We start from the raw sequence: 227152 nt of genomic DNA on the forward strand, positions 1-227152 counted from the left end.
AAAGACATTCTGTAATCATAATGCAGATATTTTTTCTTTCTCAATGGTATGCTTTGATATAATGATATACAGTCTTAGAAAACTCTACTTTGTTCCGCCTTAATAGTCTGTTTAGTTATGGGTGCTACGCCAACTGGAGTGCAGAGAACAGGATCCAGTATCTGTCCACAGCAAGTACTGACATGGGAAAATCCAAGCCAGAGAATATATTAAGAAACTATTTTAAACATCTTCCCACAGAACACTCTAAATTTTTTTTACAAACCAATAACTTTGTAGAGACAGGAAGTAAACTAGTGGTTTGTTAGGATGAGGAAATGGAGGGGTTGAGGGAGGTGATAGCTAAAGGGCATGGGGGTTCATTTTGAGGTGATAAAAATGTCTCAAATTGTTTATGGTGATGGTCACACCACGCTGTGAGTATACTAAATCCATTGAATTTTAATGGTTTTAAATGGAAGAATTGTTTAACATCCTGTCTTTATGTGAATTATTTTTCGGTAAAGTTGTTACCAAAACAACAGCAATAACAGCAACAGAAAGTTGCAATCTAAGGATTGTACTCTCATGGACCATAAACAAAGTGTTTTCCTTTTCACATGGCAATCGTATTGTAAAACTGTCAATAGGAAAAAAACCCAGAAAGCTAATTCAGGCTTGACTCTAGAAGAGTTGTTCAAAATTTTGTTTGATTATCAGTAGTATAGACAAAAAAAAAATTTCCTGGCTTCATTTTCAATGCCACATCTGCATATTTCTTGCTAAGGTGGTGCTCCTGGCTTTGGGCAGGGTGGGCTCAGTGGCTGTATAGGCCGAGTCTTGGTGGTCTGGATCAGAGAGCAAAGCTGTGACTCTTGTGGATTCTTGTAGCAGAAGATGGCATTTGATCCTGGGTGAGGTCTCCCAGGATCGTTTCGGAGGTGGACAGGTAGGGCTGGCCTGGGACCATCAAGGCTTCTGGGGAAGTACCCTATATCGCTAACGCATGCTCTGGCTACTGTTTAATCCTGCACCTGCTGAGGAGAATGTCTGGAGGTTTGGATGGGTCAGTGCATGTCAATGTCCATGAACTTCATTAGCACCATAGCAGGTTCCTCTGACAGATCCCTAACCCAGGCCTAGTCATTTACCAAATGAATTACAAAAGTCTCTAAGAGTGAGGACGAAGGGAAGGGACGTGGAAGAGGATCCAGCTACCAGGGCTTGTGCTATCAGGACGGTCAGGGCTGAACTTGGACATGATCAGTCAGTGTGTTCAGTGGCCTATAAACTGGTCATTTTGAGGTCTTCATCAAACAATCCCTTCATCACATGTTACAGGTGAGGCCAAGGAAGCCTAACAGTAGTCTATTAGCCCAATGTCACAAGCAACCTAGCAGTCATAAGCAATCTTGAGAAATGGTTGAAAATTATGCGAGCTTCCTACAACCAATTAGGTCATCAATTATCCATGTCTTAGAGGCTTTCTCACCAAGGGAGCATGGAAAGTGATCGGCCATGTTTATCCACCTGGGACTTACCTAGTGAAAAGGATGATTGTAAGCACTGTTTGGGGCAGATTTCGATAAGGATTGCAAATCCCGGTTGTAGAGGATCATCAGATCAAAGATGTGATTGCTTCTGTACTGGAGCTCTGAATGGTCTGTATGCAGACCCAGAAAGCCAGACACTCAGCAAATTGTAAGCTAAAAAAAGCAAGAACCTTAAATCAAAGGAAGACCAGCTCACTTCCCCAGCCCTCAAATAATAAAACAAAGTGCAACGAGAAAGCTTAGAGTTAGAACTATGGAGAATGAAAACAAGAGTGTTTATATGGGTTGGAGAAGAATATTACATGACAGTTTCTACCACGTCCGAGCAAGGACAGCAAACCCACTCAAGCCCTTTCCATCACTGCTCTAAGGCACTGCCCGGCACATCTTCTTTCCTTTGTGACATGAAGTTTCCAGCCTCTCCTCCACCACTAACACACTCCAATTTCTTTCTTTCTTTTTTTTTTTTTAAGTGGCAACAACCCAGTTTCCTACTTGGGAGGAAAAATACATCTTAATAATCATAAAAATAAATACTGTTAATACAAAAGGAATATTAAAATAAATCCATTCTGTGTTCTATTGACCTTAACAACATTTCCTAAAAGAAACTGTCTTGTCCTCTGAAGAACAGACCAAAGGCATCTACAGAATAGGAAGAGATCCAAGCTGAAATCTGTCATCAGAGTTTGCCTCTAAACGGAGTACAAAAATATTAACCTTCAGAAAGGATGCAAAGTCACTAATTATGAAAGATCTCAGCACCGGTTATGTGAGTAAACGTCTTTCTGATGGAAGCCTCTTGGAGGGGCTAACCATATTGGATAAGGGTTCCAGGACATTCATCTCATTCACGACTGCTTACTAGTACCTCTGCATAACATTACGAAGCCTGAAGGGGTCAAGCTTGAAGGGTCTTAAGCATGCTTCCCATGTAGCATTAACAGTCAGGACAATGGGTCTAGACATATGAGCTGATGGACTGTATTAAGCAGATTCTGAAGAACTTAGCAATCGTGTTGCACGATCTCCATCCTGTACAGTAATTTTCCCAGAAAAAGTGGCAAATCATTTTTACTTTATAAGATGGAGGCCCTGACTATATTATGTTATACTTCTTGTATCTTCCAGTAGTTTTTGTGCCATTTACTTGAAAGGCAGAAGAGGGGCTCATTATAGGATTATTACTGAGAATGAAAATTTCATTAAAATAATTTCACATGTTATGAAGAGTTGGCATCTCAATCCTTTGGAAACCAACACAAAGATCCAAGTGAAGAAATGCTATAGACTGAATAGTTGTGTTCTTTCCAGATTTATATGTTGAAATGTTACCCCCAATGTATTGGTATCAGGAGGTAGGGCCACTGGGAGGATTAGGTCATGAGGATGGAGCCCTCGTGAATGAAGTTAGTGCCCTTATAAAAGAGAACCCTGATTGCTCCCTTGCCCCTTCTGCCACATGAAGACACAGGGAGAAGACAGCCATCTATGAACCAGCAAGAGCCTCTCACCTGACCCTGATTCTGCTCTTGCCTTGATCTTGGACTTCCAACCCTCCAAAACAGTGAGAAATAAACTTCTGTTGTTTCTGAACTATTTGGTCCATGGTATTTTGGTTATAGAAGCCTGAAAAGACTAAGACAAGAAGAAGCATTTAGGATTAGCTTGTTTACTGGTTACGGTACTTTAGCTAACACAGCATGGCTACCTTCCTCCATCTCCACACCCAGACCTTGATGTGATTACAGACTCATTAGCAGGTAAGAAAACTAAGCAGCAACGAAGACCCTGCACCAACATACCAAGTGTGTGTAGTTTCCTGCCCACAAAGTATCGCCATATAGTGGAGGGAAATGCCTTAGGCATTCGTACAAATAAGGCATTGTGCAAATGTACAAAACATGCAACATGCAGTAGCATTAGTTATGCTTGGGGAGTAGGGGGGAAGTCCCCCAAAGCTTCTGGGGTATATAAACAACATAATTTACCCAGATGTGTTTGAAATTGCACATAAGAGAAAGTAGATTTAAGGCGTGACTGAGCCATTGATTGGCAATCTAGGCACGAGGTGCTCACCATCCAGCCCAGGTTAAGGCCCTGAACAGGAAGATCAGAAAAGCGAGAAGAGGGTTGGTGCCTGGTATATACTAGACATCGAAGATAACAAACCTGTCACAGTTATACCCACTCTAGGAATCCCAGCCAAAGCCACCTCCACAAAGGCTTTCTTGATATACAACTGCCCATCTTTCACTCAGGTGGCTTTTTACCTCTTCAGAAGTCCCATCGACTTTATTTGTGTCTTCTACCCACTACCATAGTCTCTCTTGCATCATAAGTATTGTTGTTATTAAGTGGCACATTCCTCAAGAGCAGAAACTCATCTAATATTTCCCTCTATGCTTTATACATAGCAAATGCTCAATAAATCTCTATATTTTTTCATTTCATTAAATGAAACATAACTTACTAATAACTTAACAAGTCTAAACCTGAGGCAGTCTGGGAACCAGGGGTGGTGGCATCAAGTAAAGGGATCAGTCATAAAACCTACTTTCTCTGTTTTTACTACATCCGTCTGGAGGAGGCCACATTTCAGCCTTGTTAGACCACTGCACACATAGTCATTAGTTTCCATTCTCAGTGAAACTTTGTATGGCACAAAATCCTTTACCGTTTTTTCAGTTTGTTATTCCAAACCTTCCTCCCACAATTCCCTTCCCCAATTCTGTTCTGTCTTTTCTCATGCTAACTAGACTAAACCATAATGCTTCTTACTCAAAAGATAAGTGAGGCCACCAGTTAGAAACTCCCTTATCTTCCTGTTTTCCTCGTTTCTTGACATCCAAATACAACCACAGTTGTATCAAAGTTTTACCGTGATAACACACGGCCCAGATTTCCTGACACAGCCCACTGCCGCCCTTAGGGGGCCACACCTGCATCCGATTGGAGGCCAGGCTTCCGACAGGAGTGATGGAGCATTGAAGGGAGACACTGAGAGGCCTGTTCCTATGAGAACTGAGATTTCTTTAACTACAGGCTTTGAACACAGGCCTGGCCAAAACTTCCTTGGAGCTGTGCCACAGCTGAGATGTTATCTGCCTAATCCCCTTTCATCCCCTTTCCTTCACAGGTGTCAGACCTCCACTGAGTTGGGAAGAATTGCCTCACTTTCTCTTGCTCCCTCCTCCTTATCCTTCAGAACTGTTTCCCCCCACAAATCTCTTACACATCTAATCACATCTTGGTGTGTGCTTCTTAGACAACCCAGAGATGAGGGTTTTCCCTTTTTTCCTGTACAATGACCTCAGGACCTCTTTCAATGACCGACTTGATCTGCTTTATCTGCCCTCATTGTGGTTCTTTCCTTTAAGCCAGCACGTAAGTTCCAAAGCTCCCATTAAAAAATAAAAAGGACCACCTGCTAGCAATTGACATCTCTTTCCATGTCTTCTCATTCGGGCTTTTTCTCCCCTCTTTTATTTTTTTACCAAAATGTGCTCTGTACTCACTCTATTCGTGAAACTGTTATTCATAAAATCACCAGGGATCTTCTAACTCCCAGAAGCAATGGGCAGTGTAAGGCGTAAGTTACTGCATTTCCACGCTGCGTTTAGCACTATCGGTCATGCCTCCCCCACCCCCACCACAGACATTCTTCCTTGGTCACCAGGACACCAAGCTCTTCCAGTCCTTTCTTCTCTCCGGTGGCTGCTTCTCAGGCCCCTTCACCAGACCCTCTGCATCTATCACCTCTGGTCCAAGAACACACTCCTCGGCCTTTGCACTTGCTTTTCTACTTACCATTTGCCTGAAAATCTCGTCCACTCCCATGGTTTTAACAACCGCGATGCTGATGTTTGCCGAGAAGACATGTCTGAATGGTAGGTTGTAAGTACTTAGATTGAATTGACTGTGAAATGGATATCAGACAATTTCTCAAAGTTGATGGGCCCACACCTGAACTATTCCTTCTCCTTGTTTCTTATCTCAGTTGTCAGGAACATAAGACATAAAACCTGTAGGTCATCCTGATCTTTTCTCTGCAGTTAGGAAGTGCATGGATAGTAGATTCTAGCATTCAATGCTGAGCTCAATTCTCTACATCTCAATTCCAGGTAATGGGATATCTAGAAAGCCCTGTATATAAAAGATAGGAAAGCCAGGAAGAAGACAAGAAGAGAAAAGCAGAAAAACAAAGGTGGCATAATAAAACTTAAACCTGGAAGGATTACCTCTTTACTTCTCTGCATCTAGACAGACACAGAAATCGTATCCTTATCTTTAACTTACAGATGAATAGCTTAGTCCCAGAGCGATGAACTCAAGGTGAGCTAGCAAGTCTTGTCAAAGGGAAACTAAAAGGCAGGATTCTGGCTTCTCAGCGCAGTGCTCCTCCGCTGTGAGATGGTGGCTGAAGGGAGACAGTAAATGTAAGGAGGGCTAGGTCTTTCAGCAGAGGCTGCCCACAATAAAGGGACACAGAGACACCTTTCAGAGAAAGCTCCTTCCCCTTCCTCCACGCATCTCAGAGGACAGGGCTCAGAGAATCTCAAACACCATCCTATCTGTACAGAGAAGCTTGATCTCCTCTGCTGGTTACCTAAAAGAAATCAGTCTTGTCTCCCTGGATGACAACTCACTCCACTACCACTGAGTCTGAGAGGCCATTTGGGCAAGTCATTCTCCTAAAAGCCATAAACATCTGTGAATATCATTTCACCACAGCAACCTCATTGGCTGCAGGAAACCATGGTAGAGGGAGTTCAGGCTGCCCTAACCCTGAAAACAAGTACAGATCCAATACATTATTCTTAATCCATTTTATATAAGCACCATATTTTATGTATCCATTTCCCTATTAATGGGCTTTATTCAGATTGTTTCCGTTTTTTTAATGTTTTGGTATAATCACTGCCACAGTAAAATCTTTCTATTCTACATTTAAGTATTGTTTTTTTTGTTTGTTTCTGTAGGATAGATTTCTAGAAATGGTTTTGCTGTGTGAAAAGGCACAGACATTTTAAAATTACAAAGGGGCAGCCTCTAACTTGTTCAAGAGAAAACCACAGGCCCCAATGGCATCACCTGTGCTAACGCCCATGACACCAATCCTAGATTAATACCAAAGGGAGCCCACATGCCACCAACAGGCACTCCATGGGCACAGGTGACGTTTTCTGCTCCTCAGTAGGCAGCCAGAGCCTCTGTCCCTCCCGGTCCTCTGAGGACCGGCAGAGAACTAAGACAAGGCCCCCAGGGGCCCACCTGGTGCTGCCCTGCCTGCCCCTTTCCCCTCGTTCTCTACAACGCAGCTCTGGCCTCTTGGCTGAAATTTCCAGCTTCCAATTGTCCTTCTTTCTTACCTCCAACACACCAGACTTTCAATTTATGTTCCCTTTACTGGAAAATATCTTCCCCAGAATATTTACAAGGCTGGCCATTTCTGGTCATTCATGTGGTAGATAAAAATACCACCTTCTCGGGGACACCTTGCTGGTCCACTAGCTACCCAACCTTCTTCCTCCAACTCTCCTCTCTGTTGTCATGCCATGTTTACCTCAAAGCACTTTCCACTATCTGAATCCCGCTGTCTCTGTAGTCAAAATGTGCACTCCCCTCAACTTGATCCCCTTTCCACCCATTGCTCCCTATTGTCCACTACTTACACAATAGCCGGGGGGGGTCCCCTATAAATTCAAGTTACTGTGTTTCCCCAAAAATAAGACCTAGCCGGACCATCAGCTCTAATGCGTCTTTTGGAGCAAAAATTAACATAAGACCTGGTATTTATATTATATTATAAGACTTGGTCTTATAGTAAAATAAGACCCAGTCTTATATTATAGTGAAATAAGATGGGGTCTTATATTAATTTTTGCTCCAAAAGATGTATTAGAGCTGATGGTCCGGCTAGGTCTTATTTTGGGGAAACACAGTACTCTCCTGCTCAAACCTTCCGACTGCTTTCCAGAGCACTTCAGACTACTAGCTCTTATGAGGTTTACTTGGCTCTGTTCCAGCCCCAAGCTACTGCTCAGTCCCTTTTTTTCCATTCTTTCCTGGTTTACTACCAGGGGCCACACTGGCCTCCTGCTATTCTTAAATATACTCCAGAGTCCCCCAGGGTCTTTGTGCCTGCATTTCTTCCTCCTAGACACCAAACCTAGACATTCACAAGACTTGTGCCCTAGTTTCCCTCAGGGTTCAGCTCAAAAGATGCATAGACATAACACCTAGCCCCCCTTAACCTTACCGCATTGTCCTGCCTTTTATTTCTTCATAGCATACATCAGTAGCTAAAATTATGTTATTTGTTTGCTTATTTATTTATTCATGTTTTGCCCCTTTACCAATTGAATGTAAGTTCTGTGAAGGCATGGACTTTGCTCCTTCTTTCCTTTATCCATCCTCAGTGACCCTCATGGTCAATACTCAATAAATACTATTTGAGAGCACAAATGAATTATACTTGTATGGTTTTTCCCCAAATGGGACGTAAGCTCCCTGACAACAGGGAGCTCATCTCTCTGATTCATAGTCATTCACAGCCCTGGGAGACTCTCAGAAAGTATTTATTAAATGAATGTACACGTGGCCCCAATTAAGCCTGAGGTACAGTGGTGATTATTTAGTATAGGTACTTGTTTCAATCACATTTCATTTTATTTAAAGGGATTTAGAATATTTAGGAGAATATCTTTCAGACTACCTATGCCGAGTTGAATGATGTTCCTCCAAAATCCATGTCCATTTGAACTCACGAATGTGACCTTATTTGGAAACAGGGCCTTTGCAGATATACTCACACTGTTGAGGATAAAGGTGGGCCTAAGTCCGGTGATTGGTGTCCTAATAAGAAGAGGGAAAGTCCAACACTCAGAGACACAGAAGCAGAGATTTGGATGATACATTTAGAAGCCAAGGAATGCCCAGGGCTGGGGGCAACCACCAGAACCTAGAAAGAAGCAAGGAGGGTCTTTCCGTAGAGACTTCAGAGAGAGCGTGGCCATGCCAACACCTGGACTTTGGATTTCTAGAACTTCCAGAACTAGGAGAGAATGACTTTCTGTTGTTTTAATCCACCCAGGTTGTGGTACTTTGTTACAGCAGCCCTAGGAAATTTATAATACACGAGTTCTCCTTTCTAAAAAAAAGAATGCTGTTAGTCAAAAGATATAATGAAATCAATATCGAAAAGAGTTACACCTAGCAATCTGGAAGTTCCTCCATTTTGAATGTTGGACATTCTACAAAAGACAAGATTGTTCCAGGTGAGACAATAACTGTGAACTAGCCTAGTCTGTTGGGCATTTGCCTGAGGAAGTTAGAAGTTATTATCCCATGACACGGAGTACGCACTCAGTTTCATAGCAGGTGCAGTGAGCAAGCACACATTGCTATTACCTCCACTGACAGAAAGCCAAGAGCATAGATATAGTGAGTCATAGAAATGCAGAGGGTGCCAAGAAAATGTATACACATTTTAAGAGATGAAAAAACTGTATTAAAATTGTAATGCTCAATATATACAGATAACAAAAAATGAATACAAGTCAAGTGTGTACATATCTTTCGCACCCCTGGTATATGAGACGGCCTCTAGGAAAGCCAAGTGTATGTGAGTGTAACACATCACACATACACAGGCCTAACCCTCCCTGAACTGAAGCATTATGGAAGACTTGCTGACTTGGCCTACCCTCCTGGGGCAACACAAATCATCAGAACTGAAATAATCAGTTGAGGTTATAGATATGTATCATTAACAAGACCTGAAGGAATTTTTTAATACAAGACATTAGAAAACCAGAATTGAGAATAACTTAATCTACCCTATGGGAAAATAATTTCATACATGTAGAGAAAACCATTTCCTCATCTGCCCCACCTTCCCTCTGTCCCAGTAAACACAGGAGAGGAGATGAAGGCCAACCGGGATGTGATCCCCGGAGAGAGAAGATGCACTGTCGAGGTCTTACGGGCTACTCCAAGGTAATCTGTGATACTGCAGAAGGACAGGGAAAAGACAACATGTCCTTGTCTGTGTTAGGGACACAGCAAGTTTGACTCCCTCCTGGGAATTCCTGTTCAAGCATGGGAGAAAATAAAAAAGTGGCAAAGGCCACAATCCCCCTTGTAGAAGGAGTTGTTGATTCTACTGTGTTGAACAGTATGAAATTATTCCTCATTGGGCAAAAATGGTCAATACCAGCAATTTCGTATGTTTGAACCCAGTGTATTGTGCTGGACTTTTGGGTGAGGAGCCTCCTTCTCTGCTCCTTTCGGTGGGAGGAGGCGTAACTTCCACAACAGGTCCAAAGTGAGCGTTTTCCCAGTGACAGACACAATAAAACAAGTTCCGGAGTGCGGAGCCAGGGGTCTCACTCCTACTTTTCCAGGTCACACTAGCAGAACTCAGCAATCCTTAACTTCAGGAAGGAGGATGTTTAAGTCAAACCTAGAAGATGGCATTTCTTTATATTGTTCTCTAACCTGTGTATCACTTCATTTTAAATATACATTGTCAGTTTACTCTATTATTTTAATGAAGATGACCCTTCCATAGTTTTAAAAACACAAGAAAAGAGATTCTTTGTTCTCTCCAAGCTCTTCCCCGGCTCAGCAAGCCTGATGAGGTGTTACCGCCTGCCTGGGGCTGCACTCTGAAGACAGCCTGCCTAGGTAGGGATTGCTGATTGTCTCACACACTCTGTCAGCCGCATAGCCTAATTCAGTGATTGTGGTCACACTGGCCATAACTGTCCTTTAGGGGAAATACAATTGATCATTGTAACACGATGTTGGGCCGGTCCGGTGGCTCAGATGGTTGGAGTGCCAAGCTCCCAATGCCAAGGTCAACGATTCGATTCCCACAGGGGCCAGTGAGCTGCATGTGTGCTGCAGCTAAGACTATGAACAACAGCTCTCCCTGGAGCTGGGCTGCTGGGAGCAGCCGGAGGTTGGCGTGAACTGCTGTGTGCTGCCATGGGCTACTAGGAGGGGCTGGCAGCCAGCGTGAGTAGCTGGCAGCCAGCATGAGCTGCCATGAGCTACCATGAGCTGCTGTGTGCTGCTGTGGGCTACCGTGGGCTACCGTGGGCTACCGTGTGCTGCCATGAACTACTGGCAGCTGGCGAGAGCTGCTGTGAGCTGCTGTGAGTGGCCAATTGATGACTGGCGACCGACTGCCTCAGGGCGGGCAGGAGCACAAGGCTCATAACACCAGCATGGGCCAGGGAGCTGTGTCCTACACAACTAGACTGAGAAACAATGGCTTGACCTGGAGTGGTGGGGGGGGGGGAAGAGGAAGAAGGGGAAAAAACGAAATACATAGCTGTTTTTCCTGTTTTTGTCTTAATAGCAAAAAGCTCAAAAGCAATAACCCATTTGTCCTGAAGGAGAAAGGAGGCACCAGGAGGTTGTCCTCAATGGCACCCGATGGAAATCACAAGGATAAATACCATCCAAGAAGTACCTGCAGGGGAGTTGCGTATTTCACATTTATTAATAATTCTGCGGGCCCCTCAGCCTGGTATCAGTCCACGAGGCACCACGACTTACACGGCTGCTCCAGAGAAAACCCACTCATTATAAGAAACTGTATGCAGGCCAGACTACACCCCCCACCCCCTGCTGCTTTCCAGAGGCAAAGGCCTTGCAGGACCCAGGGCAGTCATGCTTCAGGGTGATCCAGCACAGTCCTCCAGGGCTTCTCGGTTTGCCATGGGGTCTTACAGCCTCGACAGCAAGAGCTGTGAAAAGAAAGTTCGGAGGGAGCTGATAAGATAATTTAATGAAGTTCTCCCAACAAATAGGATGGTGTGCAAATAAAATAAAAAGAACCAAGCCCTTTGAAAACAAAATGAACAACAATATGAAAGGTAAGGTCAGAAGCAGAGCCAAGAAAGTTTTCTAAAACATCATGAGAAGATTAAACATAATGCCAGCTGGTTGTGTTGACTTGTCTTTCTTCGCAGGGGTTTTCTTATTTCAGTTTAAGCATTGTTCCAGCCCCTTGCTGGAACTTGCAGCTCCAAAGAGCCAAGTAAAATGTAATCACCACGCTTTATATGCCTTTCCTGGGATCTGTTACTTATTTGGATGGGAAATTTATTCAAGGTTTATATAGAGCATGTTATTGAAATACTGGCTTTTTTTAAAACCTTAAAGGATAGAATATTGTAACAAAAGACTTGGTATTGATAAACATAAAAGGTCCCCCAAAACAAATGTAGAGAATATAAATGAAAGTCCTGAATGCAGTTTTGAATGAAATAATCATTTCCTTTTAAAACAGAATTCTGCTTTCTCAAAGGATGAAAATTAAAAGTATTTCTTACAAATTACATTGATCTTCCCTAGAAAGATTGTACAAAAGTTAGAAATGACCTTGTTGCTGATGGAATTGAATAGTGATCATCCCTGTTCCCAACAGATTTGTCTTAAAAAATTGTAAGACTCTTATGACATATTCACATATCATGTCCCTAAACCCTTTCAATGTTATTGAACTGAAAGACTTTGGTGAAATAGATTTTGTTTCCTGGCTTTGGTTAGCTTTGATGCTGGTGGCTAATTCACGCAGAGTTAATGAAATCAGGGTGAGTATTGCATTGCTCCAAAGCAGAACAGCACCCAAATCTCCCTCCATTTTCTCTAACTCAGCACCACGGCAGACCCCTGGCTATGAAAATGATTGATTGCACTAAGAGTTATGTGGACTGGACTTGGAATAACTGACTAAACAAGCAACCCAAGTTCATGTCACCCATTTCATCTTTGTGATTGAAAAATGACATTTGGACGTTTTCTTAGACTTGCTGTTCATTTGCTTTGATGCTGCTGTTGACTGGGTCTGAGTCAACACCAGAAATACTAAAAACTCTTTTGGAGGTAGTTAAAAATTTACCCCTGCACAGAGACATGGACCATAAAATGCCCATATGAACAGATCCTCATTTGGGCATATGATTCCGTGGTGGGGTCCATTGACCTCCAAAGCCTCAGGTCAAAACTCTCTGATGCTAGAGAAGCTGACTATCAAATAAGTGAATTGTTGGGAACCATTTCTAGTCAGGGAGACCCATAGTGAGAAGCCAAAAACTGACTCAGTCAAACACTGTGTAGTGTGAGGGGAACAAAGAGAAGACATTACCTCTCTGCCCTTTGACAGTCAGGTAAGAAGTTTGATATTGCTCATGTCAGCTCCGAAGCCCTGGGACAAGGAAGAATTGTGCAGCTGAGTTGGAAATTTCCCATCCTATCTCAAATTCTCACCTATTCTGACAGTAAAATCCCATCACTGAAGGTAACGTATGTAGAACTCTTTCTATGACCTTGAAAAGCCCAACTAATACAACTGCCATAATGTGAGATGGGATGTCCCACTGGGGTTATTCAACTGCCTGCTGGAAATCTGACCTCTCTCTTTCCTATCTCTTCCCTGTAGCAAAAATGGTACCACCACACATGCCAGCCCTCATCCTAGATACTGATTTTCTTTATTGAAAACACCTCCTGTTTGCCTCTGAGTGTGGGTATGAAAGTAGATAGTCTCTGGGCAGTTGAATGCTGAAATGAGTAATCTGGAAACTTGGGAAACAAGTGCTAACAAAGTTTGTGAGGGTGGGGAATTGCATCTCAATTAGAACTTGGACAGACTCCTAGAATTTTCTAGCTGTCCTTCAGGGAAGTGTTTTTAAGAAGAATATTAGTCAAGATGAGTTGCAACCAAAGTAACATAGGTCACAGGAAATAGAAATACCATGGAGATTCATACTGATCAGGTCTAAAGAGCATTAAGGACCCCACCACTCCCACCCACCCCACACACACTGATAGTCATGTAACTGGCATACCCCCCGCCCCCCATATCCAGAGCAAAGACTTATGCCCTGATATGCAAGATTAAGACGGAGTGCCTGCTTAGGATTTGGATCAATGTTCAAATGAGAAAGGAGATTCAATAAGCAGAGAGTCTTAAAGAAAACGGATAATCATTTTTCTAGGATGAATTCTCTTAAGGCAAGGGATTAGAAAAGATTTTCTAATTTCTCATTTCTGGAACTGATAATTTTGAGGAAAGTTTCTAGAAAGGGTTTAGGGAAGGCCAAGGGTTTTTCTCAGCTAGATTTTGGGGGAAATATTTTCCGTCTTTAAAAAAAAAATGTTCTCTGAAAAGTGATGTTAGACAACCTGCAGTTGCTTAGGCATAAAACTCTGAACTATTGAGTGGTTTGCTCACTAGTAACCAAGCATATAGGCAGCAGTAGGAGTAACGAGAAGCGCTCCACTTCAAGCTGGGCCTCATCACCTGAACTCTCATCCCCTATGGCTCCACACACTCCCCGATCGCATGTTGTCTCTCTCAAATCTTCCTAATTCCCTCAAATGTGCCCATTGTGTCCTCTGGAATCATGGGCCTCTCAGCAGAATCTCTTGCATCTTCAAAAACTTGGCCAACTCTCTTCTTCACCATCTTGTTCTAATGAAAACATCGTTCCGTCTGAACTTCCTGTTCCTCCTGGCGCCCTCTCAAGTAGGCTGCTTTCTGTCTCACGTATCTGGTACCACCAGACCTGGAGGCGGAGGTAATTATCCCATCCGCACATGGTATCTCCCTCCTCCACAAACCTGTATCCCATCATGATCTCAATTTCAACATTCTATTCTCTGACCATCTCCTTGTAACTCCAAAAATATTGAGACCCCACAAAATTCATAGTCCATTAAACCACATGCTTTTTCAATATTCACCATCCATTCTGTGTCCTAATTTCTCTCCTCACCTAGTTTGTATTACCTGGCCCATAGTTATAGTCATTCCTTTGTATCTCTCCTCAACTCCCTTATCCCCACCCTCTTCTGTTGTACTTGCTTAGCATAACCCCAAACCTAATTAAATCCAGTTCTCTACCTACTGCAGTCACCTATATGTCTATACCCATATAGCTGAAGATACTTACAAATCCTGACTAGTCTGTCTTCAAATTCATGCACTCCAGTGCAATGAATCCTTCTAAGATACCTGACTATATTTTTCTATTTCGTCTGCGCATTCATTCTCATATTTAACTCTAAAGCCCTGTGCCAACAGAACCAAAATACCAGAAGATATTACTTTTTTTTGCTCTCTGGGCATCTAGGTAGCACTCATGGCAACCAGAAACCTTTGGCCAGTTGTCTCCTGCCCCAGTATACTTGTCCACAGCTCTAAATGCCTTCCCAATTATTCACCCTAATATTCTCTTTTTTAAAAAATATATGCCATGACTTTAAAAGATTGGGAGAAACTATCTTAGATGATAATTCCTTCTCCTTAAATCCCCAATATTTCCTTTCCCATCTTCATGCTCAACTTATAACTCTCTTCCTATTTAATTTAATTGATAATTATTGAATCAATCCAAAAGAAAGACTTTCATAAACTACCACCCCCACATTTATCAACTTACTTTCTCTCTTGTTCCTATGAATAATGTCCATCCTTGTCACTAAAGTGATCCCTTCTCTGGTGCCCCAGATCCCTTCCCTCTCCCTATTCAAGGTACCCTGGGACAACTCTCAACACTTCTCCCAGCTCCACCCACTTTCCCTTCTCCTTCATTAATTATCCCCCTATCCAGTACACTAATAGGATGTTATTCCTCTCATCTCAAAAACAAACAAAACACTTGACTTCACTTATTACCCATTTCTCTCCTTTAAGCAAAGTTTATAAAAGTCTATACTCACTGACTCTGGTTTCTCTCTTCCCAATCTCTTGAATCCTACTAACATGTTCTTATAGAAGTCACTAATGGCATTTGTAAAGCTAAATTCAGTGGTCAATTCTCATTCCTCATTTTAATGGACCTGCAATATTTGACTAAGTTCATCATCCCTTCTTGAAATACATTCTGAACTTGGATTTGAACACCATTCTCTTTGCATTCTCCTCGCCTATCTCATCTCATTCTCCATCTCTTTTTCATGGTCTCCAAAGTTAGATTCCCTCTTTTCTATGTTCATTCAGACTCTAGATCACCTACCCTGAAAGCATCCTTAAGCTTTAAAGTGCCTATAGATCACCATGATGTCAATACTGATTCAATAGTTCCGGGGTAGGGCCTGAGACTATGCATTTCTAACACTCTCAGGTGCTTTAGTAGCAGGTGCTAGTTCACTGTCATGGCGCAAACACAAATATACATTTTGATGACTTTCATATTTCTGTCTCCACTCTGGACCTCTCTCCTAACCTTCTGCTTCCTGTAGTCAACAGTTCAGTGGACATTCCACTTGGATGTCTCAAAGTTAACATGTCTAAGTGTCCTGAATCCTGCATATGTCCTCAGTCTTGCCCCCTCACCCCAACAAGCATCTCCTTCAGTCTTCCTAATCTTAGCAAATAACAATTTCATCCTGAAAACTTCTCAGACCAAAAACTTTAATATCATCCTTGAGTCTTCTCCTTCTTCCATACCCTATATCCAATTTATCATCAAATTTTATTGCTTCTGTCTTCAAGATACATACATAACCCAACCATGTCTCAGCTCCACCAGTTTTGTCACCTTGGGCCACGCTGCCATGGTCTCTCACTAGGACTACTGCAATAGAGTCCTAACTGGTCTCCCAGTTCTTTCACTCTTTTACAGTCTAGTCTCAGCATAGAACGACCCTGCTAGAATATAACTCAAATTATTCCACTCTCACTGAAAACACTCAAAAGCCAGTGTTCTTACAGAAGACCATGTCATTGGGCCCGTCTCCCACCCTCAGCTTCACCCCCATGATTCTATTTCCCTCTCTAATCTGGATGCAGCACCTCGTGGCTGTTCCTTCAACATACCAAGCATGATGATGCCTTTGCTTTTGCTCTTGCATTTGCTTCAAATATTCCCGGTACCCACATGGTTTCCTTCTGCGTTTCCTTCAGGTCTCTGCTCAGTTGTCACCTTACCAATGAGGACTTTTCTGACTATGCCATGTAAAATAATCCCTCTTTGTTAAAACCCAGCTTTATTTTTCTCATTAATTACCATCTGTTATGGCCAGCCCCACGAGTCTGAGAACTTTGCAGTTTTTGTTCACTGCCCCTAGACCACATAGATGCACTCAGGAATGTGTTGAACGTTTGCTCAAGGATTCTCACTTGATGTTACCACCACTTTCTGAATAAGTGCCTGCAAAGCAGCCTCAGATGCCAGGCGCTGCCCGGCTGGCCTTGTCCTCAAATGATAAGCTTCAGTCTCCCTGGTCCAACTTCTGCTGTGCTCTGCAGGTTTTCTCGGCATCACAGCTCTTCTCAGCCCCCCTTAGAAACCTAATCTGTAAGGTCAGTGGTTCTCAGCTGGCTGCACAATAGAACCACCTAGGAAGGCTTAAGCCATCTATAACCTAACCTCATTCTACCAAGATTCTTCTCTAACTGGTTTGGGATGGGCCTTGTTTCAGTGTTTTCTTAAGTTCTCCAGATTTTCCTAATGTTCCTAGTCCAGGTTTCACGACCACTGCTCTGATGATTATTACAATTTTCGTTCAGGCTGCTACAACAAATACTACCAGCTGAGTGGTTGAAACAACACACATGTATTTTTCACAGTTCTGGAGGCTGGGAGTCCAAGATCAAGGTGCTGGCAGATCTGGCATCTGGAGAGAGTTGGCTTCCTGATTCACACGCAGCAGTCTTCTCACCACAACCTCACAAACTGGGCCAGAGAGCAGCCTGGGCCTCTTTTATAAGAGCATTGATTCCATTACGTGGGCTCCATCTTCACGACCTAATCACCCCCAAAGGCTCCACCCCCTAAAATCATCATATCGGGGTTAGGGTTTCAACACACAAATTTTTAGGGAAGATACAATCATTGAGTCATGAGCATCACATTAATGTCAAAAGGATAGTCTAGGTCAGTGAATTTTTTAAACTTTAATATGAATAAGAATCTCCTGGAAGGTTTGTTATAATGGTTTTCTGTGTAAATTCCCTAGTCATTCTAATTCAGTAGGCTGGGGGAGGGGAACATGGGTTTCTATTTCTAATAAGCGCATAGGTAACGCATGATGCTGGGGGGCCCAGGGCCACAGTCAGAGAGGCACTGGCCTAGTTCTTTCAGGTTGATTAATATCTGTGTGGAGGAATCTTTCCCTATCTTTCCAAGGACTGGGTTGAGGACTATATGGGAGAGCACGTCCTGTGATTCTGGCCATGCCCTCCAGGTACCTACACCTGGAGGGCCAGTGGCATAGGCTCTTTCATTCTCCCTCTTCTCAGAGTAAGTCCCTTCCCCAGTAGTGAGCACACAGCTAATTCCTTTTTTGGGAAGCCTGACTGAATTGTACACTGATTTAGTATTTATTTAAAGTATTTATACAAGTATTTATTAAAGTCCTATTATGCACCAGGTACCATGCTGGCACTGGAGAATACAACAGTGTGTTCTTGCCATAGCAAAGTTAACCACCTGTCTCAAAGTGTTTTTATTAATTTCTTCCAAGGATCAATAAGCAACCTGTGGGATTATTCCAGAGTTCTCCAGATGGCCTCAGCAGGAAGATGGTTATGCCCTCCCTCACAGACCCTTGCAGTTACTGAACAGTTTATCCATGAGCAATCCCTTCAAAAGACAAAAAGTATGAACTATCTTCCATCAGCACATGCTAAAAGATGGCAGGTGGAAACAATGTTGATATGCAAAGATTTTCCAGCCAACGGTAAGGATTCCCATGCCATTCCCTTGCTGAATAAATGTTTTAGGCCAACCTTCCCCAACACATAGAATGTAAGTGGCACAAGGAAATGTCGGCTTGCATGGCCAATAAACTGAGAAACACTGCATAAGACATTCCACTCTTAGCCAAAAAAGCACCTTTGCATATTAAAGGCTCTGCGAAGTCCTGCAGTAACCAATGAAATCCCATTAAAAATACTGAGAAACTACTGACATAGGTCAATCCAAGACTTTCGTTACTACACCTTTACAGACTTTGGGCTGTGTGGGCAGAGTCACAGGGACATTAGCAAAGGCTGTTAGACATTAACGACAGAGCTACAGGCCTGAATCTGAACAGCACATCCGCTTCATCCTGTGGCGAGCGCTCTGCTTTTCTACGAGGTCTGCAATTAAGTCCACAACCTACTGCAACGATGTTGCTCATCTTTTTTGATATCAGAGGGATTATTCATTATGAATTTGTACCAACTGGACAAACAATTAACCAAATTTACTATTTGGAAGTGCTGAAAAGGCTGCGTGAAAAAGACAAAAACAGCCTGAACTTTTTGCCAACAATTCCTGGCTCTCGCATCAGGACAATGCACCAGCTAACACAGCACTGCCTGTGAGGGAGCTTTTAGCCAGTAAACAAATGACTGGATTGGAACACCCTCCCTACTCACCTGATCTGGCCCCAAATGACTTCTTTCTTTACCTGAAGATAAAGGAAATGTTGAAAAGAAGACATTTGGATGACATTCAGGACATCAATGGTAATACGATGACAGCTCTGATGGCCATTGCAGAAAGAGTTCCAAAATTGCTTTGAAGGGTGGACTAGGCACTGGCATCAGTGCGTAGCTTCCCAAGGGGAGTACTTTGAAGGTGACCATAGTGATATTCAGCAATGAGGTATGTAGCACTTTTTCTAGGATGAGTTCGTGAACTTAATTGTCTGACTTCATAAGACTTTCTAAAGTTTGAGACTGTGTAGGAGGGCACAGCAGTGCTGGCAGGCTCTCTAAAGAGGAAAACATAACTAGGAGATGGTTTCCTGGCTGTCGGTGAGGTAAACTGTCAGATGACTTCTCAGTGATTAGTAATCAGTCTAAACTTTCCCATGGCTCAAAATCCAGGAGTAAGATGTGATTTCTGGAAATACCTATAACATCTCTGAGGCTCAAAGTTCTTAGAATCTCCTTTACAGGGATTGTATGAGGAACAAAATGAGAATTATATATTAAAACCACCTGGCCCATAGTCGGAGGTGGGGAAAGAGTCACCCAGAAGATTAAAAACCAGAAAAACTAAAAACCATAGGTTTTAGTATTAAGCTGGAGGGCAACTTCCAGAACAGCGAAGTAAGGCACTCTGTGAATCCCCCTCCCCAGAGACACAACCGTTAGTGTTAAAAATGATCAAACAACCATTTAAACTCTGGAAATTATCCTAACAGCATACGGCAATGAGGAAACAGTAAAGAAAACATAGTATATCTTAATAAGAACAGCAAAAGTCCTTTAGCTTTTAATGGTGCTAAAAAGCACTTGAGCCACGATTTGCGTCCTCTTCCCTCCCCTATCTCAGTGTGACAGCATCTCTATTGGGGGTGGGTTACGGCCAAAAAGTTGGGGTTCCATCTCCCCCCATTCACAGTCTAAGACTGCAGTTTCTCCCTTTCCCCCAGCCCATGCTGTGTTGCAGAGGCTAAATTCCACGTGAACACATGGAGAAGTAAGAGGCTCCCTTCCTCCACTCAGTCCCTATTGCAGGGCAGAAGCTCCACCCAGCTGTGTCCCGCCAAGAATACTGGCACCCCCATCGCTTCACTCCAGCTCCTTGATAGGGCAGAAGTGTTATGTCAGGAAAGGTGAGCTTAGAAGACCAGAATCTACCACTCCCACCCAACCTCTTACTACTTTAGTGACCAAATTTTGGTCTTCAAATACCATTTCCCACTGAGAGGAACCAGGGCTTCTTGAAGAAGTGTGTGGGGACCAGGTCCACTGGCAGATGAGTGGGCAGACAGTCAAGGTCTCCAGGCTCCATGGGAACACTACAGACAGCCAGATCTGTACACTGGGCAGCAGTCAAGGTCCCCCGGCTTCTTGGGCCACTGTGTGCATGGGAGCAGGCCTGCAGGGCCTGCCAGATGACTTCTCCCATGGAATGCTCTTTGTTTTGCTGTACCTGCTTTACCTTGCTTCTTCTTTGCCTGCTTGATGATCACTACTCTTGGGCCGGCCTCCGAGGGAGACTCTCCCTGTCTGTAAGTCTCAATAGACCTATGTCCGAACTCAGCCACTTGGTGTGTTCTTTCAGTTTGCGGCTTCTCAGGCACAAATCTTGGAACAACTCGGAATCAGTCGGAACAAAGTGTCTGCAAGTAAGCTTAGAATATGTACAAGTTAGCTCAGACTATCTTGTCATACCAAAATGCAAGGAAACCTTCAAAACCTATTAGGGTATTTTAATGGGCTCACAAGCCAACTAGAAGAAGGCTTTGGATTTAACTGCCAGATTATAGGAAAGATTATGGAGGACAGAAACTATTAAACAACACCAGGGAAATGAAAATAGAAAAATCCAGACTGTGGGAAACTGCGAAGAACAAACACCCAGTTTCTTCAATCAGTAAATTACATGAGAAAAAAAAAAAGAAAGAAAAATGGAGGAAGAATCTATAAAGGGACTCAAGTAAACTACAATCTGTTTTGTACCCTTCAGATGTGAATGAATTTCTGTTGCCACGGTTTAACGAAATAATACCAGTCCCTCGGCAACATGGTTCCAACTTCAGTTACCATAGTAGACGCGTATTAACTGTGAGTACTTGCATAAAGTACAAATGTCGCTACCAGCTCTTCAGTACACAAATCACTATAAAGATAATGGTTTTGCATCATGCTCGATGACCAATTTGTCACTTCTTTCAAAGTCCGTTGGTGACTGGTCACTGTGCAACTGTTATCTAACACACTCACAAGCAGTAAAATGTGGGGAGTATGTGGATGTGTTGCCTCCTTGTCTCTCAGTGATAAACCCACACGACATTTTACAAAACCAGAGAATCAAGAGGGAATTGGCCAACAAAGACAAAAATGCAGCAAAGGAACACAAAGTGATAACGCTGGAAGTGAAATTCAAGTAGAATGTAAAGCAGTTACAGAAGAAAGAGTTGACAGAGGGACGAACCACTCACACTACGGCTATTCCAGAGACTAGATATGCAGTCAGAGGAACTCAGTGAAGGCAAACTTAGTGACATAATTGAAAAAAGTGGTTGTGACAAAAAGACAAAGCTGTCCCAGAGGAAGTGACACCAGCTAAAATCTTTACATGAAACAAACCTCTCTCCAGGAGTTTTTCATAACACTGGAGGCATAAAGGACAAAATGTTGGAGCTGATCCAAACGTAGGCATATGACAACTTGCCAATACACAGAAGAGACGCTCTCATCATATTGTAAGTTACAAAACCAACAGAAGGCAAGCATTCTTCAAACTACTTTTTTTTTTCACTTCTGAACATTTTTTTATTCACAGCTAGGATTATTTATGCAAAAGCAACTCAATTCATCATTTCAATCAAAACAAGCCGGCACTGTTTTAAAACAAACTGTTGAAAACAACGCATACAAGGAGTGTACACTTTATAATTCTGTCATCATCTTTTTCTTCACTCCCTGCTTTCCGATATCGGGGGTTCACCCAATCACTGTGAGTCGCTTTGCTCTTGGAAATGTTTGAGATTTATTTTCTTCTGCTTCTTCATTGCTGTCTGATGAATAGAGTCCGGTCTGTTCCTCTCTGAGTCCCCCTTGGTCTGGTTTTTAATGGCTTCATCGCCTTCCTCCTTCTCATCGTCATTGCTGGGGTCCTGGTGGGGGGCACGTGGTCCCTGCTGGTTCTGCTTGTTCCGCAGACAGATGACTGTCATCCTCTGGTGAGTTGATTTCAAACGTTTGTCTTCTTTCTTAACCTTTTCGGTGCATTGGCATTCAGGATCACAACCAGCGATTGGTAAGATTCTAACCTTCTGTGTCCCCAAGCATCTATTAGCAAGCAGCAGGGTCACCTTTCTATGTGTGACAGTCTATAGAGTGAGGTCTAAAGGTGAACTTGGATTTAAAGATGGCCTGTCCCTGTAGACCAGCGTCTTCTCTAACAAACAAGTGGATATGGTGGCCCTGCATGGGGCTCCGTGGACATCGCACACTTCATTACCTACATGCAGGGACAGGCTTCCATCTGACCACCTGACTATCGAGCACTGCTTTCTTTAATTTAATTTCCTTTTTCATCCCAATGTTTCCTCCATCGTATTTTCTACCTTTAATTTTAACCTGCTTCTAGCTTCCTCTTCAAGCACTTTCTCATTTTCAAATTCATCTTCATAATACTGAGGATCAAAAGGTTTGGGTCCTATGATGAGAAATTTGGGTAGCTTAACAAAGTACAATTCATTTCCTAAATCAGACAGAGTTGATATTGGGAATTTCTACTTCTATTCTGGTTTCAGAAATGGGCTCTTTCCCATGCTGGTCCTGAGGCAATCCGCATTCATCAACAGGCTGTCCTGGAATAGGTGGTTGATTGTCACCATTACCCTCCGAAGAAATGTCATCTACATCTCCCAACAGATCCGGGTTCCACTATAATCTGAGGAAGTATCCAGCTGGTACTGATGGCGCTCGGGGGAGCACAATGAAGCTGACTCTCCATGTGTTGGTCAAACTGCAAACTGGATTGAGCTGCTGTGGGAAGAAACTGCTGGGGTGAAGAAGTGTTCTGTTCCCACTATTCTTGATAAATATTTCACAAAGAAATAAAACACTTTAATTCTCAATGTTTCCCATGTTTGAAATTAGTGAACTAAATAGTTTTACTAGTTTTTCCATGTTCTTATATATTTATAACCAACAGAGTTTTTAATGTTTGTTTAATGTTTTTAAAGGTCACAGAGTAATCATAATTTTTTTCCATTAATTATTTAAATTATTTTTTCATGGTCATTTTTATAGTCCCACACTACTATGCAAAGTGAGGACTACTTATATTTGAAGAAAAATGAGACAATGACATTTGTATTTAGTAGATATTTGAGGACATTAAGGACTTTTTATTTTTCACTTGTGGCAATGGCAATGTGGTTATGTTTAAAAAAATGAGAGAGAAAATCCTTGTCTTTTAGAGACACACACAGCTGAAATTATGTGATGTCTGGGATTTGCTCAAAATAATATAGTAGGGAAGTACAAGGGAGTACAGATGAAATAAGATGAGAGAGGTGAAGTTTATTATACTATATATTTACCTTTGTATATATTTAAAATTTGCAAAAAGAAATTTTAATGCTTTAATTGACCAGAAAATGTAAAACAACGTAATAGCCATCCAATGTTTAATTGCAAGGTTTCATTTTACATCTGTGGTTCCCTGGCCACTGAAAAGCCTGGCAATATTGCTAGGCTCAACTGCAAATGGCTGGTGTGGGCTCCCAAGTAGGAAGGAAGCTATGTCTGTGCGAGGACATGCTGGTTCCAACTTTGCCTCCTCAAGGACACTGGAGTATACAGCCTAAATGGGAGATAAGAGGAAATAGAAATAAAAATTTCCTCCTCACAATAATATTGCCTATGATCTCAAATTTGTTTCACAACCTTTCTTTTAGCATATTAATAAGCCCCTGGTATCTGTTGCCAGTTAAGAGGCAGAAGGGAAGAGAAATGGTTGATTGGAAAATAGTCTTGTTTTTATTAGCTTATGGCAAAGCAATCATCTGTGGCAAAATGTATCTTTTTTTCCCCACCATTTTGTTTAATTTAGTTTACAGCTTTAATGAGATATAATAGATATACAACACTGTATAAGTTTAATGCACTTATATATTGCAAAATGATTCCCACAGTAGCATTAGTTAATACCTCCATCACGTTATATAATCACCATTGCTTTTTGTGTGGTGAGAACATAATTAAGATTCTTAGTGACTGACTTTCAGTATATAACACAGGATTAACTATAATACTGTACTGTACATTAGATCCCCCAAATTTATTCACCTTACAATTGGAAGTTTGTGTCCTTTGACTGACATCTCCTCATCCCCTCCCCCCACCCTGGGCCCCTGGTAACCACCATTCCATTCTCTGTATTGATCTTTTTCTTTTTAATAAAACAGAGAAAGCTTGTTTCTTTATATTATAAATTTTGGGGGGTAAATTACTACTGTAATTTCATAGGCATGGTAGATTTCTGTATATTTTTTAGGATTTGTGTCAATACTTGTCAATCAAAATACAATTCAGTTTTAGTTCCATTTGTCAGCACATCTGTCATCAGTGACAGTTAAATCTCATTCCTTCTATTATCTATCAGTGTCAAAGGTAAATGGGAAAGAACATGGTTGAAGGACTGTTCATACCCCCAAACTATTTATCCTTTCTAATATTCACCATGGCTGAAGGAAAACACATGATGGAGATTCACTTAAGTTAGCATGTGAGTCTCTTTTCATATCCATGGTTGGCATAAGTGTTCTTTTGGGAAATTGATTATCCTAACAATACAACAAAATCTCCACAAGAGGACAGTTCGGGAAGGTCAATCTGCACTTTCTGTACAGATTTTGTTATTTGATGAATGGCAGATGTATTGTAAATTGTCTTAACTTTTTATCCAAATAACTATTTAGCATTATTGCTGCATTAATTCATTTTGCTACATGAAGTTAAAGACCAACATTAGCATATTCACTTAAACGAAAAATTTTGACCACTTTTCCCAATGCACTATACCATTTGACACCTAGAGAAACTGAAGTTATTAAAAAGCAAGTGAGTGTTCCTACTCTAATGAATTAAGGAATAAACCTAACCTTCTGCCAAGAATTCTCCCTTCTCTGAGAAAGTACATAGATACTGATACCTGGTTCCTTGTCACCTGACAGATAGTGACTAGGTCTCTGGCTCTATTTCCTGGGAGCAGCTGATAACTCCCAACCCATTGGAGTTCTCATGCCCCAATGTATTTGTCTTGAATTTATAGGAATTTCTCATTGTATCTTCTAATAGGGAGTTGTGATTATCCACACCTGCTTTAACAGGTCAAACAGGTTTTTATATTGAGCTCTTTAAACCTCATTCTAAATTGTCTTCCACATAGCATTTCAGGTTCTTTCTTTAGCAAACTTCCAAAATATTTACACTGGTGGTTTTATTAGCCTTTTCCTCTAATATGCAGCAATTTCCCATCACTGGTAGGTCCCCAGTTACTGGAAGGAAATGTACTTGTTTCAGGCTTTAGCATTTTTTCTCATAATGAGGAAGACAAAGTGAAAGTTCTGAGAAATCAATGACGAAACTGGGTGTCAGGTGGGAATGGGCGCAGACTGGGAAAGGAACCCCCAAAGCTCAAGACTGGCATATAAAAACAAATAGGTAAAAACAGGAGCTCTGTGGGCAAAATAGTTTATTTATTTACTTTTTTAATGGAGAAGGGGAGGGAAGAAAATCTTATATGAGGAAAAGCCAGTGTCGGCGTGAGCAATGGAGCTTGCGTGACAAGCACTGACTTTCCTTTCTTGTTTCAGTGTTTTTTTTCTATCCATGAGCTTTCAGAACTAGGGCTTATTTTGTTACATTTAGTTTGCATTGGACTCCTTGCACCGTTCCAAAGTTCTTTTTTATTTTACTCAAAATGAGCTAGAAAAACTTCCGGTTTCTGATCTGGCACGTAAGGAGCTTAGAAGTCACCACTCTAACCAAATGATAAAACGTTGAGCAAACTGAAAAATCAACAACTCTTCTTTGATTCATCAGAGAAGTAAGGTCACAGGGCAAACTGCTGCCCCTCAATACTAGAGAGACAGACAAGTGGGTACAGAGAATCACAACTTACCTGTAGAAACCACCAAGTAGAAACCTCCTTAGGAACCAGTGCTGGGGCAAGAATACCTGAACTGCAACTGATGAATTGCTATAGACTCAGTGCAGACAAGCCTGAGAGACAAGGGAATCTAGTCTCAGGGGACAGGGGACACACACTTCATGAGTTTTACCTCTAGGCTCACTAACAGGTACTCAGAGTGAAGATCAGTGAAAATTTCCTCATGATTCTGGCAGGAGGAGGGGAAAAATAATTATTTTGAAATATACCTCAGGGCACACAGGCCTGCCCTCAGGAGAAATTGTTTTAGCTAAGCCTAGTGTACCTAGGTAAAGGGAAATGCCCAGCTTCAGCCAACACTGGCTATCCTGTCCCAACCAAGCGATGGAGAGAAGCTGAGAAGCACTGGTCAAGTTCACAGGCCAGGGACACAGGCTCACCAAATGACAGAGACCTAATCATAGGACTACAGAACACTTGTCTCCCGTCCCCTCACCTCCCACATTAATACTATAGAACTGAAGCCTATTTACCAGTTTCTTTTTCTCAGCACATCATGCCCACCTTTCAACAGAAAATTATATGTCATACAAAAAGGCAAAAAACACAGTTTGAAGAAATTAAACTAGCATCAGAACCAGACTCAGATATGCCAGGAATGTTGGAAATATCAGACCAGGAATACATAAAAACTACGACTAATATCCTTAGGGCTGTATTGGAAAAAGTAAACAAGATACGAGAACACATGGAAAATGTAAGCAGAGTTGGAAATTCTAAAAAAGAATCAAAAGGAAACGCTAATGATAAAAACAAAAAACAACACTGTAACAGAAATGAAGAATGCTTTGATAGGCTCAATAGTAGACTGGATATGACTAAGGAAACACTCTCTGAGCTTGAGGATATGACAATAGAAACCTCCAAAACTGAAAAGCAAAGAGGAAAAAAATGGGGAAAAAAACCCCAAAACAATAAACCCTGAATATCCAAAAGGTATACAATATCTGTAATGGGAATACCAGAAAGAGAAGAAAGAAAAAGAGAGCGAGAGCGAGAGCGAGAGCGAGAGCGAGAGCGAGAGCGAGAGCGAGAGAGAGAGAGAGAGAGAACATATTTGAAGCAATAGTGACTGAGAATTTTCCCAAGTTAATGTCAGACACCAAACCATAGATCCAGGAAGATCAGAGAAAACCAAGCAGGGTAAATGCAAAACAAAAATACACTAAAAACAAACAAAAAGAAAACTATACCTAGGCATATCATATTCTAATTATAGAAAAATCAAATAAAATGGGGGGAAAATGAAATAAGCCAGAGGGGAAAAAAACATCTTACCTATTGAAGAGAAAATATAAGAATTACATCCAACTACTCCTCAGAAACAGTGAGGGCAAGAAGAGTGGAGTGAAATATTTAAAGGGTTAAGAGAAAAAAAAACACCCACCAACCTAGAACTCAATACCCTGTGAAATTATTCTACAAAAGTGAAGGAGAGATAAAGACAGTCTTAGGCAAACAAGAATTTAGGGAATTTGTTGCCAGAAGACCTATCTACCAAGAAATGTTAAAAGCACTTTAGAGAGAAGGAGAAGGAGATAGGCTGAAAATACAGATTTATATAAAGAAAGGAAGAATATCAGACAATGAATAAGTGAATGTAAAATTGAAATTCTATTTTTTAATCCTTAATCAATTTAATATATTACAGCTTGTTCAATAAATGATAGCAACATGTATTTGATTATGTATAATATGTATCTAAATATCCTTGCTTATGTGTACATGAAGTGAATGACATAAATGGTACCAGGGGCAGGAGTGAGGAATTAGGAATATTTCGGTATTATAAGGTACTTGTTATAAGGTTCCCATGCACAGTGTTATTTAAAGGGAAGTTGGATTAGTTATAAATATATATTGCAAACTCTAGAGCAACCACCACAAAAAGTGTAAAGGTAAAATAAAAGTATCATTGATATGCTAAGAAAGAAAAAAATAGAATCATATAAAATGTTCAATTAAAGCCACAGAAAAATGTGGCAGGCAATAATAGAAACAAAGAACAAGGGCAACAAATAGAAAACGGTAACAAATATGACAGATACTAATCAAACTACATCAAGAATCACTTTAAATTTCAATGGTATAAACACTAATTAAAAGACAGATCAGAGTGGATCAAAAACCAATTATACGTTGTCTACAAGAAACTCACTTTAATATAAAGACCCATACAGACTAAAAGGATGGAGAAAGTTATTATCACACTAACATTAATCTAAAGAAAAAGGGAATATGTATATTAATTTCAGAGCAAGGAAAATTATTAGCGGTAAAGAGGAACATTATATAATTATAAAGTGGTCAATGCTCCAAGAAGACATGACAATCCTCAATGTGTGTGTGCCTAACATCCGAGATACACGTACACACAAAATAAATGAAGACATCCTTCAGTAAGTGATGGATAAGCTGTGGCACATCCAGACATTGGAATATTATTCTGCACTGAAAACAGAGAGCACACCATGAAAAGCCACAGTTTCCAGGTCTAAAGGAGGAAACAAAAGCAATATCACTACATAAAAAAAGTCAACAGGAAAAGGCTTCTTTTACTTAACGTAATGAAGTGAAACTTAATGTAAGTCATGGACTTTGGGTAATAATGATATGTTGACTGTCACAAATGTGTCACTCTGGTGTGGGATGTTGTCAACAGAGGGAGAGGGTGTGCATGTGTGGGGACTGGGGGCATTCGTATTTTCTGCTCAATTTTGATGTGAACTTAAAAATGCCCTAAAAAATGAAGTTTATTAATTTAAAAAAATGAACTAGAATGACTAGGAGAGAACATGCTCTGAGACTGCCCTCTTGGGGTCACGTGAAAACAAACCTCCAAATAAGAAAAGACAGAGTTTGGAGGACATGGCATTCGGTAGGGATCTGGTATCCATCTACCTGCCACACAATGGCACCTGCAACTGTCATGAAGAAACTCTGCAAGGAAAAAGGGGACCAAAGAAGCCTCATCAATTAAAAACAAGGAGTTGGACAAAGAAAAGCCACCCAGGTTCTCGTGTAGAAATAATATTTCTCTTGGTGAGATGTGCTCTCTTATCAAAAGCAATAAGCGCTCAAGTAAATAAAGGGGCCCATGTGGAATATATATATATATATATATATATTATATTTGTTCTATAAGCCTCCATTTTAAAATAACTTGAAAAGTGTCCTAACTCATGAAAGCAGGGATACAAAATGATATCTGTACACCCATGTTCATAAAAGCACTATTTAACATAGTCAAAAGGTAGAAGCAACCTAAGTGTTCATTGACAAGTGAATGGATAAACAAAATGTAGCATATACATACATGGAATATCATTTAGTCTTAAAAAGGAAGAAAATTATGACAAAGGCCACAACATGGATGAATCTTAAAGACATTATACTAACTGAAATAAACTAATCATAAAAGGATAAATGGTTCCACTCATATGAAGTACTTAGAGTAGTCAAATTCATAGGCAGAAGGTGGAATGGTGGTTGCTAGGGGCTGGGGGAAGGGACAAGTGGGGAGTTTTATGTAATGGCTACAGAGTTTCAATTTTGCAAGATAGAAAAAAGTTCTGTGGATGGATGGTGATGATGATGATTGTTCAACAATGTGCATGTACCGAAGGCCACTGAACTGTGCACCTGCAAATGGTGATGTATGTTTTACCACAATATCAAAAAAGAAACAATTTTTTAAGAGTGTCTTAACTCCTGTGGGATTCTCAAGAAGCTGTATCTAAAGGAAAGCTTCGTGGTGTGTGTTCCAGGAGCCTTAGAGACTGAAGTAAGAGATCAATGAGACACGATTAATGAACACATCTGAAAACAGCTAAGTTTCACACAAATATGTGGATTTATTGACACATTGCATTTTCTTACAGTAATAAATAGACTGCAATCTTTCGGGTCAGGATGGAGTTAGAGAGGCCGTGTGTCCCTAATAAAAGTGGTCTGATTTTGTGGTTCTGTTTTCTTTAGACCTGCATCTAAGAGGGAACCTGTGTGCTGGCCAGCAGTCATACAGGTCTACACAACACCTGTGTGAGCCATAATACTTCTCTCCACACCATCAAGGCAATTCACAGCCTCTGGCCAATATCACCCTAAATTTGCCCCACCTGCCCCCCCCCCAGTTTTAACATAATATATCATAAAAATAGCAACTGCCATTAAAAGTCAGCATTTCCAATATAAAAAAGTTATACAAATATAATTCATAATATAATCATTCTTAAAATACAGTCATTTATATATGAGTTTGAAACATTATTAAAATAAATAATATTTCCTAGAGAAAATTTCATTTGCATGACAAAATTATAAAACAGAAGCATCTAAAATGAATTCATGATTGACTCTTCAGTGTATCTCCCAGTCTCTCTCTCACTCAGTATTTACTTTATGAAGTGCATAGAGCTAGCCTGAAAACACACAACATCACCCCATGTACACCTGGATCTTTGGGTCTCATGAACGTCTACTTGGAGTGCCCATGACATACCTGCCTGCACACCCTCTACCTGGAGCTCCTGTGGTAAGAACGGTTTTCCTGCACCAATTTGCATTAAAGTATTTTTCCAACCTTTCTGCATGTCAGAGGTCTTATGAGCTTATTGTTTTCTGGAAGCTGGGGAAAGGCATGTCAACTTTTGCATCAAGAGAGCTATCCTGTCCCCTCCCTGGCTGGGACTGTAACAGCCCTTTTCCTAGGTAAGGGAGATATTCTGATATCTGAATTATTTGGATTTTTGGTAGCGCTGGATGGTCCTAACCCTGATTTCCAGGATCAGGAAGCCCTCTCTCCTGACTGATACCTAGATGTTGCATGGTACGTATTTTGGCAGGCTGTCGTGTGACTCTCACAGTATTCAGATGCTTGCTTGGCAACGGCACATGCTCAACAGACACAGTTGTTTTTAAATATCTCAGAGAGAGTGGAGAAAAAGGAATACAAACCACTAAAGTTTCCAGTTATCATTACTTCATTGCATCTCTAAGTAGTATGATTACAGTTCTTCTCCAATAATACAAATTAGCAAATTTCACTATGTTGAACAATTAAGCTGGCTGACATTTACAGCCACCTTCCCAAAGACTACCAAGGGGAAAAGCTTTCAGGAAAATATGGCTTGCAAACAGACGTGGTAAATCTTCAAGGATTTGAAGTACCTTTCATACAATTTGACCATTGCCAGGAAGCCATTTATCCAGACCTATGTGAATGTCCTTAATTCCTCTCCCCAAAATGTTGCCTTTTTAAAAACAGCGTTATTCATCCTTGTGTTCTGCGGCCGAAGCCATCCCTCCTGCAGCTCCGGAAGAGCATCCACGCACACGCTCGTGCTGCTTTACAGCCTGGTGTCTTGCACTTCTTCTTCTGCCTCCTCCTTCAGGGCAGTGATCTGGGATCGAGACCTGTGCTTGCTGGAGCTCCGCTGGGGAAAGAGCTTCAGCCGGTCAGAGGGGCTGATGGCCTGCTGGAAGAGGCTCTTCTCGCTCAGAAGCTTCTGCATGGAGTCGTACTGCCGCACTTTGTTCTCCTCTATGACCTAGGGAAGTGGCCGTTAGTGAGGTCGTGGACAGAAGGCAGGGCGGCCAGAGCAAGGACAGAAGGTGGCAAAGGCGCAGAGGCAGGAAAAGCCCAGAAGAAAAGAGCGTCCAGGGGCAGGCAGTGTGAACAGCCAGGGCTGTCTCATTTCACTGCTGAGTCCTCTCGTCCTCTTGCTTTATGGAGCTTCTGCCATCTGTGAAATTAGCTGTAACTTCCTACTTAGCAGCTGGGATACTTTTTTTTTTTTTTTTTTTTTTAAATTAGAATAGTACTGAGCAATGTCTTTCTTCAGAGAATGTTACAGGAGCTAAGGCTGCTTCGTAAACCAGAATGATTTTTGTTAGATCCCTTACATATTACTTTAAAAATGAGTATACGTCCACAGCATGACAAAGAGTTGAACCTATTCAACAGGACTGAAGCTTAATGATTCCAAGTCACTCAGGAGGCCTGACCTTAATACGCCTCTTCACGTGTTCAAGTCAAGCAAACCCAAGGCCAGAAAAGAGAAGGGCTTTACCCAGTCGCCCGACCCTGACCACAGCAGGGCAAGAGGTTGTGAGTCGGCCTCCTGATTTGTCAGCTGAAGATTAGTCATAATAATGGTAATAGCAATCCTTCAGTAAGGGAAGCATTTACCTCCAGGAACCTCAAAAGCCTTAACAGAAATGACGTGCTACATCATCCTCAGAACTTCCTTGTGACTAAACCCAACAGAATTTGTAAACATCACTTGAAAGAATCTGTGACAGTTCTGAAAGCACCACGAGGAGGTGGTTGGGAGAGGCACTCACCTGAGCTCCACCTAATGACTAGAAAAATGAAACAAGCCTTTCCACGACTGCATTAAAACCATACGTGAGATTGCAAGACAATCCAGGCCTGTCTTGGATCCCGTCCAAGGGAGACTTAGTTATTGAAAGCGTAAGGACTTACTCTATCTTATGACTAGATCCACAAAATAAAGGACTCAAACAGTATAGATGTTCCAGTGTATTCATGTAACTTAGTAATATGCTGCTATTTTGGATTTACTGAATTCCAACCTCACCTCATAGCTCAGACCAAAGTGAGAAGCTGGTGCATCTCTTTTGAGTGAAGCTGGATGGCCCTATGACACACGTTTTAAGGAAGAACTTGTATATTGCTGCAATTTGCAAGCACTATCACGTGAGAGATTGTTATCAAGGATTAAAGGAGAAATTAGATCTTAAGTAAATTATAAACACTCACTAAAAATCGCTGGCATTCCAACATTGCTTCTATCCTGTGTTCACAGAGGATCACGGTGCAATCAGCAAACGCTTGTTTTAGAGTTCTGCGAATGATTTGGTATGTTCTAGAAAAGAGAGAAAATACCACACATAACATTACATAACATCAATAATCTGCCTGCACCTTTGATAACATACCTTTTTAAATTACTTATCTTTCTTTAAATACTTTTAACATAACGGTGATATAGAGTCAGCCACAAAAAACTTTCCAACCATAGGATAGATTCAAAGTTTCCATCAAAATTTTCTTGAAGAAAATTTCACAGAGGTACAGTTTTTTTCATTATGTAGACTGACTAGTAGTTCTTTTGTACTATAAATAGTTCCTATTATATAAATGAAATAGAAAGGAAAATATATCATAAGGGTCAGAGTATGCCTATGTAGCTAAATATCCTATTGTGGATTGCAAAGGGGGAGTTTGTATGAAACACCAGAACTGCACTCAGAAGAGAACCCAGGGCTCTTATGCTAGGAAATAAGCTCTCGTGCTGATGTCAAATGGTGACTTTTCCACTGTGCAGTTATTTTGTGTGAAGGCGCTTCCTCTACTTGCAGACACGACAGCCTACTGGGGATTTGTGTTGGTGTGGAGCAGGTCTCAGTGACGCCACTCCCTTGTGGTCCCATATCAGGGATGCTGAAACTCACATTGGATCCAAATGAGCACTGGGCTCATCAAGCAGCAAGATCCTGGCCTTGCTGAGCACAGATCTGGCCAAGCACATCAGCTGCTTGTGGCCATGGCTTAGGACAAAACCCCCATCCACAAGGACGAAGTCAAGATTCCCAGGAAACTGCTCGATCACAGATCGGAGTCCAACCTACAGAAAAGACCGAGGGAAAACACTGTGCTCAGAAAGCGTGGTTCATATGCCACCAGGTTAAAAACATTCGAGATGTTGACAATCTAAAAAGACACAAAGGAATTTTAAAAGTTTAAATATCACATCACCCCCCCGCCCCACATACACATACACCACTCCTGCATTTTTGGGGGGTTTCATGGAACAAAAGTCTATGTATAATCTTGGCAGCTCTAAAGTCACTTTATGACTTGTCTCAGCTCTGCATTTCATTCATTCAGGAAATTTTCAATGAGTGCCTATTATGTGTCAGGTATTCCAATAGGGATTAAAGAAATGATAAATGGCACATGCCCTGCAAGGTTCAGGGCTTATGAAGACATACACAAATAATTACAACACAACTAACACATGCTAGAAACGCTAAGATGTAGAGAAATGCAGTCATTTACTTCACCACGGCAGAGTCTTTATGCTGCCTACCATCCTCTACTGTTATAATAGAGCATAAAAAAGTAGCATAAGGAATCAAGCGGGAGCTTTTCCAAAATACATAAGGCAACTTGCTTTTCATCTCTTCAATTCATAAAAACTGATTTTAAGGAATTGATGAAACTATGAAGTAAAAAAATCCTGGAGTTAAAATAGTGTATTACTAGATTTAAATGTGTTTAGATATCAAGGTGGAATATCAGAGTTGTGTTAGAGCAATGGCTTGTTTTTATAAGGTAGATAGGAAAAAATAGGCTGAAAATGCCAACAAGATATAGAAACCCTTCTTTCAAAATAAGATAAAAATGACTGAAGTATCTTAGCTCTTATCACTTATTCAGATAAATATGCATTAATGTTTGTGTTTTTCTTTTTGCTAAGTATTGCTGAGAGTTTGAGGGCTAATGAGATACATAGGTGATTGTCTTCTGCCCTTGGGAAGCCTGGGATTTAGTCTGGGGAGGTAAGATGAAATATTAACTGTAATACAGGCAGCATGAGAGTCTTCAGAAAGACTCCTGAGTTCCACCATGAGTGCAGAGGTGGCCTGCATCAGTGTGTTTGTTCACACACATTTACTATGTGCCCGTGATACATACTGCAGATGACACTCCTTTCCTTGACTGGGTTCTCATTAAAGCAGTTTCACTATGTGAGAATTAGTGAATTTTGGAAACAGTTTCTGTGATGGAAGGGAATTGAAACATATTAATTCGACAAGGGGACTACTCTGATGTATCCTGGAAGACTCAAACCTAAAACTTTCAGATCCAAGTAGCTGAGAATGTGAATAAAGGACTTTGGGTGGGGAGTTGGAGGACCTGTGTTCTTTCTTTCTGTCTTCAACTTCTTGATTTTTCTTGGCTTCAGTCTGTGAACCTGCTACAGCCTCTCCCATCTTAAACCAGAAACAAAACCCCTCACTTGCCTCCAGGTTCTCCCGTAGCTGTTATTCAATATCTAGCCCCTTTGTCATCTAGAAATCTCAAAAACTTAGTGTGCATCTGCTGTCTTCACTGCCTCACACTACAGAGCATGTTTTCCTTCTTCAAACACCTACTCCTTGGCTTAGGAGAAACCCCCAATCTTTGACCATTTCTGCCTGTTATCATGTGTGGGCAACTCTCCCCCCGTCCATTGAATATTAGTCTTCCTCCCCCACAAGTTTCCAAACTCTCCTGAGAACTCATTCATTCTTAGAGTATCAATTACCACAGATAAGCTAATGGTTTTTCAAATCTATACCTTGAGCTCTGGACATCTTCCAAATACTTCTTAAATCCTTCTCTTCGCCAACCCTATTACAGCAACCCTAGGCCAGACCATCACTATAAATTCCAAGTTGTCAATTGGCGAGTTCACCACACAAACACCCCAGGGATTCTTCTAAAATACAGGTTTGACCATCTTATTTCTCTCTTTTAAATCTCTTCCTGACAGAACAAAACTTCCTGAGCTCTCTCTTCATGAGCTCTCACATGACATTTACAGACCCAGAATCGAGTCCCCTCCACTCTTATTTCCAGCGGCACAAACAGCTCGTAGTTCCCTGCACACCATGACATACCCTTCCGAGTATCTCTGATCATCCCGTAGGGTAGCCAGACATCTGGCCACAGTGCTATTTGTGCAAGATTCCCTGTTAGACGGTCAGTTTCTTGAGATAAAGACCTGTGCTTTTTAGCTCTGTGTCCCCACTGTCAATACTAGATGCACTGCTAGCCTCACTCATTCGCTCATGTGTTCAACAAATATGTACTGAGCTCCTAGAATGCTGGCCAAACAAAATAGACACATATGGATAAATGATAAATGAATCCCAACTTAAGGAAGAATGACAAATGATAAATGAAGAAGTTCTGGGTTTAGCTCTGCCAGGACAGAGTGTGATCTATTATTAAATACAAGTCACTCTGCCTGCCTGTTTTCTCATCGTTTTATTTTTATTAGTTTCAGGTGTACAAAACAACATAATGATTAGACATTTATACGCTTCACTGAGTGACAACCTCCCCAAGTCTATTACCCATCTGACACCATACACAGCTATTCCAATATCACTGACTATATGCCCTATGCTGTACTTTTCATCCCATGACTATATATATATTGTTTCTCATCTTTAAGACTTTAAAATCCCTTAAAATCTAATCATAAAATCAGAAGTGCCTTAACACTGAGAGATATTTCAGTATTTTATTTCAGATCAATCAGCAGTATTTGAGGATATTTTTAAGCCAAATTAATCATCAAGAGAAGTACAGATGAAATGGATGTTAACTTAACTAGACTTATTGTGGTGATAATTTTGCAAAATACAAAATTATTGAATTATTATGTTGTACCCCTGAAACTAATGGTCAGTATGCATGTCAATTATACTTCAATAAAATGTAAAGTACTGTACTGATCAAGGTAGGTCTCTGAAATCAAACAGAAGTGGCATTGAATCTGCACTCCACCACCCACTCACACTCATGGCCGACAATGTCCGGTGTGTTACTTTGTCACATTTACCTCACTTGAAAAAAACGGGGAAAGGCGTGTATAGACTTTGAAGGATTTAATGAGGATTAAATGAGATAATATGTTGAAATAGGTTGCTACAAAGTGTAGCAGATGATAAGCACTTAATCCACAGTAATTATTAGTATTGTTGGAGCCAGAAAATCCCAAGGACGTGGGCCTGGTCACTGACACTCTACTGTGGGATGACAATCAGACTTGTAAGATTTTCCCCTTATAAGTGGCCTGGCTAGGGAAGTAAATTGCAGGAAGTATTGCAATACAATTAATTTATGCCATACGCCTAGTAACAAGGTGGAGATTTTGGTAAGAATATCGTAGCATGTATTCTCTCTTCAGATGTCCACCAATCACACACTAATTCCCAAGGCCCTAGGAGGAAAGCCATTGTAGTGTGTTACTGTGATAAAGAGCTGAGCCAAGTATGTGTTTTTCCCAAATGAAACTATTTTTTTACTACTAGTAAATAATTAAGTACTTAAGTATATATCACTGTCAATATTTATAAACAAAGGAATGACAGTGAGACAGACCATCTAGGGTATATTTTACAACATTTCTCTCTCACTGTTTTACTCACTATGAAGCATAGTAAAAATCTTTTAAAATCATATTCACTACAGAAAGGTCAACATAAGTTAGTAAAACTTTAAATTTTGAAGTCAGTGAACATTTAACAAATTTATCAATTTTATGCCAGATATTGTGATAGGCTTTGGAGGGAAAATGGGAAGCAAGATAGACTAGGGATTGTTTTTAAAAAGATGCAAAGTTGTTACCAACTCTATGCGGTGATAAGAATGGCTTAAATTCACTAACTGATTGCTTGGATGTAAGATTGCTTAGTCATGTATTCCTTACTAGACTCAGTGAGAATTTATTAAATTCAAAGTACTACGGCAGACCTGGGATTCAAAGTTGAATAACACTAGGCCCTGCCTTGAAGGAACTCATGGTCCAGATGGGTAGAAAAATAACAAGCAGGAAATTAATAGTCAGAGATAAGTACATTGGGAAAAAAAGACTGAAATGGAAATTGCTACAGAAATCATCTAATTTAGTGATCTTTAGCAGCATAATAATGTACACACATAGTACATATTCCCAACATAGATTATTTATACTATTGTCACAATCCATTTTTAAATAGATTAAAAATAAATACAAACTTCAGCTTAGCTCTGTCCCAATTAAAAATTACTGCAATCTAAACATTTTAAATTTTTTTCATTCTTAGTATTAAAAATAAAAGCATCAACAATTTGTGGAGAAAAGAACTTTAGGGTACAAGAATCTGCCAACTTTATGCTGTTGGGTAATAAATTGTATGTACCTCCCAAACTGCCATTTAAAAGAACAAATGTTTTATGACATATCAAACTAAGAAATATATAGCAGCCTGTACAGGACCAGGACTTTGACTTTTGTGATTGCTGTCCTCTGGAAAGTTATTGTGGAGAAAGAGTTTGCTCTTGTGACAAGGAAACATGACAAAAACCAGAGAAGTGAGTTGTGGTTGGACTGAATGGTCCACTAGTGTGCAGTTATAAAAATAGACCCTCTTGACTCCTTTTTAGACACTCCTTTTGCCACTCTACAGGTTTTCCAGGGCAAATTTTCAACTTAAAAGGCCGTAATTTCCGCTATTGAGCTTGCTCTCTAAAAATAACTTACCTGGCTATCAATGTATAAAGAAGGAAACTATTTCATAAGGAATCTAAAAAGCAAGCAATTACCCTAAAAAGCTTTTATTCTAAAACCAACAGACCTGCTGCTTAGATTATGGATACACTGAGAGCTTGCTCTGCTGAAACCCTGAACTGGAAGTCAAATGATGGGCTGTTTCTACATCACCAGTGACTGCAGCCCAGTCTGAGGCTTCTGAAACCTCCGTATCTGCATTGCTAATGGTGACACCTGCTGTGTATTAACCAGAAGGCTATTTTCATGATATAGTACACATGAATCCTTTATCTATTAAATTAATTAAATCATTCATTTACCCATTAAATCAATCAATATTTACTGAACACCATCCATGTGCCCAACACTATTCTATGCACTGGAAATACCTCGGTCAATAGGCATCATTCCTGCCCTCAAGCACCCCACAGTCTGGTGTGGGACAAGGACACATTAAGAGGCAAATCTCTACCCTGTGTGAAGAATGCGATGGAAGGGACATTGGGATAGGGTCCACCTTGGAGGGGTTCCTCTCTCAGACCTGGAGCATCAGGACACATTTCTGGAAAGAAGCAATGTGTGAGGAGAGGCCTGAATGATGCCAGGAGCAGGCGGTGAAGGGTTGGCAGCGTGTCCCAGGCACAGAGGACAACACAAAAGAAGCTTCTGGAGAAGAGAGAGCACACAGTGCTTTAGAGAAACCAGAGAATTTCAGTAGAACTGGGTCCTGGGTAGCGGGGGAGGGTGATGAGTGAGTTTAGGGGGCAGGGAAAGACCAGATCATGAAAAAACTTGTCAGCTATCTTAGGTAGTGCAGGCTTTGTCCAAAGGGCCATACGGAGTCACGGGAAGGGGAGAAACAAGAAATCTGATGGAGGGTTTAGAAAGATGACCAGAGCTGCAAAGTGCCAAATGAACTTCGGGGAGCCAATGAGAGGGAAACCAGCAAGGAGCCTCTTTCAAAACTCCAAAGAAGAGTTGTGTGTCAGATGGGGATGAGGAAAAGTGAACACATTCTAGATATCTGCAGGAGCCAGCCTTGATAGGACCTGATATATGGAGATGGGTGGAGAAAGCAGGTGTCAAGAATGAGCCCCAGTCATGGCTCCAGGCACTGGAGGATGGTGAACCCATTCACTGCAAGGAGGAACACAGGACAGTCGTGTGGGTGGGCACATGAGAAGCTCACGTATGTGGATGTGAGGTGCTGGTCCATGCTGAGGCGTTGGACAGGGAGCTCCGGGAACAGGCATATGTGGGAGCCATCAGCACAGAGGTATTAGTTAGAGCCAAGAGGATGCATGTCATTCCTCAGTGTGAATAAATAAAATAAGACAAAAATTAGGATTCCATCAAACCACAACATTTAAGAGCTGGCCAGGTGAACACCAGGTGGAAACATGATTAAATAGCTAACATTTACTTAGTACCTACTATTTGCCAGGCACTGGGATGGACCCATTATACATATAAACATAAAAAGTCACACTACTAATTTACTGAGCCACAATGCTAGGGGTCTTTCTCCCCGTTGGGATTCCACCTTCTTTGAGACTCTGCCTACACGGCTAAAGTCAGTGCTCCTGAGAAGCTACTGGCCTGGTGGCCTGAGTTGTTTGAGGATGGGGAGATTAGACCATCTCAGCTTACAGAGTGCCAAGATGAAGGTGGGCACCGAGGGACAAAGGGACAGGGAGCTGTTGGGGTCAGCTTAGTACTAGGCACAAACCTCAAGGCTTCACACAGTCTAGTCCAGATCAGCAAGCATAAGGTTTCACACTCTTACTTCCCTTGCCCGAGGGGATATATCAGTAAAAATATTACTCCTGGTAATGTCTGCAAATTTACTTCCTACATTTTCTTCTTGGAGTTTTATGGTTTCAGATCTTACATTTAAGTCTTTAATCCGTTTTGAATTTATTCTTGTATATGGTGTAAGGAGGTGGTTCAGCTTCATTTTTTTTCATGTGTCTGTCCAGGTTTCCCAGCACCATTTATTGAATAGACTATCTTTACCCCAATGTAAATTCTTGCTTCCTTTGGTCATAGATTAAATGATGTTGTAGGCATGGATTTATTTCTGGGCTCTCTATTCTGTCCCATTGATCTATGTGTCTGTTTTCACAGGTTCTCACTTTGTGAGGGGTATAAATGTCTAACTAGTACACCGTTTTGTACACCTGAAACTAATAGAGAAAAACAAAAACAAAAACAAAAAAACCCTTTCACACTGGATTTTGGGTCCAGATCCAAGCTAGAAGTCAAGTGTTTCTTGGCCTGGTGCTGTCATTGCACGTGCTGTGATTTTCATTGAGGGGAAAGGGATCATGAAGGAGGCAGGATCTGGATGGGATTCAGGAGGTTAGCTACCTGCCATCACTCAGTGTGTTTTCCTCCAGAGACACAAATCACACGAGGGTCACAGAGAGGACTCAACGAGATGACATGCATCCCAATTGGCCCCGTGTCATCCATTACACTTTTTGTGCCAGTATCCTATCCAGTTTAGACACTGACACACCCCTAAATATTCCTGTTTGGATAAGTTATATGATCAACCATTTGGGACTAAAGCTCAGGCCCTACAACTTTTAAACCAAAACCTTTTCCTCAGTAGCTTATTTGTTTGTGTGCTATTTTCAGGCCTTCGCAACAAAAACGTATCGCCACTGCTCAAAGCATATGACAGTAACATAAGGATAGCATCAACATGCCCGTTTATGAATAGCAAATTATTACAAAGAGGGTCAGTAAAAAGATATACCTAAATACCTTTGATCAAATAAAAAATCTAAACAGGTAAAGTGCATTCTATTGGTATTTAAAATCTTAACAATGTCTTGTAACATTTTAGCCGTTTTTATGATCTTGATTTCCTGTACATTTTACTGTGACTTGGCAATACTCGCCAATTTTATAAAGTCCACTGTCTTCCTTCCCATTTTGCTCCCACCACATTATGTTCCTATCGTTCATTCTCTGAAGTCACATGAAAGATCTTAAAATGTGTCACTTGCAATTTAGTTAATGTTTTCTTTAAAGCCCCTGTTTGTTGGGTAATAAGGAAACTCTGATACTGAAAACAGTTAATCTAAGCGCATTTTATTAGGGGCATGTTAAGGTTAGGCACTCAGTGGGTAAGTGTTTAACACTCACAGACATTTCAAAGTTGGCAAGATCCACTCTGAAGGAATGCAGAAAGGGAAAGAACATTTGGGATAAAGAGAACTGGGCTACAAGTACCAAAAGTGCAGGAAATCATGGGCCAACATTGTTCTCTAAGACCTTTGAATCCCAATGTTCTTAGGTCCCGTAATTGTAGTCTGTCACCATCCAGAGCTTTGGACTTAAGCCTCAAGTTTCATGAAATAGAGCAATTTACATTCCTCCTTTCTTTAATATGATGCCTATATTTCAAGAATTGTCAGTTACAGCTAGGGTGTTCTTTAAGGAACCAAGAGTCTCACTCTAGCTCTCTCCCCTCCTCCCAAATTCCTCTGTATAATACCTTCAATTAGAATAAACCACCTATTGGTGTTATTTAGGAATTCTGATTATATTTTGGTCAATATACACCCTATATGGTGCCCTAAGGACCTCAAGAAATGGAGTATGCAGCATCTGGGTCACGCGGCCTTGTGCCTAGAAGTGCTCATAGCTGTCACATTCTGTAAAGGCAGCTGACTCCTGGTGGCTTCGAGAAGACTGTGGTCATCAGTGGATGCTCTAGAATGACCACCATCCTTCTGTGCAGAACCCACACTTCCCAGAGAAGTACATCATGTCCAAGCCTCCTCCTTATGGTAGAAACCAGAACCCAGACAGGGAGTAGATGGGAAAGTGTGGACAATGATTCTTTGTGTCAGAAACAGTCCCGGTGTGCCTGGGTCTCCTAGCTCATGTCTCACTGGTGCACATTGGTAGGGAAAAAGGCCAAAGTAATGCTACCCCTGGGGCCTGGTAGTTGGAGACTAAGCATGGTGGGGTGGGGGGATGCCTCTAATCCAAAGTACTGGGAGCTGCAGGTATGTCAGAGCCCTTCATTTTAAAGTTGTGCACGCACACACACACGTGTGCATGCACAAAAGCATGTCAAATTATCTCAGCTATTACAACCACTCTTAAGTGCGTATGAACTACCTTTTTCAAAATATTTCAGTTAGCAGCCTTACCTCATCTGCAACTTTCCATATTTCTTGATCATTCCATTGTCCATAGGGATCCAAGTTTTTTCTAAATGTTCCAGAAAAGATAAATACTTTCTATAGCAATAAGGAATAAAAGAGGAAAGCATGAATACTCTAAACATCTTTCAATTTTCCCCCTGCTTTATTGTGAAATATTTCAAGCAGAAAAAATATTTAAAAATAATTTAACACCCACCCATGTACTTACCATCTAGTTTTCTTAAAGTTTTCCCATATTTGCTTTGTACCATTTTTTAAGAAATAAAATATAGCTACATTTGAAGCCCCTTGTGAACATGTTTCTAATCCCATGCCCTTAGGATAAAGAAATTAAGATCATTGTAAATTGTGGGAAATTAAATTTTTATTCCTAGCAATAGTCCTTACTACAAGCAAACACAATGTAAAATTAAACAGGTAAAAGTTATAAGATTATGAGTCACAATTATCAGAATAAATTTCTATTTAGTTAACGTCTTTTCCTTGGATTTCTTTTATAAACCTAGCTTCCCAAGGGACTTCGAAATGGTTTGAATTTACAGACGTTTACTTAAACATCTGGTCTATAAACCAAGGCAAACCTCTCCTTCCAAAACCAGACAGCCACAGGAGAGGGCCACGACTTGGAAATCAGTGAAAGCGTGGAAATCAAATATTTGTTTAACTGAATGCATGTCACAGAGGGAAGGAGGCCAATGAGACCGAACCTGCTGCCGAAACACAATGACAGTCTGCTTCCCGGCACAGAGCCCTGCGCAGCTACCACCCTCAGACACGCTGCTTCCATCACTGTCTACTAAGTTGACCGATACGATTAACAAATGTTTCAAAAGAAAGTTGCTGCCTCACTAGCAAATATTGATGCCACAATAATATTTAGTTCTCTCTTTGTGCCTAAGGGTGAACTGAAAAATATTTTGGATGTTAACATTCAGAATAATTATTTTCTTTGCCTTTATCCTTTTGCCTTTGGTTACTAACATCCAGTAAGGAGAATTAAGAACTGAATTCCTATCAGCCTAGTTTTCACAAATTACCTCAGACAGAGAGAATGCCTCATGCCCATATGATCTATAAGAACTGCACACAGCAGGTCAGCTCCAGATTCATGGTGTCTGTGCTGCTCAGGCAGAAGGAGAGGATCCTCACTATGGCAGCCAAGTTCAAGGACAGTCACATTAAAGACTTTCTTCCCCATGGCATAATTTATGGCTTTAAGAACAAAGTCTTTGCCAAATATCTCGGGAACCCTCTGGAGAGGGCAACAGAAGCCTTAGGCTTGTCTTACTTAACCTGTGGCAAATCATCTTCCTAACGGATGCCAGGATTGCTTTATGGAAGTAGATGTAAGAGATCAATAGATGACTCTTAGGATTATAAGATATTTGGTGGCTATGTCTGTACATTCTCTTCCAAGCTTCCAAGTGAATGGAAGTAATGTCTAAATAAGCTAAAGAAAGCAGACAAAAGGCATTATGGGGGAATTCTGATAAACTAAAAAGAATTTAACAGGATGTGGCTCTGAGTACTTGAGTCAATTCATTATCTAAGTCATTGCGTTTATTTAGTAACTAAAGTTCAAAGGCTTGCCGATGGAATTTTGCCACTTACTATTTTTCATCTTTTTTTCTTTGAATATTGTGGTTCTTTATATCAAAGGTTTCTAGCATTACAGAGAAGGACAGAAATGAACAACTGTAAAGATTAGCAAGTATCAGACAATGTATTACCATGTTTCCCCGAAAATAAGACCTAGCCAGACAATCAGCTCTAAGGCGTCTTTTGGAGCAAAACTTAATATAAGACCCGGTCTTATTTTACTATAATAAAGACCAGGTGTATAATATGATATGACATGACATGACATAACATGACATAATATGATATAATATAATATAATACCGGGTCTTATATTAATTTTTGTTCCAAAAGACGCATTAGAGCTGAGGGTCTGGCTAGGTCTTATTTTCGGAGAAATCAGTATATGCTTCAGAAAAGTTGTCTTCACTAGGAAGTAAGCACCTGGATCACAGAACTCTGGTTTATGGCAGGTGTTCTACGTGCCAGGTGAGGCACCTTACATGTATTATCGCTTCATCTTCATGTCAACCTAATGAGGTAGATCCTATTGTTGCACATGAAGAAATCACAGCTCGGAGAAGTTAAGTGACTTTCACAAGGTCACTTAGTTAATGGAACCCAAGGGTGTTTGTCTTCACAACTGTGTTCCTCACCACCAAGCAAAAAACGCCTCATGTCCTCTGTGGACCAGGTTTCTTCTCTCATCTGGAGCTCAGAGAACATTAAACATTGGGCAGGATCACCCCTATGGGTCCATAAATTGCCCATCAGTACTCAGGAGCACAGTCTGGATGAAAGCACTGCCATGCATCCCCTTGGCTGCAGCTTAGTTCCTGCACCGTCGATGGAGAGGTTAACTTCCTCTTCCTGTGCAGGCCCTGAGTTCTGTATGGGCTCCAGTGTCTTTGTAAGTTTCAAGGGGACTTACATATCCAGTAGAACAACACAGTGGAAATGTTTACTACAGCCAAAAAAGCAGTCCCATTGTTCTGTAGAACTGTGGGTGGAGGCCAAAGGAATCACAACATTAAAGCAGACACGGAAGTTATTAAAGGTAATGTGGCTTGCAGAAACAGGATAGTAATGCAGCTCTGGACTAGTAGTTCTACCTACGAATAGGAACGCAATCTCTTTGAGCCTCAGTGTTTTCACTGTAAAATGGGGAAATGCCACCTTTCTTCTCAAACCTGCTCTACCTCTAGGCTTTCCATTTTGATATGTGTCACCTTCCTCCCCTCAATCCAGAAACCTGGGAGTCATAAATGATCAGGATCTTTCTCCCTGATCCTCCCAAATGGAATCAGTCATCAGTGCTGTGGATTGTTCCCCCAAAATATATCTCAAATCCATTTATTTCTCTATCTCTACTGCTATCACATAGTTTAAGCCATCCATCTCTCTCTCTGGAACAGGGCAAGAACCTCCTAATTGACCTCTTGCCTCCCTTCCAGTCCATTCTTATTTAGCAACCAAAGCAGTAACTACAAGTATAAAGTGGATCACATCATTAACCTTTTGAAAAACCTTCCGTGACTTTCCATCGCACTCAGGGCAAAACAGAATATACTTAAAATGGTCGATAGGTACTCCATGATTCAATTCCTCCTACTCCTTCCGCTCATTCAGTGCCCTTCTCCACGCCTCTCCCTTTTTCACTCCAGCCACATGGCTTTCTTTTATTTCATCAGTTTCTTCACACACTTTATTCTCCCTGCCTAAGAATCTCCTCTCATATAGTATTCCCATGGCCAGCTACAGCCTTCAAGTCTCAGATGTCATTTCCTTTAACTGGCATCTTTCAAATCCTCAAAACCAAGTAAATTCTCTCGATATGTGGTCTCAAATACCTGTATTTTACTTTCATAGCTTCCAGTGAATACTAAAATTACACATGCATTTGTGAGCATTCTTGTAATGTTTATCTCTTCTTCTACATCATAACTTTGCTGGATACCCTGTCACTAACACACAGGCATTATACATAGTATATGCCCAACAAAGGTTGCCTGAATGAATAAATGGGCTAATGTGAAAATAAGAATTAAAAATACATAAAAAATATCATAGTCAAAGTTCAGCACATATTATCTTTTTTCCTTCTGTAAGAATAGCTACTACAACCCATAGTCTTTAAAGCAATAATACAAACAACCCATTAAAACGTTGATCTGTCTATATAATTGTTTAGGAAATGGTATGCCTAATTTTTTCTAACAGCCTAATAATCTATATGTAAATTATCAAATGTGTAGCAATATATTATATATTAATTAATTTTTATTTCAAATATATATTCAAAATTATAAAGGAAGAAAACTTGAAATTAGACATCCAAAAGTTTTAGACGTAGTGGATTTGATACCATTCAGAAACTCTGTAGGTCTGTTGCTTACAGTTTATTGTCTAGCATTAAAGTAATGTTTTAATTTTAAAGAAAAATTAACTGCATGAACTGGTTCAGCTACAATTCAATTTCGTACAATTAATCAAACATTCCATTCCTGTCTTATAAACAGTATCTGGCACTCTCTTGCTTCCAGGGGTGCCAGTAGGTGTCTTAGTTTTGTTTTCTAAACTGTTTGAAGTTTCCACAAACTCATCTCTGAAGCTGAGAGGTCCTTGGAGGTCACTTACGTCCTTTTCCCTGGTTTGCAAATGAAACAGCCATGGCCCTGAGAAGTTATACAGCTTGGCCAAGGTGACACAATCAGACTGATTGTACAGCAAAAAAAACACCTGAAACTATGAATCACATTGATTCTCTCTCTCTCTTTTAAGAAACTGTTCACCAAAAGGAAAATTAGGATGTGCAAATATTTAATACTTAATATCATGTATGCATGGTATAAAGAGCAATTCTTGGAACTCAAGGAAGACCAAAGAGAACACCATTGTTCACTGCCTGACGAATCTCTTTCCTGAAGCTGACTCCTCATCTCAGTAGAGACAGCCAAGCCTGTATGGAGTGCTCAGAGCTGGTCACATATCACTACAACAGGCATATGCTTTAGCATTGGACATCAAATGGCAACCAAAAAAGCAGTTTGGATTCTGTGGTCACTGAATGTAGAATAAATTAAATGAGTGGGATAAATGACTCCTATACTTAAGGATATAGGGCTTTTTTCTTTTGGCTAAGAAGGGAAATATACATGAATGAATATACATATATTTCTATTGTATATTCTATGTATAGAATCTATATGTGTGTGTGTGTGTGTGTGTGTGTGTGTAATGTATATTTCTGTTAAAATGTGGCCCAAATGCTTATAAGCATCACAGTGACTGATCCAGTGTTTTGGCAATGTATGAAATTTTTTATTATAAGTTGAATCTGTACAACAGAAATCCATCCAATATGAAAATTCAAGAATGTAAGGTTGAATTATAGAATGTTTAAAAATAAATGTTGCTTTGCTTTTAGAACATCTATTAGTGAGCATAAAGTGAATAAAGTATTTGTTACTCAAAAATGTTTAGGGTTTATAACAAATAAAGAATAAATGTATAAAATTAATGTACATACCATTTATTTGTATGTAAATGATTACATCTAAAGTGTTCAAATTCTTGTTACCTGTAAAGTCATGTAATGTTTCTTAACCTTTCATATGACAACTTTTTAGTATATACTTTTTCAGAGATAGCATAAGAAAAAGTTTTCTAGCTCTGACCAAATTACCAAAGACGTCAAACTTACAGGCTCAGAAAGACTAAGATTGTGTTGTACTCATATCCATACTAGTTAATTTTCTCTTCTCCCTTGAATTCAGCACTCCATCCCCACTGTCCTCCTCTCTGCTTTTGTCACCACACAGATGAAGAGTTTCTTAGCCCATTTCTCTGCTACCTGAAGTTCACAGTCCACACACTACCAGCAGTGGCATACACTTGTGCCACCCTTTCATCACGCCTTCCTAGCTCAAAAACATGAAGCCATTCCTCACTGGGCCATTTCACTACTTGTCCAGTCTTTCCCTCTTTCTCTTAATGCCCCCTAACACATGGCCTCCCCTGCCTTTTGCCCTCCATGTTTTTCTTGTTCCCATCTCTGTACTTGTTCATAATATCCCTGCCTGGGATTCTCCACAGACAGGGATATTCACCACCACAACTCCCTGCCCAGAACCCTTCTAAAACCTACAAACTTTATGACCCTTTACAGCCTACCTTAATCATCACCTTTTTTGTGAAACTGTCCATACCCATTGGTTCATTCCTACAGCATATACGTTCAACTCAATATAAAGATGAAGGGCTCATGATTCCTTGTCCTTAAGGAACCACAAATGACAACCACCACCACAACCCAGTGTATTTTATTAACTACATGACAGGGAGTAGACTAAGTACTTTTACTTATTACTTTACTTAGTCCTCACAAACACCCAATAATGGAGTTGCTGCCAGTATACCCATTTTACAGACCAGGAAACTGAAATTCAGAGAAATTAAATAACTTGCCTAAGATGTCACAACTAGTAAAATCTGGATTCTGGTAGAGCCAACATCTCTTGTAAAAGAGATCAGGCATTTAATGACTCAGCACAAAACAATGTACATTGAATTCCTATCATACAAGATATTGTGTTATGTGCTATATAAGACAAAAAAATTAAGCAAGGAAAAATATCTATGTTTATTTAGCATTTCTTATATACTTTTTTACTAGTCTTCTTTGATTGGTGATGGTTTTGTGTTTACAGCCTGCTTCCTTAACTAGAAAATGTCTGCAAAGTATTTATAATACTGAGCGGAAATTAAACAAATACAAAGATAATTCCAATACAAGACATAGAGAAGTGCCAGGGGAGATTTATGAACATAGTTCTAGATCCCATCTGGGACTGGGATGTGGGAGGGGAGGTGGGGGGCAAGGGGGTCAGAGTCAGGGTCATCTGGCAGAGTTTAACATTTACGATGACAAAGTAACTATGGTGAAAGAAGATTGTCTCCGATAGAGGAAATGCATAAACAGAGGAAAGAAGAGAGAAAAGTGAGGTATCTTTCATGCAATAGTAAGTCCAGCTTGACTGAAAGTTAAAAGTGCCCAGATGTGAAGAGTAGTAGATCGGTGTGGAAAGGTGGGGTTGGGTCCTGACTGTCAGGGACCTAAACCACAGATGGAAGAATCTGGACCTTATTCAGGGAAGGAAGGCGTGCCCTAAAAGGTTTTGGACTTGGAACATCACCAAATTAGAAGTTTGCTTTAAAAATCTTAATTTGTGTGCAATATATAATGGAGAGATGCAAGGAAGATGATGAGGAGAAAAACACAGTAGTGGGAGTAGAAAAGCAGGAAGAATACGGTGATACAATAGAAGTTGTGACAACAGGGCTTGGGGTGGGATTCTCTCCCATAATTTCCCACAGCACTCCCTCACTAGCCTTTACCTGACCCATTACTACACTTTATTACCTATTTTTATCATTTTCGTTTCTTCCTGTGATCTCTGACTTATGGCAATGAGTGTAATTTTAAAGCCCCCTCACTGGAAGCACATAGGTTGCAATGGGACTTCAACACCATTTACATAACTATAGAATCTACAGTACACATTATAATTTTAAGCATGCAGGAGTTGAATAACAAATTATTCAATTGTTAATTGTCGTTAAATTGAATGAGAAGTGCTGCGCACCCAGTGTGATTGTTCAGATCTACAGGTACGTGTTTTGGCCTAGGTGACGGCCGTCACAGCAAAGGATGCTCCAGCGCTGTGGCGGGAGTCGTGTGGGCGTGGATGAGCCTCAGATCATAACGTCTCATTGCAAGAATAGGTCTAGGCATCCCCTCAAAACAGCTTGTAGCCTTTCAAACTTTACCGAAGCTTTAGAAATACATTTTAAAGTTATTTTTCCAGTTTTCAGGAATTAAGTGCTGAACAAAGTTCCAGGCTAATGAACAATTTTAAGTCTTGGAGTTCGAACTACCTAAGCAAATTGGGGCTCGGACTCCAGGCCTCACTGTCTGCTCTCCATGCTCTCAGAGCTCTCAGGGAAAGTGCAACAAATTAAAGAAGATGCCACCTTGAAATGTACACCATACCCTGTTTTCCAGGCTGGTGCATTCTGCAAGATTAGTCTCTAGCTACAGGAGGGAAAAACAGGAGGAAAAAAAACACACACAAAAAAATTGCAAGAATTTGCCAAAACTAATGACATCTTGTGATTCCACAGCTGATGTCTCGGGATCACTGAGGGAAAAGGAAAGTTTCTTGTTCAAAGTTCCAGTTTTATGTGTCTGAGAACAAGTGACTAATTGACCCAGAGGGCTCTGATGTCAGTGTCAGAGGTCTTGGGGGCACTATGGCGGCGCCATGTCAGAAAGATGGACGGAAGAAAAAAACTGAAAAAGCAAGAATAGTTCTTTTAGGATTTTTAACTCCCTTTTCCTTTTTTTCTTCTTCTTCTTTTTTCTTTTTAAAGATCAAACTCCAGGAAAAGGTGAAATATATATAATTTGAACTTTCAAAGAAAAGTTGAGAAAACAAAAGCATCTCTGGTTTGGATGATAAAAAGGTAAGAGGAGTTTGCCCTCTTTCCCTCTTTCTTGGGCATTCCCTTAATGGTCTCAAGATGTCACTATAGAAGAAACAGTACATTCTTTCTGCAGACACCCTGTTTTCCTAGGAGACGGTCCCAGACACCAGGGACATAAATGTCTACAATAAGAAGCCTTTCCATCAGCATGATCATGCATTCTTAAATGTATATCTCAAAGGATTTATTGCTTGGTTTACAAACAGCTTGAAGCCATGAAAGAGGGAAAGTTAAATAAAGGCAAGTTTGGAAGATTCATCTTGGCAGAAAGGCAAGATAAAGAATTTTCGTAACTCTGGCCCACTCAGTTTTCCTCCAGGTCTTACACATGTAGAACACATGATAAAACAAAAACCTCTCATCGCATGGCAGATAAACTAAAGGATTCCCAGTGAAACTTAAATTATCTTTTAGATCTTCCCTTATCCTAATGGGCAAATGTTTGTGGAAAAGAACAAGAAAACAAAAGCTTCATTACTGTAGTTAAACATGGACCAGAAGAATTATAATCAACTGAACAGCAACGCTTCTCAGCAAACCAGATTCTATCCCACATCCTCCAGCTTTGTTATCTTGCCGGATGCTATCACCTGGGGATACTTGTATTCCCACTGTTTATCTTTAGACCATCTGACAATCTCTTTTTCCTTTCTGAAGAAATAATACTGTTTTTCAAAGGTTCAACCACGGTTATGCACCTGGCAACATGGCAAAGTTTAGACATGAATTAAAAGGATCGGGCCAGCAGTTAGAATATTTACTGTCTCATTATTGAAAGGAGCAAATGTTCCACAAAGGTAACCTATCAAATAATACAAGCTTTTTTTCTTAGGCTAGATTTATAATCAATCTACCTGGAGATGCGCCTAGCATTTTAATTTTGTGTTAAAAGTAGGGAATTGTTAGTACCATGGTGTTGGAATGGATTCAGTGCCCATTAGTACAAAGAGGGCAAAGTGGTCATTAAAACAGTGACTAGATCCACAGAGATGAAAGCAAATACTGGTAGGTATACAGCACATGCCTTTCAGATTCGGTCTCAGTAAAGTCATTCCTTGGCTTCCATTTAAAATGGAACGGTTTCTAGTTCTCTCATACTCGTATAAAGAAGTTCTCTTGCACAATAACAAAAAAAAATGTTACCAAGTGGTGAGGCTACAGATCCTTTGTGACCCAAGTCAAAGAGTGACATTTAAAAAAAATAGCTACAGATTAATCGGACATGGTTCATTCTTATCCAAAGAACAAAAAACAGTCATTACATTTTTTATTTTCAGTTCCACTACCTCGTGTTTCCAAGTGTTTGCTATTTCAGCAGCATCTTTTGTATCTTGCAAAACATTCTCAACCTGTTGTGATTGTTAACTTAGAGCTCAGACCACTGAAATAGGAAAAACAAACAAACAAAAAACCTTATAAAAACAAAAGCCCCATGTTCTCACTGCAGACTGTATCTTCTGGGAAAGGGCTATCCAAACTGTTAATATTTTAAATCCACACCTAAATGGTCATTTAATCTATGACAAAGGAGGCAAGAATATACATTGGGGTAAAGAGAGTCTATTCAATAAATAATGTTGGGAAAACTGGACAGATCCATGCAAGAAAATGAAACTGGACCACCTTTTTACACCACATACAAGAATAAACTCAAAATGGATTAAAGATCTAAATGTAAGACCCCAAACCATAAAACTCCTAGAAGAAAACATAGGCAGTCAACTCTCTGACATTGTTTTCTGATATCTCTCCTCAGGCAAAGGAAACAAAAGAAATAATAAACAAATGGCACTACAGCAATCTAAAAAGTTTTTGCACAGCAAAGGAAACCATCAACCAAATAAAAAGACATCCTACTGAATGAGAGAAGATATTCATGAATGATACATCTGATGAGGGGTTAATATACAAAATTTATAAAGAACTCATACAACTTAACACTAAAAAACAAAACAAAACAAAATAAAAAACAAACAAAATCCAAACAATCCAATTAAAAAATTGGCAGAGGACTTAAACAGACATTTCTCCAAAGAGGACATACAGGTAGCCAATAGACACATGAAAAGATGCTCAATGTCACTAATCATCAGAAAAATGCAAATTAAAACCACAATGAGTTACTATCTCACACCTGTCAGAATGACTACCATCTATAAATCAACAAACAAGGAGTGTTGGTGAGGGTGTGAGAAAAGGGAACCCTAGTGCACTGTTGGTGGGATTGCAAATTGGTGCTGCTACTACACCAATTTGCACCAAACAATATGGAGGTTCCTCAAAAATTAAAAAATAGAACTACCTTATGACCCAATGATTCCACTCCTGGGTATTTACCTGAAGAAATCCAAAACACCAATTCAAAGAGATACATGCATCCCTATGTTCATTGCAGCATTATTTATAAAAGCCAAGCTATGGAAACAACCTAAGTGCCCATCAATAAATGATACATCGGAAACTAATATAAAATAATACTGACTGTCAACTGTAATTAAAAAACAATTATTAATATTTCAATAAGTGAATGTCAGAGACTTCCAAGCTTTTAGAGGTTGTCTTTTTTTTTTTTCCACCTTACGACTGCATTGCATAAAAAAGCAGACAGAAATATATATATATAATGAACATATTTTACAGGGAAATGTGAATTTCTTGAGTGCAGCCATCCAGTAATGGTAACACTACATTCAGTCACTGTTTTCCGGCCACATCTTCCTGGCTTACCTGCGGGATCACTCCAAAGGCTCTCCTCCACTGCTGCACCGTCACCGACTCCCAAGACACTCCGTCTACTTGGATCTCTCCCTCGGTGTTCAGCAGTCTCAGAAGAGCCGATAACAGAGTGCTCTTCCCTGATCCAGTTCTTCCCAAGAGACCCACCTACAACACAAGAGTAATGGAATTACTCCTGTGACATACAGATACCCTACCACAAACGCAATCTGGTGTTATGCTTCAAGAAAAAGAAAAACACTGGAACACTTTATTTTTTTTATCATCACCAGGGGAAGATTTTCAGTTATTCATTCAAACCTTTTTGTGCCCTCCCAATTCTGATCAACATTGATCTGGGGCAGAGCAGCTCTGGAACAGAATACAGAAATGGCCATAAGGAATTGGACCCGTAATGCCGGTTTCACTTATCACTGGCCAAAAGGTTGAAAATGCCCGTTTTGCATCAAAGAAAAGCAAAGGTACAGTGTCTCAATGCACATCATTTCTAAGGCTGAGCTCAAGCCAGCAGAGACTGTAACTTGATCAATCTCCACATATGAATACGAGCTTGAAAATTAATGAATCTGAAAACAGTCCTAATACTTGGATACCGTCCTTAATAAATTAAGCAAGTGTCAAGTTCAGACTTGACAATAAACCAGACGTTCAGTGAGCTATACATTCCCAGAGAAGGCAGGCTGGGCCTTGCTACTCCTCATGGATGAGCAATTGGACAGTTGTCAAACAAATTCTTGTACCTACCCTGATTGGCAAGAAGAGAATTTGGGGGAGCCAAAAGGATATTAAGGAAAAGGAAAAACTATTCTTGTTATCTAAAGGCCATAAAAGCATAATATGAAAATGAGAACACCAGGCATTGCAAGGAGAGAGCAGGTGCTACAGGAAGAGAGTCGAACTCTGTTTTGATGTCAGCTCAGATCCAGCACTCAGAGGGAGGTGCTTGGAGTGGGATCAAACATTCCTGCAGTCATTAACTGAATACTGAAAAAACTGCCTGACATTTAGGGGCACTGAACAAATGTTCATTTCCTTCCCCTTACATTATTCCTATTTCTTTTTTATCACTTAGCCTTTTCGACAGTAGAGCTGAGCAAATGGTCTTTGAGAGTAGCACCATTCACACTATCTGTCATATAGGAGAGTTATGTTTTGGTTTTTTACTTTCCAATCCACTGCAAATCAGTATTTTAAAAAATAGACAATAAAAATGCTTACTTTAAATTTCTATTCTTATGTCATCAAAGACCAGTAACAGTTTGTAAACCAGAATCAATGCATGGACCACAATAAATGAGAGCATTTATTGTAATAATAATACTAATAACTTATTGAACTTATTAATAACTTACTAAGAACCTGTTAATAAACTACGCCTTTGTGATAAACTGGTGAACAATGACAAAATTGTCTTTCATAAGAGCTCTACAATGAAATTTTCATGAATCTTTGTTCTCTGAGACAACTGAGAAAAATCAAATAAACCAAAATGTTATGCGTTAACACACTTTTGAGGTTCTTCACACTACTAATCACAATCGGTAATTATTTGATTTATTCTTTTCTTTATTATTGCTGTTAACCCCAAGAATATGTTTTTCAAGGGTAGGCTAGTCTACCTTGTTTTCCATTGAATTCTGGCATAATGGTTGGCCCACATAAAATGCTCAGTAAATACTTGTTTGGAGTGACTAACCAACAGTCAGATGGAAGGAAGAATGGATGGATGGATGGATGGATGGATAAATAGATGGATGTGTTGGTGGGTGGGTGGGTGAATGGATGGATGGATGGATAGAAGGGAGGGGAAGATGAGTGACAAACTTAATTAGTTGATCTAACAAACAAATGGATTTAGTTAATCTGGTCAATTACCAGATCAACTCTTATTTAAAAATAATGTGAAATTTCATATGCACACTTCCATTTCTGAAACAGCCCATGTTGTACAAACACATTCATCATATGTCATGATTTTCCAAATACATATATAGCTTTGTATAAGCAATCTGAATATGCCCTGTGTAAGTGAAACATAGGGGGAAGAGAAGGAAAATTCAGTAGGAGGAAGTGATTTTATCTAAAGTTATATCAAGAATTTTTGATAAGAAGTACTTTGAGGTTCAGACCCCTAGTATCATTGGTCAAGGTTTTAATGACTAGGATAAATGACCACATTCTCATTCCTTAAGGAGCAAATACTGAAATTTTTAGAGAACTCAGTTTTTATGTTGGGATAAGACTGGATTGAGAGGCAATTTGCTAATCTTTTGTTTAGCTTTAAAGTTTTTAGCTATTGCTCTGGTTTCCTTTTATTATTGAACTGATGAACATACTGGTATTACAGTATGTTTGGCATGTTTGTCAACAGCAAGGAATCTTACTGGCTCATAGTTAACAAAGTCTTCCTATTGTTTAGATAATTGGCACCTAATAATTCTTTTCTGGGGATTTGTTTTTCCAGACTTCTCAGTGACCTGTTGAATAAGCTGGAATATTTCCCTGCAAGTAAGCTTTTAAGATCTATTCTTATTCCAAGTCAGTGTTTTCTAGTAACTTCAGTGCACCTCCTCTCTGGGAATTTTGGATCAAGATAAATCAAAATACTATGTGGAGAGTTAAACAGTGTTAGATTTGAGACTAGTTGTAATTGCATTGTACCATGAATAGAACAGTCTCAGGACATTCTTTTCAGAGCACCTGATTCACCATTTTAACACTGCAACAGATTGGAACCTGTTGTAATTATTTTTTGTCTCCTGTGGTCTCTAGAAATCTAGATGTCAAATCAAATGAAACTTAGATCCCCAAAGCGATAATAACTGTACCTTTAATATGTTGACATATCTCTGTTTATTATTAATAAAACATAATTCTTAATACAATGTTCTTGAGAATATACTTCTCATAACTCCAGTACTATAAGTTACTGAATGATTCAGGTACTTGGCATCATTTTTTATCAAGACCGAATGCCATATGTATCTAACAAATCAAATAGGCACTTAGGTGCTTGTGCTGCTATGACCTGATCCCTTAATATTGTTTGAATTATTCTGGTATCTCTGTATTTTGAAGAGACTACAAATGGAGAAGGCAGGTAAGCTCATCCAAAATAATAGATCTTGAAGGACTATGAAATATTTACTTAATCAGAGGGCTGTCCAGTACTGCGATAAATACATTATACCATCTGAGGCATTGTGATAAGTCTAGGTGTATCAGGAAAGACCTGGCTCCAAATTAAAATGTCAGCCTGCATTTTGAGAGGAAAAAGAAAATGAAAAGATATTCTAGTTAGGAGAAAGTGACATGGATATTAAAATTCAGAAAAAAAAAATAAACAATTTGAGATTAAAAAGAAAAATAGGTTTTTAAAGTAAAAGTTGTAAAATACTAGCTACATTTCTCATGCATTAAAAATAAAATTTGAAGTGCAGGTTCTATGAGCAAAAGGCCTAACTTAAGGGCAAAGAAACTAATAGGACATCTTTTCCCTATAGTAATTGCGATGGACATAGTGTTTTAATGTGAAGATTCAATAATTTTTCTGTACGAAATATTACTTTCATCTTTTCACCATGCTATGGGCTGAATATTTGTGTCTCCCCCAAATTCATATTCTGAAATCCTAACCCCCAGCATGATGGTATTAGGAGGTCAGGCCTTTGGGAGGTGCTTAGGCCATGAGAGTGGAGCCCTTAGAAATGGGATGAGTGCCCCTTATTTAGAGTCCCCATAGAAGTCCTTCACCCCTTCCGCCTTGTGAGATTACAGTGAGAAGACAGATGTCTCTGAGGAAGTGGGCTCTCATCAGACACCAAGTCTGTTGGCACTGTAATCTTAGATGCCCAGCCTCCAGAATTGAGAAATGATAGTCTCAATTGTTGTTCAGAAGCCAGCCAGTCTATGACATCTTGTTATAGCAGCTGAATGGACTCAGACATACCATATAACCAAGAACACTAAAATCCATTAAAAATTTAAGTCCTTTTCAAAATTTTTCTCAAGAAAATGAATTAGATTACAGCTAAATTTGCAGGATTTCCAAATAGTACACTAAATTTAAGTCTGTTTCTTCCCTCAGCAAGCAAGAAGCAGGTTTGGGGCATCTTGTCATAGTTTGCAAGATGCTATTGTTGGTTTTAAGGGCAAAGCAGTAGAAATGATATCCTTAAGAGAGCTGCTCAGAATAACTTTTTAAGAATCAATTCCTACTCTAGTCAATATTCAAAGCCATTCATTGATTCACACATTTAACATATAGTAAACTTGGCAATGTGCCAAACAAAGGGATTAAAAAGAGAAAAACAGGACTTTCTGGTCCGGCATGTAAGGAACTCGGATGTCATCCCTCATCCTAACAACAAGTAAAAAGCTGAGGAAACTGGAAAATCAAAACGCCTCTTAAATTGTCAGAGAGTGAAGTCACAGGGCAAACTGCTGCCCCCAAAAGTCGAGAGACAGACCGATACAGTGAATCACAACTTACTGGAGCAGAAATCCACAGTTGAAAACCTCCACAGGAACCAGAACTGGGGTATGAAATCCTAAGCTTTAACTGACAAATTACTGGAGGCTCAGTGTGGACAAGTCTGAGAGTAAAAAACTCCAGGGAGACCATTCATAGGGGTGGGTATGGGGCACACTTTTGTGAGTGTTACTTCAGAAGCCCCGCCATGTTCATCATGTCACAATCAAGAACACAGAAAAATTGCCTCGTGCATCCAGCAGGAGGAGGAGGGAAGCAACAATTTTGCAATACCCCAGAGCATTCTGTTCTTCTTAACAAGGACTCCCTCAAGAGAAACTATTTTACCAGTGCCTAACCTACTAGGGTTTTTATTAGGACCTAACTGATCTAAGGGAAGGAAATACCCAACTCCAGCACACACTAGACATCCTGTTACACCAAAGAGGAAGAAAAAACTGCAAAGCCCTTGTGAAGGTCACTGCTCAAGGACACAGGCTCACTAAAAGACTGAGACTTAATCATAGAGAACACTACCCTTTCCACCAAATCTTATGCCCCAAAAGGCCTAATTATCAGAGTTCCTTTTATCTAGTACATTGTGCCCACTGTTCAACAAAAAATTACAAGGCATACTAAAAGGCAAAAAGAAAAACAACAACAATGACAACAACAACAAAAAAACAATTGGAAGAGATTGAGCAAGAACCAGAGTCAGATATGCCAGGAATGTTGGAATTATCAGTCTTGGAATTTAAAATGACTATGAATAAATAATATGCTGAGGGATCTAGTGGAAAAACACGTGAGAACAGATGGATAATGTAAGCAGAGAGATGGAAATTCTAATAAAGAATCAAAAAGAAATGCTAGCGATAAAAGAAAAACCAGTGTCACAGAAGTGAAGAATGCCTTTAATGGGTTAATTGATAGACTGAACATGGCTGAGGAAAAACTCTCTGAGCTTGAAGATATGACAATAGAAACCTCCAAACCAAAAAGTAAACAGAAAAAAGACTGAAAAAGATAACAGATATCTAAGAACTGTGGAACACAAATACCTGTAATGGGACAGCTAGAAAGAGAAGAAAGAGAAGAAAGAAAGAAAGAAAGAAAGAAAGAAAGAAAGAAAGAAAGAAAGAAAGAAAGAAAGAAAGAAAGAAAATGTTTGAAGAAATAATGACTGAGAACTTCCCCAAATTAATGTCAAAAAACTAAACTACAGATCCAGGAAGCTCAGAGAACACCAAGCATAATAAATGACAAAAAAATAAAAAATAAAAAAAAAAAAAAAAAAAAAAATATATATATATATATATATATATATATATATATATATATATATATATATATGGAGGTGTATTATATTCAAACTATTGGAAATCAGAGAGAAGGAAAAAAATCTTGAAAGAAGTCAGAGGGAAAAAACACCTTACCTATAAAGGAACAATGAATTAAATACAACTACTCTTTAGAAAACATGCAAGCAAAAAAGAGTGGAGTGAAATATTTAATGTGTTCAGAGAAAAAACCCACATCAACCTAGAATTCTATACCCTATGAAATTATTCTTCAAAAGTAAAGGACAAATAAAGACTTTCTTAAACAAATATTGAGGGAGTTTGATGCCAGTAGACCAGCTTTGCAAGAAATGTTTTAAAAAGTTCTTCAGAAAGAAGGAAAATGATATGTTAGAAACTCAGATCTACATAAAGAAAGGAAGAATATCAAAGAATAAACAAGTGAAGGTAAAATTTTTAAAAATTATATTTCTTATTATTAATTGATCTAATCAACAACAATGTTCAAAATAATGGCAACGATGTTCATTTATGTATCTTTATATGTATTTTTATGAATGTAGCCAAGATTCAATTATGTACGTTTATATGTATTTTTCTGTACAAGTGAAATTAATGGCAGTTAATGTCAGTAACATTACAAGAGACAAGAGGGGCGAACTGGGAATACTTTGTTATAATAACATACTTGCACTAACTGTGAAGCACTATGTGTTATTTAAAGGTGACATGGATTAGCTGAAAATATATATTGCAAATTCTATGTCAACCACAAAATATTTTTTTAAAGAATTATAACTGACATAAGAAAGGAGAGAAAGTAGAATGATAAAATGCTCAATTAGTGCTGCAAAAGGGAGAAATTCTAGAGTAAAATACACACACACACACACACACACACACACACACATATATACATATAATATGGAATAGAGAAAGATATACCACACTAACACTACTCAGAGAAAGCGAAAGCAGCTAAATTAATTTTACAGAGCAAGGAACATTATCAGGGATAAAGAGGAGCATTACATAATGAAAAGGGGGTCAATACACCTAGAAGGCAATTTAGTCCTTAATCTGTATGTGCCTAAAACAGAGTGTCAAAATACATAAGGCAAAAACTGACAGAACTGCAAGGAAAAACAGATGAATCCACTATTATGAGTGGAGACTTTAATACCCCTCTGTCAAAGATACAACAGTCAGAAAGCCAGCAAAGATATAGTTGAACTCTCCAGAATGATCAATCAACTGGGTATAATTGACAATAAAGTTCACAAACATGTTGCAATCATGTTGCTGACGATTTTTTATATCAGAGGCATTATTCATTATGAATTTGTACCAACTGGACAAACAGTTAACCAAGTTTACTAGTTGGAAATGCTGAAAAGGCTGTATGAAAAAGTTAGACAACCTGAACTTTTCCCAACAATTCATGGCTCTTGCATTATGACAATGCACCAGCTCACACAACCCTGTCTGAGAGGGAGTTTTTAGCCAGTAAACAAATAACTGTATTGGAACAGCCTCCCTACTCACCTGATCTTATCCCCAATGACTTCTTTCTTTACCTGAATATATAAGAAATATTGAAAGGAAGATGACATTCAAGACATCAAGGGTAATCCATTTTGATGACATTCAGGACATCAAGGGTAATACAATGACAGCTCTAATGGCCATTCCAGAAAAAGAGTTCCAAAATTGCTTTGAAGGGTGGACTACATGCTGGCATTGGTACATACCTTCCCAAGGGGAGTACTTTGAAGATGACCGTAGTGATATTCAGCAATGAGGTATGTAGCACTTTTTCTAGGATGTGTTTGTGAACTTAATTGTCATATTAAATAGGAGACATATGACATAGTAGACTACTTCATCCAACAGCAGCAAAATGCACATTATTCTCAAGCTCACAAGAAACATCCAGCAAAATAGATCACATTATGGGCTACAAAATGCACTTAACAAATTTAAAAGAGTAGAAATCTTACAATGTCTGCCCTCAGACCATAAAGAAATTAAACTAAAACTCAGTAATAGATAGATAGCTGGAAAGTCTCCAAATATTTGGAGATTAAACAACACATGAGTCAAAGAAAACTAAGAAAAATTTTAAATATTTCAAATAAAAATTAAAATATAATTTGTCAAAATTCATGGCATGCAGCAAAAGCAGTATAGAGGGAAATTTGAAGCAAGAAATACATATATTAGAAAAGAAGAAATATCTAAAATCAATTATATAAGCTTCTGTCTTAGAAAACTAAAAAATGATGAGCAAATGAAAGGAAGAAAAGGAAGAAGAGAAATACTGACAGGTAGAGCAGAATCAACTAATTTAACTGAAAACAAGAAATCATTAAAGAAAAGTCAATGAAACCAAAAGCTGATGCTTTGAAAAGATCAATAAGATTGATAAGCTTTTAGTCAGGCTAACTAAGAAAATAAGAGAAATTGACACAAGTTTCTAATATAAGTAATGAAAGGGGCATGTCATCACATAGCCGACAGTAAAGAAAATAATAAAGAAATAATATTAATAATTTGATGCTCACTACTTTGATCATCTACATGAAATGGACCAATTCCTTGAAAGATACAATCTCCCAAAACTCACATAAGAAGAAATAGACAATCTGAACAGGCCTATATCTTTTAAATAATTCAATCAATAATTAATAATCTTCCAAATCAGAAATCACAGGGCCCAGATAGATTCACTGGTGAACTCTACCAAACACTTAAAGTAGAATTTCTACCAATTTGCTACCATCTCTTTCAGGAGATAAATCAGAGGAAATGTTTCCTACCTCATTCTATAAGGTCAGCACTGACATAAAACACCAAAACCAGTCAAAGACATTACAAACCAATGTTTCTTTATTTTTCCCCTTTCTTCTGCCTCCCCCCCCTACCCTGGTTCAAGCTGTTGTTTCTCAGTCTAGTTGTATAGGACACAGCTCCCTGGCTCATGCTGGTATTATGAGCCTTGCGCTGTCCACGCTGGCCACTGGCCGCTCATGGCAGCACATGGTAGCCCATGGCAGCTCACGCCGACCTCCAGCTAGTCACTGCTGTCCAGCTTCAGGGAGAGTCATTGTTCACAATCTTAGCTGTAGAGAGCACAGGTCACTGGCCCATGTGGGAATCAAACTGGCGACCTCGGAGTTAGGAGCATGGTGCTCCAACCTCCTGAGTCACTGGGCCGGCCCCAGACCAATGTTTCTTATGAACATATATCCAAAAATCTTCAACAAAATATTATCAAATTGAATCCAACGATATATAAAGAGAATTATATACCACAACTAAGTGGGATTTATCCCAGATATACAAGGTTGGTTCAAAATTTGAAAATCAGTTAATATAATTCATCACATCAATGGGATAAAGAAGAAAATCATGTGATCATATCAATAGAAGCAGAAATTCATTTGACAACGTCCAATGTCAATTCCTGATAAAAACGCTCAGTAAACTAGGAATAGAGAGGAACCTCTTCAACTTGATAAAGACATCTACAAAAATCCTATAGTTAATATCATACTTAAAGGTGAAAAACTGAAAGCTTTCCTGCTAAGATCAGGAACAAGGCAAGAATGTTCCCTCTTATCACTCCTTTTCAATATTTTACCAAAAGTCCTAGATAATGCAATAAGACAAAAAAAAAAAAAAAAGAAATAAAAGGCATACAAATTGAGAAGGAAGAAATATAGCTGTCTTTTCTATCTTTACTCACATATGACATTATTGCCTATGTGTAAAATCCAGAAGAATCGACAACAAAACCCCTGAAAATAATAAATGATTATAACAAAGTTATAAATTACAAGGTTAATGTACAAAAGGCAATTGCTTTCTACATACCAGCAATGAACAAGGGGAATTTGAAATTAAAAATACATTAATAATTATTTTTAATTGAATAAAAATACATTACTAATTATTTTCAATTCTCTAAAATGAAATACTTAGGTATAAATCTAAGAAAAATATATACAGGATCCAGATGAGAAAAACTACAGAACTCTGATGAATGAAATCCAAGAAAAATTAAATAAATGGATAGTCCGTGTGCACAGATACGGAGGCTCAACACTGTCAAGGTGTCAGTTCTTCCCAAGTTTGTAGATTCAATGTCATCCCAACCATATCCTAGAAAGGTATTTTTGGATCTGACAAACTGATTCTAAAGTTCATATGGAGATGCAAGAGACCCTGAATAGTCAGCACAACACTGAAGAACAAAGTCGAGGGTCTGATCCTACTTGACTTCCATGACTTTGGTTTCTAGCTGACTCAGAGATTAAGGCTATATAATATGAACACCTCCAGTCTCCCAACTCTTTGCTCAGTGGTTCTCCTGAACTCCACTTCTTTCTTCCCGTCTTGAATAAAAACATATTCCTCTGTGGTGCGAAGGCAAATCTCTCCATGTAGCCACATGCTTACACAGGTGTTTTTCCTTTCTTTCTCACCACTAACACTGGTGTTATGCATAGCTTCTCACTTCAGGACTCACTCCTTCGACTACTCCTTGCAGTTGAACTTCTACATTCCCTCGTCTACACCAAATAACTTAAATAGGGTTCTCACCCTCAGGCAGGCATGCACCAGCCCTATCTTGAAGGTGTGATAAAGCGAGACCACTGTCCTCACCCCTAGAGCTGTTTGTTCAGTAGGACCAGGTAGAGCTCAATAATCTGCATTTCTTGCAAGTTCTCAAGTGGCACAGATGATGCTGGCCCAGGGACCACACTTTGAGAACCACTGCTCTTGAAGATGATCAAAGGCCACTTTGTAGCAAACTCGATTGGGATTTTCTGAGTTGGGAACATCCTTTATTCCTATGGTGTTAAGATGCATAATGTCCACCATCTTGCTCCAGCCTTTCTCCCATTATATCCTTTATGCACCCCCTCGACCCAACTGAAATAGTAACTGCTTTCTGTACATGCTCCAAGCTGTGACATTCCCTCTGTCTATAGTACCCTTCTACATCCACCTTTCCTTGTTCGAATACACAATTCAGTCCCATTCTAAATGCCACTTCCCGTGGGAAACTTTCCCTGAATAGGCCAACTCCCAGCCAACTGATACTAACTGCTTCCTCCTCTGAATTACCTTAGCAGTTCACCTGCATAGTACCTCCTATTCAAGGATCTAACAAAGGTCTTTTGGAGCCTAAAGCTTATATAGTTTGGAGGGGGAGCTATTTTCAAGAATGAAGATTAAAATTATAAATAAAAAATTAGGCACAGAACCTTTAAAGAGGTTCAGGCAAGTGAAGTTTCCTGAAATGTAAACTTTGTAAGCTTCGCAATAAATCTGCCTTGCTGTTACTGCATCTCACACTGCTCAGTTTAGATTATCATCGTCTGGGACATATTCTCATTCTCTCTCTCTCTCTCTCTCTCTCTCTCTCTCTCTCTCTCTCTCTCTCTCTCTCCCCCCCCCCCGCCCCTTTCTCCCTCCCTGCATCTCTCCCTTATTCTGCTCCTTCTTTTTCTTCTTTTAAGAAAAGCAGTGGCAACTTGTGGGGAAAAAAGCTATGAAGTCAGACAGACCTGGGTTTAAGACTCCTGCTACGTCACTCACTTAATTGAACTTCAGGTTTTCCCACTGTGCACAAAAAGGATAATAATATCTACCCCTGGATCAAATGTGATTACAAATAAAGTCATTAAACAGTGCTTAGGGCATGATAAGCACTCACAAAATATTAGTTTCCCTCTTTGGGTGGCAAGATCCACAGCCTTATGTGGGTAATTCTTAATTCCCTCACAGCAGCTAGGCAGTGCCTCACAAAGAACAGTTACTGAACATACGTGGCCTGTTTTCTATACCTGGGTTCAGGAAAATGAAATGCCTGACATACTGTTTCTTCCTCATTTTATAGCATCTCTGATCACAACTCGCACATCAGAGACGCTACATGCAGAAACGAGGTCTGCAAATTCTGTCACTCCACTAGAACCTGCTTGGATTTAACTGAGTGGGAAAGTGAACACTGGGAAAGCTGAGAAATGAGAAGATGTCAGGAAGAAGGAAAGCAAACCATTTACCACAGCTTTCTACCTGGTTTATATCAATCTATTGTTGCTATCACTTGTAACCTGATGACAGCACTTTAGGCTTCCATCCTGGTGACCCCAGGGTGGTATTCACTGATGTGTAAAGCACAAGACAGTAATTAATTATGGTTTTTTTCAATGCAAGTGGGGAGCTAAGGCAAATCATTGCTTTTACATAGTTCCGAAGCATAACTTTAACATTTCTCCAAGTTCAGTAATGAAGCAAAAATGTCAAAAATGTCAGAAATTTCATCAGGGCTGTGATGTAACATTAATAACTGTAAACAAACTCATTCTAATACCAGGGGCAAATTCACCTAAAAATCTAGTCTTTCCATTTATGCCCATTTAAAATGGTTCTCTCTCTCAAAAAAAAAAAAAAAAGAAGAAAAAGAAAAAGAAAAAAAATCAATTTTTTATAATGTAATATAAAGAAATATAATAGAATGTGAATTTATTTATCCTAACTAAAATTAAAAAGATGAGTCAAAATTTCCAGTGTGCTATTTTAATCCATTTAGCATGGTATGCAGAAACGTTTTGTTCATTCTATACATATTTTTTAACAGAACTTTATCCAGTGTATTAAATTATTAAATATTCCTAAACCCATGGGCCAAAGCAAGTGGTCTTCCTATGTAACAAGTCTCTTCCTACTCAGTGACAGTAATGGTGGCATAACAAACTTTACTGACCATTATCTCAATAGTTAGAAAAAAAACTTTGAAATTAAACCACAAAGACATGAAGTTTTCAAATTCAGCTTTCATAAGATATGGCTCTCTTGTATTCTTTTTTAAATTTTATTAAATTTTCTATTCTCTCTTAATTAAAAAAACAATCAAAACAATAGAAGACTCCTGTGTAGATTAATAGAATGGCCCAGATAATGGGATCTGAAGACAATATGAAATATTTCTAGAGCATGAAATATAGGGAGAATGACCACCTCTTTCACCAAGAATCAAAACTAGCACACTGGAAATTTTGACTCACCTTTTTAATCTTAGTAAAGCAAAAGACAGTAATTAATTATGGTTTTTTCAATGCAAGTGGGGAGCTAAGGCAAATCATTGCTTTTACATAGTTCCGAAGCATAACTTCGGATAAATATGTAATACTTCGGATAAATAAATTCACATACTACTAAAATTCGCTCTTTATTATATTTCTTTATATTATATTATAAAGAATGCAATTTTTTATTTGACAGAAATCAGTTTTAAATGGGTATAAATAGAAAGCATGGCTATTTTTGTTTATTAAATAAGATTTTGCTTAGTAAATTATTGGGAAAAGGTAATCCATACCTTGATGAAAGCTCAAACTAAACAAACAAGCTGAAAAAAGCTGAGAAAAAAAGTACCACTTCTTTGATAGAGTGTAAATTAGGTAAAATTTAAGAAGACATTATGGAGTCAGCAACAAAATATTTCTCTTACCTGAAATGAAAGACAGTTTCAAGATGTAAAATCTAAAGCATGTTTTAATTTTGGCTTATTTAATGGCTACTTTAGTTAGTAAACTAGCAATTAGTTAGATATTCTGCAAGTGAAATCACATTTCAAATAAACCTATCATAAAGATTCAGGTCTCTGAAAACTAAATTTCATATGGAAAAAACAAGGCCTCCACTAATAATAACATGAAACCTGTCTGTTCATCATGGATCCAAGTCTACAACAATGGTGTTAGAAATGGATTCTACTAACCTATCACACTAGGCTACTGTGATTCACTCACTGAACACAGGCCTAACAAAGCAAGAAACGTTTAAATCTCACCCTTTGGCCAGGACTTATTGAGAAGGAAATGTTCTCTAATATGGCATTCCCACCATCTATATATTTTGCTGTGAGGTCTTTGACGGTCATTTGGCCCCCTGAGGGCCAGATGTCATCTTTCTTCACATGTTGATTCTCGAGAATCATAACTTTTGAGAGCTGGCCATCCTTGTATGGTTTGACTGACTTGGTAGATTTACTTTCTTCTGTTGGCATGTCAATAAACTTAAAGACTCGGCTCACAGATCGCATCTGAAATGAAAATAACAGTATTTTATTTTTGTTTGTTTAAGAGCTGCAGGCATAATTAGATGTTTCCTGAAAGAACTTTAGATGTGACGCTAGCTAGTCGTCACTTGGTTATTTGTGAGCAGGTTTTTCAAGGAATTAACAGGAAGTAATTGGATATAATTTAAAGGTTAACCAAAGAGAATTAACTAGGACTTATATAAATGGGCTTTTGACAGATCTGTTTATTTTTGTGATCACTTAATTCTCAGTTATGCAAGCTGCATATAAATAGCCAATATACTCAAGGGAATAGATGATGTCAAGGGGAAAATTGTTTTCTACTATGAGCAGCAAAATGCACAATGTTGTACAACTGGTATGTTATAATAAAATGTTCCAGATCTCACAACTACTACAGAAGATTCTTGCTTTTCTCTCGAACTGCCTTATAACTATCTACAATTCTATATGTCGGCTGGGAGGTAAGTGGACTCTTGTCACTTACTAAATTTTGAATAACTTCACAATAATCTTCAAACAAATTTAAGTCATTGGCCTATATCTGCACTTCAATAATTATATTTTTAATCTAAATTACTTAAAGACCAATGTCCGTTGCTGAGCAAAATGTGACTGTATATAAGGGTTGTATTTGAAATTAAATATGCATCTCTTTATAAATTTATTCATATAACATTTAATAAAGAATATATTTAATGTATATAAAAATATAAGAGCTCAGTTATTTTTCCTAGGTGCTTAGTTAAATTCTTTACCAAAACCATATTTCTCTGAATAATTATATGACTTATTGGAATTTGGAATATGATTTTTAAAAATAGCCTGGCATATAAAACGGCCCCAGTAAATATTTCTGAAAAATTAATTAATGAATAAAGGAATGACTATGCAAATGATTAAATATGTATGAATAAATAAATGAATAAGAAGAAAAAATTTTAAACTGTGAATTCATTCAATTTCTGTTGTTAAACAATATCATCCTTGATCTTGTGACTCAGCCCTTCCCAGATGTTAACAGCTTACAGGCCAGAAATTTACTGCTTTTTTTGTCTTAAAAGTAATTGTTGATTCTTGGCTTTATTCAGTGAAGAATGTATCCTTCTACTTTACAATGTTAAAGTATTATTTTATGTCTAGTTAAGTCTTAGAGTATTATAAATGATAATTTTTTTGCAAAAAAAAAAGGATAGGAAGAAATACATTTGGGGCATTTACTTCTAGTATTTCTATTTTTTCATTATCAGAAGTTAAATGGGAAAAGTTTTTTATCTTTAGTATGGAATGACTGGTATATGAAACTGAGGAATTTAGATATTAATCCTTAACTGACCCTTAGAAGTTCCAGCTTAGTACATCTAACTGTATTGCCTGTTTCTCGTGCCATTGATCCAGCCTGTTGTTTGTGGAATTATTTCTTCTATCTAATAATTCTGTGCTTCAGTTTTCTTCATTTTGAAAATACCTTGGAATTACCTTCAATAATTATTCAAAGTTCAAGAAGAGACTCCTTTTAAGCCAAACCCACAGTTAATAGAAATGAAAAGTATGCAGAGCCCACATCCATCTTAAGTAACTTTAGGGGGAGTGAAAGGCATGTAATCACTGCTGCTCCCACACGTAATATTTTAAATTCCAAATTATGAGTGATTTTCCGGGGTTCTTAAATACTGATTCAGTTGTTTTTTTTACTATTAACTTTGAATTAAAATACAGACTTGCATTTCATTGTCATTAATTTTCACAGAATACTGCTCATCTATATAAGGTCTGGAAGATAAATCAGAATTATAGCTACTACTGAGATGGAACTTCCAGGGAAAAACTCAAGTGCATTTAAAATACCTTATTGTATTTATCCTTCATAAGAATAACATCACTCTCTTGAAATGAGAAATTTAGAGAAATGCAGAAATGTAGCTTCACTTTATAAAATACAATTGGAACCGTTGACATTTCTGTGTGCCACTGCTGTGAAGAATTCCAGACATGTCTTTGTGAAGTACTTTAGAATGTCAAATGAGACACTGTGTAACAAAAATCCTTTTAATAGTTCCAAATAATCAATAAAACATTTAAGTATTGCTATCTAAACTACTCAAAATTATATGCAGTGTTATTAGAAAATGACATTCAAAACCACAATTTTGGCAGCACTGAAATGTAGCGTATGATTTTTGGTGTAAGAATTTATGTTTGAGTACAGCAAATTAAATTCTCCATTAGTGAGGCTAATTCACCTCTGAGGGGAATCTGGAACTTGTAATGTCTAATATGGCAAATGGAACATACCTATCAAATTTAGAAAATGGAATTTTCTACTTGTCACCTTTCATACTGTCTAGTTGCATAAAGTGACCCCAAGACAGATTGTTATGGTTGCCCAGAGCGTGGCCAGCTTACCCTGACCAAGAACAAATGGGCAGTCTTAACAATGGGCAGGCACCACAACCTATGAGCAGACATTCATTCAAGTCAATGGTTTAAAACATTTTCTGATGGAACAAAAAGGTGGCTCAGGCAGACACCTGCGTTATGGTCAGCTTTGCAGCCACTGAAATGCCATTACTGAATAGATGATGTGGCCAGATAATATTATAAATTCCTAATGAATTCCTTGCACCTCTCAGGCTTTCCAATTTGCACATTATACCTCCCCTGCCTCTTGAAGGAGAAGGTACATCAGAACCAGAACAGAGAAAATCAATTCTGGTCTCCAAGTTTCAAAAATTGGGTTTTGGAGTCAGAGATTGAGAGTTTGAAAATGTCAAGCCACATGAATATTGGGTTTTAAGCTTCAAAAGCCAAAGCCTGAAGGACTCAAAACACAGTGTTTATGCAAAAACGGTAGTCATAGATGAACTTCTATGGAATAGAAAACAGCTCTCCCCACTCCACAATCTGACTCGTGAATGAAGGTAACAAGAGGGCCGAGACACCAGATCCTCTAAAAAATAGTCTTGCTTTGCAACCAAACATTGGCTTCATTCTCAAGTAGATTTGGGGGATTTTAGAATTGAGTGGACATGGTTGCTCAGCATGGCTAGACACAGATGACATAATGTCAGATTTCCCTGTATTTCCAGAGGGGGCTGAAGGGAAGACAATTCCAATCCTTTGTGCTCTCAGGGTCTTCCATGACTCAGGCATAAAAGAACCCAAGAGACAACTCATCAGAGGAGAGCTCACAGTCAGGACAAGCACAAAGACTCAATCCGACTGAACTGTGCCCCTCTAGGTCAGACGAGAACCTCAGTGCCTCAGAGACAGTGAGCAAAACAAGAGATAGCCTAGGGCCAGATGCGTCTTCTTCCCCTAGTATCTTGGCATTCTGAAAACTCCACTCAGAACTTAGATCCACTTCTGGCAAGATCTCTGAGATTGTTTCTTTTACTCAATAGAACACATGTTCAAATGGAAAGTAAATTCAACTATAGCAAGAGGAAAAACGTATTTTTTAAACACTTGATTTCATAGCCAAAGATTCATAGCTACAACCAGGGATGCACCCAGATTTTGTGGAACCTAAGACTAAAGTAATTTGGACGTGTCTTCTTAAGAAAACAATCAGAATTATGCACATATAATGAAGTATATGGCCTTTGGAGTGCAAGGACTTGTAGATTACGTTTTATGGACTTCCTGTTAAACTCACTGTGCCTATGACCTTTTTCAAAGCATTCCTTGTTAAAGCCTCCCCATTAATGCTTAGCTTAAAAAATCTTTGTTGGGGTGGCTGGTTGGCTCAGTTGGTTAGAATGCAGTGCTCATAACACCAAGGTCACTGGTTCGATTCCCACATGGGCCAGTGAAAAAGAAACAACGAAAAAGAAACAACAACTTGACTTGGAGCTGATGGGTCCTGGAAAAACACACTGTTCCCCAATATTCCCCAATAAAAATTGGAAAAAAAATCTTTGTTAATCATGAATGAATCCATTGTTTCCCTCACATGCAGAAAGCAATGTCTGTGTAGGGAGAATAGCTATGCTGTGATAGTTTAGCAGGTAATCCCGACTGCAGTTGCACCCCTGTGCTTCTTGGCCTGAAAATATACATTACTATTCGGATTACAAGGAAGTTGCCATGGACCCAACTATATTTAGTCTCATCTATTTGATTTCATTGAGCTTTTTAACCTAAATTAATTTTTTCTCTGTTTTAGGATGTCTACTAAACATTTTCAAGTGACATGTTAAAAATTGCTGTGCCATTGTCCAGCTGTCTAGATTGAGCTGGATGGAAATTCAGATTTGGCAATTATCAGAGTGACTGTAAAGTGGCAAACTTTTAACCTTAAGCTGATACTTCCTATGCATAGAAAGGGTTTTCGGAGGAGAAGTGAGGGGCAGCTCTGTCTGGCCCACTGACAGCACACTCTGATTGGAGCTGGCCTCAGCATAAGTGGGAGCTCTTGTCTTAGATTATGAGAAGTAAATGATAAAGCCAGAAGGAGACTCAAGCACTGAGACACTGAACCTATTCTTTATGTGAAGAGAAAAACTTGATATAACCTGTACAGATTTCTATAAAATTGGCCAAAATGAAGAGGAATTTTTGCTTGAGAATCATGTTTAAAATTTTTGGTTTCATTATTTAAATATATTATGCTCCAAATATTTTTCTGAGTTAATCTTTAACATTGAGTATCATTATCTTTATAACAACACCTGAAGTTACTAATCTAAGCATCAGAAGGACAAAGTCTCTTGGGAGTGTGATGGGAGTATAAAAGAATAGCTCCCCATCTCTTCTCAACCTTACTTCACAAGGGATATGTTTACTTCACAAGGGATATGAAAAAGAAAATGATTCCTGGTTTTTCTTTCCGCCTTTTGTTGACAAAGAGGGAAGAGAAAGCTTAAAGACCTTTCCAGAATAAGTCAGGAAGCCAAACTTTTCTCCTTTAAAAAATTATTTGTTCTATATCCTTTTATTTTTGGTGTTTAGAAACCAGGGTATCAAAATTACTCATGAACACCTAAACTACATGCCAGAATACCCGAAAAGCTATGATAATAGAAAATATATTTTATAAGACTGAAATCTGGCCAACAACTGTAAAGAGATTTTATAACTGGTTGCTATAGGAAGATAGAAAGAAATACATGTGAAGAGAAGCATCTGGAAAACTGACACAATGTGAAAAACATCACACATTTAAAAGAGAAATTCTCAAAATGTGAAATCAATAACAGGACAAATTAACATGTTTTAAATCATAGATTCTTCCTGGTAGGCGCAAACTAACTGCCTTTCAACCCTCACTAATATGGACCCAACACCCAAGACCATAGTCATCAGCATAATCTTTAGGTCAGGCATGCAGACTTAAGAGATAAGGGTTTATCATGGAAACAGGCTCTGCTCAAAACAGATTCTGGAAACTCTGGTCTATTTTTCTGTATGTGTCACTTGTGCCCCTAGATCACATAAAAAGTCAGGTACCATATTTCTATAAATTATTAACATTAACAGCATAAGTGAGTTACATATGATATACTATAAACTCTAACCCTTAGTAAATTATTATCACTCTCTATCTACGCAAATGGTTTACATACTCTAATCTGTGGCAAATCACATGGCTAGTCAGTGTCACTTTTTCTGACTCAAGAAAGTTACAGCAATAGTGTTCTTGACATAAAAGAAAGTAAATCCATTAAAAATCACAAAGACTTGTCCGAAGTAAACACGGAGGTATCAAATATGTTACACTTATTTTCAATAATTAAGAGCTTTAACAATCATGGTTCTAAGTGAAACAACAGGCAAAAGACTCAAATTTACCTTTTTATGTGAAAGGTCTGACATCAGTTATTGAATCTACTACTCAAATTGGAGCTTACTTGAACTCTATCTTGTGTTAATTTTTCTTTATTTTTAAAGCACATGACAAGCCATCAGCAAGTGCTTGGTGAATGCAATTGAGTGTATGTGGTAATCACTAAAAATATTTCAAAAAAATGTCAAGAAGAGGAGTCTAAAATGACATATCAAAATATTTTCTCAAGGTTTTTACTATTTTAATGATGTAAAATGTTTCTCCAAGCATCTTAAGTTTGAAATATTGTGACTTTCCTATACTCTATCAAGTATCGTCCGTCATATGTCTTATAGCTATATCAGTGGTTGATGTATAGGACAAGAATGACTTGCTGACGGTCCATCAATTCCAAAGTAAATTCTATCCTATAGACCAGAAGTCAGGAAAACTGTGGCTCGATGGCCAAACTAGCCACACCCATTTGTTTTGCTCTACGCTGGTGGAGTTTGGTAGTTCACAAGAGACCATACATCCTGCAAAGCTAAAAGTAGTTACTATCTGACCCTTTATAGAAAATGTTTGCTGATCCCCTTCCACAACTCACAGAAAATCAGAGCTAAAATGAAACTTAGAGATCATCGAATGCAGTGATTTACAAGTCTGGATACACATTAGAATCACCTGGAACACTTTTAAAAAATATAGACATCATGCCTAGACATCTTGCCCCTGACCAGGAGAACTGATTCAATTGTTCTCAGAGGACACTGAGTAATCTAAATTTTATAATTCCTCATGTGCTGCCAGGTAGAAAACCTCTGATCTAATCCATTGCTTCTTGGTACAAATGAGAAAATCTAAACCCAGAAAGGTGAAGTAATGGGAACAAAGCCCAACAAATAATTTTCCAAACTTTCCCGCACTCCAGCAAAGACGTAGGACTCTCATAAGCCTCTCCTACCAATTCAAGACTCAAGAACATCTTAATGGCATGTACTTTCTCTTAGTTGGTTCTAGTAACACACTGGTTCAGAGTTGTTTGATCAGCTCTAACAACTGCACTGGGGAATGACTTCAACACTGGACTTCAGGTCTCAGGGAGAGTGGCAGGTATGTGTGACTCTCATGAGACTCTGGAATAACACCTGAACATGACAAGCAAGAGTTGAAATCTTTCATGTGGAAAGGGTTCAAAAGAGAGAGAATGTCAGAGCTGGCAGGAACCTCAGAAAATTCCTAACCAAACCGTTTCATTTTACAAATGAGAAAAGTGAAGCCCTTGAAGGGGTGTGACTTGGCCAAGGCCACACGACTTCTGATGGTAAGGCCAGAGTTGAATGCAGAGTAGAAAACCACTCTGTAGGATAGAAAGAGAATGGTGAGATGGAAAGAAGTCTTGGGACAGAGGTCATGAAAGGAAAATATACCACAAAGACTTGTGAAAACAGAAAAAAAGAAAGATAAGTTCAGGAGACCATTAAAATAAAGCAAAAAAATAGGAGAAATGTACCCTCCCCTCAGATTCTTATAGCAGAAACTATTTTCAATACAAGAGAATTAGGCATTAGCAGCAAAGAAGAAATGCCAGGTTCCCTTTTTCTCTTCCCATCAGGTGTCTTGTTCCTCGCTGTACAATTAGTCACTTGATCTTCACTGGAACCCAAAATAAACACAGGCGATGAAAGGACAAAGGAGAAACAGAGGGAGTTTCTATTGACAGAAAACTCTTCTCAGATTGCATCAATCGTGCAAGAACTTTCTGGAGCCCCATTGACTGGAATCTAAATGTAAGCCTTGCTGAGACACAGTCTTCCCTGCTCATCCTGTGGTTTTCTTTCTCTTGTGTTATTAGGAACACACAGTACAGCAGGAAAGGTTTATCTGCTGATGCTGTTGGAGAATTAAGGAAGCAGATGATACTCACATGCTCAAATCTTGTAGTTGTGCTCACTACATGGTAGATAGCCCGTAAAGGACATAAACTGTCAACCGCCTCATTCAAACAATGAAACTACAAGTGTTGACAAGTTGTGAGTCACCAGATAGCTTGATATCACTAAATCGGAGGCATCACCTTAGCACCCCTTAGCTCTTACTTATGTATTTATGTATGTGTGTATGTATTTAATCTTCATTCATTCATGGAGCAGAAATCCAGATATCCATTGTCTTAAGATACAGAATGCTTACACAGCTAACAATAAGAGATAGAATATGGTACTAAAAATGGCATGTATCCTGTGAATCCATAGGAAATAAATCAGTACACAGCTTTGTTAAATAAGAATGCAAAAAACTTAAGATAATTGCTTTAGCAATAGAAACTATAATCTATCTAGTACTTGAAGTATGGAGTTAAAAGGAATGAACACTTCTCTTTTCATCCCATCTACATAATGGTATGAGATATACAATTGAAATGAATAGAGAGAAGGATACACAATTCATGTTAAAATGAACAGTGAATTAGAAATAACAATTTTTAAAACACTTTGATATCAATTGAAATAACTTGAAATTCCCTAACATGGGGGTTTATAGTGGGAGTTATTAAATTAGACTCTATGATAATTTTACTATTTTTTAAAATTTTCTGGGGTAGTTCACAACCTCTTAAACTATAGTAGTCCTCACTTATCGTCAGTAGGTTCTATGACTTTAAGCAAAATGACGTATAATGAAACCAATTTTACCATAGTCTAATTTGATATAAACAAAACTTAAGTTGCTAGAGCATCTCATCAACTTTATAATGAAATACCATTGAATAAAACAATGTTATTTGAGGACCTGCTGTATATTGTTCATAAGTTGACAATGTTCAAATGATTTATTTCCCGACCTACTACATAAAGTTGGCAAATTAGTAGATAGAATAGACACTTTGTTTCCTTTTAATGGTCTCTTGATATCCCATTTGTATTTTGAGGAGACTCTGGACAAAAACTTACAGGCTAAAACATCAAATCTCCTGGAAGATATTCTATCACTGTGTTTTATGAACACATGGAGGTGTCAAGTTGGTAGTTGGACATATGTTTAGAGAGCAGGGGAGTAGTCTAAACTACAGATATGAATGTGTGATTCATTAAGAGATAGTTTTTGAAGCATGGAGTTAGATAACAACAGCTGGAGAGAGTGTACATAGAAGAGGGCTGGAATATAGCTGAGGTTTAGAGGTCTGCAATAATAGGGGCCAGCAAAGAGGACTGAGGTGGAACCAGAGAAGGAGCAGGAAAACCAGGAGGGAAAAGCATCATGAAAATAGGAGAAGAAAGTATCACAAGAAGAAAGATTTGTCCATGGTAAACATACTGCTGAGAGGGAGACAGGGACTTGGGCTCTGGTAAGGTACTGGTCCCATGTCACGGGGTGATGGAATGAAGTGGAGTAGGCCCTCTTTCTAGAAGTTCTGCTGTAAATAGGTCAATGAAATGGAGTGCAAGCTGGAGATCAAAAGAAGGTGGCTTTAAGCTAGGGAGAAAGATTCCCACACAGGGGTTAATCACATATTACTGGCCTTCATATAAGAGCAAAGACACAGAACGAAGGTACAGCCTATAAGGAGAGGTGCAGCAGGGTGGTGCAAATGGTGGGGAGAAATGACGGAATTCCTTCTGGTTGCGTCTTTTTCTTTTTTCCTTTGAAGTACATAGCAAGGTCATTGACTGAGAGTGCAGGAAGTGGAATTATTGGGGCACCTGAGAAGAGACAAGAAGGTGGGAAAGAACTACGATAGGGAATAAAATAAAGAATTTATTAGGCTTTTCCTGCTCCGGCCCCAGAGGCAGCAACTGCCGTGATGTTGATACTAAGAAGAACCGGATGGCCACTGAGAACTCCTTTCTAAGGAGGGGGTGATGGTGGCTGAGAAGGATGTTCCCGTGCCTAAACACCCAGGCTGGCACACAAGAATGTGCCTGATCATCACGTGGTGAAGGCCATGCAGCCTCTCAAACCACGAGGCTGTGTGATGGGACAGTTTGCCTGGAGACATTTACTGACCTTACCAATGAGGGGAGCCCAAATCTCCATGATTACCTCCACCTGCCCCTCAACCCCCCACCCCGAGATCATGCCTGCAACCTTGGCCGCAGCTGGCCTCAGTCAGGCAGGGCAAGGCCCAAAGGTCTGGAGGGTGAATGACCTGCAGGACTCACAGGAAGGGACGCTGACAGACACCTACAGAGCGCTGCCCCCTGCACTCACAAGAAGGCCGAGGCCGGGGCTGGGTCAGCAACGGAATTCCAGTTCATAGACGGATTGATTTGGTCGTGGACGTGGTCAACTACCTCATTCAAGTTGGGAGGGATTCTTTTGTGTTGAATAAATGTGTGGCCGGAAAATTAAAAAAGAAAGAATTTGTTAGGAAAATGTAATAAAAATGTTGTTGGCCAGTGGTGAGGGTCGATATTTGAGATGTGTAGTCGGTCATAAACACAGAGGGACTAGAGGGAGGGATGAGGAAGTGCTATCATCCAAATATTACCTTTACTGGTTGAAAGCTAATGAAAGGTAGGCACCTGGGTGTAAGCAGTAAAAGAAAAGTCATACTGCTATTTTTATAACTTCGTAGTTCTGTAGACGTTTGACTCTGTCCATGTCTGACCTAGGCCAGTTGGGGAAATGAAATATTCTTTCCAATACTAAAGATGTTTTTTTCCTCGGGAGCCCAGTACTGAAATACTAAAAGCATGTGTCAAACAAAACATCCTGTTTACTACATTTTAAACTCAGATCTAAATTCAGTTAACAAATCAGGAAAGTAAAATGAGAACATACTGAATTTTTAATTCAGAGGTCAGAAGGACCTTTATTGTTAAGATCACTCAAGATCATTGTTAAGATCAATTTGAGAGCACAGCTACCTCCCCTCCTACCTCAACATATGCCAGGTGAAAATTTAAAAATTACGGTATAACTTTAGCAATTGCATGGGTGAAAGCAGTATGATGGGAATTAATACCTAAATAAATGTCCACCAATGCCCAGGAAAGACCACTTGCGTTATTTAGCAGGGAAATAAAAACTAACATGATCACTTCGATATTCAAACAAAAGAACATGGTTTTTAAAGGTGAAATCAAATGTAAATATTGACACTTTTCAGAGATTGTATTATAACACAATAGTTCTTTGCAAAGATACTTTTATAACAGGAGATGAAAGACACAATGTCAAAGCACAGGTCACAAAGGCCAGGATACCCAAGTGAAAACTAAAGAAGTAAAAATACCATAGGGACACTTTCATGGAGATTGGACATGCAGAATAGAAGCGCAACGGGAAAGGTTTTGACATCAATGTGTAGAGGATGTTACAAAAACCAAGAAAAGTAATATGACAAAGAGAAAGGAATTGTGCATAAAAAGGTGAAGAGATTTTTTACATAAAGAAAGAGGTGAAGTGATGAGGATTTTAATTGTCAAGTCAAAGTTGTAGAAAGTTGGAACAAAGAATTAAATGCAAGTACAATATTTGTTTGCTGTTCTCCTATTTGCCATCAGAAATATTTTTAAGTAACTTTATGAGGCCCAACCCCAAAAGCATAGAGTTATGTAAGGAGATGAATGAGTCTCTAAAAAGAGCTGGTCAAACTAAAAATAATGATAATAATAATAATAATAATAATAATAATAATGTTAAAGGAAAAGAGATAAACCCTACTCTAAGTCATGCTCAGGTTAAATTTCATTTCAAGAATTATAAAAATGCTTTGGTTAAATAAAATATTAAGACATATGGGCAAAAAGTGGGCACTTAAAAGTTTTTTTCCCTAGAAATATTTTTTATAATGATATTTGCTCTAATAAGAATGGATTATACAAATGTCACAGTTGAATGAATGTGTGTGGTCTGAGAACAGGTGGACTTTCTCAGAGAATGAGAAAGGGAACTTCATGTGTAATAATATAGTCATTCTCAACGTGGGTTTTGAGATTCTCCACCAGTGTTGTAACAGATGACTGAGTTTACATACAGTACTCCAGACAGCCCAATAAAAGTTGATGATTAAGCCATCAGACACACTACACAGTCTGAATGGAAATTATATATGTGTGTGTGTTGTTGTTTTTTTTTAATAAAAAAAGGAAATCTGCCTTGCTTCCTTTATGTCTCACTCTTGCTGCCATGGGATTTCTGCCTCTGACACAGTGTTCACTCCTAAATATAACTGAAGGCACTGCATTCTAGGAAAACAAGACAAGAGAAACAATAAAACCAAGGTATGATCTTTGTACACACCAATAAAGTATGCAAATGTGTGACAATATTGACCAAGCAAAAAAAAAAGATAAACATTTTAAGAATGAGAAAGGAGCTATCACCAAAGACTGTGGAAATTTTGAAAATAAGAAAAAAATATTATAAAAAATGTGATACTGATAAATTTGAAAACTCAAGGTAGGGCAGGATTTCTTAAACAAGATACCAAAAGCACAGAACATAAAAGATTAGAAAATTGAACTTCACTGAACTTAAAAGCTTCTTTTCATCAAAAGACATTAAAAGTCAAGCCAATGACTGGAGGACCATGTTTGAAATGTACGGAACTGATAGTTGATCCAGAATTCATACATGCATACAAATCAATTAAGAAAAATCCCAGTCTATTTGAAAAATGGGCAGGAGATATGAATAAGCAATTAACAGAAGAGGAAACTCAAAGACCAATAACTATGTATTAAGCTGCCCTATCTCCTTAGAAATCATTTCACTTCCATCAGATTGCCAAAACTAAAAAGCCTGACAATATTGTGTTGCATATCATAGCCATGGACCTATGAAAATTATTCTCTTGATGGGAATATAAATTGGTACAACAGATTTGATAACAATGTGGCACAAACTAGTGAAGCTGAATGTGGGTAAATTCTATGACCCAGCAATTCCACTCCTGAGTAATCTGTCCTAGAAAAACCCTGGGCTTTCCAATTCTCCCTGTACCATTTATTGAAGAGGCTTTCTTTTCTCCATTGTATGTTTTTGGCTCCTTTGTCAAAAATTATCAGTCCATATTCATATGGGTTTATTTCTGGGTTTCAGTCTTATTCCACTGATCTGTGTGTCTTTTTCTGCCAATACCATGCTGTTTTGATTGTCACTTTGTAGTACAAATTGAATCATGGAGTGTGATACCTCCAACCTTGTTCTTTTTTCTTAGGATTGGTATATACACACTACTCTGCCATAAGAAAAGATGAAATACTGCCATTTGCAACAACATGGATGAATCTTGAGATTATACTAAGCGAAATAATTCAGACAGAAAAAGTCAAGAACCATATGACTTCTCTCATATGTGGGATATAAAACTGGATGCAACAAAGGAACAAGACAAACAAAGAAACAAAAATCATAGACACAGACAAAAGTTTAGTGGTTACCAGAGGGTAAGGGAGAAAGGGGGATGGTAGAAGAGGGTGAAGGGGGTCGAATATATGGTGATGGAAGGGGAACTGATTATGGGTCGTGAGCACACAATGTGATATATAGATGACGTATTATAGAAATGTACACTTGAAATCTAGGTAATTTTACTAATCACTGTCACCCTAATAAATTTAACTTTAAAAAAAGAAGAAGAAGAAGAATCCTGGGCACGGAGACTGTGCAATAACGTGCACTGCAGCACTAGTTCTTGGTTGTGGTTATCAATGTGGAGGAAAGAAGAGATAAGGGTTTAATGAGAGATACATAGTGGCCTTATATTTATCTGCAGTGTTTTATTTCTTAAGCTGAGGGTTGGGTACATTGTTGTCCCTTATGTTATTACCTATACTTTTTAGTTTGTCTGAATTTTTTCATAAAAATTTTAAAAAATAACAATGACTTACCAAGCTATCCACATCTATGCTGGAATTCACAGCCCACTGCAATGTACTCATGATATTCATGGCTAACGTTAGAATAATGCCAACCGTTCCTTCTCCTTCACCTATAGGTGGAAAAAAGATAAACAAACTTTGTTCTAGTTCTCTTCTGTGAACACCTGTATCTATATCTCTCTTAGGGCATTTGTCATTTAAAGTTACATTTCAATGTTGTGCCAGTTTAACCATCTTTCATCTCAGTTCGGCATAGCATCTACCACTAATAATAATGCCCTGCCTATAGTAAGTATTCAGCCAATGTTTTAAATCAGAAAGTGAAGATTAGGAAAGAGTTGCCCTCTTTTTAAATGTTTCAGATATTATAGGGGCTGTTGGTGTTGGTTAGATACCATGTTTATCTCCTCTGCTATTACTCTGTAAGTAATAACACTTTCAAAGATTATAATAGATAATGGGAGAAAAGGCCTGTGTCTTGATGAGCTCGTCTACAAAGAAGTCGGAAGCAGGGGAAGGTGTGAGCAGCATCCAGAAGACATTTAGCTGTGCTTTGTGCCTTTACAAGGACTGTCTCTGAGCTCATCAGATACTGTTGGGGCAAAAGTGGACTTCAGAGTTTCAACAGCAAGTCAAAACTCATGGGTCTGCCCTTTGGAAAGACAAGACTGCCATTTTTGTTTTTAAAAAAGATAATACTAGTTCACTCAGCGTTTAATTAGAATAAACAGGTTTTCAGGGCTGGGTAGAACCACTGATTAAAATTCATAAATATTCAGTATTTATGGCCACAAAAGTTGTCTAATACAAATTTTCTTAAGTTATTATCATTTTAGGTTATCAAGTCTCAATTGAGAGTCAGTCCTTGCAGCTATTATGCATAATAAAATTGTCATAGGGTTCCAAAATTGGAAGAAATAATTCATCCTATTACTATCAATTGAAATTTTTTGCTTCCACAATTCGTGTAACAGAAGATAAAGCATACACAGCAAGTATATGCTTTTAGTACCAAATCATTTATTCCCAATAGGGAAGATTTAGTCAGGATGCCAATATGTTACTCATTCTGAAGATTAAGAGGAGAGTAAGATAACGTTTGACAGCACTAACAATAATAAGCAATGTAAGATGTATGAGTATTTATGGACCAGGCACTATATTAAGGGTTTTGTACAAATTATCACATTTAATACTCACAAAACTCGAAAACGAGGGCCTTAGAGAAGTTAATTAATGTGTACGAGTTAATACAGCTGAACACCTTGATATTCAGTGTGTGGTTAGCATTCACGCTTGCTAGGCATCTGATCTGATTGACAGGTCCTAAAGTACATGGTTGTTAAATGCTTTGACTATCACCCCTGGTAAATCAGGCCTCAGTCAGATCTTTAACCATTATGGCACAGCACATGACATATAATTGTTAACAAACCGTTATGTGTGTAATTCAGCCTTCTTTGATCCTCTTTTCAATAACTTAAAGGAAAAAAATGTAAATCCTGAACCTAAAAGGAAACTTTATTTTTTGTTTTAAATGTTGTCCAGTATTACCGTATGCTAAGGGTTCATTCGCCTGCTCACTTGGATTCCTTTCGTAGAGACATTTTCCACTGCCCCGGCTGAGAGAACACGAATGTGGGGAACCTACTACCCTCACAGCAGCTGCATGGACTGCAGGAGGCCCGTGGGACCAAATGAGCCTATTTTCTGTTCTCCCTGGTTGTTGTAACTGGACAGATGAACTCTGCTGTTAATTCTGGGGGCCTGAATGGAGAGACCACATAAAGTCACTGTGCCACAGCCCCGGTACAGCAGGAAAACCAGTCTTCAAAGAGGGAAATAAATGAAGCAGCTGCAGAAAGGAAGGGACAGAGGCCAGCATCTGGCCTCAAGAGATGGGAAGAAGAGCTGAGTTTGTCTCTCAGGGCTGATCCCATTTCCTCTGGAGGCCGAGCAGGCTTCCTGCCCTAGGGCTCTGTCAGACAGGCCCACAGCGCTCCACCTCACGCCTCATTTTGATTTGAGCAGGATTCTGCTCATATAGCCAAACAATCCTTCAAATTGGGTAATTGCTCTGAGCCTTTGTCCACTGTCATATCTGTATACATATTTCAACACTTCGTAAAACAGTAATTCAAATTCTTAATTTTGAAGAGCTTACTTATGCATATAGATTTTTACTTTACTTATGAAATATTTTGTGTTTTATCCAAGATCCTAAAATTCAGCACATTTCTACTTGAAAAATATGGCACTTTTATCTAACATTTCACATAGGTGGCAGTTTTTCGTCATGTAAAATTCTCATTAGGATAATGAATTTTACCAACTGGTGGTTAAAAGAACAAAACTTACCAGGGATGGGGAGTGTGTGTGTGTGTGTGTGTGTGTGTGTGTGTGTGTGTTCTTTTCCCCTATTCAGAGAGCCCCTTATTAAAGAGATCTATTATTTTTGAATTCTTTACCAATATGAGAGTCAAGAGATGATCCTTTTCAATCACATATTTGTTACCTGACACACTCTGTATCTCAGTTTTTTAAACCATAAAGCAGGGGTAATACAATACTATAGACGGCTCTAATTTAAAGAAGTCATTAGTTCAACAATAAAATAATAGAAATGAAATTCAAGGAAATTATTTGTTCAACAATAAACTAACAAATGTTTTGATTAACAAATTCCCCCCAAATTTGTTTAAAGATATCTAAAATATTTAACCGATAGAATGTAGCATTTTACTAGTTGACAGAACTTTAAATTAAATGTTTCGCTAAATAGCTAACAAGTTCATAGTACCTGTTGTTAAAATAGAAATGAAGGTAACAGCAACGAAGAAGATGACGAAAATTATCTCTATTCTCATTTGGAACCAGCGCAGTGTTGACAGGTATAAGAACCAGTTGGCAGTATGTAAATTCAAAGCTTTGTGGAACAGAGTTTCAAAGTAAGGCTGACGTCCGAAGGCACGCAGTGTCCATAGGCCTTTTAAGCTTGTAACCAGATGAGTGAAAATTGGACTCCTGCCTGTGAAATATTCCCATAGGAAACAAGGCAAATCATGTAAATACATAATACAAATTCTTACGACCATGTATCTGATAAAGAGTAGCTTAAAAGTTAATCAAACAGTAATGTCACTGGTTTAGGGAGGTTATGATTCTGGTACCATAGTTGGAACAGATGCAATGTATTATTTTTTACTGCGTTACCTCCTTTTCTACTTGGCTACCATGGATGGGAACTTATAAAATCACTGCCATTATTTATTGATGTTTCTTGGCTACCACTGAGCATTGTTTTTCTGGCTAATCCTGAATTAATCACTGCTGAGAGGAAATGTTTTTCTCTTAAGGCAATTTATTCAAGGCCTTGATTAAGAATGATTATATGACTTAATTGAGCAAATAACCTTCAATGCAGAAATACCTGGAAATGTATCCCCTGAAAACGTACCTGCACCAAAGCTGTTACTGAAAAACATACTTCCTTTCAAACAGCTCAACGTCAAGCAAGGGTTTGGACGCCAAAAAAGGCTGACTCGAGGAGAAAAAGGAAGGGTGTTTGAAACAAGAAGGAAGAATTCTGTCTGGTATCGTTTGGGAACCCAGACAAACCTTCAGTAATGGTAGAAGAATCATTTTAAAATCTAATTTATATCAGTAAATTAGGAATGAATATCCCATACACCAACACTGATCAGACTCTATACAGTTGTTTTAAAACCAAAACGAACTCACATGGTCTTAATGAACAAAAACAATCTATGTGTACTTTGTAATTTACTGTTTGCTTTTATATAAACACACTTTTTTAAAGTCACCATTATATAATGCAAGAGTTTAAAGGCAGGAAAAAAGTTTTAGAAAAATAGATTAATAACAGAGAATCACAAGTCTCTCTTGTGGATATTTTCTGAGGTGACCGTTGCACAGTCAGCGCCACACCTTCAGATTCCAGTTGTTTGAGTTGCTGGGAGGTCTGAAGGAAGTAGGCTCTCAATATCACAAAAGCGATGATCACGGGCACTGTTGCTAGGAAGATGTAGGGCTGTAAAACCGAGACCACTACTACAGCTCCAATCACAATTAATACCAACTGTAGGATTGAAGAAAACACGTTGGTGAGTAAAGATTTTCACATTGCAAAATGGACAAGGTATATTTCTAAACGAGCTCTTCATACTCTGCTCAATTCTCACCAAGGGGCACGCACCTTCCTACTAGGAAGTCTGTCACTTCAAAGTACATTTTTTTATCTTTTCCATGAATATTCAAAAAATTGTTTAGGTCCCTCCTAATAACATTTTGAAGTCCTGAAAACACGGTGATCTTGGATCTCAGAATGTTCTCATTTCCTGTGTACTTTAAGGTGTGTGATAAAAAAATTTAACAGGGTGATTCTTTTTTCTAGCCTGGCCCTCTTTTAAAATAAACTTTATTTTGAGACAATTTTAGTGTGGGTGATGTGAAATGTTAGCATTTATTTTGCTTAGACAATTTCTGAAAATGGTGCCTTCATCTTGGAGTCTTTGAGTCAGAAAGATCTTGCTTCAAAGTAGTCATGGTCATTTGGACAAGCTACATAACTTCTCTGAACCTCAGTTTCTCATGTTTAGGAAAATGAAAAAAAATACTTAATAAATGTTACTCCCCTTCCCAAAAATTCTGTTCCTGTTCCTTAAAATAATTGGAGATGACCTACAGGTTCAAAAATGATTTTAACAGTGTGGCTGATTTAATTTGAAATTAGACAATGTTTTCTATCTCATATGTTGTCAAAATGAATGTTGCATTTCAGTCAAGCCTATCCATTAGAGATATCTCTTCACATTATGCACCAAAAAACTGGAAACAGCCCCATTGACATTCACAGAAACAAGCAACCACACTAGTGTTCTTCAGGCTCAAATTGAAGGTTTAAATTCTTCATTTCCATGCAACACTAAATCCACACATTTTAAAAAGAAAAAAAAATCTGCTCAGTGAGTCTAGCCAGGGCACACTTGAAACCTATATAATTTTTACTAACCAATGTCACCGCAATAAATAAAAATTTTTAAAAGTTTGCTAACATTTGCTTTGCAATAACCCATTAAACTGTTACAACAAGGGTTACAAAATAAACTTATCATAATATCTATATAATAATCGGTGATCCAATTCTCCACCAATTTCTATGGTGACACATGCAATTTCCAGCTAATTAAATGAAACAGAATATTTTGGCAGATGGGAGCGGAGATGGGGGTGTAGCTAAGAACTCATAAATCGTCTTTGAATAGGTTGTTATTTTCATCTAAAACTTCAGATGATCATATCTCAATGACACTTGTCTAGGAAAAAAATCTACATCTCCAATCATCAAATTCTGCAATACCAGCCCCTCCTTCATTCAACAAGTATTCAGAGAAATCTTTACTGTACCAGACACTGAACTAAGTACATGTGATGACTCAATCTCAGGGAAGTCTCCCCCATTCCCTTCTTGCCCTCCAAATGCCATCAGCACAGTGAGAAAGCCCCAAATGCCCATAGCAAGACTTCATCCATGGGAAACTAGAGTTTTTAACCGAGGATATTTTTTCTCAGAAATAGAATCTTTTGAGAAAAAAAGAAAAATTAAGTTGTAAGCATGATTAAGTAGGTAATATGATTTCACTTAAATGAGCCATCATATTAAATACCAGCAAAATGCTGCTGCATTGGCAGCATGGAGATACCCGGCTACTTTGTTAGGATCAGGTCCTTGTTTGCTGTTGACAGTTGTAAACAGTATGATGTTCATCTGACTTGTGCTATTTTTACCACACATCTGAGTAGTAAACTAACCAAGATATCCCACTGGGTTAGAGAAGAATGGAGAAGGTGAGTACAACTGGAAGTGAGGAACCATTCACAAAGCAGATTTCCAGCAATTATAACCATCTAGAATATAGCTCAAACTGGGAAACAAGTGAAAAATAAGCCTAAGCATTGAGGAAAATTATCTGCTCCAGAAGAAGCCATCTTTAAGCACTAAAGTCAGACGCTAATAATTTAGCATTGTGTGCAAAACTAATGGCACTGGTTCAATATATTTGATATTCTAATTACACACACACACACAAACACACACACACACACACACACACACTTAAATTCTGTCCCAGTTTTTAACTCACAATGGGTAAGAAACAAGGCATTTCAGACCAAGAGTATTAGTGAGAGAACCACAAAGTAAACAAGAGGGACTTTGGGACAAAGTGAACATGTGAGCACAGATTTCTAATTCCCATTCACACTTACACAAATCCGAAACTTTGTGAAACGAAAAAACGTTCAACAGACTATAAAACCTGCAAGGCACCATCCATTCATTCTCCCAGGAAGTGGGCAGCACGTGTCACCCACCAAAGGCAGCGTGAAAGCATTCCTGACACTGAAGGTTACCTAGCACTGCCTGTGAAACTGGGCTGATAAGAAGAAAGGATCACTGTGAAATAAGGTAAGCAAATTAATTAATTAATTAGTTAATTAATAAGAGATAAGGAAATTAATACCTATTTAAAACCATGTAATGAACACCAGATTTGGAATTCACAAATAATAGTGAGTCCTTGATAATTTTAAGCAAAGTCTTAATGGGATTAACAGAATGAATAGGAGAAAAACTGTGAAAGACTCAGTAGAGATCAAAGTAGCAAGACTTAGAGTACAATCGTGTATTAGGTTAAGAGAGAAGAAATCAAAAAAGGACTAAACGTTCTGAGGCCTGAGAAAAGAAAAATTCAGTATTTTAAAATATGTAGGTTTTGTTTCATGAAAAACATGTATCATTCACCCAAAAATAGAGATAAGTAGGAGCTAGAGTACAGTTTTTCTCTGTTTGGCTTCAAGCTCAAATTTGTTCCGTATGGGCCTATGCTAATTTGAAGCATATAACTTTAGTACTGAACATGACTATCACAGATTTATCTTGTTCATTTACAGGTTGGAAACCTGAGACCTCAGAGATTAAGTATCTTCTTAAGGTAAAATAAATAGTGGTATCTGCAGAATAGAATCTAGAGCTTTTATTTTCATTATGTGATGTTCCAACCCAGAGAGCAAATTTGCGAGAACTGTATTAAATGTTAGGAAATAGAGTAAATAGAAATTATTTTTTAAAAAAAAGAAATTTACAGGTATACTTTATTATGTACAAAGATCATGTCCTGAAATGTTGCGATTAGAATTAAATTTCACTAATCAGAACATAACTAAGTATAACCAGAGGAGGTCACAATTTAAAGGAGCACCTGTGATGAATTTTTTAATAAATCAGAATTAATCAGATTTTAACTTTATTTGATTGTCATATATTATGCTTCCTTATTGTGAGACCCTCCTATAAATAAAATAGGGAAATTAAAAGAGCCCTTCCCAACCACTTGCGAAGCAATATCTAATGAACCCTAACATTAGAACTTGAGCAGAAATTATTGTAATTGCTGTAAGAGAAAGGATTTGAGAGCCATCACATGGGTCAAAAAGTGTTAATTTATAAAATAAATACTTAAAAATTAACTCTTCCCGAGGTTTTTTTGAAGTAAGCCTTATACCGATTCAGAAAATACTCAGCAGACTACTAAAGTAAAACAACAACAACAACAAAAAATCATGACTCCTTGTGCAATCATGTCAAGATGCCCATGTTCCAGTTTGTACCTCATTTAATAATCCTGTATTTGGGACCAGTCATGTACACTCCTGGAACAAAGAACAAATGTCCAGCATTTAAAGGAAGACACTGAGAACGCTCCTTCCGATGCACGAACTCAAAGCATCAGTTAAAAGTTTCCAGCCACTGCTGCTGAGTTATATCCCCAAACAGAGCAACTGAAGGAAATCCAAAGTGCTAAAAAGTTCACTTGGAACAGCTACTGTGTTTGTGCCAATCATTCCACAGGAGGCAAACCGACAACGGCTTTTCTGCACCTGCCAATGTCGGCTGTGTATACACACCAATGTGGTAGCCCTTATTTTGTTGTGCAGTTTCTCTCAAATAAAGTATTGTTATTGGGGTGGGGTGTGAAAGTGAGTGGGAGGAAAGAATGACTCAGTCCTAGGATGGGCTGCATCCTGTTCCAACTGTCTCTCCAAGGAGATCACTAAGACTGTGGTATTTGCTCTCTGGGGCTCAACCTAAGCCAGATAGGAAGCTGTTTTCCATCCCGGTCCAACAGCCAAGGTTATTAATTCACAACCCTCCTTAAGTCCTGTCACGAATGGAGACCTCAGGTGGCATCCCCGAACTCCCATTCATCTCTGTCCCTTCCTTTCCCTCTTCGCTCCCCCCGCCCCCCCGCCCCAGAGTCATGTGCTTGGAGCCAGGCTGCCCTGCAGGCCTCTTCATATCTGCCACCCAGCGCTGGTCCTCACCAGTCCTGAATGTTTCTTTCCCCTTCTCGAAAACGTGTATGTCCTTCTGGCCCTGCATCATGGTCCTTATCAGGAGGTTACTGCGTAGCTAGCTGATCTGTGCTGAAGTGTTTATGGCTGAGACTGGCTGAAACTCTAGCCCACCAAGGAACTGATCTTCCTTTTCACACGGGCCCTTTGGAGGTGGGTGACTGCCACCAAATAGTGATGCCAAGGTCAAAAATGTCATATTTCATGGACAGTGATTTGGGGGAACACGGTCTATTATACTTCTCAAACCACTCCCAAGTAGACAGTTACATCTAACTGTGGGATTGCCTTGGGTTTGGGTCAGGGAAAGAGTTTTGACTCATCACTGAATTTACTAAAATTATGCCTCCTTTGAAGACTCTTGGTATTGACAAAATTCATACCATAGGGCTTCAACTCTCAGTCAAATGAAAAATAAGCAAAAACTTATTTATCTCTTTTTTCTACTCATTTTTTAAAGTATGAACAACTGCAAACACACATAATAATACTTATTTTTACAAACCTGGATGAAGTCAAATATGGTAAGAGGCAGAAGATCATCCAAAATTGCTATATCTTTGGAAAATCTATTAAGAATCCCACCTATAAAATAAAAGAAGACAAATTCCTCAAAAAACAGTAATCTTAAAAAGACATATCAATATTTGATAAATATGATGAATTTGTGTCATAGCAGAAGCATCCAGAACTCAGATAATTAGCATTTAGTCAGATAAATAAGGACTGAGAAAACTTTAATGTTGTACAAAGATTCTAAGTAACTACATGTTCAAGTTATTGTCTCCCACTTTTAAACCTTTATAAAATATAGATTGCCATAAGAATCAGGCAAAAACTAATGTGTTTAGTGGAGCCCTTACCACAAATTACATCAGGAATGGGCACTTATCCTACCCAGTGTCACACTTGCAAGCCTGAGTTTGTAATTCCCGGACGTGCTCTCATTCCCTCACACCTGTAGTCCACACCCTCCAGCTCCCCTCTCCTTCTCTGACTTCCACATCTTTCGGATACATCCCTGTCCTACCCGTGGCTGCCCCCAGCCCCTGCCTGCCCACTCCGTGGGCCTCCTCTGCCGTGTCCTCTCATTTCACTCCACTGGCAATGTAAGCCTCAGCCTGTCTTCTAAAGTCTAGAGCCACATTTATAAATCTGATACTTTTTTCCTTCAATGAAAAAGAGTTACATAGGAAATGTCGACTATGTGCCAGACACAACGCTGGGCATTGAGGAGACAGAGGTGAATAAGCCGTGCTCCTTGCCCTTGAGGAATTCGTTGTTGGGGCCGGGGGAGGGGGGAGTGAAACCTATAATTAGATAAAATATAATACTGTACAAACAAAGTGATATTGAATCTTATCATTCACCCTCCCCCCATGAAGTACAGGATAAAGTCCAAAATTCTTAGTTTAATATTTAATGCCTTCCAGGATTTGGCCTTAAATCACCTAGCTAATACAAGCTCCCTCTACTCAAATATTCTGTTTCCGCCAAATTGGTTTATTGTTTTTTTTAATTTATTTTTACTTTTACTTAACGTACCATAGTATATTAGTTTCAAGTGTACAACATCGTGATTACACATTATATATCTTACAAAGTGATCACCCCAATAAATCTAGTACCCATCTGATACCATACATAGTTATTATAATTTTATTGACTTTATTCCCCATGCTATACTTTACATGACTAACTATTTTATTACTAAATCCCCACCTCGGTTTACTCTTTAAATATACTCTACACTCTCCTACCTCTCTGTCTGTCACATGTGATTCCCTCTGTCTGAAAATCCTTTCCCCTCATCTATGCTTCTCAAAATCTGTGTCATCTTCCTGGCCCAACTCAAATGCCTCTCTTGCAAGGAAGCATCAGTATTTGCTCCGGCTCAAACTAATCACTTCCTCTTCTGGACACACTTAGTACCTTTAACACATATTGTCAGCACCTCTGTGTTTTAATGACTATATCCATGTCTTATATCAAAGTCACTTGTATACATGTCTTATCTCTTTTTCTAGATTGCAAATTGCTGCAGGTCAGTGGGATCATGCCACATTTACTTTGTATCACTCACAGCCATCAGCAAAAAGCCTCAGATGTAGGAATTATTCTATGCATATTTATTGACTTAACTCACTATCTCTTAGCCTTTATCAATAATATTTCCCTCTAGCATATTTAGACATACTTGTATATTTTCCCATAAATTAACCAAAAATTGAAAAATAATTAACCTATGGTATTTATTCGTTCAGAAAAATGAAAGTTCACTTTGGTGAAAAAAATATCCTTCTGGTGGTGCTTATTATATTTCAAATGGTAGTATCCTCTGGAAATATGCACTCACACTTTCATTAATTCAACATACTTTATTGAGCACCTACTATGTGTCTATGTGTCTTAAAGTTATTTAAATAGCAACATAGGAAAATCAGATCTGGAGTCAGAGAAAATCAAGGTCAACAACAATTGCAGAAAGGCACGTCGGGAGAAAGCGTGTGCACACGCGAGGCAAGGAAGCCCTGGCTGCTACCAAGTATAGCAGAGACTCTCTGGGCAACATAATAAGAACAAATGAATCATAAATCAGCAATCACAATGGTTTTTAGAAGAAAGCACCATCCTTGCATACAGAAGTTTGGGGTGTGGGTAGAAGTGGGAAAAGGATATATAGACGTTGCAAAATCACCTTGCGATTTCCATTCTCAGGAGCATAAATAACAAGAAATGTAAAAACAGACGTTTCAGAATCATCCTACAAATGGATTATGGTTTGGAAAGTAAGATGCATGAGAAAATGAAATGAATGCTAACCATGTAAATATGAAAGACAGAAGGTTCAGAACCAACTATGAGCATTGTTTAAGGGAATGAGGAGCTCTGAGATGTGAAGGGGGGAATGGAAAATGTACCCTCTGTAGGAACAGTACCCCAAGAAGAGAATGACAGTGGGGAACTGATGGTTACATGTTGGCCACGTACCAGGCAAGTTGATTGCCTTGTTTCATTCTCACAATGATCCTCCAAGACCCCCAGATGAGGGGGCAAGGCTCAAATAATAACTTGCCCATGCTCATCACTCTTGTGGGACAAGCCAGGCCTCAAACGGTGCCTGTGCTTTTTCTATTACATCTCATTGCCCATTTCTGATGATTGAAAACTTGGACAAATCCTCTACCTTCTCTGGGTCTCTGTTTTTCCATTAAAAAAAAAAAGAAATCGTTGGGCCAAGGTAATCTGACATTCCCTTTTAGGTCTAAAATCTCTTAGCTCTAGAACCAAAGGTGGTGATGAGTATATACAAATGAGGCATGGCTTTAGTGACACACAGGACTTTAGAATAAATATAAAGATCGTCCTGAATATACTAACATTGAAATTTTGTTAGCGAAAAGAAAAAGAAATTGATGGATATCAATTTGTAGACAAATTGAGATTTGTAGACACAAATCATCTAAAAACCTCCATATTGGAATTTACAAGTATTCTTTGCTTTCTAATGAAGTGCTTTTGTGTCTATCCCCTCTCTGTTTTCTGTGAGTTCTTCTAGAGCAAGAACTGTACCTCATTCATCTTTTCACACCAGTCGCTGCCTTAGTGCCACACAAAGCAAGTGCTCAGCAGAGCTGTTAGAATAACACTTGAGCAATTCCTTATTAAATTCCAAATGTGAACGTATGTAAAGTGAAATTAATGGAATTGATTGCTTTCAATGTACCTTATGGTCCTTAGTTTTTCTTTTAAATCTTTGGTCTCTTTATTTCACTACTGTTACTTTCTGTGACTTTATTTTTATTCAGGTACAAATAAAATTGTAAGCTATTTTAAGTGTACAACATGACAATTTGACATATGTACACGTGGTGAAAAGATTCCTCCCATCAAATTAACACATCCATCACCTCTCAGATCTACTGTTTTTTGTTTTTGTTTTTTGGTCATAATGCTTACATTGTACTCTCTTAGGAAATTTCAATTACGTAGTACAGTGTTATCAATTATAGTCATATGTTATACATTAAATCCTCGGGACTTATTCATTTTACAATTGAAAGCCTGTACCCTTTACCAACCTCTGTGATGGTATTAAAAATACTTTTAAAACACCTTTTGGATTTCCACCACCACCACCACCCCAAAAACAAGAAGAAAAAAACAAAAAACCTGGAACAAATTTATATGATTGTCTTTGAACAATTACAGGAAACTAGATTATTCTACCCATCAAAAGACTATATCAGCACAAGACTTTTATGGTTTCCTTGATCACTTCCACTCTTCTTTTTTTAAACAATACTAACGATTGGCAACAAGAAACAAAAACTCATAGATGACACAGACAACAGTTTAGTGGTTACCAGAGGGTAAGGCGGGTGGAAGAGGATAAACAGAATCAAATATATGGTGATAGAAGGAGAACTACCTCTGGGTGGTGAAGACACAATGCAATATATAGATGATTGGAATTGTGCACTTGAAACCTGTGTGATTTTACTAACCATTGTCACCCCAATGAATTTAATAAAAAAGAAAGATGCCCTGAAGGGGTTAGACCAAACATCTCAGTAGAGAGCGATGACCAGAAGAGCCTGGCACTCCGGCTGCAGCCATCAGCATCACTTTCTAACAAACTGAGCTCCTCGAATTAGCTGATACACAAATACGAGGAGCAACAATAGCCGACAGAGTGCAGTATCTGAGAAATGTGCGCGCCAGTCATAAGAAAGCTCGACAAAAAGGCAGATGCATCCATGCAAAGCCAACACTACCCCTCGAAAACCAGCTAGATCACAGGCCTTTGGAGGGTGGATCAGCAGTGTAGTGTCATACACCCAGTCAAGTACCTGCTTTCAGTGTGTTCAGGGTCGACATAGGTGCGTGAAGAACAGAATGTAACATTTTCTGGTGTAAGATTTTCGATACTGTGATGAGCGTATGCACCAGTGGTAAGCCTCGGAAGAATCCCAGAGCGAGCAAAGTGTCAGCTACTCCCACGTAAATGTAAAACACATAGAAGGAGCTGGTGCTGGTGATGATGACTGGGTAGCTGTTATTTGTGCTCTTGGTACTATTCCCTTTGTCTGGAGGAGGTGTTCTGTAAAGCAAAGGGAAACTGTTATTCAGCAACCAAACCTCTCCAATGAATTTACAATATATGTAAATGAAACTGAGCTTGAGTCTAAAGAAACATTATGTATTTCATTACCAGAGTATACGCCTTTAATCTTAAGGATTTACTATTGCAAGAAAGCAGATAAGTTTTTCACCACTGAAGCAGATAATAGTGATCTTTATTAAGTACTCAGAGAAAATACTAAGGCATAATGTTGTTTCAAATATTTTCATTCCCTTTTATGGGAACTAAACACAACTAAATCCTTCTGAAATTGGCAAAGAGCTGTAGGAACTGCCATGCTCACAATTATAAAGAAAAGAATTCGATTTTCCACTACTATAATAGTGTGGGAAAGTGAAGCACAGGGGATGTTACAATATTTAATAAGACTCAAAATAATCAATGGAAACAAAATAGAACCCACAATAGGGCATGGAATACTCACTCTTTAAGTAGCCACAACACAACCAAAGAAGCAGCCACCTGGAATGGAACAATACACACTTGATTTTGTCCCAACCTATTCTGCCCACACCCACCTCTAATTCCACCATGACCAGTAACAAAATGCACACAATTTCATTTTCTTTGTCTTTGCTTTCCTGGGGGCAGCAGCTGTAATAATTGTTCTAAGAACCATTATTTGTGATGAGAACATGTTAACTTAATGGAATTCAAATTTCACTGAATTAAATACTTTGTCATTTCTTCTCTTTATTCTACACCAATTATTCATTAAACCAGAGAAGAGGGAGATTATACTTAAATGCTTTAAATAAATTTTGTTTCTTATAAACAGACTAATCTCAGTCTGCTGGCAGATAATTAATCTGGTTACTTATAACCAGATAAATAATTCCACTTATCATACAATGATTATGAGGGAATAATATCTATAAGATCAATTAATTTTTGGAAGAGATGAGATTAATATTTATGAAAATCAGTTAAAAGTTTCCATGGTACAAAACTTCATAGTTTTAGAATACAGGTAAGTTGTTCTCAGGTTAAAACATGCATTATGGGTACTATTTGGGCTTTCTCAAGCGGAAACTTTTGGCTGAGGAATAAATGTTTTATGCCATAACTAAACAAAACTATTTTTTTAACAATTGTAATATTTTTAATTCCTGTGATACTTAAATGGTCTATATTCTATTCTATTTCAATTTGGCTTTTTAGTCTCCTATACCCTGTGGAGAAACAGTCTTCTATTGATGCCATCACAATTACAATACTAGAAATGACTGAAATTATACTATTTGCCCAATAATAACTGTACTAAACATGCAAATAGAAAAGAACAATAAATTGTGAGTAAAATAATTTGAAAATGAACTCAGCATTAAAATAAATAGGGGAGAAACAAATATGCTCGGTGTAAGAAATCTGTGTATTATTTTACACTGGAAATTATCTTAAGCATTTAATAGCACTATATAAAAATATATTCCGGGAGAAGGGGTGGTAGATGAGGGTAAACGGGATCAAATATATGGTGATGGAAGGAGAACTGACTCTAGGTGGTGAACACAAAATGTGAGATATAGATGATGTAATGCAAAATTGTACACCTGAAACCTATGTAATTTTACTAATCATTGTCACCCCAACAAACTTTAATTAAACGAAAAGAATATATATATATATATATATATATATATATATATATAATATAAACTTTAATTAAACAAATATATATATATATATATGGAACATTTAGCATTAATTAAGAAATTACATTGTGAAGTTTTGTACTTGAAACAGGTATATCAGTTTTAGTTAAATTCACATATCAGGAGTATAATGATAAAAAATCTAATGGCATCATTCTCACTTTCCTACTTTCTTCATTGTACACATAGCCTTCATGTTATTAGCCTTCACTATATACATAAAAAGAAAAACTACCCTTACTTGCTTAAAATTCAAGTAAATTCAAAATGACAAGAAACTCGGCAATAATCTGCCAAAAGTCTTTGTTCTAGTACACATGTTTTCCTATTTCCTAAGACTAATCAAATTACACAAGATTTTAGATGAGGGTATATTTCTGAGTCACTCTTAGGTAATTACAGTCTGACTTTTTTCCAATTAAAGGCGTATCAACAGTGATGTCGCCACCAAATTCAATAACCTAGAAGAAATGGACAAGTTCTTAGAAACATATACGGAATCACAAAGAATTGGAAAATCTAAATAGAACAATCACCAGTAAGGAAATTGAATCAGTTATCTAAAACCTTCCCAAAAGCAAAAGTCTAGGACCAGATGACCTCACTAGTGAATTCTACCAAACATTCAAAGAGGATCTAATAACTGTCCTACTCAAACTCTTCCAAAAAACTGAAGAAGAGACTATACTCCCTAACTCATTTTACGGGGCCAACCTGATACCAAAATCTGGTAAGGATAACACACAAAAAGGAAATTACAGACCAATATCTCTGATGAATATAAATGCAAAAATCCTAAACAAAATTCTAGCAAATTGAATACAACAATGCATTAAAAACATTATTCATCACGACAAAGTTGGGTTCATCCCAGGGACACAAGGATGGTTCAACATACGCAAATCCATCAATGTGATACATCACATAAACAAAATAAAGGACGAAAATATATGATTATATCAATTGATGCAGAAAAAGCATTTGACAAGATACAACATCCATTTATGATTAAAACACTTAATAAAATAGGTACAGAAAGAAAATACCTTAACATAATAAAGGCCATACATGAAAAACCCTCAGCTAATATCATAATTAACAGTGAAAAACTGAAGCCCTTTGTTCTACATTCAAGAACATGACAGGGCTGTCCCCTATCACCTCTGCTGTTCAACATAGTATTGGAAGTCCTAGCCAGAGCAATCAGGCAAGACAAAGAAATAAAAGGCATCCAAATTGGGAATGAAGAAGTTAAACTGTCACTTTTTGCAAATGACATGATGCTATATATAGAAAACCCTAAAGACTCCACAAAAAAAGCTATTAGAAACAATAAACTAATACCATAAAGTTGCCCGCTACAAAATCAACACACGGAAGTCCATTGCATTCCTCTATACTAACAATGAAATCTCAGAGAAAGAAAAAAAAAAAAATGCCCCTTGCAATTGCAACAAAAAGAATAAAATACTTAGGAATAAACTTAACCAAGGACGTGAAAGACCTATATACTGAAAACTATTCAGACATTTTTAAAAGAAATTGAAGAAGACACAAAGAAATGGAAAGACATTCCATGCTCATGGATTGTAAGAATCAATATAGTTAAAATGACCATATTACCCAAAGCAATATAAAGATTTAATGCAGTCCCTGTCAAAATCCCAATGGCATTTTTTAAAGAAATAGAACAAAAAAAATGATCAGATTTGTATGGAACCACAAAAGAACCCGAACAGCCAAAGCAATCCTAAGAAAAAAGAACAATGCTGGAGGTATCACACTCCCTGATTTCAGCTTGTACTACAGAGCAACAATAATTAAAACAGCATGGTATTGGCAGAAAAACAGACACACAGACCAATGGAATAGAATTGAGAACCCAGAAATAAACCCACATAAATATGGACAGATAATTTTTAACAAAGAAGCCAAAAACATACAATGGAGAAAAGACAGCCTCTTCAATAAATGTGCTGGGAGAATTGAAAAGCCACATGCAAAAGAATGAAACTAGACTGCTATCTGTCACCGTGTACCAAAATTAATTCAAAATGGATCAAAGACCTAAACATAAGACCTGAAACAATAAACTGCATAGAAGAAAACATAGATACTAAACTTACAGACCTTGAGTTCAAAGAACATTTTATGAATTTGATTCCAAAGGCAAAGGAAGTAAAAGCTAAAATAAATGAATGGGACTATATCAAAATAAAGAGCTTCTGCACAGCAAAAGAAACCATCAACAAAATAAAGAGGCAACCAATTGAATGGGAGAAGATTTTTGCAAACAACCCCTCTGATAAGGGACTAATATCTAAAATATATAAAGAACTCATACAACTCAACAACAAAAAAACAAACAACCCAATTAAAAAATAGACACAGGACCTGAACAGACATTTCTCCAAAGAGGACATACAAATGGCCAATAGACATATGAAAAAATGCTCAGCATCACTAATTATCAGAGAAATGCAAATAAAAACCACAATGAGATATCACCTCACCCCAGTCAGAATGGCTATCATCAATAAAACAAATAATAACAAGTGTTGGAGAAGCTGTGGAGAAAAAGGAACCCTCATACACTGTTGGTGGGAATGCAGACTGGTGCAGCCGCTATGGAAGGCAGTGTGGAGGTTCCTCAAAAAATTAAGAATAGAATTACCATATGACCCAGCAAACCCTTTCTTGGGTATCTACCCCAAAAATCTGAAAACATTTATCCATAAAGACAAATGTGCTCCGATGTTCATTGCAGCCTAACAGAGGCCAAGACATAGAAACAACCAAAGTGTCCTTCGATAGATGATTAGATAAAGAAAATGTGGTATACATACACAATGGAACACTATCCTGCCATAAGAAAAGATGAAATAGTACCATTTGTGACAACATGGATGGATCTTGAGATTATAATGCTAAGTGAAATAAGTCAGACAGAAAAAGTAGAGAACTATATGATTTCACTGATATGTAGTATATAAAACTGAAAACAACAAAAGAACAAGACAAAAAACTGAAGAAACAAAAATTCATAGACACAGACAATAGTTTAGTGGTTACCAGAGGGTAATAAAAGCAATCCCTTCCAGTCAGAACATATGTCCCTGCTTCTTCTCATGTCCACATCCAATCTATTTTCCATATAGCCGACAGAGCGATCTTTTTAAAACATAAAAAAGATCACATCATATCCTGCCTGAAGCCCTTCGAAGGCTCCCTATTGCATTTAAAATAAAATCCAAGCTCATTAAAATAGCCAACGGTCCTGGGATTCTGGTTCTTGACGACTTTTCTGACATCACTACACTTCTCTCTCCCACCCCCAATTATGCTGGCCTCTTCTCAGTTTCCATAATTCACCCAACTTTCCAAGACCTTCGCATTTGCCTCATGACGTGCATGTCTGACTCATCTTTTGGGTGTCAGTAAAGACCTTTCCCTTAGAAAGTCCTCTTGTTCGCCCTCCTTTCCCACCTTATCTCAATGTAGTTTATTTCCTTCTGGTGCTTATCATGTTCTGTAATTACTCCCATGAAAAAGTATTTATCATCTATCTCCTCTCTCAGAATGTGCTTTATAAGAGCAAAGAGGAGCCGTTTGTCCTCTTTCCCATTGGAACCTCAGTGTCTAGCTCAACACTTGCTAAATATGTGTTTAATAAATAAAGGAATGGACAGATAAGGAATACTTAAATAAAAATACACTTACAAATGTCGACAGAGAGACGAAGTATACAATGATCATATAGAAAATACATTTGAAAAAGCAGGTAACATGTTAACGCAGTGTAAAGATAAAGGACCAAGACCAATTTATTCTACAAGCTTTGTACATTTACTGAATTCAGAACTACCTCCCAAGTCACAAAATGAGATCTGTGTTAAATGACTACCTATTAAAACACTGTCGATATTTTGAGTTTTACCAAAGGAGCACAGCATTATAAATGTCCTGTTAATATTAGAAACATAAGCACATTAGTGCATTCCATCTGCATGCTCTATTTTGTTCTTCATTGTACACATAGTGCACAGAATTGTGCCTGGCATATTGAAAGAACTCAAAAAATAGGTGCTGAATGATTAAACTGCTGAATGAATAACAGGCAATAATAGTAAAGTGACACCTTGTCATGATTTAGTACACAATTTCAATACTTCACAGGTCAAATCCCTAAAACTTAGACCCAAGCCGCCATAAAAGTATTACTGTCAACCAAAAGCAACAGTGGTATTATGGGAGTTTATTAAATGTCCATTTTACTAATAATGTAAAGCCACCTGGAGATTCCTCATTAACAAACAGGAGAGAAATCATCAAAGAATAGGATACAGTTCTCTGACACATTTCTTAAGAATCATAGAGTGAAAACACTAAACAGGATTTTTTTGATACTGCAGTCAACAACAATATCCTCTGGTTGTAAAAGGAACCAGAAAACTGCCTCCTAATCTATTATTTGCATTTTTTTCAATCTAGTCAATAATGCGCTGCCAAGCAGGAGTACCAGAAAGGCCAACATAATAGAAATTTTATAGCCTATATCCTTGGTGCTCATATCTAAGAACTTATAGATGATATTGCCCTGTAATATGGAAAATGGTACAAAAATACAAGGGTAGACTGATTCCTTTATCAAAATGCACAATAATGACAATGGTAACCAACTGAATAGACCAAACTGATTTTTTTCAGGTTAGTATTTTGAAAAAAATAAGAAGACTATATATTTTATACTGTAAAACGGAAGCATATTGAATCTACTCTATGACATCATAAAATCTAAACTGAAGTACAGCCTCTATGAAAACTAAAATTAAATAAACCAATTTCAGCAAGGAAGAAATGTATCAGAACCTTCCTTTAGGTTCTTTGATCATGATGAGTATGAGGCTCTAAACAAGGGTTAGAAGAACTAAATGATCTCCCTGGTTAGCACCTGTACCATGATGCAAAGTAATGATGAGATATTTAAATGAGGATGAGAAGTGGCCACACTGGTATTAAGAAAGGAGCATAACCAAAAACAAAACCACATAAACATCAGTTATTTGTTTAGCTGTATAGCTGTGTACATAACTAAAACAATTACTATTTGTCTACTACCACCAAGTATTTGTTATTCAAAAATTTGAGAGCCAGTTAATTGGCAATACCTCCAGGACATTGGCCAAAAAAACCTCATCATTTACAATATTATTTCTTGCCTAGAAAATGGCATTATCAATTGTTTTGTCTATTAAAAAAGACTTTTTTTGCAATATGTGAGAGCTCAACTAATAATGGATAGTTATACAGCATTTATAGCCTCTGCTGTAATTTAATTTCTAGCCTGAAGACAAAGAATCACTGTCTTCTTGATTAAGTGAGCTAATAATTTAAGTGAGCTAATGTACACACGTGTAGCTCAATGCTCAACCACTAATTAATTAATTAATTATACATTTTGAAAGATGCTTAAGTTCAACTCTATGGAGTTGCATAGGACAAAGGTCCTGTACATTAACATAAATCACCATCACATTCAGATAGGACCAGTTTTTCTTACCTAGCACTATAAAATTGAAGGCAATCAAGAAATGTGATCTTTCAATGCAAAGGTTCAAAACATTCAGAATTATAAAGGGCAGGTTTGAGATTAAATGTGTCACAAGACTGAGATGTGCTCATGTTAGTGTTGGTCATTGGGCATGACTAGCAGAGATGAAAGAGGAAATTTATCAAAATACATCTCAATATAGTTTTTATTACTCATGTGAGAGTGTCAAATTATCCAACCCATATTTTTTTATTAAAGTGTAAAAAGAATTATTGAAACTTTCATTATATCGGTGTTATGGACTTTTCACCGTAAACTACCTTGAGCTTTTCTATTGATGATATGACTGTAAGGACGTAACTGACATGAAGAGCAGCTAGCATGCCTCCATGGGTGTCACGCCCCACATGGAGGGCTTTCTAACCTTGATGTCTCTGACCCACCAAAAGTGAAGCTGGTGAAGCTGGTACTAGTACAATCTCTATTTTATAGGTGAGGAAACTGATGATCAGGGAGGTTAACTAAATTGTTCAGTTTCCTAGTGTTAATAAGACAGAATTCACAGCCAGGTCAGTCTGATTCCAGAGTTGGCACTATGCCATACTGTACCTTGCATCAAGCCTCCATTTGGATTATTTATTTAAAATAGTAGTAGGGAACCTGGTATTCAACTATACTACAAGGCTACAGTAACTATAACAGCATGGTACTGCCATAAAAACAGACATAGATCAATGGAACAGAATAGAGAGCTCAGAAATAAACCCACACTTACATAGTCAATTAATCTATTACAAAGGAAGTAAGAATATACAATGGAGTAAAGACAGTCTATTCAAAAAATGATGTAGGGAAAACTGGACAGATACATGCAAAAAAAATACAGCTAGGTCACTTTATTAGACCATATACAAGAATAAACTCAAAAAGGATTAAAGACTTAAATATAAGACATGAAACCAGCAATTCATTCACTTCTGGGTATTTATCTGAAGAAATCCAAAACACTAATTCGAAAAGCTATATGCACGCCTATGTTCACTGCAGCATTACTTACAATAGCCAAGATATGGAAGCAAACCAAGTGCCCATCAAAATACAACTGGACTTAGAAGTGTTACATATATACAATGGACTATTACTTAGCTGGAAAAAAGAATGAAATCTTATCACTTGTGACAACATGAATGGACCTAACGGGTATTATGCTAAGTGAAACAAATCAGACAAAGACAAATACCATTTGATTTCACTTATATATGGAATCTAAAGAACAAAATAAATGAACAAACAAAACAGAAACAGACTCATAGATACAGAGAACAAGCTGATGGTTGCCAGATGGGAGGAGGGTTGGGGTATTGGGTTAGACAGGTGAGGGGATTAAGAAGTACAAATTGGTAGTTACAAAATAGTCATGGGGATATAAAGTAAAGCATAGGAATATAGTCAATGATATGGTAATAATTATGTATAGTACCAGGCGAGTAGTAGAATAGTCAGGGGGATCATTTCATAATTTATATAAATGTCTAACCACTATGCTATACACATGAAATTAATATAAAATAATATTGTCAATGGTAATTGAAAAATTTAAAAATCAGGGGAGGTGAATGGGAATCAGAGGTCCAAATTTCCAGGCATAAAACAAATAAGTCATGGGGATGTAACGTACAGCATAGGGAATATAGTCAATAATATTGTGATAGCATGGTGCGGCGTCAGATGGTTGCTGGACTTATCATGGTGATCACTTCTTTAGGTATACAAATGTTGAATAACAATGGTGTGCCCCTGAAACTAATATAATATTGTATGTTAGCTATATTTTAATAAAAATGTTTTAAAAAATTAAGTCAGGCATCTGAGTCCAAAAACAAAAAAAAAGGAAAATTTTACAGGAAAAATCTAGATTTCCATCTTCTTTTGATAAATGAGAAGATTTAGCAAAACTGATCCCAGATTCCCTCATGGCAAGTCCCGGGCTGGTGCCGAGTTACAGTTGCCCCTTTAGACAACTGGAGGTCAAATGCTGTCGTTGAGCCTCAAGGCCACTTTGCTGGCAGACACTCTTGGCCAGGCCCTTTGCATTCAGGTGGCTGCTCCCTGATCTGAGAACAGCCTCACCCATCAGTCAGCTTGAGGAGCCTCTGATGTTGATGTGATCTGACCCCATGGCCCACTGTGCGGTCTGCACCTCCCCGCTCCCTACTCTTTTTAACCTGCTGATGTAAGGACAGCAGGGGCATGGGAAACAGACCACAGTGGTGGCACTGAATACAAAACAATTCTGTAAGTAAGTGGGTGATTCACATCACTGAAAGCTTTGTGTACAATGATTATTAAGCCACTAACATATGTTCATTTAATTTGTGAAGAAATAGTCATTTAAAGGTGGTGATTCGTCATGTAAATATTTAATAATGCAACATATAGAGTCAAATGAATTTAAAATTTAGTACAGAATGATTTTCGGTGTTTAATTTCAATCCATATAAAGGCAATCTACCTGCAGGTTTTGAATCTCTCTATTAAAAACTTTTCATATAGAAAATAGGTATTTAAGTCTATTTTATATGCCATGAATGAAATAAAATATCAATAGAAGAACTATATGAAACTATAGGTACCATTATACAATATAAAGTTACATGTATGCATATATACTTATTTTTATGTATATACATTTATACATGTGTACATATATATGCATATATTCTTCTAAACTATTCTTAACTTTAAATCACAGTAATATTTTATAACAGAAAATTCTTACCTCAGCCAGAAAAATAACTAAACACCAAATGAGCACAAAAATTAAGTTCTTGTGGACAGTAATATATCTAAGGTATGTGTTCCACGTAGTCACTGCTGGTATGCTCTCCACGTCATCAAAAAAGCATTCCTGAAAAATATGAATCATGGTTATTACAATGAGACTATACAGATTCACGCTACCACTGTGGTTTTACTTTCAATGTGTGGAAATAAGGGAATATTACGATTTGAAGTTAAGCGCGTTTCAACAAGTATAAACCATTCTGAATGATAGTGTGGTGCCACTCTACAGCCAGTACAATTTAACTGGAGCAACAGAGCTTTTTGAAAAATGAGAAACACTATAATTCTTGAAAATTCTGAAAGTATATTACTGACTACATAACTATTATTTTTGGACAATGTTATCATTTTAATGCTTACCAGTGTCACATCTTTTATCAAATGAACAGCTCCATCAAACTGAAGCTTCCCAGAACTCTCTTTGTTTTAACTTATTTCTTCAGGGGCCCATGGACAAATTTTGGAATTTTGCTAGCTGTAGAGACCTCCCAATAGACCTGAAGGCCAAGTGATGCTTGCACATTCCTTAGTAACCTAAGATTATCTCTCTTTCCAGCTATGATTTAAGTTATATAATTCTAATCAGTGTATTCCCCTATAAGTTTTTATTGTCCTGTAGCAGATACATTTCAAAAATTTCAAAAAGAGTTAAGTCTAGATAGTCCAAATGGAAAGGATACTTTTGCTTCTCATAAAGTCAACAAAATTCATAGAAGAAGCACTAGAACTTGAAAGAAGGGGTCCTACGAAATTGGTTAAGTATAAAGATTTTTGGAGTCAAATAAACCTAGCTTTGAATGTGGACTCCACCACTGACTTCCTAGAGGCTGCTTGAATTCGAGCAGCTGAACTTCTCTAAACTTTAGTTTCCTTATCTGTAAACGAGAATATGATAGGAATGTTCTAGGGTACCAATGGGGACTAAATATATGTTCCCTGGCACTACAAGCAATCAATAAATAGTAACTATTATTAGTCAAAGAAATCATTCTTGACAACTAAATTTATAGGCTCAGGTTTGAGAAATTCATTCATATTGGTATTAAAACCACATATGAGGTGTGGTCAAAAATATGGTGAATGTTTAAATAATAAAAAAAATGATTACAGTAAAAGACACACTGCCTTTAATCCTCCTCAAAATACTCCTCCTCACTTCAAACACACTTATCCCATCATTCTTGCCACTTTCTGAAGCAGTTCTGGAACTCCTCTTTTGTGAGTGTCTTTAGTTGCTCTGTCCTGGCTGCCTCAATGTCCTGAATCATTTTGACTTTGGGGAAGAGCCAGAAGTCACGCAGTGCCAGGTCTGGTGAATAAGGTGGATGAGGACACACCATAATGTTTTTATTTGAGAGAAATTGCCTTATACCAGAAGTGATGTGTGACATGGAGCATTGTCATGATGGAAGATGAAGTAAAGACACTGACGAAAGAGGACTTCCAGAACTGCTTCAGAAAGTGGCGAGAATGATGGGATAGTGTGTTCAAAGTAAGGGGGAGTATTTTGAGGGGGATAAATGGCAGTCTATCTTTTACTATAATCAAGTTTTTCTTATTTAGACATTCACCATATTTGTTGATCACACCTCGTAGATAAATTATCCTTTAGGAAATCTTTTAAAATTATAGAAATACTGAAAGTACGTATTTTAGAGATAACCTATTCTGTTTCTTCATTTTGCAAAACAGGAAACTTTGGTTCAAAGATGTTAAATGACTTATGATTGCCAAAGGTCACACTATTCTTAATTGACCTATGCGATTAAACATATCAAGTCATTAAAACACTGCCTGTTTCATCCAAGACACTTACAGAAGTTTTCTAGTAAAAAACAAACAAAAAAAACCCATCCTCTTATATTGCTTCCTATTTTAAGAATAAAAGTATTTTATTCTTTAAAACTTAATATAAAAAACTTTCTACCTGAAGGTTGGCATTAGTATATATTGAGTTTCATACACCTTCTTTAAAAGAAACCTATCTAGAAATCCCACGTATAAAGCAAATTTAAAAGATAAAAAAAGCTCACACTAATTAAATTCAGGCAAGACTGATATATAAACCAGAATGTATAATTGGGTCCTGTTGAGAGACTAGATACGTATATACCTTATACAGGCTGCCTCTACATAATTTCTTGGTCTCTAAATCACTGAAGCTATTATTTGTTCATATATTTATTTATAATCCACCTCTTTCCACAGAGGTTTTAAGATGGTAATAAATCAGATTTACAATAATTTTTAATGATTCGAAATTTTTCTAATTTATGATAATGATTTTCACTGGTCTAGTAAACCCAACACTAGCCTTTGCTTTGACTTACATTTTATGGGAAGAGATACATCCATTGCAAAAAGAAATAGTTGGTTATTTTACATTTTTAAGTTCCTTACATAATTATGGACTTTCCACTTTGGGAATCTTAAGGTAAACCTCATGCTAAACCCATAATTTGAGTAAGTTTTGCTATAAACTATATATTGCACTCCATTCAGTTGCACTCTGTAGCAAAAAAAAAAAAAAAAAAAAAACACACACACACTAATAATTTATACACACCTTTAAATCTTCTTCATTTATTTCTTCACTTATTTCCAAGCCATTGTCTTGAGATAACCGTCTTGAATATATATCCATTTCAGTTAAGTTCGCCTGAGGGGCCAATGACATTTTTCTTGTGGATGCTGCTGTGTTTCTGTGAATGATTTGACCTTGGTTCACTGAGGAGTGTGTCATCAGGTTCAGAACAGACTGCCTCCTTCGTCCCTGAAATGTGGGACCAGTGTTTACCAGGTTACTTCGAGGCAGGATGGCCTCTCCCTGCTCAGAATCCGGAACTAAGGACAGCCTTCTCTCTGAAGACTCTTCAGAATCTTCTTCAATTCCATTCATTTGTAATGGAGTCTTTTGTACAATTGAAAATCTTTTTATAGCGTTGATTGGATTGAGAATAGAGTTCTTCCTTTTTTCACCAAACTCTCCAGTCTGTTTAAAAGACTGTTTTTTTGGTTCATTCCAGGGGACAGCAGCATCTCCTTCAAATGAGAAACGCCGTAAAGTCTCAGTTATGATTGAATTTCTTCTTTCTGCACTAAACTGGTCGAAAGAATCATATCCCATGAGCTTTGAGCTGAAGTCAGGTCGTAGATTTTGTAATTCAGAAAATGTTCCATAAAAATAGCTGCTACCTTCATGTAAAATTAATATTTTGTCAGCTTTCTTTAAATGTTCCATTTTAGAAGTGACTAAAATCCTAGTTTTGTTAGCCATCAGTTTACAGACACAGCTTTGAGAAAATAAAAAGATATAAATAAGATATCAGTTTTAAGAACACATTATTATAATACTATATGTATTGCATTTTAACATTTTATAAATCTATTCTTATAGAAAACCTCTATGATGCAATGTTATTATACTTAAAATAATTACATAATACCCAATAGTAATTAATTTTGTGCCACTTGAGTTATTATAGCATGAAATACTATATGATTGAATTATAATAGTATGCTATATTGTAAAGTTGAATGTTAACAGACCTAGACTGAAATTAAATATCTATATTAAATAAATGTTTGACTTTGGGCAAACTGGTTACCCTCTGGGTCTTGGTTTATTCACCTAGAAAATGAGAGACCTATTAGATGACCTTTCAGATTCCTGGAGGGGAGGGACCCTATATTTCTATGTATCTTCTAAAATGTAAGATCTTTCTTATTCTTTAAATTTTCTATTAATTTCCTTTACATTTTAAGTTGACTACCAATTTAGTTCTTAAGAGCTTATACTAAGACTAATCTGATTTGTTAAAACAGCAACAACAACAAACTTGAGAATTGGATAATAAATTGACCCTCCTCTAATAAAATTTCCCTCTAGTCTAGAACTGAAGCCTGACTAGAATCATCTAAGGGAGACCAATTTCTTTTAGGCATTGAAACATTACATGTTGCATAGAAAGAGGCGTCATTCTAGGTTGTATGCTAATGGCAAAGTTTATATTGGTAAGAAGTTATCACAGTCACAGTATTATAAAAATAGTGACTTAGGTATTAAATTTAACTAAATTCTAGGAAAGGTGCTTCCAGGAATAATGCCAACATTTTATACAAACATACATCTACATCCTTATTGCTTAAAATCTTTGTTTCTAGAAGACTATCATGATAATTCTCCTAATAAACTACTTTATAGTCTACGAAATCATTTTGAAACTGTGACATCAAGTCATATAACTAACTGTTCCCCTTAGGAACTTCCCATACTTTGAGCCTATTGGGAGCTCCAATGGAATGAAAATCCCTAGATCTGTGTGACTGAGAAAGAGGTTCTGAAAGGGGTACTGAGGTAGATGAATAGTTTGAGCCTTCACTTACATTAAACATTAAAACATTCAGCTTATTTAATTAATTCTTTAAGAAGTTTACCATCTAAGGAGGAGATCGAATAAAACACTAACATAAAAATGCAAATAAAAATTTTAAGTATAATAACCAATTAAAATAATATGTCACAAGGCAAAAATACTGCAAACACTGCATAGGTAGTGATTGTAAAAGCAATACCAATGGAAGACATTAGTTTAGCCTGAGGTGGTCAGTTTTCATGGAAGTGATCTTGAATCTTGACTGTGAAGGGAAAATCAAGTTTGAGTAAAACTATGTCACAAAGTTTCATACTGAGTCACAATGTTGGGCATATTTCTGAAGGGGTAATATGCAGTCTATGGTGGTGTAGTCCTTCTTTCTTTGTCTTTTAAAATGAGCATAAGTTAGTCAAAGAACATACCTTTCAAATATTTCTTTTTCTGTTAAAACATCTAGGTATCCAAAAGGAGAGTCTAATAGGTACAAATCAGCATCTTTATATACTGCTCTAAAAAGAAAATGAAAATGAAATGAGATTTCCCCAGTATTTCCCATGTCATTTACTATAGATGACTTTAAGTGAAGAATAATAAGATAAGTCACACGTGATTTTTATGGCTTTTCATAACTCTCCAAGAACTGCTGAGGTGGTTTTGCTAAACGTAAGCGACATAAACTAGCAGAAGTTATAAAATGAATCACACCACACCATACAATTTAAAACATTACCTTAAGTAGGAAAAAAAAGAAAACCTCCTAACAATAGTATTTATTTAGGGCCAAGCACCATGCTACGTGCTAGAAAGATCTAACAGCATCAATTATCTCATGATTTCTTCCATACAGTAGAACAATCTTATCTTCACAGGGTGATACGGAGATTAAGTAAAATCTCTCTCTCTCTCTCTCTCTCTCTCTCTCTCTCTCTCTCTCTCTCTCACCACCTAAAATATCACTAGGCAAGTGCAGGTGTTCAGTGAGTTAGTTTTCTGTCCCAGCTTTTAAAAGCAGGGAAAATTAAGGGAAAGAACTCAGAATATCAGTAAGTCAATATGAATTCTAGTTAACAAGTTTGGCAACACAGTAAGAAGAATTTTCTTCATATAAAACTAGAGGAACATTTGACATCCCATATCACCAATATTTTTTTTAAATGAACAGTTACAGTTTAATGATAAAGTTTTCTTCTTGATAGAAATTAACTAGATGTGCTTCTCTCTCTGACAGTTCAAAATGCTTAGACCAAGAATGTCTCTACCAGTGGAAATGCCCACCACAATGTTAGATGTGTTTGTCTTATTTGTCTTTCAAGATTACAGACTTTAAGTCAAGTGACATCATTTGCCTTGCTATTCTTGTTATGAGAATTATTATGTTGAAAATTTTGAATATGTATGTTTATCTAAACCAAGAAGCATCAACAGAAGCCTAGAGCACATGTATTCATTGTGGAGTGAGGTGAGTGTGGTGGACCTAACAAAATGTACATCTTATCTCTCCTTGTGCTATGCAGAATCCCAGAGTTTTCCTTTGTAGTAGAACATACCATAAGGTAAACAAATATACACACACCAAAATAAGGGCACGCATTTTGAAAAAGCCACCCTCTTTATCGGATATGAATATTAGATTGTGACCTATAGTTCCTACAGGTGCTTCTTAACCAGCTAGTCAAAAGACCCCAGGCACTTTTCCATCCCCAAACAGAATTTAAAGAAATAGAGAAAAGTCTATGATTTTTTACATGCATGCGATTTGCAGCAAATGTTCACTGGACCAATAATCAGATATTCACCTTGCTAAAGAAATTCTTGCTCGCTGCCCTCCACTCAGTGTGATCCCACCTTCTCCAAGAACTATATTGTCTTTCTCTGCAAACTTGGAGATGTCCTATTAGCAAAAACAGAAAGTTAGAGAGGAATTGTTAGCACATTGGATCTGAATTTGAAAGGTACATTTTCCTTTAAATGCATTCATACACTAGACTATTGCTTTAACCACAGGTGAACTGTGAACACTGCATCTTCATTATTTCAAATCCACTTCAATTGGTCAAAACACTGCTGAAATTTAAAATATTTCTCTATTGTTTTTAAATGCCATTAATAATCATTAAATAAAAATTGGAAAATATCTAAAAGTAAAGCCTATATATATTTATGGTTATGTAAACGTGTGTGTATGTCATCCACAGGCCATTACAAAACCAAAGTGCTATGAATGTGCTCGAGTGCATGTCCTTCCGACTTAAATTCACTTTTAAGAGGAAATTGCCAAAATGGAACAAACCTCTCAAAAAGAGAAACTGAAAGAACGCTACTTACATCCCCCTGCAGTACCTAAACATAGTTAGTGGGTAGTCATGGGCAGAAGGCAACTCCTTTCCATACTTCTCTCACCCACCCCCACCCAACACAGCCTTCCTCCTCCTCTGTCCTTGCACCCTACATCCTCTCCCCATCCACTATGCATCCTGTCACCTCCCTTCCACACAAGTTATGTCATTCTTTCTCCCAGTTAATGAACTTTCTGTGACAATAACCATGCTAGGCATTGTAAAAGGTTAGAATTGATTAGCAATAGCCCTTGACTCCCAGTCATTCTAAGTCTAATATGAAAGAGAAGCCATGATCCTGGAGAATGCTAAATAGCAACCTAAAGATTTCATTAACCATTTTAAAATAGGTCATAAGAGTACACAATTAACTGGCAAATTCATTGTACAGATAGAAAATGCTAGAAGGCTTTCTGGAAGAGACGGGGTTTGACCTGAGATTTGAAGAAAAAGAAGAGTTAGATAGGTAACACTCTCCCTTTAGTTCAAAAAAAGTTCTCTCCCTTTTCTTTTTCCATCCCCAAACATCAGCTCTTCTCTTTTGTCACCACCTTCCTCTCTCTCCCTCTACTAAAAATACGCTTCCTCCTTTTTCTTTCACAATCCAGAAGCAATCCACCATCAATCCTTGAGTTGCCACCAACATTCTCTACATGTAAATTGTCAAATGGCTACTTCTGTTCATTCATTTGTTTCTGTTATCTACTCTATGACAGTTAAATAGAACTTTGCATACAAAACTGTAAACTTAACAAAGGAGGTAAATTGTCAAGTGATCATTTATATTAAAAACTATTCGGCAGCTCCTGTAGGTTGGGACCATGTTAAGTACTGTCCCCAAGAAACTACTAGTATCAATATTCCTGACCTAGGATGACCGGAGTCCTGAGGAAATAAATGTTGACATGTTGGAGATGCAGTAGGACCCCCCTTACTCCTGCCTCTAACAACCATCAACCTGTCCTCTATGGGTTCAGTGAGATCATACGAAATTTGTCTCTGTCTGACTTATCTCATTTATCATAATGCTCTCAAGGTTCATCCATGTTGTTGCAAATATCAGAATTTCCTTCTTTTTTCATGGCTGAATAATATTCAAGAATGTATATTATAAAGATAGGACTTGTTAGTATGTTGGATCTGAATTTGAAAGGTATATATATTACATTTTCTTTATCCATTCATCTGTTGATGGACACTTAGTTTGTTTCCATGCCTTGGCCATTGTAAATAATGCTGCAATGAACATGGGGGTGCAGATATCTTTTTGAGATAGTGATTTCATTTCCTTCAGATAAATACCCAGAAGTGGAACTGCTCGATCCAGAAGTTTGATTTTTAATTTTTGAGGAACCTCCGTACTGTTTTCCACAGTGGTTGCATCAATTTACATTCCCACCAATATCCCTAAGCATTTTACAATTTTCTGCTATTGAAAATTAAATAGCTTTGTATTTCCATTTCTAGATGGTTGCTGATAGTATAGAGAAATTATTTTTTTACAATTTAATTATTTAATTATTTTTGTATGCATATCTACTATACAGCCATCTGATCATATTTCCTTATTAATTCTAGCAGACTTTTGTTTTCTGTTTCTTTGTTTGCTTTTTGCTAGAATCTCAGGGTTTTTTAGGTGAACAATCTTTTCAGAAACATTTAATATTATTCCTGTTCTAAGACTAGTGGCATTAACTTTTCATCATTTAAAATAATGTTACTTTGGGATGTTTGCTTAAAAAAATTACTGTACTTATGAAGTTTCCTTCTATTTTTACTTTGAATTTTTGTTAGAAATCACTGCAGAATTTTATGTAAGACACTTTTAGCATCAACTAACCCTATATTTGATTTTCTTCCTTCTTTATATAACAAATTATATTTTATTTATAGATGTCTTTATATTGAAGCATTCCTTTCATAAACCTTGCTTGGTCATATTTTATTATTTTTTATGTCATGCTATTTTTTAACATTTTATTTATAACATTTTGTTTTAATATCTGTATCATAAGTATGATTAACTATAGTTTTAATATTATTTTTCACATTTTGATACTAATACTCCTCTGACTTTAGAAAATAAACTGAAGAGATTTCCATCCCTTTCTATGGCTTTGTATGATTGAAATAACAGGAAATGCATGTTATTTAAATGCGAGATACAAGTCAGCTACAAAATAATCTAGAGATAGTGCCTTTTTAAGTAATAGACATCACATCGCCTCACAACGGTAATGTGTCTACTCTCTTTTTTTCAACTTTGATCATTTGTATTTTGTAAATTATCCAGTTCCCTTAGGTTTTTCATTTTGGTTAGCAGTTGTGATAATGTCTGGTTAGATGTACTACATTTATAGATGAAAATGGTATTTTACACACCATTTAAAATACTATTGAGGAAAAAAACACTGCTAAAGAATAAAGTCTTGCCTAATGCTTAAACATCTTCAATTGCCTATCAGTTTAGATCTTTTTCAAGCAATTTGGAAGAGCTCTCCTCTTAAGCTAGGACAGTATAAAACATGAAATGATTTTATTAGGGGAAATACTTGTGTAAAAGGAAATAAGGAAGGAGGTGGGCAGGCCTTAGTGCAAGACCGAGCCTGAGTGATGGACAGCAGGACAGAAAGCCAGGTAGGAGGACACCACACCACGGGGCAATCTAAGCCTAAGTGAGTTTTGGAAAGCTGACTGAGAGTCTCGGAACCAAAATTAGTTAATAAGTCCCATGTCTTGCAAGCACAAATCTGCATCCCGGCCACACTCCCATGAATACGGGAAGCAGCCACGGAAGGAGTGATCTCAACACAGACTCAGCGAGTGAAGGATTCCAACACATAATAACTGTGACCCGTGTTCAGCTGTGCTCCCTACAATGGTGATCTGTAAGGTACATCTCACAGCCACCACAATAACTTACCCCCCAAACTGACAAAGGATATGAAGTCAGAATGGCTAATATGTATAATCTCACCAGCGACAGGGAATTGTAAATTAGAAAAATAGAGAGATATGGCTTTTTACAAATCAGAATGGCAAAAATTAAAGTCTGCCAATAGCAGGAGCTTTAAAAAGGTGCGTCAATGGGAACTGCCATAAATGTCTGGTGGGAGTGTAAACTGGTATAACTGCTTTAAATGCAACTTGGCACTATGTAGTCAAATTGGAAACGCGCATGTAAGTCTGAAGACACTACAATGCAACTGCTAGACAGCTACACCAGAGAAACTCTTGCATATGTGCAAGGAGAAAGTCAAAGATTTTTACTGCAGTACTGAGTGAAATCTTGGAACAATCTAAATGGTCATCAGTAGCAGAATGAGTAAATAAAATGTGACATCTGAGTACAATGCCTCAGTTAAAAATACGAAATTTCTATAACTAGCATAGCTAGACCTCAAAAAGGTAACAGGAGCAAAGAAAGCAAGTTGAAGAATGATATATACAAAGTATACCATCTATGTAAATTTTAAAGCCCTGCAAACGAAACTATGAAATATTGTTTATAGATAGGTAAATGTATATATAATCATAGGTGTAAATTGATTTAAACGGATTGGAAAAGTACATATCACATTCACAATAGCGACTGCCTAAAGCTTGGGTTTTTATGGAAGAAGGATGGTGAGAAGGATTGGTGAAATTTGCCTACGTCCCTAACAATGCAGTTTGGAAAACAGGGATGTGGTCATATGAATGTTTTCTAACAGAATAGACGCTAGTGACACAGATTACCTTTAAAAAGCATGAAAGTAAAAGATTCCTGCATCTGAAAGGATTTGATATTCTGAGCCAATGTATTTGGCCTCCCTTTCTGGATTGAAGCCATTTATGAAAAGAAATGTGTAAATTTGGATAATTTAACAAGTATGTAAGAGATTGTAATTAATAGAAAGCTGCTGAGATTGAAATGAAACAAAACAGCGGAGGTAGATTGAAGAGAGCGGTGAATATCTGAAGATCAAGTGTACGCATAAGAAGAATCCTGCTGCTAAGGTGAGCAGTTGCTCTGATTACCTAGTTTGTTGTACATTTGTAATTTCTTTATTAGTGTTTGGCTTTTTCTATTTGATTAAACATAAAACACTTTGTTTTGTATACACTGTTAAACATTTATCTTTGCTGATTACTAAGGGCACTTAAACCTGGTAATATATTTATCTTAAGGGTGTTGGTTTTCAGCCTCCACAGCAAATTTTCCCTTCTGTGAAAATTATAACCGAAAACAAAATTATACCACTTAGTGCTCTCAGGAGTTTAAAAAACAGCCAAAGACCAGGAGCTGATTAAAGAAGGCTTGCACACAGAGACAAACTATTTCTCTTCCCTCACACGGCAGCTTCTCTGGAGTTCCCTTGGAGTTATCCATAAAAATTGTTGGAGGAAATCATTCAATGGAATTAAGATGCTACGCATGAATTTATTTCTTATATAAAAATTAATTATTGAGATTGTTTTCTAAAAAAACCCAAGTTTTATTATGGTGATCATTTTGCAGTGGATATGAATACAAATTACTCAATTGTGCACCTGAAACGATGTTACATGTCAACTATACCTCAATAAAAAAAAACCTGTCTTAAAATAAATCAAACATTATCTTATAAAAATTGTGATCAATTAGTTTTCTTGTTGAAGGAGACCCTAAAATACCTTTCGTTGAAACCATCCTACAATGTCATTTCAATTTTTAATAATTTTTCTCAGCATATTTTATCTACAGATAAAATCAAGTGTCTGGATCATTGGTTCTCAAAGTGTAGTCCCTGAACCAATTATTTCAGAATCACATGGGGAGAGGGGTGTTAAAAAATGCTGTACTATTCTTATTCAGAAGAATTAGGGCAGAGCTCAGGAATCTGCCTTTTAACCAGTGACTATTCCACCTACTCAAATAGAGCCTTGTTCTTTGGCTAACTTCCTTTACAACATGCTGTCAGAAAGGCAAACGTTAACTTCAAAGGATTCTGTGCATACAATACATTAGGTCTATTTGAGATTGTAAAGCACTTGAAAATACTTAGATAAGGAGTACTAGAGAAGGTCAAAGTAATGTTATAATAAGTGTACAATAAAGATTAACTTTATTATTAAGAAGTATATAATACACCCATGTGATGTCTGTACTTTTCACACAAATGTTTACCATTTTATTTTTTAAAAGGCTTCTAACTTTATCACACTAATGTTATTCAACTGAGCTGGACAAATCAGGGATCATTAAAGAGAAATTGCTAATATAAGCTCAGTAAGTCAGACCTGAACATACAACAAATGAATGATACAGGGTGTTATTATATTGAGAGAGAGAGAGAGAGAGAGAGAGAGAGAGAGAGAGAGAGAACTTTAAAGAAAGGGCGGAGTATTACATTTAATGGTCCTGTGGTTTGTGCAATATTTGCTGAGCACATTTGTGCTTCCTGTGACTTTGTAGATAGCAACATACCGTCAGCCTTGTTTTATGGCTGCCTTATCACTCCTTAGGACAACCTTGACAATATAGCTGCTTGTGGTAAGAAGGAGGGTGAGAAGCATGGGCTGAGGCAACATGAACTTTAGAGGTCATGCAATTCAATAAAGCCTGTCTTTAACAGTAGATCATTGGACAATTAGTGCCATTGTTATTAATGTTTAATAATTACTAAACAGTACCGTGCTTTATGCACAAGGAAAATGGGCAAGAAGGAGGGCGGAGAAAAGAAGTGTTAGGGGAACAGAGGGAAAGGGTAGGGAGAAGAGAGAAAACGAAAGAGAATATATGAGAAAATCAAGAGGGTAGTGGAAAGAGAAAAAGAACGAATTAACCATTTTTGCATATAGCAATTGTAAATGTGGATATGTTATCTTGAAAGTGCTGTGTACCTCTGTGCTATATATATCAAGAGGTTAATTGCTACAGCAGGAAAGATACATGAAGGAATTCATAAATTAAAAATTGGAGTTCTGTTTATTAGGAACTTATTAGGTAATTCGTTAACATAAGTCAAACTTGATTACAAACAGCTACACATAGAAATATTAGTTAAAGATTATTCCTTGCTAGAAAGTATAAGAAGTGAGAACGTATTGTCAACTTGAAAAGTAAAAGCTCTTCCTTCACTGAGCTTTGGTACTGATCAAATTTATAGCAGAAAACTTAAATTCCCTTATTATTTTATTAGACCCAACAAAAGTACAAAAAGCACTATCATAATGAATGTTCCAATCTTTTTTGACACCAATGTTAAACTATTGTTTAATATTTATATATATTTATATATACACACACACGAGGTTTTATGTATAAATTTGTGCATATGTATGTAATTCTGTTAATATCCCTATTCCTCTTTAGTGTTTATTTCTGTATGTTGTAGGTCTATATTTGAATTTGAAAATAACATTTTTAAAGGAAGTGCTGCAAAATACAGTAATGTAAGGCATCTTTGGGTAAATGTTCCCAAGGATGTCAAAAAAGAAACTTGAAACAAATAAAGACTCTATTTATCTTGTTCTGGCTCTACATGAATCTCATTCAACTATAGATTTCTGGACTCCATTTTCAAATTCTCTGAAACAGGCCTTTAAAAGCTCACTAGATGATTTTAACTCAGTTGGTCTAGAAATTGGCATTTGGGAAGGTGCTAATTCTTTAACTATCTCTTCTAGGTCTACCCACCCAAGATGCTGGGAGAAATCCAGTCCATGGAAAAGCACTGCATTCTCAGTACTCACTGGCACACACTGTTATCTTGCAGTTGAGCCTACTCTGGATTTTCTCACTTATCTTCCAGGGCCTTAGGAACTCCATCTCCTGCCAGGGGCTTCTGTGCTCACTCTCCTATTACCTCTCAGTAATCCTACCACGATCCTTATTCTCTCAAGAGCTGACTTTGGAACACCTACTGTTCAACTTGCCCTGAGCAGGCTTCCTCCCCTGTACTGACTTCCCACCACCTTGGGCTTCCGTATTTTAAATTTGAAGTTATGAAGCAAGAAGAGATTGCAGTGGTCAGGTATCTACACTGTCCATGAAGTGGTCTCCCTAATAAAACAAGTGCCCATTGGATACCCTATAAAATCTTTACAACATTATTGATTATATTCCCCAAACTGTCTTTCATATCTCCGTGGCAATCTTGTGGGTGCCTGACCACTGCACTTTATGAAGCTGAAACTGAATAATAATGAATGTCAACTATAAGTTAATATAGATATAGTCACAGGGTGTGGAGTACAGCATAAGGAATAGAGTCAGTGGAATGGTAACAGCTGTATACCATGTCAGAGGGGTAGTAGATCGGGGGAGGTGGGATATCACTTTGGGGGAGGAGGAGCAGGAGGAGGAGCAGGAGGAGGAGCAGGAGGAGGAGCAGGAGGAGGAAGAGAAGGAGGAGGAGGAGGAGGAGGAGAAGGAGGAGGAGGAGGAGGAGGAGGAGGAGGAGGAGGAGGAGGAGGAGGAGGAGGAGGAGGAGGAGGAGGAGGAGGAGGAGGAGGAGGAGGAGGAAGAGGAGGAGGAGGAGGAGGAGGAGGAGGAGAAGGAGGAGGAGGAGAAGGAGGAGGAGGAGGAGGAGGAGGAGGAGGAGGAGGAAGAGGAGGAGGAGGAGGAGGAGGAGGAAGAGAAGGAGGAGGAGGAGGAGGAGGAGGAGGAGGAGGAGGAGGAGAAGGAGGAGGAGGAGGAGGAAGAAGAGGAGGAGGAGGAGAAGGAGGAGGAGGAGGAGGAGAAGGAGGAGGAGGAGAGGAGGAGGAGGAGGAGGAGAAGGAGGAGGAGGAGGAGGAGGAGGAGGAGGAGGAGGAGGAGGAGGAGGAGGAGGAGAAGGAGGAAGAGGAGGAGGAGGAGGAGGAGGAGGAGGAGCAGGAGGAGGAAGAGGAGGAGGAGGAGGAGGAGGAGTAGAAGGAGGAGGAGGAGGAGGAGGAAGAGGAGGAGGAGGACCAGGAGGAGGAGGAGGAGGACCAGGAGGAGGAGGAGGAGGACCAGGAGGAGGAGGACGAGGAAAAGGAGGGGGAGGAGGAAGAGGAGGAGGAGGAGGGAGGGATCATGCCCCCAAGAGGAAAGAAAAAGGAAAAGCTAATTTGGGACAAGATCTGGGAAGGAATTTCCTGACTTATTTAAATGTTGTGTGTTAGTATAGCTGGCTTCCTTAAGATACACTTATTTAGGGTTGTGGCAGCTTGATATATCATTTACATGAAAATAAACATCCTGCAAATTCTTTTCAAAACTAAGTCATGGACTTCTCAATGCCATTAGTTCAAAAGCCTTTGTTATCTTTATGTTCTCCTGTACGAATAGCAGATTTATAATATGATGGTTAATAATACTGTTACAATCACAGAAAGAATAACTAGCCTGAAGTTCTAATTTAAAGTCAGCAGTGTTTAATGGATAAGTCATTAGAGTGTAAGATAGAGGTTCTTTTCTAATAGGCAACAGTTCTAATAGTGTTTAGCATAAAAATATATGGAGTCAGAAGATTTGGATTCTATTGCTGGGCCCATCAATTGTGAGACATGTGATCTTAAAGAAGTCTCTTAAACTTTCACCTCTTACTCTTTAAAATGTGAATAACAATATTTCATAAAATTCTAACCACAGCATCTCCCTTATCCCCTTCCTGTTTGCATATTACTCTAGATGAGCCCACCTAAGACATAGTTTTGATTATGGCACTTCCCCAATAAAGAGACGCAACTGTGTATCCATTTGCTCTCCTCCCAGGTGCTTTCCTGTGTTCCCACTTAGCTCATGTTTCCCCTACTCCTCTGCAGCTAGAGTGCTGCATGAGAAGGGATTGCACCAGCTCCATGAAACATGAAAGTGAAGTGGAGCACTTCCGCCTTGCTGCATCTTTGGGCAATTTTTGTAAAAACTGCTGGACAGAAACCACGATCTGACTGTCCTCTCCCGGTTCAGCTCTCACCAGATCCCCTTCCTTCAGACCCCAGACTTGCTGCATTGCTTTCGAGCTCCCCCCAAAGTACAATGCTCTCTCTTGACTCCAGGCTCATTTCATTCTCCACCCTAGCCACATGGAACTGAATGTAGCTCCTCGAATATGTAATGTTCTTTCTTGGCTCCAGACCTTGTACATTCTGTTCTCTTTCTGGAATGTTCTCCCTGTTCTTCACTCACATGACTCCTACTTATCCATCATCTCTCCCCTTAGATGTCACTTCCTCCAGGGATACCTTGCCTGACCTTCTAAGACCAATTAAGTGCCACTTCTCATATTAACCAAAATCATAGAACTTACCAAACTGCACTGGTATTTACTTGTTCTCCACTATAATGAAAGTTCCTTGAAGACAGGGATTTTGTCTTGTTTATCAATAATTCCCAAAGTTTGGCACATTCCCTAGTTCCATGTTTGCACTCACAAATATTTATTAAATGAACATATTCATATACCTTTTACCCAAAAGTATCTGTAAGTCAAAAATTCATTGCAGACCAAAGACCCTTGTTATGCTTGCAGACAGCACACATTGTCTCACGTAGTGCTGTGTCCATAACACAAACTCAACAAATAGCTGTTGAAATCAATTTTTAAATTTATGAAATTTGAATCAAGGGTAACTAAGCCTTCTGAATAAAACTTAGGTATTGTAGACTTGGTTCTGCGGTGTATTAATAATAATACAATTGCCATTTCAAGGGTTCTTTTGTCTAGAGAACTCTTATGCTCAGTATTTTGAGCAAAACCAACTTTCCCTTCCTACGAAGGTCTCTATGAACATTCCTAAGTTCTAAGGTTCTATTAAAGGATTAAGGTTCTATTAAAATATAAGTGTAAGGTCTTCTCTTGATCTAGTTAAATTAGCCATCATTACAAAATGGAAACTTCCCAGAGTGCTGGGTCCAGAATCCCAGTTCTTCAAGATGAATGAAACATCAGGCACGTATGTAATGATACAGCATGGATTTCACCTTTGGAAAACCTAATGATTTTGCTTTTTTTAATATGAAGGCCTAGCTTAAATATCTTAGTTTCATTATTTGTTCATGAGATAGCTGAGTCCTTGACCATTCCAATTAAATTACTGTTCTTTGATTTGCCCAAAACTAAGCTGGACAGTCATAGGGCCATTTTGGTTTTAGAAATGCAAGAACTCTCACTTGTTAAACTGATAATCAGTTCCAGAACTGTAATCTTAATTCCTACAACTTAGTTCATAATTTTAGAATTCAGTACATTTTCACTTTGACAGCAAACTCTAGGCAAAGTTGTCAGTAGAGAACCAGAAAGTGAGAATTCAACATACCAATGTCCACAAAGTACTCAGTACACAGAGATGACATGTGTTCTCTCAATAGATGTTAGCTATTATTTATTTTTAAGTTCCAGGGCTCAAATAAAGTGAAATAACAGTTTTGTTCAGGAAATGCTATGTTTGATTCTGGTTCAATAGTTTTATAAAACAAAGGTGCTTGCTTTATATTACAGTAAACAAATGGCAGTGCTTTCAAAGTTGTTTAATTACCTATCAATAGAAAATTACAGGTGGTTAAAGGTACAGTCACTTAGTGTGGTTCATTCTGGTGTAGGGGACATACTTCAATGTATTTCAAATATCTGTTTTAGATGTCCATGTCTTGGTTACTAGTGAATGCAAATGTTAATTCTTATAGCACCTTTTTATTTACAGATCTCCCAACTATACATTCCTGAATTCTCCTACAGTGGTGGATTGGCCATCCAAAGGTTAAGCCTCTGTTCAGTGCAGGTTAGTTCTGGCCAGATCTGGAAATCCAGAGGTCAAATTTAAATTAATTAGTCTTATGGTATCTGCATGATGGAATTTATTTTCCAGAACAGTCGTTAACTCATTTCTTTGCTTACTTCCCTCCCAAGATTTTCATACTTCTTGCCAATTTCCCTCCCAAATTTTTCTTTTTTCTTTTAGTAACTTCTTGCCAACTTCCCTCCCATTTTTTTTCTAGTGACTTAAATATGAAAGCAATGGTGAAATAGGCAACACAAAGAGATCTCAATTTTTCAACTTACACAGTAAATAGTTTTGCTACAATGCATATATAACAGCAGTCATGACACACTTACTTAATGTAACTATTTTGTGGTTACAAAAGGATCTCAACCACTTTGTGGAAACCAATTACACATCCTAAGCTCCTGACCTCTCTCACACCCCCCACCCCACCTTCCACAATGCACTATTATAAAAGCCAATTACTTCTCCAAACCCAGGTACTTTACAAGAGAGTGAGTCACTAAATAAAGACAGTACAGTTACTGGTTCCCCAAACACTGGCCTGCCTAGAATCCTCTTGCTGTCAGCTGTGGGGAGCCTGTGTGCTAGGATACAGTATTGTTAAAGTGCCAAAGAGGTGGTATTCTGGGGATAAAAAAGGCAAGAGAACAGTGAAATCTGTCACTCTTTCAATAACGAAATATGATTATAATCTCCTTAAGAGATACGGAAGTCAATGAACGGGGCCCAATTATATTGATTTCTCTTTTTAAGCTAGCAAAGTCTCTGTGCTAGTTACAGAAATTACAAATATTTAGGAGGACTCTAAGGGTAATTTGGGTGTATGCAAAGAAAAAAATGGGAGGATAAGTTAATGGGCACAGGAATAAAAAATATATTTAAAAAATAATTACCAATTCGCCTAGAAATCTATTCTACTATAATCTAGATGGTTGAAAGTAGGATATATAAGCAAGACATGAAAATATTCCTACAAGAGGACTGAGGTGAAGAATCTGAACATGATTTGCTCACTTGTGTCTGCACATTACCAGTTATTCTATCAGCACAAAACTCTCCATGCCCTTCCCTGTGATAAAGTCTTTAAGCTGCCCCACTGAGTGAATAGTTTTCAACAAACTGAAATCAGAAAACTATGTAAACTATGTTGTGCGTGCTTTCTCCTAGCCAAGCAAATTTACACCTACCTGCCTCCTCCTATGACGCCAAGCATCACTACATACACAGATACTGTAGATATGACAGCTGGACGAACACACAAAAATGTGGAAGAAAATAATGCATTCTCATCTCCAGTTCCACATCTAGATGTAGCACGTGAAGAAACAGAGCAACTTTGGCAGTCAAAACGAAAATGCAATTGAATCATGAATGCTAGTATTTGATAGCAGAGGCCACAGAAAGAATATGAGGGATTCTTTCCTGGCTCCAGTGGCTTCACTGTCAAGAATTCCGCATGTATTTCATGCCCTTATGCTCAGAACTCCTCCACACACAAAAATTAAAGCTTTCGTTTTAAAAGGTTCTCACTGGCCTTTTTCAAATGTGCGAACACTTGTTTAACAACAAGCTCCCCCCCCCCCAAAAAAAAAACACAAAACACTGGAAACTCTAAAGTCACTGAAAATAGGAGCAAGTTTTGACTGTTAACGTGATCGGGCACACGTAATTACTCGGATCACTCCAACAGTAATGTGTGTCATGTAATTGTCTCCTCAAACTCTTAGACTGCACGGCTCAGAGAAAATGTCTTCAGAGCAAAATTCCTGCAACTGACATGCCTGCTTCAAAATATTTCTGAAACAGTCATCCAATAAGAATTTACCGTTTTGCATATCAGTGTGCTAGATGGAATGTACCAAAATAATGTTTTTTAGAATTGCTGTTCTCAAGGAATGTGCCATGTAATTTAATAGATAACAACATATAGGAAACGTTCAGCAAAGAGAACAGCATATACATGTAAAGCACAAGGAATTTGGAAGGTGCTGGATGTCTTCACTTATCAGCAGATGAGGAGGAAGGCCTAAATCAGTTGCAAAAATCAGCAGGACAGAAAAGAGCAGGGATTCATGGATTGTTGGAAGTGAAAAGCTAATTGTTTTATTTGATAGTTTAAGGCAAAGAGGAAGAGTGAATTATATATTAAAAAGCGAAATGGAGGTCACCGTTATTAACAATTTTTCCTAAAACCCTCCTAAGGGCGTCCTCCACTAGCACTTCGTTAGTGAGACCTCTGCTCCACCTGCCTCAATGGGACATCACAGTTCTATGTAATTCACCTCTACGTCCTCCCTTCCTAAAGCCATAGCACCTCCAATTCCTGCTGTACAAGGAGTCCTCATTTCTAAATCAATTTCTCTTCTCTTCTAATTTCTTGAGGAAAAAAACTCACTCTTCCCTGAAGGCCCATTTTTCCTGATGCCCTGCCTTATAAATGTAAATATTAAGTACATATATATGACATTCCTTATAGTCTCAGAATTCCTCAGCTTAATTTTTGTCTCTTCTTGTCCATCATGACCATTATCTGGGTGACTAAAATACTTCCTATTTAGAAAACTCTCCATCCTTTTAGTAGAGCAGCAAAATAGTGCTACTACTACTACTATTGCTAATAACAGCAATAATAATAATAATGTGATGATGATGACGACAGCTGTTGTATTTATTAAGTACTTTCTATGTGACAGAAATATACAGAAAACCCTAACAAAGTAGGTAATATTCTCCCCATTTTGCAGAGGATAAAACTCAGTATTCATCAAGGTTAAGTACTTTCTTTAGTAACCCAGTTCTGTCAGATTTCAAAATCTATGTTCTTTCTGTGATCCCACAAAGTTTCAAATCGTGTCTACCTTAATTCTGATTCTCATATCATAACCAAACTGATATATCTAAAATGCAAAGCTGGGGCGGCTGGATGGTTCAGTCAGTTAGAGCATGAGCTCTGAACAAAAGGGTTGCTATTCGATTCCCACATGGGCCAGTGACCTGCGCCCTCCACAACTAGATTGAAGACAATGAGCAGCCGCTGAGCTGCCAGAGAGGTGGCTGGATGGCTCAGTCGGTTAGAGCAAGAACTCTCAACAACAAGGTTGCTGTTTGATTCCCACATGGGATGGTGGGCTGCGCCCCCTGCAACTAAAGATTGAAAACAGTGACTGGACTTGGAGCTGAGCTGCACCCTCCACAACTAGATTGAAGGACAACGACTTGGAGCAGATGGGCCCTGGAGAAACACACTGTTCCCCAATATTCCCCAATAAAAATAAATAAAAAATAATAAAATAAAATGCAAAGCTGATTGCATCATTTCCCTGATTAAAACTCTCCAAGACTAAATCCCTAAGACTGGTATACAAAGGCTCCCAAGACATGGCCCTCCACCTTCATTCCTCCCTACTCACTATCCCCTAGTTACACTCTGGTTCTCTCAAGATGCTGTGGTTCTGTGTGCTAACCGAGTGGTTTCATTTTCCACTCATCCATTTTCCTCTGTCCAGAACACCTCTTTCATTTTTATTCATCCTCCAAGATGTCCATTTTTAGAGAAGGGCTCCCTGAAGTCTCTAGGATAGCTAAAAGCCCTCATCTCAACTTCCATGATGCCCTCAGAGCACCTCTGTCCCAACACTTGCTATATTATATTAAAATAGTCTCTTTATGTATGTTTTACCCCAACCAGCCTATAAGTTCTTTGAGTGAAGGGATAATAAAGTTTTCATTTTGCACCCACCTTGCTCTCACCACAGTGAACAGTGTCCAGCATATGGTAGTCATTTAAGTAATGTTTGGGGGTCTGAAAGGGATGGACATAGGAACTGGATTCACCTCCCAACCCCACTGCCATTTCTGGAGCATGGACCCAATCTGCCTATACGTCAAATACTCAGGGTCTTATGCCACCTGTTTTCTTCCACAGAATACTCCAACTTTTGTTGACTGGGTCATGAAGACCAGCTACCATATTCATAGATGACCACTTTTATAGTTTTCTTTTATAACTTCTTTGTCACCATCAACATTAATAACGATGATTTTTCATGATTTTTTGGCTTCACAGTTCTCCTTCTTACTTACACCAACCTCCACCTTGTTTCCATAGTAGCCACTCAGTGACAAGATCTGACTCTCAGGCACATTTCTCTTACATCATGCTCTCTAGTGGAATTACCCCAAAAAGAAGTAGAAACAAGCTAACAGTTACTGAACAGCTAATTTGTACCAGTTGCTGTATTAGGCGCCTTACATTTATCTCATTTACTTTTTTCTGAACAATCCAATGATTATTTACTCATCAATCTCCCACTTCTTCACATCAACCTAACTTTCTACTTTATTGGCAGGTCCAATATTCTTAATCAAACAATTCCTACAAGGCCATAAGTTTCACTCTTGTCACTAGTGGAATTCCATAGTGAATCATTCCATCAGAGGACATTAGTGTTTCACCTCCTCTGGAAATGATTCCTTATATTAGACAGACCCTGTTGATTCTCATGCTTCCAACTCTTACTCTTATAGAAATGCCTCTTTCTTTTCCTTTTAGAGCACTATTACATTCTGTATTGATAAGTTTCTACCTCCTACTGCTCCATGAACCTCTGAAGTATATGAATCTTATTCATATTTTCATAAAATACAGCAAGTCTAAATAAATGTTTTCAAAATGAAGACTCCTTGCCTTTTTCTTGTTTAAAAGATTATTTAGGCACAAAAGACCATGTATTCTATGATTACACTTACGTGAAATATCCAGAATAGGAAAATTTTTAGAGACAGTAGATTGCTTAAGGCTGGGTGAGTGACTTAGGAATGAGGGAATAAAAATTGATGGCTAAGGGGGTTTCTTTTAAAGGAGCTGATGTGGTAATGTTGTACAATCCTGTGAATAAACTTAAACACTCTGAATTATACACTTTAGAAATAATTTTAAGGCTGGCCATGGAATCAGAAAAACAAAGGAATAATATGTTCCTCTTATCACCTTTCCTTCATTATTTTAACAGCTTTATCGAGATATAATTCACATACCATACAATAATTCATTAAAACACAGTTCACTATACCATGAACCCTTTAGAAAATGGATCATGTCTTACTCAATTTGGCATTCCCAGACCCTAGCACACCACTCAGAAGTTAGTAAAATGCTCGTTCCATGATGAGGGACCTCTAGCTCTGAATTTATTATTAGTAACACAACTATGTCACATTTGGGTTAAATATACTTTTATAGATTTACGTGGGGGAATCAAACCACCATTTATAGTATTATTTCTATGGGAAATGGTATATTCAAAGCAAAAATAAGACTACTAGAAACCTTCCGACATCTTTCCGCTAATACATAAAGAAAGCCCATGATTTATCTTGCAAGGCACTATCACACCTACATCCTAGCACCTCCTAGACAAATATCAGTGTTCTCTAGAAACACTCAGATTTTTTTTTATTACAAATCTACTCAGTGTTCCAACCTCCAGATTGTGAAATACTATTCCTGGAAGAAGGGCTTTTGAGGAATGAAGATTATCTTCTTCAAGGTAAATCCAATATTTTTTCAGGATAGCTTTTATTTTCATTAGGATTTCAGGGTATATGGAAAATAAGAGAATGGAACTTTGGAAAACTACCATTGAGTGAGTTAAGATATACATAGAGAGCCATTTATACAAGCATTAGCCCTCTTTCGTAAAAATTGTAGTTTTTATCTATTGAACAAGTAGCCATTTTCTATTTTCCACATACTGTATTTTAAGTTTCATTTTATTCCCACTGTAATGTTTCTCATTAAATGTGATTGAAAAGAATCCACTAATATCAAATGTCATCTATCAAAAATAGTGATTTTGAATCAAGATTACTATGTTGGCAATACTGCTGATAAACCTCATGATATATTCCCTGCCTTATATTTATATCAATAATTATTAAACACCCCATCATATACTTTATGTATCAAATAGCACAAGATCCACATACTGGCTTCACTGGAAATACTTTATGTATTTCCAGATAAATAGCCGATACCCCAATATTGTTATGAAATGAGTGAACAACATCATCTCCAATTTTGTCTCTGTTCCAGACAATTACAGTCACTAAAAGTTATATAGTTATATGTTCCAGGCCAAAGGATAAGATATAATCACAGTTTTATCTTTGATTCTCTACTGGCAGATCAATGCTTGTTCCATTAGGCTATGGTATGAGTAAGATTATCAAAATCCTCTTATGTAATTTTGAAGTATCTTTTAAAAAATGTATGCCATATAAAGGTCATGTGAGGACATTTGTTTCACTAATGAGTGAACAAAATTCTTACCATCTCATGGAGTTTTTATTCTAACTAAACAAGTCCATCACTTTGAAAATAAATTATACCTTCTTTATGTTTCTGCAAGTTTCTTAAAGCAGGGGTCATATATTTTCTTAATTGATTTACTCACAGTAGTTTATCCATAATGGAACACTGATTAATATATGTAGACTGACTGATTAAATAGGGAGCTAAATATATAATGTGAGTAGTTTGAAGGTCTCATCTGCATAACCATAAAGTTTTCATATAATTACTTACCTCTTCTAGTTGGCATGCTTTGATGACACTCCTATATCTATACTCATCATAGGAAACACCAAAGATGATGTTTTCTTTAATGGTGCCAGGCATAATCCATGAAAACTGAGAGCAGAAGGAAATTCTCCCACTGTGCTTGATTTTGCCCTCTGAAGGCTCCAGTTCTCCCATAATCATCATCAGAAGTGAAGTCTAGAAATAAAACCGTTTTTATTAAGTTAAATCATTTGATCAAATCACTGTCAGGATGCACTTGCCTCCAACTGGTATCCTAAGTAGAGGTATCTATTCTGATTTTAAAAGATTCTATATTAATTCATTCTATTCAAAAATTATTAAGCACTTCCTATTCTGGGTACACTGCTGGTAAAGTAAAGAAACAGAAGAACAAAGATGTAACATAAAGTAATTATGATAAATATAACCACAGAAACACCACTCCAACCTCTAAAAGTTGGAATGCCCTTGGGCTTATACCTTGGCCCCTTTCGCTTATCAACAGTCTCTCCTTTGGACTCTCATTTAGCCCCATGTCTTTACACTGCTAGAAACCAGACTTACATATCCAAATAACATCTCTACTTGGATGTCAAATAGGCATTTTAAACTTAACATTCCAAAATCCATCTCCAGCCAAAACCCGTTTGTCCCATAATATTCTCAGTAAATGGGACCCTCATCCTTCTAGTTACTCAGTCCAAAAACCTTGGGCTCATCCTTGACTCTTCCATTTTTCTTATGTGCCACGTTCAACCTATCTAGTTCTGTTGTGTCTTCCTTGAAAACATGACCTGCATCTGCCTCCTACTTCCATTACTCCCAGGATTAAGCCAACACCATCTCTTGCCTGGATCAGCACAAAGCCCTTTGGACTCAGATCCCTGCTCTGCACGTGTATCCCACAATTTATTCTCACAGGAGCCCTGTCAAAATGGAAGCCAGATCTTGTTACTTCTCTGCTCAAAGCCCTCCAATGGCTTCTCACCTCCTCAGAATAAAAGCCAAACTCTTTACAAGAACCTTTGTAAGGCCCTGAGGGCACTTTTACAAGGCCCCAGATAATGATCTGGTCCTCCTTTATTTCTCTGACAGCTCTACCCTCCCTGGCTCACTCTGGGCCAACTTCACTGAAGTCCTTGTTGTTCTTTGAACCAAACTGGCACAGTCCCACTTTAAGACTTTGTTCCACCCTCTGCCAAGATTTTCAGTTAAGATTTTCCTAAGTGGTACTAAATTTTAGCTTGATCTTATACTAACTGAGCACTAGATGTGTAGAATAAGGTATTAGCTCCTGCTTTTGCTGACTTCTAAAATAAAATAGTCTACAAAGTATCAATATTTTTACATATATATATATATATATATATAATAGTCATTGATGTTTTCATTTAAGTTCATCTCTCTCAAAATACCAAAATTGTGATAGATATATAAATATATAAATTATATATTTATTCATATGCATATATGAGGTCTAACAATTAAGTTCTGTGAGGGTGGGTGACAGAGACTGTGTGGTGAAAGGAGTTGCCTGGAAGGCCACAGAACTGCTTCAGTTGTGGTAGGGATGACAGAAGAACTGAAAATCTCCACACACTGGGGTAGATGCTGCAAGTCAGCCTTTGGTCCAAGGTATCCAGTGGTGCCGCCTCTTATACCAATATTGCTTAATTAAAATAAGTGGAGGACATTTCATAAATGGAAGACCCAATGTAGATTACAACAAAGAACAAAAACAAAACAAAAAACCACCAATTTCCCAAAGATGTTCAATTAAATAAATTTGTAGCTCTGATTTAATTCCTTCACGCCCTTTAAATTCATTCCCCAAAGAGAACAAGTGTTTTCTCATTATCTGAATGATAGCTCATATCCTTAAGATCACTATAAAGTCTTCTCTTTTCCTGACAATGAGGTTTGAACTGTTGGCTGTTTTTGCTCTCTAATCTGTTAATTTTTGTCAGATGTATCTCCTAATATTCCTAGTTTATAATAAGTTAGGGTGGGAGGGGAGGGCAGGGTGACTGACCAGCACAGAATAAATTAACATTCCTATGTATTTCCTTCAAAAAACTACCCCACTCAAAATTTTTCCTCACAATAAATCATCAGCAAATCCTAGTCCACTCTCCAAAATTCTAATGTCAACAAAATGGGGACCTTTGCTTATGTGGTGACTGAGGTAAAATCTAAGCCATGATTTTCCTGGAACAGTTCTGATAAAAAATGCCTATGCCACAGACTGTTAAAAATGGACAGTTCATTGATTCAACAAAATGATAGAATGACAAAATGATTGAATAAAATGATTGAATGTGCAAGACAGTATGTTGAGTGCTGTGCAAAACTTAAAGATGTAGAAAGATTCACTGGAAATAGTGTGAAGAAATAAAAGGCTAGAGGACATTATCAGTGGAATAATTTATATTATAAGAAACACTATATCTAATCATTCTCCTAATACCAATGTAAGAATTTCTCCAAAATACCTTTTCACACTACAAACATACTTGAAAAAGAAAGGAGAAATGCATGCCAAATTAAGATCATAATGATGAGGAATAAAAGAGACTACCTTGCCTGCTCCAGTAGATCCAGCAACAGCCAACAACTGTCCTCTTTCTACCTTGAAATTGATACCTTTCAGCACAGGAGTACTAAGAATTGCGAAATTACTGAAGAAGAGGCGGTTATCACCACTGGAAATGTTTCCATTGTTATTGTTTTGCTTTGCATTCTCAAATAACTCCCCAACCCCCTGTAAAAAAAAAAAAAAAAAAAAAAAAAAAGTAGGTTTTTCAGATATTTTCAATAGCTATTTATTTTATGTACAATTAATTTGAAAAGCACATAGCCCATAATCCATACATTATAGCACATAATTATATAGTCCATGATCCATACATTACAGCACATAATTATATAGTCCATGATCCATACATTACAGCACATAATTATGGCCCATATTTCTAGAGCACATAATCCAAAATATTTGAAAATTATAATTATAGCCAAAGCTGATAAAGTGAATGCTTTTAGAAAAGGATTTAGCACAAGGAAAATGGAGATGAGAATGCTGCTGGGAGAAGAACTGAAATGATTGGTCTTGGAATAAGAGGAGGTTAAACCCAGAGGGGTCCAAATGGTAGAATTAAAGAGATCAGAAATCTTGATGAAATTGAGCAGCAGTAAAGATGGGATTAAGAGACTAAGCTGGAAAGTTAAGAAATTCTGGGCTGAGAAAGAGGTTTCAGTGTGACATAATCACCAAAGTAGAGCACGCCTGGGTGCCCACAAAGCTCAGGATGTGACTAAGAGGAAACTTCTGAGGAAGTCCCGTGAGGTGCAAGTTCTAAGGATGGCATTGGAAGGGCTGCTCATGTGAATGCTGAAGCCTCAGACACAACGGCAGAGGGTTAACAAGCACCACCATCCTGAGTGTCATCAGGGAGTGCCCGGAGTTTGACAGGTGACAGTCAAAGCCTGGAGGGTGAGGATGCAGCTAGACAGGAGGGAAAGGGTTGTAGATGTGACATTTGGGTCCCAAATCAGGCTTCAGCCCTTGCCAGTTGTGTGAGCTGAGCCAGGTCCCTTAAGCTTTCTAAGCCTCCGTTTCTCTATCAGTGAAATGGAAACATTAATATTATGTAAGTCATAATGTCATGAGAATTGAGACAGCACATACAAAGTGCTTCCCCTAGTGCCTGGCACGTAAGGGCTCCAGCACGCTGCTTATAATATTAGATGGGGGGAGAGGGAAATGGAGGACTTTGGGATCAGAGCAGGAACACAGTTGTCTGAAAATAGGAGTGAAAACGTCAAACATATTCTGCCTTCGTGCCTGGAAAGGCAATTGAAATTCCTAAAAGCAAAGAAGTGAAAATCAATCTGATGCACACACTTTGCCACAAACAATTTTCCTAGGCAGACAAAGAATTATTCTCTTACCTGTATCTTAAAAAAATGAAGTAAAGTGAAGCCCTGGTGATCAAGTTACTTAATATAAATAAAACCAATTTAAGATATTGTGCAATATGTAGAAATAGGACACTGGTTTCATAACTACCTTTACTCAACAGATATAAGTGATAAGGAAACAGGAACTCAACAGGTGTTCTCAATAATCAAATATTGTTTCCTTAGAGGCTAAAGTCATTGATAATATATTTTCTGACTGAGAAATACGATAATTTTTAACTAGTGAATGAAAATAAGTAAAAATCATAGAAAACCACACACTGGTAGACCTCTCATACATCTTTATGTTGACTAGTATATATAAAGCACACTGGACTGGAACTTGAGATCAGAGAAGGTAGAGTTTATTGAGGAACTATTTTGTGCATGGTACTCTGTTGAACACTTCACATAAATTATCTCAGTCAATCTCACAACAAATTTGCAACGTAAATAGTAATATTCCCATTTTACAGATGGAGTACCAGAGGCTGCACAAAGTTCAATAGCTTGATCTAGATTACACAGAGAGTAAACGGCAGACCCAGGATTCAAACACAGATCTAAATGGATCCCAAACCACGAGGTTTGTACTACTTCCTAATCTGTTATGTGAAACAAGTTATATGACTTAGACAAAAAGTGAAGAGGCTTCTATACTGTCTTTAATACTGCTGGGCCTCCACTTCTTTACCTATACGTGGAGTCGGTCACCTTCCAGTTCTATCAGTTCTAACATCATTCTAACTTTGTTGTCCATTAGTACAACCAGATTCACAAAGAAAATTCCTAAGTATTTAGAGCAAATAATTAAAAAATAATTCTGACCTCCTCCCAGAAGGCTGTTACATTCTCCATCACTACCTCTGTGGTTGTTAAGTTATATTCCAACGTCTTATGCTCTTGCTTTTGTAAGAATTCCTGTTCATAAAAAGAGCAAAAACATGTTGTAGAATGAGAATAGCATTAATGTATCACTGCACCTATTTTAAACTCTAATAATGCTGTATCTTGCATTTCGATTTTAAGAATTATGTTAGAAATTATTTCTTAATAAAGTAATTTTATAAGCTTCTAAAATTAATTTGCCAAGCACCAGGATTCATCGTATTTAAAATGTACTCTTCAAACATGTGATATTATACAAAACTGTTTTTACATGTCAGATTTTCAACGTACCACTGATTCTTCCTTGTACTATTCCATGCTAACCTTACTGATGATTGTATAAAGCACCTTTGAATTACCCACCAATGTGCCTCAGTTCACAATTAGGACAGAGAGAAAACTAACGTCTTCTTTACAGCACCCCCCTTATTAGAGGCATCATTAGCATCACTTCTCTGAGTTAAGTGAAGTCATGAAGATCTGATATAACTGATTTTAAGGCATCAAACCTTGTTTCTAAAAGTAGGGTCCTATTCGAAACTCTGATTCACAGTGTTCTGCGGGAAGGTGAGAGCATAAAGAAGAATTAATTTCATGTGTCCTGAAGTCTTCACTATAGAAAGTAATGAAAATAGACTGATCCTTGCCTCATTTCCCGCCTTTTCCTTTTCTGCTCTTCTCTCTCTTGCCATCTCTATTTTGCTTTCTCTCTTTTTCTCCCAATTTTGTTTTCAAGATGTGTTTCTCTGTCTCTGTGTTCCTGTTCAGTGTTTCTCTTTGTCTCTGTGACGCTCTCATTTTGGGTCTGTATGCTCTCTCTCTCTCTCTCTCTCTCTCTCTCTCTCTCTCTCTTTCTTTCTCTCTCTCTTTCTCTCTCTCTCTTTTTCTCACCCCCAAATACACAGAACTGTGATGGGTTAACAGAAGAAATAAGATTAGTACGAGACCTGCTATGGTTCTGAGATACACACACCTATTTGTCTAAATTGGGGATCTCAAACTCACACACTTTCAGATGATGAAATTAAGGAAGGTGGCTGAGTAGAGACTGTGATGAATGAAGGGGGCAGGCTGTCTGATGGGGGGGGCTGCCACAGCTTGAGAGGGAAGAAGACCCAGTTTACTATATATTCCAACCCTTCAAATGGGATTGAAAACATAATTTGTTGCACATGTGACATCTGTCAATTTGTAAATGCTGGCAACTAATTCAAATGTTCTTTAAATGTGAAGGTCAAATAAAAGAAGTCTAGGGGTCAAAATTAGATCCCTGGGCCACCATTTGCAAACTCCGGCCTAGATTAAACAATGGCAGAACCACTTAAAAGTGACTCACCCTTCACCATCATTTTTATTTATGTCACAGTGATTTATTTGCAGGGTCAAATATTTAAATGTTATCAAAAAAGTGTAATAAAACATTTTGATCTGTGTCATGCGGGGTATAATGTGAGGTCTCTAGTCCCGCTCCCCACCTAAGCATGCAGGGTGTCATGGTGAGGCCAAAAAGGAACACCCATGGAGCCATAGCTAGGGGAGTCATACCACTATATTCTCGCTGGCGGGTGGGTTGGAGACACAGGAAGCAGGAGCCACATGATCCGCAACCTGCCATCCACTTGTCTCTGCCAACCAACCTCACTTGCTAGCTGCAATCCACGTCTCTGCAATCTGCAATCCACACTCCACCACGCCACTACACCACCCTTTGCTAGCTTAGCCACGGCAGTTATATCAGTGGCCAATGGCTAACTGGAAACAGCCAATGGCCAACTAGTCACAACTGACGACCATCTACTACCTGAGCCAGCACCTTTCTGTGTGAGCCCGAGAGCCTGGAAACTGCTCTCTGGGGCTCTGTCCCCACAATCTGCATATAAATTATAAAAATTATAAGCACACAAGTTCACAGTAGTGATTCAATTAGCTTTGCATAAATTGAGTCTCATCACCTGAGGACTTTAGAACTTTTCTTCAAGCTACCAGCTACATCAGCACTGTAGATAATTAACGTGGCATAAAATGCCATTCTCATTCATCATACTGGCCAGGGAACCACTCGGAAAACAAGGTGAACCTTCTCAGTGGTGGGGGAAAGTTTCTGAACTTCCCGGTGAGTCTGTCATCATCTTTGTACACATTTGCCAAGTTCACTAAAACTGATCTATGGATTGATTACTTGAATAAAATTATCAGAATACAGAAACAACATTTTCTGCAACTTCTTAAGAGCAGCTCACAGGTCTTCATTTTATTTCACTCACTTTCATTACAAGGGCTTGTTAGACTACATATAGACATCAAGAGAGGAAATCCTGTGCATCAAATAGGCCCAAGACCAAGATGTAATTTCTAGCCAGTTTGTCCACTAGAAAAATTCTAAACTGTTCTAAAATTATTGTGGATGATGCCCCCTTAGGGTACATTACCTGTATTTTATTTATTGCTCCAAGAGAGTCATACCACGTTTGTACAGCCCAGGGAAATTGCCGAGTGACTGCCATGCGCATAACGATGCAGAACGAGATGGTTGTGAATATTTTTCGGAGGATGATTCCTTTGATCAGTGCATAGGGAAGCACAGATAAAAACACCACAAAGAACCCTGAGAAGAAGAACGCTGAGCTGTTGAAGTATCTCACATAGGCTGCCTTCCGGGTCAGTTTCAGTTCTGTTCTATAAAAAATAAGAATAAGATTTTGGATGCTTAGTTATTTTTCAAATAAGGGGCATCTTGCAATGTAAAATCTGAACACAGGCTCTCAAGGCTTTGTGATCTTGGGCAAGTTATTTAACCTCACTGGGCCTCAGTTCCCTTATCTGAAAGAAGAATAATAATCAATGTACCAGTGTCTTGCACATAATACCTGTAAATATTATTTTTAAACTATAATTAATAAGCTCAATTATTATTACATTATTTTTAGGCATTGATCACTTCATTATTAATTAATAAGATTAGTGAGACTGATAATGTTTTGTTTGCTGGTTGGTGTTTTAAGTGATTAAGTGTGAAATGAGGACAAAGTTGCAAGATTTATAAAGGGAAAGACAATTCTGTGATTCCCTAATGGCTTCTTAACACCCTAGTTTGGCTTTGGGGAACACGGAAAATAACAAATGAGCCACAGAGGAGTGGTTCTCAAACCTCAGCATAAGTAAAAATCACCTGAAAAACTTGTTAAAATGCAGAATCTCAGGCCCAGCTTTCAGAGATACTGATTGAGTGAGTCTGCAGCAGGCTTCCAAAAACAACAAAAATACCCAAGTATTCTGTTGCAGGTGGTTCTTGAAAAAATATGAGCATAGATACTGCATCCTCTGTGTCTCTCTCGTTTTAGTATAATAATTTGCAATTGTCTTACACTTCCAATCTTCCAGTCTGAACTGCAAATGTGAACTAGTTTTTTAAACAAATACAGAAGAGGTTTAAATGCTCCAATAGGCAGAAAACAGGGAGTGCAGAGGTTGGTGAGAGCAGAGGACAATGCTGCCTTCTACCTCCATTCCATTCTTCCAGGGCCATAAAAACTGACCCTCCTGTTCAGCTCTTGAAAGGGGAAGAGCAGCAGTGACACAGACAAATGGGGGGGGGGGGTCCTGGTGGTGGGGAGCAACAGCTGTGCTTGGCCTGACATTCGGATGCTGTTTCCATATAAGGGTATAACTCAGAAAAGTTCTCATTCTCAAGTGGTAGAATTCAGAGGAAATCTTTTTTTATTAAATCTGAAAAAAGTAATCTTGAGCACTCTAATGAAGAAAGTGGAGTTCAACGTGCCCAACCTAGATTGATTCACAGTCTATCTCTTAGTTAACATCAATGATTTGGCACTGAGGACTAACTGTGATTTGGGGATCTCTCTGGGGTTTCACTGGCTGTGCCACTTATAGCCCTGCCATCTTAAGCAAGTTACTCTTCCCTCTGATCCTACAGAATCCACATCCATAGAAGGGAAACCAACATCTTCCTTGTGGAGGTGTTGCCAAGATAAAAGACAGCATAGCAGAGGGCCTGGCACTTAGACCTTATTAGGTGTGTTTTGAATCTTCCAGCAAAAGACTAATATTGGCTATGTTGAAGTTAAGAAAAGGCTAGAAAACACTGTTTACAAAAATGTTAATAAATTTGTCAAAATTGTTGTTGAAATGTATTAGAAACGGTTGAGGAAAATGGAAGGTGTGGCACTCCAAGAAAAGAATAATGGATTCAAGAACACGTATAAGAATCACCAAGAAAGCAGTACTCTCCATAATAAAATCACTAACACCTTATGAGTCATAAAAATATTTTACCAGTTTCTTATAAAAAAATTGAAAATGACTTTATGACCAAAGAGCCATAAAAGAGTAGGTTATCAGGGAGCTTTGCACAGCCATTTGCGCAGCCCCGGCCGAGGTAACAAGCCCTTTGAAGTGCACCCTACCTCTTCAAGAACAATATATTTGCTCTTTTGAGCAGAAGCAATTCTTGCTTTCCCATATTTATGGCAGCACTTTCCAGCCTTTTCAGGCAACCATTTCATGCCAGATTAAGGAATTGGATAATACAAGTTACCACCAAACATTTGCTATCAGAATTGGTCAACCAGGAATAGAGTAGGACAAATGGATTTCCTTTTTTTTGAGGAAGAGAGAAAAAATAAAGTCAAGAAAAGTCAGCAGGCGGAATAACAACCTGACAAGGAGTTTACCTTGGAGACTGAGGAAACTGGATCCTCTGATAATCTCCTCATCACTCTGGCAATGCCTATACTTAGAGCCATATGACGGACCAAGGGGACAAGAATGACAGAAAACACTTGCTAATGAGAAAAACAACCTCCACTAAACAATTCCCCAAGATCTTTAAGGATGTTTCTGGAAAGAAAATATAATTCCTTTCCTGGATTTGTATTGAAAGGCATAATAAAAGCAGGTGAGCAATAATGTTTGGGAAATAAATACTCTTTCTATTTACATGGCAAAGGACTTAACATTTCAGCCTTTCTTTTGTTGTTCCAATCACACACCTGCAGCTCAGTTACCATCACTGTCTACTGGAATCAGCAGCCTGAATTCCTGATAACCCATAGGCACACCATCCAAAAGGTACTCTTCTCTTCAGTATATTTTTCCCTGTGAAACTCTCATGTGTTATCCGTCCTGAATGATTTGCCCTCTAACAGTATATCTGTCCCCACTGAGTCTCCAAGAAACTTTTTTTGATTGCAGTTTGTAGAACATGGAACTTGACTAAAGAAAAATGGTGTCGTAGCTACAGAAATGCCCTAGTTTATATTTTGCTCAAATTATCTTAGTAATCATATCTCAGTCTGTGCTATACTTTTTTGCTGGCTATCATCTTTACAAAGCAGTGAAAGAAAGGTTATCTGAGGTGAAATAAGACTAGAGATAGGTGCCAAGTCTTGACTCTATGTCAGGCAGGGGTTTCATTACTTGAACTCACTTCTCAAGTGGAGGGTTTATAGAAACCCAATTTATAGATATTACCCTGTGTTATTATTCTTAAGTTAAGGAAGAACAAACATATTTTAACCAATAGAGGAGGGTTATTTGTGTTTTTTTATTTTTATTTTTCAGGAGGTATAACATGTCGATTAAGGAAAATATAATAATAGAGAATCACTGATTTGACTCAGAATTGTATATGTATCAATCCAGGAGTTCTATTTAAGGTTTCAATCAGCCTTCAGCATCATGATAATTATTTTAGTCAAATAAGCATATTACCATAAGCAGCTATAAACATATATAAGTGATTTTTTCATTAGGTATAAATACCCTTATAGTGTAAAATAAAACACGGTCAACTATGAAAATTACTTTATGCCATTAACGTATGAATATTGACATAACTTAATACAATTGTTTGATTGTCAGAAACTTCAAATATGAGCTGGACATCCACTGTGACTCATTTTTAAAATATTAAACGTTAACTGACTAACGATACTGAAATTATCTCAATGACTTACTGTCTTAGGTTCTCAATCATTTTTTCCATTGCTTCCTCCCAGCAGTACGCCTTAACAGACTGGATATTTTCAATCATTTCTGAGGTGATCACAAGTCTTTCATTGATCTTCCCAGCTCTCTGATCTCTATAAATAAATCAATCAACCTATCAATCAATCAATTAGTAAACATGAGTCAAATTAACCACTAAGAACTGCTCAAGCTTTTCAGAAAAACCACATTTCTTTTATTAAACAAATGAAAATTTGATTATTAAATAGATGGTAACAAAAACAGTAGCTACCACTTAGTAAATGCCTGTGTGCTAGACATTGATTTAGATGCACTCCATACATTATCCCTAATCCTTATGACACGTAGGAGAGGGGTGAGCTCTAATTCAAAGATGAAAAACCAGAGACTCAACAGGGTAAAATGACTTATCACAATAACTAGTAAGTGTGCAATCTGGGATTCAAGTCAACAGCTATTTGACTCCAAAATCGGTGCACTTTCTATCATACTCTGGCTGACAAAGTCTAGAAGTGCTCTATCTAAGCAGTGAATAGTATCACTGATTCATTCTGTAATTAAAAAATAACTAAGGCTTGGATATATGAAGATCCATGAACCAGAGTAGGAAAAGCCTATAAACTCTACCCAAAATGTATGCATTCCCTCCCACTCACGTAAATGTTTTATCCATTGTACCTAAATCTTATGATCTATAAACATGAACTGAATCGTAACACATTTATAAAGAAATTCTATAGCTTGACAAACAAAACAGGAAGTACTGATACGGATATTTGCCCCATTAAAATAATTCCTTTTTAGTGACACCCAGTAAGTAGATCACGGGTCAGTGCATACTGATTTTACTGGTTTTACCAGAGTGGGCTTTTTGAAAACCCAACATAAAACCCTTTCAAATTGTGCAAAACAAGTGCTACCTGTACTTCATCATCATTCTCCCTAACCCAGCTTGAAGCAGGGCGAGGACTATGAGGAAAGCGAGCCCACAGAAGGCGGAGGCCTGTAACAGCTCCCAAAGCAGCCCCATCAGCAACGTCACTTGTAAAGGAGCAATCCACACGAAATGGGCCAACGCAAGTCCCTGGAAAACAAAATCACAGCGAAAACTAGTGATATTTACTGTCCATCCCCCAAAACAAACAAGCACAGATTAAAGAAATCAAACACAATGAGCTTATATCATCAAACACTTCATGGTTCTTCTGAGCTCACTACAATCTGGGTACTCATTCCATGAAGCACCTAGCAACGTGCTTACATATTCTACACGTGGACTAGGATTTCCCAAGGAACAGATTTCAAATTACTGCATTTGTAAGTATGCTTTTTTCAGTGGAAATGAAATTGGGTCTCTTAAGTAGCCTGTCAAGAGTTTCTTTTAAATAACTTGTACTTGGGTAAAACAAGAGCCATGGTATAGAACACCAAAGAACAACAGACTGCCCAGAAGCTCAGTCTCCACAAGGGCACCATTCTGTCTGCCAATAGATTCCAAATAAATGTGTGCTCAGTTCAACAGTAATTTATTTAGCCCCTACTGATGGCTCAATATTATGCTAAATACTGGAAATGCAAACTAAATAAAACACATTATCTGTCCTCATGGATTTTGCATTTATTTGTGACACAAGATGGCACTGACCAAGAATTGCTCAGCATATTCAACCAAAATAAATATTATTCAACAAATAAATCATACTCAACCAAAGTAAAGAACTGATTTAAAATATTAAAAGAAAACTTCAAAAGGATCTGATAAGGACTGAATCTTGAAAAACCTCATTAAATATCCAGCAAGCAGAGGTGCCTTTGAGTTGGGCAGTTCCACGACACCCCAGAATGTCACTTTGTTACACAACTCAGTTTTCAGAAATAGGGAAGGTAGGATGTGCCCCATGTGACCACTTCTTACTGTTGCCTGACCCAGGAAAAGCTTTGGGGTTGTATGATTTAAAACAATAATGCATAAAAGATTAAATCAGTAGGTACATACTTCATCAAATTTGTTCAGATTGTTGGAAAGGAGACTAACAAGTTGTCCAATACTTATTTTATCTAGAACACGGCTTGACAGCTTCAAAGTCTAAAAGGAAAAAAGGGGAAGTTAGACGAAGTCAACAAACAGAAGACAATTATATTTATAAGCAACATTATAATACAACTGAGGAATTAGGTTACTGTGCATGCATTTTTAGGTAAAGATAATGAAAATTATTTTGTGTTTACCTAGCTTAGTATCTTCTCAGATTTATAAATATTTCTTCTCATAGCAAATATTACACTGTCATGCCTCTAGCTATTTCATTTTCCAGCATTTAGAGAGTAATAACTATTTTTTTCTCCTCCAAAATAGTGTGGAGGGTTTTGGATTTTTTTGTTTGTTTTCTTTTATTTTTATAAAAGATGGAACCAAAGGCAGTGAAATTTGAAATTAAAACCTTAACTTAAATTTTGCATGCAGTCCTATACTAACTCTATTAAATAAAATTACTGTTAACATCATTTAAATTATGTTATGAATAACTGAATCAATAATTTTGTGAAAGGTTATATTAATGATACAAATTCCTTAAATTTTACAAAGAAATACACATTCCTATACACAAAATAGAATTAATTGTTTAGTAAGTGAATTAATTATGTTTATGAAAGATCATAGTCAGACTCACCTATCAAATTTAATAGGAAATGATTTGCCACTAGATAGATGGCTGTGATTGGAGAGTACCCATCTAATATTTGTTTCAACTGAATCCCTCACCTATGTATTGAGCACCTAGGAGAGGCAAATTCCTTTATTCGAGGCTTCAGCGATTATTATTGAGATTTATTAAAACACAATTCTTGCCTCAAGGCAACCTAGTACATACATAGCTAAATATATGATAAATGAGTTATAGGGAGTAGAATTTGATAGAGTCATTAAGAGAAAGTTCACATATCTGGTTACAAAACTCTGGAAAGATTTTATGGAAGAGGTAGAATTTAAGCTAGATGTAATATAATGAATAGCATTTAGACAAGCAGAGATGAAGAAGGAATCAATCAAGGCAGTTAATTCCAAAACACTAGTAGAGCAACATGAAGGGAGAAATCCACTGAGCTGAACCACACATGACTTAGCAACAGACTCAGTCTCAGGCGACTTCAGTGCTCCATGGGGCTCCATATTAAGCACAGTAAACACTCAGTAAATATTTGTTCGTTTTAATTATCTCTATCTTCTTGACATTCACAGGCAAAGCTAAATTTAGTTTGTATTTTGATTCATTATTTAAAATATAATTTGAAAGTATCATATTTTCAGATTTTCAAACAAAGCAAAATGGCGTCCTGTTACAAAAGTTGGACTATTGTAGAAGGAAGTAGCGGTTGCCTGCCACATGGATGAACCTGGTCAGCCATGGTCCTTGTTTACTTTAGGTTTACTTTCGGGACCACAGCACAGCTGTGTAGAGATGTATTTGCATTCTTTGGTGATTTAGGTCAATGAAAGTCAGTAAGTATGGCTAGACAGGTTAGAACAGATATTCAACAATTAGAAAGAAGGGCAGAGAGTATCTTCCAATTTTTGATTAATGCATTCTGGGTCTGGAAGCACATATATTGCTGTATTTGTGCTAAATGTTATATACACACTTATTTACAAACTAATCTGCTCTTTCTAAGCCCAGAGTATTCCATGTCTCTCTCCTCCTGTATAATACCTTCTCTTACTACATTATTTCAGTACTTATTGTATTTTCCCTATTACTTAGAAAATGCTTCACTCCAAGGATTGTGATTTACCCATTTTAGAAATTTTGAACTCGTTTTTGCACAATTTTCTATATTTTTTAGGTCTTAGTTTCTTAAAATCTTTTATCCATAGCATAGGGATAATAGTTCTTACCAGAGAGTTTGAGAGAGGCTCAAATGAGACAGTATATTTAAATCACTTAGAAGCTTGTCATGTACATCCTTAGCTATCACTTATCATTAGGATAATAAGTACTTTTATAAATATTTTTAAGCTAGATTCAATGTTCTTTGATATGCTTGCTGTAAAGATTCTACATTCCAAATAATACCTAATAATTTCTTCACTTATGTAAAATTTCTGGATCAAAATAAAATTTTTGTTGATTTATCACCCATGCTTTCCTGCTACTTGTGAACAGATAAGATTGCAGTTGAGGTGATTTCATTAAACTGTGGACTCTGATTTTTTCTTGTGCCTCCATAAAAGGTTTCTTTGAACAATAAAGAATGGCTATCAAGGTTTTACAGCACAACTGACCTTGAATGTGTATTATGGAAGTGTTATGGGTTATCTGTTAGAGGGAATTTCAGATCCATGACCCTTATAAGCCAAGTATATAAAGTTTTTACACTGGGAAAAGAAAAACAAGAAGGGTAAAACAGTATCCAAATGATTCAGCTGAGGCAGCTTTCTATAATGACTTGGTGGATCTAAGCAGTCACACAGGGTCTTGAATCACATTGGTGAAAACATACGTTATTGAAATGATTTTAAATTGTGTTTGCAAGGAACCTAAATCTTAAGCTGAATTCACCTAAATCATGCTTCAGCCACTTGGGCTTCTGTCTGGACAGTACATACAGAAAGCCAGAGAAGGTTCTTACAATTGCCGTGTATGTTCTAAATTTTTTAATTTTCAGGGTTCACAGGATGATAAAAATCTAAGTCAAATTCAGGCAGTGGATAGGTGAATACCACCACTGTGTCACAACTAGTTAGGTGGAAACTTTCATTGCTTGGGTTATTATGAACAATTACATACTATACTCTTGTTGTTGAACATCAGGATATGTGGCATTTTACCATAAGATGATATTTTGTCAATGACTTATGCAGAAGGTAAGAATCATTTTAATGGGGAGCCATGGATTACAAAAAATGATGACATAACTAGTGAAAAAAAACAAAACTATATTATAGGCAGTTTATAGAAGGTGTTCAATAATTATTAGTTGAAGTGAACTAAGTTATCAAAGAAAATTAGAGACATTAATTAGTGCTGCCATTTATTTCACAGGCTTATGAAATTAATTTCAGCATTTACCCCTCACTTGTACCAGCATGGCATTTAAAACATGATACTTCTCCATGTAGCACGGAGACTGTGCAAGAAAGTGTTACCTTCTTATAAATCAAACTAAACAAAGCTATCCTCATTTGCATCCCAATGTGATGAAGGCCAAAAATGGCAGGATGCAAGAGCAGTGTCCTCATGATAAAGAGCAGGCATAAGCCTATGCCTAGGTAGATCGCAATGGACCGTTCCACCTTGTTATCTGGATCATAGGAAGCTATGATTCTTCCCAGTAGGAGAGGCTGGATTGCTTTGGTGACTTCCTGTAAAGAGGACAAACAGAGAAATGAAATTTTATTCACCTTTCATAAAATACCCTCAATTTCAACACAGGAAGTTTCATCTTTAAAGGAGGACTTAAAATGGCCTGCACAAAGAGCCGTGCCATTTAGGACACTCTGGACACTGTTTCTAAACTCTTTATACTTTGAAATAAGGTTCAATTTCGGGTTATAGCAAGAGTCACTCGCAGACAAGTATCTGTACGAAATTATTTCTGGAGTATTAATTAGTAATATCTATATAGCACTCAACAGTTCATGAAATATTTTTCATTTGATTTTCATGACTTTAGGAGAGAGAGTAGGCATTATTATTATAACATTGCAGATAAAGAAACAAGCCAAAGAGACCAAGTGACTTGACGTGATTTCAAAATAGACCTTCCAAAAGCATTCTGAACAATGCTTTTTTTTTCCCCAGAATGAATATAGCTTCTCAAGGCAACCACATAAAGGGGAGCTGGCACGGAGGGAGGAGCTTGCTGGCACTGGTGGTATTTCAAGTAAGCCACTTCCAGTGCCACGCCCTTCCCACTCTGGAACAGGACTTCAGGGAAGAAGAATACCCACAGATTCCAACCTCAGGCCAGTTTCCAGTGACTCATCAATTCTTCAAAAGCCTATGAGTTAACAAAGGAAGATCAAAGTTGTGTTTTCCAAATCCACTTCATCAGATCTCAATCAACTACTAAATCTAATTGCCCATCAAATTTATTACCATTTCTCCTGAATATATCAGAACATAATGCAAGGATATGAACCCAGGAGGTCTAACTATTACTCATCTTGCTAAATTGCCTTCAAAAGGGAAGAACACATAATCCTCCATTTCGTTTTATGGTGGTTTTGTGAAATGGGGATCTGAGACTAAACAGTGCAAGGAAATGATGTTGTGCTAATTGTTACATTTCAAACGTACATTTTCAAGCCAGACTGCCCCCACTCCAGTATTGCTCAGTATTACTCGCCCTCAGCCCTTAACTTGCTTTTCCCCCATTTTCTACAATATCCTCTCTAAACCTTAGTGCCCAATGCCTGAAAATGCCTTTTTACATCAACTTCATCTCCACAAGGAATCCTGACCTGTATAGAGCTGTCATTGGTTGACCACAGGTTTTATGTAGCTGTCCAATCTATACTTTATATTAAGTGCTTTATTTCAAATTAAGTGTGTACACCAAGGCTCTGAATATAAGGAAAACTTCAAACCTAAAAAAAGGTTTACAAACTGATCACACATGATATAGTAGAGTTCTCTCATCCTCACGTAGCCATATTTTAATATTAGTTAGAATCATAGCAAACAGGTGCGGAAAACAAAATTGCTAACCTCCTATACAGATATAACACGTTAATAATTTTCCATATCTGCTGAATTTATTTTTAAAAAATAAATAGGTGCAGAAATTACTGTTTATTGATGTGTATCATTTTATGCATGCTTTGTACTTCTATTACACAAGTATCCATCCTTAGACTATATATATAGAATTGTTTCTCAGGTTTTAAATTTTATACAAATGGTATCATACTCTCCTTTTTGCAAATTTTTTTACTTATGATTGTGTTTTTGACATTTAGCCCCATTGATACTTGTATGTCTGCCTCATTTATTCTACGTGCTGTTCACCATGACATCAGGTTATTTGCCCCACTGCCCTACCCTGGGGCCGGTGGGTGTTTCCATTCCTAAACCATTACAGTCTGTGTAAGTGCTGTGCTGGTTGTTTTTATTAAGTTTCATAGATCCAGGCCAAACTTTCTCTAGATGATTTTATTTCCAAATACATAATTCCTTAAGTTAGGAAAATGTACAGTTAAGATAAATCTTGGATTTGAAATTACATCTGCACTACAAATATAATTTTTCATAGTTTTAATAGTGGCAATATTTCATCCTCAAAATTATGTTTATATCAATATTTTATCCTAGATTTTTTCTATATTATGCTGTTCTCCATATACAAATGTCAATACCAAACCTACTTAGCTCTGTTTTTCCATAAATAGTGGGTTTGCACTTGGCTGAAATGCTCTCTTGAGTTGCATTCAAGGGCATTGGATTTGTATGTGTTACCCTTGTAGGAAGTATTTGTGTGGCCATGAAGCAGACTAAGGAGCCTAGATGTTTACCATGCATATCAATAAAACATCATTTCTTATAAGACAATAACTGGAAGAGTATAAACTGTGACTGGCTACCAGTACTCACGAATTCAACTGCTTATATTATGATTAGCATATACCTTTCTCCCTTTTCCAGAACTCTCTCCCACATATATATTTTCGTAATAGATAATAGACTATAGAACCACTGATAAACACATATATTTGTGCTTTTTTAATTCACATTTATTGAGGCAACAATGGTCAACAATATTACATGGGTTTCAAGTGTACAATTCTATAATATATCATCTATTTATTACATTGTGTGCTCATCACCCAGAGTCAGTTCTCCTTCCATCACCATATATTTGACCCCCTTTTACCCTCTTCTTCCACCCCTCTCCTCCATTATCCTCTGGCAACCACTAAACTATTGACTATGAGTTTTTGTTTCTTTATTTGTATGTCTTGTTCCTTTCTTGCCTTCAGTTTTATATCCAACCACATCACATATTTCTAAGGAGTTAACTCCTCTCTATGAAATGCTAAAAAGTGCATTCTGAGGAAAAAGAGAAATATTTTAGCAATTGAGCTGTACACAGAATTTTTAGAGTAGAAATGTATAGGCTTACATAAGTTGTTTTCCTGTTGAGGAATTTGAACTAAACTCCCTGCCACTGTATCACCATTATGCTATTTTTCATAACCTGTCATCTCTATCCCAATAGATCCATTTTCTGAATTGTTATTCAGCAGCAATTTATAACAAAATAAAATATGTGTTAATCTGATTCAGACATTTATTCTATATATTGTCATTACTGAATTAGTTTTCATCTTGCCTCAACCAAAAGAAGACATACTCATCCCATGAACAACAATGGCTATTCCACAAAAATGCTGGTAGTAGTAATCGGGGAAGGTACATGTTCATAGAAAAAAGAAATGCAGCTTATTTTTGGTAGAGAAAATTTCCAGTAATAGGACCATCTGCGAACATGAAACTAACATAAACCTCACGACAACATAGAGCTGTTAATATTCAAGGACAAAACTAGCACTCCAACCCCCACTCCTATAGTTTTCCCTACTCTGTTTTAAGCATGTTCTCTACTATTTACAATGGAACCATTTACAGAAATCACCTGATTGTTTTTTTATTTGGGAGGGAAAACAATGATAACTGATACCTCACTTAATCTACGAAGTACAGTCCTTTACAAAAATCACCAGTGTAATGACTGGAAGAAACACAGTCCTATACTCTTGGCATGTGAAAGCAGTGTGTACCCCGCGGCTTAGACTATTTTCAGAGACACAAAAATTTTCCCATTTTGGCACTATGTTAAATAGTGCAAGTGGACTGAGGCTTAAATGTAATGAGAAGGAATGTAAATTTATTTGAAATTTTGATAAAATATTTTATTATATTTTATCAGACATCAAGATGTAATTCACATAATGGTTCACTTATTTAATAGAAGAAGATGGATATAAATTTTTAAGCCAGCATGACAGTGAAGTGAACACTGAATTCAGAGTCAGGAAACCCAAGTTCTTATCCCAGCATGTTATCAGCACTTTCTGTGTCACCGTAGTCATTTCCCTTCTTTAGACCATATTCTCACTTACAAACTGAGTGGTGAAGCAAGCTGATCCCGAAGGTCCCCTCCAGTGCTAACAGCTCTGATTATATGACCTGAGCCTGGGGACTCCCATTGCAGAGGCTGAAGATTCCTGGAGCAATTCTCCTGGTCCCCATCCTGCCAAAAACGTGTGGGTGTTTTCTACTCAGAAAAAAACATCTGTGTACAGGGGATCAAGTTAGAGAAAAGCACAAGTGATTGCATTCCTAGTGGGAATTATCTTGAGTCTCAATTTAGATCAGCCTCCCAGAGAAAAATTAGGAAGACTGAAAATACCTCCTGAGAAATGTATCTGGCCTCATGGGATCCACTAGACCAGAGCTTAAAATCACCGTGGACGGGACTAATCTGTTCACCATTTCTGTTCCACCTGCATACCTGGGATGGGCCCAGATGTTTCTAAAGATAAGGAAGTCTGCTGGGTTCAAATCATGAAAGAAAATTCAGGTGGAAATAGAAAACTTTGTTTAGGCTTGCAATTACATTAAATGAAATAATCCCAAGAGAACGTTACCTTAAAAGTAATACTTCTAAACCCAAAGCATACTTGTTTCTAATACAAGTAGAATGATTAGTTGAAGAATTTTTAAGGTACATTATTTTCTATTGTGTGTAGTCAGTAAAATCATCATATCATCTCAATTCATTTTAAATAATTTTATGTCTTTATCCCAGGAATACTAAAACATTATTTGAGAAACATTGAGAAGCTAAGATTTCTTAATATTGAGAAATTAATAGCATACCAACAGACTACATAAGAACCTTGTTTAGCTCAGTAACAACTGTAAAGGAATCTGATAAAACTTAAATATCTGTTTCTGATAATGTTCTAAATAAACTCAAATACAAAGATATTTCATTAACTTGAGAAAAAAATTCTCCCTCAAAACAACAATCAGCACTATAATTAATAAAACTCCAGAAGCTTTAGAGTCTGATGAACAAAAACAATAGGAGTACTGGCTATTGGTACAATTTAACATTTTTCTGGAACTTTTTGTTAATACAATGCAACAAGAAAAATCACTGAGGTATGAATATCGGAAAGGAGAAGAAAAAGTATCATTATCAATATAATATGTGATTGTTTATAGAACAAATTTAGTGAGTCAAGAGTTTAACAGGTAGAGGTTTAAAAAATAATTATACTAAGAAGATAGATTCTTATATACCAAGTCTAATAATCAAATAAGTATCCCATTTATAGCAACAATATAATATATATAACAATATATAATATATATTATATATTATATATATTATATATAATATGTATTATATATAATTATATATATCATATTATATATATTATATATAATATGTATTATATATAATTATATATATCATATTATATATTATATATATATGTTATATTGTTATATATATTATATTGTTGCTATAAATGGGATACTTATTTGATATATATATTATATATATAATATATAATATATAACAATATAACAAAAGATGCCCTGTAAATACCAATAATATATACCAAGGCTGCCAAAAAATGTATACATATGACTTGTGTTCATCTTTTATTATCAGTATATATTGAATATTACAATTTTAATAGTTATTCTCCTTTCTTAAAATATGTATACGTGCATGGCACCCTCTGTGTGTGTGTGTGTGTGTGTGTGTGTGTGTGTGTGTGTATTAGAATATATTACTAAGACATATTTTTAAAGTCTCAGATAAGTGAAGCACTTAAAGACTTTCTAAAAAGAAAAGTTGAATATTGCAAAGTTTACATTCTCCCCCAAGTTATTTTATAAGGTTAGTGCAATCCTCATCAGAATTCCAAGTGGATTTTTTGGAAGCGAACTTTTAGCACCACAAGAGCAGAAACTATCTATCTTGGTTCTTTGTAACAATCCCAACACCAAGCACAATACCTAGCACAAAATATCCAGTCAGCATATATTTGTTGAATCATATATTTGTTGAATAGATAAAAGGGTTCAATGGTTCTAAATTTCATTTGGGAACAAAATGACAGACAAATGAAAAACATTTGAGGAATAAGAATAATGTGTGAGAGGGTTTACATTATGGATATAAAATCATATTATAGACCTATAATAGTATACGGCATGACAAAGACATTGACTGATGTATCTGGAAAGTCCGGAAATAGGTTCAAGTACACGCAATAATTTAATATATAAGATATAGCATTTTAATTCAGCAGATAAAGGCTGGATTATGCAATAAATTACGGATACTTATTTTTTAATTGTATTTCTATCTCACACATACACCAAAATAAATTCAAAATGGATGAGATATTTACATGTAAAAGATAAAAGAATAAAAACATAGATATGTGCTTATACAATATTTGGCTATGCAGGCTTTTAAAAATGTTTGACGCCAACAGCAGAAAACAAAGAAAAATGTGCATAGATTTAGCAGAAAATTTTATAAAATTTAAATTTCTGATTGTTAAAAAATAAAAACTCACTAGAAACAATCTGGGGAAACTATTTTCTTATATATCAATAAGAAAAAGAAAAAGACACCGAAATAAAAATAGATAATGAACATGAAAAGGTAACACACACAAACACAAAATAAATGCATAATTAATATATAAAAACTGTTTAAACTCAGTAGGAACTGAAACTAAAGCAAGTGAAAATCATACGCTTTTCCACGAAGCAATTTGGAAACATTTAAAAAACGATAATACCTATTGTTGGTGAGGACTGAATTTTCATACTTTAGTATCAAGAAAGTAAGTTATATATTTTCTGGAAGGCAATTAGAAAATCCACTAAAATTTAGCTTTTAAAAAGATGTTCCTTGTGGGACTGTTTGCAATAGTGAAAAATTGGACGGAATCTAAATATTCAACGATGAGGAACTGACAAATTATGGTCTAGCCACATGATTCATTACACATTAAAATGATGACGTAGAAAAACATCTAATGACATGAAAAGGCACTCGCCATACATTGAGAGAAGCAGATTTATAACACATTATGTAAAGTAATAATACACCTCCCTTTATTCAGTACGTTTTCCCATGGGAAAAAAATTACTAAGAGGACAAAAAGAAATTTATTCGTAATTATCTGATTGTTTTCATAATCATAAAAAACAGTTAAAAGAACGATACAATTTTGAATAGATTACATATAACTTAATAAATGATTAAAAGAAAACGTGAGCACAAAAAAATGGAAAAAAGTAAACACACATATAGTTATACACCCAGAATTTAGAAGATACAAAGAGTACTGGCTTATATGCCAAAGCAAAGGCTTAAGACTCTGCTTTGGGTAAACCCAAAGATTGTCAACTTTTGTTTATGTGGATACAGTAGAGTCTGATGGTAATTTTTCACTTTATACTAATTGCTAAAGGAAAAATTTTTTCCATATTCAGCATAGAAAATAAAACCTATTCATTGCCAAAATTGTTTGTAGTTTTTACAAAAACGTATGTATACCACAATAGTATAATACCTGTCTGTTTTTTAATCATTTTAGATTCAATGCCTAATTTAAAACGTGTTGCATTTGGTATTTTCCTTTTAGTGTTCATTGATTCATTCACTATCACTAGCAACATCTTCACTAGAAATCTAAGCTACATCCTTCATGTGTCACAAGACTTGCAACAATAGCAGGTTTAATCCAGAAAAATGCAATAATGGAAGATGTGTTAAAACATTAATTTTAATTTCTTAAGTAATACTTAGAATGCAAATATCATTTTTTAAACAGTAGCAAAATATCTTCCTGTGCCCTGTAAAAATCAAATTGGTACTTTAAGACTTGCATGTAGCATTTATAGAGAAATAAGTAAATGCAAATATGAGTATTTATGCAGGTAGGTAGAGATTCTACTTAAAAATCTAGTAACAGCTAATATTTATGAAACACTGTGTACCAGCAGCATCTATTCTACCTGCTTAACTTGTTTAATTCTCACAGTAACTCCATGAAATATGTGCTCTTATCTCCACTTTACAACTAAAGAAACTGAGACAAAGAGAGTTGAAATAATTTGCCCAGTGTCGCTCAGCAAGTAAGTCGTAAAACTGGGATTTGAACCAGACAGTTTGATTCCAAAGTTCCCTTCTTATTCATAAGCCTAAATCAAGAAGAAAATGTTATAGCATGACCTAGTTCTCTCTCAGTTGATCATTAATTCAAGCACTGTGATTAGTTCAACATCAAGCTAACAAATCAAGTTATAAGTTACTATCACTGTAGCTTAAGATAAATACCAGTTCTCTATGCCCCACATCATAGACACACCATTTAAAAGGTGGAAGAATTATAGACTGTACACTTCTGTGCTCCTTGAATTGTACAGTAAGGAAACTGAGGTCCAGAAAAGCTCTTTGATTTGCCCAAAGATCATAAAACAGGCCATGGCATCGAAGCATGATCAAACCCCCGAAGCTAAGAAAAAAATGCCCCACCTTTGAAAAAATCCTTACTTAAGGATTGTATCACATGTGTTTTCCTTTATTTCACTGCATTGTATTCATTACTCACGACTGGATACTGGTGATATACAAGAACAGAAGATGCACCATGTTCCTGGCAGGAACCAGAGAACCGGACTCCATTATGCCCTGTTTAAGTCGTACTTACATGACCACAGACTATTCCTGATTTACAAGTCAACTGTGTTTTGCAATGTCACATGGAAGAACAGGAGAGGCACTTTGCTGTACTTACAATATTCTACTGAACATGGTGTTGGGTTCCCAGGTTAGCCTTCAAAAGCACATGTCATGCTCAATGCTCTTGGATCACCTTTCTGTTCAAATAGCGCTGTCAAACCCTAAGCAGCCTGTATAACTACGTTTCTGCAGGAGGGAGGGACAGAATACCCGCCCTGCTGCGGACTTGGAAGAGAAACAGAGGCCTTCTGAGCTCTATCTCATGTACCCTGCTTCTTTCCAGTGGAGTCTTCAGAGGGGGTTTGGGAGAAAGACACAGGAAGTCAACAGTTAACTGTGGGACTTCCCACAAACCCTTAGCCAACTTTTAGTCTCAGTGGGGTTCCTGTCACTTTTATTCAGGGGCTCTTTGGCCAAGATCTGCCTACTTGTCTTTTCACAACTATACTTTTCTCCTAACCTGGTTTTCCCTTCTTCCACAACTCTGTACAGCCCTGCTAGTCAAAGCGTGGTGCCAATGAAAACAGCATCTTTATCTGGGAGATTTTAGAAAGGAGAATTTCATGGTCTCCCCCCAAACCTTCTGAATCAGAGCCTCCATTTTAGCTAGATGAGGAGGGGGACTGGTATGCATATAAAACTTTCAGAAACACTGCCCTTTGTCATTAAAATAATTCATATTCATTTTTCTTTTAAAAATATTTTCATTATTAAGATATTATTACTAAATGTTAAGTACTATCATTTAGAAAAAAAAATCAAACTAAAAAGTTCTCTCTATGTGTATCACCCCCTAACCCCCTCACCTTAGATTCTAGCAAAAGTCAAATGCATTCAGCAGGAACATTGGTGAGTGTCTCCCTGAATCAGAATCACTTGGAGAATTTTTCAAGTACACAACTTATTATCCCAGAGCCCATCCCAAACCAATTAAATCATATGACCCGGGGTGGAGCTACTAGTTTCTCTAAAGATTGAAGTAAAATGTCCTTATGTTTCCCAGAAAGCTAAACCCGTGAATTTCCAAATCTGCGTGTCACAGGAACTGGCGGACAGTGTAGAATGCTGTGGGTAACACAGGGGAGGGCAGCATGTGTGTCAGAGATGAGGCTGCAGTAGGAGGTAGAAATATTCAGGATATACAATGAGTGTAGGGAGCGTAGCACGCAAGTCACGACTGAGGTTAGAGAAGCAGCTAGATATGGCGGAAAGTGGGGACAGAAGAGGAAGCTGAGAAAGGAATCCTACCTGACAGGCATCTAGAAGATTTGTTAGTGGTAGATGTCCTCAGGTGAAAGAGACAAAAGTAAGTCCAAATGCCTAAGCCAGAGATGACGGACCTGTGTGCAGAACCCCCCAAACACGCTCCCTGCTTTAGCAGCACGCTGGAATTCAAACACCTACCCCACACCTCTGCCAACACATAAGGGGCAAAGATCTTCCTTTGCAGTACAGACTGTGGGACTTGAACTCTAGTAGCATGATTACTGGGACTTTTCCTTTATGGCCTTAAACTTCTTGGGGTTTAATGAATAAAAGTAGTTTGACTGAAGTTGCCCTGATACGTAGCTCAATTTGATGATGGAAATATGCCCAGAGCTACCTAAAAATCAAGAATGATTTTGAGTGAAAGCTTGTGAATTCCTTATAATAAGTGCACTGTGATAACGTATTGTCTCAGTAATCTTACAGACCTCCCTCCGCATGGCTTCCCCCGTCTAGCTTTAATTGACTCACACAGTTTTTCAAAAGCCAGTTTTTCTTCTATGCTGGAGTCTTCAATGTGAAAGACAATGGCTGCTGAGTCAAATGGAGAAAAAACAAGTACGTACACAGTTGATGAGAGGCTGTAGTTAATATGATTTAAAATCACGTCAGTATTGCAGAGAAACAAGCTCCTTCATGAAGACATTTCCTTTTTTCTTAACCGTTCAGGGTCAACAGCAAATTTTACAGTACTTTTTCTGTCAGCGCTGAAACCAGTCAAATATGCTTTATACCACAATTATCCTGATTTGGAGGGACGACGAATGTACAGGACATTTTGAAAGTATGTCCACCTTTTACCAAGAGTAGGGTTACTGCAACATTAAGAATTGCTGCTCATTTCATGAAACTTACCGATTACTAAGCTGACCCACACAAAGGAAAGAAGGAATGCCCAGAAAATATTGAGGCATTACTGTAAGTTGTTTAAAAGGACAGCGGTCTTATGATAGTGGCTAAATTTGTTCCCCTTCTTTTCCTTCTGTGAGCAACAACAGCAAAATAGAGACAAAAGAGCAGATGCACTGAAAAGCAGCACTCATCTTAACCAGCACAATGGTTATCCAAATTCTTACAGACACAGTTTTCAACATTTTCACTATTTTAAACTGCACGGCCTCTGTGAGGCCTTTTCATGCGACAGGAGGAGAAACCCACAGCCTCACCACATCTGTGCATTGACAATGTTCATTTTCCTCTCCAGGCCTTCTCAGATATCCATTTCAGCTGCTTTGCCATGGGTTCTTTTCATCACCACTTTTCTGTTGCTTATCAGTAGAAGCTGAGCTGGTAGGAATAAACTGCCCTTCAAAGGCGCTACCAGGTCTAGACCTGTAGCCCAGGGCTCAGGTTAGCTTGGGGGCATCCCTCTCCTCACTCCCACCCATGAGTAATCCATACTCATGAAAGGATTTAAAATTCCTTTTGCAGAGATATTTTTAAACTTGAGAAGTCTAAGAATATGTCCTTCTTTGTACCTACTCCATTCTTCTATCCCTTAATTTTGTTTACAAGTTGGACCCTCAGCACTACCGGCTATTCGGTGGATTTCACAGTTCCTTCCCTGAGTATAAGTGAGAAGTTTCTAGTAGGTTCCTCATCCTGCTTTCTGCTGTGAACTTTCTTCAGATTTGCCCCTGAGATGACCTAAAAAGAAGTCAACTTTCAAGCTTCAGATCACCTATGTCTCCTGAGACGTTGCAAAGAAACTCAGCAGACCTAAGACTTTTTATCTGAGTCACCATTCTGTTGAGTACCTAAATACAATCAAGATAAACACAGTTATGTAGCAATTACAATCTGATGTAGGGGAAGGGTCCTAGGCTTGGGGCTATAGAGACTTGGCTGTCACTCGTATTTACCACATGCATGACTTTGGGAAGTCATTTAATTTCCCTGATTCTCAGTTTCCTTTTCTGTAAATTAGAGATAATAATGTCTGCTCCATGGAGTTATTAGGAGAATTAAGGAAAATAATCTACATAAAGCTCTTAATGCTGAGCCTGTAACAAATTAGATATAATAAACATTAAACTATACCATGCTTATTTTGGGGTCTGTGTACACCAGGCCAAAATACAACTTCAATAAATAAGTTTGTGTGTCATCTAAACTTTCATGTTTAGTGACTGTTTTTGTTCACGTGCTACTTCTAGGCTGGTGGATAAATTATTTCACATGCCAGGCAGAGAATAAAGGGGCTTGATAATTAGGCCTCTCTTCCAGTTTCTTCTGTTCAGTTGTGCTTATGTTAATCAATGAAAGCAGCATGTGATAGAGAACGTAACTAGGGAAAATGTTTAGTTGCACCACAATCTAGTCATGATGTAACGCTTGTCTGAAGTATCCTTTACTTCAATCCAACAATGATTTATTGAGAATGCTACATTCTCATATGATACAACCAGAGTGAATTGTACTTCTACATACTAATTCAAATGTATAGAATATAGTCATTTAAGCAACCAACAAAACATATTTTTAAAAATTAGGTCAAATAGAGTCAATAACTATAGGTAAAATTGTTTCCCAAAGCTCTGAGTGATAGCATTGAGAAAAATCACCTCAAAGATATCTTAAAGGACAATTAATTCTTCAGTTACCTTATTCATATTTATGAATAAAATATTTTTACCCCCAAACTGTTGCACGTTTCTACAGAGATAGATAGATAGTTGGATGGATGGATGGATGGATGGATGGATGGATAGATAGATAGATAGATAGATAGATAGATAGATAGATAATTTCAAAAGTCAGAAGAATTTTTCCAGGAGATTATCAGGAGCATCATAAAACATTTGGGACCTAAATGTAGTCATCTTTATCAAGATAATTTTTAAATGTATTTTTCTTGGTGTGTTTGAACTACAAATTCTTAAAACAAGGCAACTTGTATGGCGTCTCATTGGGACACACTGTAGCTCGGCAAACTCTCTGCAGCATGAAGCCCAATATGAATACAATACAAGTGCATGTAAATGGCTCTTCGCATCCCAAAGCAGATATTGTGCACAACCTCCTCCAGAAAACTAAATAAGTTTTCGATTTGCTACAGGTTAGAACCAGAATTCAAAGTGAGGCTCTGGTGATGTAAAAAATAATGGGTCAGAGTCACATTGGACAGCAGCTCAGGAACATTCCAGACTGCACTTAAATACCACAAAGCCTGGAGTTTTCTGGCATGGTGCCCTCTTCACACTGATGAAGATGTAGGAGACGAAGAAAACATATTGCAAGAGTACTTCACTGCCAAATCTTAAAATGTTGCTATTTTTTCCTGACATAATTCAGCAGGCAGATATAATTTCAAAATATTACAAACATTCATATATGTAATTGGTTTAGTTTGACCTAATATTATTTTATCCATAATAAATTTACAAATAAGATCCTTACCCCTAAATATAGTAAAATTCCATAGAACATAAATCTCCAGAAAAAGCATCGCTGAAGGGCATTAATGAGTTTCGGATTTTTCTTGGATGCCAGCTCTCTGTCCCATTCTCTGCAAAAGAATAAAAAGTGGGAACAATAAGGTGATTGTGCAAATATTTGAGTTGTTCTATTTCCCTTAACCTAGTTTTAGTCATACAAATACATCCAGGGAGACTAACCAAGTGACTAAAGAGATGAAAATTTGTGGAGACCTTCCAACACAGCTCAGTCAGACATTTGGCAGAATTCAATGCTCCACCACATATCAATTTTCAGGGAGTTGACCTCATCAAGAGGCCACATTATATTTGTTAAAGAAAGGTTCTGGGCTTCTGAAAAGCAATGCAAAATGTGGACAAATAAAGTATGACTCTTACGAATACACATTGCTATGCTTGAACAAGGTGGAAAATAAACAAATATTTCATTTTTTTCCTTCACTTTTTGATTTTTACCTGTTTAGAATTGTAGCAGATATACATAATTTAACCATCAAATCAAAAACAAGATAAAAAGTCAGATAGATTTTTCTGTGGTTTAACATTAGAAAAACTTGTTATTTTAGACTTTGTCTTTAAATGTGTAAGTTTGAAACAAATATCATCAAACTTAATTTTCAGCTACTAAAGTCATTTATTGGAGTAAGACTTTGAAGGATTAGAACAGAATCAAATTCTATATTTTCTAGCAGGAATATAAATTAAATAGTCTGAAAATGGTTGATATATAGATAAATGTTATGCTTTCTTTTAAATACTATAGGTGTATCAGCTGATTATATTTATTTCAAGTTATTGCCACTACTTTCTATTGGTAAAAGCCCCCTTTCCAAGATAGAGGATAAAATATATCTCTAAATGTTACCTTCATCTTCATTTTTAAACTGCACAGAGATGAAAAATTTCACGAACCACAGGCAAGAACTAGATAAAGGCTTTGAATCTGATCAATCGCTATTCCCATCACTATCAATCTACTATTATCAGAGGTGGTTCTAAGTTACTTCAAAGAAAGAACACACAACTGAGATTTGAGGGTAAGCTTGGCAGTCTCTGTGTGTGAACACTGGCTACCCCAGAAGCTTACTATCTATAATGACTAATTACCCATCCCATCTGTCTACCTCCCTACCCTCTTCCCCACTCTTCCACTCACACACACATAGCTTGCCTCCTAGCCATATCATTTAGTGACTTACAATAAGGTAATAAGCTGAATATGAAGGCAAATTCAGCCTCTCCTTCAAATGAAGAGTCAGATGAGAAAGCCAAAGATATGGTTTCAAGGTGGGAAGAAGTAGTCAATACTGAAGTCACACACGAAGACGTCATTATATGTGATACTGAAGAGGCCTCCAGTGACCTTGATTAATGTGGTTTTAGGAAAACGGTAGACATAGACACAATATTTTAGGGAGCTGAGATGTATATAAAAGGGAAAGAAGTGAAGAGACCAGGAGAGCAGAGAAATATTAGCTATGAAATAAAAAAATAATAATAATGGGGTAGTGATCTGAGGGGAAGGCAAGTTTGTGGATTTTTTTGAATGAGTAGGACTTGAACAGCTTGTAGCCCAAGAGAAAAAGTTACTAGACATGTAGGAACTGATCCTTGATCTTGGAAGTGTGAATTTGCCACTCCTACTAGCCTAATTCTTTGATTAAAATCAAGAAAAATAAGTTTGAATAGCTTATTTTGCCTCGAAAATGTAAAAAAAAAAAAAAAAAGTAATGACTTTAATGAAAATAAACAAATCACAAGTCTACTGAATTTGTTTTTTGGTACAATACTTTAGTGGCTACTTTTTATTATTTATTATTATTTTTTGGCCAACTCCCTCTTCCCTCTCTGTTATTTCTGGTATCAGACTCTGTGCTGCTAGTACAAGACCCCTCTAGCTCATTCATAGACTGCGGTTGGTCCGAGGAGTGAGCATGTGACTCAGGAGTCTCTGGCATTTTTCACATTTGGCCAAGCAGAAAGGGCTCTGCCCTCTGTGGTCTATCACATTATGAGCTAAGAGATCTGAGGATCCACTGCATGGAGCAAGCTCGTCTGAGAGAATGGTGACAGCACAAGGCAAATGCCACCAGGTGGTATTTGATTCCCTGGTTCCATTGAGTTCCTATCCCTAAGGTCAGTTCTCTACCTAGGCCTTCACATAGTTAGAATACATGAGCCAATAAAGTCTTTGTTTGTATTTACTTAAACTAGCCTTTAGGTTTCTGTCACTGGCAATCAAAAGCGTTCTAACCACTACTGTTAGAAAAGGGGACTTCTTTACAATGGGAAACACTGTTCCTGGAGAGGCTGGGAGTACAGACCTTGGGTTGGAATCATGGCTCTGTCAGTCATTAGCCGGCAAATTACATCAACTCTCCAAGCCTCAGTTTGCTCTTCTGTATGACAGAGATAATAATGCTTTCTTCCCAGAATGACTGAGAAGAGACACTATGCCTATCATTCAATATGTACTCAAAAATATGGAATTTGTACATATTTTGCTTAAGATTTCCCAGGATGTACATTTGTGTTGAAATATTAAGATTTTGGAGGCAAATATACATAATTTTTTCATATAGCTATTATGGTAGTCTTCACAAAATTAATGTAATGTTCTTTAAAGACAAAATTCGTATATGTATTTCTTAGAAAAAAAGTCATTTTTCAGGAAAATGCTTTTTCTATTTTATCCTTTCATTGTTTAATTCTTAACTGATCAAGACTTCAGCAAGAAAATAAGATGCTCCTATTTTAAATATGCTATTTTAAGAATTAAGCCCTCTATGGGGCGGCCCCCTGGCTCAGTTGGTTAGAATGCGAGCTCTCAACAAGGTTGCCAGTTCTATTCCCACATGGGATGGTGGGCTGCGCCCCCTGCAACTAAAGATTGAAAACAGCGACTGGACTTGGAGTTGAGCTGCGCCCTCCACAACTAGATTGAAGGACAACAACTTGGAGCAGATGGGCCCTGAAGAAACATACTGTTCCCCAATATTCCCCAATAAAATTTAAAATAAAATAAAAAGAATTAAGCCCTCTAATATGTCAGTTTTCTATTCTCTAAGTAATTAATAATATTAGTTTCTCACTCCAACTAATACACAACGTACACGCACATACCTTTCCAATTTTTCTGAAAGATTGTCAGCAGAATCAGCTGAAGAGATTTGGTATATGTCCGACAACTCCAGGCGCTGCCTGTACCCTTTCTTCAAAATTGGTGTGGTCCAGCTAAAATAAAGAGAAGGACAGACAGAAATATTTACTTGATTTGGTCTCCAATATAGACTTGGAATCAGATACCATTTCAAATCTTCTGACACATGGAGAAGGGTGGATGCATAAATATGAAAATAACTTAAGTCAACTTGTATTTATCAGGGCTTCATATCTTACAGGACACATCTGTATCAAACAGCAGAACTTCTGAACTAATGTACTTTGTCAGAAAGGATTGAGAATGATGGGAGAATCCTTCTTAGAAAAAAAAACCAAACTGCTAAATATTCTACATTAAAAACATTCTTCAAAAATAAACTTCCCCATAATAACCAGATACTAGCAGTCTATAGTTCTTGATGATTGCTCGAGTCCAGTCACTACCACTTCCAATATAAAATGATCTGCGAATGATAAGTCGACTCTCAGTCAGGACCTTTACCCAATTGTGCTGCTGTTGCACATGATACTCAGCAAGCAGCTATTTGTTGAAAGAAGTGAATATATCTGGAGGGTTATTGAGTAGTTTGTATCAATTTGTTAACTGAATTATCACGTCTGAATCATTACTTGAGGGTAGGGATCATAACCTTTTTATGTCTTGTCTCCTCACCCCATAGCAGTTATATACATCCGCTCTCTACACATCTAATATACAACAATTTATAATGGAAACCAGTGAAGCTGGTATGGTAAATAAATAGGCAGGATACTCTAGTTATTTTCAAGTACTTTTTCTATTATGTATAATGCAGAATAATCGTCACAGAGATATGAAAATGTAAAACGAAGAAGGAAAAGGAAGAGAAGGAAAAAGGAGGAGAAGGAGAATTATGAAACAAAGAAACCATGTACAAAGAGAAATTTTAAAATGAAATTTGAGCAAATGAGACCTTTCTTGGGTATAATTTCATTTATTGAAGAAAGGAATTGAACTTGGAACTAGTGATTCCCAAACATATATTCATTTTCCCTTAGCATCTTTCTTTTATTCAGAGATGTCGAAATTTGGTGACATTGAGACTTTGGTGATGTATCAAAACGCATGTTAGCCACCAAAAATCAAAAGGGTCCAGTTTCTTGTTTACACTTTTTTGACCTCCAACTACTTCAGTTGGCCCCTACCCTATATTCCTGATGTCTCTACAACTTGTTCTTCCTAAAAAATAACTTATTTAAGGCCCAACTCGAAGGTTAAGTAATTTCATCAACCATTTCTTCCTAAGATAGCAATAAGTGACAACAGTTTAATATGTCCCTTTTTTCCATTAACTTGCATTTAACAAGAGCCTTTAACAAAGGGTGGTAATTAAGTTTTATCTTTATGGCCTAGTCTGATCCACTGACAATTTTTTCTGGAGAACAGGAACAAAAATAGTTGGGAACAGTCTGAATACAGCAGCTAAAGAAACTCCATGCTAATGCAGTATCTGCAGTGGACATTTGTCTAAGAAAGTGATGTCACACCCACCTAGCGCCATCCCCATATCCAACATACTCATAAGCACTGGAAGTAAACTTGAAAATACAGGTGGCAGTTAGGCTGTGAAAAATTGGGAACAGTAATTTAGGATATAAACTTCATCCTGTTGGTTATAAGCCTTTGTAAATTTAAATTTAGAAGTGAAAACGTAAAGCAAGTGTTTACTACTAAAAAAATTTATGCATATATATATATATATAGCCCTTTTCAAAGAGCTTTCACAAGCATTAGCACACTGTGACTTTAATTTGAAAATATTGTTAGGTAGGTAGAACAAAAAGGGAATATTGTCCATTTTAAGGATAAAAAAAAATGGAGGCTCAGAGATGCTAAACTTGTCTGTGACTAAAGGCAAAAACTACAGATTTTTAACCACATTTTTCTGCCTTCCTTCCTTCCTGTACTATGCTCAGCTTTCCCTACTTAGGAAAATTAAGCATGGTGGGTTGTCTAGACAGACAGCTGGGAGGAGAGCTTAGAAACAGGAAGACCAAGAGCTGGCAGACTGCAGGCCGTGGTGTGGTATGCTGGCAAATTTTAACCATCTCTTCTCCAGGAAAAACAAGAAGAAAAAAAGTGATTTATGTGCCAATTTCTCTGGTGTAAATACTCCCATTGTGATCAATTTCAAGCTACCAAATGTGAAGTCACTGAACACAGACTTGGGGAGAGATACACAGTTGCATATCATAATATAGAATGTTTACCATCGAGATACAATGAACATTACCTTGATAGCACAGATAATGATAAGATGTAAAGTAATTAGGTAGTGATAACTTTTAAGTTTTTAATTACCTTTGTTTTAATATCATTTAACTGTAAGTTTAAATTATTTAATTTTGAACACCAGTTGTGCTTAACAACCAGCTTACAAATTTCCTAAACATTTAACAATCAGTTCAGCTGGAAAGGGCCAGCTTCAGGAGATCACTACTGCCAGATGGCTGAAAGACTTGAGACAGGGTAATGGAACAGGTAAATGAGGGTGGAAAGGAAGGGGCTACAGAAGATTTAGTAAAAAGGAAAATATACTCCATCTCTTAATAAACTCTGCATTTTCAGTAGTTTGAAAATATTAAAACACCACACTAAAATTACATATAAATATAATTTCACTATCTGTAAATACAAAAAATTTGCAGGAAATTAAAAAATAATTTTTTTCATCTAATTCAAAAATACATAAACATACATTTTTTTAATCATATCTAAGACCTGATGACCAGTCTTACAACTGAGTTTCCAGCTCATTCTAAAGTAACACAATTTGGGGGCTGCTTTTATAAAAAGAAACTTGGTTTAAGATAAATTATGAGAACTAACTGAAATTAACCTTAGGCTGCCTGGCAGTCACCAGAATTATCTTAGCAAAGTAATTTATTCTAACCACTAAAATTAAATGAAATTTCTGCCCCATCAAGGATTTTTCCATACCCACCTCAAGCCAGTCTTACAAATACAGAGCAAAAACAAAATAAAACAAAAAAACTCCAAGATATTGATATTTAGACACTTTATGAAATATTGGTTACTATAAAACTCTAAAACTGGTCCTTTTAGATAATCCCTGTCAGAACTTCTACTTTGGTATTTCTTCCATTAGAAATGAATACACACTGGAATACTACTTAGCCATAAGAAAAGATGAAATAATGCCATTTGCAACAACATGGATGGATCTTGAGATTATTATGCTAAGTGAAATAAGTCAGACAGAAAAAGTGGAGAACCACATGATTTCACTCATATGTGGAATATAAAACTGAAAACAACAATGGAACAAGACAAACAAATAAAGAAACAAAAACTCATAGACACAGACAATAGCTCAGTGGTTACCAGAGGGTGAAGGGGGTCAAATGTGATGGAAGGAGAACTGACTCTGGGTGGTGAGCACACAATGTGATATATGGATGATGTATTATAGAATTGTACACTTGAAACCTATGTAATTTTACTAACCACTGTCACCCCAATAAATTTAATTTTTAAAAAAAGAAATGAATACTAACCCAGGTGTTTCATGAAGCAAAGTAGGTATGCCTAGAAAAACCAAAAACAATAAACCTTGTTCCTCCCTCCACTTTCTTGCACTGGCTCCCACTGTCTCTTCCTCTCACCTCTAATTGATCTTGTCTTCTGCATTCATACCAGTCGCTGTATCTTAACAATGGACTTATGTTAAAAAAATTGGTCTACTTAGAAACTATAACAGTTTCCAAAGTTCTGGCTATTTCTAACAGAAACTAGCTAATCATTAATTATGGGGAAGCAGACAGAGATCCCTAAGGTATATACCGTGTGTCCCAGAAAATAGGATCTAATTGGAAAATAAGCACCAGCATGATTTTCCAGGATGCTCATAATATAAAATAAGCCCTAATGTGTCTTTTGGGGCAAAAATTAATATAAGACCCGGTCTTATTTTGGGGGAAATACGGTAGGGCTTATTTTATACTACAAGTATCCTGAAAAATCATGCTAGTGCTTATTTTCTGGTTAGATCTTATTTTTGGGGAAATACGGTAGTTTTTTATATATATGTTTGCCTTTGAAATTGCCTATATAAATTGCCTTTGAAAATAATAGTTTAGTACCCCAGATACACTGTTCATTTAACTACAAAAAGTGTAGGTTTTATTAATGAAAAATAATATCACTTGATTGGTTTTAAAAACACACACACACAAAGATATAACTATATTTAATTAGTTTCATTTCTTAGGACAAAACTTTTAATTTTTGTATAGAATGATTTGTAATTCCTTATAACGAATTGTCCAATTATGGCCACTGTTGAAGACTTGATTTTCACAAAACCTATCCCTTTAACGCCACATAACTGAAGCTTATTTTCATTTTTCCACTTGACATTTGGCTGTTTTTAACCCAACAGAGACATCTGACATTTTCATCTGCTAGAATTTAAGATGAAGATCGGGTATCAGATCTTTTTAGTTCAAAATGATTTTGTTTAACTAAAAAACATCATGCTTCCACTTTAGCCAAATAAATTAAAATAGCAAACTCAAACCACTGGTGGCATGACACTTCTCCCAAACACTAACAAATTCATATACTCAAAGACTAACAGACTTTTTCCTTTTTTAGCATGAAATAATTAATAATTGGGAACTCAGTGGAAATTACTCAAAACTACTCTGCATAGGCAAATTTAAATACATTAGATGTTTTCTCATCATCCAATAAATTTACCATGAGATTAAAATAGCCAAAAAAGTCTGGATAGTCCTAGCTAAAGAAAATGTCAAAGTTTAGGCAAAGGAAAGAGAGGGAATCATTTGAACAGATTCTGAAGATAAATCTGAAACCCCAGCAGCATAGCTCTACCGCTCTGCTTTATTTATTTTGACAAATGGCTATGATGGGGAGGATTGATTTGAAACCGGAAGTCATCTCATCTCTATAAGGATTTTTAAAAAAAAATTCAGATAAGTAACATTCAAATGTCACAGTTATTTCATTAACTTAGATTCGCTATTATCTTATAGTCAGATGCATTTTTCTCAATGAATTTTAGTAAAAATAAAACTTGGAAAAGGAGTTGTATCTAGCTCCCAAAGTCTAGTATAAAACTTGTAGGCTTCAAGAATGCACCCCAAAGTTGCAGCACTGGGTCAAGGTCAGGGTCAAGGTCAGGTTGATGAGTCCTATCTTCTCTTCCCACAGGTGTTTAACCAATGTTTGCTGCTTATCCATAAAATGGTAAATTTATTTATAAGCAATAACCACTTCAGTCAGCTCAATCACCTTTAGGAAGTACATGCTTGCTAAAGATCAGTCATTTTTATGTGTGGGAGTTAGTTACTCATGAGGCTCTAATTTTACCAAGAGAATTGTAGAAGTTCTTTTTCTTTCTCTAGATAAGCAAACAGTAAAGAAAATGTAGTCAATGGATTTCAGAAGCTCTGGAAAAATCATTATTTGGTGCTCAAGAAAAGACCACAAGCTAATTCTAAAAAATCTTCTGGAAGGACAGAATCTAAAGTCACATAGGCATCCTAATATAAATTAATTTAACATCATGCCTAATGATTTCAAACATTAAATAGAAAATCTATCTACCCATCTTATGAGACATTTTGAAATGTAAACATATTAGGAATGTAAGCATATTTTTAAAATGTCTTGAAAAATATTTTCTTTTTATCTGTATTCTTTAATGTTTAACAATTAGCATGCATAACTTTGGAAATCAGGAAGAAGTTCTTTTTAAGATATACATACCTTCTATTGCTATCTATGAACATAAACTTTCTGGTCAAATATGTTCTAATTCTATGATTCTCATATAATATTCACTACCAATAATAATTTTCCATATCACTGTTTTTTTCTTTCTTGATATGGTTGTCTGAGGTAATACTTCATCTTAAAGATCACAAAGTCCCAGTCAACTGACTCCTACTGCAAATCTGTTATTGAAAAAAACACTGAACTACGTAGTGATTTTAAGAAGAAAAGACAACCCCTTGTTTTAACCTTGTCTCTATCATTTCTCAACCATGTGACCTTGAAAAAGGCTCTTCATCAGATCGCTCAGCAGCAGCTCCTGTTCGAAATTATAACAACCATGACTACACCTCATTTTTATGGGGGCCAAATTCAATGTTGTCTATAAAACATTACAACTGTACGTCACTATATGTGTCTTCATATAAACTACTTGGCTTTGGTTTAACTTTCAGAGCACTAGAGTCTATTATTATTGGGATTATAACTACAATAATAGCTAACAGTAGAGTATTACCACAGACCTACAAAATTCTAAGGGTTCCACATACATTATTTCATCTGATCTCCACAACAATTCAAAAAATAAGTTCTACGAGTGTTAATATCTCTGTGTTACAGATGAGTGATTGAAGCTGAGGGAGCTTCAATAAGTTGTCCAGGGCATTTGGAATTAAAAGCCCAGACTGTGATGCCAAAGCCTACACTTACATCATATTTGTCTTTCTAGCACTAATCAAAAAAACTAGCATACACAAATATAACACCAAAAGCACAAGCAACAATAGAAAAAAACACGTAATTTGGGATCATCAAAATTTAAATTTTTTATGCTTAAAAGGAGACAATGAAAGTGGAAAAATAACCCAAAGGATGGGAGAAAATTTCTGGAAATAATATATCTAATAAAGGATTTATAGCTACAATACATAAAAGATTCTTATAACTCAAGAATAAAAACACAAATAATCCAATTTAAAAATGGGCGAAGGATCTGAATAGACATTTCTCCAAATAATAGGATAAACAAACACCCAATAAGCACATGAAAGGATGTTCAACACCATAGCAATTAGGGAAATGCAAATCAAAACCACAATGAGATACAACTTCACACCCACTAGGATGGTTTTAATAAAAAACACAGGTAATAATAAGTGTTAACAAAGATGTGGAGAAATTGGAACCCTCTTACCCTGCTGGTGGGAATATAAAATGATGCAGCCACTTTAAAAAACAATCTGAAAGTTTTTCAAAACATTAAATATAAAGTTATCATATAACCCTGCAATTCCACTCTTTGGTACATGCCCAAGAGAAAAGAAAACGAATTCCTATACAAAAACTTGTACACAAATGTTCATAGAAGCATTTTTATAATAGGCAAAAAGTTGAAACAACCCAAATATCTATCAAAAGCTGAATGGATAAATGTATATTACTACAAATGGAATGGTATTCAGCGATTTAAAAAAATGATGTACATATTCATGCTAGAATGTGGATGAATCTTGAAAACATTATGCTCAGTGAAAGATGCCAGTCACAAAAGACCACATTGTTCCATTTTATATGAAATGTCAGAATAGGCAAATCTATAGAGACAGAAAGTAGATTAGTAGTTGCTAGGATGGGGGAGGGGAGAAAATGGGGAATGATTGCTTATGAGTATGGAGTTTCTTTTTTGAATGATGAAAGTGCTATAAAATTGATTGTAGTGATAGTTATACATCTCTGCGGCTATATTAAAAACCATTGAATTGTATACTTTCAATGGGTGAATTGTTTGGTACATGAATTCTATCTCAATAGGCTGGTATTAAGAAAAACAACATACATAAATCAGCGGTCAGTGTCAATTTTGGAAAGTTTTCCCAAACATTGCTTTTTCACTCTTAGAACACATGAAATGCAAATTCTTATTATGTTGACTTTGTCACTCTAAGCCCTTTCAGATATGTGAGCACCTAGGTACCTGCTGCAACTGATTAAGATTGCATAGCCCATGAGAGAACCCAAGGATGGATGACATGCAACAGGAGTTGTGCCAATTGTTTATTTCCTGTCCCCAGAAGCAACACACCCAATTGTGTACTCTACTTGTGTGTACTCTACTACGAGTACAGAAAAAGTGGTAATGAGGATAGTACTGTGAAAAAACTGAGGCATGGATACCATTGGCACGGAAAGGCCACTTCTAACAGCTATACCCAATTCACTCACATGACTTGGATTTCAGGGACTCGAGCAGTTTAGACACGAGAAGCAATTCTACAAAAAATCCCACCCATCTTGACAGATACCAGAGAAGAAACAAAGCATGGTGATTTCTAGCCCATGCCCATGTACTTCAGAAAAGCAGCCTCAGCGTGTTGTTCCATGGTTTTAGTTTGATTTTTATTCCATCTGGGCATGAGGCCACTAATAGGAACCACATAATTGACTGTAGCTGGAACAACTGACTAGAAAGATAGGATGAATAACTGCCCTATAAAATTGCTGTATCCTGTATGAGTTAACTTTTAGGAGCACTTTACAAACCAAGGAAGACAAGCAATACCATTGCTCTCTAAGTTCTGAGTTTTATTTCCATTGGCAATATGAAATATATTTGAAACCAAGAAAATAAGGAAGAGGGGAAATGGACTGGCTTTAAGATTTTACGGTGGAAAGGCCACTAGATTACTGGCTGGCATTTGCAAAAGTGTACAGAGAGAAACTTGTGTGACTGTCAGAGCCTCACCACTATTACTGTTATTTTAGACAATCACACACTAGCGAGCAGATCAGAGAGGCAGTTTCAAGCCCGCCCAGTGGTAGCCGAGAGGGAAAGAAGGAGAACACGTTCTGCCTCCTCCTCTCTCTAAGGTAGGAACAAAACATATTTCACCCGAAGTATGAGAATTATGAGGATATCTCCCATGATATATTTATTTAACTTTGCTGGGATTTGTTTTATAACGATCCCATTTATTTGGTATTCCCTCTTTTTCCAGAATTCTGAATCCCCTATTGCAGCTCTTTGTTCACCTGGTTTGTTCAGACACCATCACTGGGACCCAAAGGAAACACTCTCTATGGGCTTCCCTATCCTTTGGCAAGAAATTACCCACATCTTTTCCGAGCCATGGTTTTCATTCCAGAATTAACTCAGTATCTGGAATCAAAGTGATCTGATTTTTCTAGCAGTGAAAAATGTTCCTTACAGTGTGGACATGACACTCCTTTGGTGGGGACAGAAACCTTCCAAGGAGCTCTGGGTTGTGGAGTCAGGAATCTGTTTGGTACAAGCCACCATAGACAAAGCACATGCTCAATTCTCATGACCTTCTACATCTAAATCACTTTATGATCCCTCACTTTGTGTACAAATGTCTCACTCCTTATTAAATCCCAATATCTGCTTTTCCGTTGCTGCTCTGAGACAACTTTTCCCAAAGTTAAAAAAAAAAAGAAATGCAGTATAATCCCACCCAACATTGTTGATTTGAGGATGTTTATTTGTTTATTTCGCTTGATAGATGGAATGATAATGGAGGTTGGAGGAGATCTTGGAAATGTTTGAAGGTGGAGATGATAAAGAACCAATACTCTAAGGATAGCAATGACATACTGCATCAGGCAGACAAAGCTGATGATTTTTTTTTTAATTCAGTCGTGATAAAGTATATTTCTATGGTTCTGCTTGTAATCATCTAACAAGATAAATGATCCGTAAAATCCAAAATTTTTCTCAGGCATCTCAACATTCTCTCCATTGTTAGTATTTCACCCTCTAAAAAACAAATCACAAATTATAGCATTAAAAGGTAAATTTAGTATCCTCCTTATTTCTTCCCCCTTTGGCAAGGGGAAGTGCACGTAGACACATTGTGTGACTCTGGATTTAAGTTTGAAATCCTGTTCCTGAGGTTGTGAAGCAATGCTAACGCTATTTTCCTTTTCCTGGAGCCTTGTTATTACGGGGAAGGACACTGACAGTGAAGCTCCAAAGAGGTACAGGGGAGCAGAGCAGTGGCCTAGTCCTCAGTCACCCCACACTGGGAATCCCAGAAAAAAGGAGTATGACAGAGACAGGGCATGGAGACAGCCATTGGTTCAAGGCTGACCAAGGAAATAAGACTCTGCTGCAAGAGCCTTACTGTAAATCCTCTTCACCTTCACTTAATCTCTACATCTGTTTTTTACATAAGCAACATATAGGTAAATAAAAGTCCACAAAGTACCCTAAGTTGCTTTCCCCCCAACAACAAAAGACACAATAGTGATTGAATCATTATCTGATCCTGAGAGCCATTTAGGAGTTCAAAATGGTCACCTATGCAATCAGGTCATTAAAAACAGAAATCATAACTTAAATCATGATCCTTTGGTGAAAATCCTTTTTACAGGCATTTAAGAATTATTGTGACTTCAAAATGTCATGATCTCTTGCACTTGAGGAAAATGAACTTTAAAGGAAACTTCCAGCCAGAGTCTCTTCCTTTTGAACTCTGCAGGAGCTCTCACTGGATGAAACCATTGATAATAAGGTGGTTCTTAATTTTGAATTTTTAATTCCAATAGAATTCTCCTATTCCATGATTTGGTACCACATTTTTCGGTTTTGTACCAATACCAACTAAATGCAGGTCAATGAAGAAAATGAAGAAAAATTAGTAACTTTCTTGAAATAAAACCTGACCTCTATTTCCAAGAAACTCAAATGCATTGAAATAGTATCATATAAATTATGTATGTGTCTTTTTACAATCTAGGTTTAATTATCTTCCCACATGCTCCATTCTCTCCTGTATTTCTTCCATCCGAACTGTTACCACAAATTGCCTATTTACTTACCCGTCAATCCCCCTTGACTCCAAACACACCACACTATAAGTTCCTTATAGATTTTTTTTTGCTGCTGTATGTCTCGCACCAGCAAGCATTACCACAGAGCATAGCACATAACTGTCACTCAATTATTTTTTAAATTGCGAAAATAGTGTTACCACATTGCACTTTGTTTGCTAGTTTATTCCCCTGTAAGACTAACTTCGTGAGGGTGATGTAGGTGCAACATATATCTATATGTCACCATTGTCTTCTGCAGTGTCTGGAACAGTGCAAAAACTGAATGAATTCACGTGTTAACTAATTAATTACTCAAACGTTATATGTTTGTAGCCCATGTGAGGACACTGATATGATTGCAAATATGTGTAGGTCAGCCATCACTCCTGGTCAGATGTGTGAAAAGCCAAAAAAAAAAAAAGTCAAAACATTTTTCAAAACTGTGGTAAATGCAAAGCAAACATGAGTGTGCCTATACTTGTTCAGGGACCATTCTTGAACAACATGAATGTCCCTTTTCTGAGTCATAACTCAAAGCCTATCATCCTAACACTTCCAACCAAGACTATTTCATTCTCAGTGAAATGTTTTCATTTTTAACACCCTTCACTACCAAAGCACTCTTCCTAATGCCCGGCCTTCGTTCTCTTGACTTAGCGGAGATGATTAACACTTTGGAAATCGGAAGTCATTCTTCAGTCTATCCGAGAGCAAATGGTTCCTGTTATCTTCACCCAGTTCCAAGTCCTGCCATTCAACATCCTCTGCACTGTCTCCATGTTATTTATGTACCATTATAGACAAGGCACACACTGTTTCTAAAAGGCTCCAGAAATTAGCGTAGCCTCTTACATGCATTGTACTTCATAGTTTCAAGTGGTTTCAATATGTCATTCTGCTTCTGAAGATTGTTACTATTGTGGGTTGAATTGTGTTCCCCTTAAAGAAGAGATATTGGAATCTTCACCCCCAGACCTCAGAATGTGACCTTATTTGCTAATAAGATCTTTACAGAAGTGATCGAGTTAACATGACTACATTCGAGTAGGTACTAACCCAATGTGACTGTTGTCCTTATTAAAAAAAAAAAAGGAAATTTGGACACAGAGACACGCATAGGGAGAATGTGAAGATGGAGGCGGAGATGAACCTGAGGCCTCTTCAAGCCAAAGAACACCCGAGACTGCCCGCAAATCACCAGAAGCGGAAGGACAGGCATGGCACGGACGGTTTCTCATAGCCCAGAAGAAACCAGACCTGCTGACACCTTGGTCTGGGACTTCAAATCAGAGGCAATAAATGACTGTTATTTCAGTCATCCAATTCCTGTTAGGGCAACCCTAGCAAACGAATACAATGGTTGTAAGCAACAGGGAAACTCCATGTTAGGACTATGCACACAGAGGGACAATGGACAAAGGTGATGTTCTGAGGATTTAAGACAAGTCTGAAAGTTGGAGATGAAAGCCAGTGGCAAAGCAAAGGCTGGAGATGTAGAATGGCTGGGGCATTTGTGGAAGTGTGGTCTCCATAGTTCAGAGAAGCTCAAGGAAGATGAGGCTTAAATGTAGAAAAGACAGGTACTTTCTTAGAGCTTGAAGTAAAGATGAAAAAGTATAATTATAATAATTATGTTGATGACAGTATTTACCATTTATTAAAGAGCTATTCTATGTCTGGCACTGTTAGCAGTCAATTAACGCAAGGAAAGTGCTTACAGAGTATGATGGTTAATTTTGTATGTCATCTTAAAGGGTGTTGGTTTTGGACGAGATTTACATTTAAATCAGTGAAATCTGGGTAAAGCAGATTGCACTCCATAATGAGTGAGCTTCATCCAATCAGTTGAAGGCTTGAGCAGAACAAAAAGGCTGGCCTCCTAAGCAATCGAGAATTCTCCAGCAGAATTCTCCTTCAAAATCAACCTGGAGCACCAGCTCTCCTGGTTCTCCAGCCTACCAGCCCACCCTGCAGATTTCAGGCTTCAGTAAGCCAATTCCATATATATATATACACATACACACACACACACACAAACACACACACTCACATACATACCAGGGTTGCCAAAAAATGTATACAAGTGGACACTTTGGTCAACATCGCTTAAGCAGTAGTTTGCTGTAATCAGAAATGTTTGGACCACTTTGAGAACCTCTTGTAATTGCAGAAGTCAAATGTGACTTGTATTCATCTTTTGTTATAGGTATATATCAAGTATTATAATGTTAATAGTTTTTCCTTTCTTAAAATGTGTATACATTTTTTGGTGCTCTCTCTGTCTCTCTATACATACACACACACACACACACACACATACACACACACACCGTGTTTCTCTGAAAATAAGACCGGGTCTTATATTAATTTTTGCTCCAAAAGATGAATTACAGCTTATGTTCATGGGATGTCATCCTTGAAAAATCATGCTAGGGCTTATTTGCTAGTTAGGTCTTATTTTTGGGGAAACACAGTATGTATATACATATTAACAGATACAGATAAGATACGGATATAGATACAGATAAGATATAGATATAGATGATATATAGTAATATAGATACATAAATATGGATACAGATAGATATAGCTATAGATGATATAGATATAGATATCTCCTGTTGGTTTTGTCGCCCTGGGGAACCCTAAAACACATCTTAAACACTCAATGAATGTTAGATGACATAATGATGCTGAGCAATGTTAAGATGAGGATAACTCATGCTGATAAGCACAACATCAGAGAAGGAGGTTAAGTAAATTGCTAAGATTATTTTCTGAGAGTATAGAATGGGTTAAGTGAGTAACTCAAAGAAAGCTCAAGAACAATCAATACGGGGGTAAACACTAGTTCAGTGGTTTTCAACAGTTGAAGTAACTGTTGGACTCCAACAGTTAGTATTCCCCAGAGATACTTCAAGGATCTAATTTGAAATATCTTCATTTTAAAGAATATTGTACTATTTTAAAAATAGGAATTTAAAACATTGTACATTTGCAAATGTGTTATAAGAAAATTTTAGCACAATGGAGTCATCCAAACGTTACCTTGGACTGCCAGGTTAATTCATTTAGCTTACCCTGGTATCACTTTGTACATATTTAAACACATTGCAATCGGTCACTGATTATTTCTGCACTACATAAGTGAGCATGTTACTGCAGAAACACGTGAGCCAAGCTCAGTTAACAGCCCACCATATCTCTGGCATATCTGCTCGCACGAGGATTCATCCAAGCATAACAGAATTGTGCAATCCCCAGAAAACAAGCCACGTGTAATATTATCATGGTTTTACAATACTGTACCATGCTTGCTCAACAATCAGCTGACCTTGATTAGAAGACTCACCATCAGCTTAATAATAGCCTTTCCAAAAAGAAATGCTACATTAAATATATACAGATTTAAGGAAATTTTCAATATTTATACAATTTCTTCTTTGGTATCAAAGTTAAAGTTTTCTTCTAAGCCTTTTTCACATTCAGGTCAAAAAAATTCTTTTTGAATCGCTCGTGGCTATTCACAAGTATGAGTAGGGTTACAGTGACAAGCTATATTCTTAATACCTTTACCCGTAGGACAGACAATATAACTTCTTTTTTTTTAATTTTATTTTTTTCAGCTACAGCTGACATTCAATATTATTTTATACTAGTTTCAGGTGCACAGCACAGTGGTTAGAGATTTACATAACTTATGCAATAGTCACCCCAATCAACCTAGTACCCACCTGGCACTATACATACTTACTACCATATTATTGACTATATTCTCTATGCTGTACTGTACATCACCTTGACTATCTTGCTTGTAACTACCAATTTGTATTTCTTAATCCCCTCACCTTTTTTACCCAGCACCTAAACACCCCTCCTCTCTGGCAACCATCAGTTTGTTCTCTGTATCCATGAGTCTATTTCTCCATTTATTTTGTTCTTTAGAGTCCACACATATGTGAGATCATATGGTATTTGTCTTCTCTGTTGACTTATTTCACTTAGCATAATATCCCCTAGGTCCATCCATGTTGTCACAAATGATAAGATTTCATTCTGTTTTATGCCAGAGTAATACACCATTGTATAAATGTACCACAATTTCTTACCAAATCGTCTATCTATGGGCACGAAGGTTGCTTCCATATCTTCACTATTGTAAATAATGCCACAGTGAACATAGAGATGTACATATCTTTTCGAATTCGTGTTTTGTATTTCCTCAGATAAACACCCAGGAGTGGCACTGTTGGGTCATAAGGTACTTCTATTTTTAATTTTATGAGGAACCTCTTTAGTGCTTTCCACAGTGGCTCAGGCCCTCGAGTTCCAAAGACAGTGAAGTGCTGAGCTTGAGCAACTTCCACTTTAATTACAGTGCTTGGTATGCCAGACAAACTTCAGACTAAATAGGAACCATTTCTTTCAAAACTAGATCACAGAGTAATCTTTCTCAAGAAATTTCAAGCAAGAAACTAAATTTAAGTTAAAAGTCAACCTTGAAGGGTGCAACCGATGTAAATAATTCAGCTGAGTTTCCAGGAATATATGCTTTCTATGTATTGCTAAATCCCATGTTACAATGTATTCCTGGGTCTGATAGCTGACAAGTTTCTTTTGACATCAATTATAAGACACACCTCAATTTTAGAAACATAACATTGTGAAAAATGCAAGCATGTAGGACCAAGAAAATAGCTCACATGGTATATAATCATTTAAGCCCTTACTTTGGGGCAGGAGGCTAACTATATGTTTATAGCAGGGTTTTGTCTTCCATTGTCACTTTTATTTGTATATATAACAGTTCTGTGAAAGATTTCGTTTGGAAGTTAGAATTCACTGATAAAAGGACAGTTTTTAAGAAAATTGTGAAAACCACTGCACTAGAAAAATCTAAGACTTATATACCCCAAGTGTCAACCGTGAAGTTCAGCCATCTGCCAGGTGACTCTGCCTCTTCCTTCAACCTCAAGAAAGAGAATAAGAGAAAACCTAGATGATACAAATGATGAACAACTAAGGATCAGTGATCTCCAAGGGACACCAAGGAGGGTGGGTGGTGGTAAGAAGAGCAGTGAAGTGACTGAACCTGGAAAGTAGATGAGGGGGTGAAGTTGTGAGATAAGAAGAGTAGATGCAAAAAGTCAACAGAAAGCCTGGCTCAGAAGGTGTGAGAAAACAATGAAGGATGAAGGCTAGGACATGATAGAACAAATCAGGATAAGAAGTGCAATCGGGTCAAGTTCTGTGCCACTGAGCTGTTTCCATGTGACAATGTTGGCTACTGGCATGCTTTTGGCTGATCACATCTTTTGCTCTTCAGCTAGACACTTAGAATTTTAAAGACCCCATTTAAAGACCTGAGACAACACTTTCCTGTACCCCACCCTGAGCCACGAAGTAGCTTGTCACAGGAACATATGCAAATTAGTAATGGGAGGAGATATTTATGACACTTTCAAGAAGAACTGAGTCTAATATATCATTAAAATAATATTTGTAATGCTTGTATCAAAAACAATTTTGAGAGAGAAGAAAATTAATAAAGTCTATGTACAAAGTGAAGTGAATTTATATAATTGACCAATTCCATTCTAGGTTTTTGGATACTGTGAGGAACTGGTTAAGAATGGAGTTATGGATTTAGACTAATCTAAGTTCACATCCTAACTTCACGGTAATTAGCTGCGTGACCTCATATAAACTCTTTAATCTTTCCAAATCTCATATATCTTTTATGTAGGATCTATCTAGAATTCTTTGAAGAATTCACTGAGATAATATATATAACCTCTGGTACATGGAAAGTGCTTAGTAAATGTTAGAAGGTAGTGGAAGACGAACTTACAGATTTCATGAACTACTTAAGAGGAAATTTTGGATTCTGTAGTAAGTTGAATTATACCTATGTTTCTATTGTTAATTTACTGAAAAAATGTGAACTTTCAAAATTTTTTCCCTGGACCCTAAGGTTAAAAGAAGGATGTTAGGAGAAAAAACATTAAGGGAGCTGGGAGAAGATGAAATCACCTCCACATCCCACATTTATGAGCATGTGGTAGAATCCTGTTTCTTGTTCTCAAATCTGTCATTTTCTATGTTGTTATTGAGGATAAGACACACTAGTTGGGCCACTTAAACCCTTTTTTTTTTTTTACGACTGACCTAATGATTATCAGATTTTAATAGGCAAAAAGAAATCACCTGAAATGGAAAGGAAAACAGAAAAAAACAAGATTGTGGTTGCCCTCTCCCAGAGATTCTGATTTAGTAGGTATGCAGTGGGATCTAGGAATCTGCATATTTAACGTGATATGTAATTATTATTAAATTAAGATATATATAATAAAATGATTTAATTAGTAAGTTATTTTAATTCAGACACCTATATTCTAATATTTTTGTAGAGCAAGTGGTTGGTAGACCACAAATTGAGACACACATCTCTAAAGCTTAGAATATTGCTAATTATGAAGTAAGAGCTCCTAATTGCAAGAGTATCAGTATTTATCTAAAGAATAGTTAGATTTCTCTTTCAACAGAATTGCTAAACTTTGATCAAATTTTCATTAACAGCAGATTTGTTGGCTCATTGTTTTTTAATAATAACTTCACGTGTCTACTCATCCCAGAATCTGACTCTGCTCTGCAGTAAGAGTGGCTGGAGTGACAGAGAATTGTGTCTCTACCCTTGGCAGTAGCAAAACAATTGAGTCAGCAAAACACTGGATGATTTCAAAAAAGCTGTCAAGTTACCACGTTGACATCTCAATGGACCCAAAGACTGCATTCCAGGATTGAATCCAATATACATTTCTAAATGTAATGATCTTGCTTACATTTCATAGAACATATTTTTTAATTTTTAAATGTACTTTTTTAAATACGTGAAATAATTTTTGCCATCAAGGAATTACATTGTTGACTTTGGAAAAGTTTATTTTATTATGTGAGATGACTTACTCACTTGATTTTGTAAACTGAGGGGAAGCAGAGTTTGCCACTCCAAAATATGCCTCTATGGCATATTGATTATTTTAAGCTTGCTAATTTTAAAAAAACAAAAGTCTCAGGAAAAATTTTTGACTTTCTCATGTACTGCCTAAAAGAATTTAGATACGGGGTGGCCAGTTGACTCAGTTGGTTAGAGCGCAGTGCTCATAACACCAAGGTCGCTGGTTTGATTCCCACATAGGCCATTGAGCTGTGCCCTCCACAACTAGATTGAAAAACAACTCGACTTGGAGCTGATGGGTCCTGGAAAAACACACTGCTCCCCAATATTCCCAAATAAAAATAATAATAATAATAAAAAGAATTTAGAGACCGCATCTGCTCCAGGAAGGGAGCTATCATCATAGATAACTATATTTTAATATAAGCTAGTGTGTGATAGGGAGAAACCCAGCAAGGTCCATTTGATCTAAGACCCCTCTGTGTCCCATTTTCATTGATGGCCCAGCGACATTTGTTTACCAAACATTTGCTTTTGTATCTCCACGTGAATTGCCCCCCTGCCCTTTGAAGTCTCAAACCACAACAGCCCCCTTCTCCTTAACTCAAGATGGCATATCAGCTCAATTACCCAATATGTCCTAGGGTCTCACATTGTTACAGAACCCCCATATGTTCACATGTATTAATTTTGGTTATTTAATCTGGCTCATGTTAATTTGATCATTAGTGAGACCAGAAGAATGTCTAAGGGTGAGAGGAAAATTCTTTTTTCACCCCCATGAAATCAATAAAAAATTTAGGTTCCCTTTATTAAATGAAGTAAGAGGGAAAAACACTGTAGCTTTGCTCTCCTAAGAGAAAAATTGCATCATTAAAAATATTGACATGAAAATTCCATTAAAGAAGAATAATTAGAATATATAATAAGTTTTGATATGTGTTCTAAGTGTTCAAACTGTTATATCCCTAGAACATATCAGGGACTCAATATTTACACTAAATAAATGCATGCATGAGTAAATGAATAAAAATTACATTTCTGTTTCAATGTTATTACTTTTCATTAATGAACTCATTTTATAGTGGTTGTCTTTCTAGCTAATAAAATTTTACTGCATAAAAACAGCTCTGATATTACTGGGATGGCTACCTCTGAGCTTTAATTTCATCAGTTTTATAAACTCTCAATACGATGAATAAAATTTTTTTAATTTCACCGTAGTTGAGTTGTAGTCTCTGAATTAATTGATTTATGTAAATACCTAATGTCAACTGTATTAAGGATTTGGTCCAAGTAAGTTCCACAATCAAATTAATCTATGGGACATTTATTTGCTTTGTGCATTTCTGTTCATAGTGTATATATACAAGCTACACATTGACATTTATAGATAGACTAGACTCACCCTATTAGGTACCAGGTAAAAGGGGGTAGAAAACAGGCTAATGTGAATTTTTAGAAGCCAACCCTGACTTTGAGTTGAAAAGTAGAAGTTCTTTTGGTAATAAGTAGTTGGTCAGTCTACTTATTACTTGATTGAAAAAATGTATGCCGAGGTCCAGAATAAAAACATATTAAAAATTCCTTTTTTAAAAAACACTAAATTTTGTACCTATATTTAGGAATAAATTTTGGAAATAATCATTTTAATAATCTGGCTTAAAATTAAATTGTCAGGTAACCTGAATATTTACATGAAGTTTGAATGGAAAAAATATTTCAGGGGAGAAAGGCTGTCTATAGCAAAGTTGGTTATCATTGATCTCAAGAAAAATAAGCTGGAATTTTCCTAGAAAGTCCCAAGAACTACACAAGAAAGCAAACAAAAAACAAAAAATAGTTTTTCGTATTTTATGTTATACTTTAGAACACATGGTAAATCAACTAATATACTTATTCAAAATTAGGCATTTTATTTTTAGGATAGCAAATGGAAAGATTTTTAAATTCCATACTTGTAAGTAAAATTTTACATTTCCATGAAAAATTAAATTTTAGAAGCATACTCACCAAATGAATTAGTCAAGTTTTATTCAATTCAACATGTATGTTTTAAGGCCCTACTATGCACCAGGCACTCTGACAGGTGGTGGATACCAAAAAATGGATAAGTTAGAGCATTTGCCTTGAAAGATACATCAAAAACTTCATATGCAAAAAAGCAGTCAAGAAGAAATGGTCAATAGATTCCGATAAGTCAAAAAATATTCTGAGAAAAATAAAATTCTGAGAAATTTAATAGCTGTTAAGCTACTACAGTATTTTCTTCATCTTCTGAAAAATCCATGTGCATGTGTGTGTTTTGCTTCCTTTAAAAATTACTCAGTCACTGAACACAATAAAGTTAATTATATATGAGCCTTGAAAAGTTTTTCTAGATATTATTTTAAACTAAGAATTTTATAGCTGTGTATTTTAAAGATTATCACAATACAATTTTATTAAAGAGCATATTTTGTGATGTGTGAAAATTACATGAAATTCATATTTTAGCGCCCATAAATAAGTTTTATTGGAACAAAACCATGCCCGTTTGTTTGCATATTGTCTATGGCTCCTTTCCAACATGGAGAGACCAGGTGGCCTATAACATTGAAAATATTTACTATCTGACCTCTTACAGAAACAGTTTACTAACCCCCGATCTAAACTCTTAGGGTTGAAAAAGGGGATTTTGGTTGAAAAATTAAAGCTTTGTTGTTGTTGCTTTGCTTTCCAGAGTTCATACAGATGTTTAAAATAAAGAAAATGTGCAAACAGAGCTTCCTGTACAGTTTCCCCAGTCTGCTCCCTCTAGAGCCGGGATCATTAATCCCAGCCGGCAGGGACTTCATTTTCTTGTTGCTCATAACCAACACTGGGGTCCAAGGTCTGGGCCTACAATCTCCTCCAAATACAGCTGTCAGCACCGCTAAGGTTATGCCTATTAAGCTTAATTTCACATCCTGGTCTGACTGGTACCAGGTGAAATTCTTGGACCCCTTTCTGAAGTTAAGAACTTCACGAGGCATTTGGGGATGGGTGTGAAGTTGGGTAGAAGGGTCGGCACCTCTGTAGGCAGTGCTATAGAATGAAAGTTTTCTGTGTTTTAATCGACTCAGTGTTCACAGAAGACAATATACATAATGTTTTTCAACACAAAAAAAAATTATTTCATGACAGTAGGTGTGCTCTTATTTACTCCGTCACTGCAGACAAAATCTGAAGCCCCATACCTACTTCCTGAACATCTATGATCCTAGAAATCAGCTGTGTAAAAACCACAGTTTAAAGGAGTGAAGTCATAGTGGGGTGGGGCACTTCAGAAATCAGTTGGTGGGTTTGGAGGGGAGGGTAGAAAGAGGGTTCTAAGTAGAATTTCTAAGTAGAATTTAACCAGTGCTATTCCTAAATACAGCTGCTTGTTCCAGATACACTCTCAGGTCACTCTGTACCACAATTAAGCCAAACCAGTACGCACTTTAAATTCTTCCCTAGATGCACCCTGGACTTGACTGAACAGTATGAGGGAAGTACTTACAATTGTGACTGTCACCTCACATTTTAATATCTCTTACTTAAGCCTAAGCTCTAGATTGCTTTCATATATTTTTTCAAATAACCATATTATGTGCCTTTGAGCCACACGTATGATTTCCTTTTTTATTTTAAAGAGAAGCAGAGGGTCTGCATAGGCCTTTTACCCCCACTGCAAGCCTTCTCCAAATGATATCCTCACTCGGAAAGCTTCACCACATCCAACCTGGTGCCAAGCAAGCAGAAGTAGACATTGTCCTTGATTCCTCTCTGTCCTTCACCTTCCATATCTAATCAATTGCCAAACCTGTCGATTTTACCTCCTCAATGTCTTTCAAATCCGTCTTTGTTTCTATCACCACTGCCATTCTTTCATTCATTTCACCATTTCTCTTGCAAAACTGCAACAGCTTTGAACTGGTTCTGTCACTCCCTTGCTGGAAATCCATGGCTTTTCACTTCCAGTATGATAAAGCCCGAACAAAGCTCATGAAACCCCTTATGACCTGGCCCTTGCTAGAGTTTCAGACCAATCTCCCCCAAATCTCAGTCACACATCTTACATTCTAGCCACAGAGAACGTCTCGGAAATCGTTACTGGTGTCGAGCTCACGATTACTGCCAGTCCTCACACAGTGCGCTGTTTCTGTCTTTAAATTTTTCCTAACCGAGCCCCACCTTCTTTGTCTAGATAATCTCCTTTTGGTGTCCATTCCAGTCATTTCTCCAGCAAGCCTTACTTAACCAGCCTTAAATTGGATGAGATTTCCTGTGCAGTGTTCCTATAGGCCCTTGAGACTCTGGGTTTCAGAGAATGCATTCCATGAAGGCAGCACCAATTTTTTTTCTTGCCCACTTCAACCTTCTTAATGGCTCGCATGGAATACAGAAGGTGGTAAATAAATGAACTTGGGCATACTCCAAGCTGCCCCGAATCATGACCTACAAAGGAAGTACTGCTCTGACTCAGCTCCTCGAAGCAGCTTCTGGGAGAATTCCCTGATTACATCAGAGTAAAACCCAGTTTCAGAGCTGAGAATCCTAACAATAAGGGCTTAGCAGAAATCTTCAAACCATGTCTTGACTCCATGAGCAAGGAATTGGTAAGCAGGCTTTCCCCCTACGAGGAAGGCCTAGCTATGAAGGGACAGAAAATAAAACTGATGGAATAATTGCTCTAAGTATTTAAAATCTGTCCACAGTCCCGCTTTCTGTGAGTCCTTTAAATCAGAAAAATGCTGCATTACAAGACTGTGAATATCACCAGTCTATATGATAACCTCTAGGGGTGATCACCATGGAATTACCATCACCACAAAGAAGTGTGCATTGAACCATTATCTGCAGGGGTCTTGACATGGTCAGAACACTAAACAAATCACAGAAGGCCCTGACACCCGCGGCTTTACAGTTTGAACAGTCACTGATGTTCACAGACAGTAATTGACCAATGGAGCTATACAGAGAAGCTAACACGACAAGCCTGGCAACCTGGATACAGCTGTGAAAATAAATCTTGCAGAGCTCTGTAAGAATATACTCACTCTCTACATCAAGCAAGCTAATTGAATTTTGACAGGTTTCTTGCTAAAAGAAGCCTCAGCTCTTTGCTGACACAAAGCTCCATAGTAAAGCCACTTTGTAAGGCTAATTTCACTCTCAAACAACCACAAGGTAAATTCTTAGGTGCTGCGGAGAGGAAGCACGTGGAAGAGTGATGTTTTGCTCTGTGATAATAACTTCACCTTCAGGCAGGGTACCCAGACAACCAGACCTCAGTCCTAATCTCTTTTCCCCTCTGGACATCATTGCATTGCAGGAACTGGTGCCAGGGAAGTGCCCTCCACAGATGTGTCAGGAAACAGTGGAATCAAAATTGCTGCTGAGTCAGAGGTGTTTTTAAATTTTGACAAACAACATTCAGCAGCATGCTAAGTGGCTAACACCCTTCCCTGGTGGTTTTGCAATCCTATACTTACCCTGTAGCTCTATCACACTGAAATTACAGGTTCCTGTGAAATGACACTAACAATAATAATACATTTAGATTGGTGCCATTTAAGGGCCTTTTAAACAACTTCCAACATTTATGCATTGAATATTATCACACCAAGTCCTACCTTCTCCCTACACAAAAATGGAAAACTGGAAAACCATGATTTGCCTAGTGTATCAATTGGCTCTGAGGGATATTTTGATTGCCAAATCAAACATAAAATATTGATGAAGCAATTAAGAAAAACAGACTCTGCTTCTCTCTTTAGCAAGAAATTGAATTTTAAAGCTATGCCATATGCCATTTGTTATAAGTATATAGGAATACTCTTAGAGAGTCAACTAATAATTGAACTAGCTTATAAAAGCTATTGGAATACACTTCAAAATCAAGGAGGCACTTTTTTAACTAGCATAATTAACTAAAAGAAAATTATATACATACATATTTTATATTTCAAAATATATGTATACAATTACAATTTTAGTCTTATCATACAAAGGAAGTACTTTTGCAAGTAGAACTGCTAGAGTCAAATCAATCAAAATTGACATATCTGAAGTTGAAAAATCTGCTCTGTATCGTAGTAAAACATGACCAGCAAAAGGCGGATGGATAGAAAGGGAGATTAAGGAACTAGTATAGGGAGGCAACTGTCCAAGATAGAAGGGCCCTTGTCCCAAAGGTGGTCTCCTCCAATTCGTACAGAAGACAAAACCAAAAGCATGCATGGAAACTCTAAGCTGCCCTTATGGAATTTTCTCATTGACTAAATAGACTCATGGTATTCGGGCAGCCTTGGCAGCTGTACATCTCACTAAGAACTGTGCATCTCATAGTGGCCTTTTGTTTTATGCATCTATTTCTTTTGATTAGGATAGTCTAAGCCTTGTCTGAGAGAAAATCCTGTGTATTGGTTAGAACAGGACTAGACCTTTATTTGATTGGCCAACTGGTCTATCTTGGTGACATTTCTATGAATACCCTCAACAAACAGGGAAAAATGTTTATGACTCTCATAATTTTAGATTTCCTCATTCCTTGCAAATATGCAAATGAAATGCAAATATAAATCACTGTGATGAATTTGGCATAATTTATATAACCAAGTAAGTGTAGTCCTCTTCAAAATTGTCATCTTTATGGGTATTTCATTATATACTTATTACAATTATGTTCCTGTGGCTCAAAGCATTTAATGCTTCTCTTAATTAGGAAATGTCTTTAAAAGTTGCAGTACATTTTTTTGAATGATAATACCTAAACTTAAGTAGCATTTGGCTGTTAACAAAGCAATTATGATAAAAAAATCTTTATACTTTCAGGGTGCATTTAATTTTGAGATATAGTCAAATGTCATTTACAAGCAAGTCCAAGTGACCAGTCTTGGGTAATATGACTTTTAATCTAAAGCAAGCTATTATAAAATAATGGCTAGAAAGTAATGAACTACTATATACTTATGAGAAGGAATGTATATACTGTTTTTAAAGGTAATCCATAACAAGAATCCAAAAATACTTTGATCAAAAACAGAATATTTAGAATAAGAGTTTGGTTTTCATTGGTAGCTATTTTGGCCTACCACACCCATTCTGATGTATAAATTCTAGCATATTTGTTTAAAAATCTCTCATTATTTTGTGTCTAATAATTTACAAAAGTATATTAAATTACCTTATTAACCTGAGATTTACAATATGCTATTCTTAGCTGAATTTCCACCTTAGAGCCTAACATCATTTACTCTTTATTCTTACTTGAGACTTATCTGTGGAATTTTTCGGGGGCCCTATATCCAGTCTTGTACGAAATCTGTGGCATTGTATACTTGGATTTTGTGGGGCTCTAACAATTCCTCAAATATAGATCTAGACTTTTGGTAGGGATACCATGGTGAAAACTCAAGCTGTGTCATCTGACACATGGTTTGATACACAATCTGACAACTAAACAGTATATGGGAAATTCAGGACATGAGAGGAGAGACTGAAAACAAGCTGAATAACTACCTTAAGTGTTATCAGAAAATGTAAATTTGGAAAATTGCTCAAAAATGAAAACCGATCTCTGCGGGTAAATATTTGTAAATCAATCCCATTGGTATATGAATCATAAATTCTCTGCAAATATATCACCTCTAGTTAAAAACATCTTCCTATTTTATAAAAGGTTTAAGTTAATGTACTTGTTTTCTATGTACTTGTTTTCTAATGTACTTTTCCATAAACCACTGGAATTTTTGTGTGAAATTCTCTTTTAGATTATGTTTATAAATGTATATATTAGCACTGTGACACTTGCGACATCCTTCAAATTTTGTACTTGACATGAAACTTATGTAAAATTAAGAAAGTACTTAAATTTCCTCAAAATTTTATTAGCTTTTCCAACAACAAAACCTTAACAATGAAAGAGATATTTAATATAACCTATAACCCAGATCATAACAGCTATACTCTTTTATGATTCTGAAACTGAAGGGACCATATTCAGAAAGTTAAATTCTAAGTCACTTAACAACATATGATATAGGTATGGGACTTCTTTCTTGTATATCTGGAAAGGCCATGTTAGAGGAAATTTTACCTAAGTTACGTTCTCATCCAGGCCCATTCATTGAATATGCAGACTAATAGTCACAAAATTATATTCAACAAAGATGAATTGAGTACATTACATAAACAAAGCACATGGTATTGTAAAGCATGTACAAAATATGATAATTGATGGTGACGATGATGATGATGATATAATAGCAGCAGCTAACATTTATGAGCTAAACACTTCACATGCATATTTTCTCAACAGATTAACCCCAATGACATAGGTCCTACTAGTCTCCAAGTTTTAAAGGTCAAGTCACACAAACAGAGATGTTAAGGGACTTGCCTCAGGTCACACAGCCACTAAGTAGCAGATCTGGGATTTGAATCAAAACAATGTGAATCCAAAGCATAACACCATTGACCACTAAAGCACAAAATAAATTTCATACCCTTTCAGAATTACAACCCGGAAGAAAGTTTATAATTATTGGTACTTTAGGTGGCTGTCAGTTCCTATAAATAGTAGGAACTTAACTTTTTAAAATACACCTATTCTTAGAGCAATTTATTACGAAATAGTTTGGAGAACAGGAATAAGTATGCTCTTAACAAACTTAGTAGCCATTATGATACATTTTTTTAAATATCTAAATCAACCTGAGAGCATTTTTAAACTACACTAAAAGTTATAATGTGATCTGTTGGGGGGAAAAAAACTGATAAATCAACAATGATTTCATTTAAATAAACAATGAGCTAAGTTAAAGTTCCTCAGTACTGAGAAGTAGCCATGGATATTCATTTGTCTAAAGACTGCATTTTTAGATGGATTGTTTGAGGAACTTTAGGTTCCTCAAAGTGCTCTACAAAAAAGTCTACAATGAATGCCAACAAGCATTCTGATTTTGTAAGTAGTAGGAAAATACATCAACAGATCTTCCAAGTTTTATAGATGGAGTAACAAAAGGTGCTGAAAACATCAACAAGAGGTAATTCCAAAGAGTAAAGTCCTTCTCTGCCATCCACAGGGAGGAGCTCTCCCTCAGTGAGCAATGGTCTCTCCTTAGTACCTGAGTTCCAGGCTTACTGCACATGCAGGGAACAACAACACATTGAAAGACCTGAAAGCTCAGTGCCTTCACACACACACACACACACACACACACACACACACACACACACACGAGCGTATTTATAAGATATTTGGCTTTTCTGATACCTAAGTATGTTGATTCATTGGATAATTATGAGTCAAGTAATTGCCCATGAGAGAGCTGTACCTATTCATTCATACAAGTATAACAGGAACAAAGCAGATAGAGTACCCAAAGAACACTTCAAATATGAAATGCTGCATTTAATTACACTTTGCCTAAGATTAGGAACTTAGACTCTATTTTTAAAACTCTCATTAGATGAAGTGTGCAAGCTTTTATGCTCATCACATGCAAAATAGCATAAGTACAATATATTCAATGTCAGTTAGATGTAACTTCAGTATCTAGTCCCATGGCTTCACATGTCCATGGTAATTCTGAGGCCCCTTTTAAAATTTACAGCTTGTGGAACTGGCTTGTTTTTTTGTTTGTTTTTTTTTTTAAAGATAGGTATTGCAAGGAATTTGCTTTCATTCTTAAAAGAAAGAATCATGGAATTACAGCAAATACTTGTTAGACTTAGTATCGTAACAATAAAAACTTAATTTAAGCACATAGTACCCACTTCACCTTTCTCCCCTAAAAAAGTTCAAAAGTTCAAAACTCAACAAATGTTTTCTGAGCACCTACTACAAGCAGGCATGGCACTGGCAGTATGTATGCCAAGAAGATATCTAAGTTTCCAAGGCATGAAGGGGAGAAAATAAAGGACTAAACTTAAGCATTTTTATTAGCAAGTTTATAATTCATATATTTCTTAGAAAAATCTAAGAAAACAATTGCACAATAGCACATTTGGGTCTTGAGAGCATGACTTTCAGTTGTGGTTAAGACTTCAATGTTAAGTCAAGGCTCTCTATTCAAACAATTAATTGGCTTCAGTTTATTCTTTCATCCCTTCTTAATGTTTTCGATTTTATTCCACAAAATCCGTGTTCACTTCCATAACAATGAATGCTAGCGCATCTTTTTAAAAACTATCCCTCTTTCCCCAAAACCCAGTTCACACACAGGCCCTCCTCTTTCTTGGGCACGTGTCCTTCCAAAGCTCAGATGGACACCCTCTCACCTGAAAAAAAGTTTGGAGATGACGCTGGCCTTTTCCAGAGGCGACCTCTGCATGGTCTCTGGGGACGCCGGGGTCCCTGCCGGGGCAGGCTACGCTGGAGCTCCTAATGCTAAACGCCCCACTCTCTCGGTGCCTGCCGCTTGCCCCTTTTTCTTTGACCTGCTGTGATGTCACTTGCTCGAATCCCCCCACAACCCCTATCTCACACACCTCCCCTTTCCTCTAGCTCTTTTCCCCGCCTCCACTGCCCAGGTTAAAAGCCGGGCACTGCCTGGTCCGGCCCCACATTTGCACCAGCGGCTTTCTCCACCCCCCTGCACACCCCCGCCCGCACCCCGACCGCTCCTTCCTCCTCGCCTCCCACCCGTCCTCGCTGCCCCGCGCCTCCCTCTGGGCTCCTACCTCCCCGCCTTTCTCCCTCGCGCGCGCTCCTTCCAGCTCCGCGTCTTTACCTTCAGCCCAGAACGCAGGTGGGGGAACAGTCGCGGCCGCTCTCCAGGTCCAGCCACCGACGCTCGGGACAGCGGGAGCCCCCGCAGGAGCAGAACCGTCCCCCTCCCCCAGCCCCATCCTCCAGGACCCTCCTACGCGGGACGCGGGCTCGCCGCCGCCAGCTTCCCCGTGCGTTCCTCCTCCGCCCTTTTTCCGAGATCCTAGCCGGATTCCTGTTACGTTTGCAAGGTGCATTTTGAAAGAGGAACGAAAATCTGTCTCTCCTGTATCAAAATGCAGCCTTAGAGAGCCGGCAAGTTCCGCGGCAGTGCCTGCTGTGCTCACCTGAGCGCTTCCTTTGCGTGTCAGGGAGAGTGAGTGAAGCTTTGTTAGTTTCAGTCTTAGGTGCGCTGCTTGTGTGGCAAAGACCCCTCAGGTGACGTACTTATGGGGGGAGGGGAAGTCCCACTAGCAGGTAAGAGGAGTGATCCCTTTGTCCATTACCCACCCAACCCAGGATTTGTCCATTGTCCTAAGTTTTTCAGTCGGGCTTGCGTTTTTAAGTAAAGCTATTGTGTGTGTGTTAGCGACTACGGTGACATGTGGACAGTGTGTAAACTGACACGCCCTCCTATAGATTTCCTAGTCTCGGTCGGTAAAACATCTTGACTAATAGCTGAAAAGAATGCGAACAGTCTTGGAAGCGAAGGTAGCGTGTTAGCTCTGACCTGACTCAAACGCCATCTTCACCTAACTCTCCAAAGGCATCTCCGCGTTCCCAGGTGCGGGCGCCTCAGCTTCCCCCCGGTTTTGCTGCGGAGACTGTGTGCCTGGCTAATGGTTTTTAAAGAGCCAAGCCTTAAATTCCTGAATCTTCTTGTGTAAAAAGCAAGGACACACTGAGTTTAAATTGAAAAGTTCAAATGACAGTTAAGAAGTTTGGTCTGATTACTTTATTGCTTCTACATCTAAGGCAAGAGTATTTGCTTGTGAGTTACCTTATTGTTAACCCGCGGTTGCCCAAATACAGTGTAAATAAAAGTGCGTTTCATAATAATAGACAAGAACATGTATTTAAATTGATGCGTTCAGCAGGTTTTTATAGCTCCACTTTGTGTTTCAATGCCACTCTTTTTCTAGCTTAAAGTGGGTTTCATAAACATTTACATTTTATCCTAAATTTTAATAATAGAGAAAACAGGAGCAAAGAGATAAATAAAATTGCGTGAAATCAGATACCAGGAAAGAACTTAAATATTTCTAACTCACGATCCTTCCCTTAAATCCTGTCCCGGTGTTTTCCTCTCTCCAGTATGACAAACAAATCAGAATCCTGTCTGCATTATTGACTTTTCCCAGGTATGTGATTGAACTTCCCCACCCCGACCCTGTTGTTTGCTTTGTAACTGCTAGTATGACCCATCAAATATAATTCACTTTGAAATGAATTAGTAATCAGTTCCTCTTTGCTACCAAAAAGCAAGTGACAATAAAGGGATTAAGAATTCCTTCCAAGAAAGATCATAGAAGCTGACCAGGTGATTTAGTTCAAAGAGACCCTCAATATTTGTCAATCGATCTCCTTCCTCTGGAAACAATAAATGAAATAGTAATTATTTCTTGAGTTCTTAGTACTTGCCAGGCACCATCCCATGTAAACCTTACAACTATGTAAGTAGGTGTTTTTCTCACCAGTTTTCAGATGAGGAAAAAGACAAGAAAAGTTAACTAAATGCCTGTAATGGTAGAGCCAAGATTCTAATTCCAAACCATCACTTACTTCTATCTGTAATATTACTTGTAATCCAATCCTCCCTCATGTATCTATATGCTGTCAGACACCATCCCAGCATTTCCCTGCACATTATTTCATGAAATCATAACTGCTAGACCTGTTCTAGAATGAGACAAGAAAGCAGAAATCTACAAACCAAGTAGCTACTTGAGTTATTTTTAATAAATAACATTTAATTTTAATATTCCATTTTAGGTGTGTATACGTAAAAGACCTCAGATTTTTATCATAAAAGATTACACTCCAAATTTGTACTTAGCATAAGTAAGACTTCACCATTATTCAGAATGTTAACACTGTCAGCAGACATGAACAAATAAACTAATTGAGACATGATACTCAAAATTTGCATGTAGGTACAATTCTCATGTGGAATGTAGACTTTGCACCAGGAAAGTGTTCAAATATGGCTGAACGTCATGACCGAAATCCCAACTGTGGCTTTGAGATGTCAGGAGCAGGAAAGAGATCAATGAGCCAGAGGAGAGTAGAAGGTGGTAGTAAGAAACAGCGAAGCTCTTCTCTCCAAGCTGCTCAAATATCAGCTCATAAAATTTGATTATAATATTACCGTATCTTATATTTGCTGAGCATTTATCATATATGTCAGTAAGTGCCATGCCCAATATATAGCATGCTTTACCTTTCCTGATAACACCTTCATGGGACAGGTACCTTCTTTATTATCCATATGTTACAGGTAAAGAAACTAAGATACAAAAAAAATTAGTAATTTTCCCAAGCAAGTTGCACAGTAAATAATAACAGAAAGCTGATATTTGAACCTAAGCAGTCTATTGCCTGACCCAAGCATTTAACCACTACACATACTTCCCCTACAGAATTTCCTAATGTTTTAAGCAGAACTGACCTTAAATATAGAATATTAGGCCATTTGCATGGCATTTTTTATTGTGGTAAAATACTTATCACATAAAATTTACAATTCAGTAAAAGTCACCCTCAGAGGGAAGAAAAGATCATCAACAAAGAGAAGTGCAAAGTCTTGTCAGCTTCATGTGGACATAGGGTGGGTCTGCTCATAAACTTAGCTAAACTAGGAAGGTAAAAGCAGCCAAAGCGCTTTCATAGCGTGGCCAAGGATGCAAATATACATTATGTTTACTAAGATGTTTCAGATCCAGACAGATGTGTCCCGATACATGATTAGGCCAGATTATTGTTTACTTTTACTTCTTCCAACCTTATGTTTGTTCTGACAATTCTGTGTATAAACACACATGCATACATGCTTCTGTTTATATACATACATAACCCTTCTTCCTCACAACCTCCTTGGAGATAGGAATTATGTCTTCTGTTTTCCATTCAATTCTTCTCTTATTTAGTAATACAGTATATACAATCAAACAGTTTTCTCTTGGGATTATTGACCTAGTCGTTGAAATGTCATCCTAAAGTAGAAATCTGAAGATGCTCAAGAGATTAATTGTTACCGTTAATCTTTCAGCAAGCAGGAGCTCGGTGCTAGGGCAGGTGTACAGAATAAGGCAGGTTCTCCACCCTTCAAACCTCAGACTCTAACAGTGGTCATCAAAATTCTCTGAAGATGGGCGTAGATAGACTACAGTGGACATAGCTTGGGCTTTGAGGCAATAAAGAGCTAGGTTTTTTATCTTGGCACCACTACTTACTTAGCTATGTGGTCTTGGGTAGGTTACTTACCCTTTCCATGTCTCAGTTCCCTTTTCAGAAAATAAGGTTAATAATACCCACCTCATGCACGGTACAGTGACTATAGACAACACTGTATTATAATCAATAAACTTGCTACTAGTTTATTCCAACTCTTAAGAAAGGATAATTATGAAAGGTGTAAGGAGATAGCAGTGCTAATTAGTACAAGAATGGCAATCATATTACAATATATAAATGTATCAAATTAACATGTTGTACACCTTAAATTTACACAGTGTTATATGTAAAATGTATTGCAATAATAATAGCATAACATTAAGAATAATAATAAATACCCACCTCATAGGGTTGTTGAATGGATTAAGTCAGGTTCTTTCTACCTCAGCGCTATTGACATTTGGGGCTGGAAAGTTCTTTGATGTGGGGAAATGTTCTGTGTATCGTAGGATGTTTAGCAGCATGCCTAGCTTCTACCTACTGGATGCCAGTAGAACTAGTCCCCACCTGCTAGTTGTGACAATCAAAACTGTGTCTCCTGAGATTGACAAATACCTTCCAGGGGGCAAACTTGCCTCCACTTGAGAATCTATGGATGAAATTAATTAATCATGATGCATATTAATCGTGATGCATATAACAGACACAAAGGGTTTAGAACCTATAATAAGTACTCAATAAATTTTAGAAATTATCATATCACTGGTAATAAATCATAAATCAGTGTAGCATAGCAAAATGGAATGCTGCAGAAAACTGAACCCCTTAAAGGCTGAGAGAATTCACAGAAACATTAAACTCTCTCATTCCCTCTGAAGTTATTTGCTTGTATTTGGACTAGATGAAAAGGGGGAAATTCTGGTACCCTTACAATTCTAAGATAACTTTGATTTAGGGACAGAACTAGACTTTTATAAGCATTTTTATGTTTTGATTTTACTCCTTTTGCATTGAAATGACATTTGAAAACTCTGTTTTTCAGTTCCTCTCATTTTCAGCTCATCACCAGTGGCATAGTTTTAATATCTGTGTCCAGATGGAATTTGGCACCCTGATGGGTCTTCTGTAACTTAAAGGTACTTCCTCTTAAAGGGAATAAAGATCTTCACTCTGTACAAAATTGATGCTTATTAATGCTACAAATGACCTCAAACAATTATGAACAATATTCAGAATACAACTTTATCATAAATATGAAAACTCATGAATCTGGGATTTTCTAAAACTGCTGTGCATGAAATATTTCTTATTTATATTGATTCTCTTTACATTTTCTCATGGAAGCTTTTTTAGAAACAAGAGAATTCAAAACACCAGATTAAATTTTCATTGGTAGTATCACGCTGAAAGCCAGATGCTACCTATAGAATTAAAATTGTGTTTTATATATTTGAACCCTAAGAAGAAAAGTGGTGATTCTTTTTTCAGATGAATTCTATACTAATTTATATGCTACATAGAAGGGTTACATTTAGAAAGACAGTGGAAAACCATAAAGAGAAGAGTAGGTTATTTACTAATTTATAAATACCTCCCCAAAATAGATAATTTACAATAAAAACATGTAAATCAGAAGGTCATTTGAGATAAAGAATAAGAAGAGAGACTGGAGGGGAAATTGTTTTGCACTTGGGAACTAGAAGAAATGCTGCATGCCTTGGTCATCAAGTCCAATAGATTGTATTATTCTCATACTCTGATATCTGATAGAAGTCAATATGTCATTTCAACTGAAAAGAAAAAACCATCCTCCCTTCACTCCATCTTGGAAGACTTTGCCATTCGAAGGCTCATAGAATGATCACTGAATGACATTGTGGACAGTATTGTCAGCTATAATGTTTTCAGAAACATTTCTGTTATGGTCATTTCTTATACCAATCCATGATTGAAGTCAGTACTCAGGGAAGGCCTGGGAAAGTAGAATCTGAGAACTAGGTTCAGAGTCTTCCTTTTCATTTGCTTTAACTTACCCTGTATAGACAGAATCTATGAGATCTTGTTGTTTTAGGACACTATTCTGACCATGTATTGATCTTCAGGTTCACTGTGATTGGTGAAACTATGGTGATTAATCCATATGGTCAAAAGGACAACTAATTCCTGGTTCAGTGACGATGGCTTATTGGCCTCCATGACCTGTATCTCCGTATCTCACAGAATGACTGCTATGTCCTCGCTTCAAAGGCTGTTCAGAGGCCGCACTGATGAAATGATGGCAAAACACATTGGAACTCTTATTTACATGTGCAAAAATTGTGTTTAAAGATATGTATGAAAATCCTTTCTGGAACAAAGCATGTAATGTATTAGCTTGGTGCAAAAATGATTGCAGTTTTTGCAATTATTCTTAACTTTTAAACCACAATTACTTTTTCACCAAACTAATAATTTAAAGAAAATCATATTGACAACCATGTATTATGGTTTTCCTCTAAACAAATTTGACTGTTAAAAAGTTTTACCTAAAAATATGAAAGTTGTAATTTTTTATAATAGTAAATTAAATTAACATGATCTTGTCTTCTCAAGAAAAAGACAAGAAAAAAATGCTGTACATTGTATACTTGTTTGCTGCATAAATTACATTACATGCCTTGGGAAAAAAATCCTATAAAGTTGGTACATGCTATCATCATTATTGTTCCATTTTACAGATGAAGAAACTGAGGTACACATGGTTAAATGCCATGCCCAAATTCAAGAAATAGAGCCCAAATTCCATGGGGAATTTGAATGAACCCCATGGTTTGGCTCCAGAGTTGAGCACTTAATCATTGTGTTCTATGTGTAACTGGACCATACAGAACCGTTTTGTTTATTTAACTAAGAGAAGCTGCCTTTTGCAATCTGTCTACTTGCATCTCTGTTTAGATGAAAATGCACGTATCACAAAGGAGGTAGTTTTTTCCTTCTTTTTTCCTTCATTTCTCTAGAATTCATTGAGTGGACTCTTCATTATAGGAATGTAAATCAGATAGGCACCCATGGGGAGGGAAGGAGAGAACAAATCTTTCCTTTTTTCTATTTCTTTTGAGGTTCAACATAGCTGGAATCTATTTGGTGAATTGATATGACCCCAATTGAAATGCTCAAACATGGACATCAAGTGTCCCCAAGGCCTGACGTCATCAAAATGGCGGCGTGAGGTGAGCCTCTGTAAAGCTCCCCGGAATTTACAACTAATCGAACAACAAAAACTCCACAAAGGACTCCCTGCACAGCAGACAGACAAGACAAAGAGTCTCACTACTGAATTCACCTAAAGGTGGGCGAATAGTATGAGTGGGGGAGGAGGGAAGAGAGAGGTGCAGAGATGGAGCCGCGCAGGCGCAGAACAAGCTCGCTGTATCCCGGAACTACCGCAGCTGCGGGAGAGGAAAGAACTCGGACTGCTAGGGCTCCGCTTATGGCCCCCAGGGCTGAGGGGACAGCATATAACACGGCTGAACCCAACGCTCACGGCAGAGACCTCGGAGAAAAGACTGAGGGAAAAAGGCTGAAAATGGTGGTTTAAGCCCTCACTGCCGAGCAGAGAACGGAAGCCTTAGGCACTGAGACTAGCCGCCCCCTCCCTACCCTCCCAGAGCTCGCCCCGCTTCCACCTGCCCAGTGCTAGAAGCTGAATAGCAGCTATGTCAGATCAAAAGAATAGAATATTTGCTGTTCTGAGAACGGTAGACCGCAGACACAAATTCGCAGCCCAACTAGTTCTGGCAAAGGGGAGGGAGCTGTGGAAGCAGGACGGGCTGTGGTGGTGGTCACCGCCATTGCTCTGGGCCACCTCTCACAACTCACCCCGCCCCTGGCCCCACCTATCTGGGCGGATCCCTGCAGGAGTAAACAGAACTGCTGAAACATACGGGCTCTGAATCTGGTGCAGGAAGAGCTTTGGAACTTCAAAAGCTCTCCGCATACCCACCGGGACACTGCGCCCTGTGACCCAGGCGAACTATTAACAGAGGAGAAGCCCGTCTCCCAGGGAATCCCCCCATTGTGTGAGAAGCTGGAATAGTGCAGAGAAAACATAGCACTACCATGTGAGAGAGAAAAAAAAAGGCTGCAGTCGGAGAGAAAATAAAACATACTACCAACAAGTACTGGAAAACAAAAGAAAGATCTCTTCCTATCAACCTGTTGCAGAAGCCACTCCTGCAGGTGTCTAGGAAGAGAAATAGTAAATCAGTAAATGTCCCCAAGGAGAACATGACACACCGTGAGAGGAAAGGTTTAATGCCAATGCTTACTTCTTGGTGGGAGATAGGCCACTATGCAGCTAAAATGAAGCTTGCCTTTACCTATTCATTGTGGGATGCTGAGGAGGCCTTGGAAACTACCAAGGAAACTTGAGAAGTCCAAGTATTACATACTGCTGGCTGAGACTGAGGCAGGGGGGATGAACTTCATCTTCCTCTGAGAACTGCAGTGACCAGTGCAGAGATCTGTTCCAACAGGGTGACAATCATAGCAGTGGACCAGGATGCATCAGACACTGTGGGAGGACCTATTTTCATCAGTGACACAATGTTCTGGTGACAGAGGCTCCTGCAGCAGAAAAGGAAGTGGGACACTGACAAGTGGACAGGTCAGATCCTGTGTATTCTCCATCTCTCTAGTATCTCAAATACGGCTTTAGACAATGAAAACCCTGAGGTTCTTGGATAGTTGTGGCATGGAAGGAAAACTTAAGACAAGTATCTGGACTTCTTACAAACTTCAAAATTTAAAGTTATAAAGAGGGAAGTTCTAGCCACAGTAATCAGACAAGAAACAGAAATAAAAGGTATCCAAACTGGAAAGAAGTAAAACTGTTATTTGTGGATGACGTGATACCACATATAGAGAACCCTAAAGATTCCACCAAAATCTATTAGAACTGATAAATGCATTCAGTAAAGTAGCAGGATACAAAGTTAATACTCAGAAATCAGCTTTATTTTTGTGCATCAATAACAAACTATAGAAAGAAATTAAGAAAACAATTTCATTTACAAATGCACCAAAAAATAAAATAAAATACTTAGGAATAAATTCAACCAAGGAGGTAAGTGACCTGTACTCAGAAAATTATAAGACATTGAAGAAAGAAATTGCAGAAAATACAAATAAATGGAAGCAGATACCATGCTCATGGATAGAAAGAATTAACTTTAAAATGGTCATAATACCCAAAGCAATATATAGATTCAATGCAATCCCTATCCCCATTTTTCACAGAACTAGAACAAATAATCCTGAAATTTATATGCCACCACAAAAGACTCCAAATAGCCACAGCAATCCTGAGAAAGAAGAACAAAGTTGGAGGTATCATGCTACCTGATATCAAACTACACTACAAGGCTATAGTAATCAAAACAGTATGGTACTGGCATAAAAATAGACACAAAAATCAATGGAACAGAATAGAGGGTTGAGAAATAAACCCATGCTTATGTGGTCAATTAATCTATAACAAAGGAGGCAAGAATATACCATGGGGTGAAGACAGTCTATTCAATAAATGGTGTAGGGAAAACTGGACAGACACATGCAAAAGCTGAAACAAATGGCTTTCTTACAACATATACAGGAATAAACCCAAAATATATTAAAGACTTAAATATAAGACCCAAAACCATAAAACTCTAGAAGAAAACATAGGTAGTACCGCCTGACATTGCTGTTAGTAATATTTCTTCTCAGGTATCTCCTCGAGAAAGGGAAACAAAAGAAAAAATAGACAAATGGGACAACATCAAACTAAAAAGTTTTTGTAAAGCAAAGGAAACCATCAACAAAATGAAAAGACAGCCTACTGAATGGGAGGAGATATTCACCAATGATACATCTGACGTGGGGTTAATATCTAAAATTTATAAAGAACTCATGCAACTCAACACCAAAAATATAAATAATCCAATTTAAAAATGTGCAGAGGTTTTGAATAGACATTTTTCCAAAGAGGATATACACATAGTCAATAGATACATGAAAATATATTCAACGTCACTAATCACCAGAGAAATGCAAATTAAAACCACAATGAGATATCACCTCACAACTGTCAAAATGGCTATCATCAATAAATCAACAAACAACAATGTTGGTGAGGATGTGGAGAAAAGGGAACCCTTGTGTACTGTTGGTGGGATTGCAAATTGGTGCAGCCACTATAGAAAACAGTATGGAGTTTCCTCAAAAAATTAAAAAAGGGACTACATTATGACCCAGCAATTCCACTCCTGGATATTTATCTGAAGAAATCCAAAACACTAATTAAAAAAGATGTATGCACTCCTATGTTCATTGCAGAATTATTTACAATAGCCAAGATATGGAAGCAACCCAAGTGCCCATCTATAAACGACTGGATAAAGAAGAGGTGATACATATATACAATGGGATGTTACTTGGCCATAAAAAATAATGAAATCTTATTATTTGCAACAAAATGGATGGACCGTAGCATAGTACCGGTGCTTAGTAAAATAAGTCAGACAGAGAAAGACAAATACCATATGTCCTCACTTATATGTGGAATCAAAGAACAAAATAAATGAACAAACAAAACAGAAACAGACTCATAGACACAGAAAACAAATTGATGGTTGTCATATAGGAGGGAGCTTGGAGGTCTGGATGAAAAAAAGTGAAGGGATTAAGAAGCACAAATTAACAGTTACAAAATATTCATGGGGATGTAAAGTACAGCATAAGGAATATAATCAATAATATGGCAATAAGTATGTAAGGTGCCAGGTGGGTCCTAGGCTTACTGGGGGATCATTTTGTAAATTATGTAAATGTCTAACCACTAAGTTGTACACCTGAAACTAACATAATATTGAATGTCAACTGTAATTGAAAAAATGTTTATAAAAAGCTTAAAAAGGTGTGACCTTATTTGTATCCCAAGAAGTAGGTGAAAGGAGACATGCAGATTGCAAACATATATGTTTGTATTAGCATTGAAAGAAAACCTGGAAGGATATATGTCATAATCATCTTTTGCTGTAAATTTCTAAACTTTAAAAAAAAATTTGTTTTTAAACAGAACAACAACAACAAAAAGAAATGTGTCTTGTGAAGTAAATGGACTTTCTGACTCTTTTCCACAAACGTTTTTGGGAAAGCTTATCGTGTTCCAGCTCCACGCCAGGAAAGGGAAAAACTGAACAAGAGCGAATTCTGCTATGACTCTCAAGGGCTTCCTAGATCTCAATTGTTGTTAAAACTGACAAAGCAAAGCCAAAGGAAAATTACCAGCATCAGTGTCTTTTATTTATTCTGGATTCTCGTTAGCCCTGAAAAATCTACAGTCACTCCCTCGTCTCCTTCAGCTCCCTTTCTTTTGCCCCCACTTCAGGCCTGCATTCCTGGTTTAGGAGTGAAAACAAAATCTTCTCACGGGATCACTGTATATAGTCACAAAGATGCCCCTTTAAGAGTAGAAGAAAAGTACTTCCATCAGGTAACTTTAAACATTTGACCCATCACCAGCTCCGTGTACCACTAGTTCTTCAGAAGTTAATATTCTTATAAATCCTATGAGTTTTATGTATCTTACATACGTGGCACAGTTACACTGCATTTCATTTTTGGCGTGTTAAGAGCATTAATTCTTAAAACATCAAATAAAACACAACTTTTAGAATTCTTTTTTAGGCAATTATTTCCTTTGGGAAAAAAAAAAAAAATTGTCCAAAATGGAAGTGTCTCAGTCTTCTGTTTCTCCAGAGGACCCTGCAAACTCCCAGTCACCTCTGAGGCCAGGCTCAGGTATGTGAGGAGCCGCGGCACGTCCTCACACACCTGTCAAGGCAGAGCCTGCCCCTAAAGCAAAGCAGGAGCTCCATTCATCAAGCCCCTCAGGGCCCACCGGTACTTGTCCTGCTTCTTGTCACACGACCTACATGCCCTCAACAGAAACCTTGAGCTTTTCTGCACCTGCCTAGTGCTTGGCACTGTGGGAACCTGGCAACTGACAGCTCCCTGGAGGGGAGCCAGGCAGGTGAACACCCATGTCGTGCCGCAGGCTCATCCGCCAGGCGCAGAGCCAGCTCCCAGCTCCGACTGCACTGCTAGGTTTTCCAAATCCCTGTTTGGTCCTTATTCTAAGTCTCTTCAGAAATTCTTTTTGTTAATAACTCTCAAATAATAAAATAAATGACGCCTGAAAATTAGTTGTCTGGTCCAAAACAGAGTAGAGAAACACAGTCTGTTTGATTTCTTACATGATATTTTGCTTGCTTTCAAAAAGTGAAGATAAAAAAACTGATGCAAAATAAATTTAGATTTTAAGATCTGGGGGAAGAAATGTAGACCTCTATTCAATCACCTGAATGTGATCTCACATAAACCCATATAAATTTGAGGCTTACAATGATCTGAATAATTCAAGAAAAATGGACTGTTTTCTAGAATCTGTTTTTATGTTCATTTATAATTAAATTTAAAATATACTTTAATTTAGCTGTGTAAGAAAACAGACTTTAGATCATCTCATTTTAAAATTTATTTCCTATCAGACAACATGGCATAGGGTTTAGAGTTCCTCCACTGGGAGCTGAAGTTACCTCCTTGGTAAAATGAAGGAGACAAGAATATCTATTACATAGGGTTGTTGAGAGAATTAAGTGAATTGATGCAAGCAAAAAAATTAACAAATTATCTGATATAGAATAAATGCTCAATAAATGGGGTGTGTGTGTGTGTTTCACATCCTCACACTAGTGATTCACTGAATGCTGAACTGATTCTCCCATGATTTTCTTTACAAGAAAGAATGAAATGTGTATGGGATAATCTCTTATTATGTTTTAGGTGCACAGTTTTTCAATCAGTTTTATTTCATTTTTTTATTTACTTCCTTCAAAAATAAGGGAAACTAGGGTGCCCAGTTAGCTCAGTTGGTTAGAGCATGGTGCTAATAACAACAAGGCTGCTGGTTCGATCCCTCATGGGCCACTGTGAGCTGTGCCCTCCTTTAAAAAAAAAAAAAAAAAGGGGGGAAAATAAAACTCAATAATAAGAAAACAAAACCCAATTTTTGAAGAAAAGCCAAACATCTGAACAGATACTGCACCAAAGAAGATATACAGATGGCAAATAAGCATATGAAAAGATGCTCATCATCGTTTGTCATTAGGGAATTGCAAATGAAAACAACAAGGAGTCACCACTGCTCACCCTTTATATGGCTAAAATCCAAAACTGACAATACCAGTCACTGGTGAGGATTGCAAAATGGTATAGCCACCTTGAAATAGAATTCGGCAGTTTTTTACAAAGCTAAATATACTCTTACTATATCAATCTGATGATAACTCTTCTAGGTATTCACCCAACTGATTTGAAAATGCATGCAAATGTTTATAGTAGTTTTATTCATAATTGCCAAAACCTGTAAGTAAACAAGATATACTTCAATCAGTAAATGGATAAGCAAACTGTGGTACAGCTATGTGATGGACTGTTACTCAGCAATAAAAAAGAATGAGCCATCAAGCCACAAAAACACATGGGTAAATCTTAAATGAATACTGTTAGTGAAAGAAGCCAGTGTGAAAAATCTACATACTGTATGATTTCAATTATATACAACTACATAGAGATGATAAACACATCAATGGTTGCCAAGAGTTTGGGGTGAGGAGAAAGGTTAAATAAGTGAAGCACAAGGAGTATTTTTAGAAGAGTGAAACTATTTAGTATGACACTATGCATTTGTCAAAACCCATAGAACTTTACAGCACAAAGAGTGAACCTTAATATATGTAAATTAAAAAGAGTTACTTAGAAGATCAATGCCTGGGGGAAACTCCAGAGCAGAATGCAGAAACTGACAAGAGAATCTAATGGTATTACAAACATGAAACAACCTCACTGAAAAGAGTGGGTAGGGGGTAGGGAGAAGGTTTTGGATGAAGTAACTTTGGAAATGAGTGGAATCTGCAAAACTGAAGATAAACTAAAGCTCCTCTAATTGATAAAATTGTATCTCATAGGGGTACAGGTTAACAATTCTGAAACTACTATACATGTACAACTGGAAATGAAAAATTAAGTAGATAGTGGATGGTGGAAGGCAGGTTTCTCAAAGTTGGGTGGGAAGTTACAGATGAGCAAGAGGAAGAGGTTAGAACGACTCATGTGGTAATGGATTCTAATTAGAGACATTGTACGAGCTCATGTTTAGCTTAATAAAAATACAGATGGTTCCATATAGAGACATTTATGCATGTGTGTATACACAAGGTATTATACATGCATATATTTCCTTGTTCTATCAGCTGAAAGGGCCTACAAGTAATGACATCTCAATAGCAACCAACACACCCCAGCACCAAGATCTTGGTTTCTAATTCTCCAATAAAAGGAACGAGGACTCCTTTTAGGACTGGGGCAGGAAATATACAAAGTATGCAAGATGAGCCTGGAGCATCTTACAGTTCCAGAAAGTACTAAAAAAAATAATAAGAAGAAGAACTCCCACAAATGATTGGGGTATTTCAAAGGGACACAGAGTCAGGTGAAAGACCCCCCCCCTTATCATTGGCCAAAGCTGGAACAATTTAAGCAATAAAATAATTATAATCCAAGTGAATTATAACCCAGTATAAAATAAATATTCATGAGTCCATACTGACAGAAATAAATAATTGAATAAATTAATGGAGAGAAGAGACAAATTTCCTGTACAGAAAAATTCCAAATAATTTATGTAGATACTTCACTCTCAAGAACATGGAATTCAACTCTCCATTCCTTAAGCACAGGCTGTGCACAATGACTTCTTGCAAAGAGTACAGTATTGGGGGGAGAAAAGAGGAACTTCACAGAGGAGGAACCTGACAAACACTATCTCAGAGAGGTGATCAAGGTCAACATCAACAGTAGTAGGTCATGCTGTTAGTAGGTACCTTTGATAGTATGTGATGAAAATGGCACTTTATCTCTGTGATCCTTTTCCCCAAAAATCATAACCATAGTTTAATCACAAAAGCAACATTAGACAAATCTCAGTTGACAAGCATTGTACAAAATATCTGAACAATACTCATCAAAACTATTGAGGTCCAAAAGATATCAATGGGACTACATCAAACTAAAAAAGTTTTGCACAGCAAAGGAAACCATCAACAAAATGAACAGACAACCTACTGAATGGGAGAAGATATTCACCAATAATACATTCGACAAGGGATTAATATCCAAAATTTATACATTCATACAACACCAACACAAAAAGCAAACAATCCAATTAAAAAATGGGCAGAGGACCTGAATAGACATTTGTCCAAAGAGGACATACGCATGGCCAATAACATATGAAAAGGTGTTTAACGTTACTAATCATCAGAGAAATACAAATTAAAACCACAATGACATATCACCTCACACCTATTAAAATGGCTATCATCAATAAATCAACAAACAACAAGTGCTGGCAAGGATGTGAACCCTCGTGCACTGCTGGTGGGATTGCAAATTGGTGCAGCCACTACAGAAAACAGTATGGAAGTTCCTCAAAAAATTAAAAATGGAAATATCTTATGACCCAGCAATTCCACTCCTGGGTATTTATTCAAAGAAATACAAAACTCTATTTGGAAAACACTTACACCCCTATGTTCACTGGAGCATTATTTACAATAGCCAAGATATGGAAACAACCAAAATGCCCCTCATTAGAGGATTGGATAAAGAAGTGGTACATAAATGCAATGGATTATTACTAGGCCACAAAAAAGATTGAAATCTTATAATTTGCAACAGCATGGATGGACTTAGGGGATATAATGCTAAGTGAAATAAGTCAGACAGAGAAAGACAAATACCATATGATCTCATATGTGGAATCTAAAGAACAAAATAAACGAACAGAGAAGGATACATGAATGCAGAGAACAGACTGAAGGTTGGTAGGTGAGAAGGGGGTTGAGGGCCTGAGTGAGAAGGGTGATGGGATTAAGAAGTGAAAATTGGTAGTTACAAATGAGTCATGGGGTTGTAAAGTACAGGAATATAGTCAATAATATTGTAAGAACTAGGTAGAGTACCAGGTTGAGTACTAGACTTATCGGGGGGATCACTTCATAAATTATATAAATGTCTAACCACTAGGCTGCACACCTGAAACTAATATAAAGTAATATTGAATGTCAACAGTAACTTTAAAAAAGTAGTCACAGGGATATATAGTACAGCATAGGGAATAGAGTCAATAATATTCTCATAGTTATATATACTGTCAGATGGGTAATAAAAAGGTGTTATTACTTTGTGAGGTATATAATTGTCTAATCATTAGGTTGTTTCATACACCTGAATCTAATAATAAAAAAAATAGATAACATAAACTGACAAATAAATAGATTATATAAAAAATGAAAAAAAACAAAACTGTCGAGTTTTTAAATCTTAGAAGCTATCACAGCCAAGAGGAACCTAAGCAGATAGGACTAAATATAATGTGCTATCTTAGATGAGATCTAGGAACAGAAAAAGATCATTAGGTTAAAGACTTGGGAAATGTGATAAGCATGAACTTTAGTTAATAATAATAAATCAATATTGATTCATTAATTGTGACAAAGGTACCGTACTAATGTAGGATGTTAATAGGAGAAACTGAGTATGGGGTACATAGGATCTTTCTGTAGTATCTTTAAATTTTTTTCCGTAAATCTAAAACTATTTTAAAATACAATTTTTATTTTAAAAATAAAAATAATTTTACTGATTTTTGGCACATTTTTCATGCAACAACAAATTACTAACAATTTGAACTTTAATGATCTTTAATATTTAATATCTCATAATCAGTCAGACCTTTTTATCTCATGTTTAACATTTTCAAAATTAATACTCTTAGTATTTATTTTTCTCAGTTAATGATTTCTCTTGCATGGGTGACCATAAGATCTAGGGCTTAGGGCATGAACTGCATAAGTCTGGAAAACTGGCTTCAAATTGGGTTACTCTATGTCCTTAAAAAGTCTTTCTACCCCCAGGGGGAAATAAGTCACATACAAAGCAATAGTCAATAAATATTTCTTTAAAATAAATAAAAACAAAACAAAACTATTAAGTCTCTTAAGCCCAAGAAAGCTCACAAGAAAATTAAAATCTTCATGTTCCCTTGCCAACTCAAGACCATCAAACTGGGATGCAGCTATTCAATGACTGGTAGCTAGTATTAAGATGGAATTTATCAACCATGCCAAAGTTGCAAAGTAATATTAACTACTCACTATGAGAATCATATGACTTAAAAATAAAAGTGAATTTGGCCACAGAGTGGTGACAAATTTCAAGGATTGAGGGGAACTCCAGGACAGAATTCAGAATGTGACGAGAATCTAATGGTATTACAAGCATGAAACAACCTAACTGAAAGGACGTACAGATTAACAATTCTGAAACTACTATACATGTTTGACTGGAAACTGGATTATGTAAAAAAAATTTGGATTCTAAAAAAATATTGCATTAAAATAAATTCAACTCTAAAGTTCTATTGTTTATTTTCCCTAGGAATATTATTTATTTATATAATTATATTCTCCCTGTGTGTTTCTCTTTCCATCTCTCTACTCACTTTTCTCTCTCATTTTTCTACATTTAGCATTACTGACTTTCAGCTTTAAATTTTACATAAGATTGCTATGAACTAACAAAGAGCTCTCACATTTGATTCAAAAAAAGTATTTTGGAAATAGTTGAAGCTGTCCAGCCATCGCTTTTACATCTCTATTGGAAAATATATAGTTACACATGCTTTAAAAAATAAAATATTTTTCTTTGTGGAACAAGAAACATTTGAAGACATTGAGGTATAAAACATGTTTTGTTTTGTTTTTTCACTTGATTGTTCCTGTTTTGTTTTTCAATCTGAGTCAAACCCACTCTGCATCCGGGATAAACTAAACACAGGAAACTAATTAGTACTAAGTCCCTAATGTGCTAAGTCTTTTACGTGTTTCCCTCCATTTAATTTTCTCAATATCCTTATGAGATAATTATTACTATATCATTTTTACTCTTGAGGAAAATGGACACAAAAGAATCTTGAGCATACTTATCTATGTAGCCTTGTATCTAGTAATAACCGTGATTTTGAATCAGATCTAACTGATCCCCAAAACCACTCTATTTCATTACATTGGTGTGGGGTAAAATGTCATCCAGTGAACTAAAATCATTGAGAATAGAAAACTGCAGAATTACTTTTCTTTATATTTTTAACAAGAGACCTTAAATTGAGAAAAAATTTAAGTTTTTGCTGTTAACACTAGTAAAATAATTTGAACTGGAAAATTTCAACTGGCTTCTTAATATCACACAGATTTTTGGCATTTAGCAAAGGAGACTCTGTGTGGTTGTTCCCGTCAGCCCCAAGAGGTCCATACTACAGAGCAAAGGGTAAGAAAAGAGAGAATTAGGGAGAAATACCCTCTTCTTACCCTTCCCACACTCAGAAGAAGCCCGGTTTGCTGGGGCACCTCCCATGCAAAAATTCAGGCCAGAGTTCAAACCAATGTCTAGGCCCTGTGGTTGGCAGACAGGGTAAAGGTGACATTATGTGTTCGCAGAGTAATGGAAATTTTCTTGCACCGAACATGCAATTCCATGTGGTTATCTGTAAATAAGGGCACATACTGGGTTTTGTTTTGTAACATTGTATAAATATTTAAACTTACAGTTTTTAAAAATAAGACAAATTTTAAATTCTTGTTCTTTGAAATGGTTGGGACTATGCTGCATGTTTCACAACTATATAATTAACAGAGTTTTGTACACAAATAAATGTGTATTTTCAGATGCCTGTTGGCCATATGTGCACCTACTCAACTGGAAAGTGCTGGTCATTACAAGAACTATCCTTTCAGGTATATGACATTCATCCGTAGGTTTTATAGAACTATCTTCAATTTTGTTTCCATAAAACCCTACATTGATAACATTTGCATATCAGTACTTAGTTTCCCTAAATTTAAGTTACATTGGGATTCATTTAAATGTTTTCATGTGCTATATTTAAAAACAAATTGTAGTTTCACAAAATGCTTTTAATTTTTTATAAATTTAAAATGTATAGGTAAAAAATGAGTTGTAGTTTCACAAAATGCTTTTAACTTTTGATAAATTTAAAATGTATAGGTGAAAAATGAGAATATGAAAGACATACCAGTATGGGTTATTATTCATATTACAATTTACTTCCAGTCATTAAAAATCTTCAGTGCTATCATAGATATTAAATGTTTTTAATGATAGTAAAGTTTAAATAAATGTAAATAAATTAATATATTTAAAATAAATTAATTAATAAATCTGACAAACACTATTATCTTTTAAGTTGTCATATATTTAATTATGTGTCTGAGGAATGATGCTTATGGAGGAGTATAAATTAATTAATTCTAACTTCACCATTCCTAGTTCCCAATCCATCTCCCTCTCTGCTACTTGAACCACTAATAGTATTTATGGGAATATGTCAAATCCCTCAGTTGTATAGGATTAAGAGAAAAGGTTTATACTTACTGTTTAAATAACTAAATTTTATTTTTTATTACAGAATTATCACAAGTAACTGGTCTTTTTCATTTCGTCTTCTCCTTTTCAGTATAAAATAATTTTCTAGAAAAGATTTCATCCATATTAATTTAGCAAAGTAGGACTTGAAACATATCATTCTACTAATTAGTCTAAGAGAATGAGATTTTTATCAGAAAAGAATACCTAAATACATACATTTCAAAAAATAAACAATGGTAATTCTAATAATGAGTCCACGCTTCTTAGTGTGCCTTATTTCTATGTACTATATTAGAAGGAGACTGACACAGATCTGCAGTTCGTATGTTTAGGCACCTCAAAGTGGAGCCATCTATAACTAGGCAATTTAAACCATATTGTCTAATAGCAGAGAATGATTTAGTATTGATATCAACTTTAACCTATATGGCAATGAATTCTAAATGTTTTTGGAATCTTCATTATTTTTTGTCTCTAGCCTAGTTGGAAGAAATACATCTTGCTAGTTCTCACCAAATGTTCATCCTCACTACTAAATCAGGAAAGTTACAGACAATACAATTCTCATCTCTGTGTATCTCACAGTACACATGAAGTTAACCAGTAAGTCAGTAAGAATGAGTATTTTTTCTCCTCCTCAGTGTCTAGTCCTTTGATCTGACAAGTGTGTAAGGAATTAAATTAGAAGTTAATATTAACTTTCAATCTTATTTCTACATAATAATTCTGACCACATAAAAAATGAATTCATGCATTATATTTATATATAGCACATTGGTCATATAATTAAATTTAACTCACATCAGTGAATATTTATCAGGTGTCCACCATGTGTGAGGGGACTTCACACAGAAAGTTGGAGGGTGCTTTGGTCAAGGCCTCAGGTAATGCACAGTCCCAGAGATATGCTGACAAGACTAAAAGAAAACAGTCACTGAACAATGTTAAACTTGTGTCCAGTTACGAGACCATATCAGCTGAAGTGTATTGTGAGTTAGATGTTTTAAAAATCCTGATTATCCTTGTATGTGGTATAAGCAGGTGTAAACTCAAATTGGATTAAAGACTTAAATATAAGACCCCAAACCATAAAACTAGAAGAAACATAGGCAGTACTCCCTGACATTGTTTTTAGTAATATTTTTATTGATATATCTCCTTAGGCAAGGGAAACAAAAGACAAAAAAATGGGGGGACTACATAAAACTAAAAAGTTTTTGCACAGCAAAGGACCCATCAACAAAATGAAAAGACAGCCTACTGAATGGGAGGAGATATTCACCAATGATACATCTGATAAAGGGTTAATACCCAGAATTTATAAAGAACTCATACAACTCAACACCAAAAACATAAATAATCCAGTCAAAAGATAGGCAGAGGACCTGAATAGACATTTTTCCAAAGAGGTCATACACATGGTCAATAGACATATGAAAAAATGCTCAACGTCATTAATCATCAGAGAAATGCAAATTAAAACCACAATTAGATATCACCTCATACCTGTCAGAATGGCCATCATCAATAAATCAACAAACAACAAGTGTTGGTAAGGATGCAGAGAAAACGGAACCCTCATGCTCTGTTGGTGGGATTGCAAATTGGTGCAGCCACTGTGGAAAACAGTATGGAGGTTCCTCAAAAAATTAAAAATAGAATTACTTTGTGACCCAGCAATTCCACTTCTGAGGATTTATCCAAAGAAATCCAAAACACTAATTTGAAAAGCTATATACATCCTTATGTTCATTGCTGCATTATTTACAATAGCCAAGACATGGAAGCAACCTAAGTGCCAATCAATAGATGATTGGATAAAGAATTGCTACATACAGGGTGCCAAAAAAATGTATATACATTTTAAGAAAGGAAAAAACTGTATTAAAATTACGCTGATGGGAACCACTTTGAGCACCTCTTGTAATTGCAGAGGTCAAACGTGACTTGTATTCATCTTTTGTTATCGGTATATATTGAGTATGACAATTTTAATACTTTCTTAAAATGTGTATACAATTTTTTGGCACCTTCTGTGTGAGTGTGTGTGTGTGTGTGAGTGTGTGTGTGTATATATATATATATAAAACTAGGTCCATCCATGTAGTTGATAATAATAAAATTTCATTCTTTTTTATGGCCAAGTAATATTCCGTTATATATATAACGGATATATATATATATTCCGTTATATATATATATCCGTTATATATATAACGGAATATTATTATATATATAACGGAATATATATTCCGTTATATATATATATATCCGTTATATATATAACGGAATATTATTATATATATAACGGAATATATATTCCGTTATATATATATATCCGTTATATATATAACGGAATATTACTTGGCCATAAAAAAGAATGAAATTTTATTATTATCAACTACATGGATGGACCTAGAGGGTATTATGCTAAGTGAAAAAAGTCAGACAGAGAAAGTCAAATACCATGTGATTTCACTTATATGTGGAATCTAAAAAACAAAATAAATGAAGAAACAAAAGAGAAACAGACTCATAGATAACAGAGAATAAACTGATGGTTGCCAGATGGGAGGAAGGTTGGGGGGATGGTTGAAAAGGTGAAAGGATTAAGAAGTACAAATTGGTAGTTACAAGACACTCAAGCATAGAGAATATAGTCAATAATAAGGTAATAAGTATGTATAGTGCCAGGTGGGTACTAGACTAATCGAGGTGATTACTGCATAAATTATATAAATGTCTAACCACTGTGCTGTACACCTGAAACTAATATAAAATAATATTGAATGTCAACTGTAATTGAAGATTTTTATTTTATTTTAAAAAGAAATCCTATGATTATCTTACAAACAGCACAATTACTTTGGGGATTATTATGGGCATGTATGTGTTTTAATCATTTCCATTTGTCTAATGTAACATTTAAAATAGACAACAATTTTGTAAACTTGGCATTTCTTCAGTTTTTAATATACAAAGGACCTTGAGCAATGCAATGGCCCTGACCCCTCTGAATAGCTGCCAGGCTCTGCCAGCTGCAAGGCGCCATGCTACTCTCCGGGGCAAGATTCCCTGCTCTCCGTGAGCTTCTCGTCAGCAGGAAAAAGAAGAAACAAATACAGAAATATCTATTATAGATAACAGAATAAGATGAGGGCCATTCTAGAAATGCAAAGAGCCATGAGATTCAATGGCACCGAAGGTAATTTTGAGTTAAGAATGAGAGCATCTTCAAGATGAGGTGTCATTGAAGATGGATCCTGAAAGACAAGGACCATCGACAGTCAGAAGTGAGTGAGGAAGCCATGAGCAGAAAGGGCTGTGTTTAGGAACAGCACCATTTGACTGCTGTGTGAAAAGCGGAGGAGGAAGTGAATCTAGAAAATGAGGTTGGGACCACATAGTTCAGAGCCACAAATGGCCGGGTAAGGAGTCCTTCTCCTACCAATGTTGGCAAAACAAAGTGAGTATGGAGTTTTGAACAAGGAAGTAACATCACTGCACTGCGTTTTAAGAAGATAAAACTGTAATAAATATGCACCGTGGCCTAGTGAACAGGAAAAGACGGTATGGGAGATCAGTGAGGAGGCTGTCACGCAACCTGAAGCCTGAAGACTCTTCACTCTTTGCCCAACCCGCAGAATTTCCTTTTTCCTCAGTCCTGAAGCCCCCTTCCTGGTAATCTTCCTTCATCTGTTTCCCAAGCTGTAACCTTACCTTCCTTTGGGGAGTGATCAGAAGTTCTCTTTTGTTCAGTCTTTTGAAATACTCTTTATTAAGACCAGGGGGTTTCCTCATCAAAAGTAAAAGTTTTCTTCCTCATCCAGCTTGGTCCCTTTAAGAGACCTAGATCTTATCCTATCACATACTCATTACACATAGTCAGGAAATTCAATATTCATTCACAATACCAGGAAGCATTTAGTCTAAGACAACTAAGTGACAAACATTAGTGCTCCCACTTGCTCAATAAATTTACTGTTAAGAGTCACTCAAGTCAAGGTTTTCCTTTCCATTGAATTAAATGAAGACTAGAATTAGCATTTTCAAGAGTGAGATTATTTTTCTAGTTTATGCTTTCATTGAAAAATCAGTTTTTTTCCACTGTATGTGATTCCCCAGGCTAGTTCAATAAATGGATTAAGCTCAAAATAAGTACATGACTTTGTAATAATAGTTAACACTTATAAAGCACTCACTATGTGCCAATAGTGTTCTAAGCACTGTATATAACTTTGCTTGACAGTTAAAAAAAAAAAAGAATTCTTCAGATGAGTTTCACAGTGAGAACAGGAAAGAAGAAATTCCTAACACTTGGAATAAGCAGTATGGAGAGTTATCGTCCCAAAGACAGAACTATTCAGTTTCTCCCTGACCCTCTACTTCCAGAACAATGGCGTTATTCAAGTGGAGAAGGCAAAAACGCAAGCTGCCCGTGGACTTTTGATTTAGCGAAGGTTATATGCAAGCTGCCCTGAACTGTAGAATTACATAGTGTATCATACATCTAATGCTTTGAAAAAGATGTTTTATTATTGATTAAACAAATTTAAAGTTGCAAGAGAAAACATCTAATATACTTACCAAAACTGTCTTTAAACATTCCTGTGGGATACATTACTGCAAAAATAAAAATAAAAAACTCCATTCAAGTGCACTTGAGTTTCTTTCAATTGTTTTAAAGATTTACTTGATTAATAAAACTGCAAACTATGCTTAACAACTCTGCATATTGAAGTAATGACCAAACGTCTGCATTGAGTTACGCATGGAAAATATACACATAAACATATTCATAATTGAATTGGAAAACCAATACAAAAGGAGTCTAACTAATCAGGATTACCTAAAATAAGATGGAACATTCTAGACATATCATTTCAAAACATAGATAATATTTATATTTTTCAATATATCACTGATTTATAAACTTAATTAAAAATTCAAAGTACTAATTTCATTTGAAATTCATTAATTAAGCCAAATATATCCATAAAATTTAAATTTATATTTAGAGAAATTATTTTCAAAATAGAATAATTAAAAAAAAAAGCAAAATAACCTGCTCTGTAAACATTTCAGAGAAATCTTGAAAGAGTTTGAATCAAGACCAGGAATAGATAGATGCCTTTCTTTTCTTCTCTCTTCCTTACCTGCCCTCTGCTGGCAGAAAAGAGAAAAGTGAAAACTAAAAAAAAAAAAAAAAAAAAAAAAAAAGTGAAAACTAAGGAAGCTTCCCACCAACAGGCTGAAAAAACACTGTATAAGAAATGTGTAGTATTATAACATTTTCATAGACCAGATTAATTTGCATCATATCATTCTGCCACTTACATTTGAGTTAAGATTGGAGTAAAAAAAAAATAATGTTTGGAACTTGGAAATATTTCACTTTAACTCAGTTCAGGTAAATAACCATGTTAAAATAAGAATACAAACATCTAAAAATGTCAGAATGAGAGATATTTTTTGTTATTTCTATCCTTACATTCTTACAGACAAATCAAACATGGACTGGATGAGCGTTCATTAGCAATATTCCTGATTGATTAAATGGCCATATCCAAAGGGGTCTGATTACTGAAACACTGTGGGCCAGGCTTTCTCTCTAGTCCTCCTAGTAACATTCCCATCAGTGCTGAGAATGAAGAATAGTGAATCCCAACCCATAAAGATCTCAACAGAATGGACACTGAACGATTCTACCAGGTTAAAATAATACAGGAACTACTACATTGGCCCGAAAGTTGCACAAGCATGACGTTCATAGTGGTATTATTTGTGAAATGGCCTTGAATGTTTTAGTTATTAGCAAACTCAAAATAAGTCTGCAGTGTGATGCAAGCGCCAAAAAAAAAAAAAAAAAAAAAAATTAACAGTGTCTTCATGGAGTACTTACTGTGTACCAGATCGACACTGAGCTCTTCACATATGTTATAAAACCCCAGAATAATACAAATTTGGGTTTGTGATTGGCTCATTTATTGCCCAGCTCTCGCTCTCAAAAAGGGACGATCTGGAATTATTTTGCTTGGGGAAGAGAACTGGGAAATGACTGTCTCTCTATATTTTCAAACTTTCTACAGATTTAATTTGGTGTGCACAACATAAGTTTCAATATCTAGGATTCCTATTGTGCTTATTATGAAAATTCCGACTTATTAATCACACAATATGACCACCATTCATTTTAGGTAACTGGAATTTTTACACTCATTTATGGCAATGTGTGTTTTTTTAAAGTCAAATTTTTTGAAATTTAATATTCATACAGAAGAGTGTACAATTAATATGCATACTGCTTGATGACGTTTCACAAAAGGAATACACCCAATGAATTACCACTAGATCAAGAAATAGAGCACACTAGCAAAACAGAAGCCTCTCTTTTGTCACCTCTCAATCTTACCTCCTCCCCAAAGAAACTATTCTGACTTCTACCACCATAGATTTGTTTGCCTGTTTTTGAATTTCACGTAAATGGAACTCTACAGTATTTTCTCTTTAGCGTCTGGCTTCTTTCACTCACATTTTGTTTGTGGGATTTATCCATATTACTGTACGTAAAAGTAGTCCACTAATTTTCGTTGCTTTATAGTATCTCATTGTATACATATTCTTGATACATTTATCCATTCCATTCTCAAGGAACATTTGGACTTTGCAGCTCTTTTAGAAATATCTAGGAATGAAAAACCTGGGTCATGGATTTTGCATATGTTCAGAAAACATTTGTTATGTAATTGTGAACTCAGAGATTTAAGATAAGTGCTTGACCTATAAATATTTTAAATCAACATCAATACTTCTTACTGAGGGAACCAGCCACCAAATTTTTCTTTTTAAATAAGTAACTGCCCCAATTCTTTGTTATTGGTTTCTAAGTTAGGTCTTAAATAAAGCAAAACTTTTTCTCCAACTCTAAAGTGTGTCTTAAGAAATAGTTTCTTGTGTGTGTGTGTGTGTGTGTGTGTGTGTGTGTGTGTATGTGTGTGTGTGTGTGTGTTGAGGTATGCGTGGGATTGGTGGGGCACAGCCAGGAGAAGGAAACTTTGTCAAAGGTATTTTTCTAATGTTAATAAGTTACATATACTTGTTCCTCTTTTTCAAACAGCTATTTATCATTTCATTGAACTCTTCGTGATGGGGTGGAATGAATTATACTATTCATCCCCAAATAGATTGTTTGCTTAAACAATCAACAATTACACCATTCATTACAAATTCTACCAGTTTCCCTGACCTTGAAGTAAAATATGCAATCTGTAATAAAAAAGGACCTCCCCTGGAATGCTTTGTGTGGATTGATTACACAGAAGTGATTTGTAATGATTAAGATATACATTTTAGTCAGCCAATACTAGTACAATCATGTGTGCTTGGGAAAATGAAGCCTTCATGAGAACCACCTAGCCAAATTATTTTGTAGCTCACTCTTCTTTAGTATTTACAATTCCTTGTCAGACATTGATCCTTATTACTATATATGCATTTTAAAATCCTGGAAGTACATGCAATCTGCCTCACAAGAACTATATTACTTCCAGTGCTTAACAGGCACCTGAAAAGCTACAGGCAAAAACCCTCTAATACTCTGAAATAGAGAAAATATATTCTCTTCCAGGATAATAGTTTTCTGTTATCCAAAACTATTCCAATTTTGGTTTTAGTGATGGAATTTTCATTAACAGAAAAAATTAAGCAAAATATTTATCTTAATTCTACCCAGAGAAATGCATTGCTAAATTTCCACTGGACGTCCCTGGGCTAGCAGTTCACATGGCTGATTACAAAAACTTATTATGTTTGGCTTTAAAATACTCTCAGTGTAAAGAACATAGTATAAGAGCAACTGAGCCTGATCACAAGATGCATTCATCACGGGGATTCTGTCTACTGTCCTATCCATTTACATGAGCAATCGAAGAAACTTCTGGGGAGAATTTATACTAAGGAAAGAGAGAACTGAGAAAATTGTCTTAGTCCAATAAAAAAAGAAGGCAATGTATTGTGGTGGTTAGAAAATGGGATTAGGGAACTGGATTAGGTTAGGTTTCCAAGAACAGCCTGAGACGATTTTATGGAGGTTAACTTTCCAAAGTGGAAGACATAGGCTAGGTCAAGCAAGAATGTGGCTAGGGAAGCAAGAATGTGGCTCGCATGGACACAATTTCAGTTTGCTCCCATGAGAAGGCTTTGGAGCACCGACTTCACTACAAAATTAGCCTCACCTTGAAGCAAATGATCAGCCTTCTGTAACTCCTATAATTCAGTCATTGGCCAAGATCTGCTGGGAGGGATGGGAGGAATCATAGTCTCTCAGGAGAGAGTAATTCACCATGTTATCAGCCCACAGTCATATCAGCTGGAAGGTGGAATGACCAGCAGGGGAAATGGATCCAGTTGCAGCATCAACATGGGCTCCAGGGTCCAGTGGGTCAGGTTTTGATCCCACCACGTGGCTCCTAGTTATACAACACTTGGGATGCATCTAAACTCTCTGACCTTGTGTTCCTTATCTATAAAATTGGGAAGAATAACATTTATCTCTCAAGACTTTTTAAATTTAAAAGATGCTTATACCAACAGCAGTTGGGCTGGGGTTGATCAATCAATAAATGATTTTTAAAATACTAAGTAGCTGGAAGGCAGCAGTGATTGGAAGAATAGAATAGTTTCTTTCAATAGGACATGGTGCTTGGCAAAGCTCTACAAGTAAGGAAATATTTGGGAGTCCTCTTCCAACAGAGCATTACACGATAAAGGTATTCTTGCCTGTTTTTACATATCTGTAATCACTAGGTCTTCAGTGACTCAGTGGTGCACTCAGTGGAAAAGCCAGTGGTGGGGTGGGTGCTGTGATTCTCATGAAAGCAGCAGCTTTGCCCCCGAGATATGTAATAACCAGTAGAAGTCGCAACACTCAGCAGCACTCAGAAGAAGGCAACTAGAATGGGAAGAAACAATGGTTGAACCAATGCCATAGCTGTCCAAACTTGTCTGTGAGGACGGGCGGGGGGGGGGGGGGCTAGGGGGCATGTGCAGCACAAGATTCAGGTTCTACAAGGTGGGGAGCGGGTGGTGAGAGATAGCTAAAGGAGAATAGCAATAGACCCCAGGGACGACTGCTCTGTCATTTCTGTATTGATGTTGGGCATGTTTCACTAGCTTATAGGCACAGTTTCAGGGCTGACGTATGTGGCATAAGCTTCAGTCAGCTTGCCTGGAGCATAATTCTAGGGTCTTAAGATATGTCAGGGAATAAAACAAATGCCTGCTGTAGGAGCTTCTACTCAAGTAGGAGATAAACACAGTAAATAAGAAAATAATATACTGTAGTATATTAGAAGGTGGGAACTGCTATGGAATAAAACAACACAGAGTCGGGTAAAGCATGTCAGAGGGTGAAGGAGCAGGTTGAAGTATTAAGTAGGGTGTGCATGTAATGTCCAGCATGATTACTATCATTAACAATACTGTATTGTATGTTTGTAAGTTCAAAGACAGTAGATATTAAAAAATTATCATCATAAAAAAACTGCAATTATGTGTGGTATTGGATGGTACCTAAACTTATTGTGGTATTGTGTTTCCCTGAAAATAAGACTGGGTCTTATATTAAGGTTTGCTCCAAAAAACGCATTAGGGCTTATGTTCAGGGATGTCATCCTGAAAAATCATGCTAGGGCTTATTTTCCGGTTAGGTCTTCTTTTCAGGGAAACATGGCATTATTTCTTAATATACACATACAAATATATGAAATTATTATGTTATGACCATAAAACTAATACAATGTTATATGTTAATTATATAACAAAAATAGGGTGATTAAAAAATAGGGTGAATGTTTAAATTTAAATTTAAAAATTGATTACAGTAAAAGGGACATTGGATTAATCCCCCTCAAACTACTCCCCCTCGCTTTGAATACATATCTCCTCATTCTTGCCACTTTTTGAAGCAGTTCTGGAAATCCTCTTTCATGAGTGTCTTTAGTTGCACTGTTGTCTTTAATGTCCTGAATCAATTCAAAATGTTTACCTTTCGTCGTCATTTTGACTTTGGGGAAGAGCAAGAAGTAGTGAATAAAGTGGATGAGGACACACCGTAATGTTTTCATTTGATAGAAATTGCCATACCAGAAATGATGTGTGATACGGAGTGTTTTCATGATGGAGGATGAAGTAAAGACACTCATGAAAGAGGACTTCCAGAACTGCTTCAGAAAGTGGCAAGAACAATGGGATAAGTGTGATCAAAGCCAGGGGGAGTATTTTGGGGAGGATTAATGGCAATGTGTCTTTTACCATAATAGTTTTTTAAATGTAAACATTCACTGTAGTTTTTGATCACACCTGGTACATCAATAAAAACAGCATGGTCATGATAGATAGACCTTAGGAAGAAGTTAAAATTTAAGCAAAAACATGAAAGAGGTGAAAAAATTAGTTTAGTGGATATTTTGAGGAGAGCATTTGAGACAGAAGGGACAGGTACTACAAAGCACTTATGTCAGAAAAGAATCTGTGCATGTAAAGAAAAGCTAGGAGAGAAACTAGCAAGAGGAGAGTGATGTGAGATGAGCGCAGCAGGGTGACAAGAAGAAGTGATGTGGGCAGCAGGGGATTAAAAATGGAGGGGCACTTTGCAGGGTTGTTGACCCTCTGTTTTGTTGGATCACACCTGCCAGATTAGAAGAAGCTGCCACCATTCTGTTGTTCTGTCCTTGAGGGATATCTCTTGTCTCTACTTGCCTTTTGTCGTGTTTTGCCCACTGGATTAAATTCACCACTCTCCTCCACCCACTGTTGCTAACTCCTAATTCAAGTTTGGGCCATTCTCAGGATTTTCCTACAGTTAGGACATTTTCCTCCTTAGCCTTTCACCTCATCACTCTTCCACCACTGCCATCACCTCCATGCTCCCCTGGTCCAAGCACTTTCCTCTGTTGCATTCTTTTTTTAAAAAAAATTAACTTCATTTTTATAGTATTAGTTTCAAGTGTACAAAACATTATAATGATTAGACATTTACACACGTCACAAAGTGATAACCCCCCAAAGTCTACTACCCATCTGACATCGTATATAATTGTTACAATACAATTAACTATATTCCCTATGCTGTACTTTACATCCTGTGAATATCTATCTATCTACCCATCTATCTATCTATCTACCTAGTTATAGATGACATTCAATATTATTCTACATCAGCTTTGGTGTATTGCGGAGTGGTCAGGCATCTACACAATCTATGAAGCGATCCCCCCTGATAACTCCAGTACCCATCTGGCACCCTACATGATCTTCACAAAACATTATTGATTATATTCCCTATACTGTATTTCACAGCCCCATGGCTATTACTCTATTTCATTCTTTACTATATACCACTGGGTGGGTCCTGCAGTCTGACTCTTCAGGCTACTCCCATTAACACATTAATTGAGTTTAACATGGCCTTTTATGTACCTTCAACCATCAAATAATAGTTCATTTTTGCTTTCTAAAAAAGGAGAATTTGATAAAATGACTATATTCCAACACGTGAGATTTTAAACTGTAATAAATACATTTATAACATATGAGTAAATATTCCTTCTCTGCGTTCCTCAAACCCTATTTTAGTGTTAGACAATATTTGGATAGCTGTGAAACAAAAGAGATCTGGGTTCAAATCCAAGCTTAGACTTAGTGATTCTGGTCAAGGTACTTAAACTATCCGAGACTGAGTTTGCTCAAGCAAAATTGGGCTGACACGTAATTCTCAGGGTGATTTTCCAACTTAAATAAAATAGCATGAAATAGACACTACATATTTTAGGTGCTCAATGGTAATTCCATTTCCACCTTAAATACGCTTTCTTTGTTGCGATGTTGCCTTCAATTTATCTGCTCATAACATTCACCATAAACTATGAAGCTCCAGAAAATCTATTCTTTAGCTCATCACATATTAGTGACTCACATAGGTCTGGGGTGAACATACAATGTGATATATACATGATGTATTACAGATTTGTACAACATAAGAAAAGATATTGCCATAAAGCAAGGTCACAACAAAGAGACAGCTGCTTCTCTCTCCCAAAATATAATAAATACCATTCAAATAGCCCCCATGTGAGGATCTGTTTATTCTCCAAATAACAAATAGTGAGAGATACATTTCTGAAATTTTTCTTGGAGGGCAAAAAACTTCGGTCTATACCACCTGTCTATTTCATTGTGACAATTCCAAATATAGATTAGCCAAATACATGCAGGTTATAGTTAGCTTAAATTACTGTTACATACAAATAAATGTAAACTTTAAAAAAATAAAAATATGTGCAAGAGACCGTTTTCTATAAGTTCATAACAACAGTTGTGTGAGCATTGTATGGCAGCAATAATTGAATAATTCATTTTCTAGAATTAAATGACATCTTCCAGATCCTTGCAACACTGAAAACTAAAGCTATTTGAATTGGTAGTATGTAAACAAGAAATCTACTAAAGGGGAATAATCATCTCAATTTTGTTTATTTACAAAACACTATAGAAATTTTAAAAATCAATGTTGCCTATTATAATAAAAAAATTATTAGGGAAGAAAATTATTTAATTTCATTATAAGAAATAAAAGAAAAGGTTAATTCCAACAGAAAAAATACTTTGCATAAATGATATCAGTGAGCTTTTAATTTCTTTCAAGCAATAACAACAAAGTGTACAATTCATTTCCTGCATAGAATTTATAATTACTTGTGTAACACATTGTAATAAATAGAGCCATAAATGAGTCAAAATTTTAAGTAACCAATGTGACTAGCTTTCACAAAATATGGTACTTCAGAGATCATAGTTAAGAAAAAAATTAAGATCTACTTACATGCTCAACTTTAAAGTTTTAAGCTTTTTCTATGTAGGAAACACTGGTTTAGATTTTTCTGTAGGTGTCTAATGAAGTAAGAATGGCCTGGCTCTATGCAAATCTGAGTTTAGGTCTCAGATCTCTTTGACACAATCTTGATCTAGTATTCCCAGTTATCAAATGCAAGATATCATACCTATCTCTGTCTATGTTTCACAGGATTTATGAAAAAATCATAGGAATGAAAATATGTATGAAATTACTTAGAATTCTTTGAAAGAGTACCTTTACTCTTTGAAAGAGTCTAACATAAGTTTACAGTTTTTTTACAAATTTGAGGTAATCATTATTTATTATTGGTTAAATAAGAAAATACAAGAGGAATAGCAAATATTTATTGAATTTTTAGGTAATACTTTGTCTATTATAATAAACCATGTGTCACCCATGAGAACGGTAGGAAGTTATGTGAATGATGACTCACACTAGAAGGTCTGAGGTTAAATCTAAGACTTTATGTCCACACAGTAGTGGAGTGGCTGAGCAGAGGGTAGACTCTGGAGACAGACGACCTCATCTGACTCCTGGTTCTATCATCTTTTAGTTGTTTGACCTTGATCAATTTTCATAACTTCTCTATGTCTTAGTTCCTCATTTGTAAAGTGGTGATAAACAGCAATACTAACTTGGTAGGGTTTTTATAAAGATAGCACGGATTTGGGGCAGTCACTGTTGGCTGTCTAACATAAGTTTACAGGGTTTTTTTTTTTATTACAGTTTTCCTTTCTTACAATGTGTATTCATTTTTTTTTGCACCCTCTGTATATACCTCCTGAACGTGGTTCCTAGCTACCTCCAAGGATAACTGCTCTAAACCTAGCCTCCCAGATCCCTCTCCTATCATTTCAAACCTGGGCTACATATTAGAATATTTAAAGAGATAACCATGATACAAACATTTCATTAACCATTTCTTCTTAGTATTATATTGGTTAATGCTTCTTCGCTGACACCCATTTTCATAATTTCCTGATTTTTCCCCCTCTTTGTTTAAAGATTTTTGTTCTCGGATCCAACCACATTTCTTAAAGAAGAAAATAGATCCAGATGAGAATCTATTTTTGTTTTAGTAGATTAACCTCAATATTGTGGTTCTTTAGATTTTTCTACTGGATATAGGTAAGTGCCTAGACCTAACCCTGACATCTTTCTTCCACAACTTTTTCTAACCCTGGTTACATATTGAAATCACCACAAGAGCGTTGAGATATGCCAACTCCTGGACCCTACTCCTAGAGGTTTGGATATAATTGGTTTAGATTGGGGCTGGCTAGAATCATCTCCAGAAGATTCTAATATACAGGCAGGGTTGAGGACCTAGAATGTTGTAATGGACTCCTAACTGGTGTTGCTGATTCTACTCTTGCTCTCCTGCAGTCTTGTTTCTTTTAAAATGGGAAATCAAATCCTTGTAACTTTCTATCACACTAAGAATAACACTTCAGAGAGGTCTTCTGTAAATTCCTATTTCAAATTGCCATTTGCCTCCCATTACTCTTTATCTCCTTTCCCTGGTTCATTTCTCTTTATAGAACTTATAATTACTTGATATTTAATTATATATTTGTCTGTTTGTTTCTCTTACTAGAGTGTAAACATTCTGAGGTCAAGAATCTTATCTGTCTTCTTTACAACTTCCTCCTCCATGCCTCAAAGAATATTGGTAGAATCAATTAATGCTACATATTTTTTAAAAACTGTTTGTCTCTCCCACTGAATGTCTTGTACACATGAATTTTAATTATTGAAAAAAATCTGTTTACTATTTTTATGCCTCCAAAATCATCTATAAAAGAGGCAGTTAACCAACTGGATCCCAGACAGAATTAAGAATTAAGGTTCCCAACAGAATTTTTATCAAATTATTGAAAGTACTACCACACACATTACTATACAAAATAAACAAGAATTATAAAAATGTGATAGCATTAAATTTAAAACAGGTTGCCCACAAAATACAGCATGATCACATGTAATGGTAAAATAAACTGTACTAGCTAATCATCACTAAATGTCTGAGTCGAAACTTAAAAGTTAAAACAAAAAAACCGTCCAGGAACTCGGGGCTGTCTAAACTTGAGTAATATTTATTTCTCAGACCCAGCTTTCTTGCCCTCTTTGCTTTACCAAGCAGAACACTAGTCATTAACAAAGTGGGTAGGTGGTTTTCTGACATACTCCAGGAAGTTACCCTGGGGGAATTCCCAAATACCTTCAGACAAACCCAAATTATCGATTTCTTATCTGCTCAGGAATAAAGCTTGTGAATAACCTGTAAATGAGTCAAAATTTCTTCTGAGTCTGGTTTAACTAGCCAGAAGTCACAATCTGCTTTGGAAAGGAGAGCTTCAGAGACAGTGTTTTAGTGTGAGTGGAACACACTTAGAAGTATCCTTCTAAGACAGAGAATGCTTTTGTGGGCATCATACTTTTTGAGTTAAACTTGAGCCCCATCTGGACCCGGAGAGCCTGTAGTGAATTCTGACCATCCGGCTTAGCAGTTGTATTATTTTGGTGGTTTTCATAACCTTTCTGTATTTCAGTTTCCTCAAGAAAATGGAGATAATAATTTTAGCACTTACCTCAAAAAGTTATGGTGAGGATTATGTGAATTAATGGATGTAAGATGCTTAGAAAAATGTCGGCGTACAGGGAAGTGCTATGTAAGTGTTAGATTGTAATAACTAAGCAGTGCTGTTTCCTGCATTTGAATTTCTGCCCTGGTTGGGACTGGTGACTTTACTTTTCTGTGTCTCCATTTCCCTTTCTGTAAAATTGAGGTAGTATTTACTTAATAGGGTTGTGTGAGTATTAAACGACTTAAGATAGGTAAAGGCCTTCGAACCATGACTGGCATACAGGAAGTACTATAAAATGAATGTACTATCATTATTATTGCTATTATTATCATCTTAGGGTACAATTCAGTGAAAGATTTTTGAGACATTGATCTCTTCCAGGTCTCCTGCTTCTTTAGTCACTATTTCTCAGTCCCCTTTGTTGCTTCCTTTCCTTTGCTGGCCCTCTGATCTCCTCATCCTATCCATTCTCCTTCAGCAATATCATTGCTTTAATACGTCCATTATTACCTCTTAGGAAGATGATTTCTAAAGCTGAACTGATAGCACAGGTCTCTCTGGGGAGCTCCAGACCTTATCTGGACACTTACATTCCTCAAGCATTTCAGACCATTTCTGTGCAGAAAAAAAGTTATCTCTGTTTCCTCAAAACACTTTCCTTTCCGTGTTTTCTTGTTACATTAGCTTTGACTCTTTTCTCCCCCTCATCCTTCTTGCACAGTCACAAAATCCTATTGATTTTAATTCACAAGAAGTTTTTAAAGCATCCTCTTCTCTCCATTTTTCCTGCCACTTCTCCAGTTTACAATCACATTAGCCTTTTAATACGTCCTGCCATCTCCTGAAATCACCTTCTGAGATCAATAGCACACAGTATTCAGCATAAAAAAAAATGAAATACAGATGTATGCTGCAATGTAGATCTTGAAAACATATGCTAAGTGACCTATGTGGTGTAAGGGGTTCAACAGTATCCCCACAAAATTCTTATCCTCCTACACCTGTGGGTGTGACCTTGTTTGGAAATAGGGTCTTTGCAGATGTGATCAAGATAAGGTGAGGTCATACCAAATTAGGGTGAACCCTAAATACAGAGGCAGAGATTAAAGGGATGCATCTATGAGCCAAGGGCTGCCAAGGATTGCTGGCAACCACCACAAGCTACGAAGAGGCAAGGAAGGATCCTGTCCTAGAGTCTTCAGAGGGAGCGTGGTGCTGTTGACACTTTGATTTCAGACTTCTGGCCTCCAGAATAGTGAGAGCATAAGCTTCTGTGGTTAAAAGTCACCCAGTTTGTGGCAATTTGTTATGGTTGTCCTAGGAAACTAATATAGTTGGTAAGGGTATACCACATTTTGTTTATCCATTCATCAGTTGGTGGACTTGTAGGTTGTTTACACTCTTTGGCTAATAGGAATAATGCTGCTGTGCACATTTGTCTACATCTGTGATCCATTTTGATTTAATTTTTGAAAAGACATTAAGTTTAGATAGGTTAATTTTATTTTGTTACCTATGGATATTCAATTGGTCCAGCATCATTTGTTGAAGATGATCCTTTCTCCATTGAATTGCTTTTGCACCTTTGTCAAAAATCATTTTGCCTTACTTGTGTGGGTCTGTTTCTAGGTTCTCTGTTCTGTTCCATTGATCTCTGTATCTATCCCTTCTCCAATACAACTCAGTCCTGATTACTATAGCTACACAATAGGTCTTAAAATCAAGTAGAGGAATTTCTCCTACTTGAGTTTTCTTTCTCAGAATTGTTTTAGCTATCTAGTTCCTTTGCCTTTCCACATAAATTTTAGAATAATCGTATTTATTATCATAGTCTGTTTGGGCTGCTATAATAGAGTATAATAGACTGGGCAGTTTATACTCATAAATAACAGAAATTTATTTCTCACAGTTCTGGAGGTTGAGAAGTTTGACATCAAGGTGGCTGGCAGATTCAATGTCTGGTGAAGGTCATTTCCTGGTTTATAGGGCATCTTCTTGTTGTGTCCTAACATGGTGGAAGGGGCAAGGGAGATCTCTGGGGTCTCTTTCATAGGGGCACTAATCCCATTTATGAGGGCAGAGCTCTCATGACCTAATCAGCTCCTAAATACCATCATTTTGAGAATGAGGTTTCAACACATGAATTTCTGTGGAGGTGGTGGGACACGAACATTCAGTCTATAGCACCTGTATTTACAAAAAAAAAAAAAAAAAAAAAAGCTTTGGGTATATCCCAAAATTTTAAAAATCAATTCTGTATGGATCACTATCATATTTCTATCTCCAAGACCAGTCTTTCTCCTGAGCTCCATACTTGAACATCCAACTAACTGGTTACTTGACAGCTACACTTGAGTATTTTGTTTTGAATATGTTAATCTTGAGATGCTCATTTTTTTTATCTTGAAGTTTATCTTCTAATCTTCCACCATCTTAGCAAATAGCACCACTACTTAGCCAGATGCTCCAACCAAAAACTTTCTCTTCAAAAGAGTTTGAGTGTTTTAATACACACACACACACACACACACACACACACACACACACGAATATATATGTTATCAGTTTAAAAACATTTCAATGTTCAATTGTTCTTAAAGTAAAATCCAAACCCCTTACTTAAGGCTTACAAGGTACTCTCAGCACATACCCATTCCTTCACTGGAACTCCAGCCTCAGGCCTCCTTTTTGGTCCAAGCAGGGCAAAGACAAAAGGGAAGTAAGTGAGGTATCTGTGTGCAAAATGTAAGAATTTACAGAACCCTGAGAGTGAGTGCCTCTTACATTTTGCTCCATAGGGGCCTCACCTACCCCACCCTATCCCAGGCCTGTGTCCAAGCTTTTCCCTGCCTTAGGACCTTGGCACTCACCATCTCCTCTGCCAGGAAAGCTCTGCTTTCCCACTTTTCATGGCTGGATCTTTGTTGTCTTTCATAACTTCATTCAGGCCTGACTATCCTATCAAACATAATAATAACAGCAGCCAAGATTTATCTAACTCTTATATTGAGACTGGCCCTATTTTATTTAATCCTTGAAATAACCCTACCGTACATGTTAGGTCCTATGATTATTTCCTTTTACAGATTACAGAACTGATGCAGAAGAGGCTAAGTAAATTGCCCAACGGCATACAACTAGTAGTAGTAAATGATTTAGCTTAGAAACAATTTTAA

The 227152-nt window shown here is 37.2% G+C and overlaps 1 protein-coding gene across 2 annotated transcripts; it reads right to left on the minus strand.

The window, feature by feature from the left end:
* Positions 1-30025: 30025 nt before the first annotated feature.
* On the minus strand, positions 30026-189246 carry CFTR (CF transmembrane conductance regulator). Of its 2 annotated transcripts, XM_019743194.2 has the most exons (27): positions 189065-189246; positions 161145-161255; positions 157984-158092; positions 144680-144895; positions 141530-141619; positions 140454-140617; positions 139521-139646; positions 135975-136221; positions 133486-133578; positions 131276-131458; positions 128701-128892; positions 110862-110956; positions 109488-109574; positions 107256-107982; positions 104625-104753; positions 95064-95101; positions 94347-94597; positions 89999-90078; positions 85009-85159; positions 83861-84088; positions 81070-81170; positions 67213-67464; positions 53565-53720; positions 42699-42788; positions 33671-33843; positions 32976-33081; positions 30026-31740 (listed from the first exon to the last, which is right to left on the minus strand). In XM_019743194.2, the coding sequence occupies exons 1-27, from the start codon at positions 189115-189117 to the stop codon at positions 31540-31542; spliced, it is 4449 nt and encodes a 1482-aa protein (XP_019598753.2). In that variant the 5' UTR covers positions 189118-189246; the 3' UTR covers positions 30026-31539. The 2 variants fall into 2 exon arrangements, with proteins under 2 accessions (XP_019598753.2, XP_019598754.2); XM_019743195.2 differs by lacking the exon at positions 42699-42788 and having other exon boundaries at positions 31415-31740.
* Between the last annotated feature and the right edge of the window lie 37906 nt (positions 189247-227152).

The sequence above is a fragment of the Rhinolophus sinicus genome, linkage group LG11 (genome assembly GCF_036562045.2).
Source record: "Rhinolophus sinicus isolate RSC01 linkage group LG11, ASM3656204v1, whole genome shotgun sequence".
Taxonomy (NCBI): Eukaryota; Metazoa; Chordata; class Mammalia; order Chiroptera; family Rhinolophidae; genus Rhinolophus; species Rhinolophus sinicus.

Excerpts from the sequence above, each read along its gene's own strand:
- CFTR (XM_019743194.2), bottom strand. The coding sequence starts at position 189,117 with ATGCAGAGGTCGCCTCTGGAAAAGGCCAGCGTCATCTCCAAACTTTTT. Across the intron at positions 141,620-144,679 it reads TTAGTTTGATTTATAAGAAG|ACTTTGAAGCTGTCAAGCCG; the intron begins GTAACACTTTCT and ends TTTTCCTTTTAG. Across the intron at positions 140,618-141,529 it reads ATCTGAACAAATTTGATGAA|GGACTTGCGTTGGCCCATTT; the intron begins GTATGTACCTAC and ends TTTGTTTTCCAG.